Source organism: Staurois parvus, unplaced genomic scaffold (assembly GCF_062004578.1).
Source record: "Staurois parvus isolate SC_StPar_1 unplaced genomic scaffold, SC_StPar_1.0 ptg000087l, whole genome shotgun sequence".
NCBI classification, from domain to species: domain Eukaryota; kingdom Metazoa; phylum Chordata; class Amphibia; order Anura; family Ranidae; genus Staurois; species Staurois parvus.
The window spans coordinates 2,547,636-2,835,993 of NW_028317883.1; positions in this window are offsets into that span (position 1 = coordinate 2,547,636).

The following is a 288,358-nucleotide window of genomic DNA, read 5'->3' on the forward strand; positions in this document are numbered from 1 at the left end:
CCTTCAGGAGATGGTGAAAGACCACCTTTACCTCAACAAACTGTGAAATTTTGCCAAACGTTCCCAACTTTGGTGAAATTGCAATGAAGTGGAAACATACAATGACCTCTGTGGGCAGGGTGAAATGCATTAGAGGGCGTTGGCCAGAATAGCAGCTGTGGCCATTCCTCAACATTAGATTCCTGGGGTTGGTTGAGCAGCGTCCATCCCTTCACTTGTATTGGCTGAGACTGGAATCGCTCAGACTACTGCTCCCATCTTTTCTCTTGTCGGTGGGGTGATCCTTTTCCTTCTATCCATAGCTTGGAATGGCGCCATAAGGTATACTTTTCACTAGAAACTTACAAGGTTTAAGATTGTCTTCTTTTTCTTATCAGGAAAAAAAACAGAAACACTTAGAACTAATTTTGCACACAATGGCATTATCAAATGTGATATGTGGATTCAAAAATATAGACAAGCAGTCGTTCGCTACAATGTCAAGGTATGGATATTTTCAAGTTGACAAATATGTTTCTCTTTCTTTTTCAGAGGTACAGATAGTGTTGTCTCTCTGAAGAGCTGATATGGATGTGTATCTCTCCATTTCCTCCACCAGGAAAGGATGTACATTGTCTACAGTTATTGAATTTTCCAGGAACTTTTCGCATTGCTGATTAATCCTGGGACAGGTTTTTCATCACTCTGCCAGACTCACGGAGCTTAAGACAAAATATTAAATTGGCTGAAGACTATACAAAACAATGGGAGTAATTTCACTTTGGAAATAACTGTTTACTATTAGGTAAACTTGGAGAAAATGACAATATAAAAAACAATACCAGATTTTGCTGACATGTATGAAAAAGCCATTTCCATTTACTGGAAATTTGGTATACATGAGGAATGATATACTCTATCAGGAAAGATCAGACCCAGGGCACCACTAAGGAGTGCTTGTAAAACATGCTACCAATAACATATTGTGTAGTAATAGTTATGTCTGAGTAATAACTAAGGAATGAGACAAAGTCAGATTGCATTTTACAGTATGCCTGACTGATATTATGTTCAGCTTGGGTGTGAATAGAAATAGTCAAAAAAATTCATCAGTTTTTTATTTATACCTGAATTGGTCCACTTTACTCAAGTGTGTGCTTTTGAGGGTTTTGAATGTAGTATGAGGGGCAGCTATATGGTAACCAGTACGTTTTATGACAGAAAGGTACTATTAAGTAATATACATATTCTGTAACTATTAGACATTGTACAACATGCATATCTACACAAATGACCCTATGATTAAGGTACAGTATATGTACAACCAAAATTTTATTTTGATATTGTGGGAAAAGGTTTAAAACACCTATCAGTTTATTTTCTTCTGTCTGTATCCTATCTTGAGATTTCCCCTTCTCTTCACTAATATTTTTTCTTCGGTAACTTCAATCACGTGTTTGACCTTCGGCCTTTGAGATCTATCCCTCAAACTTGCTATATTGACAAGGATTAGTTTTTACTACTCCCTGGACTTTCTGGGAGACTAACTATTGAGTGTACACTAGTAGTTTTACACCCTACCCATGGTGCTGACTAGAGATGAGCGAATCGAAGTATCCGAAGTGGAATTCGAGTCGAATATCGGAAAAATTTCGATTCGTGCCGAATCCGAAAAATAGCCTAATTCGGACGCGCGAATCGAAATTTTTCAGAAAATGGCGGCTGACATGTGCGGCGACGGAGCGGGGATGTCTGGGAAGGCGCGCAGACAAGGCGCGCTGACCCATAATGCATTCCTCAACTACATGTGATCGCATCAGCCTATCAGCAGCCAGCCAGCCAGCACTGTGTAATGGTCGAGCTATAAATAGCGGCCATTTTGGAATTCTTCATTTGCCTGCAGTTATTGAACAGAGGCAGACCGCTCTGTACTAGGGACAGGGACAGAGTTAGGGCCACAGAAACGATAATTGGGGACAGAGAAAAGTTACTTAGGGACAGAGAACCATTACTCAGGGACACAGACTTGTTAATGAGGGCCACAGAATCATTATTTAGGGACAAAGAAACGCTAGTTAGGGCCACAGAATTCATAATCAGGGACAGACAGAATTGTTACTCAGTGCCAGAGAATTGTTACTTAGGGCCACAGAAACGTTATTAGGGCCACAGAATTGTTACTCAGGGACAGACAGAATTGTTACTGAGTGCCAGAGAATTGTTACTCAGGGACAGACAGAATTGTAACTGAGTGCCAGAGAATTGTTACTTAGGGCCACAGAAACTTTAATTAGGGCCACAGAATTTTTACTCAGGGACAGACAGAATTGTTACTGAGTGCCAGAGAATTGTTACTCAGGGACAGACAGAATTGTTACTGAGTGCCAGAGAATTGTTACTCAGGGCCACAGAAACTTTACTTAGGGCCACAGAATTTTTACTCAGGGACAGACAGAATTGTTACTGAGTGCCAGAGAATTGTTACTCAGGGACAGACAGAATTGTTACTGAGTGCCAGAGAATTGTTACTTAGGGCCACAGAAACTTTACTTAGGGCCACAGAATTGTTACTCGCACAGACACAGAATTGTTACTCGCACAGACACAGAATTGTTACTGAAGGCCACAGAACTGTTACTTAGGGCCACAGAATTGTTACTCGCACAGACACAGAATTGTTACTCGCACAGACACAGAACTGTTACTGAGGGCCACAGAACTGTTACTTAGGGACAAAGAAACGCTAGTTAGGGCCACAGAATTCATACTCAGGGACAGACAGAATTGTTACGGAGTGCCAGAGAATTGTTACTCAGGGACAGACAGAATTGTTACGGAGTGCCAGAGAATTGTTACTCAGGGACAGACAGAATTGTTACTGAGTGCCAGAGAATTGTTACTTAGGGCCACAGAAACTTTAATTAGGGCCACAGAATTTTTACTCAGGGACAGACAGAATTGTTACTGAGTGCCAGAGAATTGTTACTCAGGGACAGACAGAATTGTTACCGAGTGCCAGAGAATTGTTACTCAGGGACAGACAGAATTGTTACTGAGTGCCAGAGAATTGTTACTTAGGGCCACAGAAACTTTAATTAGGGCCACAGAATTTTTACTCAGGGACAGACAGAATTGTTACTGAGTGCCAGAGAATTGTTACTCAGGGACAGACAGAATTGTTACCGAGTGCCAGAGAATTGTTACTCAGGGACAGACAGAATTGTTACTGAGTGCCAGAGAATTGTTACTTAGGGCCACAGAAACTTTAATTAGGGCCACAGAATTTTTACTCAGGGACAGACAGAATTGTTACTGAGTGCCAGAGAATTGTTACTCAGGGACAGACAGAATTGTTACTGAGTGCCAGAGAATTGTTACTTAGGGCCACAGAAACTTTAATTAGGGCCACAGAATTTTTACTCAGGGACAGACAGAATTGTTACTGAGTGCCAGAGAATTGTTACTCAGGGACAGACAGAATTGTTACCGAGTGCCAGAGAATTGTTACTCAGGGACAGACAGAATTGTTACTGAGTGCCAGAGAATTGTTACTTAGGGCCACAGAAACTTTAATTAGGGCCACAGAATTTTTACTCAGGGACAGACAGAATTGTTACTGAGTGCCAGAGAATTGTTACTCAGGGACAGACAGAATTGTTACGGAGTGCCAGAGAATTGTTACTCAGGGCCACAGAAACTTTACTTAGGGCCACAGAATTTTTACTCAGGGACAGACAGAATTGTTACTGAGTGCCAGAGAATTGTTACTCAGGGACAGACAGAATTGTTACTGAGTGCCAGAGAATTGTTACTCAGGGACAGACAGAATTGTTACTGAGTGCCAGATAATTGTTACTCAGGGCCCCAGAAACTTTACTTAGGGCCACAGAATTTTTACTCAGGGACAGACAGAATTGTTACTGAGTGCCAGAGAATTGTTACTCAGGGACAGACAGAATTGTTACTGAGTGCCAGAGAATTGTTACTTAGGGCCACAGAAACTTTAATTAGGGCCACAGAATTTTTACTCAGGGACAGACAGAATTGTTACTGAGTGCCAGAGAATTGTTACTCAGGGACAGACAGAATTGTTACCGAGTGCCAGAGAATTGTTACTCAGGGACAGACAGAATTGTTACTGAGTGCCAGAGAATTGTTACTTAGGGCCACAGAAACTTTAATTAGGGCCACAGAATTTTTACTCAGGGACAGACAGAATTGTTACTGAGTGCCAGAGAATTGTTACTCAGGGACAGACAGAATTGTTACGGAGTGCCAGAGAATTGTTACTCAGGGCCACAGAAACTTTACTTAGGGCCACAGAATTTTTACTCAGGGACAGACAGAATTGTTACTGAGTGCCAGAGAATTGTTACTCAGGGACAGACAGAATTGTTACGGAGTGCCAGAGAATTGTTACTCAGGGACAGACAGAATTGTTACTGAGTGCCAGAGAATTGTTACTTAGGGCCACAGAAACTTTAATTAGGGCCACAGAATTTTTACTCAGGGACAGACAGAATTGTTACTGAGTGCCAGAGAATTGTTACTCAGGGACAGACAGAATTGTTACCGAGTGCCAGAGAATTGTTACTCAGGGACAGACAGAATTGTTACTGAGTGCCAGAGAATTGTTACTTAGGGCCACAGAAACTTTAATTAGGGCCACAGAATTTTTACTCAGGGACAGACAGAATTGTTACTGAGTGCCAGAGAATTGTTACTCAGGGACAGACAGAATTGTTACGGAGTGCCAGAGAATTGTTACTCAGGGCCACAGAAACTTTACTTAGGGCCAGAGAATTTTTACTCAGGGACAGACAGAATTGTTACTGAGTGCCAGAGAATTGTTACTCAGGGACAGACAGAATTGTTACGGAGTGCCAGATAATTGTTACTCAGGGCCCCAGAAACTTTACTTAGGGCCACAGAATTTTTACTCAGGGACAGACAGAATTGTTACTGAGTGCCAGAGAATTGTTACTCAGGGACAGACAGAATTGTTACTGAGTGCCAGAGAATTGTTACTTAGGGCCACAGAAACTTTACTTAGGCCACAGAATTGTTACTCGCACAGACACAGAATTGTTACTCGCACAGACACAGAATTGTTACTGAGGGCCACAGAACTGTTACTTGGGGCCACAGAAACGTTAATCAGGGACACAGAATTGTTACTGAGGGCCACAGAACTGTTACTTAGGGCCACAGAATTGTTACTCGCACAGACACAGAATTGTTACTCAGGGACACAGAATTGTTACTCAGGGACACATAATCGTTTAATTAAAGAGTATGTCAGACAACATGCAGAGGAGTGGCAGAGGAGGCAATGTTTTAGGAGCGAGCAGACGTGGCAGCAGAGGAAGGGGTCGAGGCAGCACTATTCGCAGCCAGAGGCCAGTGCTCCCGGTGTCATCCAGCGGTCGTGTCTCCACCGACAACCCTGCCGTCGTCGATTGGTTGGCTCGGTCGTCTTCCTCTTCCCAGGTCACCTCTGACACCTACAGCCAACGGTCGGTGGGTACGTCAGACACAACCGTTAGTTGGCATGGCCCGGGACCAAGCCCACTGAAATCACGTGTCCTCTACCTGCCCCTGTCCTTTGGTGTTCCCTCACCAAGCGAAGTATCGCATGCTGTGGGCTCAGCCCCACTGTACAGTGAGGAAGAGCTAACAGAGGGCGGTCAGGAACGGGGGGAGACATCCGCCTTTTCAGCAGCCAGGCGAAGAAGTAGTGGCGAGGAGAGTGGCTCGGTAGCCGGTCTAGAGACAGGTCTGTCTCCTGACCCAGACGCAGCCGAGGGGGCTAGTAGTGAGGCGGAGACCCTACTTGATGATGAGGAGGTTGATCGCACTTGGCAGCCTCGTCGTCATCAGGCAATTTCTTCCGCATCATCAGGAGAAGAGGGTGGCAGCTTGGCAGCGAGCAAAACAGTCGGTGGGTTGCCCAGGAGACAGCAGCAGGGTCGCAGCAGTGTCAGTGGAGCCAAACGTCCACGGAGTAGAGCACCAGCTCCACTGCAGCCTACCACCACGGCCAGTAGTGGTGCCGGTGTGCACGGAGGAAGCAGCAGTCAGCCAGTGAGGAGTATCGGGGGCAAAGTTTCCTACTCGGCGGTGTGGCAATTTTTCGTCAAGCCGCCCGAGGAAGTAAACGTAGCCGTATGTCGACTATGTGGCCAGAAAGTCAAGCGTGGCCAGGGGGCCCATGTTGGGACTACAGCGTTGCGGCAGCATATGCAGCGTCGCCATTTGGTGGCCTGGGAAAACCGTGATAAAGATACGGCGGTTCTGCCCGCCCCAGCCCCCGCTCCATCACCCGCTCCGTTACTTGCTCCGTCACCCGACGTCAATCGCCCTCCATCAGCCAGTCAAGGCTCCAACACCTCTGCTGAGGGGAGTTGTCGCTCGTTGGCATCTTCCGCTCATTCAGATGCTCCTTCTCCTGCTACTCCTCTTCACGGATTCCGTCAGCAGTCTTTCTTGGAATCCGTTTCCAAGAGACAACAGTTTGCGAGCACGCACCCGACGGTGCAAAAGCTGAACGTCCTCCTGTCCAAGTTGCTGGTGCTGCAGTCCCTCCCTTTCCAAGTGGTGGACTCAGCACCTTTCAGAGAAATGATGGCTTGTGCCGCGCCGCGGTGGAGAGTGCCAAGCCGTCATTTCTTCGCCAAAAAGGCAGTGCCAGCCCTGCATTCACATGTAGAAGACATGGTGGGCCAGTCTTTGAGCATGTCGGTCTCTGCCAAAGTGCACGGCAGCGCCGACGTGTGGAGCTGTAACTACGGTCAGGGACAGTACATGTCATTTACGGCCCACTGGGTGAACGTGGTGCCGTCACAGCCGCACCAGCAACTTGGACAGGTCACGCCGCTTTTGCCTCCACGTTTGCACGTCCTTGGTCCGGCAAAGATGTCCGCCTCTACCACCTCTTCTTCCGCCGTGTCCTCAGCCGCCACCCCCGTGCCAAGTCCCATTACCCGACCGGCATATCACATGTGCAGGGCGCAACGGTGTCACGCTGTTCTGCACCTGGTATGCCTTGGCGAACGTAGTCACACAGGGGAGGAACTTCTGAGTGTAATGAACAGAGAAATCGACAGATGGCTGTCTCCGCGCAAACTGAAAATCGGAACCATGTTGACCGACAACGGAAAGAACATGGTGTCTGCTCTGCGTCAAGGAAGGTTGTGCCATGCGCCATGCATGGCTCACGTGTTCAATCTGGTTGTCAAGCGGTTCTTAAAATCCACCATCCCACTGCAAGACATCCTTAAAATGTCACGTAAACTTTGCATGCATTTCAGCCATTCCTACACCGCAAAGCACACCCTCCTTGAGCTGCAGCGGCAGAACGGAATTCCACAGCATCGCCTGATCTGCGACGTTGCAACAAGGTGGAATTCAACCCTACACATGTTAGACCGCCTTTACGAACAGCGAAAGGCCATCACAGATTTCCTGATGTTACAAGCGGATAAAGGTACTCCCCTGTGTAACTTCGATGTCAGCCATTGGCAGCTCATGCGTGACACCTGCCGCTTGCTCAGGCCCTTTGAGGAGGCCACGCTATTCGTGAGTCGGCAGGACTATGGGATGAACGACGTCATTCCTCTGTTGCACGTCCTTGAACAAATGCTGTTAACAATGGCTGGTCAGGGTGCGGTAGACGTGGCGCACAGATCTCAACGCCACATGACCCCTGTGGGGGCAGGACAGGAAGAAGAGGAGGAGGTAGAGGAGGACATTTGTGCTCAGGAATTATTGAGTGAAATGGGTGGTTTTTCCACTCAGCGGACAGGAGTGGAGGAGCAGGAGCATCTGGTAGAGGAGGAGGAGGAGGAGACAGAGGACCCAGACGCACTGTGGCAGTATGCTGTGGAGATGGAGGCAGGGAGTCCCTCGCATTCCTTGGCACAAATGGCCCATAGCATGCTCGGTTGCTTGCGTAGCGACAGCCGAATAATAACCATCAGACAGAGGGATGACTTTTGGCTGTCCACCTTGTTGGACCCTCGCTACCGTTCCAAAATGGTGGCCTTTTTCACACCTGCTGAGAGGGAGGCCAAAATAACGTACTATAAAAACCACCTATGTAGTCAGTTGGTCTCTGCCTTTGTGCGCCAACGTCCATCCTCAGACACTGTGGGCCCTGTGCGCTCGCGTTCCGCTGCCATGGCAGCAGGGGAGGGGTGGGGTGGTAGGAGCAGTGGCAGCTCCACCAGCAGCAGCTGCCTCAGTCTGCAGTCGATGATGAGTAGCTTTCTTCACCAGCGCAGTGAGGAAACTACTAACCAGCCGCAGCAGCAGCAGCAGCATCAGGTGGACCTGGAGCAGGACCTCAAACAACAGGCTTGGGCCTACTTGGACAGCACCCTGCCAACCGAGGTAGACAATCCCCTTGACTACTGGGCAACGAAACTTGACCTTTGGCCCCAACTAGCTGAATTTGCCCTTGAAAGGCAGTCATGCCCAGCCAGTAGCGTGGCATCGAAGCGCGTGTTTAGTGCGGCAGGAGGTATTGTAACTCCGCGGAGGACACGACTGTCCACCCAAAGTGTGGAGAGACTCACGTTTGTGAAAATGAATCAGGCGTGGATTAGTCTGGATTTCAAACCACCAGTTCCTGACACAACTGACTAAATCCGCCATGAATCATGCCTCAAACATGTGCCACTTTGAGGTCTCCTCACACACTGCTGGTGTGTAGAATTTTTTGACATAGGGTGCTGGCAGATTATGGGCCTCCTATAGCTGCTGCCAGGCCCCTAATCTGCCATAGGCCCCTATATACCGCTTCCTCATGCTGCTGCCAGGTCCAGAGTCTCTCATGCCATGTGCCACTTTCAGGTCTCCTCACACTGCTGGTGTGTTGAATTTTTTGACATAGGGTGCTGGCAGATTAGGGGCCTCCCATAGCTGCTGCCAGGCCCCTAATCTGCCATGGGCCCCTATATACCGCCTCCTCATGCTGCTGCCAGGTCCACAGTGTCTCATGCCATGTGCCACTTTCAGGTCTCCTCACACTGCTGGTGTGTTGAATTTTTTTACATAGGGTGCTGGCAGATTATGGGCCTCCTATAGCTGCTGCCAGGCCCCTAATCTGCCATAGGCCCCTATATACAGCTTCCTCATGCTGCTGCCAGGTCCAGAGTCTGTCATGGGTCCCTGTACGGCCTCCCATTGCTGCTGTCTCCATCGCCACACTCTGCCATGTGCCACTTTCAGGTCTCCTCACACACTGCTGGTGTGTAGAATTTTTTGACATAGGGTGCTGGCAGATTATGGGCCTCCCATTGCTGCTGCCAGGCCCCTAATCTGCCATAGGCCCCTATATACCGCTTCCTCATGCTGCTGCCAGGTCCAGAGTCTCTCATGCCATGTGCCACTTTCAGGTCTCCTCACACTGCTGGTGTGTAGAATTTTTTGACATAGGGTGCTGGCAGATTAAGGGCCTCCCATAGCTGCTGCCAGGCCCCTAATCTGCCATAGGCCCCTATATACCGCCTCCTCATGCTGCTGCCAGGTCCAGAGTCTGTCATGGGTCCCTGTACGGCCTCCCATTGCTGCTGTCTCCATCGCCACACTCTGCCATGTGCCACTTTCAGGTCTCCTCACACTGCTGGTGTGTTGAATTTTTTGACATAGGGTGCTGGCAGATTATGGGCCTCCTATAGCTGCTGCCAGGCCCCTAATCTGCCATAGGCCCCTATATACCGCTTCCTCATGCTGCTGCCAGGTCCAGAGTCTGTCATGGGTCCCTGTACGGCCTCCCATTGCTGCTGTCTCCATCGCCACACTCTGCCATGTGCCACTTTCAGGTCTCCTCACACACTGCTGGTGTGTAGAATTTTTTGACATAGGGTGCTGGCAGATTATGGGCCTCCCATTGCTGCTGCCAGGCCCCTAATCTGCCATAGGCCCCTATATACCGCTTCCTCATGCTGCTGCCAGGTCCAGAGTCTCTCATGCCATGTGCCACTTTCAGGTCTCCTCACACTGCTGGTGTGTAGAATTTTTTGACATAGGGTGCTGGCAGATTAAGGGCCTCCCATAGCTGCTGCCAGGCCCCTAATCTGCCATGGGCCCCTATATACCGCCTCCTCATGCTGCTGCCAGGTCCAGAGTCTGTCATGGGTCCCTGTACGGCCTCCCATTGCTGCTGTCTCCATCGCCACACTCTGCCATGTGCCACTTTCAGGTCTCCTCACACACTGCTGGTGTGTAGAATTTTTTGACATAGGGTGCTGGCAGATTAAGGGCCTCCCATAGCTGCTGCCAGGCCCCTAATCTGCCATGGGCCCCTATATACCGCCTCCTCATGCTGCTGCCAGGTCCAGAGTCTGTCATGGGTCCCTGTACGGCCTCCCATTGCTGCTGTCTCCATCGCCACACTCTGCCATGTGCCACTTTCAGGTCTCCTCACACTGCTGGTGTGTTGAATTTTTTGACATAGGGTGCTGGCAGATTATGGGCCTCCTATAGCTGCTGCCAGGCCCCTAATCTGCCATAGGCCCCTATATACCGCTTCCTCATGCTGCTGCCAGGTCCAGAGTCTCTCATGCCATGTGCCACTTTCAGGTCTCCTCACACTGCTGGTGTGTAGAATTTTTTTGACATAGGGTGCTGGCAGATTAAGGGCCTCCCATAGCTGCTGCCAGGCCCCTAATCTGCCATAGGCCCCTATATACCGCCTCCTCATGCTGCTGCCAGGTCCAGAGTCTGTCATGGGTCCCTGTACGGCCTCCCATTGCTGCTGTCTCCATCGCCACACTCTGCCATGTGCCACTTTCAGGTCTCCTCACACTGCTGGTGTGTTGAATTTTTTGACATAGGGTGCTGGCAGATTATGGGCCTCCTATAGCTGCTGCCAGGCCCCTAATCTGCCATAGGCCCCTATATACCGCTTCCTCATGCTGCTGCCAGGTCCAGAGTCTCTCATGCCATGTGCCACTTTCAGGTCTCCTCACACTGCTGGTGTGTAGAATTTTTTTGACATAGGGTGCTGGCAGATTAAGGGCCTCCCATAGCTGCTGCCAGGCCCCTAATCTGCCATGGGCCCCTATATACCGCCTCCTCATGCTGCTGCCAGGTCCAGAGTCTGTCATGGGTCCCTGTACGGCCTCCCATTGCTGCTGTCTCCATCGCCACACTCTGCCATGTGCCACTTTCAGGTCTCCTCACACACTGCTGGTGTGTAGAATTTTTTGACATAGGGTGCTGGCAGATTAAGGGCCTCCCATAGCTGCTGCCAGGCCCCTAATCTGCCATGGGCCCCTATATACCGCCTCCTCATGCTGCTGCCAGGTCCAGAGTCTGTCATGGGTCCCTGTACGGCCTCCCATTGCTGCTGTCTCCATCGCCACACTCTGCCATGTGCCACTTTCAGGTCTCCTCACACACTGCTGGTGTGTAGAATTTTTTGACATAGGGTGCTGGCAGATTATGGGCCTCCCATTGCTGCTGCCAGGCCCCTAATCTGCCATAGGCCCCTATATACCGCTTCCTCATGCTGCTGCCAGGTCCAGAGTCTCTCATGCCATGTGCCACTTTCAGGTCTCCTCACACTGCTGGTGTGTAGAATTTTTTGACATAGGGTGCTGGCAGATTAAGGGCCTCCCATAGCTGCTGCCAGGCCCCTAATCTGCCATAGGCCCCTATATACCGCCTCCTCATGCTGCTGCCAGGTCCAGAGTCTGTCATGGGTCCCTGTACGGCCTCCCATTGCTGCTGTCTCCATCGCCACACTCTGCCATGTGCCACTTTCAGGTCTCCTCACACTGCTGGTGTGTTGAATTTTTTGACATAGGGTGCTGGCAGATTATGGGCCTCCCATTGCTGCTGCCAGGCCCCTAATCTGCCATAGGCCCCTATATACCGCCTCCTCATGCTGCTGCCAGGTCCAGAGTCTGTCATGGGTCCCTGTACGGCCTCCCATTGCTGCTGTCTCCATCGCCACACTCTGCCATGTGCCACTTTCAGGTCTCCTCACACACTGCTGGTGTGTAGAATTTTTTGACATAGGGTGCTGGCAGATTATGGGCCTCCCATTGCTGCTGCCAGGCCCCTAATCTGCCATAGGCCCCTATATACCGCTTCCTCATGCTGCTGCCAGGTCCAGAGTCTCTCATGCCATGTGCCACTTTCAGGTCTCCTCACACTGCTGGTGTGTAGAATTTTTTGACATAGGGTGCTGGCAGATTAAGGGCCTCCCATAGCTGCTGCCAGGCCCCTAATCTGCCATAGGCCCCTATATACCGCCTCCTCATGCTGCTGCCAGGTCCAGAGTCTGTCATGGGTCCCTGTACGGCCTCCCATTGCTGCTGTCTCCATCGCCACACTCTGCCATGTGCCACTTTCAGGTCTCCTCACACTGCTGGTGTGTTGAATTTTTTGACATAGGGTGCTGGCAGATTATGGGCCTCCTATAGCTGCTGCCAGGCCCCTAATCTGCCATAGGCCCCTATATACCGCTTCCTCATGCTGCTGCCAGATCCAGAGTCTGTCATGGGTCCCTGTACGGCCTCCCATTGCTGCTGTCTCCATCGCCACACTCTGCCATGTGCCACTTTCAGGTCTCCTCACACACTGCTGGTGTGTAGAATTTTTTGACATAGGGTGCTGGCAGATTATGGGCCTCCCATTGCTGCTGCCAGGCCCCTAATCTGCCATAGGCCCCTATATACCGCTTCCTCATGCTGCTGCCAGGTCCAGAGTCTCTCATGCCATGTGCCACTTTCAGGTCTCCTCACACTGCTGGTGTGTTGAATTTTTTGACATAGGGTGCTGGCAGATTATGGGCCTCCTATAGCTGCTGCCAGGCCCCTAATCTGCCATAGGCCCCTATATACCGCTTCCTCATGCTGCTGCCAGGTCCAGAGTCTCTCATGCCATGTGCCACTTTCAGGTCTCCTCACACTGCTGGTGTGTAGAATTTTTTTGACATAGGGTGCTGGCAGATTAAGGGCCTCCCATAGCTGCTGCCAGGCCCCTAATCTGCCATAGGCCCCTATATACCGCCTCCTCATGCTGCTGCCAGGTCCAGAGTCTGTCATGGGTCCCTGTACGGCCTCCCATTGCTGCTGTCTCCATCGCCACACTCTGCCATGTGCCACTTTCAGGTCTCCTCACACTGCTGGTGTGTTGAATTTTTTGACATAGGGTGCTGGCAGATTATGGGCCTCCTATAGCTGCTGCCAGGCCCCTAATCTGCCATAGGCCCCTATATACCGCTTCCTCATGCTGCTGCCAGGTCCAGAGTCTCTCATGCCATGTGCCACTTTCAGGTCTCCTCACACTGCTGGTGTGTAGAATTTTTTTGACATAGGGTGCTGGCAGATTAAGGGCCTCCCATAGCTGCTGCCAGGCCCCTAATCTGCCATAGGCCCCTATATACCGCCTCCTCATGCTGCTGCCAGGTCCAGAGTCTGTCATGGGTCCCTGTACGGCCTCCCATTGCTGCTGTCTCCATCGCCACACTCTGCCATGTGCCACTTTCAGGTCTCCTCACACTGCTGGTGTGTTGAATTTTTTGACATAGGGTGCTGGCAGATTATGGGCCTCCTATAGCTGCTGCCAGGCCCCTAATCTGCCATAGGCCCCTATATACCGCTTCCTCATGCTGCTGCCAGGTCCAGAGTCTCTCATGCCATGTGCCACTTTCAGGTCTCCTCACACTGCTGGTGTGTAGAATTTTTTTGACATAGGGTGCTGGCAGATTAAGGGCCTCCCATAGCTGCTGCCAGGCCCCTAATCTGCCATAGGCCCCTATATACCGCCTCCTCATGCTGCTGCCAGGTCCAGAGTCTGTCATGGGTCCCTGTACGGCCTCCCATTGCTGCTGTCTCCATCGCCACACTCTGCCATGTGCCACTTTCAGGTCTCCTCACACTGCTGGTGTGTTGAATTTTTTGACATAGGGTGCTGGCAGATTATGGGCCTCCCATTGCTGCTGCCAGGCCCCTAATCTGCCATAGGCCCCTATATACCGCTTCCTCATGCTGCTGCCAGGTCCAGAGTCTCTCATGCCATGTGCCACTTTCAGGTCTCCTCACACTGCTGGTGTGTAGAATTTTTTGACATAGGGTGCTGGCAGATTAAGGGCCTCCCATAGCTGCTGCCAGGCCCCTAATCTGCCATAGGCCCCTATATACCGCCTCCTCATGCTGCTGCCAGGTCCAGAGTCTGTCATGGGTCCCTGTACGGCCTCCCATTGCTGCTGTCTCCATCGCCACACTCTGCCATGTGCCACTTTCAGGTCTCCTCACACTGCTGGTGTGTTGAATTTTTTGACATAGGGTGCTGGCAGATTATGGGCCTCCTATAGCTGCTGCCAGGCCCCTAATCTGCCATAGGCCCCTATATACCGCTTCCTCATGCTGCTGCCAGGTCCAGAGTCTCTCATGCCATGTGCCACTTTCAGGTCTCCTCACACTGCTGGTGTGTAGAATTTTTTTGACATAGGGTGCTGGCAGATTAAGGGCCTCCCATAGCTGCTGCCAGGCCCCTAATCTGCCATGGGCCCCTATATACCGCCTCCTCATGCTGCTGCCAGGTCCAGAGTCTGTCATGGGTCCCTGTACGGCCTCCCATTGCTGCTGTCTCCATCGCCACACTCTGCCATGTGCCACTTTCAGGTCTCCTCACACACTGCTGGTGTGTAGAATTTTTTGACATAGGGTGCTGGCAGATTAAGGGCCTCCCATAGCTGCTGCCAGGCCCCTAATCTGCCATGGGCCCCTATATACCGCCTCCTCATGCTGCTGCCAGGTCCAGAGTCTGTCATGGGTCCCTGTACGGCCTCCCATTGCTGCTGTCTCCATCGCCACACTCTGCCATGTGCCACTTTCAGGTCTCCTCACACACTGCTGGTGTGTAGAATTTTTTGACATAGGGTGCTGGCAGATTATGGGCCTCCCATTGCTGCTGCCAGGCCCCTAATCTGCCATAGGCCCCTATATACCGCTTCCTCATGCTGCTGCCAGGTCCAGAGTCTCTCATGCCATGTGCCACTTTCAGGTCTCCTCACACTGCTGGTGTGTAGAATTTTTTGACATAGGGTGCTGGCAGATTAAGGGCCTCCCATAGCTGCTGCCAGGCCCCTAATCTGCCATAGGCCCCTATATACCGCCTCCTCATGCTGCTGCCAGGTCCAGAGTCTGTCATGGGTCCCTGTACGGCCTCCCATTGCTGCTGTCTCCATCGCCACACTCTGCCATGTGCCACTTTCAGGTCTCCTCACACTGCTGGTGTGTTGAATTTTTTGACATAGGGTGCTGGCAGATTATGGGCCTCCTATAGCTGCTGCCAGGCCCCTAATCTGCCATAGGCCCCTATATACCGCTTCCTCATGCTGCTGCCAGGTCCAGAGTCTCTCATGCCATGTGCCACTTTCAGGTCTCCTCACACTGCTGGTGTGTAGAATTTTTTTGACATAGGGTGCTGGCAGATTATGGGCCTCCTATAGCTGCTGCCAGGCCCCTAATCTGCCATAGGCCCCTATATACCGCCTCCTCATGCTGCTGCCAGGTCCAGAGTCTGTCATGGGTCCCTGTACGGCCTCCCATTGCTGCTGTCTCCATCTCCACACTCTGCCATGTGCCACTTTCAGGTCTCCTCACACACTGCTGGTGTGTAGAATTTTTTGACATAGGGTGCTGGCAGATTACGGGCCTCCCATAGCTGCTGCCAGGCCCCTAATCTGCCATGGGCCCCTATACCGACTCCTCATGCTGTGACGTTGCAACAAGGTGGAATTCAACCCTACATATGTTAGACCGCCTTTACGAACAGCAAAAGGCCATCACAGATTTCCTGATGTTAAAAGCGGATAAAGGTATTCCCTGTGTAACTTAGATGTCAGCCATTGGCAGCTCATGCGTGACACCTGCGCTTGCTCAGGCCCTTTGAGGAGGCCACGCTATTCGTGAGTCGGCAGGACTATGGGATGAACGACGTCATTCCTCTGTTGCACGTCCTGGAACAAATGCTGTTAACAATGGCTGGTCAGGGTGCGGTAGACGTGGCGCACAGATCTCAACGCCACATGACCCCTGTGGGGGCAGGACAGGAAGAAGAGGAGGAGGTAGAGGAGGACATTGGTGCTCAGGAATTATTGAGTGAAATGGGTGGTTTTTCCACTCAGCGGACAGGAGTGGAGGAGCAGGAGCATCTGGTAGAGGAGGAGGAGGAGGAGGAGACAGAGGACCCAGACGCACCGTGGCAGTATGCTGTGGAGATGGAGGCAGGGAGTCCCTCGCATTCCTTGGCACAAATGGCCCATAGCATGCTCGGTTGCTTGCGTAGCGACAGCCGAATAATAACCATCAGACAGAGGGATGACTTTTGGCTGTCCACCTTGTTGGACCCTCGCTACCGTTCCAAAATGGTGGCCTTTTTCACACCTGCTGAGAGGGAGGCCAAAATAACGTACTATAAAAACCACCTATGTAGTCAGCTGGTCTCTGCCTGTCTGCGCCAACGTCCATCCTCAGACACTGTGGGCCCTGTGCGCTCGCGTTCCGCTGCCATGGCAGCAGGGGAGGGGTGGGGTGGTAGGAGCAGTGGCAGCTCCACCAGCAGCGGCTGCCTCAGTCTGCAGTCGATGATGAGTAGCTTTCTTCACCAGCGCAGTGAGGAAACTACTAACCAGCCGCAGCAGCAGCAGCAGCAGCAGCATCAGGTGGACCTGGAGCAGGACCTCAAACAACAGGCTTAGGCCTACTTGGACAGCACCCTGCCAACCGAGGTAGACAATCCCCTTGACTACTGGGCAACGAAACTTGACCTTTGGCCCCAACTAGCTGAATTTGCCCTTGAAAGGCTGTCATGCCCGGCCAGTAGCGTGGCATCGGAGCGCGTGTTTAGTGCGGCAGGAGGTATTGCAACTCCGCGGAGGACACGACTGTCCACCCAAAGTGTGGAGAGACTGACGTTTGTGAAAATGAATCAGGCGTGGATTAGTCTGGATTTCAAACCACCAGTTCCTGACACAACTGACTAAATCCGCCATGAATCATGCCCCAAACATGTGCCACTTTCAGGTCTCCTCACACTGCTGGTGTGTTCCATTTTTTGTCATAGGGTGCTGGCAGATTATGGGCCTCCCATAGCTGCTGCCAGGCCCCTAATCTGCCATGGGCCCCTATACCGCCTCCTCATGCTGCTGCCAAGTCCAGAGTCTCTCATGGGTCCCTGTACGGCCTCCCATTGCTGCTGTCTCCATCGCCACACTCCGCCATGTGCCACTTTCAGGTCTCCTCACACTGCTGGTGTATTCCATTTTTTGTCATAGGGTGCTGGCAGATTACGGGCCTCCCATAGCTGCTGCCAGGCCCGTAATCTGCCATGGGCCCCTGTACCGCCTCCTCATGCTGCTGCCAGGTCCAGAGTGTGTCATGGGTCCCTGTACTGCCATGTGCCACTTTCAGGTCTCCTCACACTGCTGGTGGTTTCCATTTTTGTCATAGGGTGCTGCATGGCCTCCCATTGCTGCTGCCTCCACCGCCACACTGTGGCTCCACACTCTGGTTTTGGCCCCGTGACTGGCCAAATGAGTGAAGTGTGCGGTGATTCTAAGATCGACGGCACTCATCTGCATGTCATACTGCCTGACAGTATTATTTCTCTTCCCCAGCAGACTCCAAGGGCATTTAAATTAAAGGTACAGTGTTCAGCACTAATATTAAGTCTCTCTGAAGCCTAGAAACACCCTTTTTTAAGTTAAATTCACAGCGAATATATTCGACTCGAATCGAAATTTTTCTACGAATTCGCCGAATCAGTCGAATAGAATTTTTGAATACTTCGCTCATCTCTAGTGCTGACTGATACTGTATGTCTATACTAGTGCCCCTATTTACTTTCTTCCTCATTGTGACATGTCCAAGATGCCTTCTCTAAAAAGAGTCAATGTCCTCACTTTCAGTAGTTTCTGCTAAGCCAAGAATTATATCATCTACACTCTAGCACTCTAGTATAGCAGATCTTTTCCCATTTACCTCTTTGGGTACTTGTGGGATTGTTGGGGGATTTCTTTTTTAATAGTCCCCCTACTCATGTTGTTCTTCAGTACAATTCTCCTCCATTTGAAATGAAACAAATACAACAATGGTACTTTGGACCAACTTGTCCTGCTACTTATTTGCTGGATGTTAGTCAGGGTGTTCCCTTTCCCTTTTTCTCATCCTCTTTTGGTATGTATGCACTTCCCTACCCTTGAGTATAGTTTACTGCAGTGGTCAGTTTTCCAAATTTCCAAAGGAAGCTTTCTTTTGGTCACCTGCATGCTGCAAGATCTTTGTCTCTAGAAAAATGTTGCACTCCTGGAACTGACTGGGTGACTGTTTCCCTTCTCTAAACAGTGTTGAATGTGTATTCATGGTATGAAAAACTGTGTGAATAATAGTCCAAAACCTAGTGGAAACCATGGCAAGTGCCTCCAAACAGCAATATAGTGACAATCACATCCAAACACATCCAACTTCAATAAGTGTTCTCAACTCCAGTGATCCACTGCCACAGTAAATCAGAGCCTCTTACAGGAAGCAGTGGACTTCTTTATAATGAGGTCAAGAGCACTTATGTGACAACTTGAGAATCCAGCTCAAGGGCAGCCACCATGAAATGACAGATCAGTTCCACATGTGGACCATAGAAAAAGAAGCAGACAGGGCACATAATGTAATCCTGTTTAACATCACATTTATTGATTAAAAACAATGGATATTCACAGGTAGTAAATATCAACAGCATAGACTTGTGAAATGCTGCCCGGCGTGATGACTTCACTCTTCTAAGCTTCATCCAATGCGTTTAGTCACAAGGAGTATTGTCACAGTCCAATGTTCATGGGACCTACTTGTTGGAACATAGACCCTCTATTAGACTATTGCCCTGAATGTTAATACATACGCTGTATCTTCTAGATTATGTAAAATAGATTCTGCCCTTTACAGTTTCCTTATTCCTAGTACCCTGTGTTTACTAAATAATCAAGCAGGTAATTATATGGGTTTGTGCTCCCAATAGGTCTTTTTTATGAGTTTGAAGGTCTCCTTCTTACACTTCTTGTCCTGATGTCCTTGTATGCCAATTTGCAATACAACGGTGTTGATTTAGTAAAAGGTAAATAAACTGTATACTTTGCAAGTGCCGTTGCACTCATTTTCCCCAGGGCTTAGTAAATGAGGTGATGCTCTATTGATTTCCATCATCCAATTTTCTGTTCACCTCATTAGGTATTTTTTACAAAGTAAGGCTTCACCACTTGCAAAGTGCACAATCTATTTCCCTTTAGTAAAACAACCCCAATGTTAGTATTTAGGAATACTATCCTTCTTTTCTTTTTTATTGCTTTCTTCCCTTCTCAATTTAGATTATTGCTGAAAAGACTAGTATATCCATGCCTTGAAAGATTACTTATCATATCCTTCATTTTCTCAACATCCCTCTCCCTAAACTCAAGAGTTAAGGGTGTTCCACTGAAGAGTGTATCTGTTAACCGGTTAGCCTTTTTCATTGTTTATTTAACTTTTCTTTCCCTGAAGCCAAGGGTTAAGTGTGTTCCAATTCAACCTTCAGCTGTGCCCTAGTTGGTCTTTTTGATAGGGCTTACCTTGTTTGGTACATTTCCCTTTTCCCACAGTCCAAGGCTGGCTTTCCTGTTGACCTCCTTAGCTGTTGGTCTTAATCTTTCTCTCCTGTTTAGATGGTGGTTGTTCCATCTACTGTATTTTCTTATGGTGCATTATTTGTTCGCATTGTTAGGAAGGTGGCAGTTTCCCTTTAGTGGTGATTACTTATCCTGTTCTGGAAATCCAAGCTGATCCTCTGTGTTCTTTCGTTGATCATGGTAATGTCCATATTTGCTTTTGCGTTTTTTTATCTAGCTTTTGTGCAGGTATTGACTCCTTCAGATACTCTTTAAAGAGAGATTCAATATCCAGTGGATCTCTCAGTGGCTGTTACTCAACCCTCAGTTGCACTACAAACTACTAAGAATGGCTACATTCCTGTATCCCTAAATTGATTATAAATTAAAAATAATACATTTTTTGCACTACCTAAAAACCTCTTTCCTAAAGTCTAGCGAGGGACACTATTCCTACCCCTCAGTGTTTTTAACTTTATGATCACAAAACTGAGGCATAAAGGTTGACTGCAGGTTTATATGGGGGCAGGCTTAACAATCTTTTTCTGTGCCCAAACCTCCTGTGGGCGGCAGTATAACCCACAATCCCTAAGAGACACTATTTTCCTATGTCCCTCAATGGACTTCAAGAAAAATGATTTACAGTCAATACAAAAAGTTTATTTTTGGTGAAATAAACACTTTAAAATAAAAGGTTTATCCTCGAATGAGCAGGTAACATACTAACAGTACAAGACCCCAGGAAGCAATTTACATTTTCTCTAAATATATTCTAGAACAAAGGTGTCAAACACAAGGCCCGTGGGCCAAATCTGGCCCTCCAGGCCAGTTCATTTGGCCCTTGCACCTCTCCTTCAGGTACCCCCTTGTCTCCTTCCCACCTTGTCTCAGCAGTCAACAGCAGAGAGGAGAATAGAGCTCTCGGTGCAGTTGCAGCACCCCCTCCTCACTGCCTCTCCTGGTCTCAGCATTCAGCAGACTCTGGTAACTTACTCCACTCCTCCTCCTCCGGTCCTCCTCCAGACCCTGCACTTTCTGCTTTCCAGCTCTGCCCCCAAAGGGGTTGCACGGTGATGTTAGGGAGGGTGTAGGATTTTTTACATCTGATGTAATGGGGTGTGGGGTGCTCTGGACATCTAGTCTTACAGACACAACCAGCCCTTTGAGAGCAACCATAATGCTGATATGGCCTCTGAGGAAATGGAGTTTGACACCCCTGCTCTAGAACATTTTAGGGAAAATGTATTTTCAAGAAAGTTTCTTGTTTACCATATCACCCAATTATCTACCAAGAATCAAGGGATTAAAATTGAAAAAAGGATCTTGATTAGTGGACAACAAGAAATGTTCTTGTTAGCATCTTTTTCATACCTTAGCTCTCAAATATTCTATGTTATATATGTATTTTTAGAGAAAATATAAATTACTTCCCTGAGATCTTGCAGTATATTAACATCAGCACAGCTCAAAAGTTTCACCACTGGTAGATATGGCACTTTTCTATTTTTTCTGGATATGCGTTTACAGACAAAGCTTTAACACAATTATCTTTACTTTCAGACACGTGACTTTATTTTCAAATTGTATTGGACTCAATTTAAAATTACTGAAAGTTTCATTATCCGTATGTGTTAACTTTGTGAATTGAGACTAGTGTATTACAGCAATGATCTACAGAGCTTTCAAAACGACTAAACACAGACCGTGTTTTTTATCCTCATACATTATCACACTCAGTACATCCTCATAGTACTTCAGTGTTTCATTATTGTAGTTGTAGCTATTTTTTCTACTTATTTAAAGCATAAGTTCACCTTTTCAGACAGAATTTCACTTTCCATAATAAATAGAAGCGTTTTCTAATACAATTTGTGCTCAAGATATTCCAATGTGCTTATCTCTCACTTACCTTGTTTTTCTCAGCTTTAAATCTGTAGCTCTCTTTTGGCAAATTTAAAAAATGCGCCTGAGATATGACTTCTGTAACATCATGTGCTCATCCAGAAAACGTCATATCCCATCATGCATCACAAAGTAGGGTGTGTGTTACTTCTCTGGACCACACCTCTCTTATTTCTATACTGCCTCTTTTTTATTTCGTCATTCATGCAAGCACATGGGGGGAGTGGGCACAGACACCCTGCTGTGATTTTTGCTGTGATCTGGCTGAGACTAGGTTCACACCTATGCAGTTTGCATTTGATCCAATTCTGCAGTGCATTTTGTGGTGTGTTTTTGCATATGCATTTTTTACGCGTTTTGCTTTTTTTTTTCTACATGCTTTTCTGCAGTGTTTCCATTGAAGTCTATAGAACCAAAAATGCAACTTTTTGCATTCACAAAAGTCCCAGACCCTTTCCAAAAACCCACCGGGTGAAAACACGCAGATGTGCACATGTCCCAAAAAAAAAACAGATACCAAAAACAATGTACAGTAAGCTGCTGCATGCACCCAAATGTACTCCCACATAAAAATAAACAACATTATATATGTAGTGCTACACTGCCACTATTTTAATGAAAAAAAATCTATATACGGGTTAAATTATCCCTCAGATATAAACACCCACCAGACCATCAAACCCAAATATGAGGAAAAGTACAGAATGAGAAAAAACTATAATGATAACAAGGAGATATAACTGTGATGAAAATCTATCTATCTATCTATCTATCTATCTATCTATCTATCTATCTATCTATCTATTTATCTATCTATCTATCTATCTATCTATCTATCATACCCAAACTGTTCCCACAAGATTGGGAACATGAAATTGTCCAAAATGTCTTGGTATGCTGATGCTTTAAGAGTTCCCTTCACTGGAACCAAGGGGCCAAGCCGAACCCCTGAAAAACAACCCCACACCATAATCCCCCCTCCACCAAACTTTACAATTGGCACAATGCAGTCAGGCAAGTACTGTTCTCCCGGCAACCCGCACACATCCATCGGATTGCCAAACAGAGAAGCGTGATTTGTCACTCCAGAGAACAGGTCTCTACTGCTCTAGATTTCAGTGATGGTGTGCTTTACACCACTGCATCTGACACTTTGCATTGCACTTGGTGATGTAAAGCTTGGATGCAGCTGCTCGGCCATGGAAACCCATTCCAAGAAGCTCTCTACGCACTGCTGTTGTGCTAATCTGAAGGCCACATGAAGTTTGGAGGTCTTTAGCTATTGACTCTGCAGACAGTTGGCGACTTCTGTACACTGTGCACTCCAGCATGCACTGACCCCACTCTGTCATTTTATGTGGCCTACCACTTCATGGCTGAGTTGCTGTTGTTCCCAGTTGCTTCCACTTTGTTACAATATCACTAACAATTGACCGTGGAATATTTAGTAGCAAGGAAATGTCACATATGGACTTATTGCACAGGTGGCAACCTATCATGGTACCATGCTTGAATTCACTGAGCTCCTGAGAGCAACCCATTCTTTCTCAAATGTTTGTAGAAGCAGTCTGCATGCCTAGGTGCTTGATTTCATACACCTGTGGCCATGGAAGTGATTGGAACACCTGAATCCAATGATTTGGAGGGTGTCCCAATACTTTTGGCAATATAGTGTAATATATATGTGTATTTATTTATTAATTCAGGTACTTATATAGCGCCTTCAATTTACGCAGCACTTTACATACATATTGTACATTTACATCAGCCCCTAACCCTCAAGGGGCGAACAATCTAAGGTATATATATATATGAGCAAACCTAAATAAATATAGTAAATTCTGGAATAAACACCCCACTACCCTGTTTACACGTAAATGTAAAAAAAACAGGAGGAAGACAAACCACTCAAATATTAGTGAAAACAATGTCCATATAATAAGTGAAAAGTTCATTTGGCACTTCACTTCTTTGGACTTTTCATTTGTTATATGGACATATGTAAGTGGTTTACCTTCCCCCCTGTTTTCTTACATTTTTATGTGTAAGAAGGGTGGCGGGGTGTTTATTCCAGCATTTTATATATTTATTTAGGTTCACCCATGTATATAGATATAGATAGATATTTTCATCTCAGTAAATATAGTTTTTTTTCCCATTTTCTATGTTTTTTTGCTCATATTTGGGTTTGATGGTTTTGTGGGCGTTTATATTTTATGTTTTTTTTTTTGCACTAAGTTTGGTCTATATCTTATTTTACTGCCTTTGAGGGATAATTTAACATGTATATAGAGTTTTTTTCATTAACATAGTGTCAATGTAGCACTACATATATAATTTTGTTGTATCACCTAAAATACTCTTACAGATTGCTCGTCTAAACAAGCCCTAAGGGCTATTTTATACTAGTGTTGCTCCCTGAAGAGCAATCCACAATCTGGATCACACACTCTCTGCTGTCTCTGTACTCTCTGCTGTCTCTCCTCTCTCTGTACTCTCTGCTGTGTCTCTTCACTCTGTACTCTCTGCTGTCTCTCCTCTCTCTGTACTCTCTGCTATTTCTCCTCTCTCTGTACTCTCTGCTCTCTCTCTGTACTCTCTGCTGTCTCTTCTCTTTGTACTCTCTGCTGTTTCTCCTCTCTCTCTTCTCTCTTCTGGGTCTCTGTACTCTCTGTTGTATCTCCTCTCTCTGTACCCTCTGCTGTCTCTACTCTCTCTGTAATCTCTACTGTCTCTCTGTACGCTCTGCTGTTTCTCCTCTCTCTGTACTCTCTTCTGTCTCTACTCACTCTGTACTCTCTGCTGTCTCTCCTCTCTCTGTACTCTCTGCTGTCTCTTCTCTCTCTGTACTCTCTGCTGTCTCTCCTCTCTCTGTACTCTCTGCTGTCTCTCCTTTCTTTGTATTCTCTGCTGTCTCTCTGTACGCTCTGCTGTCTCTCCTCTCTCTGTACTCTCTGCTGTCTCTCCTCTCTCTGTATTATCTGCTATTTCTCCTCTCTCTGTACTCTCTGCTGTATCTCCTCTCTCTGTACTCCCTGCTGCCTCTCCTCTCTCTCTTCTGTGTCTCTGTACTCTCTGCTGTCTCTGCTCTCTCTGTACTCTCTGCTGTCTCTCTGCACTCTCTGTTGTCTCTCCTCTCTCTGTACTCTCTGCTGTCTCTCTGCACTCTCTGTTGTCTCTCCTCTCTCTGTACTCTCTGCTGTCTCTCTGCACTCTCTGTTGTCTCTCCTCTCTCTGTACTCTCTGCTGTCTCTCTGCACTCTCTGTTGACTCTTCTCTCTCTGTACTCTATACTCTCTCTTTACTCTCTGCTATCTCTCCTCTCTCTGTACCATCTTCTTCCTCTTCTCTCTCTGCACTCTCTGTACTGTCTCTCTGTATGCTAGACCCTTTTACTGCACAGAGTTGTGTTCTCTGATGTTTCCCTCTCCCTTCCCCTCCCTCCTTCACCACCTACACCATGCTGCCTATTACAGGATCCCTCAATGCAGGAGAAGAAATGATAGGATAGAGGCATGTGGCAGTGTCCCTTGTCTGTCCATTTAGGAGGATCAGCTGACACTGACAATGAGTGATGAAGTGGGACATTCATAGCTGTCAGCCCTGGCCAACTTTTGGTAAACATTTGTGGGCAGATACCGGAGAGGGGAGTGGGAGGGGTCTCCTGATTTAGTGGGCAGAGTTTCCTGAGGACAGGAGGGTGTGTGCAATGATGTCAGGGCCTGCAGCACTTCCTCACTCCACTAACGGCTATGGCGTCTTGCACTTTGTTTAGGGCGGGTTCCAGGAAGACATGGAGGAGTTTTCTGCTCAGGAGAATGCTGGTTAAGGTGAGGCCTGGTCCTGAACACAGGGACAGCTTTAGCATTGCATCAAAAGAGGTACATTACTGCAATACTGGTACATAGGGAAGCTGTGCTGTAGAACAAAAAAAATGTGAACTTAGCCTTTAACCCTTTCCTGCCATGCAATATGTTAGTGACCATCATTTCCTAATTAAAAGACAGTGCAATATGTCTTATCCATTTCCTACACATTTTTACATAGTGGAAAGGTGTTAGGCAGGGTCAGGTTTAGGGTTTTCTAATTACTTGACAGTGTCATGCATCGAGCAGTAAATTATCTACTGCTCCCTCTCCACCTTCTCCTGTTGAAAGACATTGAGTTTGACATATGAAAAACATCAATGTTGCTCCTGGTCATGACCAGAAGAGTTTCTTTCAGCTGCTAAAAATGTTCCCTTGTCCTCGAAAAGACAGTAATGCTTTCCTTTCCACAAGTTGGTTTTCAAAGGTTTGGTTTGATAAAATTCACCATGCAGGTGCTGAGTCTCCTCCATGAGTAATGAATAAGTGTCAAAATAGAGATTACGTGCTTTTATAGCCAAACAGTATCAGTTTTTGAAGAGACGAGCAATTCCACATTAGGGGAAACAGCAGTATAAAAGATGTTATTTTTGGCTTACTATTATGACACGCAACATTTGCCTTACTGAAGCGAGGAAAACGTGAACTTTAAGATTTAAAGAATATGCAAACCCAACAATTCCTTTTCCTGATACTGTATGTGCCTGTTGTACCATGTACTTGTGTTCTCTTTGTATTGCTTCCTTTGTGTGAAATCCCTGGTATTCCTGACAGTCCTTCTGCTTTCTTATTAGAAGCAAACCAAACTAAAGCCGGTCATAACTGGGTCGAATTCTGAAAGAATTTCCTTTTCAAATCTTTTCTAAGAATTTTGAATTAGTGGACCGCAACAACGGCCGATTTTCGAGCGGCCATCGAATTTGAGTGATCTGGCATGTTGGAAATTTTTTGAAAGAGAAACAAATTTCTAATCAATGATGGCAGAATCGTGCAAAAAATGTAAATGACAAAAAAAATGAGCATGAGCTGTGACCTGGAAAGGAAAGAAAATTCTTGGCCACAAAAATTCTTTTCTGCAGTAACATGAGGTGAAATTAAAAGCTTGGTTGTCAAATTTCTAATCCATTGTGGCACCATTGGATTACAAAATGCACAAAATTTCTGATTTTCTAAAGAAAATTAGTTAGGAATTTGATCCATGTATGGCCTGCATTAACAGGAAAACACACCGTGGTCAGTTCATTAGCTATGCTGGGAACTCAGTCTGCTCTTCTCCAATGATCAGACTTGTCCTGATGTGCTCCTCCAACCAAACAGCCTTTCACTGGGAAGATCAGTTTACTGCTGTTTCTTCTCCATCAGCTCTTATGCAGCTGAGAACAGAGGGTATGTGATCACTTATAAAAAAGGAAAAAGGTATTTATGATGTTTTTATATCTATACACAAATGTTTTGCCTCTCATTTTTATTTAAACTGAATGATTTGTTTTACAAGATGGGGGTTGAGAATACCAACAAAAATATCTTCAATACAAATAATGTATTAGTTTGCACATTAATAAAGAATGACCAGCATAAAGCTCTGACTTGCATTCACATTTATGTCAGGGACCCATTTAAGAGTGACAATGAGCATGATGAAGTGAGAGATGGCAAGAAGAGTGAATAGCTTTGTATGTATAGAGAAACAACAGCAGAGGTGTACTATAGCCAAGCAACAAACCCACTATGACCTAAAACTTCACTTTTATTCAAAACTGTCTAAAACTCATAATGTAGAAAATGAAAGGAAGTCATAAGGATGCCCAGTGTATAACCTTATAGGGCAATGTGAAATTAGTGCAAAAATACAAAATGATGGAACAGGTATACAACTGCCTTCATTATAAGGAGATAACAGACAGCAAGTATGTCTTCAGTTTTCATTGGTCAATTTTTGTGTCTGAGTGGTATAGGATATAGTCAGTATCCTGGCCACCTAAAACAACCCAAAGGCATGGATTGATACTGGGGGGTTACTGTGATTACTGAAAGGCTCAACTGCCCATCAAAATCAAATATATTACAGCACCCTCCCATCCTGAGAAAAGAATGTACTTCTATCGATTCGCTATCTCCACCAGTCCACAAACCTTTTCCTCCTACAACTAAACCCACAATGCCCCAATAAATCTAAGTGATTATAATGAAAACTAAAGAAAAAGAATACAAAAAAAAGTAGTATTTCAGTATAGTGAATTAATAGAAGTGCGTTTTTCCCAGGATGGAAGTGTACTGTGACATATTTAATTTTGATGGGCAGTTGAGCCTTTTAGTAATCACAGTAACCCTCAGTATCAATCCATGTCTTTGTGTTGTGGAACGTGGCCAGGGTACCTACCCTAACCTATACACATTACCACTCAAGCAAAATTTGACCAATGACAACTAAAGACATACTTGCTGTCTGATTGTTATCTCCCTATAATGAAGGCAGTTGTACATCTGTTCCATCATTTTATATTTTTGCACCATTGCCCTATGAGGTTACACATCTGGCATCCTTATGATTTCCTTTCATTTTCTACATTATGAGTTTTAGACAGTTATGAATAAAAGTGAAGTTTTAGTTCATAGTGGGTTTGGTGAGTGGCTAGAGCACACCCCTGCTGTTGTTTCTCTATTAATATTTCCTACATAAAGACCAATCTTACAGTATAAGTATACATCGGTAGATTTTGTTTGTTTTGAAGCTTTGCATGTATGTCATGGAGATGGATAAGTGGTTGATGCTGCAGTTAGGAAAGAGGATGAGCCTCATTCTAAATGATGTACCAGTGGTGACTGTAATGAAATGATGATGAGGACAAAATTCACTGTGGACAAAAACTTGAATTCCCAACAGCTAACTAGCATGGTAAGCTGTATAAATTCTTGCTTTCAAAGTAACACGTATGCTAGTTTTAAGGGCCCATTTACATCCTTTGCATTGGGAAGCACTGGGCAGCATCAGTGAAAGAACTTTTCTCAATGGAAGAGGAGGAAGGGCCATCTATACACTTGTTCAGCCTGAAGACCTAAAGCTGTTAACCACTGGAGTGCTTGAAGTTTAGAGATAGGAAGAGTACAAGCATCCCTGCAGTAAAGATTTTTCCTGGATCCAGCTCTATGCAGAACATGGGACTTACATCATTACAGGTAAGTGATGTGATTACAGCTGTAGGGATTTTCTTTTCAGATAAACTTCAGCTTTAATATTTTCTAATCCTGAAAACACTGTCTTTTGTCATTTGAAACGGATCCCTCAAACATATATAAAACTAAGTATATATTGATTGTGCCACTGTTTATTTTAGAGATATTCACAATTAAGAAAAAATGTCATGTGTTATTTGAATACAGTACGTATTTAATCCTCATACTGGGGCATGCCATTGAACTACTAATCACTTTAGTCCTGTGTGGCTTCCATTGTTCAGATAGGTGTTTTTAATTTCCAGGTTTTAAGTATACAAACTGGGAGCCGATTAGTCTTTTCTGTGGCGTGCATGTGCTGACAAGGAACATGTTGTCAAGGGATAAAGCAGAGTGAGCAGGATAATTACCTCTTAGCAAATTTAATCTTAAATAATTATCTATTTTTCTTAGTATATGTAATCAACAAGAATTTAAACTGATTTCCTATAGCTTCTTACCTACAAGCTTATATATCATAAATTTGTAATAATATGAAAAAACAAAAGGCAAATAGATTCCAGCCCTCCACACCCATCCTACATTTTGTCTCACTAGGACCAGACCCATTTGGTTCTTCCACAAATCTGGCTTTGCCTTTCACTAATGGTGAAATTTACTGCAGGATAATGGGCTGTTCTGCAGAACTAAGAGCTTCTCGGAGAGGTGACAGAAATGTTGTTATTCTCCAGAGGTCTTTATAATTGGTATTCTAAAACTCAAATGCTGTGGAAAACATGGATAAAAGGGATATCCTGCCTCCAAAGTCATCTATCTACCCTGTGGAACCTGAATGAAGATTTCCATAATACCTGAGAAAATATTGTATGAGAATATAACAAGAAGAACGTTCAGTCCAGGCAGAATTTAACTGCTGAACTAAACTCCAAACACGATCTAGGTGTACATCAAGCAGAAAATGCTAATAACATGAGAATTTATGTATAATATTTACATTCATAATTATTGTATTCTGTGCTATCATATATGTCACAATTAATATTGTGAATTTTTCTTTCAGGGAAACAAATGCTCACAATATGATAATCAGTGATCTTTTACACTGAGGGTTAACCTAAAACTATTTGTTGTCCAGGCACTTTTCTTCCGGCACTGTTTTGGAAGAGGAGGATCCCTGCTCATGCTGTGAATGACTGAGTGTCAGGATGAAGATATGAAAGAACTGCCAGTCACCTGTCCTTTAGCCTCTTTTAGGCTCATTCCTCAACCCTCCCCCTGACACCTGGATCAGACTCAGTGAGGGGGAAAAGAACTATATTCAGCACCTGATAATAAAGCCTGGGACAGAGATTCTGACAATATCAATTACTGGACAAGGACGAGAGGACAAAAACTACAGACCAGACTAGGTATTTCGTATAACTACTGTTTGCTCTAAATGTAACTTCATTCTCTCCTTCCCATTGTGTAATATGTGGGAGCAAGCTAAAAATCATAAAACAGTTATATACAGTTCAGTTTGCCAGGTAATGTATCATATGAATTCACCTGCTACTTTATATCTCAGTCTATTTTTATCTATCTATCCAATCTATTTTTATCTATCTATTGCACTGTAGTGTATCATAAGAGTTCTCCTGTTACTTTACATCTCTATCACTTTATGTCTATCTGTCTAGCTATTGTACTGTGAACATTTTTGTAGACCCAGCCTGTTGTGTTAAAGATGGTAGATGTGGGACAATGACTGTACCCAACATGAATGATTCATTTAATGATCATACCATTACTTTCCTTTCAAAATCAACATTTTCTATGGGACACTATACTACAAGATACTACCACAAATGCCAGCCATTGATTGCAAACGAGATAGATTAATTTGTACACACAAAAATGTATTTTTCCTAACAAATTCATTCAAGACCATGTTGTAAAAATGAATACACCCCAATTAAAGTCTTAGGAGCAAAGCTAAATTTTAGACAACAAAATCCTAATTAACAAGAATTCAGCTACAGGTGAGTATAATTATTCACTAAACAGGTGTCCAGCAGACAGTTGATTATAAAAGGGCGTTACTTAACAAATAAAACCCCTTCCCATTTCATGCTGTTAGCAATGGCACCACATGGAAGAGAAATGTCACAAAGCCTGTGTCACAATGTGCGGGCGCCTGTCTCTTGACTGTCACCGTGTGCTTGTCTCTTTTGCTTCTCTCCCACTCTGCAGCTTCCCCCCCCTCCTGCCCCCCCATCCTGTCACGGCCCTTTGATGTGAGCCATCCAGGAGGAGAGGTGTGACTTTCATCTCTCCCCCCCCTCTACTGTTTCTAAGAAGCCCTGGATGAAGTCCAGGCCGCAGCAGCCACACTTACGCCACACGGCCCCAAAAAACAGCGTGAGCACAGACGTTTTTCCCGGGGTTGCACTACTCAGGGAACAAAGGCCACGCTCCCGGGAGCACGGCCCGTGTCAAGGGGGCCTGCCTCGTTGCCGGGGCAACGAGGCATGCCACCCCGGTTGCTAGGGCGACCAGGGACACTCCACACAGGCTTAAGAAGGCCTGCGTGGAGGGTCTTGTAGTTCTTCATCGCTGTGCAGCTGCCAGGAAAGGTCTGCGCTCTGAGGCGAGACCCCTGGAGCACTCTGCAAAAGACCCCAAAGGGCTTTTATTGCCACCCCTGAGCTGTGGGGAGTTATTATTAGTACTGCTGCCCTGGGGTGGAGATCGAGGGGATTATTCCCAATACTGACTCTGCAGCAATACCCAACACTTGGGAGGATTATTACTACTTCTGACGCTGATGCTAAGATTGGGAGGATTATTCCCCACGGAGTACACTGCTGGTACTCAGGACTGGTACCTGCTGTTAGGACCTTCTGTTGTGTGCTGAGGAGGGTTGCCCCCTGGACTGTCGCCTGCTATGAACCCGGGCATCCCTGCCGGAGCTGTGAGTGTGTGCCCCCCTGTTTTATTCCCCCTGGACTGTCCTTGAACTCTGTTCCCCCTCTGCTCCATACTTGGATTACAATTTGCTAGAGACTCTAACCTTGCCCCCCCTTGGGGACGGATTACAAAAATTTGAGCCCTCTCCTTGCTATCCCCCTAGAATGGGTACTGCCACGCTATCTGCAGACCCCAATTAAGTGACTGTCATTTTTGTTAATAAAGCAGCACAGTGGCTAAATGGTTAGCACTTCCGCCTGGCAGTACTAGGGTCATTGGTTCAAATCCCAACCATGGCACCACCTGCCTGGAGTTTGCATGTTCTCCCGGTGCTGCGTGGGTTTCCTCCAGGTACTCCGGTTTCCTCCCACACTCCAAAAGACATGCTGGTAGGTGAATTGGCACCTGTCTAAATTGTCCCTAGTATGTGTATGTATGAATGTAAGTTAGGGATCTTAGATTGTATGCCCCTTGAGGGTTAGAGACTGATGTGAATGTACAATATATATATGTAAACGCGCTGTGTAAAATTGATGGCGCTATATAAGTACTTTAAATAAATAAATAAATAAATAAATAAAGCTTTGTTTGTGTACCATCTTTGTGTGTTCTGTCCTGCCTACGCTCCGTCACAGCCTGAAAATAAAAATAAGCAAGCAATGTGAAGGCTACAAGAAGATCAACAAAGCTTGACATACCAGTCAGAATACTGTAGCAAAAGTGATACAAAATTTAACAAAGACGTTAACACCTCAACAGAAGCATCTTCTGATAAGAAGGGACGAAGAAAATTGCTATGCAAGTTCACTGCAGTTAGCTAAAGAAGTAGAAAGCAAAACTGGGGTGATTGTTTCCCATGAGACAATACGGCATACACTGTAGAGGAATGGCATGCATGGGTGTCATCCACATAGGAAGCCTCTCCTAAAGCCCATGCACAAAAAAAGCCCACCTAGAATTTGCCAGGGCCCATGCTGAAAAAGAAGACGACTACTGGGACTCTGTACTCTGGAGTGATGAGACCAAGATAAATGTTTTTGGAACTAATGGCTTCAAAACTGTATGGCATTGCAAAGGTGAGAAGTACAAAGAAAAATGCATGGTGCCTACACTGAAACATGATGGTGGCAGTGTTCTTCTGTGGGGCTCCAAGAGTGCTGCTGGTGTTGGGGAGCTGCATTTCATTTATGGTATCATGATTTCACAGATGTACTGCTCTATTTTGAAAGAGAAGATGCTACCATCACTCTGTGCCCTTGGTTGTTGCGCACTTTTCCAATATGACAATGATCCAAACACACATTTAAGGCCACTGTTGCATTTCTGAAGAAGAATAGGGTGAAAGTGATTCAGTGGTCAAGTATATCTCCTGATCTGAACCCAATCGAACACCTATGGAATGTGAATTCTGAAGTCGAGCATCACTATCCATACAGCGTCCAGTCTCTAAAAGAGGTCATTCTTGAAGAATGAAACAGATAGATGTTGCAATATGTCGCCAACTTGTTCATTTTCTGCCTAGAAGACTTGGTGCTGGCCTTACCTCTTTAAATCATGGAGGTCATACAAAATACTAGATGTAGTAGTTTTTGTTGTGGGATGTATTCATTTTTGCATCAACTAATTTGCATAAAACTGAATATTTTGTAATCTGATTTATATTATTAACCTTAATTTCATGTAACAAGCTAAACAAATGTTCAATAAAACTCAGTTTTGTCAAAACTTTGGAAATTGTTCTTGACTTCATTGAGATATTGATTAAAATCTTTCTTTTCAACAGGGGTGTACTCATTTATGCTGAGCAGTGTGTATATATACATATATATATATATATATATATATATATATTAATAACTGAAAAACACTTCAGCGCAATTATAACTGATCCCACCCCTAATATGATACTGCTGCTGACACTAAATGTGTTGTGTTCCCACAGACAAATAAACCTTGATGCTGCCCCCCCCCCTTGTGAATGAGTAAGAGGTACTTGTACCCCTACCCATTCACTAAAGGGTTACATTTAGTAAAACAAATAAAGAGACCAGTCTTTTGAACAATTTGTTTATTGATCAAAAAACAAAAGTCCTTTAGTTAAAAAAAAAAAGCAAAAAAATGGTTCCATCGTTGTAATTCATTGTCAATCACGGTGTCCAGCATTGTCACGATGCCACCGACTGAAATAAATTAAAACCCGATGTCCGCCAACTCGTCCGCACCTTCCGAGCACTTGCCGCAACCTGACATTTGCCAGTCAGATGTAAACAATTGTGTGGAGCTAGCAGTGATGTCAGGTCCATTGCTTTGGCCAATCACAATGTGAGAGTGCAGTGCACTGTGGGACACGGCAGGTGAATAGCCCGCCGAACGCCTTTACAAACGAACAGGTGAATACACGCCGAATGCCGAATGCCGAATGCCGAACACACGAACGGCCGATGTTCGAGAAGAACTTACGTTCGATTTGAACATCCAGACCATCACTAGTGGTTTCAGTCCAAATGTCTGAGCACTTTAAAGCACTATTGACATTTATGTTTGAATGGTCCATTCTATTTGGTAAGAACTCATAATTTCTCTATTTGCATGGTGAAGTGAGACACGTACATATAGTGGTGAAATTTTAACATTGAAAGGAGGCTTAGTTGCTTTAAGAAGTTCCACATTGTTTTGGACTGATGTGTTGGGACATTGTCTTTATATTTTTGCACAACGTATTGTGATATATTTTGCACAGATTTTACTCAATTTTATGAATTGTCATATGTATGAATTTTTGCACTATTTATGGTCATATAACAATTACATTGATTTGCACTCTATATTTATTTATGCATTATTTATGGAGCTGATATAGCACTGCACTGGTATATTATTATATCTCAGTCTGTAGCTACAGCACCCTGCTGTGTGGGCCCACTTTCTGGCCTCTCAATAGAGGTTCTCCTGGTACCCAGGGCTCTCCCACTCCCCTGAGACTTCCAGCTCTCCCAGACTTGCTTAGCCATCTCGGACCTCTCAGTCCTGTGGGTGAGTTATCTCTCTTCCAGCATGGAGTACTGTCTCTCAAGTAGAGCACTTTGCCTAACAGGAGCCCACACCTATTCCCTGAGGTGAGTATGCCTGTCTCCTGAATGGAGAACTCATGTATCTTCTTAAGGGAGCCCTAAACAATGCCCAAGCCTATCATTATAAGGGCTGTGTGCACCTGGACACACAGCCTGCTGGTCTTCAGAAAAACCTGGACACTGAGTTGCAGATTTCTTCCCTTCCAAAGCACAAATCTCCAAACTCCGGGGTTCAATCCGGGAGGACAAAAATCTGGAGAAAGCTGTAAAAACTGATATTCCTGGAATCCCTCATTTTACATTCTCGCAAACCCGGTGTCCTTTCTACAACCATTTTAACAGTGGCAAAACCTTGCACTGTCACATTATATATAAACAAACTTATTCAGTAATTTTCAAGATTAGTATTTACACTATAAAAGATTAAAGTATATGTACACTCACTACAAATTATGAAGTTCAAGTGTTTCCAGTGAAGAGTACTGTTGATGCTACAATATTGTCCAAGGAATGAATCTAGAGGAACTGTATAGTAGAAACCAAATAGCTGAATCAAAAAAATTAGTAAGTGTGTAAATGGGAAGATTGGCATAAAAAAATATAAATCATTTGGCATGTAAACAGTACACAGGTAAGTATTTAAACTGTGTATTTAGCTGTTTACCTGCAGTAGTACTTTAGTATCTTCTGTGTATAATAAAGTTGTATTGTTGGAAACAACTCGAAGAATGTATGTGTCTAAATGCGATATGTGCAAAAAAATAGAAAGTTGTCATTCAAAGCTTGCAGTTGTAATAGAAGAACATTTGCAGTTATTTTAATGATTCAATGTAAGGGGTGCTTCGAGGCTACTAAGCAATTCTTTTTTGCCCCATTAATTTGTATCTGTGATATTCTTGTCTGAATGTAAAATCAGAATTAATATTGTAACAATAGAAGGCTTTTTCCCCATATTTCTAAGCCATTGTTATAGCTTCTTTGAATTCAATGAGCAGAAAAAAGTGAAATACTTCCTGAAGTGACAGAAAAGCATAAGTCATGTGTTTCATTAACTTTGGTTCAGTTTAAATAGTTCATTAACTTTGATTTGGTTTAAATAGTTTAGTTTTGCAATGCAATTATTTTCAAACGGATGTTCATTTTAATCAGAAAAGGGAAAATATTTCCCTCTTTCACGTGAAAAATCATAATTTTTACCCTTTCCACCGACAGCTAAGATACTGTCCTAAATGCGTGAGAAGTACTGCACTCAGAATCTGGTGCAGCGGTGCATGGTAGCCAATCAGCTTCTAATTCAGCTTGTTCAATTAAGCCAGTGTTTCTCAACTCCAGGATCAGGTCATCAGGCCAGCAACATCCAGGTAACACACATCAGGAGGGGATAGCCCATCTCCGGGTATTCAGTCATCAGCCACCAGGGGGATCACACACGTTCTCATATGCCCAATAAGCAGAAATCACCTTAGGAAAAGGGGGCTGAATGACTGAGTACCCAGAGATGGGCTATCCCCTCCTGATGTGTGTTACCTGGATGTTGCTGGCCTGATGAACTGATGCTACAGTGTTCCATATCCAGATGACCAGGAGTAGGTCCTAAATATACTCCAATGCGAATGAGATTGCGCTGTCTGGTTAGTGCAATCAACACTTATCTGTTTACAGCCACAGGAGTCACCGTTTTTCCTCACCATGTCATTTTTGATGTGTTAAAGAAGCAGTTAAGCCATCCATTAATTTCATTTACTCTTGACTGAGGAAGGGGGGAGAGCTCTGTCTCCAGAGGGTGGGAATGCATGTCCTGACTTAGGATTTATGGAATCCTCTGTCTAGAGAAGTGCTTGAGATGCACTGATATGCAGCAGGTTGAGTGCCTAAGTCAATGTCAGTTAATTTCTGTGCGAGATCATGAAACCCTTACCAGAAATTCCTGAGATTGTCACAAAACAATAATATGTGTAGCAAGGTTCCTTTTCCTTCCCCATCTCTCCAGCATGTGTAGGATATATGTGGATATATTTCATGGTGAACCAAGGAAGTCCTGTGCCAATAAATAAGTAGTTTATATCCAGACTCCTAGTATTTGATGGATGTGGAAGACTGAGTGGAAAAATTTAGTATATCTTGTCTTTATTCTGTGGTGAGGGATTTAGTAAGTTGTTCTTCCCATTTTGTCAAGAATGGATGAATAAAGTCATCAGAAGGTGCAATGAGTGACTTATAGGCTAAAGATACCAAGTGCTGCAATGGCCTTGAGTCTGATCACAATTGTTCATATGAGTAGCCAGAATGTGCCCCTTGAGAGAGTGTAGACAGAAAATGTGATAACTGGGTCAATCTCCAATTGTACAATGATGAGTCAAGCATTATCCTTAGGTCAGAGATTGGTTTATCACCATCACAGGAGATGAAGTCTTTCAGGTGGAGTTTGTTAATAACCCAAATTTCCCTGAAACATTTGTCAAGTGTACCTGGTATAAAGTCTGGGTGTTTTACTTTTCTTTTATCCGTACTGATATAGTCCTTGAAGCTGAACTCCAGCAAACAGCTAAATATGACGGAGCCATTTTATCTTCTCAATTATTGGTATTTCTTTCCCTTAAAGGCATAGTTTATCTTTACCAAAAAACTGACAATGCAGATAAGGGGCATCTGTAGATAAAAACAAATTGTGTAGATTTGACCAAAGTTAAATAATGTCCTTGTTTAGGTGTAGGCCATTTATGTACCTTATGAAGCCTGACCTGAAAAACTTCCAGAGATTGTCCAGAGATCATCCCAGCTTGACTATATTGCTTACTTCCACCATCACAAGAGCAAGCACTCAAATGCTGATCTCAGAGCTACTGCACCTAGGGAGAGAAAGCGCATGTGAGGGGGTTTGAATCAGAGAAAGAGCTCAACCTATGAACAATAAATAGAGAAAGTGCTCCTGCGCTTATGGATATTTTCCACTCAACAACACAAACTAGACCTGATTGCAGCAGTCTTCTAATTGTGTTAAATTGTCACAAAAAAAAAATTTAATTAAAAAACAGATAAACTGTGCATGGTCATAAACATGTGCATATTTTAGACATATCATAAACCAGTCCCATAATTAGTATAAAAGAAAGTGCTCGTGCTTGTGTTCAACTTGTATTCAATATCCTGAATGGTGCTACATTGTGCTCAACAAAAGTGCCCCACATGGACTGACAATCACCCTCATTCCATGACCATCTATCTCTAGAGTGGTCATTCACACTTTGTGGGACAATCCCAGTAAGCCAATGGTCCCCGGATCCTTTAGCCTGTGATCATCTATCCTTGAGGCAGTCCATGACATATAAGGAACAGTGTCCAAAAACACCCGCCGTCTCCACAGCTCCGCAAGCAGCAAAGAAATGTGTCACCATATATGTAGCAGTAGAGAGGAGACATGTCTGCGGGTTGTACGTGTGCTGGGAGCGGACAAACATCTGAAGCTGGACACTGCTACCTTTGGGTAGATCTTTTTCTTCATATAGAGATAGATGGTCATGGAATAAGGGTTAGTGTCAGTCCATGTTGGGCACTTCTGTTGATTACAATGGAGCACCAATCAGGATATTGAATACAAGTTGAACACAAGCACAAGCACTTATTATGGGACTGGTTTATGATATGTCTAAAATATACACGTTTATGACCATGTGCGGTTCATCTGGTTTTTAATTTTATGATGAACAATAACAGCTGGGATCAACCCATAGTAACATCATAGCAGCAAGGCAGCATTGGATGATGCCATCTTTGGGAGGTTTTTAGTCAGGCTTTGTGAGGTTCATAAATGGCCTACACCTACAGTAAGGGCCTTATTCAACTTTAGTCAAAGCAGCACAGTTTGTTTTTATCTACAGAAGACAGTTTGTTTAGTAAAGAAATGATTGACTTCTGTTCAGCCACATGTCTGTATTTTTTCACTCAGTCAGCACCGCAGGAAATAGACTGCAGTGCTGATCAGTGTATTCTGATAGCTGGAAAGTCTTACCCCTGTCAAAATACAAAGCACTGCAGAGACGATTCTTCCATTCACCTTGAATGTGTGGATGGGGAAATTGGGTCAGTTTTTTTGTTACATGATTGAAATACATAGCAATAGCAGAAAATCACAAGTGGAACACAACAGTATACATCCACATTTTTATTTTGTAACATAGAATGCTCCCTAATTCTTTCAAAAGGGCAATAAAATGTGTTTTTGTTGACATAAATCCAGGTATCTTTGTCACCCTAGATTCTTCTATGAAGTGTATTGCAGTGTAAACCCTTCTTATTTTGGAAGTTCTAAAATATAAAACTCCTATAGTGGCTCACTGAGTTGAACTACTGCTTTGCAATGTGCTCGGTTTAATTCCTATAGCATCATTATATGGTCAATGCCCTCTGGCTAACTGAAATACAAATCTACATTTCCAAGACAACTCAAGGCCATGGCTGCCCACTTGGTAATCCCTCATATTTGTAAGGCCTTTGCCTTAATTGCTTAGCTGTCATATTAGTGTCAGTCTCCTGGGTCACTGAAATAATAGTCTGAATGTACTGTGCACAATCATTTACAATGGTCAGTGGCGCTCCATGTTTTTATCTCCTGTGCTGGGCTCATTATGTATATGTCAATATAATTTATATTATTATTATTATACAGGATTTATATAGCACCAACAGGTTGCACAGAACTTTACAAAATTAATGTAGACATTATAGTTACAATACAATTTGGTACAAGAGGAAACAGAGGGCCCAGCTCGTTAGAGCTTACAATCTAAGAGGAAGGTTTGAGTGATACAGAAGGTAATAGCTGTGGGGGATGAGCTGATGGAAGAAATAAAAATCAGTTTACTAGTTAGACGCAGGATAGGCTTCTTTAAAGAGAAGGGTTTTCAGGGATCGTCTAAAGTTGGATAGATTAGGAGATAGTCAGACATATTGGGGTAGGGAGTTCCATAGGATGGGAGAAGCTTGGGAGACGTTTTGCAGGCGTGCATTGGAGGAGGTGACACAGGCACTAGAGAACAGAAGGTCTTGGGAAGATCAAAGAGAGAAGTTTGGTTTATATTTTGAGACCAGGTTGGGGATGTAGCTGGGGGCAGAGTTGTGGATGGTGTTGTAAGCTGTTGTTAGTACTTTGAATTTTATTAGTTGGGTGAGTGGAAGCCAGTGGAGGGATTGGCAGAGAGGGGGATCAGACACTGAATAGTTGGTAAGGTGAATGAGCCTGGCAGCAGCATTCATGATGGACTGGAGGGGGGATAGCGTATGTAAAGGGTGTTCCAGTAGTCGAGGCGAGAGATAAAGTGAATTAGAAGTTTTATAGTATCATCTGTTAAAAAGGGGCACATTCTGGAGTTGTTGCTGAGGTTGAGGTGGCATGATCTGGATATGGATTGAATGTGGGCCTGAAAGGATAGTTCAGAATCTAAGGTTACCTCTAGCACCCCAGCATGCCGGGATGGGTTGATAGTTGTGATATTGATCTTGACCGAGAAATCAGGGGAAGAGGCACGTGGGGGAGGAAATAATATGAGCTCAGGTTTGGATACATTGAGTTTTAGGAAGTGGTGTGACATCCAGTCTGATATATCTGTTAGTAAATTGGTGATATGTGAGGAAAATGATAGGGTGAGGTGAGGAGTAGAGAGATAGATGTGTGTGTCATCAGCATAGAAATGGTATTGGAAACCATGGGAAGCAATCAGCTGACTCAAGGAAGAAGTGTAGATTGAGAATAGCAGAGGTCCAAGGACAGAACCTTGGAGAACCCAACAGTAAGTGGAGTAGGAGAGGAGGAAGTAGAGTTGTAAGTGACACTGAAGGTGCGGTGAAATAGGTAAGATTCGAACCAATGGAGAGTACAGTCATGGGGGCCAAGTAAATAGAACGTTTTGAGGAGGAGGGGGTGGTAAACTGTGTGAAAGGCAGTGGAGAGATTCAAGAGTAATAGTGCAGAATAGTGACCATTGGTTTTAGCTGTTAGTAAGCCATTTGTGAATTTTAAGAGAGCAGTTTCTGTGTAGTGTTGTGGGCGAAATCCAGACTGAAGGGAATCGAAAAGGTTATTCCCAATGAGGTGGCAGCCCAGCCTGTTGTAGACTAGATGTTCAAGGAAGAGGACACTGGGGCGCACTAATGAGTGCACACGCAGGAGGGAGGTGACAGCCGGTGTACGCACTGTGTTGGTTGGCCGGGCCGGAGAACTTGCTGAAGAGGAGGAGGAGGGCAGGGAGCGCATGCCGAGAGAGAGAGGAGAAAAGTGGGCAGGGACTGATGGGAAGAGTGAGAGAAGGAGCCCAGGCCCTGTGTAGAGGAGAGACACAAAACCAAGGTGGCTCGGAGTAGAGCTGTGAGCGATTGATTTCCAGAGCCCATCAAAGATTATGATCCATCCCAGTATCCAGAGAAGGGAGTCCCTGTAAAGTCAGGCTGCAACACCCATCTATCCCTTAAAGGGGACCTCTGGCTGATTGGATTGTCGTGTAACCCAGGAGTATTTGCTGTGCTGCCCGCCACCTAGAGGGAAGATAATCTGGTACCCGGCTTACCCTGGTTTCCTTAAGAGGACCTCTGATTATATATTTATATGCACATTTCCATTGTGCATCTGGTGAATACGCAAGTTTACTACACCTACAAGCACAAACACTGAAGCATCATTGCAGTTGGCACTTTAAGCACAGATTGTCACCTTATGAACTTTTATAATGTATTACTATGTATTTACATATTATATTGGGTCACATAAACAGACACTTTTGTGATTGTTTTAGCACTGCACTTTGCTATATGAATCTTTAAGGTTTTATCTGGTTACCTTTTGTGTATAGCTGCTTTTATCAAGAGCACTAACTGTCTTATATTTCTTAGATGTTCAAGGCGTTTGGAGGCAAAAGGATGTAAGGAGATGGGCCTTAGGTTGCTAAGATTAGTGGGGTCCTGTGAGGTCCTTTTAAGTATAGGGGTGACTATCGCATGTTTTAGAGTTGGGGAAGATGCCAGTAGAAAGGGAGAGATTGAAGATATGAGTTAAAGATTGAAGGTTAGAGCCAGAGGGTGACCATAGTATATGTGAGGAAACAGGGTCCAGGGGACAGGTGGTTAGGTGGGCTTTAGAAAAAAGTTTATTAGCTTCCTCTATAGTAGCTGGGTTAAACAAGGGAAGTACTAATTGTGCAGGTGGACAAGGAGTATGGGGTGAGGGAGATACCTGCACAGTGGAGATATCATCACAGATGTTATCAGTCTAATTTTTGAAGTGATTAGCGATCTCCTGGGTAGTAAATGAGTTAGTGGGTGGAGGTAATGAAGGACAAAGTAGAGCGTTAAAGAAAAGAGTTGACAGGAATTGCATGAGAGGGTATTAATGAGAGTGATAAAATAGGTCAGCTTGGCAGTGTGAAGACAGGAATTGTTGTATTTTGAAGGGCAGATTTATATTGGTCAAAGTCATAAAAGCTCATGAGCATGGCTATGTTTTTTGATGCATCTGGTATTGTCTGTTTGCCAGGGCTGTAGCAGTCGGGGCCTAATTCTGTGTGTGGTGGGGGGGGGGGGGGGTGACAATGTTGCAGAAAAAAGAAGAGAAGGGTTAAGATAGCAAAGGTTTCTACGGGTAACTGTTCAGTAGTTGGAAGACAAGGAGGAGGAAGCCAAGGAGTTACTTATCAATATAAGGTTGACGTGATTTTTATTAAAATTGCATGAAATTAATATTATTTTTTATGGTGATGTGAAAGGTACAGATTTGGGGCCATTTAGAATGTGTACCCTTTTCTGCACTTGTTCTTGGTGCCAGAGACCTATACTACAGTAGATGACCTTATAATCTCTCTATGTATTCTCATATACATCCAGCTCAGTGGTAACCTTTATTCTTAAAGTAGAAGTAAACTCTAACTAGAGGACATCTAGTTTTCTCTTGCACTGTGTATTATAAACAATTGCTATTTTTTTTTTATCTATACCGCTTTGTTTTCACCAATTTTTTATCCTTTGTTGCAACATAACGCTGCTGATCTCTTGAAGTTTCTTTCAGCCACTTTCTCTCTAATTGCATTCACTTCAGCATTGCTTGCATATCATCTCTCTGGACTGGATTCCTCCATAGTACTGCACAACCAGGCAACACGCATTGAACGCACGGGTATTGAACTTTGATGGGGTTGAGGGGTGTATGGGATGCCAAAGGGAACTGTGAATAAACTCCTTAGCAACTATGTACAAGTCCATTAAGCAACAAAGTCTTTTGGTTGGAAGAGCTCTCCAGCCCTCTAGGTGTGCCACCTTAGATCCCAGATCAAATCTCCTCTTCACCCAGCTGCCTGAGGGAATCCTTGGGTAAGGGGACCCAGAATCTGCCACTTTTGAATCAGCAGTCTCAGATGGGGCTAGTCAGGTTTCCCACCAGAATGCCCTCTCCCCTTATCCAGCCCAGGAGGTTGGGGATTACTCACTCAGTCCTCCTCTGCAAGCTTGTAAATTGGTGGCTGCCTTCAGGCCTTACACTGGGCTAGCTCCATCTCTGCTTCCCAGGCTGTCAGGGATGGTTAAAGCTTAGAGATCCTTCCTTCCAGCTCCTGAGAACCCCCCCCCCCCGGCTCCACACTCCAGCCTTCTCACCTCATTTTCCATCCAAACACTCCTGCCACTGAGCAGGCTCTATCACTCTTAAGGGTTGTCCTGACCCGATGCCAAGCCTCCTGCTTTAGGATTGGTTAGGATTCCTCAAGAATGCAGACCAGCTCCTCCTCATCCCAGACCACTGAGTTCCAGAGACTTCTCCTATCTTCTAAATCAGGAGGAGGTATCACTGGACTGATCTGTAGAGCCTCTCAGCCCTGACCCAAATTTGACCCTCTGACTATCACCTGAGCTGCTACTCAGCCATCTAAATAGAAAATAATTAGCTAGCTCCCCCTAGCTAACTAAGAGGGTGCTACACCTGCATAATGTGTGTAGGTACAGCTGCTTGTGATCCCCATCTGGGTCGCCTATGACAGGCTGACAACGCTGGAGCACTTGGGAGATAGGGACATAGCTTTGACACCTCATAACAGGAAGTGCCATACCAAGAACATTTATGGCAAGATGACCAGGTTTTACCGAAAGTTGCAAATGTAAAAAAAATAGAAAATGACTACTGAAATGGAAGTAACATTTATATATGAGATTTTAGTGGTGCGGCTTACATCTGTTTTAAAGTGGTTCTAAAAGCTCAAAGTTTTTTTTACCTTAATGCATTCTATATTTAAGGTAAAAACCTTCTGGGTGCAGCTCCCCCTCAGTCCCCCCTTATACTTACCTGATCTTATCCCTCACCAGTGGTGTGCACAAGAGCAGCAGCTTTTCTGGGTCCCTCTTTTTTCACTGGCTCTCACAGCAGTGGGAGCCATTGACTCCTGCTGTTCTCAATGGCAGCCAGAGAGCCATTGAGGATACAGCAGGGGTGGGGTTTAGCCCCACTCTGTGTGTGAATGGACACACAGAGCATGGCTCAGGAGAGAGCTTGCTCAATTGCTCTCATAACAAGAGGCTTGCTATTGGGGGCATTTGGTGAGGGAGGAGCAAGGACAGCCGGCGGGGGAGTCAAAAAGAAGAGGATCAGGGTTGCGCTGTGCAAGACCATTGCATGGAGAAAGTAAGTATAAAATGTTTGTCATTTAAAAAACCCTTTCCTTTAAAATCACATTAAGACTATGCTCTGTCTTACAGTGGATATAAAAAGTCTACATACCCCTATTAAATGTCAGGTTTCTGTGATGTAAAAAATGAGGCATAGATAAATCATTTAAGAACTTTTTCCACCTTTAATGTCACCTATAAACTGTACAACTCAGTTGAACAATAAAATGGAAATCTTTTAGGTGGAGGGAAGCAAAAATAAAAAAACTAAAATAATATGGTTGCATAAGTGTGCACACCCTTAAACTAATACTAGCACCTTTTGGTTTTATTACAGCACTTAGTCTTTTTGGGTTCGGGTCTATCAGCATGGCACATCTTGACTTGGCAATATTTGCCCACTCTTCCTTGCGAAAACACTCCAAATCTGTCAGATTGCGATGGCATCTCCTGTGCACAGCCCTCTTCAGATCACCCCACAGATTTTCGATCAGATTCAGGTCTGTGCTCTGGCTGGGCCATTCCAAAATTGTAATCTTCTTGTGGTTAAGCCATTCTTTTGTTGATTTGGATGTATGCTTTGGGTCGGTTTCATGCTGAAAGATGAAGTTCCTCTTCATGTTCAGCTTTCTAGCAGAAGCCTGAAGGTTTTATGCCAATATTGACTGGTATTTGGAACTGTTCTTAACTCCCTCTACCCTGACTAAGGCCACCACCATGCTTCACTGTGGGTATGGTGTTCTTTTGGTGATGTGCAGTGTTGTTTTTGCACCAAACATATCTTTTGGAATTATGGGCAAAAAGTTCAACCTTGGTTTCATCAGACCATAACACATTTTCCCACATGCTTTTGGGAGACTTCAGTGTTTTTGCAAAATGTAGCCGGGCTTGGATGTTTTTCTTAGTAAGAAAAGGCTTCAGTCTTGCCACTCTACCCCATAGTCCAGACAATTTTCAAAAGGAGAAAGTTTATTAGGTAGTATTTACAAAACAAATTCATTTTTGGTGAAGCAGCGATAGACCATAACTGGAAATAGAAGGAACAATATAGCTTAAATCTATTGCAAAGTATAAACTTTGAAAAAAATAAAGCTATTATAAATGCTATTAACTTTAAAGAAATTTCCAAACAGTGTCAAACAAGTCACAAAAAATAAACAGCTTTGCACCACAGCGATTAAACTCTTCTGTACAAGATCTTCAGGATTGAGCAGGCATATTGCATCTGTGTAACGTAGATGTGGGATTCAAGTGATTGGACTGAGATGTGATCGGTAGCAATATGTAATTGTAAATTTAGTTTCATTCCTTGTTATTAAAGATGTATAGAGACGTGCTCACCCATTAGCATCTGAAAAGACAGAGCAGCTTCTAGGCTGGAAGTGACACCTGGGTGCCAATAAGATTTGTCTGTATATATATAATCAGACTTTGCCACCTTCCTGAAGTTTAAAAGAGGAACGCAGATGTTTCGGCTGCAGGAGACCAAGGGGGCTCCGATGTGTCTGGGAGCTTTAAAGTATATCAGCAGATCAAAGGAATAGATTTCATCTCTCATAAAAGCTAAAATATTAGTTGCAGAGAGATGAAAATACTTCCTTCTGATTGGACACTCTGTAGGCTACATCTGCATGTAAAACCGTATTTGTGGCCTATGTGGGGTCCCAGAGAAAGGCAGAAAATGGTTATATTGCGCCTGATGGCGACAGCTGAACAGTGATTGGTACTGTTGCGATCGGACTGATGCGCTGTTGTCGGAAATTCAATCACTGACTTGGTGATTCAAACCGTTCCTGGTCCAATCGACTTTGGGCATTTCAGGACCCAGAGTGTCCTGTGGGCTGGTACAGGAACACCCCCCAGAGTCAATTGGCCAAGGACTAATGTCCAGCCTCTGTCCATATTCCCATAAATTGAGGACTTGAGGTATGTATGTTGTGATTCGTACAGAGCCCGTCCTATTGGCTGATGGATCGCGGACTTTCTCTGACTTGCTCCAGTTGCAGGATAAATCTTGGTAAAAGTTTTATTTCTGTTTTTTATTCCCTTTTATTTTATAGTGAATAGTCAATTGTGTGTCTTCTTGTATTTTTTGTATTTTCTGTAACTTTTTATACTTTGTACATATTTTCTGCACTGCTCACTTTTGGGATATTAAATCTTAAAATTAATAAGTGACTTCTGAGTACTTAGGCGGGCTCACATCTCCAGAGAGATTAGATTGTATTGTATTTTAGTGTCTTTATATGCTCAGTCAAATTCATTGCCAATCTGTATGCAATTGCACTGCGTGTTGGCAGATTGCGTGCAGATTGTAAGGGTGACAGGTCTGCCAGACGGAGATCTGTGTGTGTGGTGTCCCAGCAGACCATTTTGCGGATAAACTGTTGGGTGGTGGCAAGCTACCGTTTGTGGTGTGTCTGGTGTGGGGGGGTGTGGACAGTGGAAGAGTGATTAACACCAGGGTTCTAGCTTGTAGGACAGCTGGAAGAATCCTAGAAGGGTGTGTCAATCGCTAGGCTGCTCCTCAACCCTAATTAGTGCACCAGATTGTATGTAAGATTTGTGTCTACCTGTGTGTGGTCAGCCAGCTGGATTGGAGTGGAGTCTCCCTCTAGTGGTGGCCAGAGGTAGCGCGGGCTGTGAAAATATATCACGGGTGGGCTTATATATGCATATATATTCAGATTAAGTCCCCCTTATTCCCTCTTACCCCAAGTCACGGCCACAAGTGTGCGCTTTGGTTAGCTAGTCACTGTGGGGGTGTGCGTGTGGGGTGAACCGTGACAATCTGGAATGAAAAAAAAGCTAAAATGTGTAGCATACATGTGAAATCTTTGTTAGATAGGCCACACTTTCTAGAGAGCAAACAAATTGCACATCAAATTGAAAACTTGAGGCTTATTTACTAAAACTGGAGAGTGCAAAACCTTTTGCTGCTCTGCACAGAAACCAATCAGCTTCCAGGTTTTATTGCCAAAGCATAATTAAAAAGGCTGAAGTTAGAAGCTGATTGGCTACCTTCAGGGCTGGTGCTAGACTATTTTTCACCCTAGGCAAGACCAACTAATTTCACCCCCCCCCCAAAAAAAAAATAAAACTTCACCTTGTAATTTTAGTTCACCCCTCCTAGCACAAATTCTCTTTCCCTTAAATTCTTCATCCTAGCACACATCCTGCCTCCTAGCATAAATCCCCCTAATCCCGCCTCCTAGCACAAATCCCCCTAAATCCCTCCTCCTAGCACAATTCCTCTCCAAATTACTCTTCCCAACACAAATCCTTCCTCCCCATTAGTGATGGGCCGAACACCCCCCTGTTCAGTTCGTGGTCAAACAGCCAAACCTACTGAAAATTCGGCTTCAAAGTTCAAACGGGGACAATTCACTAAGCGGTATTTAACCGCATCTGAGTATGTTTTAAGATACTGCACAGCTACTAAAATACTGCATGAGTTATTAAGTTATGCGGTATTTTAGTTGTGAAGTAGTAGCTGACAGCTGAATGTAAAATGAATTGCCAGCATTGCCCAGAAATTAAAAAATTACCAATAAAATGCTTGGGGTCCCCCCTCCCATCCATACCAAGTCCTTCAGGTCTGGTATGGATTTTGAGGGGAACCTCCATGCCAATTTTTTTTTTAAATGGCGTGGGGGTTCCCCTCTCAAATCCATACCAGACCCTTATCAGACCATGCAGCCCAGCAGGTCAGGAAAAATCAACTGTAATGAGGATACAAAAGTGCCATATTCTGGAAGCCTTAAAAAAGAGAGGTGGGGGTGCTCCATTTTTCAGCATGGCTTTAAAATTAAAATATATGTGAGCGCACACAAAGAATAAAGCAGCTGTGCACCAGGTAACCATAAAAAACCTCTAAACAGACAATGTAAATAAGGAGTGCAGCGCTAAAAGGAAATCACAATATGAGTATTCAAATGTATATACACCATTAAATATACAGTTCATTAGGTGACTTGAAGTGACTTGAGGTGCTCCAATGTAACTGTATCCTCCTATGGGTAAGGTGCTGTGATATTAAGTGCGAAAAGAATGCGCACTCACCAGAACGCGCAATTAAATGAGTGTTTGTGTAAATTTCCTGATGTCATCTGCCAATCTGGAAAGTATCTAGAATCCGGTAGACTCCCTCATATGGTCTTGATCACCAGCTGCTCCTGGCCTGCCAATTTTTCCCTCCTTTAGCTATATACAGCAGGTATACGCTGACAGAATTAAATGTGAAAAAAAATCAGCAATTCTGTCAAAATTACTATGCAAAGTTCCTTTCTTGGAAGTAATCCAAAAAGCCTCTATGGTCATCACTACTGTGGTAGCTCTGACAAACTGAAAAGCTGAATTAAATATACATCTGAAACAAAACTCTGAAACATGACCGCAACTAACATGCACTGCTCGTTCTATGCACACCACAAATCTACAAAGACCATAGCCCATCTTGGGAGCAAGCAAGAGAGGGTGGCCATGTACCTACATACAATGGGACCATGGAGAATCAACATAGATACCCCCTAACAGGAAGTCAGATCAAAGAAGCAAAAAAAAAAAGATTTTGCATTTGGAGATTTGAAGGATGCTGAGAGTAATAAAATAGTTGTTTTTATTGTATAATGGTGTCACTTTAACTAAAGAAAGTACTATTCATTTTTTATGATGTTTTCTCTAACTTATTATTGCCTATATCTTAGTTTCAATAACATATTAAGCAGCTGATACCTGATTATCTTGTTTATTCTTTAATGCTTAGAGCGCAAAAATATGTAATAAACACTGCTTCTCTATTAGAATTAAAAATAGCAATTGCCTGACCACAATCTGGCAATCCTAAGGCCAGATGGTTTTGAAACTCAATATTGTGAAACATATCTACATCAACTTAAACCACACATTTTGAATTGATCACTTAATTTAGGAAGGCAGATTTCTGAGCAGACTTTTAACACCAATAACCTAGTGCGTTTTTAAATTGGTACGAAAATCCTCACTGCATGATATTTTCAGAAAGAATATTGCTTTGTTAGTATTTATCATCAGGGTGATATAATATGTATTGCTGTGATAGTACAAACTTTTTTGTTTTTGATGAACTGTGATTCCAGAGATGTTGGTATCCTGTAAATCAATGGGACCGTAGGCAGAACATTAAATAAAACTTCAATAACACATAACACAATTGAATTTAAATGGTTTTAACTGGCCAATGCCCTTTATTATTGGTATTAACTTTAATCAACAAATTACATAGCTGTGTTTAAAATATATAATTACATATACCATGTTACTATAAACCAACTAATACAAATAACTATAACTCAGCCATATAGCTCGAGTTAGTACTATCTCTTACAACAAAATACTGTCCCCTTTCAGAGTAAAGGGACAAAGACCACATAATCAGGGCTGTGACAGTGGGCACACTCCTTCTTCTTGCTGTCCAGCACTGACTAACAGGTTCTTGTGCGTGTTTTTCTTTTACAGATTCATACTCGTGCCAGGACCGTTACACTCAACATTTGACCTCAGCCAATCAGGCAAGTATATAAACTGTAGCCAACACCACTTTCTGGAAATTTCTGGATCTGCCACAATCCCATATGTGGGCAGTGCAAAATTCTTTGCTCCTGCCATCTTTTATTCTTCTATTAAATATATGAGTGATTAACGATACAGAGTTGGACTACACTGTTATGGCTGCCGAGGAACCTCCCATACAATATGATTGGTTGGGAGGAGAGTTAAATAGGGTCCAGTCACAGGAGGGCTTATATCCTGAGGAAGTCACGTGCCCAAATCTTGAAGTAACGCGTAGATACGCCAGTAGGAGGAGCTCAAGCGGCAACGTTACGACGTCATATCAAGCGTCGATGCCATCTTGGTGCACCCGGATATATCCACATATGCAGTACACCCACGCTGTAGTGGAACGAATGCTGTACAAACATCTACATATGTGAGTAGATCCAAGTTTTATAGATTTTAATAATAAAAGGTTTTACACTATATTGGATTCTTTCATTCTATTGGGGGACGTGCCTGGAAAGTCATTGGCCCTGAGAATCAGGAGAGCTCAGGGGAGACCCCGGTACAGAGGAGGAGAGAGTCCCAACATCACTACTAAAGAAAGTTTTCTTGAGGAACAGCAATAATGCAAGGCTCATTGGCCCTATGGGGCCTGGGCAGGAAGGTGAGGGGGCACTCCAGCCACTGAGGATTGTCACTTATTGGTTGCACGTCTGCATGAAGATTACTGGTTCTATCATGAATTAATTCTCTAAGGACACCTTATCATTGTGTGTTGTGCATGCTATACATTACTAAGGGATTTATGCACCCGTTTAAGCATTATTGATTGGCACAAGAACTATTCCACTTTTTAGGCCATCTGGACTATTGGGGCCTCATTTATGTATATACACCTATGTTTATTATCACATCCTTGGAAGAGCTTCCTATATAGGTTGAAGATATCACATTAGTCCATTTGTTTTATTTTATTGTATCTGTTCATTTGATATCATTGTCTAGCACTGCACTATCTATACATCTTTTATTCTTGCCTCTCCTAGTAGCTGCATTGCCCTTCACAATTATTTAGAATTATGGTAGGAAGATCATTTAGTGAATTGGAAAACCTGGCATTGTTAATCAAATACTGGGATAATGGGATGTTTATTTTCCAATAATTATTTTTGTATAGTAGACTGGCATACACTGTTTAAAGGATAACGTTATTTTTGCCAGCAGCTAGACACTCAGTTCCATCCCTAACCACTAACCACAGGGCTCCGGTGTATTTGACATGATTGGTGGCCCAGCTTGTCTCCAACAGAGGAATAACTTTGTTTCTGGAGACATACTAGAGCAGAATTCTTGTTCAATGATTTTGCACTGGTGAGATATCAGCTGAATAGTTCATATTTGGCAGCATTTTCTGTAAACACTGGGGAAGGAAACAGTTGCTTTAAGGTTAGGCAATACATTACATGATTACAAATGGTTTAAAGTGGACTTCTGAATTAGATTTTTACCTACAGGTAAGCTTACAATAAAGCTTACTATAAGCAACAAAGATTAGAGGGTAATATAGAAGAACACTGATTGCCTCTTCACGTTTAAAGGGTTTTCCGGTAAAACCGTAAAACTATGCAAAAGCAAAAAATATTGCAGTGGTTATAGCCCATCCCATGAGACAAATGGTTAATAAGACAGCAAACAAGGATTGTATCAGACTTTGGAGAAATAAATATTTATTTATTCAATTAGAGCATATAATTTGCACTATAACCACATAAAGTACCACACAGTGCTCAGTGACCACAACTAACAAGTAAACATACAAAATACAGTTAAAATCAATGTCAATGTGAATGTCCGGACGTCAAGTATAGTATATGTATATGATTTTGTGGAAGCCCAACCCTTTGGGTGTGATGAACTGACGTTGATAATTATAGTTTAGAGCGCCACAAATTCTATATGCATACACATATACAGCCTAGGGCCCATACACTTATCCAAGTGTGTACATGGATAGTAGTAATGCATGGAATAATTCCTTTAATGAGGATAGCTATAGGGATGAGATAGCAAGTCCATAAATCAAAAATGGGATATGATGCCTGAAGATGAGGGGCATTAAGTTGTCAACTTGATAATGAAATACTGAAACAAGTGCATGATCCAAGTCCATGGGTAAAGCTATGAAAATATGTAATGTTCAGGTCAATGGAGGAGATCCTAACTCCTCCATTGCTTCTATCAGTAGGAGGGGATGTATAGTCCCTAATGTACTGCTTAGGACAGTTGGCTCGAGGACTGCAATATATCAGTTATGGAGATATGGATAGCCACACACATCTAATCCATGTCGGTACGTGTGTCGCTAGTAGAAACAAGCCACCTCTTCATCAGTTTGTCCTCAAGGGATCTAAAGAGTTCAATGATCAGTATATGCATTTCATGCATGAATAATGGTAAATTGTCAGCCTTTATACAGCAGTGACTTATAGTTGCACAGAAGTGAAATACAGTAGGGAGGCAGTTAATCTCCATATGTATAGTGCCGAAGGATGAGCCTCCATTTCAGCCTTAATTCCTCGAGGGGTATAAAGGGCTATGTGATTGGGATCAATTCCCTTGTGGGCCACAGGAAAAATCACATCAGTTCAGGCACTCACCATCAACCGGACAGTATAGGTGGTGGGTCTGCACTATAGTACTTGAAAAACCTTAGTAGTCACTGGGTGCCTTTGTGTAGATATATGGAAGTCTTACCGCTAGACAGCCATCCTCATTACGGTAGTGTGCAAGACCTTTATGTGGTAGATGGTCCCCAGATAACAAGATTATGGCGTTTCAATCATCCCTTCTTCCATGTCAAACAATAGCCATCTTGGTTGGGCCAGAGAGTGTGAGGATGTGACATCATTGACGTCTCATGATGTCAACACATTTTGCTTACGTACAAGCATAGCTTCGTCAGGATAACATGTGGGTGGCTCCATTACTCCTTTTAAATGGTGGTTTGTCCCGCCTTACTCACACATTATTGTTCTCTTAAAAAGGACATTGTATTTTCAATACCTGACCAAGTAGATAATTAAATATCAGCTAATACTAATACTTGGATTAGACTGTCAACTAAATATACCTGTTAGATCCTTCCATCAAAAAGAGTATACATATTATATGCACCATTAATTGACAGCCATTTACTGTTCATATTTTAGAAACATGGTCTAATTACAAATCTCATTTTCAAAGAAAAGGAGATATTATGCACAGCTTATTCCTTTAAAAATATCTGAAGATTCAGTTCGGTATTAATGTCAAGTGGGGCCAATGATCTCAGTTTATAAATCCACCATTTTTCCTTTTTAAGCAACACTGTATTAAAATCACCTTGTCTATGAGATAACTTTAAGGCGAAAATCCCCCTGATCTTCATCCCTTCCAGACTACCTTGATAACATTTCTTAAAGTGTTTTGCCAGCGTTTTTTCCTGATTTTTTTGGGGTCCTATCTTTAATTTTTTGTAAATGTTCCCCTAGCCTTACTTTTAATTGTCTCTTTGTCTTACCTATATAGATACTAACCTACTAAGCGACATATCGGCATGGATGTCACTCCACTTCCTCAAACTCAATCTTTCCAAAATGGAGCTCTTAGTATTCCTTTTAGCCCGTGCCCCTTCCCGACTTCTCCATCAAAATCAATAACACAATTATCAGTCCCTCCCCTCATGCCAGGGTGCTAGGTGTAACCCTAGACTCCCATCTGTCCTTTCAGCCCCAAATCCATTCGCTGTCCAAATCTTGTAGACTTCACCTCCGCAACATCTCCAAGATACGGCCATTCTTAACCTCGGAAACCACTAAGCAACTTATATTTTGCCTTGACTATTGTAACTCCCTCCCAGGGGCAGACTGACAACTCATGGGGCCCCCTGGTAATAGGGGATCATGGGGCCCCTGTGTCCTTGCCCAAACTCAAAAAAGCCTAGGAAAAAGGTACCAGGGGCATCTCATGGGGCCCTCTACTGACCCCTGGCCTACCGAATCGCAGGCTATCCCCTCTTCAGTCTATCATGAATGCTGCTGCCAGACTCATCCACCTTTATCCGTTCTGTATCAGCCACCCCTTTCTGCCAATCCCTCCACTGGCATCCCATTGCCCAATGGATAAAGTTCAAAACATTAACAATAACATATAAAGCCATTTATAACTCTGTCCCAAATTACATCAGCAATCTTGTCTTCAAATATCACCCAAACCGTACTTTCTGCTCCTTTACAAGACCTCCTGCTCTCTAGCTCCCTTGTCTCCTCCTCCCATGCTCATCTCCAGGACTTCTCCAGAGCTTCCCACATCCTCTGGAACTCTCTACCCCAATTTATCAGACTATCGCCTACTCTGCTCACTTTTAGGCGATCTCTGAAAACCTATCTCTTCAGGGAAGCCTATCCTTCCCTCAGCTAATAATGGAATCTTCTACTCTTCCTACCAGTCCATCCCCCACAGTTATTACCTTTTGTACCACTAACCCCTCCCTCCAAGATTGTAAGCTCCAAGGAGCAGGGCCCTCCTATCCCTCTTGTATTGAACTGTATTGTTGCTGTATTGTCTCCCTTTATATTGTAAAGCGCTGAGCAAACTGTTGGCACTATATAAATCCTGTATTATAATAATAATAATATAGATTTTATTACAGGGGTAGGTGATCATATAGATCACCTTAGTTGTTGAACAGTTAATCAGGTCTCTAATTTTTTATTAGTTGAATCTTGGAAAATATTGGTTCCACATATTGACAGATTTGACACTTCCCACATGGGTACATTCCTCTTGTTCTGGGATAATTTGAGAACCAGTCACATGATGGTGTCTTTATAAATTCAGAGTGGATAAAAATATCTCCAAGGTTCTGTGCTCTTCTGGCTACCATTAGGGGGAATTGTCCCACAATGGTTTCCAGGCCAGGGCTGTTGGAAAGGATTCCCCAGTGCTTAAGATGTACTCCTCTTACTTTATCCCAGGATCCAAAGGAAGTAATTAATCTTACTGGGCCACAGGGGATCTCGTATTCAGTAGATTTCTTAATTGGCTACTTTTAGCTCTACGTGGTTGTCTATGTGAGTAGTCACGTTCACGGAAATGGGCATAGAGATCCCTAGCCTCTAGGGCTATACCCACTCATGCGATATTATTTATTTTTACAATAAAGCTTACCTGTAGGTTAAATGAATATCTCCTATACGTGCACCAATTAGGAGATATTCACTTGGTTGCCAGCTGGTGACGTCAACATCACCGGTGCATGAGCTCTGAAGGAACAGCATACTTGTGCCATTCCTTCAGAGCACTGTGCTGTGGCTGTGACTCCAGCTGACATTTCAAGGTAAGTCTTTCTTAATGTGCCTGTATGCGATGAATACAAGCATATTATGCCTTTACCTTGCAGGTTTAAAGTTTACTACCACTTTTAAGAGACTTTATCAGTGAAAACATTTGAACCTGATGTATCCTGCAAGAAAAGAGCCCTTATGCTTAGGTATCTGGTGGCTTGTGTCTCCTACCCCCCATTCCATCCAGCTCTGCAGCCCCAGCAAAACTCTTTGGGATTTCACAATTCTGCATGTGTTGGTTGTCTGCCATATGCTTTGGCTCCTTCCCCCAACTCCTACATCATTGGGTCCTATAATGACACAGGGGTAGGAGAAAGGAACCCCAGCACCTGGCAGAGGACACAAACATCTCACATGCCCAGAAATGTCTAAATGCTGAAGACACTGACAGAGGTTGCAGCATTGGAGATTTGCATATACTACATTTTATCTGGTAGGGAACTTCAGGTTTAAATTTTACAGGCTAACACTGACAGAGTCTCTTTAACAGGATGAATTATCCAGTATTTCATACTGTCTTATGAGTATAATACGTAGTATAGATTATTCTTACTAACAGATTGCATGTTATATTTATTGCAGATTCATGTTCCCTTTAACATTATCTATATTTTATATTATCCAGTCTGTTGCTTAGCATTGGTGGGAGGTGATTAATGCTACCATCTTAGGGAAATCATGTAATCTTTCCCTTACAGGAAGTTCTTTGTAGGAATTATTTACATTATTTGACCGCAACTTGGGGCATGTAACCATACAGTTCTATTACAACGCCAATCTTTTATCAGCCATTTGTTACTTGTTTTACAAAATGCAGCTGCCTATCAGGGTAAAAGGGAGAATACAGGGCAGACCTGGGAGGGGCCACGTTGTTCTGTGCAGTGATGGTTTCTGTCTCTCCCTATTTATAGGAGAATATAAACATACTAAAAGGGAAGTGTGGAAATCCTATGACCTCTGGGTTGAGCAGCCAGTATAGCTACAGCCAAGAGAACACAGACAATCTCAGGTCCTGCATTGCACCTGCATAACTGCTTGAAAAGGACACAAGAGACATGTTATGTGTTATACAAATATGCATGCATGTACTTTTTTATCTTCCAATTTAGGAGGGTTACACTTTAAAGGATAAGTTCACTTTTCATAACATGTTACACCCATATTCATGGTGTAACATGTTATGATCAGGCCGGCCCCCACTCCCCCCTCTATCCCGCTTTGACAGCTACTTCCCGTATGGGCAAGCAGATATACTGACAGATCTGCAGGAGACCTGCATGGCACCAGTGATCTGCTGATTGCTGGTGCTTATAGTTTTACCTGCAAAAAATGTGCATTTATTATTTTTTGTGTAAAAGTGAACTTTTCCTTTAAAAATTTTTTGCAAAAGTTTTAGTGAGTTTGGTTTCATCTCATTTATCAGATCTTATACTCTATGAACATGTAGGATTTAAAGCTAAGGCTATGGACAACCTTATTGGCACAACCAGCTCATCAATTTAGCCATTTAAAAATAATTTTTATTGTCAACAAGTAGACAATTGTGTAGATTGTCTTTTCATAGAATGTATTCTTGAATATGTTGACTTACGTTGACAGGCAATATGTCAATGGATTTTTTCACCCTTTTACCCTTCAAACAGAATAAAAAGTCAATAAACATCCATCTTCTAAATATAATATTATAAATGAAACTAGACAAGGATGTCCCCTTTAACCTCTTATTGTCTTCTTGACACTGGCATTTTCCCCTTCGTACAGTCTATAATAATAGTGACATCAAAGGCATGCATATACTCTTAACCTGACAAATAGTAGAATTTGAAGCCAAGGCTAGGGACAACATCACAGACAAAATCTGATAAATGTGACCAACCTAAAAATTATTTATTTTTTACTATAATATTTTATTAATTATTTCAAAGTTAAAACACAATATAGTAGTAAAATAACAATAAATCTAAAAAACATTAAGGTAGACATCCAATTACATGGAGACAAATATAGAAGCTGTGTCTTAATAGATAAGATATCCAAAGATAAATCATACAATATACTAACAATAAATAGGGCAAATCCAGGTAGACAAAGTGTGCATATATCACAATAAGGTATTGTACTGGGCATATCAGGACAACAATCTGTACTTGTAGATAGTTATGGTAATTTCTCACTTCTGTCATCTAGGATCCAAAGTTTCCAAGTTTTTAGAAATTTTGGTACCAGCAAGTGGGCATACATGAATTCAAGAAGGAAATGATTGTTAAGGGCGATGATAACCCTTGGGATAGTTGAAAGTATTAGAGACTTCCAGTGTTTCACTATGGAGGAGCAAATCACAATATAAATATGGCAAACTGTCATTTGGAATTCTCTGGGCCAGGTATCCAGCCCTATACCCAGTAGAACCTTTTGAGGTGTGATATTACATTGCAAATGCATGACAGATGCAATAAATAATGTGAAATCAGCACAAAATCTAGTAAGATGTGGGCAAGTCCAAAAATTTGGAGGAGAGTTCCATTGTGACCGCAGTTCCTCCAACACTGAGAGGGAGAGGATGCAAAGATTGATGAGATCCTGGAAGGTGTATAATACCGTTTGTGAAATATCTTTTGGACTGTTTTCCAATGTGTTATACAAGAGTAATGTAAAGGTGTTCTGAGAGTCACATACCATTGTTGAGGGGAGATTGGGATATGAAAAGCATCAGTGAACAACCAGTATGCCAATAGTTCCTTATTTTGTTTAATACATTTTTATTGCAGATTTAGCAATAGAGTACAGAGTATAATTGCAACACTCAAAATAAACTTACTGGTAACAAAATGCTGCATACAAAGTCAGCCCCAGGTCCAAACAAAGACCTAGTTTTCGTAGAACTAAACAGTATAAAAGTAACAATAATGAACAACCAACTGAAATATGGGCTTAAATGATTGCTCAGAAATCAGTTTTAGAGAGAGAGAGAGAGAGAGAGAAAGAAAGAAAGAAAGAAAGAAAGAAAGAAAGAAAGAAAGAAAGAAAGAAAGAAAGAAAGAAAGAAAGAAAGAAAGAAAGAAAGTTTTTAAAAATGAAAAGGAGAAAGAATGAAGAGAAAGGGACAGAAAAAAGGGAGAGGAGAAAGACAAGAGAGGAGAGGATGAGAAACAATTGTAGTTGGCAAATATTTCCACACCAAAATAAAACAAAATATACTATAAGAGCAGAACCCATTAATCTTACAATGTGGATATAGAAGAGCCTGAAACAGGGGACGACTGACCATTCGGGTACTCGGGCACTGCCTGAGGGCCCAGGGTCAATAGGGGGCCCCATGAGATGACCCTGGTACCTTTCATAGGCTTTTTTGGGTGTGGTTTGAGTGTGGGCAAGGACACAGGGGCCCCATGATCCCCTATTGCCCGGGGGCCCCATGAGTTGTCAGTCTGCCCCTGGCCTGAAATAATGTCAATGTAGACTGCAGAAGACTTGAACTCGCAATAACCCATATGTTAAAGTGTTGAGCTGTTTATTTCACCCTTTGAACAGAGTGACATGAACATCTGTCTTCTAAATTTAAAATTATAATTAACACCAGACAAACATATCCACTTCAATCCCTATATAATTCTTTACAATGGAAATTTTCCTTCTTGCATTCTATAATAACAGTGATATCAAAAGGATAAATATGTATGTAACATAACAAACAGTTGTTTGTACAGATTAACTCATATTCTTCCTGTAAAAGCCTGTCAAACATTCTTCTGAGTGAAAGAATTGGACAAACAGGGAAATTATCAAATGTAAACAGTATGTAAACTCAACATTTCATATTCTTGATATGTGCCTGCTGTACCATGTACTTGTATAAAAAAAAGTATCCTGTTCTCTTTTTATTGCTTCCTTTGTGTAAAATCTCTGGTGTTCTTGCCAGTCCCTCTGCTTTCCTATTAAAAACTGACCACACTAGGCAGAGCACACTGTGGTTAGCCTGCTTGCCTCCAATGATCAGGTTTGTCCCAAACAACCCCCCCACCTCCCCAAGCCTTTCACTGGAAAAATCAGTGTTGTGCTGTCTCTCCTCATGCAGCTTATGACACAGGGAATGTGATCACATATAAAAAAGAGGCAAAACATGTTTATAATTTTTTTGTAATCTATACACAAATGTTTTGCCTTTCATTTCTATAGTATTTTAAACTAAATGGGTTATTTTATGAGGTGAGTGTTTACATACACTTTAACTTCTATAAAGGAGAAGATCTATTCATTTCATTCCCTTCCTCTACATTCTGTACTATATTCTTCTATTATTTTGATGGGTCAACCTGCAGCAATGTACTTTATAGTTGGCATCAAAATTTCAACTCTCATTTATTAAATAGACTTCCATTCCAATGCTTTACAAGGCAACAAACAATCTATGGGACATTTCAACTCTTTGAAGGTTTGGAATAGGAAATACTATCAATGGTAATTTCATATCTAATTTGTATTCCCAACACATTTCAGATTGGCATTTTAACAAATTTGTATAGGGTGGGAAACCCGCTAGAATAAAATGTGTACAAAGTGCCCCTATATACATGGTATAGCAACAGTTTAACAAGAATGGAGTTTCCCTTTAAAGCTGAACATCAATCAAGTACTGATTTAACTGTCAAACAAAAGTCCTTTCTCTGAAACCAGCATTGTAGTCCAGCTACTCCTGACGGCATAACCAAATTTGATACCTCCACTCTTTACTGCATTTTCAGCACTATAGCAGAACCCAGACACACTTTCAATTTGTAGACTGGACAATGAAGTAGAATAGGTAATATGATGAGCTCTTCCCTCTGCTGAACCTGTGCCTTGTTAGTATGTTAATTGCCATCATACTGTATGTACCTACAGCAAAATCAGAATGGAACCCTGACTCTCCCTTTACCAGTCTGAGCTCTGCTATACAAGGGATTACAGGAAGTTGGTATCATGACAGTGATAGATACTTACACTAATAGCATTTAAAAATACAGTCATTTTTTATATTGCATATGAATAATGCAAAATAACTGCATTAACTGATGCTTTTTCTGCGTAGAGTTAAAACAGATCTAAAGCCTATGACTAAAATTTTATCTTTAACATGGTAATTTATTTTCATTTTTTTCAGTCTTTTAAAATACACAGTTTTTATTAAAATAATACTCTGTGATCCTGCCATGACAGTTTATTGTTAAAGTATTTCCTGTAACAACTGTCTCCTAGTTATGTTACTGTGACAAACATGAAGCAGCCCTGGTCCACCGTTGTCATTATCTGGAAGTCAGTCAAGAGAGATGGTGTGCAGATGGCATGAATAGGAAATCGGCTGAATGATCAGATGGAGAGTAACTGTAATTTGCTGTTTACTAAACAGGTGCAACATTAAAAGCAATCATAAAAATCAGGTTAAGGAAGGCAAAAACATGTATACATTGCAGAATAAAGAAAGCTGCACAGCTATAAGAAAGCTGCAAGCATGGACTCTTCTCAGCAACGTCCCTGTAACTCAGAGTAACATGTTCCTGCATAGCATAGTGTCTATAAAGTTTTAGAACAACTGAGAGTCGCTACCTCAGCAAACAGTTCAGAATACAATTAGGTACTTGTGATTATCCTCACAAACAGCATCCCTCATAAGTCCAGGTAAGAAGGACTCCCCATTGGAGAGGGCTCCCCACAGCAGCTGAGTCCTCTGACGAAGCTCTGTGCTGAGATGTTCCAGCCTGGCTGCCTGTATGCCAGTTCTGACAGTGGAGGGCCTCACACCAGGCTGCAGATCAGTCTCCCAGCTACCTCTGCCAAATCAAGTGTGGCCTCCATGAGCTGCTGTGGGAGGGAATCTAAGAGATTTATTCTCCCTGGCTGTTGGAAATGGTGTGGGGCCTGTGTCTGCATGGTGAGTAAACGTGCACTCTGCTACGCATATACCCAGAAAGCAGCTGAAAAAAAACTAGATTCGATCAGCAGCAATGAAATGCAAAAAAGGAACATAAAAAAGTTAAGAAAAAAAAAAACATTACAATTGCTTTAGCAAATGAAATGTCTTCCAGTTACAGTTTGGATCTACTTTAAGCTTTAAACGGGAATAGAAAGCATGAGGTTAACATGTGAACGTAGATGTTCTTCTGACAGCTGATGCTTGTGCTCAGTGTATAAGACACTCCATACAGACAGTGCACTGTAATCCTGCCATCGATCTCTTGCTTCTCACTGTTCCTGGCCAAGTAGATAGTTCTTCCTGACAGGTGAACAGAGCTGGAATACTCTGCTGCTGACAGCTATTGATCAAAGATATTTGTTGTCAATAAGGAGGTGACAACGGGGATGTTCCTTGACCATGGAGAGATGGCTGCGTGCATGATGAGGTTGGACAGCAGCTTTGTGTTTACAGTTGAGACTTAAACCCCTTTAATAAACACCTTATAAGCAGAAGAAACCTCATATGAAATGATATGACTGCAGATACCTATCCTGATTTTCCCTAAACACCACCTGATTAATGATGTCTATTAAAGAAAACCACAGAGATAAATCTATCTACTATTATCTGTTAGGAGGCCCCAGAGAAGCAGTGAGGAGCTTTGCAAATAAATGGAATCCCTATTTCTTGCCTGTTCTTCTGTCACTGACACTCAGTCACAACAATGTGTTTGTCTCTAAGCGGAGAACTGATGGCATTTGTGACTTGTTGAGGAATAGCAGCCAGCGACACAAACTGTGTCACTTGATTCTTGAAAGATAAACATTTCACAGACTGATTTTATTGACTTGTCTTGTCCACATGCTGGTTATATGACTTCATAACTTATTGCTGCCTTTTTGGCAGAACTTTTAAACATTATATATATATATATATCTATTCAGAAACAAGCAACTGTTTTCATAGTGGATCATCCTCCTTGCCAAAATCCACTGCTCAGATGAAAAAAGAAATAAAAATTCTTCCTGATGACTTTATTTTGAAGAATGTTTACTGCAGAGCAGCGGCGGACTGACAACTCATGGGGCCCCCGGGCAATAGGGGATCATGGGGCCCCTGTGTCCTTGCCCAAACTCAAAAAAGCCTATGAAAAAGGTACCAGGGGCATCACATGGGGCCCCCTACTGACCCCGGGCCCTCAGGCAGTGCCCGAGTTTCCAAATGGTCAGTCTGCCCCTGCTGCAGAGTGCTAACTGTACATGAGAGTGCACAAGAGACTCTGGCTTAAGCAAAGTAGGTAGAAACACACACAAACGAGGGTTTGTGCGTCTTGCACGTATGTGTCAGTAGGGTAGTTCACAGTCATAAATGTATGGTTGCAAAAAGTGAAAGGAAAAGGTGTTTCCAATTACCTGACAACAGAAGCTATCATAGAGAGTCACAGAGATGGGTCACCTTAGAGTCCAGATATGGTTTTTTAAGAAGATCAATTTTTGGAACTCTGATCCAATACATGGCTGCAAGGAGTCTACTGAGGGAATTGGGTACTGTACCCAAAACAATAATTTCACTGAACAAATGTCAAAATAATAAATCTGCTAGCAGGTATAATGTGCTGGCATTTGGAGTTGTCTACACATACTTGCAGCAGCCTTCATTTCTTAATTTCTGCTTGCCCAAATGCCGGCCATTCTAAATGGACAAAACACTGACAGCTACAGGTAGTGTTGGAGCTTGCCAAAATTCTAGTTCTACCCTCCAAAATTCCCGTTGGCCTACAACAGGGCTGCTTTCCTGGACAATGCAAATGTATGGACAGTGCGATAGCAAGCTCTATCATTTATCAAGGAAGTACTGGAGGCTTTTTGGTTCAGAACAACCCAGAATTTGGTCATGCATGAAGCAGTTTGGGTTGCTGCAGATACTGTATGTGTGGATTTCTCATTGTGCCTGGGAATTATACCTGCATGCGGCCATTTTAATTATTTTTTTATTTAGGCAAACCTCCGAAACTGGCCCATTAGAAGAATTAGCATGTATGGCTAGATTCTTCCTTGGTGACAGCAGAAAGGCAGAATTGTTCTATTCCATGAAATCTGTTTTCATGCATGTCCATTTTTAGTGTTTGTAGTCAGCGCAAAACATAAGTGGAATGTTTGTGTGTTATTGCTATTAGATGCTGTCTTAAATTGCCCCAGTACACAGGCAGATGCACCCCCTACAGTATTAAATTATGGATAAGACTGCACAAGCCAAGTTCATTTCGAATTTTGGCAAATGGAGCAAGCTGAACATGGCCACATAGATAATTCTTGTGTATATGCAGATGTACCCCCATGTACTCTTATGTACATATGCTCTTGAAAACACATTCATTTTTGGGGCTCATTGTCCAGAGATGGCACTATATCCAACTGAAATTATGGGAAACTTTCTCAGAATAATTAGTATAGCTTTAAAATGGTCAAGTTTTAAATCATGTTTAAATATAAGTAATATTTAAAGCTCAATTCTAGCCAACTGTTTATTCTAGTTTTAGATTGTGTGAAAGGAATCAAGCCCTTGTTCAGTTTTTATTGCTGTCTATGGCCTTGTTGGGAAGATTTACCTTCACTAAAGCCAGCCATAGATGGACTGAATCCAGGCCAGTTCAGCAGGGACTAGCCAAGATTCGATCGGTCTATGGGCAGACTAATTGTACCCAAGTTGCTCCATCAATCAACTTGGGTACAACCAGCATGTCAGATTGTTAGCATGGTTATAGCTGCTAGAAGCAACCACTGTGTTCTTCCTGCAGGGACAGCTTCCTGGCAAGCCCCCCTTCCTCGCTGGGAGAACACAATAGTTCCACGGGAGGGATTCCTCTATCAACACTGTGTTAATGGGGGAAATTGAGCGATTCTCTTTCCTGCATCCCTTGCAAAACATTGGGGTTGATTTACTAAAGGCAAATAGACTGTGCACTTTGCAAAGTGCAGTTGCACACTGCAAGATCAGTTACTCCAGAGCTTAGTAAATTAGCAAAAGCTCTGCTGACTTTTATCATCCAATCATGTGCAAGCAAAAATGCTGTTTTTTTTTTATTTTGCTTGCACCTGATTGGGTATTCTTTGCAAAGTGAAGCTTTACTTCATTTGCTAAGCTCTAGAGCAACTGCACTTTGCAAAGTGCACAGTCTATTTGCCTTTAGTAAATCAACTCCATTGCTGGTATAGTGGAAAAGGGCTACAACTTCAAAATGTTCTACTGCAGAACTAGAAAAAAAAAACTGTTGCACAGTCTCATCTCCAAAAAAACCATATGAACAAAAAACAAGTGATATACTGTACACTGTAAAATGAACAGTGATTAATAGTGCATCAAATATATTCAAAATTATGATAGTGAAAAAAGTCCACACATTTTGTGAGAAACACTCCACACTGACTCAATGGGAAAGAGTTACTAAAATTGAGGTACTCAGAATCTGGTGTAGCTGTGCATGGTATCCAATCAGCTTCTTACTTCAGATATATAACACAAAATATGAGGCGAGCGCAGATAATATCGTAGCCGATAGCACAAAAGGCAAGGTAACAAACCCACAGTAATCAATTCAAATGTAAGTGCAGCGCTAAAGCCTAAGTGACAAATGCAATCATAAAGTGCTAATGTGAATAGAAGTGTTCATACAATATTCCAGTAAAATAAATAAAATAAAACGTCTCAGATCACATAGAATCATAAAATCATAAAAAACTTTAAAATTCTGAATATAAATAGTGGATAGTCCATGGCACTGCATGTCACAGAAGTGCCAAGTGATATATGTGTGCTTTTTTCGCAATAATGGTGATCATACAATGCCCGGTGTTTGTGGAACTACAAGGTGCAGAAGTACCAGCTGGGATGCTCGAGAGTGCCAATGATCCAACATAGAAATCCACCAGCTGATATGGATGTGCACTCACCAGAACGCTACTTGTATAATAGCGTTAATGCTGATCCTTATGGGGGGTCTCAGGAAGCTATAAATAGGGACCGGACTTCTCCAGGGTCAGGGCTATGCAAAACCAGCAAAGGATCCTCCTAGGGGGAGACGCTCACCACAGGAGCCAAAGGTATGGCAATATAGTGTAGTATTTATTGTAAATAATTAAAAGCAATCCACGTGCATACAGCAAAGAGTTAAATGCATAAAAGCATACCAAAATGGCCACCGCGCCAAGCTCCGGCCACTGCGGTGTGACATCAGCATGTAAGGCTCCACCCCAGGGGCGGACTGACCATTTGGAAACTCGGGCACTGCCCGAGGGCCCAGGGTCAGTAGGGAGCCCCATGAGATGCCCCTGGTTCCTTTTTCATAGACTTTTTTGAGTTTGGGCAAGGACACAGGGGCCCCATGATCCCCTATTGCCCGGGGGCCCCATGAGTTGTCAGTCCGCCCCTGCTCCACCCATCACATTTCGTGCACATGCACGTCTTCAGGGGCACGCTTACCTTAAGATCACATTCCCTTACATACAGCTATGATCTGCGCAGTGTGTAGCTGGCTGCTATGTTGGAGTTCTGACCAGTGAAATTCCCTGGTTGGATCAGCAGTGAAGCTGCAGTAGCCAGATACAGGGTAGGAGCTCTGTTGTCTGTGTACAGACTGTATGCAGTGCAGAGATGGGAAAAGGAGCTCAATGGTTGGGCACAGTGTCTAGGGTGATGGGGGTAGAGAGGGTGGGGGCTTTGGCTTCTACAAGTGTAAGTGGGAAGAGAAGGAGATAATATATATTATATTAGTGCAGGTGTGGCAGGATCAGGATGGACAATGTCAGTCAGCAGCCTGAAATAAGCAGGGAACGGCAGTCAGGGCTGGCGCTACTACTAGGCAACCTTGGCAGCCCCCTAGGGAACACTGCTGCCTAGAGCACAGCCACGATCCTTGGTTTCCCTACTCTCCACCCAGGGTCGGCACCAGCATATTCCTGGTTTCCTGCAGACTCCAGTCCCGGAGCAGGGTACAAGAATGCAGGCTCCAGCACCTGATGCCAATAACAGAACTCGTGGCTACCACCCCCTCAAGCCACTCCCCCATCATCACAGATTTCCTATCACTGTTAAATTATGATAAAATGATTATCCAGCCCTGTATGCTACTTTTTAAGCCATGCTTTTTCAATCGTCACAGATCACCTGCTTCATGAACTTGCTGTTGCCATTCATCAGATCAACCTCCCTTAGCCTTCCGCAGCTCTTTCTCCATTCACACCTTGGCATACAGTAAGTAATCTCCAGTAATTCACTCAATATGCATATTCTCTTTGGTTTCTGCCCCCTCATCTTCTGGCAGCTGTCTAATTAACTCCTAGTCACATTTCTGTATAATCCCTTGTACAGGGGGAAGGAGGAGGGGGGCAGTGTGTGCAGGAAGGGGCAGTGTATACACGAAGGGGGGTGTAGGGTTAAAGGGAGAGAGTGTGTGCAGGAAGGGGGGTGTAGGGTTAAAGGGAGAGAGTGTGTGCAGGAAGGAGGGTGTAGGGTTAAAGGGAGAGAGTGTGTGCAGGAAGGGGGGTGTAGGGCTAAAGGGAGAGAGTGTGTGCAGGAAGGGGGGTGTAGGGTTAAAGGAAGAGAGTGTGTGCAGGAAGGAGGGTGTAGGGTTAAAGGGAGAGAGTGTGTGCAGGAAGGAGGGTGTAGGGTTAAAGGGAGGGAGTGTGTGCAGGAAGGAGGGTGTAGGGTTAAAGGGAGAGAGTGTGTGCAGGAAGGAGGGTGTAGGGCTAAAGGGAGAGAGTGTGTGCAGGAAGGAGGGTGTAGGGTTAAAGGGAGAGAGTGTGTGCAGGAAGGGGGGTGTAGGGTTAAAGGGAGAGAGTGTGTGCAGGAAGGGGGGTGTAGGGTTAAAGGGAGAGAGTATGTGCAGGAAGGGGGGTGTAGGGTTAAAGGGAGAGAGTGTGTGCAGGAAGGGGGGTGTAGGGTTAAAGGGAGAGAGTGTGTGCAGGAAGGGGGGTGTAGGGTTAAAGGGAGGGAGCGTGTGCAGGAAGGGGGGTGTAGGGTTAAAGGGAGGGAGCGTGTGCAGGAAGGGGGGTGTAGGGTTAAAGGGAGAGAGCGTGTGCAGGAAGGGGGGTGTAGGGTTAAAGGGAGAGAGCGTGTGCAGGAAGGGGGGTGTAGGGTTAAAGGGAGAGAGCGTGTGCAGGAAGGGGGGTGTAGGGTTAAAGGGAGGGAGGGAGCGTGTGCAGGAAGGGGGGTGTAGGGTTAAAGGGAGGGAGCGTGTGCAGGAAGGGGGGTGTAGGGTTAAAGGGAGAGAGCGTGTGCAGGAAGGGGGTGTAGGGTTAAAGGGAGAGAGCGTGTGCAGGAAGGGGGGTGTAGGGTTAAAGGGAGAGAGCGTGTGCAGGAAGGGGGGTGTAGGGTTAAAGGGAGAGAGCGTGTGCAGGAAGGGGGGTGTAGGGTTAAAGGGAGAGAGCGTGTGCAGGAAGGGGGGTGTAGGGTTAAAGGGAGAGAGCGTGTGCAGGAAGGGGGGTGTAGGGTTAAAGGGCGAGAGCGTGTGCAGGAAGGGGGGTGTAGGGTTAAAGGGAGAGAGCGTGTGCAGGAAGGGGGGTGTAGGGTTAAAGGGAGAGAGCGTGTGCAGGAAGGGGGGTGTAGGGTTAAAGGGCGAGAGCGTGTGCAGGAAGGGGGGTGTAGGGTTAAAGGGAGAGAGCGTGTGCAGGAAGGGGGGTGTAGGGTTAAAGGGAGAGAGCGTGTGCAGGAAGGGGGGTGTAGGGTTAAAGGGAGAGAGCGTGTGCAGGAAGGGGGGTGTAGGGTTAAAGGGAGAGAGCGTGTGCAGGAAGGGGGGTGTAGGGTTAAAGAGGGCAGTGTGTACAGGAAGGCGGGTGTTGAGTTAAAGGGGGGCAGTGTTTACAGGAAGGGGAGTAATGTGTACAGGAAGGGTGGTGTAGGGTTAAAGGGCACAATGTGTGCAGGAAGGGGGGGGTAGCATTAAGGGGGGAGGTGTGTGCAGGAAGGAGGGCAATATGTACAGAAAGGGAGATGTAGGGTTAAAGGACACAGTGTGTGCAGTAAGAGGGGCAGTGTGTGCAGGAAGGGGGTGTAGCGTTAAAGGGGGCAGTGTGGGCAGGAAGGGGGGGAGGTGTGTGCAGGAAGGGGGGTGTAGGATTAAAGGGGGCAGTGTGTTCAGGGGGCAGTGTGTGCACGAAGGGGGTGTGTCGTTAAAGGAGGGCAGTGTGTGAAGGAAGGGGGTGTAGGCTTAAAGAGGAGCAGTATGTGCAGGGGGAATAGGGGGGCAGTGTATACAGGAAGAGAGGTGTAGGGTTAAAGGGGGGCATTATGTACAGGAAGGGGGCATTGTGTACAGTTGAATTTTTTTTTGGGGGGGTGCAAGTAGCTGGTCTTGCCTAGGGCACAAAATAGTCTAGCATCAGCCCTGGCAGCAGTGATCTTTTTTGTCACACTGCTTAAAGGCTCAGTTCACTTTTGAAACATGTTACATGTTCCAACCATATTCAGGGAGGAACATGTAACATGTTCCTGCATCTGTTTCCACTACTCCTCATGGCAGCAGGCAGGGGTTCTTCTCCCTGTACCTGCTGTCACTTTTTGCAAAGAGCGTTGCTGTGCTGGGCTTCGCCCACGCAGTTGTATCATTGATTTACAGATTCCTGTAAATGAATAAACGACAAGTACCATCTTCCACGGCAGCAGATGAACTTGTAATTATCAGTCGGCTTCAGGGGTGATGATGAGTGCCCGTACTCCACTGACATGTCTTCCAGCTTTCAAACAAAGGCATGGGCTGAAAGCTGGAGGACATGTCACAGGAGCCCATATAGCACCCATGATCTACTGATTGCGGGTGCAATGCTTTCCAGGTTCATGCTAGAAAACAAAAATAAATGCATATTTGTTTCTGCAAAAAATACTGTATGTGCATTTATTATTTTTCCATAGAGGTAAACTTAGCCATTAGTCCTGAAGGGAGTGAGCAGAGTTTGGGGAATTACAGTGCAGGGACCCCTGTGCCAGAGATCTAGCAGCAGTTCTGGAGGGCAGAGATGAGGGAGAGGTAACCAACAGTTTTAGTGGGGCAGAACTGCCTCAGAGGTAATGAAACAGCAGTGGCAGGACCAGGAAGGAGAGTGGTGGGTCAGCAGCCTAGGCAGCAAGCAGCATGGATAGCTCTTCACCCACTGTTAAGCCCAGGAGAGAGAGGGAAGAGTCTAGGGAGCAGTAATGTGGAGGTCCCAGGCCAGTAATGTGCCAGCAGCTCAGGAGATGCTCACTGCTCCTTGCTTCTCACCCCGCTGTAAGAGGGAGAGGATTTCTTGGCAGAACAGCAGCAATTACCCAACTAGGAGAAGCTGTTTTCTACTCCATCAGGGCTTTGGGGGGGTGCAGCCACCCTAGATCCAGCCATGACACATAGTGAGGGAAAATCTCCCCAAGGGAATCACAGAGAGACTGTACCTGAAGCACGATTTCTGAGGAGCTGCCTGTGGGACTCTACCTTTTCGGGATCTGGTCTGGAGAAGGATTGTCTCTCTCACTGGAATGTGTCTGGAAGAAGCTAGAAGGTGTGCAGCTGTCCTCTAAACTTGTGAGTATCGACCCTGAGTTGTGATCCCTGGTGACTGTGTGCTTTTGGGATGGAAGTGCCAAGGATAACTATGGACTGAGCTGGCGCTAATAGGGTCTCAAAGTACTGGCCATTCTCCTGTGTCTGCAGCAGAATCTCTGAATGTTAGCCTGCAGAAAATTGTCCTCCCGTTACTGTGCAGTGTTTTGGAGCATCCATGCCCTAACTATTCTCCTGTTTAAACTTCTTCAAGTAATAAGTATTAAAAAGCCATCCCCTAGAGTTAGTTATTGGAGCTGGTGTGCATGGACTGGTGCTTGTGGCCTCTATACTATTTGGGAAGAACCAGTTACTACCTGTGGCCCTACGAGGATGGCACTACACATACAACTCTTTCTAAAAAAGAAACAAATGGCATTAAACAAAACAGATTTAAAACTGTCAAGTTCCTGCAATAGAAGTATACTCACCTATCCAGAAATGAGGAGATGAAGAACACTGACCCACCTTTGTTTGTGATTGATTATGACATTATTATACACTATATCCTTATATGCTGCATTCTGGCATAGAGAAGCCATCTCTGATTTCCTGGAACAACATAAGTGAACGTAAGAAACGTGAGTGCTAATTGTGAAGACCATGGGGGTTATTTATTAAAACTAAAGAGTGCAAAATCTGGTTCAGCTCTGCATAGGAACCAATCAGCTTCCAGGTTTTTTTGCAAAAACATAATTGAACAAGCTGAAGTTAGAAGCTGATTGGCTACCCTGCACAGATACACCAGATCCTGAGTGCACCAGTTTTAGTAAATCTCCCCCAATGTCAACATTAGGTTAATGTATTGTCATATCCAGTTAAGAAACACAACCAATGTGTTTAAGGGCTCCATGGGTCCCTCCTTCATTGGAGAAAAAAACATATATGTAAAATAAAATTAAAACAACATTCTTTGGGATATGGGGGATAGACAACATTATTATGGTACAAAATCAACTTTTAATTGTGGAGAAGATCCTTTGGAACTCCGGAAAAGTTTTTCTTAATGGGACATAACATTAAAAATCTGCAACAAAATGGTGGCACAGACTTTGACTCCCTGTTGCATATATATGAATGAAATGAGTAAAAGATGGCTTCAGCTCCTGTTCTCCACATGTAGAGTTCCTTAGAAGCATTTTGACCTTTTTAGGACTAAATCTAGATGCAGTTAGCACTCTGATTTCTTTTTCCAAGAAATAAAAATCTCACAGAATTGTAAACAGTTTCTTCTGTATATAGCTTTAAAGGCTAAGTGCACCTTAAAAATTGATTCCACATTTGCGAATGTGGATTTATTTTTTGTTTGCAAATGAGGCAGCAAAGCATTGCAACAATACTGAAATTGAATGAGAGTGCAATGTACAGGCTCCTGCAGGCCCTTCCTCCAGCTCCATGTTTATACCAAGGCATGAGCTTTCAGTTATGGAGTGGGATAAAATGTCATTGGAGTGTGGTAATCTTTGCACTTGTATTCCATTCAAATTACAAGTTCCCCTGCCATGGTAGCAGGCAAGACTTGCACTTCATTACTTCACAGAACTCTGTTGATGAATAATTTGGCTATTCTGTTGGAGCCCCACACAGCTGTACTAAATTCAAAAAGTGACAGGAGCCGCTGGGGAGAATAACCCCTCTGATCCTGTAAGGGGGAATAATTTGGCTTCATGTTACACTGTCAATTTCGGTGTAACATGGTATAAAAAATGGACTTATGCAGGCCATAGATGGGGAGAAAAACGGCAGATTTTCGGCCGATTAACAAACTATCGGTCAGTCTAAAAAACTTACCTGACCACCAATTATTACGAAAATCGGCCGATTAATGAGTAACCTATAACGGGAAATGATGTCATTTTGTGGCCTTTGTGATCCTTTTTCGGAAAACGATCGTTCGTTTTTGACCATCAATGAGGATAAAGTCGGGCGTTTTTCGAAAATTTTCCAACATCACCGATAATCTGAAAGTCCAAAATACACGAAAAACGGCCGACAAAATCGTCCACTAACGATAAGATAATCGGCCGGTTTTATTTTCGGACGAAAAATCGGCCGTTTTTCTCCCCATCTATGGCCTGCATTAGCCTTTAAATTTGGTTATGCATCCTTTGGCCCTGAGGCAGCCCAAGAACTGCAAATGAAGCATTCCAATTAGAACTGAAGTGTTACAAGTTGCTATAAGACTTGCAGAATTCTCCATTCTAGGCCTTTGCTGCTTTGTGTTCCTTTTCCCCAAGCCATTTTAAAGGTCACAGATCTCTTTTGGTTTTTAAATGGCTACTTTTTGTGTTGTTGTTTCTTAAGGATTGGTTATTTCTAGTTCCAGCTGCTAAGGGGCTAATTCAGATGCTACAAGACAAGCAACAGACAGATGAGGGAGAGTGAGGGACACAATTAAAAGCACAAGCTGACTAAATTCCAGCACAATGTCTTGTAGCAAATTATCACATTTAGTGATCTGATGTGCGGGAAGATTCTCTCTTTCATCTCTTGTGAAGCTCTGGGAGACAATCAAGTATTTCTGGCTAATATCTTATGCACACATAATTAGGCATCAACAAGAACCATCTGGGTTGTGTGTTCAGTCAAATATTTGCAACAACTTCACAGAAGGAAGTTAGTTACATTTCAAATCCCTCCTTTAAACTTTGCAGCATATTGTGGTCTGCCCCAGATGCACAGAAAACTACGAGCAGCAGGCCAAAAAATGTCAGATTGTGTCATGCAAGCCCACACAGCAATGGCAATTCAAAAACCTCTCCATAGTATCTAGAATACATTAAAATGTACAGTAAAACAAAAGCCAGATTGATTGTGGCATTTCCTTCCACAGAGTACAGTAGCACCTTTTACTAGGTTGTGCTGAGGCCAATTTAAGATATGAACGGGTGAAGAAAAATGAACATTCCAATGGGCTCCCCTTATGTAAACTACACTTTTTGAGGATATATTACCTTTTAATATTTTAACAGAGGCATTGCAGCTTTTTTAGCATTGATTTAGGTTCTTGGATGTGTAGATTAGGAATGGACAAAGGTTAAAGCTGAACTCCAAGCAAACCCACTGCTGAAGGACATATATTGGTACAATTTTACAGTGCCTGTCCAAGGATTTGTATTTGTATCTATCCAGTCCTTTACACAGCCCTTCCAGACAGCATAGCCAACCTGGTGAACTGAATTTTTTCTGCTACAGTTATGCAATATAGTCTGGTTACCTCCCTGATTGTAGCCCCGCAGTAAACAGAGATGAAGCAGTAGCAAGCGGATAGGTCTCTGTCAGATACAGTAGGTGGTCAGCAGTCCGAATTCTACTGTATAGAGAACTAGAGGAGGCTGACACCAAGTCATATTCAGGTACTTAGGGCCCAACTCTAGGAATTAGACAAAATCTATCCTTGTTGTTCTCTCCACCCCCACACGGCAAAGGATAAATTGCTAGGCCTAGATGTGAGGAAGCTTCTATATTTACCTTACCCCTGCTCCCACCAGCTCTAGTGCTTTTCCTTTTCTTCCTCCAACACTCTGGCCTGTGGGTGGTCCCTCAAGCATCATTACGCACCATGCAGGGCTATCAATCCTGCATTGCATGTAGAGGAGGCAGGAGTGTGACAGTGGCATCAAGTACCTTAGAGAGGAGGCTTTGTTGGACTGGTCACCCCACTGGAAAGACCCGGCTGCAGAAAGAAATAAGGTCAGTATTACTTCCTATTCTTGCACCCCTTGAATGAATTAGTGAGTAGAGAGGGGCCAGGGCTGGAATGACAACTCATGGGGCCCCCAAGCAATAGGGGCCCCTGTGTCCTTGCCCAAACTCAAAAAAGCCTATGAAAAAGGTACCAGGTGCATCTCATGGGGCCCCCTACTGACCCCGGGCCCACGGGCAGTGCCCGAGTTTCCCAATGGTCAGTCCGCCCTTGAGAGGGGCACTGCAATGGTAGCTTTTGTCTAAATCCTGGAGTTTGATTTTAAACTAGTTGCATTTAACAAAACATTTACTGTTTTTTTTAATGCTTACACATCTGTCATATGTTTAACACAGATCAGCTCATACTGAAGCCTTTCACCTTGCGACCTCCTACAAAGTTTCAATGTTATTGATGTAGTGATTACCACCGCAGGAGCCGCTGTAGTAATGCTTAGGTCTTTCCTAATTTCACCCCGCAGCCAGGCACAAGGTAATTTTACAGCCACATACGTACATCTTTACTCGTTGTCTCCAATAATCAGTCTAGGGGTTATTGTTTTTGCTGTTTTATTATTGGAGAATTTGGATAGGGATAGTAAATTTAGTAGGATACTGCAGGAATAGAACTAATTACAGATGAGGGCAGAACTTCCTTAAGTAGCAACCTTGAGCAAAGTCTCAATGTTAGGAAAGAGTTAATGGACAGTGCTCTTCATTACACTAGCTGGTGCCCTCTTGTCTCAGACCCACACTGACTAAAGAGCACCAGAGGGTTAGCAAAGCACATAGGTCCCAAATATCCCACAGTGCCTGTACTCACAAGCCCCAAGAACAGAATGGTGGCCTCCTTCCAATCCTCCAAGCAATGCCCTCCAGTGATACCAGACAGATCTTTGGCAGACAGCTCCCCTCAGTAAGCTTACTGAAGACCAGGGTCACTTTCTCTCTTCAAGCCCTCAGGTTGCCCACCTGAGGCCATATGGCAGCAGGTGCCTGTGGAGGCAGCAAGTCTTCCTCCCAGACTGGTGCAATCCTCTCCTAGAAAGACACAGGGCTCAGTATGCCCAAAGAATAAACACACTCTCCCAGCATTCCTCAGGTCTGCACTCCATGGGATTGGCTGGAGTTCCATTAATATTCATATTGTGTTCTGCATGAGTTCCATCTATTCATCCAGGTCCTTTCTAGCTTACTAACAGTTGTCCTGGTAAGCAGAGGAACCAACTATAATCTTCTTATCCTAGCACCTATCAAGGAGGGTGCTACATTGAGAATGAGGACTTCCGTAATACTTCCTAATGCTTGCAACAGACCGATGACCTTACCACAGCCTAGACATAGTAACTTGACTAAAGCACAATGGCTCCGTGTTCTTGAAAGGAAATGCTTTCACTGCAGCTGTACATTGTTTCATGGCAGAAATGATTTTACACAGACCTGTAAAATTACTGAAATTTCCACATGTACCCCTTGTTGTCACATGGTGGCCAATTAAAGGACTCATTGCAAGGAGGCATAGATGGGCTTTACAATCATGAGATTTGTTATCACAGTGGTCATATGATCAGAAGCTCCCAATCGTAATCAGTGACTGGGAGTGTGCAGTTACAGTGCTCTCTGCAAAGAAGAGCAGTTCCCTATATACAGTGCAGATATGAATGGTGACTCGGCAATAAGGCCTACTTACCCTGCCATTGCATGCATATATATATATATATATATATATATATATATATATATATATATATATGCAATCAGCCAGTGGAAACTGGTTAAGCACTGTGGCTTAGAAGTGCTCTTGAAGCAAAGTGATATTGGTTGTTGAGGGCAGGTTAAGAACATTCTTTGATAAACTTGGCACCTTCATAGATTCCTTTTCTTTTAATCTTTGCCAACAGCTTCTTGTTATGCTAATGTTTATGTTATTTATTTATTACTGCTGTCCTGTATTTATAATTTATTATGGAATTTTGTTAATAAAAAAAGCTACTATGGCAAATTTAGATCTATGTCATGCAGTGGTTGTTTATTTCGTAGTTTTAAAGGTTTGGTTGTGGGCCAAAAACATCTGACAAATCCCTAAGTCAAGGGGGTTCTCAAAGATATAGTAAATAATATTCACAAGGATAGTTACTGTATATACAGCATGTGAAAATATAAATGTACAACATTTCACAACATTCACTCTTGGTGAAGTAATGATCTGCATAGTGCAGTTTGGTAATTAAAGGTACATGGGCTCAATTCACTAAATAATATTGCATGTGATAATCTGGTGTCGCACACTCCTAGTCAGGTGCTAAGATTTGTATAGTTATGTTAAGTATAGCTGTGTTTCTCTGCTTACCAAAGAATCTGTCCAGTAAATTCAGTGTGGTATTCTGTCCTTGGGCCTTGTGAGTACAGACACTAAGAGATCTTGGGGACTCTGTGTGTTTTGCTACCCCTCTGGTGCTTGATAGTCAGAATAAGTCTGAGAAAAGGGAACACTGGCTAGTGTTCTTAAGACTTTGTCCGATTGTTGCTACAGCAAAGGACTTCACTCAGATACATTACCTTTGGGCTGTCTCAGTCTATCATAACTGGCTTGTACCTGAGGAGCTAAGCCCTGTAACTACTACTACTGCAAAAAAGGGACTTTTCTCACTCCTAAACTACCAGCTGCTACATTTGAAAGAGAAGTCTGCTATCTGCTTTCATTCAGGGCTTCAATACTGCTCAACTAAGAGATGAGTTCAGATGTACTCAGTGTAAATAGTTCTAATTTTGGAGTAACCTACTACAATTCCCCATCCCTATCCCCAGTTCTACAATAAACTCCAAAACAAAACATCCCCTAGACTGGTCATTGAAAACAACAAGTGGAGGTGTGTGTGTGTATTTGGCTGAAGAAATACACTGTGCCTGACTGCGGGGCAAAGTAAGGGGAGATTGGGGCAGACATTATGCAGTCCTCACGAGGGCGCTACACTGGTCATGTGACACATTAAATCCAAATATTGTGTGTGAAATTGAAAATCACATTTTGCTGTTGGCTGATGCTTTATAGCTGTTCCTAGCAGTGCCCTCAGATACAGCAGACATTTAGCTATTTGATGCAAATTTGATGGAATTTACAGTAATGCCATGCAAAGGAGGAGAGGGAGAAGAAGAAGAGTGGTCATAATCTTTGATTGCTCTTTTAAATGTCATGCAATAAAGTACAGAGGGTTTGCATTAGGTAAATACTGCACTCTTTACAGTATTAATGCAAGCTTTATTTTACAAATGCTTTTGAGGAATTGAAAACGCTTTTCAGAAAAGCACAATGCGTCTTTTTATCTCAAATTATACAGTGGTAATTATGGTTTAGTGAATTGAGTGCAATATTTCTTCTAGACCCTATAGATTTGACTCAGGTTCCACAGTGAGTGTTGTTTATTCTGACATAAAATCCTTTTAATCTGGTTTATCAAGATCAGTAACACAAAAGTAAATCAACAGGAAGAATGGAAAATAATAACAACAGAAATAAATTAGCTATAGCGAGATGGACAATTAGATGTAACAGAGGGACACTAGTGTCAGAAGAATTGTGCTTGATTAAAAGGAGCAGTGGGTGAAAAATAATGCTGGAGGAAAGTTAAAAAAGATACAAGAGCAAAATAGTACAGAATAACAACAAGCATGATTGTATGATTCCTATATTGTATGTGTCAGATATAATCAGATACAAGATGAGTGCTTGACATGCAAGACATGAAAACGCACATTTCTGGATACTATAAAAATCTAGATGTGTCATTAGGCAGTCAGCTTCTTATATACCACCTTCAACCTAGGTGGCATATATCAGCATCAGATGTGTAAACCTACATAGCCTTGTTATTGAGTAAACATGGAGGAGACATAGGCCTAATAAGGAAAGTCCTGCAATATGAAATCAAGGATAGATCACAAAAGACCTGTTTTATGAAGTGCCAGAAAAAAATAGCTGTGTGTTGCTTGTAATCACTAGATTCATCTTATTTCCTAAATCAAGCAGAAAAGTTGAAAGGAAAAATCTGACATCTGCAAACTAACGGATAAGGTTCTTTTTAGACATTGTAAGCATAGCAGGTCCAAGGTATATTGTATTGTATTTAAAGCATATCTAAATTTAAAAACAAAACATACTTATCAGTCCTTAGAAACAGAATTAGCCTTTTTTAACCATGTGTGTGCAACTGTAGCCCTAGTCTATTAATAATAATAATAAACAGGATTTATATAGCTCAAACAGTTAGCCCAGCGCTTTACAACATGAGAGAAGACAGTGCAGTTACAATACAAGTCTACAATTCAATACAGGAAGAATCAGCGGGCCCTGCTCGATACAGCTTCCAATCTAAAATAGAGGGTCAAGTGATACAAAAGGTAATAACTGTGGGGGATGAGCTGATGGAGAAAGTGAAAATACGGTTGTTAGGTGGAAGTGGGATAGGTTTCTCTAAAAAGAACAGTTTTTAGGGATTGCCTAAAAGTGGACAGAGTAGGAGATAGTTGGGCAGATTGGAGTGGGAGTTCCATAGGATTGGAGAGGTTCAGGAGAAGTCCTGAAAGCAAGCATGAGAAGAGGTGACAAGGGAGCTAGAGAGCAGGAGGTCTTGAGAGGAATGATGAGATTGATTTGGTCAGTATTTTGAGACTAGGTTAGTGATGTAGTCTGGGGCCGAGTTGTGGATGGCTTTGTAAGTTAGTGTTAATATTTTGAATTTAATTTGTTAGGTGAGTGGAAGCCAATGGAGGGATTGGCAGAGAGGGGTAGCAGACACTGCACAGTTAGTAAGGTGGATGAGTCTGGCAGCAGCATTCATGGTGGACTAAAGGGGGACAGCTTATGTAAACGTAATCCAATGAGGAAGGAGTTGCAGTAGTCGAGGCGAGAGATAACCAGGGAGTGCATTAGAAGCTTTGTGGTGTCATTGGTTAGGAAGATTGAGGTGGCAAGTTTTGGACAGTGATTGGATGTGGGGCTGAAAGTAGAGTTCAGAGTTCAGGATTACACCTAGCACCCTGGAATTCAGGGAAGGGTTAATAGATGCACCATCAATCTTGACAGAGAAGTCAGGGGATGGGGTATGTGGGGGAGTAAATAATATGAACTCCATTTTGGATAGATTGAGTTTGAGGTAGTGGTGTGATATCCAGACTGATATGTCTGTCAGTAAATTAGTGATGCATTTGGAGACTGCTGGAGTGAACTGCAGGGTAGAGAAATAGATTTCTGGGTGTCATCAGCATACAATTTATATTAAAAGCTATGGGAAGCTATCAGTTAACTCAGGGAGGAGGTGTAAATTGAGAATAGGAGAAGTCCAAGAACAGAACCTTGGGGGATCCCCACAGAAAAAGGAAGAGGAGAGGAGGAAGTAGAATTGTGAGTGACACTGAAAGTGAGGTGGGATAGGTAGGATGAGAACCAGCAAAGGAGTAAGGTTCTTTAACAACATTTCTGAAATGGAGGAATTGATCCATATCTCCCAGGACAGGATATCAAATTTCAATAAGATATGGGAGTGCTGGATTCGCTATAGGATGACTGGATTATGCTAAGGCACTCCATGGCGAGGTATGAAGGGCTTTCTACTCCCCCTTTCTACTCCTTTGTATTGCTGTATGTGGCTTTGTCTGAGTTCCAGAGCAGGCGATGCCCCCACTCATCCCTCCCCCCACTCGCCCTTCTTCCCACTCCCCCCCCACCCTTCACCCCTTATTTTATTTTTTTCTCTCTCTCTTTCTCTCCAACATGTTTCCCCCCATTCTATAGCTTATTTTCTTACTGCCCAGATTTTTTCTTGTTATACTTCCCCCATGGAACTTAGAACCACCTGGAGGTTCCACTGACCTCTGCTTGTGGGGTCGCTCAGATTCTGGGATCGTTGGTTTTGACCCATCACTTGCTTTTCGAGCCAAACGTTGCTTCTTGGAATGTTATTATACAATGTGTTACTTTGATACATCAGCTTTGCACTACATGTAGTACTTCTATTCTCTGATAAAGCCTTGAAATAGTTAAATAAATGTTTTTCTATTATTCCTGTCCAAAACAGAAGTGAGGGGAAATATTTCCGATAGAGACACAGATAGCAATAAAAGTCACATTTTGGCTTGGGGTAGTGCTTTGAATTGGTGCCCTTTTTATGATGTCACTGCCCCTCCTCTCCACCTTGTCCAATCAGAGAACATCTTGTATTCATTTAAATAAACATGCTCTGTGACTGGCAGTAGTTCTGAACTTGAAACAAGAAATCCCCTGTGATTACTATGCAGAAGAGCAGCCACTTGGCACAGGACCTAGAACCACTGCTATTACTGTAGTAGCAGCAACTATTACAGTAAACAACAAATAATACCTAAGCACAATCACTCCTATAAAGATTTTTGGTGAGCTAAGTGAAATTATGTATCACTGCCCACTTTCAAGTCTTCCCACAAGATAATGGGTATAGAATAGATTTACACCCCGCCCCCCTTCAAAATAATCACATTTTGTTGCTTTGCAGCCTGAAATGAAGATAAACACGCTTTTTGGTTTTTTTCCAGCCGTATTTTCTCAGTGTAACTTAAAACATCCAAGTGGAAGATATAACACCAACATGTCAGAAACAAAAAATCAAATCAGAATCACTGAGTTTGAAAAAGGATCACTGCACACTGGATCACATGGGCCATTTTGCCTGCAAAGTATAACATGGATTTATTCCAGTACCCGGGAAGCACAATTGGTCCATAGAGCCTGCTGCCAGCAGCCCTGTCAAAGTCAATGACAGGCTGAAATGCTTGTTGTATGCTGCTCCGAATGGTATGCATGTTCAAAGTTGTATGCCCTGAATGCAAAATTTCTCTGTTCAGGGCATACATTCCTGAACGCATATGGCTCTGAATGCAAATACTGTTCAGAACAGCCTGTCATTGATTTTGATGCCACTGTTGGCAGCAGTGTGTACAAGTCCCTCGTGCCACCTGGGGCATGTTTTTTGTTATCAGGCCAAAGCACACATGTTAGCTTTAGGCTTGATTCACACCTATGCTTTTTGCTTTTGATTAATTTGATAATGCTTTTTGCATTGTGCTTTGTGTTTTTACATGCATGTTTTGTCGCGTTTTTACCACGTTTTGTGTTTTTTTTTCAGTTTTGTTTTTCTTTTTGGTTAAAGTGGGAATTTTTTTTTCTGGGCAGAAAAAAAATGCAAAATGAGGTAAAGCAAATATGCGGATTTTTTTGCATTTAAAAAAGTCTGTGACTCTTTCCAAAAACGCAGCAGCTCAAAAAGCATAGATGTGAACATGTCCCATTAGAAACCATGTTAAATGGACTGTAGTGCGTTTCTGCAAAAAGCACTAAAAAAAGCACTGGTATGAACTAGGAGTTATAGACAACTTCATACAGCTCAACAGTGGACACCTCTACAAGCTGTTGACCTCAAATCTTTGTACAGCTATTGGTACCTAATTCTACAAAGGGACATCTGGAGTTCATAAACATTAAGTACATAAAAGAAATTCTTTTTTTCAACCTCCTGGTATTATTTGTTCTACTGAATTCTTTTAAATGCACAGTAAAATGTCAGCTCAAATTTTAGCAGAGTCCTTTGAGTTTTGTAGGTATTTACAGAAAATAAAGCCTTTTGCTAAAATTCCATTCTTTTTTTTTCTACCTTGCCACAGGTGGAAAATCTAATAGAAAATAAAAAATATTACATTATTCTTTTATCACCCAAGTACAGCAAATCATTTTTTACATGGATTCCTTTTCTTTTTTGCTTCAAAACACAAGTTGAACACTCCTGCCCCAAAGTACTTGGAGATGATTTGGCTCCAGAATGGAGGTAGGGCAGTCGTAGAGTAGAAATTAGCTGCATAAATTGCACATGTCAGGTATATGATATAATGTGACACATTTGTTATCTTGGGGACAGGAGCTTGTTGTGTATCTCGTGCTGAAAAAGGACACTGTCACACCCAGCTCTATCCATCCTGTTTAGTACCAGTCCTGCGCTAATAAGAATAGAGAGGTAGGGAGGGAGGGCTCCTGTTCCTCTTAATCCCCTGAGACACAAGAGATGCGGCAGCTCAACTCCATCCCTTATATGGCTGAATGAACGCAAAGCGCTCCCTCCCTCCTAACGAGCACACAGCCGCGCTCTCACATGGCATCTCCTCTTGTTAAAAAGATGCAGGATGGAGTTAAATACAAATCACTAAGAAAAAAAAAGCAGACAGAATTTATCAAAGAGCTGCCTGACTGGACTGTGTGACACATCTAGGAGAAAAAGCCAGTTTATAAGCCAGATGGAGAGAAACGCATTTGAAAGGCAAGACCAGAAGGACACTGGCTCCAGACACTGACCAGGCAGGGGACATTGAGTCTTCAATGGGTGGGAACCCTTACTATAGAAAACTAATGAAAGCTATATACAGAAGGCACCTGATTCATTTTGGGAAGGCTTTCCCATGATGTTTTATTTTGCCAGAAGCAACCTAAAGCATTTGCAAAGAAGTCATCCTCTCCCTGTTTGTCTCTGCCATGCATATTTTTCCTTAGAATGCAATATTTGCATTATTCTTCATCCTAACTAAAAGCTTTTGGATTTAGTGTTTCTTTTTATCAATAAAACTGTAAATGAGGTGCCCTGAAGGATCACGTAAATCCATCAAATACATAGGCCTTAGCAAATAGTCAGAAATAGTATCCCATCTGATTAAAATCTGCACTGAAAAATGGTAGCTAGGCAATTACAGTTTTAGTCTAATTCTGTTGGGGGGTAACAAGTGTCTGAAATAATTCTTCACTTGTAAGAAATATAAATATAGTTGTGCGATGAGGAGCCGTAATAGGACTAAGTCATCCAGTGCCCAGGGCGTAAATAACAAACCAGAAGAAGCAAAAGGACAGGGCCAATAGCAGATTGCTACAAAACATATGTTACAGCATGTACTAAAACAGTGCTACAGCAAACTGAAGCATTTAAAGGCCATACACTTACTGCCCCACAGTAAAACATGGAGCTAACAGTGATGGAGGATAAAATTCCCTGACATCTGTATGAGGACAAAATTCTCCCGCATCGGTGGCTTTACTGGAAGTAAAATGCCCCTGAATCAGTAGTGGCATTGAATATAAAAATTGTCCCTGTGTCACTGGTGTCACGGGTCAATGCTGGTGGAGAAAAACAATGCCGTTCAGTTGGCGTCAGTGGGAGGAGAAAATTCTGCTATGTTGGTGGCATCACTGGAAGTATGAAATGTTACCGCATACATGTGAATGGTAGGAAAAAATTCAGCTGCATTGGCAGTGTCATTTTGGGGAGCACTGCTTTGACATCTGGCTTGGTGGAATGAAGGATGGAAGGGGAGCTAAGAGGCTCTGTGGGGTGTATTTTACTATGGGTCCTGTGTATGTCTAGGGGGTGTAGGGGAGATTAGAGGCTATAAGGCAGCTAGGATGGCTTTGGGGTCTTTCAGGGGTAGAGGGGAGCTCTGGAGCTAACTTGCTCCTTCTCTTTGCTCCACTCTATGTGTACTAACAATTTTCACAAACTGACTTCCCAGGGCAGTGCCTACTGGGGAATGAAGGAAGCTTCTTCTTCCGGTTTCTCGTCATGTGATGTCACATGACAAGGGTAAACAGGAAAGAGGGCAGTCTGCCCTCACATCCCAGCTGGTGAACTCAGCCATCTTGAACCTGCAGCCTAACCGGAGTTGCCCTTCAACTTCTGCTGGATTTCCTCCTGGTCCTGATGACTACTTGGCTGACAATCCTAGTCACCCTTTCTGTTGGATTTTCCTGGTCAGCATCTACAGGTTCTGCAAGTAACAACTTCTGACACTTGTCTGCTTCCTGTTCCTTGTTCACTGTCTGTTCTAACTTCAGGGGTGCTTGGGCTGGAGATACAAGACAATCCACCCTAGTCATTTTGGTCTCCTATCAAGTATGTGGCACTAGTTTTTCTTAGAATAACAGTCTCCATATTCTCTCAGAACATGTTTCCTTTATTAAAGTAGAAGTAAAGGCAAAACCTAACTGTAAACCTACTCTCAGCCCCATTCTAAGCCTAATCCATCTAGCCCTGTAAAGGAAAAATGCTATGCTTACCTGTTCTGCAGCTGCACCCTCTGTGTGCAGGACACAGGGGCTGGGAAATGCCTGGGAACTGACTTCACCCATAGAGTTACTATGGGGCTTCCATTGTCAGCTGCTTCTCATACATACCCCTAAGCACTGAAGCCGCAGCTGACAGCTCAGCATGGGACCGGGCCAGAGCGGCTGCAGAACAGGTAAGTATAGTTATTTTTTTTTTACAGGGATAGATAGACTAGGCTTAGAATGTGGCTGAGAGTAGGTTTAAAGTTATTTCATTTTTTCCTTTACTTACACTTTAACCACTTTCATACTGGCCACTTTTACCCCCTTCCTGCCCAGGTCATTTTTCAGGTTTCAGCATTCTCACACGTTGAATGACAATTGCGCGGTCATACAACACTGTACCCAAACTAAAATTTTATCATTTTATTCACACAACTAGAGCTTTCTTTTGGTGGTATTTAATCACCACTGGGGTTTTTATTTTTTGCTAAATTAACAAAAAAAGACTGAAAATTTGAAAAAAAAAACATGTCTTTCTTTGTTTCTGTTATAAAAGTTTGCAAATAAATAATTGCTCTTCATAAATTTAGGCTGAGATATAGTCTGCTATATTTCTTTGGTGAAAATAACCCAAATTAGGATGTATTATTTAGTCTGTAGGAAAGTTATAGAGTTCACAAACTATGGTATATATCTGAAAATTGATCAATCCTGAAGTACTGACAGCCAATCTAATTTCTTGAGGTCCAAGAATGTCAGAACAGTACAGATATCCCCCAAATGACCACTTTTTGCAAATTAGACAGTCTGACATATTTCATAAGAGGCATGGCGAGTTTTTTGAAGCTGTAATTTTTTTGTCATAATTTTTCGGAAAATGAAAAAATTAACAAAATTATTTTCACTATTTTTTTTTTACATACTGTCACTAGTGCAGTACAGCGTCATCATATAACTGGAATGGCAGTGATCAGGGACACTGACTGGTGACAGTACGAAAAAAAAATTATAATTAAAAAAAAAATAAAATTAATTTTTTATTAGTTTAAATTTTTTATTAAATTTTTTTCTCTTTTTTTCATATTTCACTATGACTAAAGTAGTATAATGTAACATTGTACTACTTTGGGGAAGTGATCAGTATTTTTTTTACACAATTTGCTTATAGCAAAGAATTACTTTGCTATAAGCAAGCATTTACATGAATGACATCGATTCATTCAGGTTTTTTTTTTTGTGCTTAGCTGTGATTTGGCCATGGCTAATCACATGACACAGATGGGCTGTGATTGGCCCAGCTTGTGCATGTGATTGCTGTGACCATTCACAGCTAGACACACTTGTATACAATGGATGGCATGAAAGGAAGCCATCCATTGTATACAACTGTCATGTGACCTGCTGTGATTGGTCACAGCAGGTCACATGGTACTGGCAACAGGGGCGGTACACAGATCTGTCATCGGCCGTGTCCGAGGTACACGGCCGGTGACAGATCACACCGCAGAGCGGCACTGTGGGCAGGCGCACTGCGCATGCCTCAAAGGACGCCATATAGTGTCCTCCTGGAGGGACGAGCTGTTCGCCCAGCCACCATCTGGCTATAGGCCGGGCGGAAACTGGTTAAGGGTGTATAACAATTTTGTAAGGCTAGGTTCACACCTATGCAATTTGGGTGTGATCCGTTTCTGCAGTGCCTTTTGCTGTGCCTTTTCAGTTTTTGCAGATGTGTTTTTGATGTGTTTTTTATGCATTTTTTTTCTTGTTGCTAGGCAGATTTAGAACACAAGACACATAAAAAAAATTACAAAAATACATAAAAGATGCAGCAAAAATGCACTACGTGCATTTCTGCAGTGTTTCCATTGAAGTCTATGGAAACAAAAACACAACTTTTTGCGTTTAAAAAAGTCCCTGACCCTTTCCAAACAATGCACTGGGTGAAAACGTTGAGATGTGAACCTGTCTCATAGGACATCATGTTACATGGACTGTAGTGCGTTTCTGCAAAATGCAAAATGCTGCAAAAAATGCTTAGGTGTGACCCTAGTGTTAGAGATGTTTGTTTTGACTTTCCGCAGCTGAGCAGAAACAGGCATCTTGCAGCCCCTCCTGCTTCTACGTGTGGAATATGCACTTCTGATAAACACTTTAACTAGAGGCATTGTGGTGGCTGATAGAGGACCAGTGCTACCTATCCTGTGAAAGCAGTTTCCACGGGTCTGTCTGAAATGCACACAACATTTCAAACAATCATTATTCATATATTATATGGCATTCTATAGAAAGGACAAAACTGCATGCATATGTTTATGTAAATCAACACATTGCCAAATTGCCAATTCGCCTTATTTGCAAATTGAAGCACTTCACCAGTGCTGGCCTGATTGATGGGCTTGTACAGGATGGGAAATTGTCTGAATGATCAAACATGGAGTCAATGTAATGTGCACTCTGTGAAACAGGTGCAAATTAGAATAATCAATGCAAAATAGGGTCACAATGGCAATGAGCATGTATACACTGCAGAAAAACACTAAAATGGATTCTGAAAGTTGCACGAACATAGCAGTGTCTCTGTGACTCAGTCAGGGTAACATGTGGCTGCAAAGCATAGTCTGTAGCATAGTCTCATAGTTCAGAACACAAACATTACTTGTGCATATCCTCATAAACCCATCCATCTCGGTGAAGACCAGTATAGCTGGACAGGTGAATAGCTGGAAGGATCCAAGGTCAACCCCATTAGAATAGCAGTACTCTGGTAGTAGTCAGGTGCCTTCCACATTAGTTGAGTCTTCTGAAGAAACTGTGTACTAGTAGGTTCCTCCCCTCTATGGGAATGCCAGTTCTGACAGTGGAAGGCCGATCCCCTGGCTGCAGATCATTTGTCTGGCTACCTCATCAGGTGTGGCCTCTCTAAGCTGCTGAGGGTAGGGAAGCTGAGAAACTTATTGTCCCTAGGCATGTCCAGGAAACTAAGGTAGTTGGGATCTGAGCACTGTGAGTAAACGGTCACGCTGTTAATGAATCCACATTTTGTACATTGTTATTGGAGCAAAAGCTGAGGTATATGTGTTTTCTACCTGTGTAGACACCCAGACCTTAAAGCGGTAGTAAACCGCAGATAACAAAAAAAAAGAAATCCCCTGCAAGGTAATATCACAATGTTCTAGTATGCATTGCATGCTAGCACATTATGAAGGACTTACCGTAAAAAGAAGAACTCCAGTGGCGTGCTGTCGCTGCTGCAGAGGCTTCCATTGTCACCAGGTCTTCCTTCCAGGTTCCTGAACTCTGGCCACCCGACTGGTCAAGCCGCGATGATCACGAGTAAGCCATTCCTTCAGAGCGAATGTGCCAGCTCTAAATAAGAGTGAATATCTCGTAAATAGTGCACATTTAGGAGATATTCATTTTACCTACAGGTAAGCTTTATTATTAAAGTGTTACTAAACCCAGGACCCTGCATTTACTATATCTGGTCCCCCACAGTACACACAACATGGAAATGCAATTATTTTAGTAAATATAAACTGCTAAATACCTTTTCTCATCAGCAGTTAGAGCAGTCTTGTGACTTCAGCAGAGCACTGGTTAAAGCTTGTAGGAGGAGTTTTCTTTCTCCTCTAGGAGGATGCAAAACCCCTGACCTCTGTCTAGACAGTGCTGATTGGCCCTGTGCTGATCACATGCACTCTCCCAAGAAAAGAAAACCTCTCTAGCAATACACACTAAACTTGGTCATTTAAGGGCAAACAGTACACTTGTTAGGTTCAGCTCTGAAGAAGGGAACTTGACAACCGAAATGCATTAGCTTTCCTACCAGATGGTTCTGAGATGGGCCGGGCCTTCTAAGGCTGTATTTCTTGTATATGGCTGCTGTTTTCATGCATGTGTGAGTATGTTTTTGTCTCTTGGAGGTAATGCACGAGGAGTCTGCACCCTCTTGTGTGTGTTTCTACAGTTCTCTGGAATTTTCATGATTCATGGAGGGCTGCACCCGAGGAAGCACTACACACTGATACATTGTTTGAAGTACCCTGGTTTGAGCGCTGAAGTGTTTTCTAAGAATTTAGCCAGTGAAATGCAAAGCTTAAAGTGGTTGTAAACACTTCCATATACCCAATGAAGTGACTGGCCTCAGGTGATATACAGAGATGAAAAATCCTTCTACATAAATTGTACCTGGTTATCATTCCCTTACATCCATTCAAAGTGCAGAATTTACACAGGATCTCTCAGCTCTGAAAAGCAGGGGGCGGGGAGCTGAAGTTACATCAGTGAAGTGAGCTCTGAGAGATGATTGGAGGGAAGAGATACACTCCCCTTCACACAGTTCACAAAATAGAGCTGAGGCCTATCAGAAGTGACTCATGCTAATAGCAGAGGAAGGAGGCAGCAGACAGAAATGACACTCAGTGCTCTGGGTTGAGACAGATACACACTATAGAGGGATATGCTTTGTTCATATTTAATTTCAGAGGTTTACAACCATTTTAAATCTGCAAGCACATTGCTGGGACTTGTAGCCCATTTAAAGGCACTGTTCACCCACCCACAGTTCAACTACTAAAACTGCCTGTTTGCATGGTTTTGCCAGCATTCAGAGAAAAAAAAACCTGTCTGTTCTGTTTCCCTGTTCTGCTTGTTCCTATCTTTTAGGTTGTGTAATTATTTGTAACCTTGAAGCCTCTGTACCTTCAAGTAGCTCTAATATTTCAGCTAATCTTAGTGAAGTCACAAAACATTCCTGGTAGTGTCTTGTGTCATCACTCACTACCTTACCTTTTAATACTAATTTCCCAGCATTTTCATGCCATTAGTGCATCTACAAAAAGCAAGGATGAATCATCTTTTAAATAAGTTTGTAACATTGTATCTTTTAAATACGATGTAATGCCAGTAATAAAAGACTGCAATAGCTAATAGCTTAAAGGGCTGTAAAGAGCATTTAATGGTTTAATGGCTGTAATATACACTATCTATTATCTATCTATCTATCTATCTATCTATCTATTCATTATCTATCTATCTATCTATCTATCTATCTATTTATTCTCTATCTATCTATCTATCTATCTATCTTACCATTATCTATCTATCTATCTATCTATCTATCTATCTATCTATCTATTCATTATCTATCTATCTATCTATCTATCTATCTATCTATCTATTCATTATCTATCTATCTATCTATCTATTCTCTATCTATCTATCTATCTATCTATCTATCTATCTATCTATCTGTCTGTCTATCTATCTATCTATCTATCTATCTATCTATCTATCTATCTATCTATCTATCTATCTATTTTACCATTTTCTATTTATCCTACCATTCTCTATCTATCTATCTATCTCTATGTCTCTCTCTAGCCATCTACCATGGAGGTATTTAGTGTGAACAGACTATTAAGCATGCTTCTTTAACCTGGGAATCCTTGTATCTCAGTTAAAATGACACTGAATTCTTTAAACCTGGACAGGTTTTGTGACAAAGGATTAAGACAGACACCTTATTAAACATCTTGTAGCAGGTTAGAAAACAAGGACATCTTGAAAGGTCAGATCCAGGCTGACAGGCACTGTTTCTGTACATCAAATTAAACAGAGTGACTCAGAGTCTCAATTACTGTTCAGCAACAGCACCAACATCTTGCGGGAGATTCGCCCAATGGCAATTTGGCATCACATAGAGATCACGATGTAATGAACTGAAGGTCAGGAGATCTCTGTGTTGCATAAGATTTCACTGTGATGGATCCTGGCTTTTTAATAGCCTAAGGAAGATCAGAAAATATTACTGTAAGTGAGAATATATGTCACAGCACTGCCATGACTTGCAGTAAAATCTAAGCATCATTGCTGATCTGCAGAAACTAAACAGATAAGGACACAGAAGAAATCTAAACACCTCTGATCACTAAATAATACACATACATTTATTTTTAGCTGGCCCCCACTTGGGGGTACACTAGAGAAGAGAGAATGAAGCCTAAAATATGATGCAAACAGACAATTTCTTCACAAATGGATTTTTTGAGGATTTTTTGTTCTTGTTTGGGCACCCTAACACGCCCCCTGTAGGCAAAATGTGCATTGTGGTGCCCTGCATTGGAAAATAATGGTACAACTTTAGTTTTAGTATGCTGCAGATCTTTGGCAATCCAGGTTAAGTTAATGGACTGCTTACAGCAATGCATGTTAAAAGCACAGCACCACATGTTCTACAACAATTTAAAGAAGGCTAACAGGACCCATTCCCCAACACAACTTGATTCTTTTGAGTACATTTAAGAAGCATACAGTTGCAAGAAAAAGTGTGTGTTTTTTAAGGGCAGGACAGCTGTCAGCAACACATCCAATATCATCACACTGATTGGAGTCAAGGTTGGCTCACTCTTGGCTCCAATTAACTCTGGGAGAAGTCATTAAGCTAGGGCCTCACATACTTTTTCCTCCCTGCACTGTGAATTTTTACATGTTATGTGCAATTAAACCATGGCAACATCTAATGTTTGTGTAGTATTATGTTCAGCAGACTGTGTTCTTCTATTGTTGTGACTTAGATGACGTTCAGAGCACATTTTATGCCCAATTCATGCAAAACTCCACGTAATCCCAAGGGGTTCACATACTTTTTCTTGCAACTGTATTTTAAATAAGCCATAAAAGCACTTTTAAGAAAGCCCTCATTCACTTTTCTAGTTATAGGCATTATGGAGAAATTAAATTCCACAACAAAAAGAATGAAATTAGAGCTTATTTATATGAAATGCAGACTCTTAGCCTAGTCTTCTAATGTCAACACACAGGAGATGTTTATAAACTGTTAAATACCAAAAGAACCCCAATTTTAGAGTCTTTGTTGTGATATTTGATAGCAAATCACTTTACAAATAGCTAGAGCAGGTTCCCCAAATGGTGACCTTCAGGCCAAACCCTGCCCACTACAGGACAGCATCTCTGATGTGAGGTTCTGATGGGTATTCTAATGTAAGGGGGGGCTTTGGTTTGTTTCACTGAAACTATTTCTCTTTTGTTCTGAATCATATCAATCTTATTCCAAAAAATATTCAAGTAAAATGTTGCCTGAATAAAACTAGAGGAGGGGCAGATACAAGACCAGTCAACCTGCATAAGCGGAAAGAAAAGCAGTGACCAGTCTTAAATACAGGAAGATCTTACACAATACTAACACAGATTATGGCACAGATCTGAAAACAAATACAAAAATCACACCCAGACTGAAGTAGGAATAGATATGCGTTTTGCAGTTAGACAATATTTGCTTATATTGAAGTTCAGTTTTAAAGTGGAACTAAACTGTATGTGAGAACTGCAAGCTGAAATGCATATTAATTCAATTTTAATATTCAAAGTAAGCTCACCCATCCATGTCTCTGTGCTTTATTTTGTTGGAAAACCAGTTTGGAACACACCCCTCTAGCATTTCAAGTTGCGGCCATATTGAGTAAGGAGAGATGATCACTGTATCATTTTCATCCTGGAATCCATCTGCCTTTTGCTCAGGCATGCAAGCAGGATGATATGCTTAGTAAAAATGTAAAAGTGAGCGCTATCCAATCAGCAGCTAAGCACTCAAGGTAACCAACACAAACCTTACAATAGAATAAGTAAATAGTGCAGCGCTAAAATTATGATTCAACTGAGAAAGGGGGTATTGAACAGCAAACTGATAATACATAAAAGTTCAATATGAGTGACAGTCTATGTTACTATAAGGTGCCAGGTAACTGGTTAAAATTCGGTGGTGGTGCTCCAAGAAATACGGTAAAATTACGCACTCACCAGATGCGTAATAAATATACGCATTAAGTATCACATCCAGGGTTTCCTCATCAGATAAAGATCTGGTCGGGGCGTAGTTAATCCTCCCTCAGCAATGCCCAGTAATAGATTAGATGGATCCAGGTAACCAGAGGTCCCTTTATGGGATAGGTAGAAGAGGCTGCTTGCTTACAGGAAAACTTCCTTCTCTGGATATGGATGGTAAGTAGGTAACTGGATCACAGAACGGGCTCTGCAAATAAATACTCCTCTCCCCTCCTCTACCTCTCTACGTGTCCTCTGGAGGCCGCCATCTTCACTGTGCCAGCATTTCTCCGAATATCATACTCTCCTACACGTTCATGATCATACCCAGATTTATACATGAACACTTGAGACACTATATGCAATGCACTCATACACTTTTCTCCCCCCCCCCCCAGCTCTCCTTTGTACACCGCCTCCCTCTCCCCTCATATTTTGGCTGCCTTTGCATTTTTCCAAGTATAAGGTGTGATTACCTTAGAAACCCAGGTTCCAAGTCATCTTTAAACAAAAACCCCCTAACTGCCCTTGGACAAGGTGTTAAGATATGTCTAAGGCATACGAGTTCTTTAATTGTTGTGCATACTACTGGTTCACTCTATGGTTTCTATGCACGTTTCTGATATGTGTACGTAGATGATAATGGGCTGTGCTCTCGACAGGCCACAGATTCATGATGCTACCTCAGCGGTTTATCACAACCTCACTTATTCTGGGGTTGACCTGCATCCGTGATAGCAGCCTGCTGCACAGTGTGGAACGCCTCAGTTGAGACCAGTATTTCTCATAACAGGGTTTCAAGGATGCACCTTGACCAGATGGTTTGTCCTCGGTCCGCATTCCTGAATATTTATGCCTTATGTAATTGCTGTTTCCTTGCAAGGTTTCTCGTAAGGTTAATATCTTCAGTCTGAACTGACACAGTATAAGGAGACCTTTTCGCATTGTGTTTTGTGATCGCACTGTAAGGCTCATGGACAACTACAGAACAAAACCTACTATTAATGTATACTGCTTATCTTGTGATACTATAGTATTATAAATGTATGACTATGCCACATCCTGTTACATAGCCCCACCTTGATGCCTTCCCAAGACAGTAGTACATACAACTAGACACATCGGAACCGTCCTTCAGAACACCATACCTTCATACTTGTTAGTGAGTATCCCTAGATTTGCACATGATTACCCACACTATTATAGCTAACACACCTCTACATATAATATCTCCTACCTGTGCCCCCTTACTACGAATTGGACGGCTCTCCCTAAAAAATTTGCTGACATCCACCTATCTCCATGTGTCACTGCTACCTTCCATTGGACCCTACCTGGTACACACTTTTCGTCCCCGAGATACCTCTTAGGTCCTAGACAGTCTTCCTGGGACTCTCCCGCCACCCCCCACAGAGGCCGCCTCTGGGTCCGACTCATTCTGATTCAGGGGCGGACTGACCATTTAGAAACTCGGCACTACCCGAGGCCCGGGGTCAGTAGGGGGCCCCATGAGATGCCCCTGGTACCTTTTTCATAGGCTTTTTTGAGTTTGGACAAGGACACAGGGGCCCCATGTTCCCCTATTGCCCGGGGGCCCCATGAGTTGTCAGTCCATCCCTGCTCCGATTTGAATCCCATATCCACACACAATACATTAAGTATCTCACCAGCCCATACGATTGTTAATACAGGACGGCGTAGCTGGACTACACTGTCCTCGGAGTTTGTTTCATTAGAGAAGTTTTAGGAATACTTACCACCACATTTGTATGAGTTTTTACTATGAGTGCCTAACACTTCTCACCTCTACTATTTTCTGATTTCTTGATTCTTCCTCTATCTTTTTCACTCCTTTTTCTACTTTACATTTTCTCTGCCCTCTAAGGGGGCTGTTTGGGGGGGGGGGGGTTGTTGTGTTTTTTTTTTTCTCGAACCCATCTGCTACAATTATAGACCTTGAGTAGTACTTTTTCTCAAGACAATGTTTTTTTTTTCAAGACAATGTCTACTAAACACACATCTGTACAAGCCACCATACACTTTCTTTGGCATCTCTTAATGCAAGAGGTCTAAATATACCTGAGAAATGCTCACAACTCCTGACTTACATGAAAAGCTTGCGAGCAGACGTGCTCTTCATCCAAGAAACTCATTTTCATGCTGATCATATCCCTAAATCTTCCAATGCTAATTACCCAACAGTCTACCATTCAGTTAACACAGAGGTAAAAGCAAAAGGTGTGTCCATTTTGATCTCCAAAACACTCCCGTTTACAATTACTGAGGATCTCAATCTCAAGGATCCGGAGCGAAGGTTCCTCTTCCTTAAAGGCACCCTCTACAACAAACCGCTTACTTTAGCCAACATTTACAGCCCCAATTTTAATGTAGCACTGAATCCATTGGAAGACACTTCGACAGGCTTTTCATCGAAACCCTTCCGGGCACTTAAACAGATTAAAATTGAACTGAATGACCTTCTTCTCCATGATACATGGCGTATCCTACACCCCTCTGACAAAGACTACACTTTTTTCTCTGCACCTCACAAGCGTCATTCCAGAATCAACTATCTTTTTCTTTCACAAAAAGACTTACACACATTAAAATCAGCCTCTATTAAACCAATGATTCTTTCTGACCATCACCCGATCATGATGACCATACATCTTCCCGATGCCCCATTTACATCCAAAACATGGAGATTAGATCCCTTTCTCCTAATGGACTCATCCGTTACTCTACAAATTTGTGAATCTCTGACCAATTATTTTAAGGAAAATGCGTCCCCGGAAATGACACATCTCATACAATGGGAAGCACACAAATGTGTGATACGTGGGCTCCTGCTTTCAATCACTGCTTCTCGAAAACGCATAGCTCAGGCATCTTTTACTTCTATACTCCAAAAAGTACGTAAACATGAATGCTCACATAAACGCTCTAAGGCTGTAAACTCTGCGACCGAACTTGATCAGGCACGCAAACAACTCCGAGACATAGTGGGAAAGAAAAACAAGCGTAATTTTACTTTATCTCAGAAACTCTTTTATGAATATGGAAATAAGAGCGGCACGTTTTTAGCCAGGGCCTTGCAATCTAAAAAAGCGGCTCGCACCATTCATCAACTTAACTCCAAACAAGGCCACCTACTTAAAACTTCTGCGGATATTGCAGCCTAATTTGAGAAATATTATACTACCCTCTACAACCTACCCTTAGCCCCAAAACTGGCAGGGGATACTAGACCATGTAAGGTCATTATCCAAACGTTTCTCGCCCAACATCTTCCTAAACCCAATTCCCAATCACAAGCAAGAGAACAAGATAGAGCTTTGACATTGACAGAACTACAACAGGCCATCACACAATTGAAACCAGGTAAAAGCCCGGGAACAGGCAGACTTATAACCACATATTACAAATCCTTCATAGACATCCTCGCACACCCATTCCTAAAGGCCTTCAATGCACTAGATGCCCCAGGACAGTCCATGCGCCATCTTTCTGAAGCCCACATCATGCTTATACTGAAAGAAAACAAAGACCAGACAACGACAGCAAACTATCGTCCAATCTCCCTCCTGAACGTTGATTTAAAGATGTTTGCCAAAATACTGGCCAATCGCTTATTACGCATCATAGACCCTATTATTTCCAGTGACCAGGTGGGGTTCGTACCCGGTAGGGAGGCTAGAGACAATACGATCAGGGCAATAAATGTACATCATTGCTTGACACAGAAGAAACAATCTGGCTTTTTCCTCTCTCTAGACACTGAGAAGGCCTTCAACAGATTGGCATGGGACTACATGGAAGCCGTTCTGACTAGCCTTGGACTTCCTCCACGCCTCTTGAACTTTATCTAATCTTTATATACAACACCAACAGCTAAAGTGAGAGTCAATGGCCTCCTTTCAGGCGCCTTTTCGATAAGCAATGGGACCAGACAAGGATGTCCATTATCCCCCCTCCTATTCATTCTTACGTTGGAACCTTTTTTGAACTGCATTAAACAGAATGACAACATCAAAGGAATTTTAATCAATGGCAAAATTCACAAAATAGCGGCCTTTGCTGACGACATCTTACTTTTCCTGACAGATCCACATATTAGGCTACCTAACTTACTACACGATTTCAAATTATTCCAGTATTTGGCCAATTTTAAAATTAACTTCAATAAATCCCAGGCCCTCAATGTTTCCCTAACCCAAGATACAGTCAGACAGGCAAAAGCAAACTTTCCTTTCGCATGGCAGTCCGAGGCCATCACTTACTTGGGAATTCAATTACCGACTCACCTTGCAGAACTCTATACTAAAAACTTTTTACCCATCCTACGTAACATCACCAAAGATCTACAGACATGGGACAAACCATTTTTCTCTTGGTTTGGCAGAGCAGCTATTCTCAAGATGAATGTGCTTCCTAGACTACTATACCTGATGCAACTGATTCCAATCAAACTTCCTAATTCCTTCTTTAAGTCCTATAAAACATCATGTACCTCATTCCGATGGTGTAATAAACGCCCCAGAATCGGTTTTGAACAACTTACCATGCCTAAGACGAGCGGAGGTATTGGACTGCCTGATATCACCCGCTACTACAGAGCTTGTCACATGGCAAGAATAGTAGTGTCAGAGCTCCAGGGTATGACCAGAGGTATGTGAACTGACGCAGGGAAACGCAGGCTTCAGATATGTTATAAACAATAAGACAATTTATTAAAGACTAACAATACAAACATAAACGCAGTGCAATACTAAAACATAACACAGTGCAAACGAACCAAACCACCCACAGATAACAGTACATACAATGCAAGCGTCGTCAGGCAGGCCGGGTCAATAACAATCGGGCAGGTAGGAACAGGAGGAGCAGGCAGGGAGTAGTCAGGTCATGAGCCGGGTACAGCAACTAACGGGCAGGTAGGTACAGGGGGTCAGGCAGAGAATGGTCGGGGTCACAAGCCAGGGATAAAACAGGAGAAGTCAGCAGAGGTCCGGATCAGGCAGGGTCAGCAACGAATCAGTCAGACAGGGGCAGGAACAGGAACAGAGATGCAGGTAACAAGATACAGGGGCCCAGGAAAAACACACACCAAGGCCCAGACTGCAGGTCAGGCCATCCCTTAAATACACCTGCATAATCAGCTTTAGGTGTTTGGCTGGCTGCAGGGTTGAATCTCTGATTGCTGAGAGCACCCGCTGGCCAGCCCTGGTACTGCAGCCCACAAGGCAGGTGAGTCCCACCATTATTGGCAAGTCCATTCCTGACAAGTAGATTGGGCTACAAACCACAACTGTAAGGCTTGGGTTAATTTGGAAGCCGCATTTTCGGGGACCCCGCTCGCCACCTCCCCTTGGCTGAAAAACTCCCACATTCTGTCTGAGTTCAGGGAACACCTTCTTATAGGCCCTACTCTATCGTGTTATCACCTGATAAGCCAGAAAACAGGTTTCTCTGCAACCCCTGGCCCACTCACTCCAATCAAAATGAACCCAGACTTCCCCCTTGGTTTGTCTTGTGCCTTTTATAACCCCAAAGACAATTTGAATTTGCATCAACTTTTCAAAGATAAGACGTTATTACCCAGAGACCTCCTTCTGAACAAATGGCCATCCCTAACCCTGATGCCGTGGATGTACAGACAACTCCACCTCTTTATACATAGCTCCCCACATCTAAGAAATTTTACTAGACCACTTACCCCATTTGAAAAACTTTGCTCAACAGACTCCCCCCAGAGACATGTTATATCTAAGCTCTACACATGCCTCGAAAACACCATTGACCTTCCATCTAGAAAAGCTTGCAAGGCCTGGAGCGCTGACTTACAATTCCAACTATCGCCAGAGGACTGGGAGCACATTTTTGAACATATACACAAAGGTTCCATATGCGTCTCCACACAAGAAAACTATTTTAAACTATATTCTAGATGGTACAGAGTTCCGTCCCTGCTTCACAAATTTGACCCTAACATTTCAGATTCGTGTTGGAGATGCCACCAGACGACGGGTACACTCTTGCATATCTGGTGGGACTGCCCATTGCTACAGCCTTTCTGGGGGAAAATCCAATCCATAATCACACAAGTAACTACAAACTCTCTAGACCTCTCCCCCGCATAATTCTTGCTCCACCACTCCACACTTCCATTTAGGACACACCGTAAATCACTCGCCATGCACATGGTAAACGCGGCAAAACAATGTATCCCAGTCCACTGGCGCTCAACACATGTTCCCATTATTCGAGAATGGTTTGCTAGGATCAACAAAATTGAAGAAATGGAGGAACTGATTTCTATAGCAAAAGAACATCCCGAGAGATTCAGGAAAACAGGGGCTTGGAGTCATTTCAAAACCACCACTACCTATCACCTATTAATGCATGAACAGCCTACACCCCCTGACTGATTGATTAGACACAATACTGCTCTAGGGAACGCCTTGTCCACCGAAGATGCATTTGATATACATTTTGATGGGCTGAAACGTGGCATTGTGGCCTGCCTTTCGGGTTCTTGACCCACATGTTGCCCCATTGAATGAGCCCCATTGAATGATCTTGCACGTACTACATCCTAAGCTATATGAATATCTTTCTGGCTCGTACAAAATGATGTGATTTATTTTATCTACAACTACCCATTCTAACATCCCCTTTACTCATTTCCCATTCCCCTCCCCCCCTTTTTTTTTTTATCCTATATTCCCCCCCCCCGCACTACCTCACTCTACATCTCCTCCTCTAACTGTTCTCCTTTCTATCTTCTTTTTATCTCACACCTTTTATACTCTTCCATTATTAATATATCCCCAATAAAATATAGCATTTCATTTCTAATACAGGTGTGACTAATTTCACGTGGCTCACATGCTCCTGAAATGGACACACAAATCATAACATACACATCATCATGTGCTATCCTTACCCAACATTCCCTTAACATAAGGGCTCACAAGTAATTAGATCAGTAATCAATATACCAATATCGACTTATCTATTATACTCTTTGTATCTGCTGGTTCGCTATATACATTTGATGTAATGGTATAACTCACCTCGATTTGTACTGCAGTTTAAACTCGCAGCCCGTCTGCGAAATGGGATGCTACATGTTGTGTCTATGTTCGGACTGTGATCCGTATTTGTATGTACATTGATATGCCTTACTTTTTCTAATAAAAGTATTTTTGGAAAAAAAACAAAAAGAAACAACAAAATAAAATACACCTTCCTATCTGTGTACTAATGCTAGCAGCATAAGGATTAAAGTGGAAGTCTTTTTTTTAACTTTTACCTACAGGTAACCCTATAATAAGGCTTACCTGTAGGTACTGTGAATATGTCCTAAACTTGCATTGTTTAGGAGATATTTACACTACATGCAGCCAGTGATCTCAGAGACGGCATACCTGTGCCATCCTTTCAGAGCTCCATGTCGTGGCCAAAAGTTCTGCGCGCATGCGTAGGAGTGACATCATCGTGGCTCGACCAGTCAGACAGCCAGAGCATGCAAACCGGGAAAGAAGAGTGGGTGAAGATGGAAGCCCTGTCAGCACTGACAGCACGCCACTGGGGAGCTTCGTTCTAATTCCATAATGTGCTAGTATGCGATGCCATTGTCTTGCAGGTTTTTTTGTTTATTTTTAAAGCCTACTTTTTTTTAAAAGGCTTCGGTTTGCTACTGCTTTATTAATAATTATTGTTGATTAGTTCTGCATTAATGCTCATAGTCTAGGCACAAGTTCACTTTCAATAGTGACTGAAAGCAATATTAAACCCAAAACCAAAATGTAATAAATTACAGCTTACAAATAATTAATTTGGGGGCTGTACTAGTTTTCTTTTAATTGTCTTTTTTCCTTCTGTTTTCACCTGGTCATCTGGCCAGTAACACATCTCCTGTATTAGTAACACACCACTCTGGATGAAGGAGGACAGGAGTCACAGCAGACAGTAACATTGTCAGTCTGGGGGGGGGGGGAGTGTTAAATGTAGCAGCAGATTTAAAAACAGTAACTAATTGAAGACAAACTCCAATTAACACTTTGTAATCAGTTACAGCAAACAGTTTTTTTCATTTTGGAATAAAGGTTTTATATGAATAAATAAAAGCTGATCATTGTAACCACCCCTGCCAGTGTTAAGTGGTATGTCTCCTCCCTGTAAACTGATACATTCTGCTGGAGTGTTTGAGCTTTTATAAAACAACAGACTTGCTGGCTGGATTACCAGACAAAACAGAAGAAAGAAAGCCTTCAGAAAAAAAAGGAAATTGAACACAGCCATCACATCTAACAACTGGTAAGCTGCAATATAATAAATGTTTTCTTTTGAGTTTAATACTGTTTGAATCCTGTTTATTGTGTCAAAAATACTGAAAAAATGATGAGGACTCAGCATCTTACAAAAGCATGCTATGATTATTAACAGCTCCAAAAGCATACACAATTTCTCAATGAAAACATATATCCATCATCATACGAGAGCTTCAACATCCAAGCCTCTTAGCATGAAACTAATAAAAATAGAAATCTGTATAATAGATCTATAGATATAAATATGAATTTCTTGAGCATTTAATGAAAAAAAGAAGGAATATGTTCTCCACTGTAATGAAGGAACAGACTGCCCTGATGGACCCCAGGGGCTCTCATTTTTCTGTATGTTTTATCGATCGGAGTACAGGTGGTCAGTGTGTGCTGTACGACAGCTATGTACTGTTTACATAATAGTACTGAGCTTTTTCGGTGCAGCCGGTGAACTCCCCTTTCATGTCTCCGACTGTCCTACACCTGGACACATGTCTTCTTCTCTGCAGAGAGCCAGCAGTATGCACTCACTGATTTGTCCTCAACTCCTACCTCCTCGCCTGAGCCTAAAACCTCCCCAGGAGATGGATTTTCTGGCACCTGCCAAACTCTGGATAGGCTGTGACCTTTGTTATTCTCAGCATGAAGCTTCATCAACAGGGCCCCCTTCCCTTCTTCTCCACCAGCCCTTTCGTGGAAAGAGAAAGCTGAAGGGAGAAAGCCTTTCAAAGGTACAATCGGCGAGGTTAATAAGAGGGATCCCGCTGGGGAAGCAGGCTGGGGGGAGAGCCAGCAATAACCTTTTCTATGGAAATATGTGTCAATCAAACCAAGCCATTGGAAGTGGACGTGTCCCTGCACTACAGCCGCTGTATGCGTGTTTTCTTTTCCTGCAGTGAGACAAACATTCAGCCGAGAAAATAGCTTGCCTGATGCAAACTGTAACCCTTTCCAGAGCCTCAACCACCACAGAAGCATGCATTAGTCACATCAACAAAACCGCATTTAGTAAATGAACACAGGTAACACCCTCTTTCTAATAGCGTACCCAAGAGAGAAAGATCAGGACAGGTATTCAGCACATGATAATTAACATAATTATCCAATTAACTTGGGTTCCTATATCGCTGATCTGCTCATCTACTGTAGGCGTTTAATTACCAAGTATAAATATCATATTACCATGAACAAATACTATTATCAGGACAGGCACAGGCAGTGATAACAAACTTACAGAGATATTCCACTGACAAATTCTTAAAGCTGGATATTTCCTGATTTTTTTTTTCCTTTCTTACCACAAAGGTGTGCGATATTGGTAAAAGGTTAATATATGTGCCTCATTTTAGAAATTTTTATCTTGAGTATATATTAAACTTCATATGAGTCATGATGCTGCAAGAGAGTAGGATTTGTTTATGTGAAAGGTGGCATCTGCTGAACATGGCTTATTAAACACAGCTACAGTTCCCTCTAATAACAGACAAAACACCTGCTTTCAGGTTAATAAATCTTTTCTAATTATTAAGTTCACTATTAACTGGTTATACATATGTCAAGCAGAGTCAACTGTGCACTCCGGCCTGTCTTTGCATAAAATGTGGCTATCCTCAGTACACAGTAGAGATATGTTTTTGCAAATGGAGAAGTTACATTTTTAAAATGTATCACTAGATGAATGGTTAAAACTTCTGCTACATTTTTATTGCTATTTGTATCTCCATCTGGGAAGCGTCCATATTGAACTTGTGGACTCCCACAGTGAGCATGAGACAGATATTCAGTGGCTCAAAACTAAGTTGCCAGATATGGAGGACAACTCTATGCATGTACTAGAGGCCAAAGAGCACAAACTACTGATTGATATCACCCACAGAATCCCTAAACCAATATTTTTATCAAATAATACTCCTAGAGACGTCCTTGTCAGAATTATTTTTTCATGCTAAAGCCAAAGCCATGACTGCGTCCAGAAAAGGCCCATCACTTCCCAATAAATACTCAGGTGTCACCCTATATTTTGAAAATGCTGTCCATAAGAAAAGCACTACACAACCACAAAATAATGAACAAATAGGGCTACAAACAACACTCCAGATCTCCAGACAAGGCAAGACTTTTCCCTTAGCATTGCTGGAATCAGGCTTGACCTGGCTATGTACATGCACAGGTGCAGTGATTTAAAAAAAAACCCTGCTTGTTGCATTTTTGATGTGCTTTCCTCAGAATGCACACTATATTCAGTTTAATGGTAATACGCCTAAAACGCAATGGGGTTGATTTCCTAAAACTGGGGAGTGCAAAATCTGGTGCAGCTCTGTATAGAAACCAATCAATTTCCAAATTTTTAATTTCAAAGCTTAAAGGATAAGTTCACCTTTTAGTAAAAAATAATAAATGCACATTTTGTTTGCAGGTAAAAAATTGTTCATTTATTATTTTTGTCTACAGGAGCCTATAAAGCATTGCACCAGTGTTCAGTAGATCGCTGGTGTCATGCAGGCCTCCTGCAAATCTATCAATATATCTGCTTGCCTGTATGGGATGAAGGAGCAAGCAGATATACTGACAAGAAGAATGAATGAACTGCCATGCTCCATAACGCTGTGGTAGTTCATTGAGAACTAAAAGCCAACAACCACTAAGGCTATCAGGACTTGTAGTTCATTAATTCACAGAACACCATGAATGAATGACAAGGTCGGGCAGGTGGAGGTGCGGGGAACAGTGCTCGTAACATGTAACATGTTACAGCCTGAGTAGGAGTGTAACATGTACAGTAACATGTTACGAAAGGTGAACTTAATTGAACAAGCTGAGGCTGATTGGCTACCATGCACAGTTGCAAAAGATTTTGCACTCTCTAATTTTAGTAAATCAACCCCACTGCATCTAAAGCACACTGCACAGATGTGAGCCAGGCTTTAAAGCGGTATTAAACCCAAAAGAAAATATTTATTATATTGCAGCTTACCAGTTCTTAGATGTGACAGCTGCATCTGTTTTCTTTTCAGATTTTTTTCCCTTTACTTTCAACTTATGATCCTGCCAGTAAGTATGTTGTTTTTCAACAGAACAAGCTGTCCTGAAGTGTAGCAGTTAGAGGTTTGAGACAAACTATTCAACACTGACAGGCGTACTTACAATAATCGTCTTGTATTCATTTATGTAAAACCTTTATTTCAAAAGGAACAAAATTGTTTGCTGTAACTGCTTAAAAAGTTTTAGCTGGAGTTTGGTTTTGATTTGTTAGTGTATCTAAATCTGCTAATACATTTACACTACCCATCCCCCAGACTGACAATGTTGCTGTCCAAAGATGTCTCTGTTGTTCCTTCATCCAGAGTGTAGGCACCTTAATACAATTGATGTGTTAATGTCCAGATAACCAGATGAAAACAGAGAGAAAAAGCCTAAAAAGGAAGACTAATGCAGCCACCACAACTAATGTTTATTATTTCTTTAAACAATTTTCCTTTTGTATTTATATACAGGCTCACTAGATAGAGCCAAATCTCCTTCCTTCACTTTTATTGTGGTTTTGACCATCCCAACCCTCTCCCCTACAACATTAGCAGTAGTTGCTGCCTATTGTTTCTGAGGTTATACTAGTGTAGAAATGTGCCATTTGCTTTAAATCTTAAAAATCAGTTGAAAAGCATTTTTTTCTTTTCTCTCTTTGTGAGTGACAGACAGGAAAAGCAGGACTGTGCTCTAATTGGTTGTTGCTACAGCTGAGAAGGATCCACCCATATAAGCACTGTTGCAGCTGAACTTATGATTGGCTGTGGAGGAAAGGAGAGAGGAAAAAGGAAGAAGAAGAACATGTGGGGAGGGAGACATTTTCAGGGGACCGCATGGAGCAAGGGCTCCTGGTGTGAAGTCACAGAGTCTCACTCTCTGTGCTGCTAGAGTCCATGGACTGGGCTGGGAGTGTGTAGCAGAGAAATTGTTGCAGGACAGTGTGCAAACTAAGAATTGTCCTGCCTGACACTCAGGATTACAGCCACTCAAGTGCATGTGTCTCTCAATGTCGGGAGCTGCTGAAAGAGAGAGGATTTCTACTGCTGTCTAATGCTATCTAGAGGACAATCCAGAAACAGTGAGTATTCTGTGATGAAAGGGGATTTTGCTATTGCTGCATTTGCTGTTCATTTCTGGAGAATGGTCATGAGAAAGCCTGTTCTCTAATTCTCAGAGTGACACAGATCTTGGAAAGCCCAAGCTGCTCAGAATTAGCTGTTCCTGCTGCTGATTGATGAGAGAACTCTGTCTCTGTATATTACTGGTGATTGTCTCCTCATAACTTGTGCTGTGGCTGAAGAGTGTGTTTAGTTCCAACTCCCAACAGAAGCTTGCTGCTTTGAATATACTGAGCAAGTGTTAGTACACCAGGATTTCACCTGTATGGTGAAGACTTTGTTGAAGTGTTTTCCTTCTATTGCAATGTTTGCTGGAAGATTCTGCTTAAAGGAGACTGTGCTAGCCTGCTACCCCTGGATTACAAAAACTCTCCCATTCAGAGAGTGAGCGCTCTTCCATTGATTAAAGGGCCCCACCGTTGAGAGATTTTAAGTTTCATCCCACTGGCCAGTGGTTAGGTAGGACATTTCTGCTCTAGATAGTACTGCTATAGCAAATGTCAATAAGCTGCTGAATCTCATTAACAGTTATTGTTTCATGTGTCAATGTCACTCTCATATGTCACCCTAGTCAATGTGATACTAGTCAGTTTTTGGAGTCTTTGGCGAGTGAATTGTGATTTCTTACTAACTGTGTTATGCAAAGTGGTATCTGTGTTTTTATGTACATTACCTGTGTTAAATCAGCTAGTTCTTTTTCAGGGTTTGTCTTCTTCAATAAAACCCATAAAAAGTATTCTCAGAGTGTCGGAGTGTTCTGGGTATAATCGGAGGTGCCACCAGATTCAGGTGGGAGCTGAACCTATATATCTAGCCAAGCATCACCCAAGGGTGTGCTACACTATTTCTATATGTTACACTTTTTTTAACCACTTTTTATGCCAATCTCATCTCCCATGAAACAATGCATCTATAAACTCCATCTTGCAAACTCAACCTCCAAGACAATTCTGCACCCTTCATCTGTGTCCTTCTCTGCTCCAGGACAAGAGGTAACCTTACGCTATATAGAATGTATGTTTTACCACAGCCTGCATCATCATCATCATCATCATCATCATCATCATTATCACAAAACCATGACTATTAAACTGGTTTGTATAATGCCAGAGGACTTAAGAGCTCTTTTAGGAGATATGCACTACTGAGAGAAACAGTTGCCTCTAAGGTGGACATTCTTTTTATGCAAGCGACTCAATTTACTAAAAGCAAACCTTCAAGCCATCACTTTAAAGCAGAACTAAACTGTATTTGAGCACTGTCAATTGAAAATGCTGTGTGATTCATTTTTTTGTTTACATCTTTCAATATTCAAAGCAAACTCACCTATCCATCCCTATTTCCATGCTTCATTTTGTTGAGAAGTCACTTTGAAAAACACTCCTTTAGCATTTCTAGCCATAGCCATTTTGAGTAAGGGCAGATAATTCATGTAGCATTTACTTTCTGGATATTATATGCCCTTAGTTCAGACACTTGGGTAGGAGGGTGTGCTTAGTTGAGATAATTACTCATCTCCTCTTCCAGATGAAAGGAAAAAAAAAACCCATGAAAACTTCTGAGATGTATGACATTATTTTGGCCTAGGCTAGAAAACAGGAAGCAACTGAAGAAATGTCAAGGAAAAACAAATTAAATAATTAAATATATACATTTTCAGTGTAAAACAGATCCACTTTCATTTGAATTTGAAACAGGTCCTCCTATTAAAAGGGGGAGCGCTTAACATCATTTGAGACCCAAATTTTGACTGCTCAGCAAAAACATGGAAACTTTAAAAATGCACCAATTTTCCTTACAAAAATGATATGACATTTGGCAGGTTTGATATGATAATTATGATCTCTCCAAAAAATGGTATAATCTGGTATAGGTAATATTTCATGGTCTGATCATGCCCCAGTGACAGTTGATGTGGGTTTGCATATCTCCCATACCGCCCACTGCCTATGGAGGGTAGCCGCCTTCATATTGCTTAGCCTAAATACACAAACTAAATCTGAGAAGCCAGTTGCACACCAGTAGTGCACCAGATATTGACTGTTGCAAACTCTATGCAACATCACTGGCGCATGGGCTCTGAAGGAATGGCATAACCTTGCCATTCCTTCAGAGCCCTGCGCCATAAACAGTGACTCCCACATGCTTGCATGGTTGTGACATCATCACAGTTTGGTCATTCAAGCAGCCAAGATCAGCGAACCCAGAAGGAAGACCAGGTGAAGGTGGATTCCCTGTCAGTGGTAAAAGGATGCCACTGGAAGGATCCTTTTCACAGGTAAGTCTGCCATAATGTCCTAGTATGCGGTGCATACTAGTACATTATGACTTTACCCTCCGGGGGTGGCATTTTTTTTTAAGCAGCAGCAGTTTACTATGAAAAACCTTTAAAACATTTATAAGCTGACCACTTTGCTCTAATAACAAAACAACGACCTACCTAACAAACAAACTTCACTCTTAGTATAATATTTCCAACACAAACTTTGCTATTTACCCAATTGGAAATTGATAAAATTATAGACTCTCTCCAATCAAATAAAACACCTGGAACTGTCCACTTTCCTAATGAGTACTACAAACAAATAAAAGCTCTAACTCCCTATTTGACACAGGTCTTTAACCAGGCCTCTAAAAGTGGTTCTCTCACTAAAGAAATGCTACAGAAAAGCAGTTGTAGGCTGATATTCTTGTTAGACTGTGCCACCACAATCTATCTAAATCAATTGTATCAATTGTATCAAGACTCCTCAATGTCCTCCATGTTCTCCTACCCCTAACTGCCCCAGATCAGGTCAGGTTCTGTAAAGGACGACAGGCCCCCGTTGGTAAAAGATGTTTTATAAACAGTTAAATACCCTAAATTGCACAGAATGCCTTCTTTGCTGCTTGTCTTGGATGCAGAGAACATGTTAAATGGGCTAAACTGGGAGTTCATGGAACAAACCCTTTGTTTTTTCGGCTTCATGGCTCATATATTAAAGTATCTGCATTCAAACCCATCAGCAAGATTCATGCTTTGGGTATGCTTTCTACTGAATTCCTAATCACACAGCAAGGTTGCTCCCTGTTCCCTATCATAGTTATCTTTATCTTGGAACTTGCCCAACTGAGCAGATGCACACTCTCCATTTCAGGCCTGTCCATAGACAACACACAACATAAAACATAGATAAACACTGATGATGTTATGCTAATACTGACCAACCCTTCTACTTCTTCTTTTTCTTCAATTCTACTTCCCTCCCTGCAATACAATTCTAAACCTTTTTGCAAGAAGTATATTTTTATAAAGGTAATGAGATAAAGCCTCAAACTTTATCTCCACACATTCCTTCTGGTCTAACGGAATTCCTTAAATCACAATTTTCATATTCTTGGGCAACCAACACTATAAAATACCTTGGGATCCAACTTTCCACTTTACAGGTTTGAGCAAAAAAAAAAAGATGCAAAATGTACCATTCTTACCAGATCAAATCCTAAAAGTAAAATGGTTCTTTCTAATCTCTGTCATTACCATCAAGCCATTTTCCTTGATTAAATTAAACATTTCTGAGACCAGACCTAGAGAAAGTGTGGGTACAATTGGGAAACCTTCCTGCTACAAACCAAACATCCACAACTCTTTTGTGGCTACTAAGCTACCTTTTCTTATCCCTCCTCAAATTATTCTACTCAACAGGCCATCCTGACAGCTTGGCATCAACTTATACTATCCCCCATACTCTAGTGAATCACAAACAACAAACATCTCAATTCAGACCTCAATCTAAATCCTCGGATTAAATCAAGCATATTGATACTATCAAGTATACAAGGTGAGTCTTCACTGAAACCCTTTGACTCCCTACTCCCATAGTACAACCTTCCCTAGACTGAATTCTGTAAGTACATATGATTCCACCATTACCTCCAAAAACATCCTATGCAAATATGTACTATTGAGATTTTAAGGTTTATGCTTTCTAAGTTCTGAATCTGGAATCAAGGGCTTTTCACTTCTCTAAAATATCATAGATTATAAAGCCCACTATTCCAAAACACGCACTGTATTAAAATGGATGTTTGAACTAGAGAAACATTCACCCCACTGAAAATACCTAAAAAAAAAATTTCAATACTCCTATTAGGCCTCCCAGTAGTCAAATCACTAGTAACCCCCGAAGGATTATACACCAATGGTATATTACACCATTCAACATTTCTCAATTTTCTCCTACTAATACTCTACCATGTTGGAGACTGACTACAGGCTCAATCTCCACAACCAAATCTTTATGGTGATTTCAGAAATGACTGAGACAACAGTACCCCCATCAAATAAATTATGCTTGATTCATATCAAAATTAATGATTTAATTCCTGATGCCAAAACCTACATAGTCCATGCATAGTCCATGTATTATATGCTAAAAAACTTAACATATTTAAAAGATGCATTAACCCTACCCCTCCAAACATATATCTTGCTCTTGGAGCCCTAACTATGCATTATCCCATAGTGAAAATGTTTGCACTGAAAAAAAAAATACCTTAGATTTCAGCCTAACGGGTCCGGATGTTTTAATAGTGTTTGATTATATTACATTGCATGGATTTTTATTCTGCTACTTGTTTACAAGTTTATCACCTTGTTACTTTTTGCTCTAAGAAGCTACCAACCATAAACAATGGACTACTTTTTTTAGCAATACATTTTTATTAGGTTATTTATGAAAAAAAAATACAAGAAAATCAATAAGTAGTAATGAATAATTGTCAAATATCCAAACCTGTACACTTTACAGTATAAACAGTATAATAACGAACAGTAACAAATATCCTTCACCTCAAGCAATTTCAAATATACATTTAAAGTATCATTACTCAAATAGTACTTGTTACCCCACCGGGATCAGACTGTAACAGGTCAAATGTACAGTATATAATTTGCTAGGTAAATCAACAAATTAGAAAGAGAAGAACTTGGAAGCTAAACATAAGTTTTGTCTCAATGGCAGAGATATAGTACAGAATTTTAGGAATGTATCAGAAATTGTTCTCTTGATTATTTAAAGGCAAGGCATGCGTGTCAGAGTTTCGTAATTTGTTAATATTATCATTTTTGTAAGCAAACATTAACTAATTAATTGCCCTTAAGCGCTCAGTCTTCCGATAATGTTAGAGTAGGAGTAAGTTAGGAGTAAGAGTAAATTTTCAATGACTTGTCAAGGTAAGTCTTGCTGCAATGAGAGTATGTGCCACTGCTAGTATTATATAGTTAGTCTGGCTGAAAAAAAGACAAAAGTACATCCAGTTCAACCATAGAAAAAAAAGTTATAATCCTACACCCACAGTTGATCCAGAGGAAGGCAAAAAAAAACCCACAGCAAAGCATGATCCAATTTGCTCCTGCTGGGAAGAAAATGCCTTCCTGATCCCTCAAGAGGCAATCGGATATTCCCTGGATAAACTTTACCTATAAATGTTAGTATCCAGTTATATTCTGTGTATCTAAGAAACAATCCAGGCCTTTTTTTAACCACTTGCCATCCGCCTGCTGTTTATAAACGGCAGGACAGTGGCACTCCAGTGGCGGGTTGCCGTTCATAAATGGAACCCGCCATTTCTAGCTGTGCGCGTGCCCGCTGTGTCCTTAGGACACAGTATAACACAGATCGTAGGACGGGACCTCTGTACGAGGTCTCGATCATGTGATCACTGATAGGCCAATCAGTGATCACATGCAAAGTAGTAAGCAAGATGTCACTTGTGACATCATTGCTTACTACGTGTGAAATCTGTGAATGATCATTGAGGTCACATGGTACAAGGCTATTCACGACAGCCTTGTAACATGTGACAAGCTGTGACCAATCACAGCTCACTCAGTATTTCTCAATGGCTCCAAGAATGCAGACAGAGAGAAAGAGAAATGATTGCTTTTACATCCTATATGGGTGTAAAAGCAATCACTGTAAAAAAAAAAGAAAAAAAATCTTCATCACCCCCCACAAGTAGTACAGTGTCACCATGGTGACACTGTACTGCTGGGGTGACAGTATGTAAAAAAAAACAAAACAAAAAAAACAAATAATATAAAAAAATAAAATAAAAATGTAAAAAAAATGTTTGAAAATGATAATTTTTGGTTATAAACTAATTTGGCTTATTTTTTTTTTACTAAAAAGATAACAGAATACATTTCGGCCAAGATTTATGATGAAAGATTATTTATTTGCAAAATTTTATAAGAAAAACACTTTTTTTAAAATTTTTTGGACGTTTTCATTTACATAGCAAAAAAAATAAAAATCCCAGCGGTGAATAAATACCACCAAAAAAAATTGTCATTTAAAGTGTGATAGCGCTGAAAGCTGAAAATTGGCCTGGACAGGAAGGGGGTAAAAGTGTCCGGACAGGAAGTGGTTAAGCAATCCACTGAGCTGGCCAGAATCAACTTTTGAGGGAGTCTATTCCACATTTTCACAGCTCTCACTGTGAAGAAACCTTTCCGTGTTTGGAGATTAAAATTCTTTTCCTTCAGATGTAAAGAGTGCCCCCTTGTCCTCTGTGATGACCTCAGGGTGAATAACTCTACACCGAGTTTACTATATGAACCACTGATGTATTTATACATGTTGATCATATCCCCCCTTAATCTCCTCTTCTCAAGAGAGAATAAATTCAGTTCCTTAATCTTTCCTCATAGCTGATCTCCTCCATGGCTCTTATCAGTTTAGTTGCCTTTCTCTGTACTTTCTCCAGTTCCCCAATGTTCTTTTTGTGAATTGGTGCCCACAACTGAACTGCATATTCCAGATGAGGTGTTACTAATGATTTGTACCGGGGTAATATGATATCTCTCTCTATGGAGTCTATACCTCTTTTAATACAAGAGAGGATTTTGCTCGCTTTAGAAACTGCAGCTTGGCATTGCATGCCATTATTAAGCTTGTGATCTACCAGAACTCCCAGATCCTTCTCCACCATTGATTCCCCCAGTTGTACCCCCCTTAGTATGTATGATGCATGCATATTCTTAGCCCCCAAGTGCATAACCTTACTTTTATCAACATTAAACCTCATTTGCCACATAGTTGCCCAATTATACCGTGCATTGAGGTCAGCTTGTAAATTGGAGATATCCTGTAAGGACGTTATTCCACTGCACAGCTTGGTGTCATCTGCAGACTGAAGTGGGATTTTTAATCCCAGACCCTATATCGTTTATAAATATATTAAAAAGTAAGGGTCCCAACACTGAACCCTGGGGTACACCACTGATGACCCTAGACCATTCAGAGTATGAATCATTAACCACTACTCTCTGAATACGATCTTTTAGCCAGTTTTCTATCCATTTACATATGGATTTTTCCAAGCCTGAAGACTTTACCTTACACATTAGCTGTGTGTGGTGAACTGTGTCAAACGCTTTTGCAAAATCCAAGTATACCACGTCCACCTCCACCCCTCTGTCCAAGGTTTTGCTCACCCCCTCATAAAAAGTATTTTGTTTTGAATAAGGTAGATATCTATATTTAAACCTAATATTGTCATAGTGGGTGTGAGATGAAGTCAAATATCAGTAAGAGATGTTAAAAATGTGGAAACTTAGTTCCAGGAGCTATGTAAAGTTTTGCAACTTCACATAATGTGAAATACGTTACTGATTTGTTCACCACATCTTCACCAAGTAGGTGAAGCTGATGGATACATCTTGGAAAGCCTATATGGTAATAAATACCATCTATTCAGCAATTGTTTGTGATTTAGCCCAATGTTCAACACAGGCTGAAGCTCTATTAATAATAATTATAGATTTTTGCCATTGTACCATGTAAACCAATGTGATAATTCAGTTTCCCATTTTTGCACAGCTAAAGTTTTGATATTATTGTGAAATTCAGTATAAACATTATTAACAAAAAGGATATACAAAGTTTCTTAGATCATACAATAACCGTGCATAGGTATTTCTTTCCTTCCCAACTAAAATATTCCTACTTCTTCTAACTTGATACCACTGTTTTTCTTCATCTTTGAGGGTGCTAACTGTAATCTTCACCTTCTGTTCGACTGTTAAGTATGATTTGGTATGTGTACTGCGCATGTGGGAGTGTCATAATTTAAATGTTTGTGCTGCACACTTACATTTACTGTAAACATTAATACAAGGTGCACCCTAGGCATTATGGGTTTTCTAAAGTAACAACACAACAGATTATGTTTTCTTCCAGGCACTCTGTATCTGCCTGAAATCCTATATTAACCACTAGCCTACAGGGCACTTTTACCCCCTACCTGCCCAGGCCAATTTTCAGCTTTCAGCGCTGTCACACTTTGAATAACAATTGCGTGGTCATGCAACACTGTACCCGTATTAAGTTTTTATCATTTTTTTGAGACAGATATAGCTTTCTTTTGGTGGTATTTAATCACCTCTGGGTTTTTTATTTTTTGCTAAACAAACCAAAAACCACTGAAAATTTTGAAAAAAAAAGTTTTTCTTAGTTTTTATTATACAATTTTGTAAATAAATTATTTTTCTCCTTCACTGATGTGTGCTAATAAGGCTGCACTGATGAACACTGATAGGTGGCACTGATGGGCACTGATGAGGAGGCACTGGTAGGTGGCACTGATGGGCATTGACAGGCATCACTGATGGGCACTGAAAGGCAGCACTTATATATGGCACTGATAGGCAGCACTGATAGGTGGCACTGATAGGCGGCACAGGCTGGCACTGATAGGCAGTACTGACTTGCACTGTACGGTGGCACTGACTGGCACTGTTAGGTGGCACTGATAGGCAGCACTGATGGGCACTGATAGGCAGCACTGACTAGCACTGATAGGCAGCACTAACTGGCACTGATAGGCGGCACTCACTGGCACTGATGGGCGGCACTGATTGGCAGTACTGATATGTGGCACTGACTGGCATTGATAGGTGGCACTGACTGGCACTGATAGGTGACACTGAAAGGCAGCTCAGATGGGCACTGATATGTGGCATTGATGTGCACTGGTAGGCACTGATATGTGGCATTGATGAGGCACAGATGGGCACTGGCAGGCGGCATTGATGGGCACTGACAGTTGGCACTGATGGACACTGACAGGTGGCACTGCTGGGGCTACACTGAACATCAGGGCACACTGATTATCAGTGTCCTGATGATCAGTGTAGATGTCCCCTCTGAGGAATGCTGATTACAGGCTTTCCTCTCCTATCGAGCTGTCAGCGTGACATCTCGTGAAGAAAAAAATGCCGATAACCGGCATTTCCCTATTTACATGCGATCAGCTGTAATTGGACACAGCTGATCACATGACCGAGCTGACATCTTTGGCTCTTTCCGTTGATCGGTGATCCGCTGTTTCCAAGAGACACAGCGCACCACCAATTGCCGTGCTGCGCGCACCTGGAGCTGCGCATGTGCTGTTAGAATAGGAGTACGTCATATGACGTCCTCCCAGAACGAGAGAACCGCCTTGCGCCCGTCATTACCTTATATGGCGGGTGGGAGGTGGCTACTAAACCCACAACAGTACAATCAGACTGTATATGCAGTAAAGCATGCTAGTTATACTCACTGTGGAACCTAAGGGGTTAATCCTCTGCATTGTGTAACAAGTTTGTTTGATCCTTTCTTCTTTGCCCCTCCTCTTGTTGAAATGAGCACCTGATGCAGACTGAATCCATGGTCACATGCACATGCTCAGTTTGATGTGTATTGCTAGAAAGGTTTTTTTTCCTCTCTTGGGAGGGTGCATGTGATCAGCACAGGGCCAATCAGAGGTTTCACATCCTCCTAGAGCAGAAAGAAAACTCCTACAAGCTTTAACCAGTGCTCGGATGAAGTCACAAGACTGCTCTAACTATTGATGAGAAAAGGTATTTAGCAGTTTATATTTACTAAAATAATTGCATTTTCATGTTGTGTGTACTGTGGGAGACCAGATATAATTAATGCAAAGTCCTGGGTTTAGTAACTCTTTAAGTGGTCTGAATGGAGGAGGATATATCCATATACAGTATATGTGTAAATTTCAGCTTGAGGTTTTGAGCTCGATGAACAACAAGACTTTTCCAGCAAAGCAGAAAAGGATAGATAGGTAAATATGTGAAAAGGAGTCAAGAAATTCACCTGGGGCTAAACATAAATAAAAGAAATTAAAAGAAATTAAAAAGTATATAGAACATGATACTGAATTCCCTTTTTGAAAGGAAACAAACTATACAAGTTGTGCCCAAAAAAGGCAATCAGATGACCAAGAAATAGTTAAAGTGGTTGTAAAGGCTCAAGGTTTTTTTTTACCTTCATGCCATTGAAGGTATCACTGCTGTCAATCACAGCCAGTGAGCCAAAGCCCCTGTAGCAGTAGTAGTAGTTACAGTGCTGAACTCCACAGGTATAAGCCAGTTACACCAGACTGCAACAGCCCAAAGGTAACATAGCTAAGCAAAGACTCTTTGGAACACTGGCCAGTGTTCCCTTTTTTCAGACCCACACTGACTATCAAACCCCAGGGATCGTATTTGGAGAGTAGTGGTTAATGATTCATACTCTGAATAGTCTAGGGTTGTCAGTGGTGTACCCCAAGGTTCAGTGTTGGGACCCTTACTTTTTATTATATTTATAAACAATATAGGGTCTTGGATTATAAATACCATTTCAGTCTTTGCAGATGACACCAAGCTGTGCAGTGGAATAATGTCCTTACAGGATGTCTTCAACTTACAAGCTGACCTCAATGCACTGTTTAATTGGGCAACTATGTGGCAAATGAGGTTTTCTGTTGATAAATGTAAGGTTATGCACTTGGGGGCTAAGAATATGCATGCATCATACATACTAGGGGGGGTACAACTGGGGGAATCAATGGTGGAGAAGGATCTGGAGGTTCTGGTAGAACATAAGCTTAATAATGGCATGCAACGCCAAGCCGCAGTTTCTAAAGGGAGCAAAATCCTCTCTTGTAATAAAAAAGGTACAGAGATGAGAAAAGAAGGCGCTTCTAAGTGCAGTAACTCCAAAATGGCTTTAATAAGAACGGTTAAAACCACTTACAAGATGGAAGAAATAACAGGCTCTTAATAAGAAGAGGAGATTAAGGGGGATATGATCAACATGTATAAATATATCAGTGGTTCATATAGTGAACTCAGTGTAGAACTATTCACCCTGAGGTCATCACAGAGGACAAGGGGGCACTCTTTATGTCTGGAGGAAAAGAGATTTAATCTCCAAATATGGAAAGGTTTCTTCATAGTGAGAGCTGTGAAAATGTGGAATAGACTCCCTCAAGAGTTGGTTCTGGCCAGCTCAGTGGATTGCTTCAAAAAAGGTCTGGATTCTTTCTTGGATACACAGAATATAACTGGTTACTATTTATAGGTAAAGTTTATCCAAGGAATATCCGATTGCCTCTCGGGATCAGGAAGGAATTTTTTCCCCTGCAGGAGCAAATTGGATCATGCTTTGCTGGGTTTTTTGCCTTCCTCTAGATCAACTGTGGGTGAAGGATTATGACTTTTTCTTTTTTTTTTTTAATGATTGAACTGGATAGACTTTTTGTCTTTTTTCAGCCAGACAAACTATGTAACTATGTAGCAGGCACAAAGTGTCCCAAATTCCTCAATGTCCGAACTCACAAGGCCCAAGAATAGAGTGGATGCCTGCATCCAATCTTCCAAGCGAAACCCTCCAGTGATACCAGACAGAGCCTTGGCAGACAACTCCCCTCAAACAGCTTCCAGTAAAACCAGGGTCACTCTCTCTAACTTCAGGCCCTTAGGTCTTCTCACCTGAGGCCGCATGGCAACAAGTGCCAGGCGAGGCAACCTGCCTCCACCTTGGCTGGTGCAATCCACACCCGGGAAAGACACTGCACCCATGTGCTCCCAGAATATAAATACCACTCCTAGCATGCAATGGGACTGCCATCCCCTGCAATTAGCCAGGGCTGCATCCACATTCATAATGTTCCTTTGCCTAGCCCCTACCCATGTTCTGGAAGGCTCTCATTCCTGAAGGTGGGCAGAACTCAGACAAACTCCAACAGCGCCAGAGCAACACGAACAAACCTAACTTACCGATCACAGCACTCTGTTAAGCAGAATACCAAAATGAATTTACTTAAAAGCCTCTCTGGTAAGCAGAGAAACACAGCTATGCTCAACCTAACTATACACATCCTACCACCTACCTAGGTTGGTGCTACATACATGTAACATTAGGGGTTATGAATAGTCTTGCAATAGGGTTTCTTTAAGTAGTTAACTTTTTGTATTTCTCATCTGAGTAGCTGAGAAGAAAAAAACACTGCTTTATACAAGGTGTAGGGGCCTGTAATCTGCATTATCAGGTTAGATATTGCTTAACTCTAGAGAGATCATGTAAAGGACATCTGTTAGATCACAAAGCAAACATATCAATGAATAGTCACGTCTCAAGAGGCTCTGTCAATTACAGATAAGTACATAAAGTCCCTAAAGTTTTAAAATCATCAGGGACTGTCATTACTACTCTGCAATTATATGGGCAGTTTAAAACTGTCACCATCTTAAATAATGTAATTAAAGGACATCATTATGTCACATTGCAAATGCTGCGATACCTGATTTTACCAGCTGAGGGCACTAAATAACAGGCATTTTATACATTGAAAGCCATAATGTATATTTCTCACTATGTGCTGAAAGTAACTTAATACTTTATAGTCTGCCGAGTCTACTAAGTGGAGAGGTTCTTATGGACCTCATGAAACACCAATCTGACATTACTATAAGTCACTGGACCCGCTGCCATGTAAATGCCTGCCAGCCTTCAGACAGGCAACAATTTTGACACACAAAAACTGCATTCAGTATCCAGACACATTTCTAAGTTATTTTAAAGCTTTGTTTCTCTGGGAATGTATCAGCACAAGCTCTGTAGAATTAAGACTACTGTACTCATCTTTACAAATCTTATTTTGTGTTATTAAACAACACAAAAGCATCATACTACCAAAATGTAATATATGTTTTATATATGATCTTAAATAAATTAAGCTGTAGAGAGATAAAAAAGATGAACAACACATAAAGTGCCAGTCTATTATTATTATCTTATGAAGTCATCAGCCCATCAGCATGAGATGTTCTAAAGCAATAAAAGTAAGTCATGGAACAGTAAAACTGATTTACTGCTTGTATGAGAGAGAACGCCATGGAGGCTTCTGCTGTTAAACATTAGGAAATAAACAAAGAAAGCGTATATTCCTTTAGATGTCCTTCTGTCAACAGGCAGCACGAAAAAATAAATTCTGAGACTTGCAAGGCATGACACCTTTGTCTTTCAATATTCAGTGTTAAACTTAATTGACTTTAAAGCAAACTAGTGTCTAGAGTAGACCATAGAATCATTCATCCCTGCTCTAGTCGTAATGATTGTATATAAACTGCATTCAAAATCTTGTATTTTGTATTGTTTAATCTGGTAATCTGTCACAGTGCTGTGTACACCTTCATTTTGGATTCTTCTGCCAAAGCCAGGGGTGTGTAGCCCCAACTCTCCCTAGTTATTGTACCTGTACCTTTATGCACACTTGCAAAACAAAGTGGGCAGCACAGTGGATAAGTGCTTACCAGTTGCATCTAGCAGTACTAGTGTCATTGGTTCAGATCCCAACCCAGGCACCACCTGCCAGGAGTTTACATGTTCTCCCTGTGCCTGTGTGTACTTCCTCCGGGTACTCCAGTTTCCTCCCACACTCCAAAGACATGCTGGTTGGTTATTTGGCTCCTGTCTAAATTGTCCCTAGTATGTGTATGTATGAATGTGAGTTAAGGACCTTAGATTGTATGCTCTTTGGTGGCAAGTACTGATGTAAATGTACAATATATATACAGTGAAGGAAATAAGTATTTGATCCCCTGCTGATTTTGAAAGTTTGCCCACTCACAAAGTAATGATCAGTCTAAAAATCGAATGGTAGGTATATTGTAACACTGAGAGACAAAATAGCAACAAAAAATTCAAAGAAATGCATGTCTAACAAATGATACACTAATTTGCATGTTCATGAGGGAAATAAGTATTTGATCCCCTATCTTTCACAAAACATGACTTAGTACTTGGTTGCAAATCCCTTGTTGGCAATCACAGAGGTCAGACGTTTCCTGTAGTCAGCCACCAGGTTTGCACACATCTCAGGAGGGATTTTGGCCCACTCCTCTTGGCAGATCCTCTCCAAGCAGGGGCGGACTGACAACTCATGGGGCCCCCGGGCAATAGGGGATCATGGGGCCGCTGGTCCTTGCCCAAACTCAAAAAAGCCTATGAAAAAGGTACCAGGGGCATCTCATGGGCCCCCCTACTGACCCCGGGCCCTTGGGCAGTTCCCGAGTTTCCAAATGGTCAGTCCGCCCCTGTCTCCAAGGTTTGGTGGCTGACGTTTGGCAACTTGAACTTTCAGCTCCCTCCACAGATTTTCACTCGGATTAAGGTCTGGAGACTGGCCATGTGTTTTGGGTCATTGTCATGCTGGAACACCCATCCATGACCCATTTTCAATGCCCTGGCTGAGGGAAGAAGGTTCTCACCCAAGATTTGACGGTACATTGCCCCGTCCATTGTCTCATTGATGCGGTGCAGTTGTCCTGTCCCCTTAGCAGAAAAACACCCCCAAAGCAGAATGTATATAAAGTGCTGTGTAAATTGTTGGTGCTATATAAGTACCTGAAATAAATAAGCAGATTGCTTTTCAAGGTAATACGACTTCCCTCAGGAGTGTACCTGCAGGTTGTTAAGAAAACACGCAGACAGAGCAGATCAGCTCCTAGGACAGGCACTTGTTACATTTCCACAGCCTGTCTTAGAGATTGCACATGATTATAAGCAGAATGAGGTGAAAAGACTACAGAGTCACAGATGGGAGGGGGAGCAGGTCAACTGAACAGCTTTAAAGCAACTCACTTTGGCTGTTCAGGGAATACTTGCTAAAGAGATATGTTGATGATTGTTAAGCACATGCCATTTATTTGATGTCCGTCCATAGTCTCGGTCACAGCTTCACTTTACCCCTGCTCATATGTTAAACATGCTTTAATTTAGTATTTGGTGTTGTATATAATTCACAGTTGTACCCTTCAGAGCATGTAGGTAAGGATTATTTAAAACTCAGAAGGCTAGTTTACACTAGTGTTGCTCTCTGAAGAGCAATCTGCATTCAAAATGCTCTTTAGACAGCATTTGACAGGTGGTGAGAAGGTGTTGTATCACCTCCTTGTTGCCTGCTTTAACCCCATGAACCCTGCAATAGAGCTAGCGGTCACTCCCATTTTGTTGAATGGGTCACGATCATTGGGTGGTACTGCCTGAGACAGTGGGGATAATGCTAAGCATCGCAGCTGTCGCATATGTACTTCCTAGTTTTGCAGCATAAGGAGGAGCGGTAAAATGCGGCCCCAGACGAGACGAAACTGATTATATTTGCTCTTCCTGCTGTACCAGGAAAATGCAACATAATTTAAACTTTATGCAGCAAAACCATCTAAACTAAAGTGACACTAAACTCTGGTTTAAAAAAAAAAGATTTATTCAAGTATGTATTCTTCAGCCTGGGTTCACACTTGTGCGGTGTGGCATATTGCATGTGATTCGCACAGGAACCGTACCGCATTCCTGTGCAAATCACATGTGAATTCTGTGCGGTGCGATTTGAGCCATACATTTTGTATGGTTCAAATTGCACCGCATCTGTACCAAAAAAGATGCAGGACTTTTTTCTTGTCTGCACTAGAATCGGATCACCTGGGTATTCACACCCATGCAATCTGATTTTGCACATCGAAATGCGTTTTGCGAACCGATTTCGGAGTGCTGTTAACATACACACCCGCAGCATTTTTTCGTATGAACGGGGTACGATTATGATGTGGTGTGGAATTTGCACAGAAACCGGTGCAAATTCCTCTCCGCATCAGTGTGAACCCAAGTTAACTCACAAATGTACCTTTCATTGCTTTTAGCATCCTACACATCTCCAAATTACTTTGGATCTGATTCCCTGTCTGAGGGTGGCTACATTTGTTTTGTTCTCCATGGTCGACCTGTATAATATGAGGGATGTAGCCATGCTCTCTTGCTCACTCTTGAAATGGAATATGAACTACAAACTAAGGGATTTGTGGGGTGGATAGAGTAGTGTATGTGACCTCCACTAATCTGCACTGCTTATTCCAAGGAATGAGAGGTGAGGGGAAAATTTGAGGTTCAGGAGCTCATGAATGACATTACAAGGAGGCAAAAAATCTCAATAAGAAACAATTTCATGAGAAATAGATAACAGGGCCATTAAATGAGAAGTATGTACTTATAGAAAAAATAAACCTGCATCCTCATCCCCATGCTGCAGTATTGATGTGATGCTGCAGCTGTCCTACGTTGGCTCTAAGACGTGAACGAGTGGTCATATGATCACTGATCACTCAGCTGCTCAAAACGGAGAGCAGTGCCTGTCAGTCACTGATCACTACTCTGCTCCTCCAGTATTCACTGGCATGCCAAGCTACGGGGGGGGGGGCATAGCTTGCTCAATCTGTCAGCCGCACGCTGAAAGGAGGAGCCAGCTTCCTGTGAGCCTAGGGCTGGTTATCTCCTCTCTCGCCCATTTCCATAGATGTAGACACGATTCTTAACCAAGCTGAGCTGTCATGTATGTGCCCCCTCTTTGTGGGGAAAACTGAAACATAAGCAATCCAACTGCCCTTGGATTTTTATGGATATTCCAAAATATATGCAACCCTCTCTCTTGTGCTGACTTCTGTTGTCAGGTCAAAGACAGAATGGTTAAGGATAAATACTTAAGATGTTCTTTTAGCGCAAAACCTATACATATCTAAGATCAGGTTGTTTAGAAATATTTTTTAAAGGAGTAAATATGTTCTCTTTGCACATAAAAGAAGGTTGCTGATTACAGCTTTTAGTAACTTTATTGTAACCTACAAATGAGGAACAGCTAAGAGGTATAATTCTTGAGTTCTTCTGCGTTACTAGGTGACCGTTGGTGATTGCTTTGTTGGTAGATAAACTTTCTTTTCCGGCTTGAGAAAGGCAAAACTGTTCAAATTAATCTTGTTTTTTTTTAAGCTTAACTTCAAATCTGCTGAAAAGGAATTATATCCATGAGAAAAGACAAACATATTTACCTATATGTAGTAGGAGTGTACTGTACTATGGGTGGTGTCAGGGAACAATGTAAAAAGCAATGCAAAAAAACTAAACAACTAAATAAATAATAAAGCGATTTGCATTGCTCAAATCTAATTTCATTTTCGAGATGTAATTGAACTTAAAGTAGTATTAAACAATTATTAAGCCTTACCCAATAAACTGCTAAAATGTTGCTAATATTTATTCATAAATGATATAGAGGTTGGTATAAAACACTCAGTCTCAGTGTTTGCTGATGATACAAAGCTAAGCAGAGCAATAACTTCACAGCAGGATATAGAAACCTTACAGGAAGACCTCAATAAAATAAAAGAGTGGGCAACTGCATGGCAAATGAGGTTTATTATTGAAAAATGTAAAGTAATGCACTTAGGGGCTAAAAACATGAAAGCAAGTTACTCGCTAGGGGGGGAAGCTCTGGGGGAATCCAGGATGTAAAAAAGATCTGGGGGTCCTAATGGATGACAGACTTAGCAATGGCATGCAATGCCATGCTGTGGCAAGCAAAGCTAGCAGAATACTAGCATGCATTAAAAAGGGGATTTACTCAAGAGATAAAACAATAATCCTGCCACTTTATAAAACTGGTACAGTCAAATCATGAGCATGCCTTCCAGTTCTGGTCACCAATCCTTAGGTAGGATGTGCTGGAAGTGGAGAGTCAAGAGAAGAGCAACAAAGTTAATAAGGAGACTGGAGGACCTCAGTTATGAGGAACGACTACAAAGGAATTATGATATAGATATACAAATACCTCAATGGTGACTCTCATAAGGAATAAACTATTCAGTCTCAGGGAGTATAAGAAGACACGGGGTCACTCAAAGGAATTGGAGGAGAATCGGTTTAGCCTTAACCTGCGTAGGGGGTTTTCCACTGTCAGGATGTGGAACTCACTTCCACAATCGGTGGTGTCAACTTGCTGAGTGATACACAGACTTTGATGTAAAATTGGAGGTGCACCACTTTTTGGTTCCCCATACTCGAAGAGAACTTTATTGCATCATTATTTTGCTGAGGATTCATACAATTTACTGTGATTATGTTATTTGCACAATTGGGTAGGGAACACTTTGGGGTTGAGTTACTAAAACTGGAGAGTACAAAATCTGGTGCAGCGCTGCATAGAAACCAATCAGCTTCCAGGGTTTATTGTCAAAGCTTAACCGCTTGCTGACCACGCACTGTAGCTTTACTGCTACAGTGCGGACCGGCTGTGCAAAATCATGTATATACACATGATTTTGCCTTTCTGGGTAGGAGGCAAGTGGGCCCGCCTACCCACACTCTCATTGGCTCCCTGACATACGGATCAGATGGTCCCGGACGATAATATAGAATCCAATCGGCTTCCAAGTTTTATTGTCAAAGCTTAACCACTCTCATTTGCTCCCTGACATACTGATCAGCTGGTCCCAGCTGATGATTCAGAACTGGGACCCGCCAATCATCAGAGCTAGTGACAGGAAAGGGATCTGTGTTGGTAAACAATACAGATCTGTCTACTGACAGCAGGGATGTGACCCTTAGTAAAACAGCACACAGTAAACACATTACATATAATCAGACACACAGTTAACCCTTTGATTGCCCCAGATGTTAACCACTTCCTGCGCAATGTCATTAGTACAGTGCCAGTGCATTTTATTAGCAATGATCACTGTATTAGTGTCACTAGTGATGTCAGTGTTAGTTAGCCAGTGTCAGAATGCCCGCCATAGACGCTATAATTTTCAAGTAAACTAATTAAAGTACACTTCTTGGGATTTTTCTTTTACCAAAGACATGTAGTAGAATACATTTTAGGTTAAATTTATAAAGAAATTGTATTTTTTACTTTTTGGGATATGTTAGCAAAAAGTAAAAAATATAGATATTTAAAAAAAAAATTCAGTCTTTTTTAATTCATAGCGCAAAAAATAAAAAACCCAGTTGTGATCAAATACCACCCAATGAAAGCTCTGTTTGAGTGAAAAAAATATATAAATTTAATTTGTGTACAGTGTTGCATGATTGCACAATTGTCAGTTAAAGTATTGCAGTGTCGTATAGCAAAAAAATGGCCTGGTCATGAAGGGGGTAGATCTTCTGGAGGGCAAGTGGTTAATTAAACAAGATGAAGTTACAAGCTGATTGGCTACCATGCACAGCTGCCCCAGATTCTGAGTCCACCAGTTTTAGTAAATATCCCCTAATATGTCATGCACACTTTTCATAACTGTATTTGTTTATGTTGAATAATAACAATTTATGAGATTATCACTCTTCACATTAGTGCTGCTTTTTTGTTTTGGTTTAGTTATGGATACCCTAGCATCTTATATAAGCATTGGCTTTTATTTGGTATGTATGTTGGGGTAGCACAGCAGGTTATTCCCAAATACATATCTTTATTGTTAGGGTGTTACTGGTCCACCCACACACTGCACACTCCTAAGCAGGACTCTTTTGTTTTTTTGTGGGGCAATCTCATATTTTTCAAAAGCCCTAACTTTTCAATCTAAGCTGTCTGTCATTAGTAACTATGCTTCCCAAAAATGGTTAATGCTTTGTTTTGGGAAACTGGTAGCTATTGTGGATTAGACATGTGCAGTTCTTTTCATTTCAAATAAAAGTTTGGATGTAATTTTCATTATTCGGAAATTCAGATGTATCCGAATTTCCGCATTACAATAGTAATGAATTTATATAAATCCAAAACAAAATTTCATCCGAAATAACAAATTATCCAAATTCAAATCAAATTTGAATTTGAAAATGAAATTTCATTTTAAAACAAATTTGAAAAGTAAATATATTGCTGACTATTGTTGATTTCTTTCGAAGACTGTGGGGTAGATTTACTTAACCTCTTGCCGTCCGCCTGCTGTTTATAAACGGCAGGGCGGTGGCAGTCCAAGGTCGGGTTGCCGTTCCTAAACGGCACCCGCCTTTTCTAGCTGTGCGCGCTCCCTAGGAGCGCGCACCACCGCGATCCGGTGCCCGCTGTGTCCTCCGGACACAGTGAAACACAGATTGTCGGACGGGACCTCTGTATGAGGTCCCGGTCATGTGATCACTGATTGGCGAATCAGTGATCACATGCAAAGTAGTAAGCAAGATGTCACTTGTGACATCATTGCTTACTACGTGTGAAATCTGTGAATGATCACAGAGGTCACATAGTACAAGGCTATTCACAACAGCCTTGTACCATGTGACAAGCTGTGACCAATCACAGCTCACTCAGTATTTCTCAATGACTGCAAGAATGCAGACAGAGAGAAAGAGAAATGATTGCTTTTACATCCTATATGGGTGTAAAAGCAATCAGTGTAAAAAAAAAAAAAAAATCTTCATCACCCCCCACAAGTAGTAGTAAAAAATAATATAAAAAAAAATAAAATAAAAATGTTAAAAAAAATGTTTAAAAATTATAATGTTTGGTTATAAACTAATTTGGATTTTTTTTTTTACTAAAAAAATAACGGAATAAATTTTGGCCAAGATTTAGGATGAAATATTATTTATTTGCAAAATTTTATTAAAAAAAACACTTTTTTTCAAAATTTTTGGACTTTTTCATTTACATAGTAAAAAAAATAAAAATCCCAGCGGTGAATAAATACCACCAAAATAAAGCTTTATCTGTCTCAAAAAAATGGTAAAAAATTCATATGGGTACAGTATTGCATGACCGCGCAATTGTCATTCAAAGTGTGATAGCGCTGAAAGCTGAAAATTGCCCTGGACAGGAAGGGGGTAAAAGTGTCCGGACAGGAAGTGGTTAAACTGGAGTGTTCGAAATCTGGTGCAGCTCTGCACAGAAATCAATAAGCTCCCAGGTTTTATTGGCAAAGCTTAGTCGAACAAGCTGAAATTAGAAACTGATTGGCTACCATGCACAGCTGCACCAGATTCTGAGTGCACCAGTTTTAGTAAATATTAGTGTAAAATGTTAGTGTATATTAAAATATAGCTGTCTTCCTAAATTCGAATTTTGAAAAGAATAGAATAGACAAAAAAAAAGAATAGAATAGAAAAAAATAGCACAGAATAGAATCAAATTAAATAGAAAGAATGTAGAAGTCTTACAAAATATGAATTAAAAAAATTTGAATTTCCAGCAGATTAGAATAGAATAAGAAGAATATAGCCATCTTTCGAAATTAGATTTTCGAATATAATAGAATAAAATAGAAGATTGACATCTTCCAGAATTCAAATTTCAAAATATAGTATTTTCTTAGAATAAAACAGAATGGAATAGAAAAGAATAGAATAAAACCGAATGGAATAGCATATAATAGAAAAGGATTAAACAAAAAAATTGAATTAAACAGAAAGTATAGCTGTCTTTTGAGATTCAAATTTTGAATCTGGACAAAAACGAATAAATTAAACAAAACAAAACAAACCATATTTTGTTACGAATGTAACAAAACAAAATTAGTAACTTAACAAATCGATCAGAAAATAAACTAAACAAATGTTTCCGTTCTACACATGTCTATTGTGAATCTACAAGTCTTTGTATTATCTGTCTCTTTGGGCCTTCCTGGAATTTCAATTAAGCTAAGTTATTGAGGTCATAAAAATATTACAACACAGCATATAATGGCATGATTCACATTGGTATAAATACCTTCATAGATTTACAGGTGTACCAACTGACCATATAATCTTTGATTCATTTATAACTTCAAGTACTTTAGAAAAGAATGAATAGAATATGCCCCCTTCTATAAAATGGAAAAATATGAGGGGTCACACATACATTTTATGACCATATTAAACAAAAGTTTGAATGTTATTATACAAGCAATGGCCTCTTAAAATCATTGTTACATTACAGAGTGCAGTGACATTCTTCATAATATATAGGACACCAACAAAAAGAAAGGTGACTGTGTCAGCTCAGGGACAAAAGACAACATCTTTTTTTATATCATCCTTTATTAAAGGTTCCATAACATACAAACAATACTCTCTTCCACATGCAGCATGTCTTAAAACAGTTTCTCAATAAGATAAGCCTAATAAGAAACTGGATTGAGATATTGAGATATTGACACATTATGAAAAGTATACTCCTGACCATTTGCTAGAACATCATACAAATAAAAAAAAAGGAAAAATGGAAAAAAGGGAATTATTACAGGATCAAGTCACCAGCATTCTCCTCTACCAGCAAATAAAAGAAAACCAAGACAGAAAAAAAATAGTTTATGAAAGCTACTATCCCAAAGGATAAATTATTGGGGGTTAGTTACTACACCTGGAGAGTGTGAAATCTGGTGCAACTATGGAACCCAATCAGCTTCCAGGATTTATTGACAAAGTTTGATTGAATAAGAAAGTTAGAAGCTGATTGGTTACCATGCACTGCCGCACCACTTTTAGTAATTCCCGCCCTTTAAGTCTACGATGGACATCCTGGGATTTGCAAGCCATGTGCCCCACACCTTCTCAGATTTGATTGGGCTACCCCTGTGGGTGTATATAAATATTAGCATGTTCCCTAACCCCTATGGGTGTATACAGGCGCATCTCAATACATTTGAATATCATCAAAAAAATTATTGTTTCAGTAATTCAATAAAAAAAATGAAACTCATATATTATATAGATTAATTGCACACAGAGTGATATATTTCAAGCATTTCTTTCTTTTAATTTTGATGACTATGGCTTACAGCTAGTGAAAACCCAAAATTCAGGATCTCAGGAAATTAGAATATTACATATGATAAGACCAATAAAAAAAAGCATTTTTAATACAGAAATGTTGGCTTACTGAAACGTATGTCCGTGTACAGTATAGTATGCACTCAATACTTGGTCGGGGCTCCTTTTGCATGAATTACTGCATCAATGCGACATGGCATGGATGTGATCAGCCTGTGGCACTGCTGAGGTGTTATTGAAGCCCAGGTTGCTTTGATAATTGCCTGCTGCACTGTTGGGTCTGGGTCTTTCTTTTGACAATACCCCACAGATTCTCTATGGGGTTCAGGTCAGGCATGTTTGCTGGCCAATCAAGCACAATAATACCATAATCATTAAATCAGGTATTGATACTTTTGGCAGTGTGGGCAGGTGCCAAGTCCTGCTGGAAAATGAAATCAGTATCTCCATAAAGCTGGTCAACAGAGGGAAGCATGAAGTGCTCTAGAATTTCCTGGTAGAGAGCTGTGTTGACTTTGGACTTGATAAAACACAGTGGACCAACACCAGCAGATGACATGGCTCCCCAAATCATCACTGACAGTGGAGACCTCACACTGGACCTCATGCAACTTGGATTCTGTGCCTCTCCACTCTTCCTTCAGACTCTGGGACCTTTATTTCCAAATGAAATTCAAAATTTACTTTTATCCGAAAAGAGGACTTTGGACCACTGAGCATCAGTCAAGTCCTTTTTCTCCTTATCCCAGGTAAGACGCTTATGATATTGTCTCTGGTTCAGGAGTGGGTTGACACAAGGAATGAGACAGTTGTAGCCCATGTCCTGGATACGTGTGTGTGGTGGCTCTTGAAGCACTGACACCAGTCATAGTCCACTCCTTGTGAATTCACAAATTCTTGAATGGCCTTTGCTTCACAATCCTCTCAAGGCTGCTGTTATCCCTGTTGCTTGTGCATCTTTTTCTATGACACTTTCTCCTTTCTTCACTTTGTGAACAGCCAGCTTCTTTAGCAATGTCCTTTTGTGACTTACGCTCCTTGTGCAAGGTGTCAATGACTGTCAGCAATCTTCCCCATGATTGTGTAACCTACTGAACCAGGCTCGGGAAACCCTTACAGGTGTTTTGAGTTAATTAGTTAATTAGAATGTGACACCATGGCCCTGATTCACTACTGGGCGTGGGCGCATATTTATGGGCTTAAGCCCAATTTTCATGGGCGTCCGTCCATTTTTTACCCTGCAACCTAATTCACTATTGAGCAGAGCCCATAAGCAGACGCCCAATCTAATTCACAAAAAGACACACGCCCGGAATCAGACTCACAAAAGCAGACTTGCTAAGAAGCACGTCTAACACCATGAAAAATCACTGTAGAGACATGTTCACTTAGAAATTTGCTTTGCCAAATATCAGGACTTCACTTTAAACAATATCTGCTATTTCCAAAAAAATTAAGAATGTGTTAAAAATCGTTTTTTTCAAGGAAATCGACACAGTAAAAATCTAGATGCCCGTGCAGTGTCTTTGGCAGATAGAACTGAGCATGTGCAGAACACCTTTTAGTCCTCTGCCATGGGCGTTTGCTTTTTAGCCACTGACTAATAGTGAATCTGATTGTGGATTCCTCTGACAGCCGGCACTCGGTCGCGACTACTGTGTTTAATAAACAGCATTAAGCATATCTTCATGTAATCTAATTAGATTTCCTTCGTTTTAGTGATTATATTTTTGTTTCTTATCCTTTATAATTATTTCTGTTATGATTTTACTTATTTTGAAGGTCTAGATATTATTTTTTTTGAAAGCTGAATGTAAAAATAAAGGTCCGCAATAAAAAAAAAAAAAAAAAAACAGCGTGGGTCCCCCCTCTCATCCATACCAAGCCCTTCAGGTCTGGTATGGATATTAAGGGGGAACTCCATGCTGAAATTTAAAAAAAAAACCAGCGTGGGTCCCCCTCAATATCCATACCAGACCCTTATCCGAGCATGCAGCCCGGCAGGTCAGGAAAGGGGGGGGACGAGCGAGCACCCCCCCCCCTCCTGAACCATACCAGGCCACATGCCCTCAACATGGGGGGGGTGCTTTGGGGCAGGGGGGCTCCCCCCCCCCAAAGCACCTTGTCCCCATGTTGATGAGGACAAGGGCCTCTTCCCCACAACCCTGGCCGGTGGTTGTGGGGGTCTGCGGGCGGGGGGCTTATCAGAATCTGGAAGCCCCCTTTAACAAGGGGGCCCCCAGATCCCGGTCCCCCCCCCCTACGTGAATGATTCCGCGGTACACGGTCCGCAGACTCATTCACAAAAAAACTAAGTGTGGTGTAAAAAAAACACAGTACAGGGTCTTTGACAAGTCCTTTATTAAAACAATGTCCCCCGAAGTAGATCCAACGTCAATCGCGGCGGCGGCGACCCGAAAAAAGGAAAAAAAAAAAAAAGGTTCCGCTCCCGTCCAAGGCTTCCAGCCTAGTGAAGAAAAGCCTAGCTGACAGTTCTTATATAGGTATGGGCGGGGCCAGCCGGGGACATCATCCCAGTGACCCGCCCCATGTCACATGCTTGCTGTTCCCGGCTGGCCCCGCCCCATACCTATATAAGAACTGTCAGCTAGGCTTTTCTTCACTAGGCTGGAAGCCTCGGATGGGAGCGGAACCTTTTTTTTTTTTTTCCTTTTTTCGGGTCGCCGCCGGCGCCGCGATTGACGTTGGATCTACTTCGGGGGACATTGTTTTAATAAAGGACTTGTCAAAGACCCTGTACTGTGTTTTTTTTACACCACACTTTTTTTTTTTGTGAAGGAGTCTGCGGGAGCATCTACTGCAGACTCCTTCACGTAGGGGAGGGGGCCGGGATCTGGGGGCCCCCTTGTTAAAGGGGGCTTCCAGATTCTGATAAGCCCCCCGCCCGCAGACCCCCACAACCACCGGCCAGGGTTGTGGGGAAGAGGCCCTTGTCCTCATCAACATGGGGACAAGGTGCTTTGGGGGGGGGGAGCCCCCCTGCCCCAAAGCACCCCCCCCATGTTGAGGGCATGTGGCCTAGTATGGTTCAGGAGGGGGGGGGCGCTCGCTCGTCCCCCCCCTTTCCTGACCTGCCGGGCTGCATGCTCGGATAAGGGTCTGGTATGGATATTGAGGGGGACCCACGCTGGTTTTTTTTTTAATTCCAGCGTGGAGTTCCCCCTTAATATCCATACCAGATCCGAAGGGCTTGGTACAGATGGGAGGGGGGACCCCACGCCAGTTATTTAAAAAACAGTTTCTAATTCCCCGCAATACTTTGACATTCAACTGTCAGTGGGGAACTCCGCCGACAGCTGAAACATGAGCGCTGCATTGGTTTTCACTACTAAAACGCCGCATGAGTTGATAACATAACTCATGCGGGATTTTAGAAGCGACAGCCATGTGTTAATGTTTCAGCTGTCAGCGGGGTTCCCCACTGACAGCTGAATGTAAAATAATTCCCTTTATAGCATAAATAATAATAAAAAACAGCGTGGGGTCTTCCCTCCCATCTGTACCAAGCCCTTCGGATCTGGTATGGATATTAAGGGGGAACTCCACGTCGAAAATTAAAAAAAAAACAGCGTGGGTCCCCCTCAATATCCATACCAGACCCTTATCCGAGCGGCGGCGGCGGCGACCCGAAAAAAGGAAAAAAAAAAAAAGGTTCCGCTCCCGTCCGAGGCTTCCAGCCTAGTGAAGAAAAGCCTAGCTGACAGTTCTTATATAGGTATGGGGCGGGGCCAGCCGGGAACAGCAAGCATGTGACATGGGGCGGGTCACTGGGATGATGTCCCCGGCTGGCCCCGCCCATACCTATATAAGAACTGTCAGCTAGGCTTTTCTTCACTAGGCTGGAAGCCTTGGACGGGAGCGGAACCTTTTTTTTTTTTTTCCTTTTTTCGGGTCGCCGCCGCCGCGATGGAGTGTGGAGTTCTCCCTTAATATCCATACCAGATCCGAAGGGCTTGGTACAGATGGGAGGGGGGACCCCACGCTTTTTTTTTTATTATTTATGCAATAAAGGGAATTATTTTACATTCAGCTGTCAGTGGGGAACCCCGCTGACAGATGAAACATTAACTCATGGCTGTCGCTCCTACAATCCCGCATGAGTTATGTTATCAACTCATGCAGCATTTTAGTAATGAAAACCAATGCAGCGCTCATGTTTCAGCTGTCGGCGGATTTCCCCACTGACAGTTGAATGTCAAAGTATTGCAGTGATTTATAAACAGTTCTTTAAATAACTGGCGTGGGGTCCCCCCTCCCATCCATACTAAGCCCTTCGGGTCTCGTATGGATGTTAAGGGGTAACTCCACGCTGAAATTAAATAAAAAACAGCATGGGGTACCCCCCTAAATCCATAACACATACTTATCCGAGCATGCAGCCCGGCAGGTCAGGAAAGGGGGGGACGACGACGAGCGAGTGCCTCCCCCCCTCCTGAACCATACCAGGCCACATGCCCATACCAAATTATTCAAACATTTGTAAACAGACCAATTAACTGAAATGGTTTGACATTTGTACCCCAAATATGACGTTCCCTGAGGCGTTGGTAAACCGAGGTACGCCTGTATTAGTATTGCAATCCTTTGTATTGGGATACATAGAACCAACATACATCTGAATTGGCAACATAGCACAACATTTGTGTCACATTGGAGATATCTGGCTAGTTATACTGACCATGCCCAGGGACCTAGGATTGATTCACAGCACAGAAATACAGGCTGGGTTAGCAATGTAGCTCCGTGGATTAGTGGTTAGCACTACTGCCTCATAACTCTAGGGTTGTCGGTTTGAATCCCAACCCCGGCGAGGTAGTAGCATGATCTCCGTGTGTGGCTGTCTTCACATACATATTCTGGCAACATCTTTGCTTTCTGTCTAAATGATCCCTAAAATGTGAATTAGAATGAGGCCTTGTCTGTTGAAACACCTTCAAAGCTGCACCTTATGTGAATGTCATACAATGGGATAAGATAAGGGCCTGAATCACTAATAGATTTGATAATGATGGTTTACACTCCACCCACTTTTGTGAAGGATTTGGCAAGCAAAGAGCTGACAGAGAGAGAGAAGAGTGAGACGAAGAAGAGTGAGCGAGAGATACATATGAAGAGTGATAAAGAGAGACATTCAGAAGAGTGAGCGAGAGAGAAGAGCGAGCCAGTGAGACAAAGAAGAGTGAGCAAGAGATACATACTGAAGAGTGATAAAGAGACATTCAGAAGAGTGATAAAGAGAGAGAAAAGACTTGGTTGGTGAATCCACACATCAAACTTGTCACAAATCCTGGCGTGCATTTTTCCCCCAAATGCATAGCAGACCCTTATCCCAGCAGGCAGGTACCGCACGCCTTCAAAGATTTATTTCCTTTGTTGATTTTCCTGCTTCGCTCACACTATATGCAATTGAAAATTACTCTTTAAGTTGCCAATTTTAATGTGTTTTCTAGAGAATTACTAACTAGTTGTGTTTTCAATTGTGTGTAGCATTGCGATTTCTATTTGAGTCTAGATGTTAAATTGCTAATAAATGGCCACAATTCTCAATTACCTTTGAACTCTCGCTGCAACAAATGGTGTATGTTAATACACTCACATTCATTATATCCAATATCAGGTACGATGTCAATGCACAAATCGCACCTGAAAATGCACACCCTGGATGTGACTTGTCATGTGATTGGCATGGCCAGCAGCTTGCTCTTTGCATGGCAAATTGCACCCAATGTTACTGGGGGCCAACACCACTGTCACATCTAATCCGATGCGGCAATTGTCCAACTTACAGTGAAGTTGCACGAGTTCACAATCCAATTGGATGTGAACAGAGCCTACAGTGGCCAATAGGATGCGACTTGGTCTACGATTTGCAAGTCGCCTGTCATGCCAATTGCATGGCAATCGCAAACAATGTTACTGGGGGCTACCCGGTCACATTAAAGCAGATTTCTAAGTGGTGTTATTGACACCACAGTCACATCATGTGACTTGCATAGAAGTTGCATGATTTCAAAGTCGGGGTACATGGTGATTTCAAGTGCAATTTGCAAGACATTCGACATCGATCTCTCAGCAAATTGCATGAAAAGTAGTGTATTCATTACTCTATTATTACTTGCGGCTCCTACCAAGTTTGAACCACAACAATATGAACGCTCCAATAGCGTGCTCATTGAGTGGGACTTGGCATGTGATTTGCACAACATGCAAGCTGTAAATCGTCTGCAAAGTCGCACCCTATTGTCTGCTATTAGAGTGACCACATGGGTGCGTTTCAAACACTGATTTCTATAGTAGTACATGTACTACTTTAGTGGCAATTTGCATAGAGATCTGTGTCAGATGTCTTGAAAATTGCATTGAAATGGTCAACTTTACTGTAAGTTGCATGATTTGTAAATCAGCTTTGCCCAGAGTGTAATGTTTGGTGATGTTTGATTTCTGGAGTGTTTTACCAATTGATGGGAAATTCACCATACTAGTCAAATCGATTTGTCATTTTCAGTATTGCATACAAGATGTGGTCATGTGACTGTCTTAACTCATGCGAGAAGCTGGAGGGAATTGTGACCATAGTAGCAATAAAGGTTCCAATTGGGGTTCCCTTTCACATCCCTGCTCAATGTTCTGTTGTATGCTGCACACGTACATTTCACTGTATATATCTTTCTGATTTGTGGGGCCTGTATACCAAGGGTTAATGCAGGTAGGAAGCGGATTCATCAGGTGAAAACACTTTCACTGACCAAACTAAGGTCAGTGGTGGGTGTGGCTTCATTGGGTGTGGGGCCTTGTTTGGCACGCTCCAAATACAACCTAGCTTATATAAAGACGTGCAGTAGGGAGTGATTTGGCCTGTTACTAGGCCGGGTGGTTTGTGACTAAGTCCTTGCTTGTAGTGGTTTGGGGGAGGAAGAGATTTTGTGCTGAATTGCCCCAGACACCACTCAGGCTGTGTTTGGAAGTGGGCTGGAAATGTTTGCATATTTTTGGCCTTGTAAAGTGTGTTTGTGTGTTATTGCACAATGATTGTGTTTTTTCTCTTTGCATTGAAAGCCTCACACATGTCAATCGTTTTGTTTAAAATCTGCTCTTGTTTTAATTTTGCTTGCTTATTTAGACTCAAATGCATTTTTCTTACAAACCTGCTGACAAATGTATGTGTAGGGGATTTGTAGAGGTGGGAGGGGATTTGTAGAGGTGGGAGGGGTTTTTCACATATGTCTTGTTTTCTTTATATTTTGATGTGTAGACTTTTTTTGTGAATGGATCTTTATACTAAATGATTGTAAGTAAACCTTATGTGCACGAAAATGTTACTTGATTCATCTTCCCCTTTGTTTCCTGCTATAACCTGAGCACACACAGTTCATTAGAAGTATCTTTAGATTGTAAGCTCTTATGAGCAGGAGTGTTTTATTTTTGCCACATCAATCCTATTTTTGTGACTCACCAAGATATTGACTGTACCTACTTGTTCCTGCTGACCAAATAAATGACGATATATTTGATCAATAAATGTTTCACCGATGTTTTTGTGTTTATTTTATGTTCAATATATGAACAACCTTAATAGTTACTTTGTATACTTATATAATCTGCTCAAATGTAGCTTGTAAGAGCGTGAATATGCAAGTGGGTGCAAACTGGCTTTTTCAAAACCAAACAAAAAAATAAAAAACCTGCTTGCACCACAATATTATGTACTAATGAATATGTCACATTCACTGTGCAGCCAGCTCCAGGTTTTCTACAATTTGATTTACAGTAATAAAATAGTCCCCACTGTATGTTGATTTTTGGCCTTTGGCAACAAAGATATATTAGCCAAGGTTTAAAAAGAAAAAAAATCACTAAAACACACATTCGCGAAAGCTATCATAGCCGTGCATAGAAATGAGCGATCGTGCATAGATATGAGCGATCGTGCACAAATAAACACCAAACAGGTGTCCCCCATGACGCACGAGCAGCTATCCTCCTGGAAGTCCGTCATCACGTGCGCGCGCACCCGGAAGTGGTTGTGGGGAGTGTAAGTGGATGAGAAGTGGTTGGAGGTTTTGTGTTGGTTGAAAATTTTGATAACTTTATTGGCATTTGGACATGGCGAGAGCACAGTTCTCAACTGAGGAGATGATCCTTATATGTAAAGTAACTGTGGCCATTGCAAATATGTTTATAACATGTGAGGGACAAGTAATTGTAATTTTGTGGGTGGGGCCTAGCAGAATCTCACTTGGTGCACATGCTACTTATCTGTACATTAGCTCCTGGGTATTGATGGGTCAATGATATTAACCACTTGCCTACTGGGTACTCCTACCCCCTTCCTGTCCTGGCCAATTTTCATCTTTCTGCACTGTTACCCTTTGAATGACAATTGTGCGGTCATGCCACATTGTACCCATCTTAAATTTGTATCAGTTTTTTCAGACAAATAGAGCTTTCTTTGGGTGGTATTGACTTGCTGCTGTGAGTTTTACTTTTTGCTCGATAAACCACAAAATAGCTCATAATGAATAAAAGGCTGTTTATATTATAACATTTGGTAAACTGGTAATTTAGCAACACTGATGTGCGTTGATGAGGCGGCACTGCTGGCCACAGGTGGGCGGAACTGTTGGGTGGCACTGGTGGGCACTGATCATCGGGGCCGACCCCTGCTTTGATAACTGCTGGTTCTCGGCAGTACTTTCCACACATTCTGACAGCGTGATGAAAGTGCAGCCAAGACCCGGCAAATGCATTTCCCGGTGATCAGCGTGTCATTGGACATGGCTGATCACATGGTAAAAAGCCGCTGTGATTGGTCTTTACCACATCACGTGATCAGCTGTGTCCTTAGGACACAGCAATCACGGAGAGCGCGTTCTGCCAGGATGTCATATGACACCCTCCCAGAGCTGCCTGGATGCAGTGTAGCGTTATTCGGCTATCTGCGGTCGCCAAATAGGTAACCAGCTAGGCCTTCATGGCTAATCTTTGAATATCTGGACATGTATACTGCGTATAATGCATTACATTCTACAATGTGTTGGTGTACATGGTATTACAGTGTGCAATGCATTGCTGGATTCTGCATGACAGTGGACAGCGTATCACAGTGTGCAATGCGTAGCTCCAGCCTGCATGACAGTGTACAGTGCATTACAGTCTACAATGTGTGGGTGTACACGGTATCACAGTGTGCAATGCGTTGCTCCATCCTGCATGACAGAGTACAGTGCATTACAGTCTACAATGTGTGGGTGTACACGGTATCACAGTGTGCAATGCGTAGCTCCAGCCTGCATGACAGTGTACAGTGCATTACAGTCTACAATGTGTGGGTGTACACGGTATCACAGTGTGCAATGCGTTGCTCCATCCTGCATGACAGAGTACAGTGCATTACAGTCTACAATGTGTGGGTGTACACGGTATCACAGTGTGCAATGCGTAGCTCCAGCCTGCATGACAGTGTATAGTGCATTACAGTCTACAATGTGTGGGTGTACACGGTATCACAGTGTGCAATGCGTTGCTCCATCCTGCATGACAGAGTACAGTGCATTACAGTCTACAATGTGTGGGTGTACACGGTATTACTTTGTACAGAGTATTACAGTGTGCAATGCGTTGTACACTGCAGTGTGCACTAAAGCATTTTACACTCATGCACTGTACACACTAACGCATTTGACATTTCTAGTGTGCAATGCCTTGGACAGTACAATGCATTTGCAGTATTGGTGTATGTTTATAAAGCACAGATAATTCATCTGATTTTAGTTATCAAGGAGAAGTCTTCTCTGTCCCCCTGTTTATGAGGTGGAGGACAATTGTTTTCCGAAGAGGAGAGGAGACATTTTTTCAAGGAGATCTGTATAGATTTCCAGAGATATGTGTAGATGGTTGAGGGGCTGCATGTGATCTCCGGAGATAATTGTGATTAACGATCACCTGAGTTAAACCAATGAATGAAAAGTGTAAAAAAACATGGATTGAAAATAATCTGCACTGACCACTGTGCTTTGTCAAGCCACATATTGGCACATTCTGGTGTCACACAGATGCGATGTGAAATTTGCAGTGTTTTCTGTGCAAGCGCTGCACCGCATCACAACCGCAACCCCTTCATGCCACCTGCTGCGGCTTTCTAGGTGAAGTTACCAACACACCAATATTGGTACACAAAGCGTATTGCGATTTGCCAAATTGAATGGCATGCCTATTCACACCCATGTGCATACCCTGAAAAAGGGTCCTGCACATTTTTGGCCCGGATGCGGTGCAATTTGAGGTGTGCAAAATGTTTGTCTCTAATTGCAACGCACACAAATTGCATGTGATTTGCCCAGGAGTGCGGTGTTAGACCACAATGCATGTATGTGAAGCCAGAATAAAAGGATGTGGATTTTGTCTATTTTTACTTGCGCATGTTAACATTATGTAAGTGCATTTTTCTTCTGTTTAACATGCTATAGAAATGCAACATGCATTTGGATGGAGTGTTTTTGTATGTGCATTTTGGAAGTATTCTAAACACACATTGACCCTAGGGCCACACCATATCTTATGCAGGCCATAGATGGGTCGAAAATCGGCCGATTTTTCGGCCGAAAATAAAATCGGCCGATTTTCGGATCGTTAGTGGGCTATTTGTTCGGCCGTTTTTCGGTATTTTGGCAGATTTTTTTTTTCGGTAAAGTTGGAAAAAAACGGCCGAATTTGCCGATCGGCCGATTTTCGCGGCAATGATGGGCAAATCGGCCGATTTTTTTTACTGATAAAAAATCTGCACATGAGCAGTGACCTGCAAGAGGAAGACAAAAAGAAGAAAAAGAAGAAGAGGATGATGATGATGAAGAAGAGGATGATGATGAAGAAGAAGAAGAAGATGATGAAGAGGAAGAAGAGGATGATGATGAAGAAGAAGAGGAAGAAGAAGAGGAAGAAGAAGGATGAAAAATGAGAGGAATTCCAGTATGGCAAAAAGTGTCCCTGCAGAGAGCTCCGCTATTTCTTTGACAGTTCCTTGACATTTACAGCGGTTGCAACATTGTATCTATTTGTTTCCGAATAAAAACATCTGTATCCGAAATGGATACAAATACATTGTTGCAACCGCTATAAATGTCAAAGAACTGTCAAAGAAATAGCGGAGCTCTCTGCAGGGACACTTTTTGCCGGCTGTAGACGGGATGAAAATCGGCCGATTTTTTTTTTACCATTGCTGGTAACGTCGGCCGCTTGAACAACCGATTTTTCATTTTTTAAAAGAAAAATCGGCTGTTTTTCTCCCCGTCTATGGCCTGCATAAGCATTAGTGTGCCTGGGGGAGGGGGGGACCTTTGGCCTTTCCAAACACAGTAGATGCTCCAAGAATGTTTCCTTAAACTCTTGAAATGGTTAAAAAGGAAAGACACTCTAGATAGCCTGCACTGAGAATTGACTGTCATGATGACGTGTCAATGATTATTTGCTCTCATTTTTCAGGAGTGGTACTGCTTGCGGTTGAAGCTGGTAGAAATCCACCTTCACGTCCTCCACTCACCTTCACTTGTGGCCAGTGGATATTTTGTGGCCGCAGGCAAGAACTGGCATCGAGGACCTGCATAATGACCCTGGCATGCCAGAGGTGGTTTGGAAGCAGCACAGCAATTTGACCATCCCTTTCCTCTATGTTGGTTTTAGGGTGCAGAATTGCTTCTCGTTCGTGAACGGACTGTCGCCGGATATCAGAGTCCCCATATTTTCAAGATATGTTTTAGCCATGTTGGCTTATTTTTATGTTATTTTCCAAGTGTGTCGCACCTAACCGCACAGTAGTGTGGTGCCATGCGTATTTGTGGCTGTGAATGGGGCTGTTTTTAATAGACGTGTGTAGGTGCAACAACGTTTTCATCATGGTACCTGCGCACATCTACATAGGGCATTGCATTTCTTTGCTGTGCTGGAAAATGTGTGTTCTTGCATGCGTTTCTGCACCACCAATGGTGTGAACAAGTCCTAAGGGCTGGTTCACACTATAGAAACAGTCTAGATGTGTTCCTGATGGGTTTTTTTCATGCCCTTTTGGCATGCATGTTTAGTGTGTTCCAGTACATTTTGGATGCGTTTTGGACATGTTTACATTGCATTTTTGTATCCCTTCCACTTATTTTTTTCTATTTTCTTTGTATTCAATGTAGTTAGGGACATGTGCGTTTTAGTACATTCAAGGACGTTTCAATGTGTTCCAGTACAGTTCTGTGCAGAAACAATGCAGCGTGGTCAACTTTGTTTACAGCACCTGCAATGCATTGAAAATGCAAGCGCTGATGTGAACTATGACATTGACAACCATATAACCTTCTTTCTGTGCGTTTGTGATGCTGAAAAAGCAACTGAAACACATGTAGTGTGAACTGGCCCTAAAGGTTATTAGAGGTCAGGGAACAGGACTGACCAGGAATTGTGAATTCAATCAGACTAGTGGTGAGATACAATCAGCAATTGTATAATAATGTGAGATCTGAACTGTAGCTGATAGAAAATGAGACACATTCACTTGATCAGTAAATAGATAGTTAAAGAGTGGGGCGGTGATCCATAGATTTGCATATGGGACAGGTGATGACGGGGTGGGGGAGGGGGTCAAGTTGTATAAGGAGACAGATTTAAAAGAGAAAAAAGTTGCAATGAAATATACACGGCATGAACCTTGCACATGACCTAATTGGCAGAAGAACAGTACGCAAGTAACATTCATCCACTTTCTAGTCACTAGGCAAAATCATAATTGATTGATCAATATTCCTGCCACAACCCAGAAAATTGATCTCCATTTTTTTGGGATGTTGCCAAGACTGGGATTAGAACCCATGACCCAAGTGCTGTAAGTTCTGAGCTCTAACCACTAAACCACTGTGGGAGACACAGTTTGAGCTATAATGTAGAATAGTTACATTGTTTAAAAATGATAAAGCGAGCGCTGGTCAAATGATATAGACTAGTAAAATGGTATTACACAAGATAAATATAACCACGAACAGTAGTGCATGAACTCGTGAAAGGTCATCCACCCCTGTGACAGTGTACTACACTATTGAGCACCTTTCTGGCTCCTGTGGCTGAGCTAATTCCTCCCCAGGACCATTTGGGCACCCACCCTGATGGATGGATGGATGGAGCTGGATGACTAACCCATAGCTGCCAGCATACCGCTGCACCCCCAGATGTGCGATGTGTATAACCCATGCACATTAATACTTTTTTTCTGGTGAGTGTAGACCAGTCCCAAGGGTGGTTTACCTTTCACGAGTTCATGCACTACTGTCCGTCACGGAGAGACCACACGTGCCATTCATAGGCACTCTCTGAGTTGGTACTCTCACACGAAGGACATTCCATTATTCAGGAATGATTCTATGAACTTATTTTAGCACAATTTACCAGTTTACATCATTATTGCAATTCTTTGCACTTTTTGGTTTTTACATGCGTTCATTATTGATCACATGCATTTATAGCGCTGCACTTGTCTTTAACATAGAATAGTTATGTGATTAAAGAGAATGAAGATATATAACTATATTGGGAAATTAGAAGTATATAAATTATTTGAGATATAAGTGTGAAAAATTTGAAAATAAAATGTATGACATTCATTAGTAAATGCAATACTTTCCTGATCATTTTGGAGAAACAGCCAAAAAAAAATAGCAAAAGAGAATTTTCAGAATGTAATAGTACAGCTGTATTAGAATTTTCTATCAGAAAGACGCCAATGTTAATAAAGCCCGCGTTTGTGCGCCATCTAGCGAATATATCCGGTATTGCACCTAAAAATGTGCCAGACAGGATACCTCATTCACTAATGGCAAAGTAGTCAGTAGACGCTCGTTAATGAGCTTGCTAGACGCTGGTCAGACCACTGATTGATTGACCGGAGTCTGCCTGAATGGTCAGTCTCTGCTATTACACTCACATCTTAGTGAATCAGGGCCCATGAGTCTACAATATTGAACCGTTTCATAATATTCTAATTTTCTGAGATCCTGCATTCTTGATTTTCAATAGCTGTAAGCCATAATCATCAAAATTAAAATAAATAAATACTTGAAATATATAATTATGTGTGTAACGGATTAATATAACATATGGGTTTCACTTTTGGAATTGAATTACTGAAATAAATTAACTTGTTGATGATATTCTAATTTATTGAGATTAGAGATGAGCGAATTATTCAAAAATTCGGTTCGGCTGATTTGCCAAATTCGCGGAAAAAATTTGCTTCCAGCCGAATATATTAGCTGCGAATTTAACTTATAAAAAGGGTGTTTCTAGGCTTCAGAGAGCCTTTATATTAGTGCAGAACACTGTACCTTTAATTTAAATGCCCTTGGAGTCTGCTGGGGAAGAGAAATAATACTGTCAGTCAGTATGACATGCAGATGAGTGCCGTCGATCTTAGAATCACCGCACACTTCACTCATTTGGGCAGTCACGGGGCCAAAACTAGAGTGTGGAGCCACAGTGTGGCGGTGGAGGCAGCAGCAATGGGAGGCCATACAGCACCCTATGACAAAATGGAACCCACCAGCAGTGTGAGGAGACCTGAAAGTGGCACATGGCAGAGTGTGGCGATGGAGACAGCAGCAATGGGAGGCCGTACAGGGACCCATGACACACTCTGGACCTGGCAGCAGCATGAGGAGGCGGTACAGGGGCCCATGACAGATTACGGGCCTGGCAGCAGCATGAGGAGTCAGTATGGGGGCCCATGGCAGATTACGGGCCTGGCAGCAGCATGAGGAGGCAGTACAGGGGCCCATGGCAGAGTGGCGGAGCGTAAGCAGCTAAAATTGAAGGCCATACAGAGGCCTATGTTAAAAAGTCCCCCCGGCAGCAGCGTGGGGAGACGACTATCAAGAGTCCAATAGCAGAGTGGCGGAGCAGAAGCAGCTTCAATTGAAGGCCATACACAGGCCTAGGTTAAAAAGCGGAAGCCGTCAGCAGCGTGAGCAGACGACAGAGACACATGGCGCAGGGTGGCGGTGGATGCAGCAGTATTCGGAAGCCAAACACAGGCCTCGGTTAAAAAGCGGAAGCCGTCAGCAGCGTGAGCAGACGACAGAAGCACATGGCGCAGGGTGGCGGTGGAGGCAGCAGCAATGGAAGGCCATACAGCACCCTATCACAAAATGGACCCCACCAACAGTGTAAGGAGACCTGAAAGTGGCACATGGCGCAGGGTGGCGGTGGAGGCAGCAGTATTCGGAAGACATACACAGGCCTAGGTTAAAAAGCGGAAGCCGCCAGCAGCGTGAGCAGACGACAGAGACACATGGCGCAGGGTGGCGGTGGAGGCAGCAGTATTCGGAAGACATACACAGGACTAGTTTAAAAAGCGGAAGCCGTCAGCAGCGTGAGCAGACGACAGAGGCACATGGCGCAGGGTGGCGGTGGAGGCAGCAGTATTCGGAAGCCATACACAGGCCTAGGTTAAAAAGCGGAAGCCGTCAGCAGCGTGAGCAGACGACAGAGACACATGGCGCAGGGTGGCGGTGGATGCAGCAGTATTCGGAAGCCAAACACAGGCCTCGGTTAAAAAGCGGAAGCCGTCAGCAGCGTGAGCAGACGACAGAGGCACATGGCGCAGGGTGGCGGTGGAGGAAGCAGCAATGGAAGGCCATACAGCACCCTATCACAAAATGGAACCCACCAACAGTGTAAGGAGACCTGAAAGTGGCACATGGCGCAGGGTGGCGGTGGAGGCAGCAGTATTCGGAAGACATACACAGGACTAGTTTAAAAAGCGAAAGCCGTCAGCAGCGTGAGCAGACGACAAAGGCAGATGGCGCAGGGTGGCGGTGGAGGCAGCAGTATTCGGAAGCCATACACAGGCCTAGGTTAAAAAGCGGAAGCCGTCAGCAGCGTGAGCAGACGACAGAGGCACATGGCGCAGGGTGGCGGTGGAGGCAGCAGTATTCGGAAGCCATACACAGGCCTAGGTTTAAAACTGGAACCCAGCAGCGTGAGCAGACGACAAAGACGCACATGGCAGAGGATGGATCTGGCAGCAGTATGAGAAGGCGGTACAGGGGCCCGTGGCACAGTGTGGTGATGGGGGCTACAGCAACTGGATGCCAGAAAGTGTCCGATAGGGCTATATACTGCATGACTACATAGGTGGTTTTTATAGTACTTTATTTTGGCCTCCCTCTCAGCAGGTGTGAAAAAGGCCACCATTTTTGAATGGTAGCGAGGGTCCAACAAGGTGGACAGCCAAAAGTCATCCCTCTGTCTGATGGTTATTATTCGGCTGTCGCTACGCAAGCAACCGAGCATGCTATGGGCCATTTGTGCCAAGGAATGCGAGGGACTCCCTGCCTCCATCTCCACAGCATACTGCCACGGTGCGTCTGGGTCCTCTGTCTCCTCCTCCTCCTCTACCAGATGCTCCTGCTCCTCCACTCCTGTCCGCTGAGTGGAAAAACCACCCATTTCACTCAATAATTCCTGAGCACCAATGTCCTCCTCTACCTCCTCCTCTTCTTCCTGTCCTGCCCCCACAGGGGTCATGTGGCGTTGAGATCTGTGCGCCACGTCTACCGCACCCTGACCAGCCATTGTTAACAGCATTTGTTCCAGGACGTGCAACAGAGGAATGACGTCGTTCATCCCATAGTCCTGCCGACTCACGAATAGCGTGGCCTCCTCAAAGGGCCTGAGCAAGCGGCAGGTGTCACGCATGAGCTGCCAATGGCTGACATCTAAGTTACACAGGGAGTACCTTTATCCGCTTGTAACATCAGGAAATCGGTGATGGCCTTTCGCTGTTCGTAAAGGCGGTCTAACATATGTAGGGTTGAATTCCACCTTGTTGCAACGTCGCAGATCAGGCGATGCTGTGGAATTCCGTTCTGCCGCTGCAGCTCAAGGAGGGTGTGCTTTGCGGTGTAGGAATGGCTGAAATGCATGCAAAGTTTACGTGACATTTTAAGGATGTCTTGCAGTGGGATGGTGGATTTTAGGAACCGCTTGACAACCAGATTGAACACGTGAGCCATGCATGGCGCATGGCACAACCTTCCTTGACGCAGAGCAGACACCATGTTCTTTCCGTTGTCGGTCAACATGGTTCCGATTTTCAGTTTGCGTGGAGACAGCCATCTGTCGATTTCTCTGTTCATTACACTCAGAAGTTCCTCCCCTGTGTGACTACGTTCGCCAAGGCATACCAGGTGCAGCACAGCGTGACACCGTTGCGCCCTGCACATGTGATATGCCGGTCGGGTAATGGGACTTGGCACGGGGGTGGCGGCTGAGGACACGGCGGAAGAAGAGGTGGTAGAGGCGGACATCTTTGCTGGACCAAGGACGTGCAAACGTGGAGGCAAAAGCGGCGTGACCTGTCCAAGTTGCTGGTGCGGCTGTGCCGGCACCACGTTCACCCAGTGGGCCGTAAATGACATGTACTGTCCCTGACCGTAGTTACAGCTCCACACGTCGGCGCTGCCGTGCACTTTGGCAGAGACCGACATGCTCAAAGACTGGCCCACCATCTCTTCTACATGTGAATGCAGGGCTGGCACGTCCTTTTTGGCGAAGAAATGCCGGCTTGGCACTTTCCACCGCGGCTCGGCACAAGCCATCATTTCTCGGAAAGGTGCTGAGTCCACCACTTGGAAAGGGAGGGACTGCAGCACCAGCAACTTGGACAGGAGGACGTTCAGCTTCTGCACCGTCGGGTGCGTGCTCGCAAACTGTTGTCTCTTGGAAACGGATTCCAAGAAAGACTGCTGACGGAATCCGTGAAGAGGAGTAGCAGGAGAAGGAGCATCTGAACGAGCGGAAGATGCCAACGAGCGACAACTCCCCTCAGCAGAGGTGTTGGAGCCTTGACTGGCTGATAGAGGGCGATTGACGTCGGGTGACGGAGCAAGTAACGGAGCGGGTGATGGAGCGGGGGCTGGGGCAGGCAGAACCGCCGTATCTTTATCACGGTTTTCCCAGGCCACCGAATGGCGACGCTGCATATGCTGACGCAACGCTGTAGTCCCAACATGGGCCCCCTGGCCACACTTGACTTTCTGGCCACATAGTCGACATACGGCTACGTTTACTTCCTCGGGCGGCTTGACGAAAAATTGCCACACCGCCGAGTAGGAAACTTTGCCCCCGCTACTCCTCACTGGCTGACTGCTACTTCCTCCGTGCACACTGGCACCACTACTGGCCGTGGTGGTAGGCTTCAGTGGAGCTGGTGCTCTACTCCGTGGCCGTTTGGCTCCACTGACACTGCTGCGACCCTGCTGCCTCCTGGGCAACCCACCGACTGTTTTGCTCGCTGGCAAGCTGGCACCCTCTTCTCCTGATGATGCGGAAGCAATAGCCTGATGACGACGAGGCTGCCAAGTGCGATCAGCCTCATCATCATCAATTAGGGTCTCCGCGTCACTACTAGCCCCCTCGGCTGCGTGTGGGTCAGGAGACAGACCTGTCTCTAGACCGGCTACCGGGCCACTCTCCTCGCCAGTACTTCTTCGCCTGGCTGCTGAAGAGGCGGATGTCTCCCCCCGTTCTTGACCGCCCTCTGTTAGCTCTTCCTCACTGTACAGTGGGGCTGAGCCCACAGCATGCGATACTTCGCTTGGTGAGGGAACACCAAAGGACAGGGGCAGGTCGAGGACACGTGATTTCAGTGGGCTTGCTCCCGGGCCATGCCAACTAACGGTTGTGTCTGACGTACCCACCGACCGTTGGCTGTAGGTGTCAGAGGTGACCTGGGAAGAGGAAGACGACCGAGTCAACCAATCGATGACGGCAGGGTTGTCGGTGGAGACACGACCGCTGGATGACACCGGGAGCACTGGCCTCTGGCTGCGACTAGTGCTGCCTCGACCCCTTCCTCTGCTGCCACGTCTGCTCGCTCCTGAAACATTACCTCCTCTGCCACTCCTCTGCGTTATGTCTGACATACTCTTTAATTCAATAAGCACCCCAAAAATAAAACCGGATTTAACTCTTTGAACGTACAATAGTGGTTGTGAAGCAGAAAGTCAGTTTATTTAGCACAATCGGTCAATTGCAGCTTGCCGTTGGCTGGAAACTGTACGTTTATGTCACTGGAATGCACTAATCACCCAAAAAATATTACCACCACCCGGCGTGTATATGGATTTAACTCTTTGAATGTACAATAGTGGTTGTGAAGCAGAAAGTCAGTTTATTTAGCACAATCGGTCAATTGCAGCTTGCCGTTGGCTGGAAACTGTACGTTTATGTCACTGGAATGCACTAATCACCCAAAAAATATTACCGCCACCCGGCGTGTATATGGATTTAACTCTTTGAACGTACAATAGTGGTTGTGAAGCAGAAAGTCAGTTTATTTAGCACAATCGGTCAATTGCAGCTTGCCGTTGGCTGGAAACTGTACGTTTATGTCACTGGAATGCACTAATCACCCAAAAAATATTACCGCCACCCGGCGTGTATATGGATTTAACTCTTTGAACGTACAATAGTGGTTGTGAAGCAGAAAGTCAGTTTATTTAGCACAATCGGTCAATTGCAGCTTGCCGTTGGCTGGAAACTGTACATTTATGTCACTGGAATGCACTAATCACCCAAAAAATATTACCGCCACCCGGCGTGTATATGGATTTAACTCTTTGAACGTACAATAGTGGTTGTGAAGCAGAAAGTCAGTTTATTGTACACAATCGGTCAATTGCAGCTTGCCGTTGGCTGGAAACTGTACGTTTATGTCACTGGAATGCACTAATCACCCAAAAAATATTACCGCCACCCGGCGTGTAAATGGATCTAACTCTTTGAACGTACAATAGTGGTTGTGAAGCAGATAGTCAGTTTATTGTACACAATCGGTCAATTGCATCTTGCCGTTGGCTGGAAACTGTACGTTTCTGTCACTGGAATGCACTAATCACCCAAAAAATATTACCGCCAGCCGGCGTGTAAATGGATTTAACTCTTTGAACGTACAATAGTGGTTGTGAAGCAGAAAGTCAGTTTATTTAGCACAATCGGTCAATTGCAGCTTGCCGTTGGCTGGAAACTGTACGTTTCTGTCACTGGAATGCACTAATCACCCAAAAAATATTACCGCCACCCGGCGTGTAAATGGATCTATCTCTTTGAACGTACAATAGTGGTTGTGAAGCAGAAAGTCAGTTTATTTAGCACAATCGGTCAATTGCAGCTTGCCGTTGGCTGGAAACTGTACGTTTATGTCACTGGAATGCACTAATCACCCAAAAAATATTACCGCCACCCGGCGTGTAAATGGATCTAACTCTTTGAACGTACAATAGTGGTTGTGAAGCAGAAAGTCCGTTTATTTAGCACAATCGGTCAATTGCAGCTTGCCGTTGGCTGGAAACTGTACGTTTATGTCACTGGAATGCAGTAATCACCCAAAAAATATTACCGCCACCCGGCGTGTAAATGGATCTAACTCTTTGAACGTACAATAGTGGTTGTGAAGCAGAAAGTCAGTTTATTGTACACAATCGGTCAATTGCAGCTTGCCGTTGGCTGGAAACTGTACGTTTCTGTCACTGGAATGCACTAATCACCCAAAAAATATTACCGCCAGCCGGCGTGTAAATGGATTTAACTCTTTGAACGTACAATAGTGGTTGTGAAGCAGAAAGTCAGTTTATTGTACACAATCGGTCAATTGCAGCTTGCCGTTGGCTGGAAACTGTACGTTTCTGTCACTGGAATGCACTAATCCCCCAAAAAATATTACTGCCAGCCGGCGTGTAAATGGATTTAACTCTTTGAACGTACAATAGTGGTTGTGAAGCAGAAAGTCAGTTTATTTTGCACAATCGGCAAACTGCAGCACCAACTGTGCACGACAGCCACCAAAAAAAAAAATGGTGTATGTCACTTTAAATTTTCGATTCTTTGATAGCTGTGGCCCTAAGTAACGATTCTGTGTCCCTGAGTAATGATTCTGTGTCCCTGAGTAACGATTCTGTGTCCCTGAGTAACGATTCTGTGTCCCTGAGTAACAATTCTGTGTCCCTGAGTAACAATTCTGTGTCCCTGAGTAACAATTCTGTGTCCCTGAGTAACGATTCTGTGGCCCTAAAGTCTCTGTGGCCCTAACTCTGTCCCTCAATACACAGAGGTCTGTCTCTCTTGAATGACCGGAGGCTAATGGAGAATTCTAAGATGGCCGCGATTTATAGCTCCACCATTACACAGTGCTGGCTGGCTGGCTGCTGATTGGCTAATGCGATCACATGTCATGATTCATGACTCATGAATGCATTATGGGTCAGCGCGCCTTGTCTGCGCGCCTTCCCAGAGATCCCCGCCCCATCTTCTCTGTCCATTTTCTCCTGTCGCCACACATGTCGCCGCCATTTTTGGGAAAATTCGATTCGTGCATCCGAAGTTTGCTAATCTTCGGATTCGTCGCGAATAGAATTTTTCCAAATCTTCGGAACGAATTCCTCTTTGTCATGTTCGATTCGCTCATCTCTAATTGAGATACACCTGTATATGTGTGTTCTTGAACCCCTATGGGCATAAGCAGTATATTAATGTGTTATTGTACCCTTATGGGCATATATATACATAGAGTTTTATTGAGCTAGATGTTTCCATTCAGCCAAAAGACAATTTCTAGATAGGAGAGTTGCTTACATTCTGACTTTCTGAAATGGGAAAGGGAAAAACTTTTAGATAAAGACACACACTTGTTAGCCTCATCATCATCATCAGTGGAATAGGATTAGTGATTATAACTGCTATGAAGTACCTCCTCAACCAGCAAGCTGCTCATGAAGTGTAAGGGTTATTGCAGCCATTATAAAAGAAAAATGGGAAAGTCTAGAAAAAGGGGGTCCATTAAGGTAGGTGAGGATGCCATGTAAAATTGGGTCCAGAAAGACATGTGGGGACACTCAGTAAAGAGGGAAAAGTAGGAAGATATAGATGTCCAGTAAATAGGACCTGGGAAAGATAACAGGAATACTTAGTAAAGGGGATTTCAGTAAGAAAGTAAAGTGCCCAGTTAAGGAGGAAAGTGAGGTGGGTGAATGCCTGTGAAAAGGTTAACCAACGTACCCAGTCCCAATACCCAGGCAAATTTTGTTTCTGTACTCCTCTTCTACATTGTGCTGAATGACAAAGTAGTTAATGATGAAAAGTTCCCAAAAGTGTATTCAAGATTATTTTTTTCATGACTAATGATGCTACCCCTGCAAGAGCTGCTTGGTAATTTAGGTTCTCTGTTCTGCTCCTTGACTCAAGAATGACCTCAGTCCCTCTGAATGAAAGTTATTGCAAGCACTCCTAAGAACACAAGTATAGATTTCTTTAACTCAACTGTGAATTAGCACCAGGAAATAGACACAAGACCATTTAGTGGTAAATTAACTCAATATATTGGTATGGGTTGGAATAAATGCTGGTTTGAGCATAAATGAATGAACAGAAGGTAGGTTCAGACACAGTCCACTAAACAGTATAATCACTAAGTCAAGGTAACTTGTACCACTAGACTGGAATTGTAAGGGATTTCCGGTGAGACGAATTGTGAATAGAAATGCGCATAGAAACGTCCGGAGAAGAGTGATCGGTTGTGCGCATGCGCGTGGAAATGCACGATCGCACACACGCACGCACACGTGCACACGCACGGTGAAGATTGGCATCAGACAGACTATTTAAAGGGTGTCTCTGCCCATGTTGAGTGCTGACTGGTCTTCAGCTCACCGTGTCCTGCTTGTTCCTGTGTGATTCCCTTCTTGCTGACCCGGCTTGTTCCTGACCTGACTCTGATTACTCTCCTGATTGATACTGGTTCCTGACTTCGGCTCTGCTCCTGACTTCGGCTTGCCTCTGATTCTGTACCTTGCTGTCCACCTGTTGATGACCCTGGCTATTCCTATGACGTTGCTCCTGTCTCCCATCCCTGCTTCCTGCCTTGCTCTGGTGCACACCTGGCGATCTACAAAACCAGCTCTGCATGTTACCACTGTGCCTGAATCAGAGGATCATCAGTCTTCCAAGGTCATCACCTGCAAGAGCTGCAAACAACATCTGCTGGCGCTCTTGACCCCCTGGTCCCTAGACACCCTCTGTTCCAATTCCAGTGGGGTCAGGGCTAGTGACACAAGTGAGGCCTGTCACGACCCGCGGTCACCGCCACCAACAGGCGACAATCGCACAGCCGCGACTAACAGTAATACGTCACGCTTACGGCGTCAGACCCCAGACCTTCTCACCAAACTCGTGACCGAAGGGCCAGCCGATCCAAAACTGCGGTGTGATGTGCGTAACAAGGCCCCACCCAGCTGGACTACAATCGGTGCCTGCAGCCTGAATGCGCTTGTTACTGGGTTGGGTCAGTTACGCAACTAACCCTCTACTGCCACCACCACTTTTGTCGGAGACTGGGAAACTCCCGTTACCAAATATACACTATAATGATTGAAAAATTGATCTATATAGCACGGCCCGCAGACCTACTATACAGAGATATATAACAAACAGTAGCGTCTCTTCAAAGGCAGGGATTCGTGAATTGGAAGTAAGCGCTTAGAAACAGTTTAACACTTTCAGAAAGAAAGATTTATTACTAAAAGCGTGGATGCAAAATAAATATGAACAAAGAGATATCACAAGAATATATATATATGTATATAAAGACACAGCAAACATAGAATAGCGAGAAAATACAGGGTAAGTTACTTGCCTTGCCTGGTTTTAGCAAATTCAAGTTGTGAGCCGAAAGGTTCTTTGATCTCCCCTTGTTACGATGTTGCTGGGAGATCCCTGTGTGTGTGTGACTCTAACTCACTTAAAAGTCTTAAAGGGTCCCTCTCAGGGGAAGGGGGGGCTCTGACTACCCATTTTGGGAGTGGTCATTGGGGAACTCTACACTAAATTACTAGCTCATATCCCGTGATATGAACCATACAGTTGACCTCAGGACTGTGCACTTATTCTGGTCGGTTTGATAATGAGTGGGCTTACATAGTTTTGGGTGATAAAAATGACACCTTTTGCAGACTGGATGGCTCCACTTCTCATGTCTTCCTGGTTGTCCCCCACACCATCTGCCAGAAGATAACCTTTGCCTCACAGGAATGCAGGGGGGATGTGAGGAGTGATTTGAGAAATGCCTCAGATAAACAGATAGAACATGAAAACGAGGGTTGAGGGGGAACTCCGCTCCAATTCTGATGAGCAAGTTTGCCACAAGGCCGACCTCATCATTTCAGTCTCCCATCAGGTATGTGACAGGAATTAACTAATGAATTAGCAAAGTCAACAATAAACTGCATATAAGCATTATCTGCAATGCGAATAATAATCCTATAACTAGTCTAGAGTGCACTTTAGGAGAATAGTTAGGATATGGTGAAATGTCCACTGAGAGGTGCCTCTTAGTATAAATAGGTAGGTATAGGTAAAGGTCTCTTTGTAGCAGCTGTAAGTGGACAGTCTTTAGTCCTAACTTTTCAGGCAGCTAGTGCTGGGGCCCATTTGTACCATTGGTGTACATTAGAAAAGTCCAAGTCAAGTCTGCAGGCAGTAATAGGACTACTAGTTGGCTGTATGGTCAGTTCCTAAAGTGAACAGTCTCTCTAGCAGCAGATAGTAAATCTTCACAGCAGCAGCTCAGCATCTAGTTAAACACAGCGACTAGTCCACTTTCTGCTCTGCACCCAGGAGTCTCTGGCTGTCAGCACACTTGGACTCAGACGTCTGTTCAGGTCGCCGTTATGCTGCAGTGGTGGTGCACACTGGACAGTGATGTGCACTCTCTGGTCTCTCTAGCAGCAAGAGGGAGCCATGTCCTATGCAGCCTGAGAAAATCCTCTTCTCCTGGCAATCTCTCTCTGGGGAGTGTATTTCAAAGTAGAAAATAATAAAATCTGAGCTAGTTCACAGTATAATGTACAATATCTTGATACTAGATATCTATAAAGTTATAATTCAAAGAAGTTCAGCGCATTCCTTATTTATAAAAAAATGTGTAATTTTTATATGGATAAGGTATATGCTGCCCTTCTTTGAATTATAAATGTATTTCAAAGGCTCTAGATTACACTGTAATGTCTCTCTCCTTTGGAATTCAGTTCCCACAGTGCAGTGCTGCTTGACTCAGTCAATTGAACTCCTTCTGCTAAGCAGCTCCCTCCTCTTGCTGATAAGCTGTTAAGCAAGTCAGCATCACAGGGCATCAGCTACAGAAAGCAGCTGCAACCAGTGTTTCTCTCAACCTTATTCTTAGCTAAGCACCTGGTTGCACAAAGGTCTGCTCAGTACGACAGTTCTAAAAAGGAGTGGTCACACACAGGAGCAAAACAACTAAAGTGAAACTTTATTTTAAAAAAACGGGGACAGGCAGGCATGTGCAGCTTATACTACAATTTTGTCATCTGTCGAGATTAATGAACACTAAAGCATGCATGGTGATGTCATCTTGGCCCAGCCAGGAAAAACGGGCAAAGACCAGAACCCACAAGAAGCCAAAGATGTCAATGATAGGCAAAGAGCTTGTCAGGGCTCCCGGGTATGACCAGAGGTGTGTGACTGACGCAGGGAAACGCAGACTTCAGATATGTTATAAACAATTTATTAACACTAACAATACAAACATAAATGCAGTGCAATACTAAAACATAACACATGCAAACGAACCAAACCAAACCACCCACAGATAACAGTACATACAGTGCACGCGTCGTCAGGCAGGCCGGGTCAATATCGTGCGGGCAGCGTGGTACAGGGGGAGTAAGCGGAGAATAGTCAGGTCACGAGCAGGGTACAGCAACTAACAGGCAGGTAGGTACAGGGGGTCAGGCAGAGAATGGTCGGGGTCACAAGCCAGGGATCAGAACAGGAGAAGTCAGCAGAGGTCAGAATCAAGCCGGGTCAGCAACAAGACAGGAACAGGGACAGGGACAGGAACAGGAGCAGGATGCAGGAACAAGATACAGGGCCCAGGAAAAACACAACACCAAGGCAGAGTCTGCAGGTCTGAATGTCCCTTAAATACACCAGTATAATTAGTTCCAGGTGTTTGACTGGCTGCAAGGTTGAGTCTCTGATTGCTGGGAGCACCCGCTGGCCAGTCCTGGTACTGCAGCTCATTGCTGGCCAGTCCATTCCTGACAGTACCCCCCCCCCCTCAAGGAGCGGCCTCAGGACGCTCCAAACAGTCCTAGCTGGGCAAAATGTTCCACCGCCCGGGTCTGGTAACTGGCGGGATATCAAAGACTGGCACACCGGGCAGGACTCCGGGCAGCGGCACACCGGGCAGAGGCACATCGGGCAGGACTCCGGGCAGAGGCACATCGGGCTGGACTCCGGGCAGAGGCACATCGGGCTGGACTCCGGGCAGAGGCACATCGGGCTGGACTCCGGGCAGAGGCACATCGGGCAGGACTCCGGGCAGAGGCACATCAGGCTGGACTCCGGGCAGAGGCACATCGGGCAGAGGCACACCGGGCTGGACTCCGGGCAGAGGCATGTTGGGCAGGACTCCGGGCAGAGGCACATCGGGCAGGACTCCGGGCAGAGGCACATCGGCCAGGACTCCGGGCAGAGGCACATCGGGCTGGACTCCGGGCAGGGGCACATCGGGCAGAGGCACACCGGGCAGAGGCACATCGGGCAGAGGCACACCGGGCAGAGGCACATCGGGCTGGACTCCGGGCAGAGGCACATCGGGCTGGACTCCGGGCAGAGGCACGTCGGGCAGGACTCCGGGCAGAGGCACGTCGGGCAGGACTCCGGGCAGAGGCACATCGGGCTGGACTCCGGGCAGAGGCACAACGGGCTGGACTCCGGGCAGAGGCACATCGGGCTGGACTCCGGGCAGAGGCACATCGGGCAGAGGCGCACCGGGCAGAGGCACATCGAGCAGAAACACACCGGGCAGAGGCACATCGGGCTGGACTCCGGGCAGAGGCACATCGGGCCGGACTCCGGGCAGAGGCACATCGGGCCGGACTCCGGGCAGAGGCACATCGGACCGGACTCTGGGCAGAGGCAAATCGGATTACCAGGCGAAGCAGCAGGCAGCGGGCCACCAGGCGGAGCAGCAGGCACCGGGCCCCCAGGCGGAGCAGCAGGCACCGGGCCCCCAGGTGGAGCAGCAGGCAGCGGGCCCCCAGGCGGGGCAACAGGCATCGGGCCCCCGGGCGGGGCAACAGGCATCGGGCCCCCGGGCGGGGCGACCGGCATCAGGTCCCCAGGCGGGGCGACCGGCATTGGGCCCCCAGGCGGAGCGGCGGGCGCCGGGGCCCCAGGAGGGGCGACAGGCATCAGGCCCCCAGGCGGGGCGACAGGCGTCGGGCCCCCAGGCGGGGCAACAAGCATCGGGCCCCCAGGCGGAGCGGCGGGCGCCGGGCCCCCAGGAGGGGCGACAGGCATCGGGCCCCCAGGCGGGGCGACAGGCATCGGGCCCCCAGGCGGGGCGACAGGCATCGGGCCCCCAGGCGGGGCGACAGGCATCGGGCCCCCAGGCGGGGCAACAGGCATCGGGCCCCCAGGCGGGGTGACAGGCATCGGGCCCCCAGGCGGGGCGACAGGCATCGAGCCCCCAGGCGGAGCGGCGGGCGCCAGACCCCCAGGCGGAGTGACAGGTCTCGGGCCCTCAGGCGGAGCGGCAGGCGCCGGACCCCCAGATGGAGCGACAGGTCTCGGGCCCTCAGGCGGAGCGGCGGGCGCCGGACCCCCAGGTGGAGCGACAGGTCTCGGGCCCTCAGGCGGAGCGGCCGGCGCCGGACCCGAAAAATTGCCACACCGCCGAGTAGGAAACTTTGCCCCCGCTACTCCTCACTGGCTGACTGCTACTTCCTCCGTGCACACCGGCACCACTACTGGCCGTGGTGGTAGGCTGCAGTGGAGCTGGTGCTCTACTCCGTGGCCGTTTGGCTCCACTGACACTGCTGCGACCCTGCTGCCTCCTGGGCAACCCACCGACTGTTTTGCTCGCTGGCAAGCTGGCACCCTCTTCTCCTGATGATGCGGAAGCAATAGCCTGATGACGATGAGGCTGCCAAGTGCGATCAGCCTCATCATCATCAATTAGGGTCTCCGCGTCACTACTAGCCCCCTCGGCTGCGTGTGGGTCAGGAGACAGACCTGTCTCTAGACCGGCTACCGGGCCACTCTCCTCGCCAGTACTTCTTCGCCTGGCTGCTGAAGAGGCGGATGTCTCCCCCCGTTCTTGACCGCCCTCTGTTAGCTCTTCCTCACTGTACAGTGGGGCTGAGCCCACAGCATGCGATACTTCGCTTGGTGAGGGAACACCAAAGGACAGGGGCAGGTCGAGGACACGTGATTTCAGTGGGCTTGCTCCCGGGCCATGCCAACTAACGGTTGTGTCTGACGTACCCACCGACCGTTGGCTGTAGGTGTCAGAGGTGACCTGGGAAGAGGAAGACGACCGAGTCAACCAATCGATGACGGCAGGGTTGTCGGTGGAGACACGACCGCTGGATGACACCGGGAGCACTGGCCTCTGGCTGCGACTAGTGCTGCCTCGACCCCTTCCTCTGCTGCCACGTCTGCTCGCTCCTGAAACATTACCTCCTCTGCCACTCCTCTGCGTTATGTCTGACATACTCTTTAATTCAATAAGCACCCCAAAAATAAAACCGGATTTAACTCTTTGAACGTACAATAGTAGTTGTGAAGCAGAAAGTCAGTTTATTTAGCACAATCGGTCAATTGCAGCTTGCCGTTGGCTGGAAACTGTACGTTTATGTCACTGGAATGCACTAATCACCCAAAAAATATTACCGCCACCCGGCGTGTATATGGATTTAACTCTTTGAACGTACAATAGTGGTTGTGAAGCAGAAAGTCAGTTTATTTAGCACAATCGGTCAATTGCAGCTTGCCGTTGGCTTGAAACTGTACGTTTATGTCACTGGAATGCACTAATCACCCAAAAAATATTACCGCCACCCGGCGTGTATATGGATTTAACTCTTTGAACGTACAATAGTGGTTGTGAAGCAGAAAGTCAGTTTATTTAGCACAATCGGTCAATTGCAGCTTGCCGTTGGCTGGAAACTGTACATTTATGTCACTGGAATGCACTAATCACCCAAAAAATATTACCGCCACCCGGCGTGTATATGGATTTAACTCTTTGAACGTACATTAGTGGTTGTGAAGCAGAAAGTCAGTTTATTGTACACAATCGGTCAATTGCAGCTTGCCGTTGGCTGGAAACTGTACGTTTATGTCACTGGAATGCACTAATCACCCAAAAAATATTACCGCCAGCCGGCGTGTAAATGGATTTAACTCTTTGAACGTACAATAGTGGTTGTGAAGCAGAAAGTCAGTTTATTTAGCACAATCGGTCAATTGCAGCTTGCCGTTGGCTGGAAACTGTACGTTTCTGTCACTGGAATGCACTAATCACCCAAAAAATATTACCGTCACCCGGCGTGTAAATGGATCTATCTCTTTGAACGTACAATAGTGGTTGTGAAGCAGAAAGTCAGTTTATTTAGCACAATCGGTCAATTGCAGCTTGCCGTTGGCTGGAAACTGTACGTTTATGTCACTGGAATGCACTAATCACCCAAAAAATATTACCGCCACCCGGCGTGTATATGGATTTAACTCTTTGAACGTACAATAGTGGTTGTGAAGCAGAAAGTCAGTTTATTTAGCACAATCGGTCAATTGCAGCTTGCCGTTGGCTGGAAACTGTACATTTATGTCACTGGAATGCACTAATCACCCAAAAAATATTACCGCCACCCGGCGTGTATATGGATTTAACTCTTTGAACGTACATTAGTGGTTGTGAAGCAGAAAGTCAGTTTATTGTACACAATCGGTCAATTGCAGCTTGCCGTTGGCTGGAAACTGTACGTTTATGTCACTGGAATGCACTAATCACCCAAAAAATATTACCGCCAGCCGGCGTGTAAATGGATTTAACTCTTTGAACGTACAATAGTGGTTGTGAAGCAGAAAGTCAGTTTATTTAGCACAATCGGTCAATTGCAGCTTGCCGTTGGCTGGAAACTGTACGTTTCTGTCACTGGAATGCACTAATCACCCAAAAAATATTACCGTCACCCGGCGTGTAAATGGATCTATCTCTTTGAACGTACAATAGTGGTTGTGAAGCAGAAAGTCAGTTTATTTAGCACAATCGGTCAATTGCAGCTTGCCGTTGGCTGGAAACTGTACGTTTATGTCACTGGAATGCACTAATCACCCAAAAAATATTACCGCCACCCGGCGTGTATATGGATTTAACTCTTTGAACGTACAATAGTGGTTGTGAAGCAGAAAGTCAGTTTATTTAGCACAATCGGTCAATTGCAGCTTGCCGTTGGCTGGAAACTGTACATTTATGTCACTGGAATGCACTAATCACCCAAAAAATATTACCGCCACCCGGCGTGTATATGGATTTAACTCTTTGAACGTACATTAGTGGTTGTGAAGCAGAAAGTCAGTTTATTGTACACAATCGGTCAATTGCAGCTTGCCGTTGGCTGGAAACTGTACGTTTATGTCACTGGAATGCACTAATCACCCAAAAAATATTACCGCCAGCCGGCGTGTAAATGGATTTAACTCTTTGAACGTACAATAGTGGTTGTGAAGCAGAAAGTCAGTTTATTTAGCACAATCGGTCAATTGCAGCTTGCCGTTGGCTGGAAACTGTACGTTTCTGTCACTGGAATGCACTAATCACCCAAAAAATATTACCGCCACCCGGCGTGTAAATGGATCTATCTCTTTGAACGTACAATAGTGGTTGTGAAGCAGAAAGTCAGTTTATTTAGCACAATCGGTCAATTGCAGCTTGCCGTTGGCTGGAAACTGTACGTTTCTGTCACTGGAATGCACTAATCACCCAAAAAATATTACCGTCACCCGGCGTGTAAATGGATCTATCTCTTTGAACGTACAATAGTGGTTGTGAAGCAGAAAGTCAGTTTATTTAGCACAATCGGTCAATTGCAGCTTGCCGTTGGCTGGAAACTGTACGTTTATGTCACTGGAATGCACTAATCACCCAAAAAATATTACCGCCACCCGGCGTGTATATGGATTTAACTCTTTGAACGTACAATAGTGGTTGTGAAGCAGAAAGTCAGTTTATTTAGCACAATCGGTCAATTGCAGCTTGCCGTTGGCTGGAAACTGTACATTTATGTCACTGGAATGCACTAATCACCCAAAAAATATTACCGCCACCCGGCGTGTATATGGATTTAACTCTTTGAACGTACATTAGTGGTTGTGAAGCAGAAAGTCAGTTTATTGTACACAATCGGTCAATTGCAGCTTGCCGTTGGCTGGAAACTGTACGTTTATGTCACTGGAATGCACTAATCACCCAAAAAATATTACCGCCAGCCGGCGTGTAAATGGATTTAACTCTTTGAACGTACAATAGTGGTTGTGAAGCAGAAAGTCAGTTTATTTAGCACAATCGGTCAATTGCAGCTTGCCGTTGGCTGGAAACTGTACGTTTCTGTCACTGGAATGCACTAATCACCCAAAAAATATTACCGCCACCCGGCGTGTAAATGGATCTATCTCTTTGAACGTACAATAGTGGTTGTGAAGCAGAAAGTCAGTTTATTTAGCACAATCGGTCAATTGCAGCTTGCCGTTGGCTGGAAACTGTACGTTTATGTCACTGGAATGCACTAATCACCCAAAAAATATTACCGCCACCCGGCGTGTAAATGGATCTAACTCTTTGAACGTACAATAGTGGTTGTGAAGCAGATAGTCAGTTTATTGTACACAATCGGTCAATTGCATCTTGCCGTTGGCTGGAAACTGTACGTTTATGTCACTGGAATGCACTAATCACCCAAAAAATATTACCGCCACCCGGCGTGTAAATGGATCTAACTCTTTGAACGTACAATAGTGGTTGTGAAGCAGAAAGTCCGTTTATTTAGCACAATCGGTCAATTGCAGCTTGCCGTTGGCTGGAAACTGTACGTTTATGTCACTGGAATGCACTAATCACCCAAAAAATATTACCGCCACCCGGCGTGTAAATGGATCTAACTCTTTGAACGTACAATAGTGGTTGTGAAGCAGAAAGTCAGTTTATTGTACACAATCGGTCAATTGCAGCTTGCCGTTGGCTGGAAACTGTACGTTTCTGTCACTGGAATGCACTAATCCCCCAAAAAATATTACCGCCAGCCGGCGTGTAAATGGATTTAACTCTTTGAACGTACAATAGTGGTTGTGAAGCAGAAAGTCAGTTTATTTTGCACAATCGGCAAACTGCAGCACCAACTGTGCACGACAGCCACCAAAAAAAAAAATGGTGTATGTCACTTTAAATTTTCGATTCTTTGATAGCTGTGGCCCTAAGTAACGATTCTGTGTCCCTGAGTAATGATTCTGTGTCCCTGAGTAACGATTCTGTGTCCCTGAGTAACGATTCTGTGTCCCTGAGTAACAATTCTGTGTCCCTGAGTAACAATTCTGTGTCCCTGAGTAACAATTCTGTGTCCCTGAGTAACGATTCTGTGGCCCTAAAGTCTCTGTGGCCCTAACTCTGTCCCTCAATACACAGAGGTCTGTCTCTCTTGAATGACCGGAGGCTAATGGAGAATTCTAAGATGGCCGCGATTTATAGCTCCACCATTACACAGTGCTGGCTGGCTGGCTGCTGATTGGCTAATGCGATCACATGTCATGATTCATGACTCATGAATGCATTATGGGTCAGCGCGCCTTGTCTGCGCGCCTTCCCAGAGATCCCCGCCCCATCTTCTCTGTCCATTTTCTCCTGTCGCCACACATGTCGCCGCCATTTTTGGGAAAATTCGATTCGTGCATCCGAAGTTTGCTAATCTTCGGATTCGTCGCGAATAGAATTTTTCCAAATCTTCGGAACAAATTCCTCTTCGTCATGTTCGATTCGCTCATCTCTAATTGAGATACACCTGTATATGTGTGTTCTTGAACCCCTATGGGCATAAGCAGTATATTAATGTGTTATTGTACCCTTATGGGCATATATATACATAGAGTGTTATTGAGCTAGATGTTTCCATTCAGCCAAAAGACAATTTCTAGATAGGAGAGTTGCTTACATTCTGACTTTCTGAAATGGGAAAGGGAAAAACTTTTAGATAAAGACACACACTTGTTAGCCTCATCATCATCATCAGTGGAATAGGATTAGTGATTATAACTGCTATGAAGTACCTCCTCAACCAGCAAGATGCTCATGAAGTGTAAGGGTTATTGCAGCCATTATAAAAGAAAAATGGGAAAGTCTAGAAAAAGGGGGTCCATTAAGGTAGGTGAGGATGCCATGTAAAATTGGGTCCAGAAAGACATGTGGGGACACTCAGTAAAGAGGGAAAAGTAGGAAGATATAGATGTCCAGTAAATAGGACCTGGGAAAGATAACAGGAATACTTAGTAAAGGGGATTTCAGTAAGAAAGTAAAGTGCCCAGTTAAGGAGGAAAGTGAGGTGGGTGAATGCCTGTGAAAAGGTTAACCAACGTACCCAGTCCCAATACCCAGGCAAATTTTGTTTCTGTACTCCTCTTCTACATTGTGCTGAATGACAAAGTAGTTAATGATGAAAAGTTCCCAAAAGTGTATTCAAGATTATTTTTTTCATGACTAATGATGCTACCCCTGCAAGAGCTGCTTGGTAATTTAGGTTCTCTGTTCTGCTCCTTGACTCAAGAATGACCTCAGTCCCTCTGAATGAAAGTTATTGCAAGCACTCCTAAGAACACAAGTATAGATTTCTTTAACTCAACTGTGAATTAGCACCAGGAAATAGACACAAGACCATTTAGTGGTAAATTAACTCAATATATTGGTATGGGTTGGAATAAATGCTGGTTTGAGCATAAATGAATGAACAGAAAGTAGGTTCAGACACAGTCCACTAAACAGTATAATCACTAAGTCAAGGTAACTTGTACCACTAGACTGGAATTGTAAGGGATTTCCGGTGAGACGAATTGTGAATAGAAATGCGCATAGAAACGTCCGGAGAAGAGTGATCGGTTGTGCGCATGCGCGTGGAAATGCACGATCGCACACACGCACGCACACGTGCACACGCACGGTGAAGATTGGCATCAGACAGACTATTTAAAGGGTGTCTCTGCCCATGTTGAGTGCTGACTGGTCTTCAGCTCACCGTGTCCTGCTTGTTCCTGTGTGATTCCCTTCTTGCTGACCCGGCTTGTTCCTGACCTGACTCTGATTACTCTCCTGATTGATACTGGTTCCTGACTTCGGCTCTGCTCCTGACTTCGGCTTGCCTCTGATTCTGTACCTTGCTGTCCACCTGTTGATGACCCTGGCTATTCCTATGACGTTGCTCCTGTCTCCCATCCCTGCTTCCTGCCTTGCTCTGGTGCACACCTGGCGATCTACAAAACCAGCTCTGCATGTTACCACTGTGCCTGAATCAGAGGATCATCAGTCTTCCAAGGTCATCACCTGCAAGAGCTGCAAACAACATCTGCTGGCGCTCTTGACCCCCTGGTCCCTAGACACCCTCTGTTCCAATTCCAGTGGGGTCAGGGCTAGTGACACAAGTGAGGCCTGTCACGACCCGCGGTCACCGCCACCAACAGGCGACAATCGCACAGCCGCGACTAACAGTAATACGTCACGCTTACGGCGTCAGACCCCAGACCTTCTCACCAAACTCGTGACCGAAGGGCCAGCCGATCCAAAACTGCGGTGTGACGTGCGTAACAAGGCCCCACCCAGCTGGACTACAATCGGTGCCTGCAGCCTGAATGCGCTTGTTACTGGGTTGGGTCAGTTACGCAACTAACCCTCTACTGCCACCACCACTTTTGTCGGAGACTGGGAAACTCCCGTTACCAAATATACACTATAATGATTGAAAAATTGATCTATATAGCACGGCCCGCAGACCTACTATACAGAGATATATAACAAACAGTAGCGTCTCTTCAAAGGCAGGGATTCGTGAATTGGAAGTAAGCGCTTAGAAACAGTTTAACACTTTCAGAAAGAAAGATTTATTACTAAAAGCGTGGATGCAAAATAAATATGAACAAAGAGATATCACAAGAATATATATATATGTATATAAAGACACAGCAAACATAGAATAGCGAGAAAATACAGGGTAAGTTACTTGCCTTGCCTGGTTTTAGCAAATTCAAGTTGTGAGCCGAAAGGTTCTTTGATCTCCCCTTGTTACGATGTTGCTGGGAGATCCCTGTGTGTGTGTGACTCTAACTCACTTAAAAGTCTTAAAGGGTCCCTCTCAGGGGAAGGGGGGGCTCTGACTACCCATTTTGGGAGTGGTCATTGGGGAACTCTACACTAAATTACTAGCTCATATCCCGTGATATGAACCATACAGTTGACCTCAGGACTGTGCACTTATTCTGGTCGGTTTGATAATGAGTGGGCTTACATAGTTTTGGGTGATAAAAATGACACCTTTTGCAGACTGGATGGCTCCACTTCTCATGTCTTCCTGGTTGTCCCCCACACCATCTGCCAGAAGATAACCTTTGCCTCACAGGAATGCAGGGGGGATGTGAGGAGTGATTTGAGAAATGCCTCAGATAAACAGATAGAACATGAAAACGAGGGTTGAGGGGGAACTCCGCTCCAATTCTGATGAGCAAGTTTGCCACAAGGCCGACCTCATCATTTCAGTCTCCCATCAGGTATGTGACAGGAATTAACTAATGAATTAGCAAAGTCAACAATAAACTGCATATAAGCATTATCTGCAATGCGAATAATAATCCTATAACTAGTCTAGAGTGCACTTTAGGAGAATAGTTAGGATATGGTGAAATGTCCACTGAGAGGTGCCTCTTAGTATAAATAGGTAGGTATAGGTAAAGGTCTCTTTGTAGCAGCTGTAAGTGGACAGTCTTTAGTCCTAACTTTTCAGGCAGCTAGTGCTGGGGCCCATTTGTACCATTGGTGTACATTAGAAAAGTCCAAGTCAAGTCTGCAGGCAGTAATAGGACTACTAGTTGGCTGTATGGTCAGTTCCTAAAGTGAACAGTCTCTCTAGCAGCAGATAGTAAATCTTCACAGCAGCAGCTCAGCATCTAGTTAAACACAGCGACTAGTCCACTTTCTGCTCTGCACCCAGGAGTCTCTGGCTGTCAGCACACTTGGACTCAGACGTCTGTTCAGGTCGCCGTTATGCTGCAGTGGTGGTGCACACTGGACAGTGATGTGCACTCTCTGGTCTCTCTAGCAGCAAGAGGGAGCCATGTCCTATGCAGCCTGAGAAAATCCTCTTCTCCTGGCAATCTCTCTCTGGGGAGTGTATTTCAAAGTAGAAAATAATAAAATCTGAGCTAGTTCACAGTATAATGTACAATATCTTGATACTAGATATCTATAAAGTTATAATTCAAAGAAGTTCAGCGCATTCCTTATTTATAAAAAAATGTGTAATTTTTATATGGATAAGGTATATGCTGCCCTTCTTTGAATTATAAATGTATTTCAAAGGCTCTAGATTACACTGTAATGTCTCTCTCCTTTGGAATTCAGTTCCCACAGTGCAGTGCTGCTTGACTCAGTCAATTGAACTCCTTCTGCTAAGCAGCTCCCTCCTCTTGCTGATAAGCTGTTAAGCAAGTCAGCATCACAGGGCATCAGCTACAGAAAGCAGCTGCAACCAGTGTTTCTCTCAACCTTATTCTTAGCTAAGCACCTGGTTGCACAAAGGTCTGCTCAGTACGACAGTTCTAAAAAGGAGTGGTCACACACAGGAGCAAAACAACTAAAGTGAAACTTTATTTTAAAAAAACGGGGACAGGCAGGCATGTGCAGCTTATACTACAATTTTGTCATCTGTCGAGATTAATGAACACTAAAGCATGCATGGTGATGTCATCTTGGCCCAGCCAGGAAAAACGGGCAAAGACCAGAACCCACAAGAAGCCAAAGATGTCAATGATAGGCAAAGAGCTTGTCAGGGCTCCCGGGTATGACCAGAGGTGTGTGACTGACGCAGGGAAACGCAGACTTCAGATATGTTATAAACAATTTATTAACACTAACAATACAAACATAAATGCAGTGCAATACTAAAACATAACACATGCAAACGAACCAAACCAACCACCCACAGATAACAGTACATACAGTGCAAGCGTCGTCAGGCAGGCCGGGTCAATATCGTGCGGGCAGCGTGGTACAGGGGGAGTAAGCGGAGAATAGTCAGGTCACGAGCAGGGTACAGCAACTAACAGGCAGGTAGGTACAGGGGGTCAGGCAGAGAATGGTCGGGGTCACAAGCCAGGGATCAGAACAGGAGAAGTCAGCAGAGGTCAGAATCAAGCCGGGTCAGCAACAAGACAGGAACAGGGACAGGGACAGGAACAGGAGCAGGATGCAGGAACAAGATACAGGGCCCAGGAAAAACACAACACCAAGGCAGAGTCTGCAGGTCTGAATGTCCCTTAAATACACCAGTATAATTAGTTCCAGGTGTTTGACTGGCTGCAAGGTTGAGTCTCTGATTGCTGGGAGCACCCGCTGGCCAGTCCTGGTACTGCAGCTCATTGCTGGCCAGTCCATTCCTGACAGTACCCCCCCCCCCCTCAAGGAGCGGCCTCAGGACGCTCCAAACAGTCCTAGCTGGGCAAAATGTTCCACCGCCCGGGTCTGGTAACTGGCGGGATATCAAAGACTGGCACACCGGGCAGGACTCCGGGCAGCGGCACACCGGGCAGAGGCACATCGGGCAGGACTCCGGGCAGAGGCACATCGGGCTGGACTCCGGGCAGAGGCACATCGGGCTGGACTCCGGGCAGAGGCACATCGGGCTGGACTCCGGGCAGAGGCACATCGGGCAGGACTCCGGGCAGAGGCACATCGGGCAGGACTCCGGGCAGAGGCACATCAGGCTGGACTCCGGGCAGAGGCACATCGGGCAGAGGCACACCGGGCTGGACTCCGGGCAGAGGCATGTCGGGCAGGACTCCGGGCAGAGGCACATCGGGCAGGACTCCGGGCAGAGGCACATCGGCCAGGACTCCGGGCAGAGGCACATCGGCCTGGACTCCGGGCAGAGGCACATCGGGCAGAGGCACACCGGGCAGAGGCACATCGGGCAGAGGCACATCGGGCTGGACTCCGGGCAGAGGCACGTCGGGCAGGACTCCGGGCAGAGGCACGTCGGGCAGGACTCCGGGCAGAGGCACATCGGGCTGGACTCCGGGCAGAGGCACATCGGGCTGGACTCCGGGCAGAGGCACATCGGGCTGGACTCCGGGCAGAGGCACATCGGGCAGAGGCACACCGGGCAGAGGCACATCGGGCAGAGGCACACCGGGCAGAGGCACACCGGGCAGAGGCACATCGGGCTGGACTCCGGGCAGAGGCACATCGGGCTGGACTCCGGGCAGAGGCACATCGGGCTGGACTCCGGGCAGAGGCACATCGGGCCGGACTCCGGGCAGAGGCACATCGGGCCGGACTCTGGGCAGAGGCAAATCGGATTACCAGGCGAAGCAGCAGGCAGCGGGCCACCAGGCGGAGCAGCAGGCACCGGGCCCCCAGGCGGAGCAGCAGGCACCGGGCCCCCAGGTGGAGCAGCAGGCAGCGGGCCACCGGGCAGAGCAGCAGGCAGCGGGCCCCCGGGCGGAGCCGCAGGCACCGGGCCCCCGGGTGGAGCAGCAGGCACCGGGCCCCCAGGCGGGGCGACAGGCATCGGGCCCCCGGGCGGGGCGACCGGCATCGGGTCCCCAGGCGGGGCGACCGGCATCGGGCCCCCAGGCGGAGCGGCGGGCGCCGGGGCCCCAGGAGGGGCGACAGGCATCGGGCCCCCAGGCGGGGCGACAGGCGTCGGGCCCCCAGGCGGGGCGACAGGCGTCGGGCCCCCAGGTGGGGCGACAGGCGTCGGGCCCCCAGGCAGGGCGACAGGCATCGGGCCCCCAGGCGGGGTGACAGGCATCGGGCCCCCAGGTGGGGCGACAGGCATCGGGCCCCCAGGCGGGGCGACAGGCATCGGGCCCCCAGGCGGAGCGGCGGGCGCCAGACCCCCAGGCGGAGTGACAGGTCTCGGGCCCTCAGGCGGAGCGGCGGGCGCCGGACCCCCAGATGGAGCGACAGGTCTCGGGCCCTCAGGCGGAGCGGCGGGCGCCGGACCCCCAGGTGGAGCGACAGGTCTCGGGCCCTCAGGCGGAGCGGCCGGCGCCGGACCCCCAGGTGGAGCGACAGGTCTCGGGCCCTCAGGCGGAGCGGCGGGCGCCGGACCCCCAGGTGGAGCGACAGGTCTCGGGCCCTCAGGCGGAGCGGCGGGCGCCAGACCCCCAGGCGGAGCGACAGGTCTCGGGCCCTCAGGCGGAGCGGCGGGCGCCAGACCCCCAGGCGGAGCGACAGGTCTCGGGCCCTCAGGCGGAGCGGCGGGCGCCGGACCCCCAGGTGGAGCGACAGGTCTCGGGCCCTCAGGCGGAGCGACAGGTCTCAGGCCCCCAGGCGGGGCAGCGGGCGCCGGACCCCCAGGCGGAGCGGCGGGCGCCGGACCCCCAGGCGGAGCGACAGGTCTCGGGCCCCCAGGCGAAGCGGCGGGCACCGAGTCACCAGGCACGACAGTGGGCTCCGAATCAACTGGCATGACCGCTGGCACTGGGTCAGACATTGGATCGTCTGACTGGACAGCAGGCATCGGGTCACCAGGCATCAGGTCATTTGGCTCGACAGCGGGCACCGTGTCATCTGGCAAGGCAGTGGGCTCCGAGTCAACTGGCATGACCGCGGGCACTGGGGCAGACATTGAATCGTCTGGCTGGACAGCGGGCATCGGGTCACCAGGCATCAGGTCATTTGGCTCAACAGCGGGCACCGCGTCATCTGGCAAGGCAGTGGGCTCCGAGTCAACAGGCACGACAGTGGGCTCTGAGTCAATTGGCACGACAGCGGGCACCGGGTCATCAGGTACCGGATTGTCTGGCTCGACAGCGGGCATCGGGTCACCAGGTATGACAGCGGGCACTGGGTCACCAGGCATCAGGTCATTTGGCTTGCCAGTGGGCACCGCGTCATCTGGCAAGGCAGTGGGCACCGGGTCACCAGGCATTGGATCGTCTGGCTCGACAGCGGGCATCGGGTCACCAGGTATGACAGCGGGCACTGGGTCACCAGGCATCAGGTCATTTGGCTCACCAGCGGGCACCACGCCATCTGGCAAGGCAGTGGGCACCGAGTCACCAGGTACGACAGCGGGCTCTGAGTCAATTGGCACGACAGCGGGCACCGGGTCATCAGGTACCAGATTGTCTGGCTCGACCGCGGGTATCGGGTCACCAGGTATGACAGCGGGCACCGGGTCATCAGGTACCGGATTGTCTGGCTCGACAGCGGGCATCGGGTCACCAGGTATGACAGCGGCACTGGGTCACCAGGCATCAGGTCATTTGGCTTGCCAGCGGGCACCGCGTCATCTGGCAAGGCAGTGGGCACCGGGTCACCAGGCATTGGATCGTCTGGCTCGACAGCGGGCACTGGATCAGGTACCGGATCGTCTGGATCAACAGCGGGTATCGAGTCAACTGGCCTAATAGGATCATCAGGCTGGATCAGTTCACCAGGCTGAGTAGAGGCACCAGGCTGAGTAGAGGCACCAGGCTGAGTAGAGGCATCAGGCTGAGTAGAGGCATCCGGCTGAGTAGAGGCATCCGGCTGAGTAGAGGCACCAGGCTGAGTAGAGGCACCAGGCTGAGTGGAGGCACCAGGCTGAGTGGAGGCACCAGGCTGAGTGGAGGCATCAGGCTGAGTGGAGGCATCAGGCTGAGTGGAGGCACCAGGCTGGGTACAGGCACCAGGCTGAATAGAGGCATCAGGCTGAATGGCGGGTGCCGAGGCACTAGGCTGAACCACGGAAGGCAGGCTCACCGGTTTGGATACTGGCAGGATGGTATTGGTTGGAAAGAATTTCCGCTTTTTTCTGGTTTTAACTACTGGAGCACTGCAAGTAAACGCAGGTCTGCAAACGAATGGAGCAGCTGGAGACAGAGAAGAACTGGAGGATGGGACAGAGGAGGGAGCAGTTGCTACAGAGGGCTTTTTTACAGGGTTAAAGGCAGGATAGGTGCAGCGAGTGGGAACAGGGTACTGACATGCGGTAGATAGCAGGGCAGGAGGAGCTGTTGGGAATGCAGGAATAGAGTTTTGAGGAAATAGATTAGAAGCAGGACTGGGTCTTTGTAAGCTGACTGAGGCTGGGTGCAACAAATCTGTCCATGTCTGCAGTATGGGTTGAACAAAGCTCAGCTTACACAAAGCCTGTCTGACCAAAGACTGCACTGCGTTTATACAATCTCTTAGTGTCTGTGGTGAACATGCAGAATAACGCTCCAGAAAGTAACCCACATCATCCTCTAATAACCACACCAGGGACTCTACCTGGTCTGCACTAAATGGTGGCAAAAATTCATCCCTGCATTCGGGGGTACCAGATGAAACCAACTCAGCACAAACCTCAATCAAAGGCTGCACCTCAGAGAACTCTGTGCCCTGATCTACTAGAACATGAGCGAGCCGTATACATTCTAGCAGTTCATCCCGGGTATACTCCTTCAGAGTTTGATAAGCATACTCCCTGTCATCAAACACTAGCAGATATAAATACGCAACCTCATCCAGATTCATCCTTCCCATCAACAAACCAAAATGGCTTCCCTGTGCAGCCACTTCTGGTCAGGATTGGCCTTGGTGTAATGTCAGGGCTCCCGGGTATGACCAGAGGTGTGTGACTGACGCAGGGAAACGCAGACTTCAGATAAGTTATAAACAATTTATTAACACTAACAATACAAACATAAACGCAGTGCAATACTAAAACATAACACAGTGCAAACGAACCAAACCAAACCACCCACAGATAACTGTACATACAGTGCAAGCATCGTCAGGCAGGCCGGGTCAATATCGTGCGGGCAGCGTGGTACAGGGGGAGTAAGCGGAGAATAGTCAGGTCACGAGCAGGGTACAGCAACTAACAGGCAGGTAGGTACAGGGGGTCAGGCAGAGAATGGTCGGGGTCACAAGCCAGGGATCAGAACAGGAGAAGTCAGCAGAGGTCAGAATCAAGCCAGGTCAGCAACAAGACAGGAACAGGGACAGGGACAGGGACAGGGACAGGGACAGGAGCAGGATGCAGGAACAAGATACAGGGCCCAGGAAAAACACAACACAAAGGCAGAGTCTGCAGGTCTGAATGTCCCTTAAATACACCAGTATAATTAGTTCCAGGTGTTTAACTGGCTGCAAGGTTGAGTCTCTGATTGCTGGGAGCACCCGCTGGCCAGCCCTGGTACTGCAGCTCATAAGGCAGCTGAGTCCCACTATTGCTGGCCAGTCCATTCCTGACAGAGCTCCTTGACTCACTAGAGTGGAGGTGAGTATGCTTCCGCTTTAAGACTAACTGAACTCACAAAAATACATATTCATGGAGAAAGGCATTGTATTAGTAGCCTCAAGGTTTTTTTTTTAAATTCTTACCTTACCTTTTCTGTTATAGCAGTTATTACTAAATATGACTACACAGTCTGGTAGGTAACACACTTTCACCTCACCACCCTCTACACTTAGAAATCTAACCCACTTGGTCAAACACACACCCTTTTATCCTCAGCACTGCAAGTCTGCATGGGGAAGCGTGTGATGAGCGAGTAGCTGTCACTCAGCTATGCCACTATAGAACACTGAATTGGGTGTGCAGGATGCACCTTTCCAATAAGGGAAAAACCAACATTAAGGCATTTCCAAGCAACAATCAATTAGAAAGCATAACATATTGGGTACACGACTGGAAAGAGAAAAGGAGACTTAAATTAATCTACAAGTACCTGGCAGTTAAAGTGGCTCCATCATGAGAAAAGTATGGGGGTTGCCAGTGCAGGCCTCCTAAAAATGCCAGATGCCTGGCTGTGTCTGGCTTGGACATGTGTCAGTCCCAGTCCTGGAGCAAGTATGCACTAAAAGAGTGTCAGATCTGCTTATCTCTATAATTGTTCTGGGTCTGTGACTAAGGCAGCCTTAACCACTTCAGCCTCAGGTCAATTCTGACATTTCTCTCCTACATGTAAAAAGAAGCATTTTTTGCTACAAAATTACTTAGAACCCCCAAACATTACATATTTTTTAACCAGAGGCCCTAGAGAATAAAATAGTGGGAGTTGCAAATGTTTATGATACATGGTATTTGTGCATCGTTTTTTCAAACAAAATAAAAAAAAATTTAATGAATTTTAATGCAAAAAAACACAATATAATACCCAGTTGTTTGGTAAAATATAAAAGATTATGCATTATTTTTCCTATTATGGGCATGAGTGGGGCCTCATGTCTAAGTTTTGCCTAAGGCCTTACAAAGCCTAGAGTCTAGCTCTGTCTAATAGACCCCAGATCTCTCCTCTGCTCTTTAAAGAACCAGGTCAAAACCAGATTAGTTTGATCTATTTGTTCCCATTAGACTGAAACCAGATGTCACTTTTTCACTTCCAGTTTCTTAGACTATAGAGATGGTTGGGGAAGTTCCGGCACTCAGTAATCTCTATGGTCAGCCAGTGGAACCACTGGATTCAGTACTGGGCTCCCTGGTTGGATGGGAAAGCCCAGGAAGGTGGTGAAAGGAGGCAGGAGGGAATGCACCCCCTTCTGCAGCCTGTAAAAGTGATCCAGCGGCTAATTAGATGCTAGGGTCGCTTTTTACAATAAAGTCCATCACCAGCTGAAAAAAATATACTGCGATGATGCCTGTGGCTACAGGCATCATCCCGGTATAACCCCTTCAACCAGGCGATGTACAAGTACATTGCTGAGGCTGAAGTGGTTAATTTCAAAACTTCAGAATGACAGCCAGAAAAAAGCATTCATAAGAGAGAAATCAATAGTAGAATCCTTTTTTAATCACTCATGACAGTAGTCCTTTATATGCCTGGAACACTTCCGGTACAGCAGCTTCTAACTACAGTACCTTAGTGAAAGTTTGGTGAGCCCTTCTAAGTAAATTCTTAAATTAAGTTACAGAGTTGGGTGCTGCCGCTAGAACACCTATGAATTTCAAGCAATATATGCCTAGCCTTAGTGTCACACACATGGGGCAGTCACCAGCAGATTATGTTTAAGGCTAAGTTCACATTTGTGCAGAGCAGGAAACATGCAAAATTGTGCATGTTCCCACAACTCACAAAAGTGCACATCCCTTTTGGAGGCAGGACTGCTCCATTAAAGACACCTGACTGAGAAAGTTGGCTTAGTGCAGAGTTATATTTTAGAGACTCCATTTTGTATGAGTTATATACGTAGAGGCCCCAATTTAGTGTAGTCTTTGCCCAGCTGCTTTCTCACAGGAATACATTAGGATGTACCATATTTTTCACTCCATAAGATGCAGTTTACCATAAGACACACCTAGGTTTTAGAGGAGGAAAACAAGAAAAAAAATATTCTGAACCAATGGACTGCAGACATAGTACAGGAGATGACCAGAGACTGCGGACATAGTACAGGAGATGACCAGAGACTGTGGACATACTATAGATGATGACCAGAGACTGCGGACATAGTACAGGAGATGACCAGAGACTGCGGACATAGTACAGGAGATGACCAGAGACTGCGGACATAGTACAGGAGATGACCAGAGACTGCGGACATAGTACAGGAGATGACCAGAGACTGCGGACATAGTACAGGAGATGACCAGAGACTGCGGACATAGTACAGGAGATGACAAGAGACTGCGGACATACTACAGAAGATGACCAGAGTCTGCGGACATAGTACAGGAGATGACCAGAGACTGCGGACACAGTACAGGAGATGACAAGAGACTGCGGACATACTACAGAAGATGACCAGAGACTGCAGACATAGTACAGGAGATGACTAGAGACTGCAGACATAGTACAGGAGATGACCAGAGACTGTGGACATACTATAGATGATGACCAGAGACTGCGGACATAGTACAGGAGATGACCAGAGACTGCGGACATAGTACAGGAGATGACCAGAGACTGCGGACATAGTACAGGGAATGACCAGAGACTGCAGACATAGTACAGGAGATGACCAGAGACTGCAGACATAGTACAGGAGATGACCAGAGACTGCAGACATAGTACAGGAGATGACCAGAGACTGTGGACATAGTACAGGAGATGACCAGAGACTGCGGACATAGTACAGGAGATGACCAGAGACTGCGGACATAGTACAGGAGATGACCAGAGACTGCGGACATACTACAGAAGATGACTAGAGACTGCGGACATAGTACAGGAGATGACCAGAAACTGCAGACATAGTACAGGAGATGACCAGAGACTGTGGATATACTATAGGAGATGACCAGAGATTGTGAACATAGTACAGGAAATGACCAGAGACTGCAGACCTTTGGGGAGCGGAAGGGGGGGGCTGGTACCCGAATTTGACAGGTACCCGCTCCCACTTCTGCGGAGTTGTCCTCCCTCCCCATCTTCTGGGACGTGTGACAGGTCCCAGAAGACTGCCGGGCCATTCACAAAGCGCAGCGCTTCTCGCGCATGCACAGTGGTCACCCGGCTGTGAAGCCGCAATCTGTCACAGCCGGGTGCTGCACTAAAGATGCCAGCACCAGGGAGAGAAGACGGTGAGGACACCGCTGGACCGAGGAACAGGCAGGACCGAGGAGCAGGTTCTGCTGCACAGAAGAACCGAGCGGCCGGCCCGGTATTCTAACATGACAGCGACAGGGGGAATACTGGGCCAGCCACTTCATATTCGCTCCATAAGACACACAGACATTTCCCCCCATTTTTTTGGGAGAAAAAAGTGCATCTTATAGAGCGAAAAATACAGTATTCTGCCTCAGCTAACTGATAAATGATCTAACCTTATCTCTTAACTGTGTAACAGTCTTTGCCGATCTTAGAGTAAACTGAGAATACATTCTAACACCGCCATGAGTGTGTGATTTCTCCTTTTGTACACATTTTTGGGAATATTATAGATATATTTTTAAGTTTTCATAGTAGACATCTTCTGACTTTAGCACAATGTACCTTGCTAGTATGCATGCAAAATTGCATGTCAAAATGCATGCTTACAAAGAACCATACATTTTGGTGGGGCACAATTTAAAAAAAGGCTCCTGCACTTCTTTTGTGTGATATTGCACATAAACCTGATGTACCAAAAATGTGCACGCACCACCATACCTGCATAGGTGTAAACGGAGCCTAAAATGAAAGACCCTTTCTGCAGCCTTCAAATACACTGCATGTGAATAGCTTCTAGCTGTCAGAGACTGTCAGAATGTGCTGAGATTCATATTTTCACAACAGCTGAAGATCCATAGGTTGCAAAAATGCATTCTCAGTTAAGAATTTATTTTCTGTAATGTGTTCAGATATACATCTGTGAGTGTTTTATTTAAAAAAAAATGTTAGACTGATCTTGTTGCATTGCAACTGGAATAATGTGAACTGTTTATTGAAATATTAGTAATATTTCATATGCATGTCTTATTGCAGACAGCTGCAAAGAATAGCCAGTTGAAACCTAAATTAGTCCAGCCTCAGGTCTGTATCGGCAGGTTCAAGGTGCACTGTTTTCCTGGTGTTTCTTATAAATAAAGATGATTTTGCCTTGTATCTAAGCTCCAGTCTATGTTTGTTGCTATAACCCTCTGACAAGCACATTTGTCATTGTGCATCTGAGCTTGTCCATGCATCCAATGTGTGTGAGGGAATTCATTCAGTCAGGGGTCATTCTTCTAAGAGGTTAGGTAAGTATACCCACTTACCATGCTCTGCTAGTCACTGCTGTAAGAGGTTCTAGGAGGTGCATGTTTTCTTTATGTAATTCCAGCATGAAAACTACGATCAATGGTTTTCCCAATATAACCAACTATCACCATATATGATAATGTTTTAACAGGAGTTGAATTATCATAATAATATTATATATTTATAATAATATTTGAAGTATATTAAATGATTACATAGCATAGATTATATATGACGATAAGTCAAACTGCCCTGGGTTCGGTTCGAGAAGGGTTCAGCAAACATCAAAGAACTTTGGATGCCAAATCCCATTGGAGTCAATGGGAGCCAAATCTGTCAAATTAAAAATGCCCTTTTTTTAGGCTAATAGGCATGGAAAGTGAGGGGTGGGCACTGCCTTGGGGAACATGTTCCAATGCAAAAAAAATCCATTCTGCCAGGAGCATTTTTTAAATGCTTAAAGTGAGGCATTCAAAATGTTCAATTCCTTTAAATATCATGCCTGCGGGGTGACCTACTTCTGCCAGTGAATGGGGCATATATCTCTGATGTAGAGAAAGTGCTGCAGCAGCATTGATATTTATAAAGGTAAAAGGTATTACATTTGCTGGCAAATGACTGTGACAGCTTCTTTGTTTAAAAAAACAACTACATACATACCACTCCAGGGATCTGCTATGTATTTTTGGGGACCTTTACATGGGTGCTGTTTTTTTTTTTTTAAATAAGTCAGCAATGAATGTGGCAATAATCAGGCAGTAATGTCACTGCCATTCTTGCCCCTTTGCTTAAAAGGAGTAAGAATCTCCGGTTGATGACAGTGGCACCCACGGCTTCCTTAGGAGCCAGTGAAAGTGGGAAGCTGATTATATGTAGAAGCAGTAGAAATACCGCTTCTATACAGGTAAAACTCAAAAAATTAGAATATTGTGCAAAAGTTCATTTATTTCAGTAATGCAACTTAAAAGGTGAAACTAATATATGAGATAGACTCATTACATACAAAGCAAGATAGTTCAAGCCGTGATTTGTCATAATTGTGATGATTATGGCTTACAGCTCATGAAAACCCCAAATCCACAATCTCAGAAAATTAGAATATTGTGAAAAGGTGCAATATTCTCGGCTCAAAGTGTCCCACTCTAATCAGCTAATTAAGCCATAACACCTGCAAAGGGTTCTTGAGACTTTAAATGGTCTCTCAGTCTGGTTCAGTAGGAATCATAATCATGGGAAAGACTGCTGACCTGACAGTTGTGCAGAAAACCATCATTGACACCCTCCATAAGGAGGGAAAGCCTCAAAAGGTAATATTCTAATTTTTGGAGTTTCACCTGTATATGATGCATGGCTCCTGGCAAACAGCGGGCTGAATAGCCTAAAGTTGGAGTTTTCTTCTTTTTTTTTTAATTCAAATAATTCTTAGACTTTTTTCTTAACACACATGAATTTAAAACAACACATAAATTAAAAAAGAAAAAGAAAATTAACAACATAAAAAAAGAAAAATAGAAAAAAAAAAGTTCTGTTTTTTGTCTGAACGCCAGAACAGCCAAAGTTTGGTCTAGGCCCAGGTTGGGACTGAACTGTTGGCTTAAACCTAGTTACTGTATATAGCAAATTACACCTATTGGAATATTAGCTAAATGCCAGCAAAATATTATTATTATAATAACAAAATATTTATGTGTATATGCCTGTAAGCTGTTTCCATCCAAAGGATTTGTAATGTTGTCAAACCAGAATTAGGATGTCCACTCCCCAGTCACTGCAATTGTAAGACAATTAAACAAAACAGCCTAGTCACCTTCCTGCCCCCAGAACTTATAAAGGAGTAGCAGGAAACTGATGAGTCATCCCTTTGCTCTCTTCTTACCAGCAGATTCCTTTTCAGCCCATCTACATACAGTACACCCAGGGGCGGACTGACCATTCGGAAACTCGGGCACTGCCCGAGGGCCCAGGGTCAGTAAGGGGCCCCATGAGATGCCCCTGGTACCTTTTTCATAGGCTTTTTTGAGTTTGGGCAAGGACACAGGGGCCCCATGATCCCCTATTGCCCGGGGGCCCCATGAGTTGTCAGCCCACCCCTGAGTACACCTGATCGTGGAATTAATATCACCCCTCCCTCTCCCAATTGTATTTGCTGTACAGATGATTGGAAATGGCTAATATCAGGACAGGTTCAGGTTTACTGGATGCATTTAAAATTTATTTTAATTCATACATTATGCAAATTAAAAAATATAACCACATTCATTTATGTATGTTTTAAAGCCTAAGTTTAGTAAAAAAAAAAATCAGCACAGGGGACATTACTTATATCAATCAAAGCAGATAGACTGTGCAGTTTGCAAGTGCAGTTACACTCATTTTCCCAGATCTTAGTGATTGTGGCAAAGCTTCATTTTGTGAAGAATATTCAATCAGGTGCAAGGGAAAAAAAAACATGAATTTTTGCTTGTGCATGATTGGATAATGGAAATCAGCAGAATTTCATCACATTCACTAAGCCCTGGGAAAAATAAGTGCAACTGCGTTTGCAAAGGGCACAACCTTAATATTAACCTAGCCTGTATTAATACACAAGTAATTATATGACTTTCAAGCCATTTTTCTTTTATATCATATAAGTCCAATTTTGTTAAGCCTTTTATTAAAGGGCCCTAAACAAAAGAGCATTGTTTGATCTTTGCCAGTAACCACTGTTTAGCGCTGAGGAAGGGGGTCTTGTCCCCCAAAACGTGTCAGCCTTCCAACCACGTGGTATAGTAGATGGTTAGATGACGCATTTGTTTTTGGGATTAAATACATGTCTATGGTGGTAATGCACTAGGTCAGGGGTGGCTAACCTGTGGCTCTCCAGCTGTTGTGGAACTACATTTCCCATGAGGCATTGCAAAGATGGGAAGTTACTGACTTGCAGAGGCATGATGGAACTTGTAGTCCTGCAGCAGCTGGAGAGCCGCAGGTTGGCCACCCCTGCACTAGGTGTTTGATCCCTCCTGTGTGTATCTTTGCAGTTTATTCAAGATTAACCAATCTGAGGAAGGCTGCACCAGATGAAGCATTACTTGCCAAAATATCATGAGAAGGACCTCTGTCTGAGTGCTGGAGTGTTTGTTTTTTTCAGCTATTTAAAGCCCTATAAAAGGATATAATGATCTCTACTGGGACACAACATAAATAAAACCCACTTGAATAATGCTGGATATAGAAGTTAGTATGTGCAGTGGCAGGAGGCTCTTTAGGCAACCTAGCAGAACTTTTTTCCATAGCCACAGCTTTAATCATCACTAGCTAAATATATCAATAAATTTCCAGTCTTGTAGCTAAATTGAATTATTCACAGTTAGCCCAAGAGTCTTTTTCTCTTTTTTTATTGCAAGAAAGTTAATAAACAATCCTTAATTGAAAAGTGTTCACTGGAGGGGTGGGTAAAGTGTGTTACCTCTTCTGCCCTTACTTCCTCCCCAATAGCATGCTTATGTTTTTTTTTTTAATCTATATTCTTCCTATGCCCCTACGGGAATTCTTAACTCTGACTTGCTCATTGGCATCCTTTTTCATTTCTGTGAAGTCAGAAACACCCAGGCACCAGTGGTGTAACAATAGCCATTGCATCCTGCTCAGCTGCTGTGGAGCCTGTGGATGAAAGAGGGTCCCATTAGGGGGGATTATGATGCAAATTAAACTTAGAAAATCTGTGTGAATGTGGAAAGAACTCAAATCCAGGATTGTATCATTAACGAGTGCATAAGCTGCTGTTGAGACTAACTCTGTACCCCCTATGATATTTTCAATCAAAGACATCTGATGTCATATGCACAAACTTCAGAATTATGGTCACTAGTCACAGATCCCCTTTGCAGGCTGTGCAGTGAAGAGATAGTTTTGCTGTCTAAGCAGTGGAGATGTATTGTCCTCAGAGCTGGCTGGTGCTAGACTATTTTGCGCCCCAGGCAAGACCAGCTACTTGCACCCCCCCCAAAAAAAAGATAAATAAATAACATATTTTAAAAACAGTAGAAAATATTAAATAAAAAAAACGTGAAACTGCTAAATTTCTTTTAATTTGCAAAAATAAGTGCCATAAGATGCCACCAGCACCAATATTACAGACAAAATCAGTGTCAAAGACGGACTGTATCTGTAGCTGGCAGTGGCAGGGTGACAGTTGCAGTGAGTGGAGGATGATGGATTAATACTCTGACAGATCCCAGGCAGGAATTCTCCAGGCAAAGGGGGGAGATAAAATGTTGTGACAGCAGGCAGCCCAGCCTACACACACAGAGAGAACACCTGAACTGAGCGATCCCACACAGTGACGGATCCGACACAACACACCACCACCAACACTGACACAGATCAGCAGGCCCAGCAGGTACTAGAAGAGCAGGCTGTGGGATCGTGATGATGTCATCACTCACTGACACATTGCACATGTGATGGATGGCCGGCTGAGCCACACTCACGCCGACACAAGACATCAGAGTCAGACATTACCTTCCTCCGCAGGTGCAGCTCCACCTTTGCTGATGAATGGGAAGAGAAGGGCTGGAACTCTACAGTGATCAGCAGTCACTAGCAGTCTTGCAGTAAGGGGCTGACAGGAACACTGGAAGGAGCCGAAGCTCAGCTGCTACACTGGCCCCAGATGCCGGGCATCTTTCTCTTTCCTTCCTTCCTCCCCTCTGCTGCCCCTCCTCTCAGCTGGAGAATCATTCATGACATGGCGGCACACAGAGAGTGTGGCGGCCTGTGCTGCTCCCAGGTGCCCCTAAGTGGCAGTGCGCCGTAGGCGGCTGCCTAGTTTGCCTAGTGGAAGTACCGGTCCTGCCTGTATGCCTCTCTTCAGGTTAAAACTGACAAGATAGCTGTTTGTAGTTCTGAAAAAAAATCCAGTTATTCATCCACAGTCATTTACAGTAAATTATGGCTATAGAGTAATTGTGCACAAGAGTACTAACGGTTATGTCATAATATAAAATATTGTGATTGTAAATATTATTGCTACTACAACTCATTTTCTTTTTTTTTAGCTTACTACAAAGCCACCTGTGGGTGGGGCTTAACACACCATAGTGGGGACACTCGAGCTCGCTAATGTCTACACTGCAGGTGGCGACTGCGGTCATGTGAATTTAGCATCAAGTTGGCACTTCTGACTTAGAAGTAAGCAGGGGAACTTGCACAGTTAACACTTTGTAATCCATGGGCAAACTTCCACACTGTTGACACTAATTCACTAGAGAAACAGCTCCTGTTAGAGTTCACCTCATTCCAGGTGTGCAGCATTTCTGAGCCGGTACCACAGAGCTTGTATCAGTCTCCACCAACTCAGCAGTCCCGTCTCCTTACTCCCAGTAACTGATCCATATGTTACTACTAGATACAGGAAACTCTTTACTTCTTAACTCAAGCGTGTTTTCCTTCTGGGAATATTTCTCTGTGACTCCAGACTTAGTCCCTAGGCACTCTGTCACCAGGTTGGTTGTAGTAAGTGGGGAACCAGTTGCTAGTGAAGGGGCTAAGTATAACACCCCTTCACTACCTTAGCATCCATCACCTCTGTCAAGTCACCCATCTCCTGGCTGGTTGGCTGCTTTAGCAAATCACACAAGCAGTCCTTAGCAACAGCAATATAGCCTCCCTAGGACAGCTTCTCTGCTCATTAAACCTTTGAACAGTATTTTCTCTAATTTCTCTCATCCTGATGAATAAGCCTTGTTTTTTTGATATGCCATGCATGCACCCTTTACAGACTACAGACCAGGAAGATTTAATGAACCATGAAGATCTTTTACTTAAGTAGTTAAGGAGGACAACAGAGTTTACATGAGGTAGTCATACCTTATACAGGTGAGAAAGCCCATGAAAGATCATTGGCAAAGCAAGAGTCCATAATTGGCAGTTAATCCATATAAGAGATCAAGTGATACACAAAGAGAACAGCACTGGATAGCATAAACCCATGTGAGTCCATGCCCCTGGAACCCCCACTGGGTTCCATAGGGGCACAAAGCAACAGAGTAACGGCTACTTCATGAGCAGAATATCTATAACCCTGTCTTCCCAATCCCTCTTCTTGTGGCAGTAATAAACCCCTATTTATCTGGTATGGCCTGCAGGGGATGGTAAGCTCCTGAAAAGAGCAGTACAACCTTACTAGCAGTGTTAACGCTTCTTTCTCAAAATCAACCAGTTGAGCAGGTCAACCAAGGATAAAAGGGCAAGCAACCTCAATTGTAACAAATACACACCAATATAGTCAAAATAATAAAACCCAGAGCACATAACATGAAAGAAAAACACAAGTAACATTCTGGAAGACCTGCTGACACAGCTCTTTTTGGCACTTTCTTCCTGTGAAGATGCGAGGGGTTGGAGAACTTAAAACTTACACTAAGATCTGAGGTGCTATACCAGTGGTTCTCAACCTGTGGGTCGCGACCCCTTTGGGGGTCGAATGACCCTTTCACAGGGGTCGTCTAAGACAATCGGGAAAACACATATTTCCGATGTGTAATGAGCAGCTACGGTCTAGAAAGCAGCTACTGTGTTGAAAGCAGCTACTGTGTAGAAATCAGCTACTGTGTTGAAAGCAGCAGTATTGGAGGTAAAACGACACTTCATGAATTATAATTACTGGGTAAAAAATTTTATGGTTGGGGGTCACCACAACATGAGGAACTGTATTAAAGGGTCGCGGCATTAGGAAGGTTGAGAACCACTGTGCTATACAAACATGTTGAGCTTTGTACAGAGTATAATTGAAAATGAAGGGTAAAAGTTATTCCATGAACTGATGCCCCCCTCCTTCTCTGTCAACTGCCATTTACAGTTCTGGTCCCTAGTAGTGTACTGCATATGTTGGCAGATCTCCTACTACCTCCCTGCAGTATAGATATATTTGATATTAAGATCAGTGACAGCAGGGAGATCACTAGGGGGGCAGCCATTAACATTGTGCTATGGGGCCTCATGATGCGGAGGTATGCACCTACAGGACACCTATTATTTTGGAAAGGCTCTACCAATAGCAGCTTCTGTTTTAAGGATAAGTTCACCTTTTAACAAAAAATAATAAATGCATATTTTTTTAAAGGTAAATAAATGTGTATTTACTATTTTTTTGTTTTGGGAACCTGTAAAGCATTGCGCAAGCAATCAGCAGATCGCTGGGGCCATGCAGAACTCCTGCAGAATTATCACTGTATCTGTGTGTTCGTACCTTGTACAAGCAAGCAGATACACACTGACAGGAAGAATCAGTTAATTACCACAGCACTCAACAGTGCTGTGGTAGTTTACTGAGAAGTAAAAGCCGACAACAGCAAAGGATATATTACCAGAATACCGTAAATGAGTCATGAAGCCAGCCAAGCAGAGCCCTGCATGGCCACATTTTTAGAAAATTGTGACAGCTAGTGGGGGGGGGGGATCCCCCACTAGCTGTCAAAAAGGGGGATCAGGGCAGGGAGAGGGGGCCGTTCTTTTGTAATATATTACATGTTACACCCTGAAAATGGGTGTAACATGTTAGGAAAGGTGAACTTATCCTTTATCTCTCAGTACAGAGAGGCAATGTAGAGAGAAATGAAGGTGTAAAAATGCAAGAACCAATCAAATATCACCTTTCATTAGAACAATATGCTTACTGATTGTGCAATAAGGATTACAGAAATTTACATGCTGATTTTTGCCTTTTTAATCAATACTGAGTAACATGAAATTTCACAAGCGATGATTTCGGAACAATGAACAATCTGATGTAAGTGTGAATATTTTCAACTACAAGCCACTTATTACGTAATGAACTTTGGTTGCCTGATGGCATGCACTCAATCCAATCTTACACAGTATAGATGATCAGAGATACAGCTCATATCAGAACTATGCAAAATATGAAAAGCAATACAGTAAGTAAATAAAGTAAAGTTTCCTACACAGGATACATAAACTATTGATATTAAACTTTAAAAATTAACCCAGTGCATTTCCTAATGAGTATTGAGAAAATAAACACTCAATCTGAGAACCCCCCCCTCCCCCCCATTTTACATTCCAGGCCATTTATTACCATTTTAATGCATTTCAGGGTATTCAATGTCAATTCTATTGATAAACACATAATACAGTTGTTTGACATACTGTATATCTCTTCAGTGTTTTTTATAGGTAATTATACAGTTCTTCCAAATGATTCTTGCTTTGCAAACACAGATAATATGGTTGTAAATGTTAGTGTTGCTGTTGTGCTGCTCAAAATAACCACCAAAACATTAGTGACTCCACCTTACTTATATACGTGACTACATGCACTCTTTACGCCACTTTTGCATACATAAAAACTGTCACAAATCAATAATTACTCATCTATCAATTATAACATGCGATAACACATAAAACATGCATAAACGGTCTCTTAGATGTGTTTTCTGGCAGATCATGAGAAGAAAAAACTATATATAAGAAGCACAGGAGTAGTTTTCTGTTCATATATGTAATATGGCCTTCTTTTTTGGAAACGTGGCATTTAGGGGTGTCATGTTTTACATGACTGTCATATTGACTGTCATATGCCTTTAACTGTTTCTATATTTTGTTTCTGCTCCTCCCTTTCCTTTGGTTTAGTTAATACTGTATAGATAGCCCTCCCACTTTCCCAGAAATGCATTGCAGCTCTAGTCTCATGTCACGAAGCAGGAAACATTATGATCTTTTGACCTATCAAATGTTCATTGTTGTAAGATTCTCTCAGTTTATGGAATAAACTTCCCAAGATCTACAAGATGTCTTATCGATTGAGTCACTGACTTTGGCATCCAACTGAGGTTGAAGTTATCGCTATCTCATCACAACTGTAAGTTACAGAGATCACACTATCAATGCTTAGATTGGACAGACAGAACAGTCAAAAGATCAGTGGAATGCTTCATAGGATCCTGGCTAGTCAAAAGATCAGTGAAATGCTTCATAGGATCCTTGCAAGTCAAATGATCAGTGAAATGTCTTCATAAGAATCCATGCTAGCTAGAATACACAGTGAGATGTTACATGGATACTGGATATAACAGCTATAGAGAGTGCAGCCACCTCTACACAAGTCTGTACATGCCTCCAAGTATATCCCAGCATAACACTCATCAGTGTCAGGACAAATTGATGTGAATGTTTTACAACTGCAAGTTTATTCACTGCATCTGTATGCATTACCGCATGGCTTGCCTGTGAACTTATAAGAAAGAAAAAGAAAACCTTCCTGCAATCATTGCCTAGGAAACCTGAACTCACCTGCAGAAAAAGTGATACATTTCTCTGTAAATTTTCTATCAACCCCTCTCCTTGCAAACATGATGTTTCAGGAAAGTAATATACAGTCTGGGGAAACTAATACACAACCACAATCAGAGCTACATCCAGAGCAGGACTTAGATAAAAGAGAAAAATGCTTAAGAAATCCAACCTGGAAAGTGCAAGAAAATCTTAATGTTGACAAAGGAGAATTGCTGTCTAATATTAATGACTTATGGTCTAATACTGTTAAATGCATGCCTGCTCTCTCTCAACAATCTCAACTAGAGGGCACTATCCAGCAATTGAATGTTGCTTATGAGAATTATCAAAGTCTGTGTGTTAAATATATTGCTCTATTAAAGTGGTACAACACTCAAAGGTCATTGGAAGAATTAATGAGTTTTGAGGAGCTCAATCTTGAAAGAGACAATTTAGTGGTGCAAACAAAGACAAAGGCAGAAGTGAGAATAACACAGCTCCATGAATCCAGATCTTATCGCTCTGCATCTACTAGATGCTCCTCAAGATCTTTCAAATCCATACAATCAAGGTCTTCTACACTCAGTCAACAACTAATAAAAGCCTGTGCTGATGCTGAAGTTTCTAAAATTCAGGCAGCTTTCGCCCAAAAGTAAGCAGAAATGGAGGCTCAGGCCGCACATAAGAAAGCAGAAATGGAGGCTAAGACAGCAGAAATGAAGGCTCAGGCCGCAGAAATGGAGCCTAAGACAGCAGAAATGAAGGCTCAGGCCGCAGAAATGGAGGCTCAGGCTGTAGAAATGGAGGCTCAGACCGCACATCAGTAAGCAGAGAAAGAAGCTGAAGCCACACGCCAAAAGGCAGAAATTGAAGTTTTGGAAAAACAATGTGAGCATGCCACAGCCATGGCAAGGTTAAGGGTCTTAGAACAAGCCACTAGTGAAAATGAAAGAGACAACAGTTCCAGACACTCAGTTCTATCTTATGTCGCAGATTCTTCACACACCTCTCCAGAACGTCAACTCCCTGTCACAGCATCCAAAGTACTCAAAGTCTCTTCTCTGCACCTACTGTACCTCAAGACCATTTGCCCTTATATCCTCCAATACATCAGACTGCAGCATCTCAGTTAGCCACGGACACTGGTGTGTATTTAATAGACCGTCCATCTTACTCTGGCACCAGCAGAGTACCTCCTAGCAAACACACTACTCTGCAAACCAACATGCCAATAGACTTTAAGCCAGCTCCGGCATTGAATGCCTTAGCAGCAACATACGTTCCTAAGTCACTCCACGTAAGTCCACCAACCGCCACAACCAACTCTGTTCCACCTGCAGTCATGCATCCAAAATCAGAAAACACGGACATGTCACAGTTTGCTAAATACAGTCATGGCCGAAATTGTTGGCACCCTTGATATTTCTCCAGGAAATCATGTATTTCTCACGAAACGTATTGCATTAACACATGTTTTGCTATACACATGTTTATTCCCTTTGTGTGTATTGGGACAAAACAAAAAAAGGGAGGAAAGAAAGCAAATTCGACATAATGTCACACAAACCTCCAAAAATGGGCTGGACAAAAGTATTGGCACCCTTTCACAACTGCGGATAAATAAGAATGTTACAAGCATGTGATGCTCCTGTAAACTCACCTGGGGCAAGTAACAGGTGTGGGCAATATAGAAATCACACCTGAAAGCAGATAAAAAGGAGAGACGTTCACTTAACCTTTGCATTGTGTGTCTGTCTGTGCCACACTAAGCATGGACAACAGAAAGAGGAGACGAGAACTGTCTGAGGACCTGAGAACCAAAATTGTGGCAAAATATCAACAATCTCAAGGTTACAAGTCCATCTCCAGAGAACTAGATTTGCCTTTGTCCACAGTGCGCAACATTATCAAGAAGTTTGCAACCCATGGCACTGTAGCTAATCTCCCTGGTCGTGGACGGATGAGGAAAATTGATGAAAGATTGCAACGCAGAATAGTCCGGATGGTGGATAAGCAGCCCCAAACATGTTCCAAAGACATTCAAGCTGTCCTGCAGGCTCAGGGAGCATCAGTGTCAGCGCGAACTATCCGTCGACATTTAAATGAAATGAAACGCTATGGCAGGAGACCCAGGAGGACCCCACTGCTGACACAGAGACATAAAAAAGCAAGACTACAGTTTGCCAAAATGTACTTGAGTAAGCCAAAAGCCTTCTGGGAAAACGTCTTGTGGACAGATGAGACCAAGATAGAGCTTTTCGGTAAAGCACATCATTCTACTGTTTACCGAAAACGGAATGAGGCCTACAAAGAACAAAACACAGTACCTACGGTAAAATATGGTGGAGGTTCAATGATGTTTTGGGGTTGTTTTGCTGCCTCTGGCACTGGGTGCCTTGACTGTGTGCAAGGCATCATGAAATCTGAGGATTACCAAAGGATTTTGGGTCGCACTGTAGGGCCCAGTGTCAGAAAGCTGGGTTTGCGTCCAAGATCCTGGGTCTTCCAGCAGGACAATGACCCCAAACATACGTCAAAAAGCACTCAGAAATGGATGGCAAAGAAGCGCTGGAGAGTTCTGAAGTGGCCAGCAATGAGCCCAGATCTAAATCCCATTGAACACCTGTGGAGAGATCTTAAAATTGCTGTTGGGAAAAGGTGTCCTTCCAATAAGAGAGACCTGGAGCTGTTTGCAAAGGAAGAGTGGTCCAAAATTCCGGGTGAGAGGTGTCAGAAGCTTATTGATGGTTATAGGAAGCGACTGATTTCAGTTATGTTTTCCAAAGGGTGTGCAACCAAATATTAAGTTAAGGGTGCCAATACTTTTGTCCAGCCCATTTTTGGGGTTTTGTGTGACATTATGTCATATTTGCTTTTCTGCCTCTGTTTTATATTTGTTCCAATACATACAAAGGGAATAAACATGTGTATAGCAAAACATGTGTTAATGCAATACCTTTTTTGTGTGAAATACTTGATTTTCAGGAAAAATATCAAGGGTGCCAACAATTTCGGCCATGACTGTACATGCTCCGCAGAGAGCATGTTAAGACAGGCCTCACCAAGTTTGATGACAAGCCTGAGAATTACAGAGGCTGGAAATCCACTTTTAAGACCACAATGAGTGACCTAGACATCAATACCACAGAGGAATTAGATCTACTCATCAGATGGCTAGGTCCACAGTCTACTGAATGCATCAAGAGACTCTAAGCAGTTCATATTGACAACCCTGCTGCAGGCATTAATGCTGCTTGGGGCAGACTTGAACATATCTTTGGCAACCCAGAGGCCATTGAAAATGATTTATTCAAAACATTGCAAAGCTTCCCAAGGAGTTCTGCTAGTGACAATCTAAAGTTTCAAGAACTCAGCGAGTTTCAACTTGCTAAGGCTGACATCAACTTACCTGGTCTCAGTTACCTTGACACTTCTCATGGCATCAAACCTATTGTTCTCAAGCTATCATATGGAATTCAAGAAAGAAGGGCAGCGCTTGGATCAAAGTATAAGGAAGAACATAGAGTTGCCTTTCCTCCTTTTTCCTACTTATGCGAGTTCATCAAAATAATTGCAGACACTAAGAATGACCCAAGTCTCTCATATGGGGACTGTAATCTTCTCAGTACACTCTCTCCAAGACCTACGAACACATGCATGTCGTATAGAGACTGCAGAGGTCCAGCGTTAGTGAAAAGGACTAATGTTCTACCTGCACTTGCTACAGTTCTTGAAAAGATTGATCAAAACAAGAGAATTGAGGACCCAAATCGCCAGTGTCCAATACATAACAAACCGCATCCACTTAAGAAATGTATCGGCTTCAGAAAGAAAACCTTCCAAGAACATAAGGAACTTTTGAAGAAATTTGGGGTTTGCTACAAATGCTGTGCCTCCACAGAACACGTTGCAAAGGACTGTAAAGTGATCATCAAATGTATAGAGTGTGACAGTGATGACCATGTGCAAGCTCTTCATCAATATTTGCACAATTCTACTACGCTCACAAACAATCTTCCTGAGGCAAAGCAAGGTGGCGGAGCGCCTAGATCAAGCAGCACCTACCACCCCAGTGTTCTCTACATGTACAGAGGTCTGTGGAGAAGGATTCTGCGACAAATCTTGTGCAAAGATATGCTTGGTCCGTGTATACCCCAAAGGTCAACCTGAAAAGGCCATGAGACTGTATACTATTCTGGATGATCAGACTAACAGATTTCTTGCAAGAACACAGATTTTTGAACTGTTGAACATAACTGGAGATGCTCTGCCTTATACTCTAAGCACTTGTTCCGGAACTACAGAAGTCTAAGGTAGGAGAGCCAGTGGTCATGTAGTTGCTCCTCTGAATGACAGTGTGGAAATATCTTTGCCTACTATCACTGAGAGCAACCAGATTCCAAGCATCAAAGAGGAGATCCCTACTCCTGAAGCTGTTTTTCACCATTCTCACTTAAAGCACATAGCCAACCAAATACCAGCCCTCACTGAAAGTGCCGATATCTTGCTGTTACTTGGTCGAGACATCCTAAGGGTGCACAAGGTTCGTCATCAAATCAACGGTCCACACAATGCACCATATGCTCAGTGTCTGCATCTAGGATGGGTCATCATAGGCAATGTCTGCCTAGACAAGGACAGGAGGTCCTACTCAGTCTCTTCCTTTAAAACACATTTCCTGTCAAATGGACAAACAACTTGTTCTGCGCAACGACCACATAAATATATTGTAAAAGAAAGACTGTTTGAAAAGGGTGCACAACGGCACATCATACAAGATAATAAGAAAGGTCTTAATCTCTGGGATAACAACATCGGCAACACAGTGTTCGAGGTAACTACTAAAGACAATGAGTTGGCAGCTATCATAGAAGACATAGAATTCTTGAAAACCATGAGTAAAGAGTTCTACCAAGATGATTCCAACAGTTGGGTAGCACCTCTATCATTTCATACCCCAAGAAAGAGACTACCAAACAACAGGGTACACGCAGAATCACGGTTTGTTTCTTTAAATCGCAGCTTGAACCAGAAGCCTGAGATGAAAAAGCACTTTGTGGACTTTATGCAGAAGGTGTTTGAGAGAGAAAATGCTGAGCTTGCCCCTCCTCTTGTGGAAAGAGAAGAATGTTGGTATCTACCATGCTTTAGTGTCTACCATCCTCGCAAGCCTGATCAGATTAGGGTGGTCTTTGACTAAAGTGCTCGTCATGAAGGCGTCTGCCTCAATGACAATCTTCTCACTGGGCCTAATCTGAACAACAATCTCATAGGAGTTTTACTTTGCTTCAGACAACAGTCAATTGCTGTTATGACTGACATTCAGCAGATGTTCCACTGTTTTATCGTTCGTGAAGACTACAGAAACTTCCTCAGGTTCCAATGGTACCGCAATAATGATGTCAACGATGAAGTCATAGACTATCGAATGAAGGTACATGTTTTCGGTAACAGTCCTTCTCCTGCAGTAGCAATTTATGGACTGAGGAAAACAGCTCAAGAGGGTGAGAAAGAATTTGGATCTGATGCAAGACAGTTCGTCAAAAGTAATTTCTATGTAGACGATGGACTCAAATCTCTGCCCAATGAAGAAGAAGCTATTGACCTTCTTACTGGAACCCAGAACATGCTTGCCACTGCAAACCTCAGACTTCACAAAATCATCTCTAACAGCAACAAGGTCATGATAGCCTTTCCTTCTGATGACCATGCTGTCAGTGTGAAGATATTCCAGCTAGGATCTGACCTTTCTGTTACACAATGCAGTCTTGGATTGCTTTGGAATGTTAAACAAGACACATTCACATTTCAAGCATCAGCCTGTGACAAGCCCTTCACAAAGGGAGGAGTATTGTCTACAGTAAACAGCATTTATGATCCGTTAGGTTTCATTACACCTCTCACCATTCAGGGTAAGATACTGCTGAGACAACTTACTTCTGAAAGCTCAGACTGGGATACCCCCTTGCCCAAGGAGAAACAACAAAGTTGGGAATCCTGGAAACAGTCTCTGAAAGCATTAGAACAACTCCAGATACTACGCTGTTACACCCAAGCATCCTTAGAGAATGCCACCAGAAGAGAGATTCTTCTCTACGCCTGAACAATGGCACTATGTTCCCACAAGCTTCAACCCTGCTGACCGTGGCAGTTGTGCAGTACCTGCTACTGCATTCCGGAACACATCTTGGCTATAGCCACCATAAAAGAAGGTTCTGCAGACCTTTACTTCAGGCCTATAAAGGAACTAGTACTTCTTTTGCCCAAAGAGGAAGACAAGTCATTAACCTGATTTAAATGGAGGTAAGAAGGAATCATGCATGTTGCTGCCTTCCCCTCTGAATATGGATTTCCATATCTCAGCCTGGACTTTCGAGACCAACATCTGCAAGTATTATGCTAAATGTTTGCATTGTTTTCCTTTGTTCTTCCCTTGCCTCTTGTTATGCAGATGTTCCTGCAAAGAATCTTCATTATTTATATTGTACTTGAACTAAAGTTTATTATAATACAAATCATAGATTTTGACGGGGAGTGTCATGTTTCACATGACTGTCATATTGACTGTCATATGCCTTTAACTGTTTCTATATTTTCTTTCTGCTCCTCCCTTTCCTTTGGTTTAGTTAATGCTGTATAGATAGCCCTCCCACTTTCCCAGAAATGCATTGCAGCTCTAGCCTCATGTCATGAAGCAGGAAACATTATGATCTTTTGACCTATCGAATGTTCATTGTTGTAAGATTCTCTCAGTTTATGGAGTAAACTTCACAAGATCTACAAGATGTCTTATCGATTGAGTCACTGACTGTGGTATCCAACTGACGTTGAAGTTATCGCTATCTCATCACAACTGTAAGTTACAGAGATCACACTATCAATGCTTAGATTGGAGAGACAGAACAAGGGGTCCAAAGCATTCATATGGATATCATGTCATGGAATGTCTGCTGTATTGACTGTAATATGATTATCTCCTATGATCATCAGCTCCACCTGTAGTAGCAATTTCCGCAAAATCAGATAAAACTTCGGACTCGAACTTCTGAAGGAAGCAACTGATTCTTTAAAAGCAGCGCTGTTTTGACTCAACAGATGGCTTATGCCCTCATCTGCTAAGTGAGTTATAGAAAACTTCTTACATGCGTATATATACCCATGATTATGTCACAAGGCATACATTCCTTTCCTACTTTCTATACACTCAAAAGGCTTCCTAAACTCTGCAGAATAACCTTGGCCAGCAACTGCAGATAAGAAATACCAGCTTCCAACCAGTACACAGGAAATAAGGGAGGGGGGAAGATGAGCCAATAACCTTGCTTCTACAAACACAGGCTGCTAGAAGTGTTATAGTTTAAAGGGCAACTCTACAACATCTGGGTGCTACTACACACCTAGTGATCATAATGCAGTATTTGTTATTGAGGTATTTAAGGAACACACAGCTTTATAGCCACTAGATGGAACTGATGATCATAGGTGAAAATCAAATTATAAACAATATAGCAGACATTTGAGAGGCCCATGCAAACGCTTAAGACATGCACAGATATTGTTTTATACATAGACCGCTAAGTATCACAAAGCTTGAACAATGCATGAATAGTGGTGCTAGTGATATCCAGGTTTACTATTAAGCTGGTTATACACTGAGCAAAATTCTGACATCTTTTGATTGCAAAATCTAAGAAGCCTGTTTGAAAATTGTTAGCCGAACTGCACCTGAATCAGAGGAGATCCAGGCACTGTTTGGGTATTCTGACAGCTGGCTGCCAGAATAAAATAGACACATCGGTAGATTCATGGATGGAGGAATTTGTTGGATCTCTTGCCTTTGGCCCACATGCTGAAAAAGAGAAATCTCTGGGTGTGTACCCAGCTTTAGAAAATGAATGCTGCAGTTCTCATTTTCATTACAACACACACTGTATACACTAGCACTTCAAGGCTGCCTGATTATGATGCTAAGGCACATTAGGTTAGGCTCAACAAGGTGTCACCACTGTTCTTTTGCAGAATTGAATCTCAGCATAATGCATAAAGGTATTAAAGAAAAATGTGTCTTTAAAAATGCTTATAACTTTGATTCGGAAGTAGCTGGAGAAATTAGTGAACATAGTGTCCTTTGTCAATTAGTAGCACTTTGGTTTTCTGTGTAGGGTTAACCAGTTAATTAAGATTTAACACCTTCCCAGCCAGTCCTGGCATTCCTTTAACAGCATCTTTATACCAAGGGTCAGAAAGGACTGCCCAGTCACATGACCACTGCGATTGGCTGTCACAATGATCACATGATTAGGAGCTCATCATCACTACAGATCAGGAGCACTATGACAGCTCAGCCAATGTACAAGGATCATGCAAAGAAGTATGCTCTAAAAACAGAAACTGCTCATTGATGCATTTGTGTGGCACAGGAGCGTTTAAGACCACCCTTTTCCCCACTTCACACATGCAACAAGAGGCTACAAAGTATGGCAGTCTTTCTCTTTCTGTAAATGAGTTCCAAGAAACAGCATTACTAACAGTAATTGAAGCCATATGTCTAGCTGTTTTAGATTTGCTGTTTTATGTGTCTTCGGATTCTGCAATTCTCCTACACTACCTCTCTATCCTAGCACTAGAATATTGGTCTAGTTGCCACAAAAGATTTGGGTACTACTTAAAAGTTTATCTAAAGCCAAAACTTTTATTTCAGTTTTTTATAGTGTGTTAAGTGATTTGACCCCCTGCCAGGTTTTTATAGCTATCTCTGTCCCTGTTAAGACGATACATTCCTACCTAACTTTTCTTTCTCCATTCCTTTCTAATATGTCTGAATGAAAACGAGAAACTATTAAAATACATTCAATGACACATGAAAGGCTGCTATTAAACTGAATTAGGGTATAAAATATAACCGCTGAGTGCCTCTAATCTGTATCTTGGCATTCACCTTCTGCACCTGGCTTCCTCACTAACTAAATCCCTATAATTTCTAGCATCCTAACCTTCTGAAAGGAATTGAATCTGAGCCCAAGAAGATGCATTCCAAGCATTGCTTGTTGAGCACTGTCCTTTCTCTGAGTCCTCAGCAAGTGGCTAAAGCCTTTCCCAGAAGCAGTATGGGAGAAGCCTGCTGTATGTGGTTGCATAGGATTATGTAAACTCATACTAAATTGTATGGTCTTTTTGGACTTTAACAAAGAGCTAATGTTTACTGTGTGTTTACTTATTGTCATTGGCGTTTTATGAAGTCAGTGGTCCTCCAAAATTTGGACCCCATTGCTTAATTAAAAAAAAATGTGATGTAAGTGTGCACCGTGGTGAAGAATGGGAATGGTTTTGTTTGTGCCAGGGGTGTAACTAGGAATGCAAAAGACCTGGGGGACCTTTGGGCACTCCAAATAGAGCATTGATGTAGCATAGAAGGCTGCAGCGAACATTGGTATGGTCAAATTGCGCCAAAAGTTGAGGGGATTAAAAAAGCATGGTTGAATAAAACAAAATACTTCTTGTCACAAAGAAAGAAAACACTTCAAAAAGTATTCAGGTGGTGCATAAATCAATTGTCAGTGCAGAGAACTCTTATAAAAATATATAAATAAAATAAATGATATTTTGCACATACAAATACTTGATGAAATAACAACAACTAATAATTAATGATATTCCAAAAAGAAAGTCTAAATGAATCAGTCAACAAAACGATCACCCCGTGAGGAAAACTAAATACATGAATATATGTGCAGTGCTCCCCTCTCTGGTGTGCACTCACCAAAAAGGGTTGCCTCCCACTCTTGTGGTTGGTACACTAGGCTTTAATGGATGATTTTCCAAGAAATTAATCAGATCACTTTGATGTTTTATTCTCCTTAATCTTGAAACATTGGAATCCCAGGACAAGCGCTCTTGAACTCCAGCACACAAACTCCTCCTTCCAATGCTCCACACTCAAATGACCATGTAGGAGAAAAAAAACACAAGAAAGCCCCAAATGGTGGAGTACCAACTAAATGATTTTTTATTGCCTCAATAGAGTGCCACTTACGAGATGAAAATAAGTGAAAAGCCCAAAGATGTTAGCTTTAGTAAGCTCTTAGTGTAAGGAAAGCTGAATCAGTGCTCTCACCACCGCCGGCCTTCGATCTCAGACACACCTGCGTCACTGGATACAAATGGAGAAACAGAAAAAGGGCGCACCGACCTAGTGCATTATCGTTTAAAATAACAAAAACAAAAATAGGTATCATACTCACAATGGACATAATAACACAGGCATGTCAAACTGAACAAGATGTATGATCCAAACAACATCTGAGTCCATACGATGGAATCCTGGATGACCAACTGGCTAACGCGTTTCGAGGACACAACCTCTTCCTCAGAGCTCTGTTTCTTTAATAAATTATTTTAAACGATAATGCACTAGGTCGGTGCGCCCTTTTTCTGTTTCTCCATTTGTATCCAGTGTATTCGGACCACCCCGGTCTGTTGAGGGCAGCAAGCAGTGCATATTCCAGAAAATTCCAGAACATTCCTATTGGGTCTACTGAGTCCTTTCCTAGCGCAGGAGTAAAGTGTTTGTTGTGTTACACCTACGTCACTACCGGTTCCAGTCAGCGTCACTTACGGTCGCCAAACCACCACACCCTGACGTGTTTCTTCACTTCTGACTTAGTCATAGTCATGTATTTATTTTTGCACAAGTTTTCCTCATGGGGTGATCGTTTTGTGGACTGATTAATTTGGACTTTCTTTTTGGAATATCATTAATTATTAATTGTTGTTATTTCATTAAGTATTTTTTATGTGCAAAATATAATTTATTTTATTTATATATTTTTATAAGAGTTCTCTGCACTTACAATTGATTTATGCACCACCTGTATACTTTTTGAAGTGTTTTCTTTCTTTGTGATTATTTTATTTTTAAAGTGGCAGTGTACTGGTTATACACACCCGTTATATAATAGTGATAAGTATCACTCAAGTCAGGTATGCTGTCACTGGGGTGTTTGCTCATGTTATTGTTATTTTGCAGTGTGTTGGTGTCTGGATGGATTTTGTTTCACTGTACATAAATAACACTTAAAGTGGAACTTTGGGTAAAATTTTAAAACGAGCAGACAGGCAGGATTTTTAATGCAGAGGAGACATGCCTCCTCCCTTCCTCTTGCTGACCTTATAACCTCCCCCCCCTCAGTGATTCATGTAACCGAACATTAGCATGGTGTGTTGTGCTGCGGTGCGGTGACACGAGGTACCTTCCTGTGTGTTGTGATAAAATGCACCATGCCTGCATTTTATTGCAGTTCACTGCACTCCACCTCTGGGCTGCATTGTTGTGTGAACAGGGCACATAGAAAACAATTGGTTTTTATGTGCTTTTGTTGTGATTGTTACAGAAAAACACCAGTCAGCTCACAACTGTGAATGAGCCAATATTGTATGTTCTTATTCAGCTTGTTTGAATGGTGTAGTGCATTATTTGCACTTATTCATTGAATCTGGTGAAAATTTATGTTAAGTTACTGGTTCAGGTGTTCATCAATGAGTAAGATTGTTTTAGGACTCATTGATGAACACTTTTCATCCATCAATCAAACTAAAAATGGAATACTCAAACACACACGTCAACTTCCTAGACACCACAGTATACATCAGGGATGATACGCTTCACACCTCAATATACAGGAAACCCACTGACAGATGCAACTACCTCCACAGTTCCAGCTTCCACCCCCAACACACGAAACGTGCCATCGTACACAGTCAGGCCATTAGATACCACCGAGTATGTTCTGACCCAAGAGACAGAGATAAACATCTCGGGACACTAGCAGACTCCTTCCATAAGAAAGGTTACAAGGACAAAACTATCAACACCGGCATAAACACAGCCTTGAGAACCCGAAGAGAAAATCTACTTCAGTACAAGGAGAAAAAAACAAACAACCGTGTACCTCTAGTAACCACATACAACCCAGCACTAGAAGGAATAAGAAAAATAATCAAAGATTTACAACCCATCATAACAGAGGATGGAACTCTGAAAGAAATATTCCAGCAACCCCCAATACTGGCTTTCAGACAACCCCCCAACCTCAGAAATAAACTAATCAGTAGGAAACTTCCTTCTGATTATGATGTCACAAATAATGGAAGCACACCCTGCAATAAGAAACGCTGCAAGCTGTGCAACCAAATCAATCCATCAAAAAGTGTCAGACACTCAAAAGGGATCTTCAATATTTCCGGATCATACAGCTGCACCTCCAGTAATGTTGTGTACCTTATCCAGTGCAGAAAATGCAGCAAAGGATCTTATGTTGGCGAAACAGGACAGAAGTTGCAAACAAGGATGAATTTGCACAGACATACCATCAAGGAACATAAAGAAGATGACCTTTGCACACCTGTAGGACACCATTTCACACAACCAGGCCACAGTATGGAAGACCTCAAAGTTTTAGTTCTGAAAGGAAAATTCAAATCCATCCAGGAAAGAAAAACATTTGAACTAAGAATGATAATTCTATTTGACACAAAAGATAACGGCCTTAACTTGGACATGGGATTCCTCAACCATTATCCAACAGTTTTATGACTATCTATTAGCTGAAGCTTGACCTGCTGTGTGAGTGTAGTATCCCACCCCCCCCCCCCCTCGCTTTTGATGTATCTTATCTGTAGCCTTTTTTTTTTTTTTTCAATCCCTTCTAACATTCTGCTTAAACTTTGTGATTTGTAATAGAACTGTTTGGACTTTGAAGAAGGGGACATACCCCGAAAGCTTGTCCTCAAAATTGTATGTTAGTGCAAATAAAAAAAGTACCATTCTGGTGAAATCCTGATGCATTGACCCTTGATTAGTATATTCAAAGCAGCAAGATTCTGTGGGGACTTGGAACTAAACACACTCTTCAGCCACAGCACAAGTTATAAGGAGACAATCACCGGTAATATACAGAGACAGAGTTCTCTCATCAATCAGCAGAAGGAATAGCTAATTCTGAGCAGCTTTTGCTTTCCAAGATCTGTGTCACTCTGAGAATTAGAGAGCAGGCTTTCTCATGACCATTCTCCAAAGATGAACAACAAATGCAGCAATATCAAAATCCCCTTTCGTCACAGAGTACTCACTGTTTCTGGATTGTCCTCTAGATAGCATTAGACAGCAGTAGAAATCCTCTCTCTTTCAGCAGCTCCAGACTTTGAGAGACACATGCACTTGAGTGGCTGTAATCCTGAGTGTCAGGCAGGACAATCCTTAGTTTGCACACTGTCCTCCTGCAACAATTTCTCTGCTACACACTCCCAGTCCAGCCCATGGGCTCTAGCAGCACAGAGTAAGACTCTGTGACTTTACACCAGGAGCTCTTGCTCCATGCGGTCCCCTGAAAATGTCTGCCTCCCCACATGTGCTTCTTCTTCCTTTTTCCTCTCTCCTTTCCTCCACAGCCAATCATACGTTCAGCTGCAACAGTGCTGCTATGGGTGGATCCTTCTCAGCTGTTGCAACAACCAATCAGAGCACAGTCCTGCTTTTCCTGTCTGTCACTCACAACAAGGGAAAAGAAAAAAAAATGCTTTGCAACTGCTGTTTAAGATTTAAAGCAACCAGCACATCTCTACAACTGAATGTTAAAGGTTTCTTTATAGCAAATGACAGGAAGAATTGATTGTTGTGTCATATTGTTATTTTGATTTCTGGTAACATTTGGAATTTTTAGTTATCTTGATTATACCTTTCAGGTCAAGAGCCTATTAGACCCTCTTATATTGTCTTGGCAGAAAGGTTAAAGGCACTGAGACAGACAGTGGATACTTTGAAACAAATGAGGGAAAATTGTCAAAATGTTCAAAACTAGGAAGGGCCACCCCATGTGCATATCATGCATATAGGTGGTAATGACATGTTTTTGGAGATCTTAAAGCATGTTTTCTGCACATTAGGAACTCTTCACAGGCTTGACAAAACTTTTGTTCTTAAACAGTTCTTCCTGTGCAATGGCGATTGAACATGCAGTTTTGAATAGATCTTGGGGTTGATTTACTAAAGGCAATTAGTTTGCTCACTTCTTGCAAAAGAAGTTGTCACTTTGTGAGGGAGTTTGTTCTGGAGCTTAGTGAATGCGGTAAAGTTTCACTTTACAAAGATTACCCAATCACGTGCAAGGAAAATAAAAAAACAGCAATTTTTATTGCACATGATTGGATGATGGAAGACAGCAGAGCTTTACCTTGTTCATTAGGCTCTAGGTGCAAACATTCCTTGCAAAGTGCAATTTCCTTTGCAAAGTGTACATTTTTTTTTGACGGGCAGGATTGCGGTATTGCACAAGTTACTAGAGAGTGCAGTGGAAAATATTCATTAGGATGGAGTATTCAAGGTTGAGGGTAACCCCTGAATGCAGTAGCATGTTCTTAATGGTGCCTAAAAGAAGACTACCTAAGAAAAAAGCATTTATTGACAATTGATTTCAGGTCAACAATCACCAATTTACTTTATAAGTGGTCTTAAATTTACAAATTTGGTCTTAAATTCACAAAGTCGTGCTATGTTAAGGATCATGGTGTAATGGATCTTGTACCCATTTAGCTGGTTATTTGTGGTCAGTGGCTGGGATAGGCCTTTAACATAGTTTATTATAGGAAGCATTGTCAAGGACCTGCTTTACTGTTTTAAATTGTTTGTATTGGTGTTAGGGTTACTTAAAGTGTTACTAAACCCACAACAGTAAAACCAGTCTGTATATATAGTAAAGCATGCTTGATATACTCATTGTGGAACCTAAGGGGTTAATCCTCTACATTATGTAAAAATGCTGTTTGAGCCTGATTTCTCTGATCCTCCCCTTCTTCCAGTGTCCCCCTCTTATCTCCTGATAAGACATATCATATGGAGAAACTCTGCACATTCTTAGTTTGGTGTGTATTACTAGAGAGGTTTTATTTTTCTTGGGAGAGTGCATGTGATCAGCACAGGGCCAATCACAGCTGTCCAGACAGAGGTCAGGAGTTCTGCATCCTCCTAGAGCAGAAAGAAAACTCCTACAAGTTTTAACCAGTGCTCTGCTGGACACTGATAGAAGTCACAAGACTGCTCTAACTGCTGATGAGAAAAGGTATTTAGCAGTTTATATTTACTAAACTAATTGCATTTCCATGTTCTGTGTACTGTGGGAGACCAGATAGAGAGAATGCAGGGTCCTGGGTTTCGTAACACTTTAATGTTTTGTATGTTAAAAGTAACATTTAATGAAATTGTTTACACACCTGATTTATTTGCTAATAAAAGCTGTGGCTTTTAATTTCCAATACCCTGCCAAAGTCAAGATATCTAAAAGGTTTTATTGTGGTGTAGCAGACTGAATGGATGGTGCCTTCCACTGTGTAACAGAAATTTCTACCAGCACAGCTCATCTTTGAAGAGCGATTGTCTTTTATATAGACATCAGAGAAAAAAATATCACTAACCAATGTTTTGTGACCATTCAGAGTTCATTTTTCAAGGCAGAGTAATAATGATGCATGGTCCTGAAATGCCCATCTTGCACAATATACAGTATATTACACCTTTCTGTATACAGTTTTCCTTGTAATTGTTTTGAATCTATTCATTACTTTCAGGTATTTGCGGCTGAAAAAATGTCTTCTCCAACTGTAATGCATTCTGAAGAACTGTAAATACTTGTAAGGAAAAATCATTTGCTCCTTTCTATGACAATGTCACCTACTGTGCTGAAAACTCAGGTACTGTAAATATCATCAGGTGAACTATAATGTACTGTAATGGAAAACTAAAATTGCTTTGGTAATTAAAGTAAATCTGTCCCTAAACCTTAGCAATTTATACTGTACATATGATGAAAAAAATGCACAAACAGAAGTTACCATCAAAAATAATGAGTAGAATCAAAGAGAAAGAAAAGAAGTGAATCTTGCTTCAATGATGTTGGCATCTTTGTGAGAACGTACAGTGATGTCTTGTATGCTGCATGAAAGTTGATATTTTAAGATATGTATTTCCAGCCTTTGCTACACATTGTGAACTATAATCAATGTTTAATGTATGTACATAGAAATAACTTTTTCTATAGTGGAGACATTGCCACAGCTGTTCCAATAGTCCTACATCTGAACCTTTTATGATACATCAAGAGTAAAATACAAAGCCAGAAGTACTGCACTGCCTGTAGACAGTTTGCTTACTTTGATGATATGTTGTGGCAACTCAACTCCACCCTCAAATATCTGATGTTTCTTCTTTTGCATTAAGAATCAGTTCCCCTGAAGCAAGGAAACACAATAACAATGTACCTAATTTCCTCTTAATTATCTACCTTGCAGAGAGTTATTGTGGCCATAGGAGCCATGATTATTACAAACATTTCCTACATTTAAGAATGAATTGTGATTAGTGGCTTACATCCAAACCTCCTTTAGGTTCCAACAGTTGAGGAGCAACCATAAAGAATTTCCAGTAAGCATTAACATGTCCTAGCAAATCAGATGAATTGTTTTATTCTACAGTGGAGCAAAGGAAAGCAAAAAAGAAGAAAAATGTCACCAATGGGATTATGGCACTAGGCAGGAAGGAGGGTCATGGAGCGCCGACGGGGGGCCCGAGAGGTGGAGGAGGTGGAGAGCATGTATGTGTGGTATGTTTGAATCACCTCCACTAGATCAACACCCGCAGCTATCACCTTTTGTATCACCTCCCCCTTCCTTTAGATTGTAAGCTCCATGAGCAGGGCCCTCACATTTCTTCTGTACTGAAATGTATTGTAATTGTACTGTCTCCCTTATATTGTAAAGCGCTGCACAAACTCTTGGCGCTATATAAATCCTGTATTATAATAATAATGTTTGCTATTAAAAAAAATTGAACCTTTAATATCACTTTAAGTAGTAGGGGTCACATATTCAGGGACGAGCAGATACCTCCTTTCCTGACATAACAAGGAAACATCTTCTGGATGGTGGTCACTCTTAACCTGGAGACAGCATGTAAGCAAGTGCAGTTAGCTAATCTGCCACTAGGTGGCTCTGTCCCAGAAGGGAAGTGTGGTTGCAGAAAATAGTGTCTTTGGGTCCATTTCAGTGAGAGCCCTACTGTAGTGATGTAATGGGCAAGTGAGTGCCCACAGATAAGCTAGGTTGAGAGGAGCCACAGTGCAATTGGGGCATCGAAGCTTCCCCACCATCAGGCAGGTGTAGCCAGCAAATGGAGGCCCTGGAAAGGGATGGATGCTGGGGAGAGGTAGACCTGCACCCAGAAATGCCAGCTGTAGACTTCCTGACCCTTATGGAGGTGGGGGATAGGGAAAGTTTCAGAAGGCCTTGTTCTCTGGAGTAAGGCCATTCCCCTGGAGGACCCAGGAGAGGTGTACCCAAGTAGGAGGTGACTGCATTGACCCCATTTCAGTGAGACTACCAGTTAGGAGCAGTGAATGGACACAGAAAGCCTAAGGATACCAGTATCTCTGAGTGAGTACTAACGACCCAGGGTGGAAGGAGACTGAGGTAGGGAAGATGGCTTACTAAAAGTGCTGCATTATGCTTTCACATGTGACTACTGCAGACTGTTCACTAAATATGACAATGTCCTGTCAAGTGAGCCCGGATAGTATGCTGATGTGATATGACTGCTGTGCTATTTCCAGGTTTGATCAGTAAAGTGAAGCAACCTTATCTTTGTGTGGACAACCCTTCCTTTACACCAACATTCTAGCCATTTGCAAGCCCCCCTACAAGCTGATCAGCACAAAGACCTTACAGGTTCGATAATGTCTTAATATAAAGAGTGATTTCAAGTTATTTGAATATTTTTCCTTATATTTTCACTTATCTAACTGTAGAGGGGATTTGTCAAGAATGGTAAAAGAACAGGCAGAACAAAACACAATAAAATCAAGCCCATGTCGAAATCATTTCAATTCAATAGGTGTTTAAAGTGAAAAACTATGGACCAGAAGACAAAAGTGTTACTAGTAATATTACATATTTTATTCAGTCATTTACATTCACGATAAGCGTGATAAACAATGATATGGAAATATACAATGATATACAAATTCGTTTGAAAAAATTGGTTTATTTAACAGTGCAGTAAGTGAAAAAATAACCATTTATTATTCAACCTTTTTCTAATTGCTCTAGATTAATGCTATGGTAAATTTGATTGGTTGCTGTAAGTTACTACACTTTGTACACCATAATTGCTAATTATACTGTACAGAGTTTTATCACTTGTCACAGTTTAAATAACAGCTTTAACCGCATCTGGTTCACATAAGGCTTTTATACTAATTCAGTACTTAACATGTCCATGTATTGCCAAATTATTAGGCATTTACTATGCTTTATGAATTTTGACTTTTACAAAGCCAATGGAATTCTGTTAGATATTACACTGATTATTAAACTGATTAAATCCAATTGAAAGAGCAAATGTATTTTAGTAGCCCATTTTTTTTTTAAATCATGTCAAGTCACTTTGCCTATTTGACATCAGGATAGTTAAGGTCATTTGCATTGGTGCCTTGACAGTACTGTGTAGAAAATGTTTGTCAGTGATTTTGTCACACATTGTGTAAAGAAGAAATTATTTGTCTGGCAACTTGTGAGTAAAACACACACTGTAGAGGGGTCCCGTGATACTGTTTCAGTAACTGACCTTAATCCTTGACATAAATTTGCTAGTCTTCCCAATTACTGAACATGGGTAGCTATCTCAACCTGACCTTTTCTAAACAAGAATCGAATTGCTGCCAAACTGCATTAGAGTATAACCTAAATAATGGAGCTAACAAATGGAAAAAAAATATATATACAGTATACTGCTAAGAAAAATTAAAAGAACACTTTTTAATCAGAGTATAGCATCAAGTCTATTAAACTCCTGGGATATTGATTTGGTCAGTTAAAAGGCAGAGAGGGTTGTAAATCAATTTCAGCTGCTTTGGTGTTAATTAAATTAACAACAGGTGCACTCAATGGGCAACAATGAGACAACCCCCAAAATAGGAATGGTTTTACAGGTGGAGGCTACTAACATATTTTTCCCTACTCATCTTTTATGACTGTTTTTCCCTAGTTTTGCATTTGGCTAGGGTCAGTGTCACTACTGGTAACATGAGGCAATACCTGGACCCTACAGAGGTTGCACAGGCAGTCCAACTCCTCCAAGATGGCACGTCAATACGTGCCATTGCCAGAAGGTATGCTGTGTCTCCCAGCACAGTCTCAAGATCATGGAGGAGATTCCAGGAAACAAGCAGTTACTCTAGGAGAGATGGATAGGGCCATAGAAGGTCCTTAACCCATCAGCAGGACTGGTATCTGCTCCTTTGTGCAAGGAGGAACAGGATGAGCACTGCCAGAGCCCTACAAAATGACCTCTAGCAGGCCACTGGTGTGAATGTCTCTGACCAAACAATCAGAAACAGACTTCATGAGGGTGGCCTTAAGGTCTGACGTCCTCTATTGGGCACTGTGCTCACTGTCCAGCAATATAGAGCTCAATTGGCATTTGCCATTGAACACCAAATTGGCAGGTCCACCACTGGCATCCTGTGCTTTTCACAGATGAGAGCAGGTTCACCATGAGCACATGTGACAGACGTGAAAGGGTCTGGAGAAGCCATGGAGAATGTTATGCTGCCTGTAACATCGTTCAGCATGACTGTTTTGGTGGTGGGTCAGTGACGGTCTGGGGAGGCATATCCATGGAGGGATGCACAGACCTCTACAGGCTAGACAATGAAATCACTGGACCCATTGTCAGACCCTATGCTGGTGCAGTGGGTCCTGGGTTTTTCGTGGTGCATGACAATGCCCAGTCTCATGTGGTGAGGGCATGCAGGCAGTTCCTGGAGGATGAAGGACTTTATATCATTGAATGGCTCCCATGCTCGCCTGACTTAAATCCAATAGAACACCTCAGGGGAATCATGTTTCGGTCTATCTGACACCGCCAGGTTGCACCCCAGAATGTATAAGAGCTCAGTGATACCCTGGTCCAGATCTGGGAGGAAACACCCCAGGACACCACCCATCGTCTCATTAGGAGCATGCCCCGACATTGTCAGGCATGCATACTATCATGTGGGGGCCATACAAACTACTGAGTACCATTTTGAGTTGCTGCAATGAAATTTCAGCAAAACGGACTAGCCTGTTGCATCATTTTTTCACTTTGATTTTCGGGGTGTCTTTGAATTCAGTCCTCTGTAGGTTAATAATTTTAGTTTCCATCAAACGATGGTGCATCCTTAAGTTCCTAACACATTACCCAGTCCATAGCAGTCTAGATATCCAGCATGATATAAACTTTTTGGATAACCCTTGTTTAAATATATATATTCAGTTCCATGTGAAAAAAACAGCCTACAATGTTACAAGGCTAAAAGCTGTAGTGATTGACAAGACAATGTAGATAATGATTTTTCAGTTTTATTAAAAAATAAGAACTTGATAAAAATGTGATGTTAAAGAACAAAAAAAACTGAACTGCCCATGGGACTTTAACAAGGTACATCACAAACAGCAAAATAACTTAGACTTAAAATAACAGTTTATTGATATACACAAATTAAATAAAAAAAAATCTCATTAGATATGTAGGAGATTGAATAAAGTCAGAAAGCTGATTTGATATATTCCAACATACTTTCCATTCACAATGACATCACGAAAGATAACAATGGCATTTCAATATCAATCCCACCAAATTGTTTTCAAGAATGTTTTCATACAATTTCAATGAGAAAACAAAGCACATTGCATACCTCAACACGTTTCATGAACATGAGTTCAAATTTACTTGTGTACTGTATATTTGCCAGAGGCTGTAGTCAACCCATGAAGGTGAATTTTATAAAAAAAACTTCAAATTGCAATATTTCAGGATGGAAATCACCAAATATGTCTGCCCCAGGAACTGTGGTGGGGGGACTTGGAGGCCCAACAAACAAAAAGGGCAAAGATGGCATAGGCCATAAAAACCAGTGATCGACCCAAGGGTAGTATTGCGACCTAAAATATATGTACAATATATGTTGCATATATGCATAAATGCTCAATAATGACAAATCTAAATAACGCAATGCGCTTCCAAAATACAGATGAAGAGAGTTCATCTAGAACCCGAATGAAATAACTTAAAGATCACCAATGAAAGAAAACACCTTGTAAAGGAAAGAAATAACACATGGTACCAAAAACCTACCCCTCCCAGACACTGCCTCACAGTGATGTTAAATAAAAAGTATAAGAACTTTCAGTGAGCAAATACTTTGAATAAAATTTGAAACACGAAATCATAAATTATAATTTAATAAATAATCATAAAAAATAATAACATAATAATAAATTTAATTCAATAATATAATCAAACCAAAAACACTGAAATTTGAAATATAGCGCCAAGTTCGCACATCACTGAGCAAAGTCGCAAAATCGTTTTCAGTGTCTGATGACAAATTCCCCCACGAATCATTATCACTCAATTCTGCAAGTAGTTCTGATTTACTATCGCTGTTCTCTAGCTGGTCTAAAACCGCTTTTGACACAAAGGGACGCTTTTTGGACGCCATGGACGTTTCTCAGTTTCCAGGCAGAAAGAACAGTAAAAATGGAGGCAGGGCACAGGACAAAGCACTTGGGACAAAATGTATGTGAAATGGTTTGATACAGTAATGTTTTACTATGTGATTTTAGTGATTTTAGTGAATGTCACTTTTTGTCATTTTCAGATTCCCCGCCGTTTTGTCTCCTGTACGTCCCGACGCTCGCAGGGGACGGAACCCAGATGACAGATGCTGGAATCCACCGGATTACATCGCTGGGGACACTGCAGGAGGGACATCGCGGGAGCGCAGGACAAGGTAAGTGATCGAGGGTTTACGGAGCAGCGCCGCATGGTAAGCCTGAGTGTAGCTTGGGGTTACCGCTTGTGGTACTGAAACTTTACCCCGAGCTACAATTTGGGAATACCGGCAGGGAGGTTAAAAGAAAAGACTGCTCACTTAGCAAAGTGAATGATCACTTGTCAAACATTTTGCTCACCAATAAAGTTAAATTGTGTTCACTTCAATCATTCAATTACCCTTGCATGTGATTGGGATTTATATTTAAATGCAGCTATTACTACATGAAGTGAACATTTACTTTGCTTAGTGGACATTTGCTACTCCTTTACTAAGGCTGGCCATACATGAATCAGTTTTTTTTTCCTTTTTTATCAGCAAGCGGGGATTCCCCCATCCACACAAATGAGGTGAATGGAGGAATCCTCCCTTTCATGTTAATATATTCTGACAGTGGAGACTCCTCTGCTGTCAGAATACACCAATGAATGCAGTGGCTGATTGCAGCACTAAGCAAACAAATATTTTCCAACAAGCCTTTTCATGGGAATTCGATCATAAGATTGGTTTCACATGTAGAGGAATGGCCATAGATGGATCAAAATTTGACTGGTCTCTGTTGAACAGCCCCGGTTCACATATATGCGGCCACGTGGGCCACGTTTTGCACGGGCACGAGAGCCCATTCATTTGAATATACTCCCGTGCCGGTGACACGCAGGGGAGAAGTCCCTGCACTTCTTCCAAAAACGCAGCCCACACAGCAACTTCGGTTCCCAGTACGGTTGCGTTTTCCAGTGCGGGTGGCGTGCCATTAGAAATAATGGCACCCGCCCATGGGTCCGCATTTCTCTGTGCGGGTGGTGCTGCTGCACAGGTTTTAATGCAAATCCACAGCAGAACCACCCGCACATATGTGAACCTAGCCTAAAACCTGGAAGCTGATTGATTTCTATGCAGAGTTGCACCAGATTTTGCACTTTCCAGTTTTAGTAAATAACCTCCTATAGAATTAGAAATGGTGCTGTACATGGATACATTTTAAAGCATTAACACACATTAGCCTGATAATTACATAAAGATGATATTTGTACAGTATATGCACAATATATATGAAATATATACATTTCTTTTTCCATGATATTAACATGCGCAATACATTTATCTATTTCCGGACTAGAACTGAAAGAGACCAGAAAATTGCTGCTTTACAGTGTTATGTCTTGCAGTGACTGATGAGAATGCTTCTATGTTCCCTGTAGATCACAAAGAAAAGGACTGTTCTCTTTCCTGTTGTAAAGTTAGTATATGCTGTAGAATTATTGGACAATGCACCCTAAAATTAAAAAAAAAAACTTCTGTATCTAGTAGTAGTTATTCAGACTATACTGGGTTTGTTTTAATATTACAAAACATGTACAGCTGACCATGCCTAGCTAATACTAGATATACCATGATCTGGATAAATGAGAATCATCATAGGTATAAATAACTACATCATGCAAAAGAGCCGCCAATAATATTTCCTGATGATATTTGATAGGATATGTAATATTTCTGTACAGCCAATTACTATACTCTGGGTTAGCTACCTGGTAAAAGAAGGCATATTGAAAGGGTATTCAGTCCCCAGCAATTATCTCTTATTTTCTCCCCTTTGGTTTGTTTAATGTATTAGTTGAAATATCCATTGAACATTTTGTTATATCTCTTCAATAAATGAACAATATATTCTGTTGATCCTGTCAGGAATTAAATGAACTAGTAAATTCCTGTACACTGAAATCCCAAGGAATGTTAGCAGCCCTGCCCAGTTCACCTCTGTGGACTACAAACCACTGTCCCCTATGTTATGAAAATGAGGAGAGAGGGTGGTATTTTGTAGTCCAAATCAGCTTAGGCTAACAATGCTGCTCATTCATACAGTAAACAGAATAAAGTGAGTGAACCTTGTCACTCTAGTATAGAAAATATGTTACTGTTGGGATTACCAGATGAAAATAATGTCAAAGCACTGTACAAAACTCTGCTCCGGCCACATTTTGAGTATTCCATCCAGTTCTGGTCACCAGTGCCCAGGAACAGGAACGATGTGCTGGAACTGGAGGGAGAGCAGAGAAGGGCAACTAAGCTAATAAGGGGGCTAGAGGACCTCTTTTATAAGGAATGACTAGAGACTGTCAATTTATTCTCCCTGGAGAAGAGACACTGAAAAGGGGATATGATAGCGATATACAAATCTTTGAATAGTGATTCTAGCTGTCAGTTCTGCACTGACGGTAGCTCTAGAGCTCCACAGACCGGATTTCCCCAGGGCGTGGAGTCTAAGCCCCAATTTGCTTGTTCACCAGAGCCCCTGATGGTGGGGATGGACTTGGAGCAGACTGAGACCCGGTCGTGGCCCCTGGGTACACCCAGCTGTGGTAGAGGGAACCGCCAGTGGCACGTAGCAGGATGAGAGCCTGATGTGAAGAGGCAGAACAGGCCCGGACCGCAACAGATGGATCCGTGCAGGATGGATGGACGGAACACACTGGAACAATAGTGGAGTCAGACAGGCCAGGTCGGTAACAGTGGAGGCAGAGCGGTACAGAGCAGCAGGCAGAGAATCGTCGGGTCACAAGCCAGGTTCAGCAGCAGGAGATCAGATAATCGGGGACAGGCAGAACAATGGTCAAACGAGCCAGGAGTCAGGGCAGGAGATGGTCAGCAGTAATCAGGATCAGGCAGGGTTCGGCAACAACAAGATACTCTCACAGGAACAGGATAAACAGGAACAAGACCATATGGCAATGTGAGCATTGCAAGAGCTAGTTTAAATAGCCCGCTTGGCACCGACAGGCACGCCTGGGTCCTAGTGCCTGCCCGGCGCCGTCATTGGTGACAGGCATGCCTGGGTCCTAGTGCCCGCCTGCCTGTATGTCTTGTCGGGATCCTACGCATGTGCAGATTTGTGCGTCGCGGCGATCTTCTCGTTCCCTGACACTAGCATTGGGAGGAAATTATTTAATCTAAAGTCTCTAAAGAAGACATGCTGCCACACAATGAAGTTGGATGAAAAGCATTTCAATCTTAAATTGCATAGGGGTTTTTTTACTGTTAGAGGGTTAAGGACGTGGAACTCCCTTAAACAGTTGGGGGTGTTACTGATAAGTTTGTATTCATTCAAGAAACTTTTAGATGTGTTTCATAGAGAACACAATGTACAGAGATATGGAAAATTGTAGAAACACACACCCATACACTCAGGTTGTACTGGAAGGACTTGTATCGTTATTCAACTTTACCAACTATTGTATGTTACCATGAAAAAACATAAACAAAGAAAGCAAATGCAGCCACCTCATCTGAGCCATGTCTCCTTGTCCGACACTAGTACTAGACTTATGAAATGCTCTTTTGGCTGAATGGGCACAAATTAAACACTTAAAAAAAAGCCTACTCATGGGAATGGAGATTGTTAAAGCCGCAACAGGAATGGGGGGGGCTCCCCAATAACTGCAATGGTTTTGAAAAGTGATGTCCAATAAGCTCATACATGTACATAGACTGGCTTTTTATCATTTTATATCAAAGTTACTTCTGGCAAAACTATCAAAAGCAAAGGAAACATTGCTGCTATTGGGTTACAAGTCTGCATGGAGCTTGCTGCTGGTAACATACAGTCATATAATGCTCTGCACACATGGACAAACGTGTTGACGCTCCCAATTCACAAAAGAGAATGTGACAGTGAGGTTGATTTAATAAAGGAGTTGAACATTTTCATAAAATAAAGTAAGGGAATTTTCACTGCATGTATCCATTCATTTTGAAAGCAAATTCCTATACCATTTGAATATTTACTGACATGCAGATAATATAAATAAGGAGGAATTTGCTTTTCAGATTTTTGGATAATTAAAGCAAAACTTCACTCTTTCAATCAACATATTTTTAATCCTTATTCTGCTAGCATTAGTAAGTAGATAGGGAAGTGTATTATATTTGCCTGTTTTACACTTTTGTTTTACATTTCTTCAGTTACTTCCTGGTTTTCAGACCAAAGCAAATAATGTCATACATCCTACGAGTCTCCAGAATGGGAGAATGGGAGGAGGGGTTTACCCAGCTGAGTACACCATCCTGCCTGTATGACTAAGCTAAGGGCAGATGGATTCCAGGAAGTAAATGCTACATGAATCATCTGCTCTTACTCAAGATGACTGCAGCCAGACTTACTAGGGGATGTTTTTCAAAATTATTGCTCACCAAAATAAAGCATGGAGACATGGATGGATGCTTTTAATAATAAAAATGAATTAAATAGCATTTTTGGTTTGTGATAAACAGATGCAGTGTAGTTCCACTTTAAAGTGAGTATTCACTCAAATTAATGTGTGAAGATTCTGACCTCCTTTAGTGAATTAGCCTCATGGTGTGAAGTTATCATACTGCATCTACAACTGTCACTTGTTCTGAGTCCATTAATCATGAAGATGTTTTACATACATTACAAATTGCTTTAGTTGAAAGTAGTGTGATGCTTTAGTAGTCTTATTTTACCAATGTGAGCTATAAAGGAATTCTAAATGGTGCCAATTAGTAGATTTAAGCAAATCTGCAAAGTTTTAATCCATAGCTGAAAAGTGTATGCACAGATAGTTGAAGCTGGCAGCCTGATATTGAAACATTTAGGTTTAGAGTCCTTAGAGCTTTTGACTATTGTCTACTTTTACTTAAGAGGTAAATCTGGCAATGACTTTTTACACTTTTTATTGGATGTACGGCGTTCCTGTTTTTCAAAAAAAAAACCTTTCAGCAGCTGGACTATTTCCCATAACAGTTAAGTTTTTTGTGCTTAATCAACAAACTAATTCAATGCACAAAGGAGAGAGTACAGTGGTCTAAGAAACCAATCAGTACCCATCTTTTGCAGTCTAATGGTAAGAAAGTCTCTGCTGTTTGGAGACAGTGCAGTTTGCACTCAGGGTAATTAGTAGAAAAGGCAATAAGGGACGCTAGCAAAAAGCAGAATTGCTGAATAGCAAAAAAATGTGTTTTAAAGCAACTGGAAAGGACTCAGGATTCTGGTTGCAGAAAAGCATTCTCTATTCATGATTTAAACTCTCTGCTAAAGGAGAAGTATGGACAATGCTATTCTGGCCCTACTTCTTCTATGGATCACAGAAGTGCAGTTTGTTGTGCACTTCCGTGACCCATTCCAGCTGACAGCGGGCTAAAGCCCGCTATCGGCTGGCATCACAGAGTTAGTATAGGCTGGGGAAAATTCTTGACTATATGGTTGAGATCTGCCCAGAAATCTGGATCAGCAGCTGGCTCAGTCTCTCTGCATGTTGCGGAGAGGCTGAGCCAGCTACTCCTGCCCCTATACAACCCAGTCATAGTAGAGAACAATGACTAACAGTCACTGAATCTCTGCAGACCAAAAAACGAGCATTCATTTATCTTTGATCGCTCTGTTCTCAGTCTCAGAAGCGACAGGGGACAGATGCAGCATTGGACCTATGTTGCATCCACCTAGGTGAGTATATATTTTTTTCCCACAACCCCATACTTCTCTTTTAAGTTTAACCATCTAGCTCGCTGTTGTCCAAATAATCATCATGTTTATTCTTTTGCCCACATGTAAAAATTAAAGTTTGATTCTGATGACAGGCTGGAATTTTGTAGGTTTGGCGACTGTATCACCGTATGGATAACAATCACTCTGTTATTCCCTTTCTCATTTGCCCACCCCCTGTGCTGCTCCTTCCCCTCCCCCCCCCCCCGTTTTGTTTTTATGTTTTGTTTTGTTCTTCTCTCTCTTACTCTCCCCCCCCCCTTTCTTTTTTTTGTTTTTTTCCGCTCTATGGCTTCTTTTCTTCATTTCAGACTAACCTCTGCATGCATTGGTCAACTACCCAAAGGACAATTAGCTATGATGACAGAATCACTTCCCCTTTCATACTAGCAGTATACTTGATCACACATTCTCACATCCGCGCTCAGACGCCTCCACCACTTTCAACTTATAGCACTGACTCTGGCTTAGACGTCGTTTGCGCTCTTCTCCCCACTGCAGATCCACACTTTGTGACGTTATCAGAGGAAGTCTGGGGCCTCCTGGCCTAACGCGTTTCATTACAAGCGTCCTAATGTATTTCAGGCACTACCGTGTTGTGGTTTAGTTACCCCGCACTGTTTTGTTTTTGTAATTGTACTTGTTTTCATGCACTCTTGACTGGATGTGTGTGCTGCTAATTGTCTTTCTCACATTTCATGTTTATCTTAGCTTATTATGTCAATCTGTATTTCACAATAAACATTATTTTTTTGGAAAAAAAAAAAAAAAAAAAAAAAAAAAAATTAAAGTTTTTGAAAAAATCTTTAGTCTCCTAAGTACACTAATCTGTACCCCCCCCTCCCCAAACTCTACTATATAGCAGCTGCCTGCAGCTGTGCACCAGTGTCCAATGACCTAAAGTGTTACTCCATTTTGGCAGCTAAATTGGGATAACACCTACTTCAGATTTGTTACATGTTCACATTCACATAGCATAACCTAAAACAAATATTTAAAAATTGAAACTTACCTTTTCAGATGCTTATTTATGGAATCCATCATTGTAAAATCCTACTAAATCTCTTTGTTTATGAGAGGGGCTGGGCAGCTGTGTTTGCCAAAATTAACCCTGTCTGTACTGTGCAAGCAGATTTTCATTATCAGATTGTAATTAGATTTGATGACTGTGTGTCCCAACAAAGGTGTCATGGTTTAGAATCTGGACTTCTGCCATTGTATGGTAATTAAAAGAAGCTCATCTTGTATTTAGGACAAACTCGCTCTGACATTGTTCAAAAAACCTTGCAGTCAGCCATGAGGCCTTCTCCTGAGAAACATCGAAAAGGTAAGAAATATATACAGTATTTTCATTTTTAGGCATGCTCTGTGAATGGGAACGCATAACAAACATATAGTAGGGTTGTATACACATAAAACACCTAATGAGACATTTCTCCTTCAGCATCGGCACAGCAGCCCAGGTATAAGATTATTACTGGATACAAATAGAGAAACAGAAAAAGGGCGCACCAACCTAGTGCATTATCATTTTAAATAATTTAATTGAAGAAACAAAATAGGTATCATACTCACAACAATGGACATAATAACACAGGCATGTCAAACTGAACAAGATATATGATCCAAACAACATCTGAGTCCATACAATGGAACCCTGGATGACCAACTGGCTATAACGCGTTTCGAGGACACAAACTCTTCCTCAGAGCCAACACTAATATACTGTATGAGATAGAAAATAACAATACAATGCAATCCTCAATATATATATATATATATATATATATATATTGTAATGGCTATTTTGGGCTTATAATAATTTTTACCTTCAGGAACATTATTGTGAACTTTTGATAGTTATCTAAGTCCCAGTTCTAAAGAAATTCCAGGAACTGGACATTTTGAGAACTGCTGTAATAAAGTGACAAATAACTGTAGGGGATGCCACTTCAAAAGACTCAATTGAGGTTAGGGGGAAGGAAGGCAGCTGGGACTTCCTGTCTTTTTTAACAGCTGGTGAACTAAACTGACCAGTGTCTGTAGCTCACCCATTGGAGGTTAAGATATGTGGAAGGGTGTGAATTTACTTGGGTGGGTGAGTCTAGGGGTGGTCTTTTGCAAAGAGTATATAACACCAAAGCAAACCCCCCACCCCCCTTTTCCTCTCTCTCTCTTTGGAAGCCCAGTCATCAGGATGTGTGTGTAATGTATTATTCTGTTTCTTTTCTGTAACTTTCTTTCCTCTAGTCATCTTTGTATTGGTAACATTCTGTATTTGCATTGTAATATTACTACTTCTAAAGTTATACTGGCTACATTATATTTTATTATATTTGATTAATAGCAAGCTCCTTTTTTGTGTAAATAAATTAGATCTTTATTTTTGCACAGTTGTTATCATTTGGTATTAACTGTATTGGTATTAGCCACAACAGGATTGGCTAAATTCATGTATATACAAAATGTTGTAATCACTTATTACATAATCTTAGATAGAACCAAGGGAATAAGTGTGGTAGCAAAACCGCCAAAACAATATTTATTTATATATTATCAGTGTCTTCTTTTTGTCTTTCTCATGGCCATACATGACTGGCAAAATTCGAGCAGTGGGTAGCTGTGTTTTTGGCACCACCTGGCTCAAAAAGTTTCAATTGAGAAATTGAAGGAGCTGGGTAGAAAATTGTTGACCCAATTTCCTATCAGATGCAGTCACTCTTTAAGTATTCAGACAGAAACTGGTGCTTCATATATCTAAATATAAAAAATGGCAAGGGAAATTCCTCCATATACATCAGTTGAAAGGTAGAGTGCTCACTTAAAGGGTATATCCAGCTAAACAAATACTTAGCTGAAACAAAAATAGCATACAGTACATAGGATATGCTTTATAGGAAGAGATCTGCACATACTTTTATAATTCAAGAGAATTATAGTCTAACAACAGTCATCAGTTTCCACTCCTTACCACTGTACTGCATCCTTCCTTTATTTGGACATTAATAATTCCTACTCCAAGTTCTCTCTATGTTTCAAACTACCTAAGTACCTCCTTTTCCTGAAAATTAGCTTAAAAAACCTGTGCCAATTCAAGGGTCACTTTAATTTTATATTCACTTTGCGCTTGTTACCCTTTTGCTCCATTTGGCCAACAGTGCCAGAATGTGAGACGAAGAGTAGGCGGAGAGTCAAATGTTCCCCTTATATTTGGATGTACTGAGTTTTTCTCAAAGGGAAAGGGAAGGTGAATAACTACTGCTAGTTGGGCCACCATTAAAATGAACCTGTTGATTTGCACTGCATGGACAAAGCACACATTTGCCAACAAGTTAATCTGACCAAAATAAAAATCCTAACAGAGATTTGCATACTGTATTTCAAACATTCATTTGCTTCATGTGCTTTCCAATATCTTTTGCAGAGTATTACCAGACCCTGTAAAAACTTTGAAAAGCTGCCACTGTCAACCCAATTTCAAAATGTAGCTGAAATGTGTCAATTTGATAAAAAAGCAGTTTAAAAAATATATACTAGCCGAACATAAACTGATTTAATGGGTTTTTGTTGGAAAAATAAAATTTAACTAAATTGTACTTTTATATGTCTGTTTGGAGTTGTTCTTTAATATTTAAAAATGTTCATATTTTCCAAGTTGAATAGCACATCATTTTCTATTGAAATGTATTCCATTATTCATTTAATATTTCATACCATTTTTCTACGGTTTATTGCTAGTTTTAGAAAAAAAATATATAACCTTCTCTAAAAATGCATGAATTACTGGGGAAGGCTACTATACTACTAGAAGGATATATTTGATTCTACCCATGGAATTCAATAGAGAAGCTGTAGAGCTATGTGATTACAAGTGATTGACTGCCTGAGACACTTGTTACTGTCCTCTATGACATCAGAAATAAACTAATCTTTTCAAGCATTTATACAGCCAGTAATGACCAGCCTTACATCGGCACACATGTGTCAATCTAATTTTATAATCTCTTCACAATCTTGTTTAGATTCCCAACAATTGTGCAATGTAAGGGCTTCCTTAAAGCACATTTTCAGTGTTTTTTGAACACTTGAGATAGGGAAGGATTAAGAAAAGTAAAATTATGTAAAGTAGATGTGAACCATAACTTTAAGATGCTGGATTTGATCAATTACTCTGTATCATAAACAAGTGTTATTTATATGAATAAAATAATTTTTTTTATTATATTTTTTGTATTCTTTGTGGCATCTCAGTGCTACTGACCTCCTCCAGTCTCATTGTACCCATTTATTGTCTGCATGCATTTACAAGTGATGGCTTCGTGGCATTTCTCAAGGTAGATTTCCTGTGATGTTAATAACAGTGGACAGTTCCTGTGTAATATGTGATGCATCATCCATGTGTTGTCTCCCTCAGAAGCCCATGTTGCAGGATGATGTCACAGGATCACAATTGGGAGACAGAGACAGACCCTATAACAAGAAAACATAGCTATGTAAGGGTCTGTGGGAGGAATCACTGAGTACAGTGGGGAATTGGGAGATCGAAGTTTGTGGAAGACTTCAGGCAATAATTTCTTTTCAAGAGAGTTGCACTCAGTGGTGCCCCGCAGAAGAATAGGTTAAGTATTTCCTTCGTTTGCAAGGACAGATGTCACTAAATTTAGTAACATAGAAAAGGAAACATTTGTTTACTGCTTATTAAATCAACCCAGGTGCTAAAAAAAAGCCAAAGTAAAATCTCATGTAAAGGAAGCAAATACCCATCTGGTCCAGTGCCCGTTCCTGGAAACTTTGTTTTACTAAAAAGCTGTGTGTCCTGTAGGGGCCAGTGAGAAGAACCAAAGAGCATGGTAGGAAACACAAGCATCTGACACACCCAGAAGTTTATTGGTTGTAAAAATTCCCTTGCTGGATTTGGAGTGCAGTAGAGCAAAGTTCCATGAAAATCTGCTGGACCAGGTAAGTGCAACCTCTCTGTTTTTACATAAACATTTTGCATATGTAACTTGGACTGTAGATTAGACCTGCTGTGGAACTTCTTCCTTTGTTGCTGCTGTATTATCCTTCTGCTGTGTGGGCAGGAATAAACAGGGTCTATGGAGTGTCAATCCTGGAGGACTGTGACTTGCTGAGATAAGAGAAGAAGAAGGAGTAGTTAGAAAGGGATGAAAGGCAAAGAGAGGAGAAAAGACTGGGCTTATGGCTGAACAGAACCTTGCCATAGCTGACCACAATTGGGTGAGACCTGAAAGAAGCAACAAGAGTGTTGATTATGCAGGACCTTGCCTCAAAAACTGGGAACCTTCTCCCTGGGAGGGTTTGAGGAGTGATTTGGATACCTAGTGTGATCAGACTGTACTAGGGAGCACTCCCTCCACTTGTATGGAGGGAAAAGAGGGACTGTCTCAGCAGGATTGAAAAAGAAATGTCACAGCATCTCCTATTCCTGTCTGAGGCCTTGAGCTGAATCAGAGCACATGCCTGGGGACCCATAGGAAGGTGCCCTTGGTCTGGTAAAGAACTAACATTGAACAAGTGTTATGATCCGCCAGGTGTTGCTGCTGGCTGCCCACTTGACAGACCTACCCAAAGCGTGGAGTCTAAGTCCCGGTCTGTGCTTTCACCAGGGCCCCTGATGGTGGGGATGGACTTGAAACAGACCAGGACCAGGTCACGACCTCTGAGCAGGCCCACCAGTGGCAGGGGGAACCTCTGGGGATGTATTGGTACCGGAAGAGCCAGATGTGAGGAGGACGGCAGGGCCCAGCAGGACAGATTGCGAGCAGTGGTCCCGTGGGAGAGGCGTGGTACAGAATCGGCAGGCGGAGAATCGGCAGGTCACTCGCAGGGTCAGCAGGAGAGGTCAGTCCGTAGATAGGTTTAACAAGCCGGGGGTCAGGATGGGAGAGAGTAGAGTAGTCAGGACAATCCGGGTCAAAATGCGGGAGAGAGTAGAGTAGTCAGGACAATCCGGGTCAAAATGCAGGAGAGAGTAGAGTAGTCAGGGTCAATCAGGATCAAAAACACAGGTACAGGATTCAGGAACTCAGAAGACCTTGCGGCAATCAGTGACAGTGCAGGGCATCTTTAAATATCGCGCCCTGCACTGTCATTGGCCGCCCAGGACGCGCCCCCGGGCTGTCATTGACCGCCCTAGGCGTGCCCCCGGCTCCCACTGCGCATGCGCGGCGTCCTCGCCGGGACCTAGTGCTTGTATCCCGGCGTGAGCCGTTGCCAGCGCGCATGCGCCGGCCGACAGGACGCCGCGATCCCTGACAAGTTAATCTGTTTGGAACTGTTGTGGTTCCTTCAAAGGCCCCAACTTTGCCAGCCAACATTTTTTTTATCATCATTCACTGGTCAGCGGGATAAAAACAGAAACATAGAAAAGTGACGGCAGAAAAAGACCAAGTGGTCCATCAAGTCTGTCTGACTGGTATAACAAGTTATGAATATCTTTATATATTGTTGCTAGGTAAATGCAATCCAGTTCTTTTAATTACTGTTGGATAGAATATTGCAGGTGTTTAATCACATCTCTCAGAGTAACGTTATTGTCTTATTGATTGTTGGTATGTCCATAACCTGGTTACAGATTCACTTTAACCAATTGCCCTCTGGAAGATTTTACCCCCTTCGTGACCATGCCATTCAGCACTGTGCTAATTTAACTGACAATTGCACTGTCATGCAATGCTGTACCCAAATTAAATTTATAAAATTTTTTCACACAAATAAATCTTTCTTTTGGTGGTATTTGATCACCACTGGGTTTTTTATTTTTTATTATATAAACAAAAAAGGCAGAACATTTTTGAAAAAAAAATATTTTCTACTTTCTCTTATAAACATTATCTAATAAAAAATTTTAAATTATAATTTCTTCATAAATTTAGGCCAACATGTGTTCTGCTACATGTCTTTGGTAAAGAAAATCCCAATAAGTGTATATTATTTGGTTTGCATGAAAGTTATAGCATCTACAAACTATGGTGTATATATCTATATATCTATCTATAGATACATATATACTGGAGATTTTATTTATTGATATATACTAGTAATGGCTTTGATCAGTGACTTATAGTGAGACTGTGATAGTGTGGGGGCAATCTGACAATAGATGACACTGGCCGGGGGGTACACTAACTGACACTGACAACAATAGTGACATTAATTCAGTGATCAGTGCTAATACTACACTGTCACTGTGCTAAGGGCAGTAACTGAAAAGGGGGTTAACATCTAGAGGCAATCAAGGGGTTAACTGTGTGCCTAACAATGTGTAATGTGCTTATTGTGTGCTGCTTTTACTAAAAAAAACCAGCAAGATCATTTCTCAGTGTACAGTGCCCTGTGTTGTTTATCTCCACTAAGCACTGTTCTGTGATTCACTGAACCGATCAGCAGGTCCCAGACATCAATCACTGGCTGGGACCAACTGATTGGCCTGTGCTGTGCTGAATCACAGCACAGTTGGGGGGGAGGGTGCGCACGCCCCCAACCCAGAAGAGCGGATTGCGTACTAGGTACGTGATCCAGCTTAGAACGGCTGCCATAGATGTACAGTTGTGTCCAAAATTATTCAACCCCCAATGCTGTAAAGGGGTTTAGGGACTATAGTGTACATTTGGAATTGTATTCAGAATCAAATCCTACAAGGACGTTGTAACTACCCAAATGCAACTAAAATGACATCAATTGTTTATGTAATACAGTAGTAAATGGTTCTTATGTGGTTTCTTCATTGCCACAATTATTCAACCCCTTAAAGACTACCACTCTGAAGAACAGAGGTTCATACAGGTGCTTTCCATCAGGTATTGAAAACACCTGTGGATGTCACCGAGCAGCAATCAAGCATAATAAGCACCAATTAGGCAGCTTTAAAATGACTGTGATACTCAGCTCCTTCTAGACATTTACTGGTGTGGTTACAAACATGGTGAAGGCAAGAGAATGGTCCAGGAAGACAAGAGAAGAGGTGATTTCTCTTCACAGGAAGGGCAATGGCTATAAGAAGATTGCAAAGATGTTAAACATACCAAGAGACACCTTAGGAAGCATCATTCGCAAATTCAAGGCAAAGGGCACTGTTGAAACGCTACCTGGTCGTGGCAGAAAGAAGATGCTGACTTCGACTGCTGTGCGCTACCTGAAGCGTAGAGTGGAGAGAAGTCCCCGTGTGACTGCTGAGGAACTGAGAAAAGATTTGTCAGATGTGGGTACAGAAGTTTCAGCCCAGACAATAAGACGCACACTGCGTAATGAAGGCCTCCGTGCCAGAACTCCCAGGCGTACCCCCTTGCTGTCTCCAAAGAATAAGAAGAGTCGACTGCAGTATGCCAAAAGCCATGTGGACAAACCACAAAAGTTGTGGGATAGTGTTCTGTGGACTGATGAAACAAAATTAGAACTGTTTGGGCCCATGGATCAACGCTATGTTTGGAGGAGGAAGAACAAGGCCTATGATGAAAAGAACACCTTGCCTACTGTGAAGCATGGTGGAGGGTCAATCATGCTTTGGGGCTGTTTTGCTTCTGCAGGTACAGGGAAGCTTCAGCGTGTGCAAGGTACCATGAATTCTCTTCAGTACCAGGAGATATTGGATGGAAACGTGATGCAGTCCGTCACACACCTGAGGCTTGGGAGACGTTGGACCTTTCAACAGGACAATGATCCCAAGCATACCTCCAAGTCCACTAGAGCATGGTTGCAGAGGAAAGGCTGGAACATTTTGGAGTGGCCATCGCAGTCACCAGACTTAAATCCGATTGAGAACCTCTGGTGGGACTTAAAGAAAGCAGTTGCAGTGCGCAAGCCTAAGAATGTGACTGAACTGGAGGCCTTTGCCCATGAAGAATGGGCGAAGATACCCGTAGATCGCTGCAAGACACTTGTGTCAAGCTATGCTTCACGTTTAAAAGCTGTTATAACTGTAAAAGGATGCTGTACTAAGTACTAAGATTGAATGTCACTTGGGGGTTGAATAAAACTGATAATGCTGTGAGCACAGAAAAGACATTTGTGGTTATTTCATTATAACTGTTATGTTATATTTGTCTGACCTACAAGTGCCTCTTTAATGTAAATGTAAGCAAGATGACTGAATGATCAAAAGCAATGTCAAACTGGCCAAAACACTCAATTTCAGTGGGGGTTGAATAATTTTGGACACAACTGTAAGTGGAGCAGCATTTATCAAGCAGGTTTTTAGACAGATTTTTATCAAGATGAGAAAGATTTTGACTCAAAACGCAGAATTAAGAAATGGTCAGGAGCAGGTTTTATCTTGGTGCAGTGCTAGCAGCCGAGGGATAATTTATAATAATTATAATAAATCCATCTGAGATTTGTCTTGCTGCCCCGTTTTAGCATTGCCTAGTCATGAAACAGAATAGATAAATGTCTCCCTGTGTACCAGCATAGATGTGAGACATGCAGGTTCCTTCGGTTTTGAGAAGGCCCTATTATGCTTATCAGCTGCAAACTCTTTTGGGAATCTAATCGATACATAGGAAGATACATTACTTTCTGCAGAGTTGACAGGAAACTTTACTTTGCCTGTTCAAAATGCAGTAAATTAGGCCTTGTGTTTTTTTTTTTTTAAACAAGTATGAGAAATTAATACATTGCATTTGAACTTTTTCTTTCATAGACACATCATTTACAAAAGCAATTGCTTGGTAAATTGTGCATATTTTTTGTGAACAGTCCCTATGTAACGCTTTTTAAATGCCCCCCCAAGGTATGTACAAAGTGAGACAACAGAAGAGAATATAATTTTCTCTTTCAAGTGACCTCATTAAGCTATACAAGTAATTCATTGTTTTTTTGTGGAGTTCTTTACAAACAATAACTGTACATTGCAAATAGGCCCTATTATTAAAATTAGACTTTTTTTCAAAACAGTATGACAAGTATATATTAACAAAGCGGTGTTCATTAATACACAGCAGTGTCTTTTTATAAAGTACATTCACTATTTAATTAAGTTTTGTTTTTGATAAATGCACATGCAGTTTTGTTTTTCATGTTTCTCTCTTCAAGCTTATTCATTACCATTTTAATCACACAAACCAACAAATTATGTAGCTTCATTTACCTTATATTTTTTTTAATAACACGTTCACTTGGTTTGTTTAACAAATAATACATTTTCCCTTTATTTAATGTTGTTTAATTTATAAAGAACGTATCCTCTATGCTACTGCTTGGTAGAACAAGAACTCCAAGTATTGCCTGCATGTTAGTTACTTTAATTGTGTCTAGTATGCACAACTGCTTCATTAGCTATGCTTTAGGCCTCATTCACATGGGCAGTATTAAAGCATAGACCTGTGGAGGGTTGTGATTACTCACATGAGGATGCACAGATAGTGCATCCATGCATTCCTGTGCAGGCTGCTCCCAATCTGATATCCATGTGGGTAGACAGTGTGTGCTCAAGGCAGTGCTCCTGCACCTGCACAAAAGTCAGATTGGGAGCAGTGCCTTGACTGATCCACTGTTTACATAACATAACCTTAAATAACCACTCCGACAACATAAGTTCTTTTGACTGGGTTTATAATTTATTAAGTATCGGCCACAGCTTGATATAAGTAATTGATGAACGATCAAACCACTAACATATAACCAGCTCCAGAATCCCTACTGCAGGGCTGAGTAGGTGTCCACAAACTCTCTTTCCTTATCAGGAGACAATTCAGCCTCCAGCCATCCAGGTTAGGCTCAGAGGCTTACTTGGGCATCCGGCCGGCAATTCACTCAACTTTATCCGCCACCTGCTACCTCAGTCCGCAAAAGGGATAACTGCCATAGTCAGGTGAGCAATGATTCCCTCATCAACTCCCTGACTGCCACAGAGAAAAAGCCCATTCAATCCAGACCTGCAGGAGCAGAGTAAACAAATCAAGGCCCACATCATTGAGGTGGACATGATCCACCTGAAAATAAAAACATTGTCCCTCCAAATCCACATGAGAAGCGACCAGCCTATTCCTAGAAGCAGTACATTTAGACATGACCCTATTGACTTAAATGCAAGCCCTGTCAATGGCTCTGCAATCCCTGGCCTGCTGCCAGAAAAAACGCAGAATGATCTCTGACCAAACCAGAAGAACATTAGGATGCTCATCCAAAAATTTTAAGTCATGACGCATTGCTCTAAGAGGGGCTTAAAGGGACGACCCCGAGGTAATTTCCCCCAATATACAGAAGTAAGATGTCCGAAGGTCCCTCCAGAGCCACCTGGTTATAAAGCAATGGGTTAACTTCAGCCCAAAGAAGCCCCCGAATCCCTAGCCAAACTAGTCAAAGCTCTGCTCTTCGGGCTGCCCAAAATATAAAGGAATGACCCACGATCGATAGCAACAGCTGCTTCTGATCTAATAGGAAATTAAATAAATTCAATGTAGCAGCAGAGCAGGACAAAGGGCTGGACATGTCCAACCTAGCAGCCTCAGTGGCTGCCCCAATATGAATAGAGTGTGTACCATAGTTGGATGCCGAGACACCCAGTTCCTTTAAATAACAGCAAAGGATACGCACAAACTGTCAGGATGAACCAGTACTAGGCTGAATGCCACCTCAATGTCCATTTTTGCCATAAGGGCACCGGAACCCAGCGACTTGGATAACCTCCAGGTGTTGATGAGCAGATTTCAAATTCTCTGAGGCCAGCAACATGGGAGGGGAAGCACAAGGGATAATAAAACTATGAACAAAACCCTCCTCCAAAATTGACGCTGCCTGACTTTCCGGTTATCTAGCGAGCCAGGGTCGCATGGCCTCTATACTCACCGGAGACCTCCTATTTTCCAGTGTTGTTCCCTAATTCCCAAAGCATGCTTTTGCCCTTTTTGAGACAACGACTAACGGGGTGGCCGCCCCCGCATCCCGAGCACTCATGTCGGAAAGGGCAAGGCGAGCACCACTTGCACTGGGAATCATTGAAAGACCAACCTTTGCCCTTCCTGTTGGTTCTGTGTGCCCCTGCACCTGCAGAGGTGGTGCCAGACTGAAATGAGGAATGAGTGGAGACATTGATGTACAGACCCCATTTAGAATTCATGACTCATCCATATAGCTATATTCCTATGATTCCAATTAAGGTCCGGGCAGACAGACATATGCTGCCGAAACTGTTCATCATATCAGAGCCAGGCTGTACCCCCATAAACCCTGTAGGCTTCCCAAATGAAATCAAGATAACAAAAAAGGGGGAAACAGAGCTCCAGGTGTTTCTTACCCAAAACACTACCCAGGATCGTAAAGGCCTGTAGCCAATTACTAAAAGTACAAGGAATCAAACAATAGTGTTGTCTGTCATCGTCCTCCTCCTTGCGATGCTCATTTCCTCTTTCCCATTTTTCTATTGGGAAACACTCCAGAGGGAGTAAAGTGAAAATTTCAAAAGACTCCCTCTTCCAAACTTTTTCTTTAACTTCCTGTTTCAGATGAGCTCCCAAAGGGCCCTCATAACAGATGTAAGTGTGCCTTTTCACTGAATCCAAAATAGGGGCCAGTCAGGCTGTTTTTCGCTGCTTAGCATCACAGGAGAACACTCAGTCACGTCAGATATCCCCACCAGGCGGGAGTGACCTGAAGACTAACAGAAAAGGTCGTGGTCACCAAGGGTAAGGAAACCTGGCTTAAAACCCTATTCTGTGCTGATTCTCAAACCACTCTGGGGTTCACAAACCCACCACAAACCCACCACCAGATTCAGCCTCCAAACCCTACAGTAAGGCCCTGATACCCTGTACCAGCCTGTGAATCCCCCCTATCCCGTGTGGTGGCCATGTGTGTATGTAAAATGGGGTGTGGTATCTCACCTGGTGGTAGCGCAGGCACCTCACTGCTGCCTACCGTGCAATCAAGGGTTGGCCCATAGGTGCCCTATGATCTAGAGGCCACTGCCACACAGTCATGGAAGCACTGGGAAGGTGTTGTCAGAGGTGCATGTCGGCACTTGCTGCTAATCACACCCAGCTTAGGTACTTGTGAAAGCAAATAAGAGGGTGGGACAACTGTGATAGGCCCAGAACCCCCAAATTAAATGGCCCCAGTGTCCCCTGGGAAGGGGGGAACTGGGGTGCTAGCATAATGTCAAGGGCTGGCAGGGGAGGGGAAACAGGGGGCTATGACACTGTGGACAGGAGAGAATGGGAGAGAATCGGAATGGGAAGCTAGTGAAACAGAAGGAGCAGGCTGAACACTGAGCATCTGAGCAAGCTGGGGGACAGTGGAGGAAAGGGCAGTGACAGGTAGTGCAGAAGCAGCACATACCTGCGGGTACCCAGGGGTTAACACAGCCTAAGGCAGGTCGGCTCTCCTCTCTCCCTTAGTAACATTCCTACAGCTGCAGGACACACAGTGTGGAGCTCCACTCCCCTGGAGACGGCTGTTGGTTCAGGTGACACACAGCCTGGAGGCTGCGGAGGATGCTCTTAATGCTGCTGTTCTCCTCTTGTGGCTGGTACCAGGACAAAACCCCCCCGCTGCTCAGCCACTGCAGTGCCCGCAGCCAGTCTTCTCCTCGATGCACAGCCTCCTGTCGAAGGCAATCCATAAGTTGCTCCATAGGATCAAGGTGGGACTACACTATAGGAAAAAAGATATGGGTGGGAGCAGGGAAGGGGAGGGGGGACTCAGGAGAGTTAAAAAGGTGCTTGTTCTCTCCTGGACATGTGCAAACTGAAGGGACTCATAGATCACGAGGCACTTCGTTAACCACTTGCCTACTGGGCACTTATACCCCCTTCCTTACCAGGCCAATTTTCAGCTTTCAGCGCTGTTGCACTTTGATTGACAATTGTGTGGTCATACAAGATTGTACCCATATGAAATTTTTATCATTTTTTCTCACAAATAGAGCTTTCTTTTGGTGGTATTTAATCGCCACTGGGCACTTTACTTTTTGCGCTATAAACAAAAAAAAATTTGAAAAAAAAAAAAGTTTCTTTGTTTCTATTATAAAATTTTTCAAACAGGAAATTTTTCTCCTTCACTGATGTGCGTTGATGAGGCAGCACTGATGGGCACTGATAGGCAGCACTAATGAGGTGGCACAGATAAGCAGCACTTATAGGCAGCACTAATGAGGTGTCACAGATAGGCGGCACTGATAGACAGCACTGATAGGTGGCACTGACTGGCATCACTGCTGGGCACTGACTGGCGGCACTGCTAGGCATTGACTGGCGCAACTGCTGGGCACTGACTGGCACAACCACTGGGCACTGACTGGTGGCACTGACTGGCAGCACTGCTGGGCTGCACTAATGGGCACTGGTGGGCACATGTGGAAGGGCACAGGTGGGTGGCACTGCTGGGCACAGGTAGGTGACACTTCTGAGCACAGGTGTGTGGCACTGCTGGGTGGCACAGGTGGGCACACTGCTGGGCACAGGTGGGCGCACTGCTAGGCACAGGTGGGTGCACTGCTGGGCACAGGTGGGCACACTGTTGGGCACAGGTGGGCGGAACTGGTGGTTGGCACTGCTGGGCACCGATAATCAGGGCACTAATCATCAGTGCCCTGATGATCGGTACTGATCCCTGCTCTGACAACTGCCGGATCTCGGCAGTACTTTCCTCACACTCTGACAGCGTGAGGAAAGTGCAGCCGAGAACCAGCAATTGCATTTCCCGGTGATCAGCGTGTCATTGGGACACGTAGGACACAGCGATCACGGAGATCACCGGGTGCGTGCCCCCGGGGACGTGCAGGAGAGCGTGCTCTGGGAGGACGTCATATGATGCCCTCCTAGAACTGGCCGGCCGCAGTGTAGCCATCATTCGGCTATCTGCGGTCGGCAAGTGGTTAAAGGCAGACCCCTCCTTCTTACACTCCCCACTAATAACTTCACACCTAGTTCGCGCCATCCTTTTTCCTCCACCCTTTGCCCACACACTTAACCTTTTTGTCACCAATTGCTATCCCGAAGGTACTGCTATCAGTCATGATGCCTGCTGTGTTTATCACACAGGGCATTGCTGTATCAGTGCAGCCACTGCGTCCCAATTGACATCAATGGAACTACATACATGTTGGCGTCCGGAGCGGCCGCATGACCGCCAGCTCTGGTGCCCCCCCTGCCAAAATCCGCTGCCATCTGGGCGGCAGCCGGCTCCGGAGCACCACCGGAGGTCCCGCCGACACCCGGGAGGGGTGCCGAGCACCTAGCCCCCCGGCGGAGCCCCGACGACCTGCGGCCTACGAAGCCGTGGTCTTTCCTGCCGGCCGCAACCACCGAGACGACGACGCTGCACCGCTCCTGCAGACAACCACCACCCCCACAGAGGCACCCACAACCAGTACCCAGAGGGAAGGGAAGCCCACTGGCTCAGGTAAGGAGAGCCCCTGCCTCCTGTTCCTGCTCCCTCCTGTCCTAACTGCACCTCGAGGGGAAGCCCGGCACCAAGAGGGGACCACAAAGATCACAGCCCCACCGTGGCATCCACCACCCCCATCGGTACCCAGAGGGAAGGGAAGGCACCTAGGACCAACTAAGGCACCCACACAGCAGCACCACCATCCAAGCAGCTGCGCCCGCACGGCGACACCACCACTCAGGTAGCACCACCACTCAGGCAGCTGTGGCCCCCGGCTGGGCCCCACACGTCATCACCACTACTCATCCAACCTCCTTGCCTGGTACGACCAGGCAACCCGCATGGCAACACCACCACTCAAGCAGCTGTGCCTGCACGGCAGCACCAGCACTCAGGCAGCCACGGCACCCAGCAGGCCCCCCACACGCCATCACCACTCCTCTACCAACCTCTCGGCCTGGTACCACCACACCACCTGGGTACACCACTCCGTGGCCGGCCACACACCTCACGGACACTCCAGCGGACTCCCTGGCCCTCTCCGCCGGCACCAAGAGAAACCCCTGCAAGACCAGGCTGCCGCAGCCCCTGGCAGGGTCCAGCACGACATCACCACCACCCAACCCTGCACTATTCGTGCCACTACCCCGCAGCCCGGCGCGGCCGCTCAACCTCAGGCTCAGGTCCCCACCCAGACAGCAGCGAACCCCAAGGCTCCCTACAGCGTCCACTGCATCCGCCTACCCTCATCCTTCCGCCTGGGACCTCCACCTGGTCCCTGTACCCTTCCATTAAGTCTCCACAAGAGCACGCGCACCCTTCCGCAGATACCGTCACACAACGCTCCTGATCCACCCAGACACCAATCACGCCGACCCCGATCCAGCTTGACCTAACGGACAAGAAACAGCCGCATAATGCTCCAGACCCGACCACCCGGAGACCCAGCTCAACTTCTAAAGACTAGAACCCTAGATGTAGACACCACAACGAGAAACCCCACCGCACGTCGAACTGTCTCCAATCAAGCAACCCTGGCAACTATCCATCCACACCCGATCCCCTCTCCCTACCCCCCTAACTCCAGCCACCGGAAGACACAGCGACGAGATACACCACTGCACGCTGGACTATCGGCAACCAAGCCTCCCACCACTCCAGTCCGCCACCCCGTGCACCTCCCTAAAATGCCTCTTTCACTCCTCCTTCTCATATTCCTCTCCATTCCCAAAATCTATTCACTACACTCCTCTGCTCCTCCCAAACAACTGTATATTGTGTCCTCACTGCTTCCTTCGCCCCTCTACGGCACCCACCACCTCCTCCTAATACTCCACTCTCCCACTGACCCGAACACCTCCACTGGTAGACTGACGCGCTCCTACACATCCCACTCCCATGCCACTTTTCTCACCCTTCATCTCCTAAACGCAGGGGACATCTCCCCGAACCCTGGCCCTCCACCACCTCGCTCACCCACACAGCACCCTCCCGCTCCCACATCCTGCCGTAACCCCTGTAACCTAATATCTGTCCCCCTGCTCCCTAAAACCACCCCCCCGTTTTCGTGTGCACTCCTGAATGCCTGATCAGTGTGCAACAAACTCACCGCCATCCACGACATCTTTGTTTCCCGCTCTCTCAACCTCCTAGCGATCATGGAAACCTGGATGCAGGCCACCGACTCTACCTCCCCTGCTGCACTCTGCTATGGAGGTTTCATCTGGACCCACTCACCCAGACCTAACGGTCGTAAAGGTGGTGGGGTTGGTCTGCTCCTATCACCAAAGAGCACCTTCCGAGTCCTCCCAAACCCCCCCTCTCTATCCTTCTCCTCCTTCGAGGCCCATTGCATCCAACTATTCTCCCCAACCCCCCTAAAGATTGCCGTAATCTACCGACCTCCCGGACCCGTATCCTGCTTCCTTGATGACTTTTCCTCCTGGTTACCCTTCTTTCTCTCCTCCGAGCTACCCACCATCATCCTTGGGGATTTCAACATCCCTGTCAACATCGACAACCCGGCCTCATCCCAACTCCTCCACCTAACCTCCTCGTTCACACTCTCACAGTGCATTCAATCAACCACCCACTCCGACGGAAACATCCTGGACCTTGTCTTCTCCCGCCTCTGCGCTCCCCACAACCTCACTAACACCCCCTTCCCTCTCTCTGACCATAACCTTATTACCTTCTCTGTCTCCTCGTCCCCTAACCCCTACCCCTCCAAATGCCATACTACTACTAGCCGAAACCTCCGCAACCTGAACCCTGCCCCCCTCCACTCTGCAGCTGATCAATTCCATGACAGCACCCCCCCCGTCCTGCCCCGACCTGGCTATGACTGCCTACAACAACGCGTTGTCAGCCGCCCTTAACTCAATAGCGCCTTTAACCACACGAAACATCAGACCCCGACCGCTCCAGCCCTGGCAGACTAATCACACCAAAACTCTCAAACAAGACAGTCGTGCCCTGGAGTGACTGTGGCGCAAAACCAGATCCCAACAAGCCTTCACCCGCTATAAAACTGCCTTCCACACCTACACCTCCTCCCTCTACGCTGCCAAACAAGCCTACTTCCTGACCCTCATCAAGACCCTCTCCTCCAATCCTCGCTGACTCTTCTCCACCTTTAACTCTCTACTCTCTCCAACCCCACCTCCACCCAGCACCTCACTCACCGCCTTTGAGATTGCCAATTACTTTAAAAACAAAGTTGACACAATTCGCAAGGACATCACCGCTGCTCAAACTCCCTCCAAACCCTTCCCCTCTCACACAGTTACCCCCTCATCGCCCCTCTCCCTTGACCTCACCACTGCTCCGACCTCCACACCACCTAACATTCCTCACACTGCAGTCCCCTCAACACTCCACACCTTCGACCTTACTACCATCGAGGAGGTCACCAAGATCTTCTCTGATGCCCGCCTCACAACCTGCCCCCTCAACCCTATCCCCTCACAACTCCTACGACCTCCCTCCCCATCCATCCTACGTTCCCTCACCCACATCTTTAATTCCCCTCTGCTCTGAAGCATGCGCACATCAATCCCATACTTAAAAAGCCCTCCCTGGACCCCAATGACCCGAACAACCTCAGACCCATCTCCCTGCTCCCATTCACATCCAAACTCCTCGAGCGCTTAGTCTACAATCGCCTAAGCTCTCACCTCAACGACAACAACCTCCTCGGTCCCCTCCAGTCCAGCTTCCGTCCCCTATACTCCACCGAAACTGCCTTACTCAAACTCTCCAACGACCTCCTAACCACCAAAGCTAACGGCCACTACTCAGTGCTCCTACTCCTTGACCTCTCCGCGGCCTTCGACACAGTTGGCCACCCCCTCCTCCTCAAAAAACTACGCTCTCTCGGCCTCAGAGATTCCGCTCTCTCCTGGCTCTCATCCTACCTATCACAACGATCCTTCAGCGTTACCTATAACGCTACCACCTCCCCTTCACTTCCCCTCTCTGTTGGGGTCCTTCAGGGCTCCGTCCTCGGGCCCCTTCTATTCTCCATCTACTCCTCCTCCCTTGGCCAACTCATACACTCTCACGGCTTCAACTACCACCTCTATGCCGACGAAACACAAATCTATCTCTCAACCCCTCGCCTCACCCCCGCAATCTCCGCCCGAGTCACAAATCTACTAAACGACATATCAGACTGGATGTCTCTTCACTTCCTTAAACTGAACCTCTCCAAAACCGAGCTCCTAGTCTTCCCCCCAGCCCGCACACCACCCCCCACTGACTTCTCCATCACGTCCAACAATGCCACTATCAGGTCCGCCCCGCAGGCAAGAGTACTTGGGGTCATTCTAGACTCCAACCTATCCTTCCAGCCCCAAGTCCAATCACTAGCTAACTCATGCAGACTCCACCTCCGCAAAATCGCCAAAATCCGCACTTTCCTAACCCCAGAAACCACTAAACAGCTCATCCACTCCCTCATCATATCACGACTCGACCACTGCAACTCCCTCCTCACTGGCCTGCCTCGCCACAGGCTATCCCCACTTCAGTCAATCCTGAACACGGCAGCCAGACTCATTCACCTTACCAACCACTGTTTCTGCCACCCCCCTCTGCCAATCTCTCCACTGGCTTCCGATTGCACAATGGATCAAATTCAAAATCCTAACACTGACGTACAAAGCTGTCCATCGTACTACACCAAACTACATCACCGACCTAATAGCCAAGTACCACCCATCACTAACACTCTGCTCCTCTCAAGACCTCCTTCTCTCTAGTTCCCTAGTCTCCTCCTCCCATGCCCGCCTCCAGGATTTCTCCAGGGCGCATGTTCTGTCTCCCTTTGTAATGTACAGTGCTGAGCGAACTATTGGCGCTTTATAAATACTGTATAATAATAATACATGGGGATGCACAAAACACTTGTGCATCCCCGTGTGGGTCAGTACAGCCCTCCACAGGCCTACACATTTTTACACCCCATATGAAAAAGTGCTTGCACTGTAAACCGCACAGATGGTGCCTACATCACACATTGACAATAATTGGTGCATTGTTTAATCAACGCACCAAGCACTATAAGTATTCACTACAAGGCTTAATATATATATATATATATATATATATATATATATATATATATATATATATATATATACTGTATATATATGTAAGTTATGTATTTAAATCCAATATAAAAATGATCAACATTCTACATTAGATCGGAGTCAAGAGTGTATATGATATTGTATAATGTATTAAAAGTATTATTATACAGTATTTATATAGCACCAAAAGGTAAGGTTTGCTCAGCTCTGTACATTATAGTGGGGGACAGAACATGAGACAATACAGTAACAAAACAATACACGAGGGGTTCGAGGGCCCTGCTCTTTCGAGCTTACAATCTAGGAGGAAGGGGAAAGTAGTACAGGAGGAAGTGGCTGTGGGGGATGGAGTGGTAGGAGGAGTGGAGGAGTAGAGGCATAACTAAAGCCTTTAAGACCTCAATCTCCATTTCTGCATTCAAAATACAATTAAATATGCTTCAATCATGTATGGACACAGGAGCGATCAGCACCGATCATTCACTTTGTCCATTTATAAACAGAAGGGGCAGGTAAATGACAAGTAACCTGGATAGGAGGGGTGGCTGGGGCAGTTGCAGGAAGAAAATGGAGGATATTTTTTCCTCTATATGCCACTCCTGTTGCCCCTCCTCTCCAGATGTAAAAGCAAATATGACAGGGGAGCTGCACAGGCCCCCTAGAGCATGGGGCCAGATTGCACTTGCAACCCCTACGACCCCTGTAGTTATGCCTCTGATTAAAAGTATGACTAAAGCATTCATATAACATTACAAACATAAAAAGAGATATAAATAACAATTGTGGGATATAAGAATCCCTACAAAAATACTAATCGTTGAAATACAGAAAGCGAAGGAAGGAACAGTATGTAAGGTAAGAATGGAAAAGAGCATTTCTTTTTAGTCCCTTATACCCCATAACCACCTTCTGACTTCCTATAACCACCACTGTCATGTAATAATTCTCAGACTCCCCATAATTACTTCTGCCATCCTGTAGTAATTCACTCTATAACTACCCTTATTTCACCAAAATAATTCAAAGTAACCGTAAAACCACCACTGGCACTTCTTAATCAACCCCTGTAAGCTCAGCTGAATTGCCCTGAGCCTAATAACATCTTCATAACCAGAAATAATTTTGAAAAAACCTTTAAAACGTTAATAGTTGCCTGTAGGGCCACTGACAGGGGCGTACATGCAGTATTTCCTTCTGACAGTGTGTGGAAGATGATCATACAGTGCATTCATAAAGTATTCAGACCCTTTTCACTTTTTCAATTTTGTTATGTTGCAGCCTGATACTACAATTGTTTAAATTCATTTTTTTGGCTACACTCAGTACCCCACAAGTGAAAACAGAATTTTAGAAATGTTTGCAAATTTATAAAAAAGTTCTACTGAATTATCACATTGTCATAAGTAGTCAGACCCTTTGCAACAACATTTGAAATTTAGCTCAGGTGCCCCCCATTTCTCTTGATTGTTGTTGAGATGTTTCTACACCTTGATTGAATTCTACCTTTTGAGAATTATGTAGGCCACTGAGCTCTTGGGAACCTTCAGTGCAAAAAAAACATTTTTTCCTAGCCTTCTGCAGATCTGTCCCTTGCAATATTCCTGTCTCTGAACTCTGCAGGCAGTTCCTTTGACCTCATGGTTTTTGCTCTGATACAGTATCCGTGCCTTCCTTCAGAGCACTGTGCCATGGCCCGGGACTCCCGCGTGCGTTGTGACATCACCACGGCTCGGCCAGTCAGCTGGTCAGAGCTCACTAACCCAAAAGGAAGACTGGGTGAAGATGGAAGCCCCATGGAGCCATGACAGCGCTCTGCTGGATTGCTTCATTTCAAGGTAAGTCCTTTATAATGTGCTAGTATACTATGCACCTTGCAGGGGGTGTTTTTTTCTTTTTTTTTAATGCGGTTTACTACTGCTTTAAGCAACTTTTCCATTTGCCTGATTCAGATACTGGAATGTTTCCTGAAGGCAGGCATTGTCCCTGTACTGACCCTACTTGCCAGGAACCTTTCCCTGTGCAATTTACTCTCCCTAACAAGCAGGGTCTCTGTTGCTCACCTACCACTCACTCCAAATGCAACCAAATGATGCAGTCACCTTAATTTATAAGGTCCCACTCCAAGATGCCTGCCAATGGTCACCAGAAGTTGCAGCATCCAATCAGACAGCTGATACCCCTGAGACACTGACCATGACGGGACAGACTCCACTCCATCTGTAAATATTGGTACATTGCCACCTACTGGACGGAGGGAAACCTGTTCCTGTATACAAGTATACATTTATTGGTGACAGTAATACAGATAATAAATGAAGGACTTCCAGCTGCTTCTCCTGGTTTGGGCTTGCAAACTGAACAAACGCTGAATATGCAAAGTTTGGGTTGAAACATAAATTGGGCAAAACCCCATCCACAGTAGAGTGACACTCCCTTTGTCCATTGCTAAAACATCTAGTATTATGTTCACAAAATACAAGGCATTCTATAAATGGACAATGCGAGAGGAGGGGAGAGGAGCAATCTGCAGAAAATCCTCTTGTCCATTCACAGGATGACAGGATGCCTTGTATTCTGAAAACAGAATACAATAAATTTTAGGAATGGAGAATGAGAGAGAAAAAGGAGAATGAATGGTACCTGTATCATAAAAAGATCACAACAGTTTTTATTCCATACCCAGTAGCCATCCAGACCTAATAGAAACACAGCATTACAGGTAACTTATTTGAATCAAGCATATGTCTAAACATAGTTTATTTTCCTGGAGATCCACTTAAAACTTGCACCTATCTCTAACAACTAACCTATTCACCAAAAGAACACTCCTTTTCTATAATGCCTAAAGCATAATTTACCCATTTAGACTCAAGTTTCAGGTTTTCTGAAATGAAGAAATAGTAAGAAGAATTTAATAACCTTCAGGGTATTGCCCCATTTACCCACCTAAGCTCCTTAAGAAATTGATGTGCATGTTCTGACCATACAATGTCCTGAATATTACTACTGTTCAATAGCGGAGCAGTATGCAAATATCATATATACAATGACAGTTCAAATAAGTGATTAACAAATAGCGCTTTTCAAGCATTCTCATCAAAATACAAGCAATTAAAGACTATTACAAAAGTTGCTTGACAACATTCTCAGAACATAACACCCATTATCTCAATGCCGAGCCATAAAACACTATTATGATTTTATTTCTTGTGTCATGCACAGCATGCTGGTGCATAGAGATGACTGCACATATGATCTTTTCAGAACAACAATACTCATGACACTTAGAGAATATAACAGGTTTTATCCATTTTATTGCAATCAATAATTAATGGCAGCTGTCACAAATAATTATCTCTTGTATGTGAACATCACTGTGTGCTCAGAGAATCACTGGTGCCACCATAATAATGAGGACATTTTATACTTCTGTGCTGTTGGAAGACACCTGTTGTAAAGCTGCTGAAAATATGACTGTTACCAGACAATATGGTGCTATTGGAAATCAACAGGAAGGAACAGACAGGACAGGAACATGCATCATAAATACATAATTCTACAAGAACTCTAAATCATACAAGAACATAGCATGATACCACCTAGTGGCAGAGCAATTAAGCACAGAATAATATATGAGAATGGTTGTTGCACCTATGTCTTTGTAAACAGCATGCTAATACCTCACTCAATAACTATTTTTATATAAGTCCCATCTTCTTTCTGGGTTCTTCAAATGTTGGCTCTAGAAGTGGTTTTGCCAAAGTTTGAAGATTAGTTGTTAAGCAGAATCACATTTTGTTCTACCAAGTCTCTGAGGTAATGGTACTTGATATCAATGTGCTTGGTTCTGACATTGATCTTTTTTACTCTTTGCAAGCTTTGTACATCCTTGATTGTCCTTATATAAAACTCTTTCCTGGAACAATGGTTCTCAAAGTTCTTCAAGTAGCTGCAGCAATCAAATGACTTCTTGACAAGCATAATCTCCTATTATGTATTCAGCTTCTGTAGAAGATAATGCCACTTTTATTTGCTTTTTGCTGGACCAAAATGTTGGACTATTGACTAACTGGAACAAGTAACCACTTGTAGCTTTGTGCATACTGGAATCACCTACTCAATCTGAGTCCAAGCATTATATGAGTTCTTGGACACCATTTACAGATAATCTCAGGTTAATGTCTTGAGTCTGTTTTAGGTACTGAACGGCACTTTTATTGTCATCCCAGTCCTCTTTCCTGGGTTTATTTACACATCTACATATCAGTGCAATGGTAGGTCCTCTAGCTAGATGTGTAATGGTTACAATGTATAAAAATGCCTCCACAGCTTGTCTGTATTGTCCATTTTTAAGATGAAGATCTTCTTCCAACTTTTGGTAAACTGTTTATATTGCTGTACATACACCTTTGTATTTTGCTTTGCCAGCCTGTTTAAATATTGCATCTGTAGGGATCTGCTGCCCTCTACTGTCTGCATTTGTAAATGGCTGTGAGTTATTTAAAGTATATACATAGCTGCCTGTCTCTGTGGGGGTGGGTTAAAACCCTAGAAGGGGGAAGTGAAGAGAGAGAGGAATTGAGCCACATGACCTTACACACACAACTGCTGTTGCTGCTGTTGTATTTCACCTAGACCAGAAGCAGAGACTATTATGTAAGTATTTATATGTTCAAATAGTTTAACTGCAGGCGCCCATATCTTCTTGAGTGTGTATCTGAATCCTTGTGACAGACGAAGCATCTCTGTCCTGTTGTTATTATCTCACTTGCATAGTGCCAGATACCTGGGTCTCTACTATTGTATGTGTGTAGTACGTTATCACATAACTGTTTATTGCAATAGAGTTTATATGCAGCTCCTTCAGCTTCCTGCAGAACTGTACAGCCCTATGTGCCAAGAGAGTGAACAGTGTTCTTGGCTAAAAGAATGTGTATTTAGACATGGGACAGGGCTGTGTTGCCTGCTGCAGTGAACCTAGATACAAGTTTGCTGACATCACTACTGCTACAGGAGCATAGGAGTTAGAGATTTAGGGGCTGCTCTGCTGTAAGTGAGAGGGACTGCTGAGGACTATGCTGCTGAAATCTGTATGACTGTTGTAAATAAAGAAAAAATCCTCTTGCACTGACATACTTTTATCCATATATTTACATATGTAGTATATTCAGGGCTAGATTTTTATTAATCACAAATAACAAATTGGTAAATCAGTAACTTGCAGGTATTTTTGGCTATACACTTGTGGTTTAGTCCAGTCTGTGAAGTAGTATACAATTCATGAATCATAAGTGCTCAGATTTTTTAATTGTGTGGCTCTCCACAGAACAAACAGATTTCTACAAATATTCAGTTTATTATAAAAAATGTAAATAACTCAGTCTTGTGGTTCAATTACAAGTACTGATTGTAGTGCAGTTTCCCCAGTCAGTGCAAGAACTGTGTCTCAGCTATAATGTTTGCCAGTAGTAGACGAAGGCAGTAGTGGGCCCCAGTGCAAACTAAATATTGTATTAGGGCGCCTTGAGAGGAAAGGTTTAATTTTTTTAGCAATGTTAAAACAGAGCATTTCTAAAGATTCTTGAGATAATCTTTGACATGACACTAATTGGTTGAAATGTTCGGTTGGAGATTGCTGCATATAGTATACTTTTCCCAATCAGCCAGAAGTCTGAAGGTATGGAGAAAAAAATTAAAGGGAATGTTCACAGGTGCCAGATGGTTCAGTGCGATGAGAAGAATTCTTTGAGCTGTTGCATTTCTTTCTGTGAAGAAAGCATTACCCAAAATGCCATGAATGGCCACATATGTCCCTGTTTGTAGCAAGAGGATATTTGAGAATGTAGGACACTTTCTGGGGCACCGGAGTAGTGTGATTTCCTTTACCAAGGTATGACCGGTTTGAGAAAGAAGTCAAAACTCAGGGACGGCTACTAACAGATACTTTAGTTCAAGCCAGTGCTGATACATATTTGCTTATGGACTATCTGCTATTAAAGTGAGAGCACAGAAATAAATATCCTTTTGTGAAAACTCTCTTGGCTCCATATATCTCTTATAATGTAGACAATTTATTTTTCTTCTTCAAAGCTTTAGAATATTTTCTTTATACTTTAGCTTTCCAAAAACAGCAATCCTTGACTTTTGCGTTCAGCTCTGGCAGATTTTTATAATTTTACTTGCCTCAAAAGATCATTCTTGCACAAAAAAGCTTTTTACTAATTGCACTACACCTAAAGCATAGTCTTGTATAACTACTGTATATGGGAGATTTCTGACTCCACACTAGAATTGTAATCAAGTAACACAAACCTATAGCATATAGTATTTTCTACTTTCGCTTTTCAAAAACAGCAATCCTTGACCTTTGCATTCAACAAAGACAGCTTTAACCATTTTGCTTGCCTCGAAAGATCATTTTTGCAAAAAAATCTTTTTACTAATTGCTCTTTACCTAAAGAATAGTCTTATATAACTATATGGGAGATTTCTGATCCACGCTATAACTGTAATAAAAAAACACTGCTTCTTAAAAACGAATCATTTTTTTCTTTTTTTCTAATTTCTCTCATGTTTATTCATGCCATCTCAGAGAGATCACCGCTATATGAGTCTTCTAGGCTGGTTTACAGTTGTGGACATACCTCCTGTGTAGACGCTGATCCCTCTGAGTGGATCCATTCACGTCTACATGCTCTCTAGTCAGATTGCACTTTTTGCTGCATTAGGATGGTCTGTAACAGACATGTTTACCATCTTCCATCTCTGTCTAGGCTGTTAGCCTTATTGTATTATTATTGTTTATTAGTATTTTTCTTTTTTTTTTTTTTCACTTTCCTCACATATGTTTTCGGGGCTGCGACCCCCTATTTCCCAGGTTAAACCACTTTTTGGTTTTTTATTTTGTGTTATCCTAAAACCAAATTAAATTTACTATAAAAAGAAAAAAACTACTCCATATGTACCCACATTTATCTTCCCATTGCAATAAAGTGATATGCCCATGTGTATGCAGATAGTTAATTAGTTTAGAAAATAACATATATACTGTATAGATATAGTTCTACTCTTATTTCATTTTTCAGGTTTTAGTCATTGAATAATATACAGATATGTTACCTTCAAACATCTAAAGATTGTTCTTAGTGCAGTTCATATTCACCTCTTGAATCTTCACTGCATAAAACTCAACACACTCCTATAATCAATCTTCTTAAGAGTAAGCCCTTTCTTGGAAAGCAATTTTATGTGGATTTTTTTCTGCTACTTTCACAGCAGATGCTCTTAGAATTCTTGGAACAAACCAATAGAGCCCACTTATGCGCTTTTTCTATATATGTCTATATATGTTATCTACATTACTTATAGAACACTCTTCTGTGTCTTGAATTGTCTTGAATTCAATGTTTAACTTATAAATTAATAAAACTGATAATCTCATGAGATCAATAGAAACAACAACATTCAATTATTTTCATGTGAGTAGCAGCAGCTGCAAAATAATAATATATATATTACAGTTCCAGAATATATTATTCACAAAGCCTCAGACCTGCTGTTTCCTAGGTAAGCAATATTTCTTTCATTTAAAGTACTGATAATTTGGTTAACAGTGCTACAGCAATTTTGTGGTGGAGTTCATATGCATTACATTTTTATTGTAAATATGAAATGAGTTTTTGATTGTCTTTATATGTTTTAGAACTTTCTAGAATACATATTTCCTGAAATGCAAATAAACTAAACACATAAGCTATCGATCTCCACAGGGTATTGCTGCATTTCTATGATAGCATGCATGCAGGTAATACAGCAAACAGAATTTCCCATTGAGGAACAGATTTTAGGGAATGTTACTGAAATGTGTACTGTGGGTTTGATTTACTAAAACTAAAGAGTGAAAAATCTGGTGTAGCTGCACATGGTAGCCAATCAGCTTCTAACTTCAAATGGTTAAATTTAGCTTTGACAAAAAAACCTGAAAGATGATTGGTTTCTATGCAGAGCTGCACCAGAATTTGCACTCTCCAGTTTTAGTAAAACAACCCCTGTATTTTGAATCTGAATGGCAAAAAAGAAATTGCCCCTTTTACATGGTGTGAATTCCGTTATGATCAGCAAGGGATCCACTCACAGAGCCCTGCTGATCAGAGCAGAATGGGCGGATGACATGTCTGTGTCCGCTCAGTGCTTATGCAGAGCAGATATGGATACAGCCCGCTCTGCTCTACAGGTGGAAGTAAACGGACCCCGCTGTTCATTTACAACCCTGCCCTCTCAGATTCGATTCACCTAAATGGAAGAGAATGGATCCCCTTCTGTTTTTGTTTAGCAGACTGGACCGGAGCTGGAGGTAGGTGGGTGTAAACGGACACAAGTCCATTTACACCAACCTATCCATAGGAATGCATGGACTTTCCGATCAGGTCCACCTGAAAAACTGACAAGAGGACCTGGTCGTATTGCCTGTGTGAAAGGGACCTGATGCAAATTTAACATTTGTTTCTTTGTATGCTTTTAATCAAATCTATCTAGCATTTAACATTTAACTTTTTTGTGATCAGTGTGGAACAAGGTCTTCTTCCCCTCAAAAAGATACATTACTTTTCTTCCAAAATAGGCCTATGGCTAGTAGTTTTTAAAGAGCAAACCACAATATATACTCCTTTTCTAGTATTCTGCTTAAAAATTGAACTATTATTTACATACATGCATATATTTTATACATCTACCGAGAGAGAGCCATAAAGCAAAAGAAAAAAAATCCTGACAATTTTTTGTCAATACGCTTTGTGAAAGAAATAATGTTTATATAAACCCACATTTCAGCATGTTTGGCATTGTACACGGTTTTCCTAATGGAAAACTAAACCTTTGGGGTGAACTTTTGACACAATGTGCAAATATGTTGCCTCGTCACATAGTTTGTGCAGTTCAATAAAGACACCGGTATGTCCAGTTAAACCTGAGTGTGTGTGATTGTGTGTGTCTACTTCACTACCATTTTCCTTATCCCTGCATCGTGTGTTCACTAAGAAAAGTTTTTTGAATTTATCTAAACTCTCTGCTGAAACCACCAAGTGTGGAAGGAATTTATAAATATAATGTGAAAATGATATAGGTATAATGTGAAACCAAAACCACCCTTGCTCCTACACCAATTCCAAATTGGAAAAAAAACTTCCAACCCCCTGAAAGCTTAAACTCAAATCAATAGATCCAAACAGGAATCTACCCTCTTTCAATAAATCTACTATATATGTGACAACAAAATATTCCCCATATACTTTCTACAAAATCATAAATCCAGTGTCTCTGTGATTTAAATCCAATAATATAAAGTCCAGTGTCTCAATAACGAAAAAATATATAAAATTAAAAATAAAAATAAAAATAAAAATAAAAATAAAATAAAAAGAAATGAAAAAATGTCTATTTCTTGCAGTGTTGATTGTTGTGAAGAACCACCAGTAGATGAAACTCACGCCTTTTGTATATATATATAACTGGAAATCCTCCAAAGAAGCTTTATCCTCCTCTCCTCCTTCGCTTCCTGTTAGGATGATCTTACCATGCCTTCCACATCCATAGGTTTATAAAATATAACGTACCTCCATGTATGTTTCAAGTTTTAATGAATCCACTTGTATAAGGAGTTGAAAACATAGGCATATAAATAGTATAATCAATTTTGGACAAGCCCCACTGAGTGGGGATTACCAGGCAGTTCCCACAGTTCCCATGCAGTCCACTCTCAAGTGTCCAGTGATTCCTCAACAAAGATGGCCACTGCGACACTTCCGGTTCCTGCTCCTTGCGTATGACGTCACTTCCTCTTGACGCGTTTCGTCACATCCGGGACTTAGTCATAAGAGAGATAGACGTCCTGACACCTGGCCACAATAAATACTGCTCCTCCACTAATTGACGATACTCCGATCGCCATATTGGAAAAGGGAAACATCGCCCTTACTAAACCGCACAGCCGCACAGCTTACTCCCAGGAAATAAACTCCCTGTACATACAAGAGCCAGGAACGTATCTAGTGGGATCGCACAGCCACACATCCTCCTAACAGGAAATGGGCTCCCTATACACATAAGAACTGGGAACATATCTAATGGAATCGCATACATTATAGGGGCTGTTTTCATACTCTAGATACAAGAATTACATTAATATATATATTAATTACACATTAAATAAAATAATAAGTTAAAACCTGAATAAAACAATTAATTAATAACCCTTACTTTCTATATGCCCTAGCAGACATTTATTGTATTATATATCTAATGATAGCTACTCCCCTAGCACCACCTGCTGGTCATAATAAATATTGCTATTTTATAATATCCTACCAAATTACACATACAGTTGATTTTAAGTATCAATTAATTCTTATTTAATCTAAAATAGTTAATACAGCTAGAAGAATATTTATTTCAAGATATTTATATGATTAAGATGAATAAAATTGTAACAAAGACATTTATTAAAATTTAAAATTATTAAAAATTAGAAATAAAACAATTAAGGTCTAAATCCACATTTAATCCTCTAGGTCTAAGTGTTCTTAATTGGAATATCCAAAATGTTTCATTTTGCGATAAAATTTTAATTTTATCACTCCCTCTCCAGTGAGCTTCTATGGAATCAATCCCACAGAATTTCAGGGTTCCTGGATCACAATTATGGATATCCCTAAAATGTCTGGAAAGGCAGTGGTCTTTTTTACCTTTTTTAATATTGTTCACGTGTTCGCTCAATCTTTTATGAAGGGGTCTTGACGTTCTGCCCACATATTGTAAGTGGCATGGACATTCCAATACGTATGTAACAAATGTCGACTTACAGGAAATAAACTTCTTAATTTCAAAGCTCTTTCCTGTATTCTGGGAAGTAAATTCTTTAATCGATCTGTTACGAATACCTGTTATTTTACATATGGAACATTTTTTACAGGGGTAAAAACCTTTAAGATCACACATATTCAACTTCTTTTTCATGGGGGGAGAGATGACATTTTTTACTAAAATATCCCTTAGATTGTTCGTTCTCTTATAAATAAAAGTAGGCTTCTCCGGTATTATCTGGCCCAAGATTCTATCCTTTTTTATGATTGGCCAGTGTTTTTTGATGATAGATTCAATCTCTTTATATTGGCAATTATATCTTGATATAAACGCATAATCCACCCTTTTATTTCTCTCTTTTATTTGTTTAGATTGGTACCTCACTTTCTGATCTCCAATATAATTTTTGCTAATTTCATACCTAATTCTTTCCAACTTCGTGGGATCATATCCTTTTTGGACAAACCTGTCCTTAATTAGCTCTGATTGTTCTATATAATCCTTCAGTCTAGAGCAATTACGCATAATTCTAACAAACTGGCTTTTGGGTATACCATTAATCCAGATAGGGTGGTGACAGCTATTCGTTGGTATGAAGCCATTCCTGTCTGTATCCTTGAAATATGTTTTAGTAAAAAGAGAGTCATTATCTTTAAAAATATTAAGATCTAAAAAATTAATTGACTTAAAATCCACCGTAAACGAAAAGCCTAAATTATATTCATTATTCTCCAAGGTTAAAAAGAATTCTTTTAATGATTGTAAGGAACCTTCCCACATCATCAAAATATCATCAATATAGCGTTTCCACAGTATGAGTTCCTTCCTTCTATTTTTAAAAATGTCCTTTTAGCTAAATGGGAGGAGAAGGACATTTTTAAAAATAGAAGGAAGGAACTCATACTGTGGAAACGCTATATTGATGATATTTTGATGATGTGGGAAGGTTCCTTACAATCATTAAAAGAATTCTTTTTAACCTTGGAGAATAATGAATATAATTTAGGCTTTTCGTTTACGGTGGATTTTAAGTCAATTAATTTTTTAGATCTTAATATTTTTAAAGATAATGACTCTCTTTTTACTAAAACATATTTCAAGGATACAGACAGGAATGGCTTCATACCAACGAATAGCTGTCACCACCCTATCTGGATTAATGGTATACCCAAAAGCCAGTTTGTTAGAATTATGCGTAATTGCTCTAGACTGAAGGATTATATAGAACAATCAGAGCTAATTAAGGACAGGTTTGTCCAAAAAGGATATGATCCCACGAAGTTGGAAAGAATTAGGTATGAAATTAGCAAAAATTATATTGGAGATCAGAAAGTGAGGTACCAATCTAAACAAATAAAAGAGAGAAATAAAAGGGTGGATTATGCGTTTATATCGAGATATAATTGCCAATATAAAGAGATTGAATCTATCATCAAAAAACACTGGCCAATCATAAAAAAGGATAGAATCTTGGGCCAGATAATACCGGAGAAGCCTACTTTTATTTATAAGAGAACGAACAATCTAAGGGATATTTTAGTAAAAAATGTCATCTCTCCCCCCATGAAAAAGAAGTTGAATATGTGTGATCTTAAAGGTTTTTACCCCTGTAAAAAATGTTCCATATGTAAAATAACAGGTATTCGTAACAGATCGATTAAAGAATTTACTTCCCAGAATACAGGAAAGAGCTTTGAAATTAAGAAGTTTATTTCCTGTAAGTCGACATTTGTTACATACGTATTGGAATGTCCATGCCACTTACAATATGTGGGCAGAACGTCAAGACCCCTTCATAAAAGATTGAGCGAACACGTGAACAATATTAAAAAAGGTAAAAAAGACCACTGCCTTTCCAGACATTTTAGGGATATCCATAATTGTGATCCAGGAACCCTGAAATTCTGTGGGATTGATTCCATAGAAGCTCACTGGAGAGGGAGTGATAAAATTAAAATTTTATCGCAAAATGAAACATTTTGGATATTCCAATTAAGAACACTTAGACCTAGAGGATTAAATGTGGATTTAGACCTTAATTGTTTTATTTCTAATTTTTAATAATTTTAAATTTTAATAAATGTCTTTGTTACAATTTTATTCATCTTAATCATATAAATATCTTGAAATAAATATTCTTCTAGCTGTATTAACTATTTTAGATTAAATAAGAATTAATTGATACTTAAAATCAACTGTATGTGTAATTTGGTAGGATATTATAAAATAGCAATATTTATTATGACCAGCAGGTGGTGCTAGGGGAGTAGCTATCATTAGATATATAATACAATAAATGTCTGCTAGGGCATATAGAAAGTAAGGGTTATTAATTAATTGTTTTATTCAGGTTTTAACTTATTATTTTATTTAATGTGTAATTAATATATATATTAATGTAATTCTTGTATCTAGAGTATGAAAACAGCCCCTATAATGTATGCGATTCCATTAGATATGTTCCCAGTTCTTATGTGTATAGGGAGCCCATTTCCTGTTAGGAGGATGTGTGGCTGTGCGATCCCACTAGATACGTTCCTGGCTCTTGTATGTACAGGGAGTTTATTTCCTGGGAGTAAGCTGTGCGGCTGTGCGGTTTAGTAAGGGCGATGTTTCCCTTTTCCAATATGGCGATCGGAGTATCGTCAATTAGTGGAGGAGCAGTATTTATTGTGGTCAGGTGTCAGGACGTCTATCTCTCTTATGACTAAGTCCCGGATGTGACGAAACGCGTCAAGAGGAAGTGACGTCATACGCAAGGAGCAGGAACCGGAAGTGTCGCAGCGGCCATCTTTGTTGAGGAATCACTGGACACTTGAGAGTGGACTGCATGGGAACTGTGGGAACTGCCTGGTAATCCCCACTCAGTGGGGCTTGTCCAAAATTGATTATACTATTTATATGCCTATGTTTTCAACTCCTTATACAAGTGGATTCATTAAAACTTGAAACATACATGGAGGTACGTTATATTTTATAAACCTATGGATGTGGAAGGCATGGTAAGATCATCCTAACAGGAAGCGAAGGAGGAGAGGAGGATAAAGCTTCTTTGGAGGATTTCCAGTTATATATATATACAAAAGGCGTGAGTTTCATCTACTGGTGGTTCTTCACAACAATCAACACTGCAAGAAATAGACATTTTTTCATTTCTTTTTATTTTATTTTTATTTTTATTTTTAATTTTATATATTTTTTCGTTATTGAGACACTGGACTTTATATTATTGGATTTAAATCACAGAGACACTGGATTTATGATTTTGTAGAAAGTATATGGGGAATATTTTGTTGTCACATATATAGTAGATTTATTGAAAGAGGGTAGATTCCTGTTTGGATCTATTGATTTAAGTGTGGAAGGAAGCTCCACATCCTTACTGCTCTAACAGTAAAGAACCCCCTAAGCAGTTTAAGACTGAAGAGCTTCTTGTCTAATGTCATTGTGTGGCTGCAGATTTTTTCCTATAAAAATTACAGCCCTTACATTTGGGTGGGAAACAATTTGTCTGTGGCATCGCCTTTTAATGGAAGAGCACAAACAGTCCTAAAGTCTGGGATACAAGTATATAGTATATATACAGTATATATATTATATATGTATATTAAAGCAATTTTCTATAAAAGGTACAGATACAGCCCTTAAATTTGGGTGGGTGAGAAATGACAAGCTTGTCTGACATGAATTACATTTTACCAGTTGGTTTTACCGATGGACATCAACAGCAGCACTCCAGTCCAATATCTGATTATTTTAATTTAAAAAATATATATTTCTAGGTAGTTTTAGCAGCAACATGTGTGTTTTCACAAAGCAATACCAGACCTATTTTGCCCAGCAGAAGTTGTGTTCACACAATACTTTTTATTTATTTGATTTTCACCACCAGGACAAAATTCTTTTTTTCTTTCTTTTTGATTGGAGAGACACATGGCTTCGTGAAACTCCAACAGACTCAAATGCAGATTTAGAAGTGACTAGAAGGTGTCTCTTCAAAAAATGAGAGCTTCAGCCCTTACATGGGGTGAGTAAACATTTGCCAGTGGAGCTGCAGTTTAGTGGCCACTTAAACACGCCTGAATGCAGAAATAGAAGCCACAGGCAGCTGTTTTTTTTTTCTATAAAAAGTTAAGTTTTCTTAAAAGTTAAGATAATGCACACCAGAACACATTGCCACTGACAAAATGTAGTGGACTGAGCAAAGTTTTTAGAAGGCCTTCAGACATATATGCAACCTCTGGTTTGTGCAGCCTTCATCCCTCAGAGCATAACCAGTCCTTAAAATGTTTCCTTGAGGTGGGAATTCTTTTCTTCTTTTCTGAGAAACATGGAGTGTGCATAAAATATCCATCACTGCAGCAAAGCTCCTTAACCACCTTCCGCCCGCCTTATAGTACAATGACGGGCGCAAGGTGGTTCTCTCGTTCTAATAGGACATCATATGACGTCCTTCCATTCTCACTGCGCATGCGCGGCTCAGGGAGTGCACATTGTGGCGATCGCTGGTCTGCTGTGTCCCTCGGACACAGCGGATCACGGAAAGAGCCGAAGATGTCGGCTCGGTCATGTGATCAGCTGTGTCCAATCACAGCTGATCACATGTAAACATGGAAATGCCGGTTATCGGCATTTCTCTCCTCTCGAGCTGTCATGCTGACAGCTCGAGAGGAGAGGAGAGCCGGTAATCGGCTTTCCGCGGAGGGGACATGTACACTGATTAGAGATGAGCGAAGTATTCAAAAATTCTATTCGACTGATTCGGCGAATTCGTGGAAAAATTTCGATTCGAGTCGAATATATTCGCTGTGAATTTAACTTAAAAAAGGGTGTTTCTAGGCTTCAGAGAGACTTAATATTAGTGCAGAACACTGTACCTTTAATTTAAATGCCCTTGGAGTCTGCTGGGGAAGAGAAATAATACTGTCAGTCAGTATGACATGCAGATGAGTGCCGTCGATCTTAGAATCACCGCACACTTCACTCATTTGGGCAGTCACGGGGCCAAAACCAGAGTGTGGATCCACAGTGTGGCGGTGGAGGCAGCAGCAATGGGAGGCCATACAGCACCCTATGACAAAAATGGAAACCACCAGCAGTGTGAGGAGACCTGAAAGTGGCACATGGCAGAGTGTGGCGATAGAGACAGCAGCAATGGGAGGCCGTACAGGGACCCATGACACACTCTGGACCTGGCAGCAGCATGAGGAGGCGGTACAGGGGCCCATGACAGATTACGGGCCTGGCAGCAGCATGAGGAGTCGGTACGGGGGCCCATGGCAGATTACGGGCCTGGCAGCAGCAATGGGAGGCCGTACAGGGACCCATGACACACTCTGGACCTGGCAGCAGCATGGGGAGGCGGTACAGGGGCCCATGACAGATTACGGGCCTGGCAGCAGCATGAGGAGTCGGTACGGGACCCATGACACACTCTGGACCTGGCAGCAGCATGAGGAGGCGGTACAGGGGCGCATGACAGATTACGAGCCTGGCAGCAGCAACTTGGACAGGAGGACGTTCAGCTTCTGCACCGTCGGGTGCGTGCTCGCAAACTGTTGTCTCTTGGAAACGGATTCCAAGAAAGACTGCTGACGGAATCCGTGAAGAGGAGTAGCAGGAGAAGGAGCATCTGAACGAGCGGAATATGCCAACAAGCGACAACAGGGGCCCATGACAGATTACGGGCCTGGCAGCAGCATGAGGAGTCGGTACAGGGGCCCATGGCAGATTAGGGGCCTGGCAGCAGCTATGGGAAGCCCGTAATCTGCCAGCACCCTATGACAAAAAATGGAACCCACCAGCAGTGTGAGGAGACCTGAAAGTGGCACATGGCAGAGTGTGGCGATGGAGACAGCAGCAATGGGAGGCCGAACAGGGACCCATGAGACACTCTGGACCTGGCAGCAGCATGAGGAGGCGGTATAGGGGCCCATGGCAGATTAGGGGCCTGGCAGCAGCTATGGGAGGCCCGTAATCTGCCAGCACCCTATGACAAAAAATGGAACACACCAGCAGTGTGAGGAGACCTGAAAGTGGCACATGGCAGAGTGTGGCGATGGAGACAGCAGCAATGGGAGGCCGTACAGGGACCCATGAGAGACTCTGGACTTGGCAGCAGCATGAGGAGGCGGTATAGGGGCCCATGGCAGATTAGGGGCCTGGCAGCAGCTATGGGAGGCCCGTAATCTGCCAGCACCCTATGACAAAAAATGGAACACACCAGCAGTGTGAGGAGACCTGAAAGTGGCACATGTTTGGGGCATGATTCATGGCGGATTTAGTCAGTTGTGTCAGGAACTGGTGGTTTGAAATCCAGACTAATCCACGCCTGATTCATTTTCACAAACGTGAGTCTCTCCACACTTTGGGTGGACAGTCGTGTCCTCCGCGGAGTTGCAATACCTCCTGCCGCACTAAACACGCGCTCCGATGCCACGCTACTGGCCGGGCATGACAGCCTTTCAAAGGCAAATTCAGCTAGTTGGGGCCAAAGGTCAAGTTTCGTTGCCCAGTAGTCAAGGGGATTGTCTACCTCGGTTGGCAGGGTGCTGTCCAAGTAGGCCTAAGCCTGTTGTTTGAGGTCCTGCTCCAGGTCCACCTGATGCTGCTGCTGCTGCGGCTGGTTAGTAGTTCCCTCACTGCGCTGGTGAAGAAAGCTACTCATCATCGACTGCAGACTGAGGCAGCCGCTGCTGGTGGAGCTGCCACTGCTCCTACCACCCCACCCCTCCCCTGCTGCCATGGCAGCGGAACGCGAGCGCACAGGGCCCACAGTGTCTGAGGATGGACGTTGGCGCACAAAGGCAGAGACCAACTGACTACATAGGTGGTTTTTATAGTACGTTATTTTGGCCTCCCTCTCAGCAGGTGTGAAAAAGGCCACCATTTTTGAATGGTAGCGAGGGTCCAACAAGGTGGACAGCCAAAAGTCATCCCTCTGTCTGATGGTTATTATTCGGCTGTCGCTACGCAAGCAACCGAGCATTCTATGGGCCATTTGTGCCAAGGAATGCGAGGGACTCCCTGCCTCCATCTCCACAGCATACTGCCACGGTGCGTCTGGGTCCTCTGTCTCCTCTTCCTCCTCCTCTACCAGATGCTCCTGCTCCTCCACTCCTGTCCGCTGAGTGGAAAAACCACCCATTTCACTCAATAATTCCTGAGCACCAATGTCCTCCTCTACCTCCTCCTCTTCTTCCTGTCCTGCCCCCACAGGGGTCATGTGGCGTTGAGATCTGTGCGCCACGTCTACCGCACCCTGACCAGCCATTGTTAACAGCATTTGTTCCAGGACGTGCAACAGAGGAATGACGTCGTTCATCCCATAGTCCTGCCGACTCACGAATAGCGTGGCCTCCTCAAAGGGCCTGAGCAAGCGCAGGTGTCACGCATGAGCTGCCAATGGCTGACATCTAAGTTACACAGGGAGTACCTTTATCCGCTTGTAACATCAGGAAATCTGTGATGGCCTTTTGCTGTTCGTAAAGGCGGTCTAACATATGTAGGGTTGAATTCCACCTTGTTGCAACGTCACAGCATGAGGAGTCGGTATAGGGGCCCATGGCAGATTATGGGCCTGGCAGCAGCTATGGGAGGCCCGTAATCTGCCAGCACCCTATGTCAAAAAATTCAACACACCAGCAGTGTGAGGAGACCTGAAAGTGGCACATGGCAGAGTGTGGCGATGGAGACAGCAGAAATGGGAGGCCGTACAGGGACCCATGACAGACTCTGGACTTGGCAGCAGCATGAGGAGGCGGTATATAGAGGCCTATGGCAGATTAGGGGCCTGGCAGCAGCTAAAGGAGGCCCGTAATCTGCCAGCACCCTATGTCAAAAAATTGAACACACCAGCAGTGTGTGAGGAGACCTGAAAGTGGCACATGGCAGAGTGTGGCGATGGAGACAGCAGCAATGGGAGGCCGTACAGGGACCCATGACAGACTCTGGACTTGGCAGCAGCATGAGGAGGCGGTATATAGGGGCCTATGGCAGATTAGGGGCCTGGCAGCAGCTATGGGAGGCCGGTAATCTGCCAGCACCCTATGTCAAAAAATTCAACACACCAGCAGTGTGAGGAGACCTGAAAGTGGCACATGGCAGAGTGTGGCGATGGAGACAGCAGCAATGGGAGGCCGTACAGGGACCCATGACAGACTCTGGACTTGGCAGCAGCATGAGGAGGCGGTATATAGGGGACTATGGCAGATTAGGGGCCTGGCAGCAGCTATAGGAGGCCCGTAATCTGCCAGCACCCTATGTCAAAAAATTCAACACACCAGCAGTGTGAGGAGACCTGAAAGTGGCACATGGCAGAGTGTGGCGATGGAGACAGCAGCAATGGGAGGCCGTACAGGGACCCATGACAGACTCTGGACTTGGCAGCAGCATGAGGAGGTGGTATACAGAGGCCTATGGCAGATTAGGGGCCTGGCAGCAGCTATAGGAGGCCCGTAATCTGCCAGCACCCTATGTCAAAAAATTCAACACACCAGCAGTGTGTGAGGAGACCTGAAAGTGGCACATGGCAGAGTGTGGCGATGGAGACAGCAGCAATGGGAGGCCGTACAGGGACCCATGACAGACTCTGGACTTGGCAGCAGCATGAGGAGGCGGTATATAGAGGCCTATGGCAGATTAGGGGCCTGGCAGCAGCTATAGGAGGCCCGTAATCTGCCAGCACCCTATGTCAAAAAATTCAACACACCAGCAGTGTGAGGAGACCTGAAAGTGGCACATGGCAGAGTGTGGCGATGGAGACAGCAGCAATGGGAGGCCGTACAGGGACCCATGACAGACTCTGGAATTGGCAGCAGCATGAGGAGGCGGTATATAGAGGCCTATGGCAGATTAGGGGCCTGGCAGCAGCTATAGGAGGCCCGTAATCTGCCAGCACCCTATGTCAAAAAATTGAACACACCAGCAGTGAGTGAGGAGACCTGAAAGTGGCACATGGCAGAGTGTGGCGATGGAGACAGCAGCAATGGGAGGCCGTACAGGGACCCATGACAGACTCTTTACTTGGCAAAAAATGGAACACACCAGCAGTGTGAGGAGACCTGAAAGTGGCACATGTTTGGGGCATGATTCATGGCGGATTTAGTCAGTTGTGTCAGGAACTGGTGGTTTGAAATCCAGACTAATCCACGCCTGATTCATTTTCACAAACATGAGTCTCTCCACACTTTGGGTGGACAGTCGTGTCCTCCGCGGAGTTACAATACCTCCTGCCGCACTAAACACGCGCTCCGATGCCACGCTACTGGCCGGGCATGACAGCCTTTCAAGGGCAAATTCAGCTAGTTGGGGCCAAAGGTCAAGTTTCGTTGCCCAGTAGTCAAGGGGATTGTCTACCTCGGTTGGCAGGGTGCTGTCCAAGTAGGCCCAAGCCTGTTGTTTGAGGTCCTGCTCCAGGTCCACCTGATGCTGCTGCTGCAGCTGCTGCGGCTGGTTAGTAGTTTCCTCACTGCGCTGGTGAAGAAAGCTACTCATCATCGACTGCAGACTGAGGCAGCCGCTGCTGGTGGAGCTGCCACTGCTCCTACCACCCCACCCCTCCCCTGCTGCCATGGCAGCGGAACGCGAGCGCACAGGGCCCACAGTGTCTGAGGATGGACGTTGGCGCACAAAGGCAGAGACCAACTGACTACATAGGTGGTTTTTATAGTACGTTATTTTGGCCTCCCTCTCAGCAGGTGTGAAAAAGGCCACCATTTTTGAATGGTAGCGAGGGTCCAACAAGGTGGACAGCCAAAAGTCATCCCTCTGTCTGATGGTTATTATTCGGCTGTCGCTACGCAAGCAACCGAGCATGCTATGGGCCATTTGTGCCAAGGAATGCGAGGGACTCCCTGCCTCCATCTCCACAGCATACTGCCACGGTGCGTCTGGGTCCTCTGTCTCCTCCTCCTCCTCTACCACATGCTCCTGCTCCTCCACTCCTGTCCGCTGAGTGGAAAAACCACCCATTTCACTCAATAATTCCTGAGCACAAATGTCCTCCTCTACCTCCTCCTCTTCTTCCTGTCCTGCCCCCACAGGGGTCATGTGGCGTTGAGATCTGTGCGCCACGTCTACCGCACCCTGACCAGCCATTGTTAACAGCATTTGTTCCAGGACGTGCAACAGAGGAATGACGTCGTTCATCCCATAGTCCTGCCGACTCACGAATAGCGTGGCCTCCTCAAAGGGCCTGAGCAAGCGCAGGTGTCACGCATGAGCTGCCAATGGCTGACATCAAAGTTACACAGGGGAGTACCTTTATCCGCTTGTAACATCAGGAAATCGGTGATGGCCTTTCGCTGTTCGTAAAGGCGGTCTAACATGTGTAGGGTTGAATTCCACCTTGTTGCAACGTCGCAGATCAGGCGATGCTGTGCAATTCTGTTCTGCCGCTGCAGCTCAAGGAGGGTGTGCTTTGCGGTGTAGGAATGGCTGAAATGCATGCAAAGTTTACGTGACATTTTAAGGATGTCTTGCAGTGGGATGGTGGATTTTAGGAACCGCTTGACAACCAGATTGAACACGTGAGCCATGCATGGCGCATGGCACAACCTTCCTTGACGCAGAGCAGACAACATGTTCTTTCCATTGTCGGTCAACATGGTTCCGATTTTGAGTTTGCGCGGAGACAGCCATCTGTCGATTTCTCTGTTCATTACACTGAGAAGTTCCTCCCCTGTGTGACTACGTTCGCCAAGGCATACAAGGTGCAGCACAGCGTGATACCGTTGCGCCCTGCACATGTGATATGCCGGTCGGGTAATGGGACTTGGCACGGGGGTGGCGGCTGAGGACACGGCGGAAGAAGAGGTGGTAGAGGCGGACATCTTTGCCGGACCAAGGACGTGCAAACGTGGAGGCAAAAGCGGCGTGACCTGTCCAAGTTGCTGGTGCGGCTGTGACGGCACCACATTCACCCAGTGGGCCGTAAATGACATGTACTGTCCCTGACCGTAGTTACAGCTCCACACGTCGGCGCTGCCGTGCACTTTGGCAGAGACCGACATGCTCAAAGACTGGCCCACCATCTCTTCTACATGTGAATGCAGGGCTGGCACTGCCTTTTTGGCAAAGAAATGACGGCTTGGCACTCTCCACCGCGGCGCGGCACAAGCCATCATTTCTCGGAAAGGTGCTGAGTCCACCACTTGGAAAGGGAGGGACTGCAGCACCAGCAACTTGGACAGGAGGACGTTCAGCTTTTGCACCGTCGGGTGCGTGCTCGCAAACTGTTGTCTCTTGGAAACGGATTCCAAGAAAGACTGCTGACGGAATCCGTGAAGAGGAGTAGCAGGAGAAGGAGCATCTGAACGAGCGGAAGATGCCAACGAGTGACAACTCCCCTCAGCAGAGGTGTTGGAGCATTGACTGGCTGATGGAGGGCGATTGACGTCAGGTGACGGAGCAAGTAACGGAGCGGGTGATGGAGCGGGGGCTGGGGCAGGCAGAACCGCCGTATCTTTATCACGGTTTTCCCAGGCCACCAAATGGCGACGCTGCATATGCTGCCGCAACGCTGTAGTCCCAACATGGGCCCCCTGGCCACGCTTGACTTTCTGGCCACATAGTCGACATACGGCTACGTTTACTTCCTCGGGCGGCTTGACAAAAAATTGCCACACCGCCGAGTAGGAAACTTTGCCCCCGATACTCCTCACTGGCTGACTGCTACTTCCTCCGTGCACACCGGCACCACTACTGGCCGTGGTGGTAGGCTGCAGTGGAGCTGGTGCTCTACTCCGTGGCCGTTTGGCTCCACTGACACTGCTGCGACCCTGCTGCTGTCTCCTGGGCAACCCACCGACTGTTTTGCTCGCTGCCAAGCTGCCACCCTCTTCTCCTGATGATGCGGAAGAAATTGCCTGATGACGACGAGGCTGCCAAGTGCGATCAACCTCCTCATCATCAAGTAGGGTCTCCGCCTCACTACTAGCCCCCTCGGCTGCGTCTGGGTCAGGAGACAGACCTGTCTCTAGACCGGCTACCGAGCCACTCTCCTCGCCACTACTTCTTCGCCTGGCTGCTGAAAAGGCAGATGTCTCCCCCCGTTCCTGACCGCCCTCTGTTAGCTCTTCCTCACTGTACAGTGGGGCTGAGCCCACAGCATGCGATACTTCGCTTGGTGAGGGAACACCAAAGGACAGGGGCAGGTAGAGGACACGTGATTTCAGTGGGCTTGGTCCTGGGCCATGCCAACTAACGGTTGTGTCTGACGTACCCACCGACCGTTGGCTGTAGGTGTCAGAGGTGACCTGGGAAGAGGAAGACGACCGAGCCAACCAATCGACGACGGCAGGGTTGTCGGTGGAGACACGACCGCTGGATGACACCGGGAGCACTGGCCTCTGGCTGCGAATAGTGCTGCCTCGACCCCTTCCTCTGCTGCCACGTCTGCTCGCTCCTAAAACATTGCCTCCTCTGCCACTCCTCTGCATGTTGTCTGACATACTCTTTAATTCAACGATTCTGTGTCCCTGAGTAACAATTCTGTGTCCCTGAGTAACAATTCTGTGTCTGTCCCTGAGTAACAATTCTGTGGCCCTAAGTAACGGTTTTGTGGCCCTCAGTAACAATTCTGTGTCCCTCAGTAACAATTCTGTGTCTGTCCCTGAGTAACAATTATGTGGCCCTAAGTAACGGTTCTGTGGCCCTCAGTAACAATTCTGTGTCCCTGATTAACGTTTATGTGGCCCTAAGTAACGGTTCTGTGGCCCTCAGTAACAATTCTGTGTCCCTGAGTAACAATTCTGTGTCTGTCCTAGTAACAATTCTGTGGCCCTAAGTAACAGTTCTGTGGCCCTCAGTAACAATTCTGTGTCCCTGAGTAACCTTTCTGTGGCCCTAAGTAACAATTCTGTGTCCCTGAGTAACAATTCTGTGTCTGTCCGAGTAACAATTCTGTGGCCCTAAGTAACAGTTCTGTGGCCCTCAGTAACAATTCTGTGTCCCTGAGTAACCGTTCTGTGTCCCTAAGTAACAGTTCTGTGGCCCTCAGTAACAATTCTGTGTCCCTGAGTAACAATTCTGTGGCCCTAAGTAACAGTTCTGTGGCCCTCAGTAACAATTCTGTGTCCCTCAGTAACAATTCTGTGTCTGTCCCTGAGTAACAATTCTGTGGCCCTAAGTAACGGTTCTGTGGCCCTCAGTAACAATTCTGTGTCCCTGATTAACGTTTATGTGGCCCTAAGTAACGGTTCTGTGGCCCTCAGTAACAATTCTGTGTCCCTGATTAACGTTTCTGTGGCCCTAAGTAACGGTTCTGTGGCCCTCAGTAACAATTCTGTGTCCCTCAGTAACAATTCTGTGTCTGTCCCTGAGTAACAATTCTGTGGCCCTAAGTAACGGTTCTGTGGCCCTCAGTAACAATTCTGTGTCCCTGATTAACGTTTATGTGGCCCTAAGTAACGGTTCTGTGGCCCTCAGTAACAATTCTGTGTCCCTGATTAACGTTTCTGTGGCCCTAAGTAACGGTTCTGTGGCCCTCAGTAACAATTCTGTGTCCCTCAGTAACAATTCTGTGTCTGTCCCTGAGTAACAATTCTGTGGCCCTAAGTAACGGTTCTGTGGCCCTCAGTAACAATTCTGTGTCCCTGATTAACTTTTATGTGGCCCTAAGTAATGGTTCTGTGGCCCTCAGTAACAATTCTGTGTCCCTGATTAACGTTTCTGTGGCCCTCAGTAACAAGTCTGTGTCCCTCAGTAACAATTCTGTGTCTGTCCCTCAGTAACAATTCTGTGTCCCTGAGTAACAATTCTGTGGCCCTAAGTAACGGTTTTGTGGCCCTCAGTAACAATTCTGTGTCCCTGAGTAACAATTCTGTGGCCCTAAGTAACGGTTGTGGCCCTCAGTAACAATTCTGTGTCCCTCAGTAACAATTCTGTGTCTGTCCCTGAGTAACAATTATGTGGCCCTAAGTAACGGTTATGTGGCCCTCAGTAACAATTCTGTGTCCCTGAGTAACGTTTCTGTGGCCCTAAGTAACGGTTCTGTGGCCCTCAGTAACAATTCTGTGTCCCTGAGTAACAATTCTGTGTCTGTCCCTGAGTAACAATTCTGTGGCCCTAAGTAACGGTTCTGTGGCCCTCAGTAACAATTCTGTGTCCCTGAGTAACGTTTCTGTGGCCCTAAGTAACAATTCTGTGGCCCTCAGTAACAATTCTGTGTCTGTCCCTGAGTAACAATTCTGTGGCCCTAACTAACGTTTCTGTGGCCCTAAGTAACAGTTCTGTGGCCCTCAGTAACAATTCTGTGTCCCTGAGTAACGTTTCTGTGGCCCTAAGTAACAAGTCTCTGGCACTCAGTAACAATTCTGTCTGTCCCTGAGTAACAATTCTGTGGCCCTAAGTAACAATTCTGTGGCCCTAAGTAACAATTCTGTGGCCCTCAGTAACAATTCTGTGTCCCTGATTAACGTTTCTGTGGCCCTCAGTAACAATTCTGTGTCCCTCAGTAACAATTCTGTGTCTGTCCCTGAGTAACAATTCTGTGGCCCTAAGTAACGGTTCTGTGGCCCTCAGTAACAATTCTGTGTCCCTGAGTAACAATTCTGTGGCCCTAAGTAATGGTTCTGTGGCCCTCAGTAACAATTCTGTGTCCCTGAGTAACACTTCTGTGGCCCTAAGTAACGGTTCTGTGGCCCTCAGTAACAATTCTGTGTCCCTGAGTAACAATTCTGTGGCCCTAAGTAACGGTTGTGGCCCTCAGTAACAATTCTGTGTCCCTCAGTAACAATTCTGTGTCTGTCCCTGAGTAACAATTATGTGGCCCTAAGTAACGGTTATGTGGCCCTCAGTAACAATTCTGTGTCCCTGAGTAACGTTTCTGTGGCCCTAAGTAACGGTTCTGTGGCCCTCAGTAACAATTCTGTGTCCCTGAGTAACAATTCTGTGTCTGTCCCTGAGTAACAATTCTGTGGCCCTAAGTAACGGTTCTGTGGCCCTAAGTAACAATTCTATGTCCCTGAGTAACATTTCTGTGGCCCTAAGTAACAATTCTGTGGCCCTAAGTAACAATTCTGTGTCTGTCCCTGAGTAACAATTCTGTGGCCCTAACTAACGTTTCTGTGGCCCTAAGTAACAGTTCTGTGGCCCTCAGTAACAATTCTGTGTCCCTGAGTAACGTTTCTGTGGCCCTAAGTAACAATTCTCTGGCACTCAGTAACAATTCTGTCTGTCCCTGAGTAACAATTCTGTGGCCCTAACTAGCGTTTCTTTGGCCCTAAGTAACGATTCTGTGGCCCTCATTAACAATTCTGTGTCCCTGAGTAATGCTTCTCTGTCCCTAAGTAACGTTTCTCTGTCCCCAAGTAACGTTTCTGTGGCCCTAACTCTGTCCCTAATACAGAGCGGTCTGCCTCTCTTGAATGACTGGAGGCAAATGAAGAATTCTAAAATGGCCGCTATTTATAGCTCGACCATTACACAGTGCTGGCTGTTTGGCTGCTGATTGGCTCATGCGATCACATGTCATTAAGGAATGCATTATGGGTCAGCGCGCCTTGTCTGCGCGCCTTCCCAGACATCCCCGCTCCGTCGCCGCACATGTCGCCGCCATTTTAGGAAAAATTTCGATTCGCGCGTCCGAAGTAGGCTATTTTTCGGATTCGGCGCGAATCGAAAATTTTCCAATATTCGACTCGAATTCCACTTCGCCTACTTCGATTCGCTCATCTCTAACACTGATCATCAGGGCACTGATGATCAGTGTGCCCTGATGATCAGTGTGACCCCAGAAGTGCCACTTGTCAGTGCTCATCAGTGCCACGTGCCAGTGCCCATCAGTGCCACATCAATGCCACATATCAGTGCATACCAGTGCACATCAATGCCACATATCAGTGCCCATCTGAGCTGCCTTTCAATGTCACCCATCAGTGCCAGTCAGTACCACCTATCAGTGCTGCCAATCAGTGCCACCTATCAGTGCCATTCAGTGTCGCCTATCAATGCCAGTCAGTGCTGCCTAACAGTGCCAGTCAGTGCTGCCTAACATTGCAAGTCAGTGCCGCCTATCAGTACCAGTCAGTGCTGCCTATCAGTGCCGCCTATCAGTGCCATATATCAGTATCATGTATCAGTGCTGCCTTTCAGTGCCCATCAGTGATGCCTGTCAATGCCCATCAGTGCAACCTACCAGTGCCTCCTCATCAGTGCCCATAAGTGCCACCTATCAGTGTCCATCAGTGCAGCCTATCAGTGCCCATCACTGCAGCCTCATTAGCGCACATCAGTGAAGGAGAAAAATCACTTATTTACAAAATTGTATAACAAAAACTAAGAAAAAACGGGTTTTTTTCAAAATATTCAGTAGTTTTTGGTTTGTTTAAGAAAAAATTTAAATCCCAGAGGTGATTAAATACCACCAAAAAAAAGCTCTATCTGTCTCAAAAATGTTAAAAATTTCATATGGGTACAATGTTGCATGACCGCGCAATTGTCATTCAAAGTGTGACAGTGCTGAAAGCTGGAAATTGGCCTGGGCAGGAAGGGGGTATAAGTGCCCTGTAGGCGAGGGGTTAAACATAATTTGTATTACCTTTTTACATAGGGCTTTCAGGCAATTGCTTTTGTAGCAAAATTGAGTTTAGGGCTCTGCTGTATCCAGCTGACCTGCAATTAATTTTCAGGTCAGATCAGGTTTATCCTTAAACCTGGTGACTGATTGGTTTTGCCTGTTCTGGAAGAGTTTTCCAGAAATAGCGTGGGAAAATCAGTCACTGGGTTATGATAGTTATTTGACCCTGGCTAATTCCTGGAAGGCTGCCCCAGAAGGTGTGGCTGGGGAGAAAATAAATATTGGGCTTTCCTCTAGAAGAAGACATATGTGATGTGTTCCAAGGAATTACAGCTACTACACAGTTGTCAATATTTCCAAAACATTTTTAGGGACACTTTTTTTTCTGTATGTCCAGAAAGGTGGTGTGGGTGGAGTATCATATTAATTGGGGGTGGGGCATTCAATTGTGGGTGTGGCTCACCATCAATTGTGAAAAATGCAATGTGCGATGATGGATGATGGTGTCAGCAAGCACTGACTGTGAGAAATTGGGTTTAAAACCACACTGTTTAATTTCTCACAGTCAGAACAATGCTACATGAAAGCAAAGAGACCATCTTTGTCAGCAAACAGCACTTTTATTCTAAAATTTTAGATAGCAGTAAAAAATATCTCCATTTTCATGTAACACTGTCCTGACCATGAGGAATTGGACAGTGTAGTTTTAAATCCATTTTCTCACAGTCACTGCTAATGCAAGAAAAAAAGAAGCGAGATATGCCATTGCAGACTTTTTTCACTTCTATAATAGCACAGCAGTTTTGGAAATCCATAGCACCAGCACAGAGCTTACCTCCAGTGCTGACATTTCACTAGTAGAATGAATGGGGGCTGAGGCTGGCTGCACCCCCTCCCATGAAATCACACTGTCTTGGGGGTGCTGGAGTTCTCACTGTCTTTGCCTGGACCGAGCTGCTGGGGATGGAGGTAGGAGGAGGGATGGGTCTCCAACACCGTTCTATGTCGCTTCCTGCCTGGCAGCTTAGGCAATCCAATGACAGGTGTCCGAGCCTCTTCTACATTGCTCCGGTGGAGTGATACAAAAGTGCCCGGGAGTTTACATTATTAATAAGAAAAAGTGGCACTGCAGATCACTCCACCTCTCCCGAAAATGGAAAAATAGTCTCCAGTGCGCTGGCCCCCTCTTCCCCGCTGAACAAATGGAACCAGGAAAGTTTTTTTAACTGCTGTACTATGCTCTTGCAGAACTAGGAACCCCTATCTGCTGCTGCTGCCCCCACCCTGATCTCAGTTTTCCAGGCCATTGGCCGGGACACAGCAATGGCGGGACTTCATTCAAATATTCGTGACCGTCCCGGGCAATCCGTGACAATTGGCAACTATGCTACTAGGTCTCAGCATGTGCTAAATGCTGAAGGCCTAAAGAAAACCTGCCTGAGGAAAACTTGTCTGTGGGAGCTCGGCTGAAGAAGGAGAGTTGCAAGAAAGTTGGGCACAAGCTGCACTTGGACTTTGTGAGTAGGGTTTTTCTATGGTCCCAGGTGTGGAAGTAGTTGCAAAGAACTGTTTGCTGTCCACTCTATCAGTATTATTTTAAGGCTGCTACTAAAGGGACAAATACTGCTAGGATAGGATTTTTCAGGGCAGCTGTCCTCCAAGATTTTGTGGCTTGAGTATTTTGCAACCCTAAACCCTCCTTCCTGCCTTTTGTTCAAGATCTGCGATAAGAGGTAAAAAAAATATACCCCTAAACCAGGGGTAGGCAACCTTGAGAGGTGAAAATCTTCTTGAATGGCATGGAAGAAATCAAAGGTCACCACCATCCTGTAGCACACTTTTTTTAAGGAGATAACCTAGCATGGCCATATTAAAAAAGAAGATTTGAAAGGTTTATGGGGCAATGAACTGCCATGTTCAGAGGTCAGTAGTATGTACAGTGGGGATCGAAAGTTTGGGCACCCCAGCTAAAAATTTGTATTAATGTGCATAAAGAAGCCAAGGAAAGATGGAAAAATCTCCAAAAGGCATCAAATTACAGATTAGACATTCTTATAATATGTCAACAAAAGTTATATTTTATTTCCATCATTTACACTTTCAAAATAACAGAAAACAAAAAAATGGCGTCTGCAAAAGTTTGGGCACCCTGCAGAGTTAATATCTTGTACTGCCCCCTTTGGCAAGTATCACAGCTTGTAAACGCTTTTTGTAGCCAGCCAAGAGTCTTTCAATTCTTGTTTGAGGTATCTTTGCCCATTCTTCCTTACAAAAGTCTTCCAGTTCTTTGAGATTTCTGGGCTGTCTGTCACGCACTGCTCTTTTAAGGTCTATCCATAGATTTTCAATTATGTTGAGGTCAGGAGATTGTGAAGGCCATGGCAAAACCTTCAGTTTACGCCTCTTGATGTAATCCTCCATGGATTTCGAGGTGTGTTTAGGATCATTATCCATTTGTAGAAGCCATCCTCTCTTTAACTTCAGCTTTTTCACAGATGGCATCAAGTTACCATCCAAAATTTGCTGAAATTTTATTGAATTCATTTTTCCTTCTACTCGTGAGATGTTCCCTGTGCCACTGGCTGCAACACAACCCCAAAGCATGATTGATCCAACCCCATGCTTAACAGTTGGACAGAGGTTCTTTTCATTCAATTCTGTGCCCCTTCTTCTCCAAACGTACCTTTGCTCATTCCGGCCAAAAAGTTCAATTTTAACCTCATCAGTCCACAGAACTTGTTTCCAAAATGCATCAGGCTTGTCTATATGTTCATTTGCAAAGTTCAAACGATGATTTTTGTGGTGAGGACGTAGAAGAGGTTTTCTTCTGATGACTCTTCCATGAAGACCATATTTGTACAAGTATCTCTTTATAGTGGAATAGTGTACCACAACTCCAGTGTCTGCCAGATCTTTCTGGAGGGATCGTGCAGTCAAACGTGGGTTTTGAATTGTTTTTCTCACAATCCTGCGAGCTGTTCTGTCTGATATTTTTCTTGGTCTTCCAGATCTTGCTTTAACTTCCACTGTTCCTGATGACTGACATTTCTTAATTACATTCTGAACAGAGGATATTGACATCTCAAAACGCTTTGCTATCTTCTTATAGCCTTCTCCAGCTTTGTGAGCGTCAACTACTTTCACTTTCAGTTTTCTAGACAACTGCTTAGAAGAACCCATGGTGCTGATTGTTGGGGCAAGGTCAGATGAGTCTGGGCATTTAAAACCTTTGAGATTGACATCTGAGATTGACGTCTTCCCAGACGATGATTGAGAACAATCCATGACACTGGCAGGTCTCAGCTTGGCAAAGGGGGCAGTGCATGCTATAAATTCTGCAGGGTGCCCAAACTTTTGCAGACGCCATTTTTTTGTTTTCTGTTATTTTGAAAGTGTAAATGATGGAATTAAAATCTAACTTTTGTTGACATATTATAAGAATGTCTAATCTGTAATTTGATGCCTTTTGGAGATTTTTCCATCTTTCCTTGGCTTTTTTATGCACATTAATACAAATGTGTAGCTGGGGTGCCCAAACTTTCGATCCCCACTGTAACATGGAGTGCACAAGTCAGTAATAAATAATGAAGAGTAAGTAATGCAGAGCATAGCCATGAGTAGTGCAGAGTTCAGAGGTCAGTAGTATGTGAACCAGAATTCAGAGGTAAGTAGCAAGTAACGCAGAGGTCAAGGTCAGGGGAATGTAGCAAACAGCACTCAGGTCAGTGGTGTGTGAGGACCTGATCACACTGCAGCAGTGATTGGCGGTTTTCCACACTAAAGGAATGCCAGTCACTTCTAGGGCACATAGCACATGGAAAACAGCTGTTTTCTATGAGCCCCCTTCTTGCTGGAACACAGTCTGGTGGTGCAGTGCACTGAGGTGTGATGATTTGCAGTCATGCTGCATGATATCGCACCTCACGTGATGGGACCACATAGTGAGTGAAACATACTGCGCTGCTGTGTGGCGACACAAATAAAATGTCACTTTGCACACTTCAAATAAAGTGAAATAAAAAAGGGAGATGTGTATGTGATAACACTCATCAGACTATTCCCTGGCACTTGTCACTGCAGCCCAAAATGGACTTCCGCCCACTCACTAAACCGCTTTGATTGTGAATGGGCCCTAAGACTCTTTCCTGAGTTTCTTCTGTGGCTGCTCCGGTCTGTGCTGGATGGGCGGGGACTTGCTCTGCTTCCTGATTGGTGCTGTCTCTCCTTTGCTCATCTGGCCCGCCACTTACCTAGTACTTGCCTATATGGTAAAATGTGGTTGTGATCTGAGATGTGGTGGGCAGTTGTCAGGAGCAGCAGCGTGGTCACGGTCTATCTGTCAGGCAGTTGTGATCGACAGGTTGCCGACCCTGGCCCTAGCCTAAGCCTGAGTTTGTCGGTGTGCTTCTGGGACTTCAAACAGGGTGGGCAGCCTCTGAACAGGCAGAAGGGACCCAAATTATTTTCAGCAGCCCCTCTGGGGGTTATTGCTACACTTTTATGTTTAGTAATAAAAGTTATTACTATAAAGTATTTTCATTTTTATCTTAATCAGTCTCTTCTATAAACGGAGTGTAGCACTACCCTCGTGAGGGCCGCTGTAAGGCATGGGCCTCCAATGGTTGCCCTGACCTTGCAAGCCACCCGACACCTCTGACACCCTGGGTTCAGACATAATGCACACAGGAAACAGTTGTACAGACACTTGAATGCAGTATGTTAGTTGAGTTTTTATTATTCAGGATTATTCAGTCAGTAAACAGTAAATAACAGTTACTAGAATACACCTTTCTGGAAATTCAAAGCATGACCACAGGTGAACTTGAAAGAAATAAACACAATAAATCAAACAGCGTTTCAAATATGGTCAGTAAGAGGGCCTCTGACTTCAGGTAGAAAAAGAAAAAAGGAAGACTTTATGGTGTCAGCCTGCTCCCTCAGAATCCTTATGCCACAGGTCCTAAAAGCAACATACTCTGTATATTAAATGCATGAGCTATGCTAAGAACAGTTTTTAAATAGAGTCCCCTTTTAACATATGTACATGGATGAGCCCCGGGTCCTGGGATTGAGGAGTATCAAGGAGAGTACTGATGGAAAGGATGTCCTGGGTCTTCAGAAAGCTCAATAAGGACCCAAAGGATTGCTGTGCAATGGCGCCCAGCAATATTAGATATTTTATGTAGATGATTCCAGATAAATGGCTCAAACTTGTAAGCAGGTGTGAGGTATAAAAAGGTATCTACATGCAATGTTCCTTAGTGAAGAGTGTACACAGTATGGGTTTCTGCCCGCTTACCAATGTAGTAGTCACTGCAATGTATTGGTGTATGAGCCTATGTACCAGATATTGAATTTGCAACATCTGGCTGATACAGTAATTATGCATCTTGTTTGAGTCATTTAATTATTGGACAGCTTACTGTAGGTGCTACTTTTCAAAATGCAGCTTGCAAGTTATTATAAATGTCTGGCAATGGTATAGGTAAGTTGACCAGCACTGGGCTACAGGGGGATGTCTAAGAAATTCAAACATACTGTGAGGATAGAGTTGACTTGATTTACCACGTATTATTATTATTATACAGGATTGATATAGCGCCAACAGTTTACGCAGTGCTTTACAATATGAGGGCCGACAGTTATAATACAATTCAACACAGTAAGAATCAGAGGGACCTGCTCATTAGAACTTACAATCTAAGAGGGAGGATCAAATGATACAAAAGGGAATAAGTGTGGGGGATGAGCTAATGGATAAAATAAATGTGAGAAGGGTTTTCAGGGATCGTCTAAAGGTGGATAGGAGACAGTTGGACAGATTGGGGTAGGGAGTTCCATAGGATGGGAGAGGCTTGGGATAGTTCTGGAGGCCGGCATGGGAGGAAGTGACAAGGGAGCTAAAGAGCAGAAGGTCTTTGGAAGAACAAAGAGAATGATTAGGTTGGTATTTTGAGACTAGGTTAGTGATGTAGCGGGGAGCCGAGTTGTGGATGGCTATGATGAACGACACATTTACATAATTTAGGATACTACAGAGTTAAAAAAGAGCCCTGCAGTCCATTGAAGCTGCTGTAACCTTTAGTATTCTGGAGGTATTTTCTCAGTTTCAGAGCCCCAGAGCACTTCAGTAGTCACTGTATTGTATTAGTGTATGACCCTACGTACCAGGCATTGAGTCTGCAACACAAGCATGGCTGATACAGTAATTATACACCCTGTTCCAGTCATTTTGTTATTGGATAGCTTACTGTAGGTGCTTCTTTTTCAAATGCAGCTTACAAGTTATACATGCCTAACTTATCCGCTTTGGTCTACATTAACACATTTTTACATAAAATACATGTCTGGAAAGATATGATTAACTCACCATGTATCATAATGCTGAAATACCTCAACCTGTTTCTCATCCAAAGAAATCTCAAGATTGCCCAGATTGGCTCGCAGAGTCCTTGGCAAAGACTGTTCTGAAATCTGCCAATTCATGCTGGCAAGATATTTAGGTCTCTTCCTAACCTAACTAGCTTCCTGGATCCCCTGGGCCACTGTATCTTAGACCCAATTTATCAGATCTGGAGAGGAACCAGCTCCTTGATTGCTGATATTGTGTGGGTGGTTTTGAAATGGCTTCTCAGAAGTTAAAGTTGGCTGTTTATACCCAAAACAAATTTCAGCTGTAATTTTTTCCACACTTTGAAAAAGCATAACAATCAAAGCTAATTTTAGTATTCATTTACTAATTCACTTGCATTGTGGTATGTATTCTGCACTTTTTACGTATGTTTTACTTTTATATCTTATATTTTTAAGGGCAGCAATATGCTGCAATGCATGACAACATACAGTACAGTGCAGTGCGGTGTAGCTCCACATTCATTGTGTTAGACCTCTCTGCATTATGGCTTATTGAAAAATCTCTATTGTGAATGCAGGAAAATGAATATGCAAATGAAAGCCCTTATGTGTAGTATGCCAGACTAGTGTTGTCTGTGTAGTTTTTTTTTTTTTCCATATTTGATTCTCCGTGTGCTAAAACTGTGTAAAGCAGCTTACTGTACTTTGAAAATTTGCCAGCTGTCACATTTGCCATTTAAAATATACAGCAAATGTGACAGGCAAGGGGGAAGGGGAAAAAGGTCATGTTGGTTAGGTAATAATATACTTTTGAGGGAATGTGATCTTGTTGGAGGGAAATATTCTGTGGGAAAATATGGTCTCTAGGGGTAATGTACTTTTAAAGGAACATGGTCCTGTTCAGATGTACTACACTTTATAGGGAATACAGTAGCGTTTGGGGTTATATTGTGCTTGACATATCCGCATTCCTGAGTGGACACAAGAGCCCATTCATTTGAATGGACTCCCGTGCCCCGGGACATGCAGGGATGAAGTCCCTGCACTTCTGCTGAAAACGCAGCCCGCATGGGACCCTTGGTTCCCAGTACGGTTGCGATTTCCAATGCGGGCAGCGTGCCATTAGAATTAATGGCACCCGCCTGCGGGTCCAAATTCCCCTGTGCAGGTGGTGTGGCTGCACGGATTTTTGTGTGGATCTGCAGCGGCACCACCCGCACATATGTGAACCCAGCCTTAGAGAATACATGCTTATACCCCATCCTCATTTCCTCTAATAACCCAGTCTGAAATTAATGGAATATCAAACCTAATATTTTACTTAGGCCTGCTTCACAGGCCAGCTTCAGCTCGTATTTGAGCAGTTTAACGCAAGCTTTTATCACACTTTCAGCAAGCTTTTGCAAAGTTTTCTGCAAGCTTTGAGCACCTTTCTCTAAACCTTTAACATGCCCTTCAGCACCTGTTTGTAAATGTTATACACAGATCTTAAAAAGAGTGCTGATTGTCACTTTGAACAAGCTGCCAGTAAGCTTCAGCAGACTTTCAGCTAGCGTCAAGTAGTCCTGAAGCTTGCTAGCAGCGCGCTTACAGTGGCAACCAACACTACCATTAGGATCGGTGTTCAACATTTACTGTACAAACTGGAGCTGATTGAAACATAATCCTTATTCAAATCACACTTCAGAGGCAAATGACAGGAGAGGAAGCAATGTGACGCCTCCTCTGCCAACTGTTTTAGCCCCATTTTTGCCGACAAATCAACAGCACGCAGTTGTGGGGCATTTGCTGCATTTCCCCATTTGCCTGAATGTGTTGTTTTGCTACATGTTGGGTAGACTTTGCCGTGGGCATGAAGCAAATTATCATGACCGCTGCATGAAAACAGCCCCGTCTGCTGCCTATCGTAGCATAAAGTAGAACTATAGTCAAAGCTTTTTTTCATTTTGGATAGAATAAAGGAAGGCTATAACCCCTTTCAGTTTTTTATTTGACATCAGTGTCCCATTTAGGAGATTTATCTTCACTTCTCGTCCCATAACCAAAACAGGAAGTGAGAGGAAATCCCTGCAAATTAAATAAATCTCTTGGGGGACCCAGGTCACCAGAACTAGTGTTCCCATTGGAAGATTTCCCCTCTATTACTTTTTTGGGGACAATCCAACATTTGGGATTTTCTTTTACCTTCACTTTCAATGATAATGGTAAACAGGACAATTAGAGAGGGTTAATTTCCCTAACAGGGACACAAACAACCTGACAGGTGTCCTAATCTCTCTCCACTCTGTACAAAACTAGAAAAAAAAATGTGCTTTTAGTTATACTTAAAAGGGAAGGTTAGCAGGTGGCAAAAATGCAGCCCAACTGTGCATTTTTACCGCTCTAACTGCACGTCCAAATGAAGCCTTAATGCTTGCTGAATGTTCTGCAAATGATTTGTAAAAGCTTCATGAGGCTCTTATACAAGGTGAAGCCTGTTTGAAACCGGTCTTACAGTTCAGTGTTGTCAGCTGGTTATATTTTCTGTCTCCTTTCAAAATATATAGAATAGATTATAAACATTTAGGTAAAGTTACATTACATGAAAAGGAAAATGTAAGTAGAAATCAACTCAGGTCTAACATATTCAGAAACTATTTTTAATAAAATTGTAGACCCACTATCAACACATATCCACCTTCCTTTCTCTCCATCCATTTAACTCTGAAATGTATCAGGTACTTCCAGGTATAGGGGAAGCATGTGACTCACTTCCCTTCCTTCCACATGAAAATGGTTTTGCGTAGTGGTTTGTAGGCAGTGCAGTTAGTCTTCCCACCTGTGGATGGCCTTGTGCCCTTATTGCATGGGAAGAGGGGGTTTTGTAGAGGAATCAGTCCCTTGGAAATTCCATCCAGTGCCTCAGAATTGTCTAACTCAAAACATAACTTTTTGGAGACTTGGCAGCCATCATCGGTGAGGAAACCATTTAAATAAGAGAACTCACATCATTTTGGTATGCTTTTGGCAAGTGGATGGATAGGGACTGGAACCTGCTTGTGAAGGACAGTGTCCAGCATAAGGAAAGGTTCCAGCTGAGCTGGGAAAGCACTGGGAAGGCTCTCTTATCAATACGTTCACTCAAATGGATAGTGCAATAGCATTGAGCTAGTGCACAGTGCTGAAATCACTCCTTTGGTATTCTGCCAAGGAACCTTACAACTGGTAGCCAAAGCTGTCCTTCAGTTACACATTTTGACATACACTATGTTGCCAAAAGTATTGGGATACCTCTCCAAATCATTGGATTCAGGTGTTCCAATTACCTCCATGGCCACAGGCGTATCAAGCACCTAGTCATGCAGACTGCTTCTATAAACATTTGTGAAATAATGGGTTGCTCTCAGGAGCTCAGTAAATTCAAGCGTGGTACTGTGATAGGTTGTCACCTGTTGAATAAGTCCATCCATGAAATCTCCTTGCTAATAAATATTCCACGGTCAACTGTTAGTGGTATAACAAATCAGAAATAACTGGGAGCAATACCTATGAAGTAGCAGGCCATGTAAAATGTCAATGCCTGCTGAAGAGCACAGTGTGCAGAAGTCCAATCCTTACATCGCCAAGTGCAATGCAAAGCTTCGGATGCAGTGGTGTAAAGTATGCCGCCACTGGATTCTAGAGCAGTGGAGATGTGTTCTCATGAGTGACGAATCACGCGTCTCTGTCTGGCAATCAGATGGACATGTCTGGATTTGGCAGTTGCCAGGAGAATGGTACTTGCTTGACTGCATTGTGCCAAGTGTAAAGTTTGGTGGAGGGGGGATTAGTGTGTGGGGTTGTTTTTCAGAGGTTTGGCTTGGCCCCTTAGTTCCAGTGAAGGGAACTCTTAAGGTTTCAGCATACCAAGACATTTTGGACAATTTCATGCTCCCAACTCTGTGGGAACAGTTTGGGGATGGCCCCTTCCTGTTCCAACATGACTGCGCACCAGTGCACAAAGCAAGGTCCATAAAGACACGGATGAGCAAGTTTGGGGTGGAGGAACTTGACTGGTCCTGACCTCAACCTGATAGTACACCTTTGGGATGAGTTAGAGTGGAGACTGCGAGCCAGGCCTTCTCCAACATTAGTATCTGACCTCACAAATGCGCTTCTGGAATATTGGTCAAACATTCCCATAGACACACTCCTAAACCTTGCTGACAGCCTTTCCAGAAGAGTTGGAGCTGTTATAGCTGCAAAGGGTGGGTCAACTCAATATTGAACCCTATGTATGTTGAGGTTTGATATTCACTGCACCGTTGTATCAAGTGTTAAAGACTGGTTGAATCTGTTGTACTAAGAAGACTGCTCAAGACTGCTCACACACATTCTGTGTGTGACTGCACCCTTTCAAACAGGGTACCTAACTTAGGCCCTGTCTGCAAGTTGGCCACTTAGGTATCCAACACTTTCATATAGGCCAGAAAGTACTCTTCCCTGTGTAAACTCAAAACTTGAAGATGTACTTATTGCTCCCAGTGGCCAAACAGAGCAGCAGGGGGGTGAAGGGAAAGTAGGTACACTTAGTCAACCCACCATTAAAGTAAACGTATTGAGGTCCAAGCACAGGTTCACTTTAACTGGATCCCAACCGCACTATAGCCGACGGACGGCTACAGAGCGGTTGTGTAATCCTGGGACAACGTCCATGGACGTCATTCCAGGACATGTCCCCCTGCGCACCCCCAGCGGCTGTGTTTGTCCTACAAACACAGCTGATCAAGTGGTACGGTAAATGGCCAATCACGGTGGCTTTTTACCACGTGATCAGCTGTGTCCAATGACGCAGCGATCACTAGGTAAATACAGTTGTCGGTTATCGGCTGCACTTTCCTCACACTGTCACGGCGTGAGGAAAGTAGTTCCGAGAACCGGCAATTGTCAGCGAAGGGATCGGCACTGATCATCAGGGCACTGATGATCAGTGCCCTGAAGATCAGTTCCCAGCAGTGTTGCCCACCTGTGCCACCCACCTGTGCCAGCAGTGCTGCCCTCCTGTACCCATCTGTGCCACCCACCTCCATCAGTGCCACCCACCTGTGCCTATCAGTGCCACCCACCTGTGCCACTCAGCAGTGCCACCCACCTGTGCCCCTCAGTGCCACCCACCTGTGCCCATCAGTGCAACCCATGTGACATTAAACATATAATTTCACAGAATCTTCTCATATTAAACGGAGATCCTGCTTACAAAACCATCTTGTCTGAAAAAGTGCAATTTGTAGCTAGAAGGGCCAAAAACATAGGTAACATAGTCTTTCCCATCTGTTTCTTTCTAGACAATATGAACCTACTTGCTACACACCACTGGCTTCTTCATATGTAATGCCACTCGTTGCTTGAGCTGCCGCTTTGTTGCCGACCCTCACATTGTTACTGCTTGTGGTAATGGCAACAATTATGAAATCAAAAAACTAGTGAATTGCCATACCCGTTTTGTAATTTATGTGATTACTTGCAAGAGTGTAACGTTCAATATGTACATAGGCCGCACCACCAGGTGACTAAGCGATCGAATGTGAGATCATTTATTGAATATCAGAACCAGTAAGGAAACTAACATTTCTAGACACTTCAGGTTATATCATAATTCTGATACCAAATCTTTAAGGGTGCAAATCATAGAACGCATCGGTTCTCAGATGAGAGGAGGAGATTGTTTTTCACTCCTTTGCAAAAGAGAAGTATTTTGGATCTTTAAACTTGACACCCAAGGGATTAAATTTTGAGTGGGATTTTACCCACTTTTATAAATAATATCATGGTTACCATACCCAGATGATAAAAGAAGTTTTTCTTTCTCTTTGATGTTGTCATTCTCCTTAGTTGTTACTATTCTCAGAACATTCGATAATTCCTACAGTTTGGCTCTTCCTCCCTCCCTCTTTTATTTTCTCTTTTATATCTTTTTATATTATTTATTTCTCTCTCTCTCTCTTTCTTTCTATTCTCTTGTATTTCAGCATTACTATGCAGTTTCTCTCGTCTTCTTTCTGTTTTCTAATCACTCCATCATCACACATACTCACTTGACTTTTGTTTTATGGTCAATAATACATACCGTATTTTCCGGCGTATAAGACGACTTTTTAACCCAGGGAAATCTTCTTCAAAGTCGGGGGTTGTCTTATACGCCAGGTGTTATGCTGAAACCATACCGGTACTTCCGAGCTGATGCTTCTGCGCATGTCTTCGGCAGCAGTAGACGATCGCCGATCACCATTCATAGCACAGAACTGCATGGCACTTCAACAAGGTCGGATGCAGCAGTTGAGTGCTCGATTGAAGACTGAAACTGTGACATGCAGAGAAGCGTCAGGGATACACATCGGGTAGCGGCAAGATGAGTATGCCCGTGAAGATGTGTATCCCTGACTCTTCTGCGCATGTCACAGTTTCAGTCACGATCAATCAAGCACTCAACAGCTGCATCCGACCTTGTTGAATTGACCCCTTCGTGGCAATTTCTTAATGCTTAGTTAATTACCGTATTTCATTATCATAATAATTAATGTCTTCACTGTGGCAGTTCTGTGCTAACTACGGTACTGTAGGGAGAGCTGACCCACCCAATCCAAGCAGGCTTTGTATGCAGTGTGCACAGAAAATACATCACTTGCCATGATTGGTTGGTTGTTGTATACTGGGTTGGATTGGCGATTCTGAGGGAAGGCAGGGGGAAGCAGGAGCATCTGCACTTCAGCCAATTCTAATGTTGGAACAGCGCATCTCTAATGAAGTTTGGTGTGCATCTTATCTGTGGTGAAAAAACAGAGTCTATCTGGTGAGCAGATACATGTGGTGGTGAATACAGTACAGCACCAGTATCTTTACCGGTTCATACAGTACAGCACCAGTATCTTTACCGGTTCATACAGTACAGCACCAGTATCTTTACCGGTTCATACAGTACAGCACCAGTATCTTTACCTGTTCATACAGTACAGCACCAGTATCTTTACCAGTTCATACAGTACAGCACCAGTATCTTTACCGGTTTATACAGTACAGCACCAGTATCTTTACCTGTTCATACAGTACAGCACCAGTATCTTTACCTGTTCATACAGTACAGCACCAGTATCTTTACCTGTTCATACAGTACAGCACCAGTATCTTTACCGGTTCATACAGTACAGCACCAGTATCTTTACCGGTTCATACAGTACAGCACCAGTATCTGTACCGGTTCATACAGTTCAGCACCAGTATCTGTACCGGTTCATACAGTACGGCACCAGTATCTTTACCGGTTCATACAGTACGGCACCAGTATCTTTACCGGTTCATACAGTACGGCACCAGTATCTTTACCGGTTCATACAGTACGGCACCAGTATCTTTACCGGTTCATACAGTACGGCACCAGTAACTGTACCGGTTCATACAGTACGGCACCAGTATCTGTACCGGTTCATACAGTACGGCACCAGTTTCTGTACCGGTTAATACAGTACGGCACCAGTATCTGTACCGGTTCATACAGTACGGCACCAGTATCTGTACCGTTTCATACAGTACGGCACCAGTATCTTTACCGGTTCATACAGTACGGCACCAGTATCTTTACCGGTTCATACAGTACGGCACCAGTATCTTTACCGGTTCATACAGTACGGCACCAGTATCTGTACCGGTTCATACAGTACGGCACCAGTATCTGTACCGGTTCATACAGTACGGCACCAGTATCTGTACCGGTTCATACACTACGGCACCAGTATCTTTACCGGTTCATACAGTACGGCACCAGTATCTTTACCGGTTCATACAGTACAGCACCAGTATCTTTACCCGTTCATACAGTACAGCACCAGTATCTTTACCGGTTCATACAGTACAGCACCAGTATCTGTACCGGTTCATACAGTACAGCACCAGTATCTTTACCGGTTCATACAGTACAGCACCAGTACATACAGTACAGTTTACAAACGGATAACAGTTAAGACCCCATCATGGCTCCACCAGCAAGAAGAAAGAAATATGAAGCCAGTTTCAAACTTAAAGTTGTAAACTTTGCCATGGAACAGAATAACTGTGCTGCTGCAAGACAATATGGAGTAACAGAAAAGATGGTTCGGGACTGGAAAGCAAATGAAAAAGCATTAAAGAGTATGCCAAGGGGTAAGTGTGCATTAAGAAGAGGCACCCCACATTGGCCAGAACTCGAAAAACATGTAGCAGACATGGTGAATGAGCATTGCCAAAACGGTTATATAGTGACACAAAATAAAATACGTTTGTTTGCACTTCAGTGGGCCAAATCTAACCCAGATCACAGCAACAGATTTAAGGCCACTGTATCCTGGTGCACTAGATTCTTGGAAAGGCATAATATGACACTGAGGCAAAAGACGAAAATTGCACAAAAATTATCTGCAGATCTTGATGCCAAAGTAAATAGTTTCCATCGATATGTAATACAACAGCGCAATAAACATGGCTATGCGTTAAGTAGTATCGGAAATATGGATGAAACTCCAATGAATTCTGATATGGTTGGAAATAAAACTGTCCATCCAAAAGGTGAAAAAACAATTTTAATTAAAACAACAGGACATGAGAAGTCCAGTTTTACAGTGGTACTAGCATGCACAGCTGATGGCGCCAAACTGACACCAATGATTATTTTTAAAAGAAAAACAATGCCGAAACTCAAGTTCCCTGTTGGTTGTTTTGTACATGTGAATGAAAAAGGGTGGATGGATGAAGCAGGGATAAAGCTATGGCTTGATAATGTATAGAGCAGGCGACCAGGTGGACTTATTCAAAAACGTAGTCTACTGGTGTGGGATATGTTCAGGGCTCATTTAACTCCCAGCACCAAGCAAAGGCTTGCAAGAACAAACACAGATGCGCCAGTTATTCCTGCAGGATTGACATCGTTGGTACAGCCACTGGATGTGTGCCTAAACAAGCCATTTAAAGATCGCATTCGAGAACAGTGGAAGGAGTGGATGGTTAGCGGCGAAAAGTCATTCACAAAAGGAGGAAACATGCGTTCTCCACAGTTGGATGTTTTGTGCAAGTTTGTCATAAAAGCCTGGAATGATATTGATGCAGAAACAGTAATCAAGTCTTTCAAGAAGTGTGGCATATCAAATTCATTAGATGGTATGGAGGATGACTACTTGTGGCAATATGAAGAGGAAGCCGAAGCTGAGACCACACCATCTGATACGGAATTAGATCCATACGATGACTGCCTTACAAATGTATCACAAGATGTCATTGATGTACTTATGATATCAGATGACGAACAGGAGGATTTTGAAGGCTTTTAAAGGGAAACTGTCACGCCAGCAAAACCTTGCAGTTATGATGGGCATTGCTGACTCGCCAGGAACTTGCCCGGCACTTGCTCTCTCTCTATTGTTTGTTATCTTCCTCCTATCATCATCAGTTCCAGTTTGGTTGACTGCTTAGAAAACAAACAGCATGGCAGCTCCCATGGGTTTATTGTCTTATCCTTCCTTTCAGCTTTAGAGTGAATTAGCAAAAGTTTAATCCACTTGCACTGTTTTATGTTTACATGTTTGATGACAAACAGCCTTATGTTTATAAGTGACAGTTTTCCTGCTAGGTATCTGCATGTCATAAGCATTTGAATTAAAATTACCATATTGAAATCAAATCTGATGTTTTTTAATTTTTATTTGGTGTGCGTTGGAAGAGGGGTAGTCTTATACGGCGAGTATAGCCCAAACCCTATATTTTAACAGGAAAAGTAGTGGGTCGTCTTATACGCCCAGTCATCTTATACGCCGGAAAATACGGTATATATTTCCTGGCTTCTCACATCCTCACTACCTTTGTGGGTGGGGCAAACACATCAGAAGGTGTGGCCAGTATGGCGACTGAGGCCATTCCCCAACATTGGACTCCTGGGGTTGGTTGAGTAGCGTCCATCCCTTCACTTGTATTTGTTGACACTGGAATCACTAGGACCAACGTTCCCCTCTTCTCACTTGCTGGTGGGGAGATCCTTTTTCCTTCCATCTACAGCTTGGAGCGGCGCCATGAGGTTTACTTTTCACTATCCCCGCTATGGTATGCTGAACAACATGCCATATTAAAATGCATATAGTATTTGAGCTCAGCTGACAAGTGTCTTGAGATGTAGCAATGTATTGTGTCTACTGATTCAGGTGGATTATCAGAAGAAGTCACTGATGCAGATGACACCCATATAACACGTCTTCCATCTCAGAGAACAAAAAAAATGTAGTCTGGATTAAAGAGGTGGTGATTGGCAACAGCTGACAATAGATCAGTAGCATTTCTGATGCACTGCATGCAATGGACATCTCTTGCTACATTTGGAGGAATAGTGTGACTTAAATGACATCTGTGGATCATATTATGGTGGCATGATGAGTCATACAAGGAAACATTGCATTTGTACATAGCTGTTCTGATTTCCACCTCTTGCTAAGATGTTTATCTGACAGAACATATCAAATGATTGTTGCAGCTATATTACCTTTTCCCCCCTAAAGTGTACTGATTTTTAATCACAATGAGCCATATTTGGGCCTTTCCTAGTGAGCACTCATATATGTTATGTTATAGATTGTAATAATTATGGATTTCCTTCACAAGTCCACTTATAGTACAAAATACAGACTCCTGCTTCCTGTTCTGTATACCAAAATCTTCATTAATTCTGCCCAGATTGCACTTCAAATAAATATGAGTATCACTCAAGAATAATAATGCTTTAGAGTGATAGATCCAATGTCTTCAGAAAGCACGAGAAACTGTTACAATGAAAAATGACAGATGGTCTATATTGAGCTGGTTATGTTTGACAGCATATTTACAGTATATATATATATATATATATATATATATACACATATACTATACAGTATGTCCAGCCAAAACTAGAAACCAGAAAATTAATTTTGGATAGGTTGGGGAAGGTTTTTACTGCTGATTTCTGTTGCAGTTTCTCCTTGTAACAATGGTTTCCCCAGACAGGAAGTGAGGGATACCAACAGCAATAAAAAAGCTGACTGAGGTTTTAACCTTCCCTATTCTGCAAAAAAAAACCTTCATTTTCTGTCTGGATTGCTCTTGCAGATTTTCCTTCACTTGCTGCCTGGTGTAATCATTGTCATCAGGACAGGAAGTGAGGGGAAATCTTACTAAGGGCATTGCAATTTAAAACAGCCTTTAAAGGATAAATGCACTGTTTGACCAAAAATAATAAATGCGCATTTTTTTGTAGGTAAAAAAAAATGTACATTTATTATTTTATGTTGCAGGAGCCTGTAAAGCATTGCACCAGTGATCAGAAGATCACTTGTGCCATGCAGGTCTCCTGCAGACCTGTCAGTAATATCTGCTTGCTTGTATGGGAAAGCAGATATGCTGAATCCTCCTCTCCGCTCCTACCACCTCCTGCTCTCTAGCTCCCATGCTCATCTCCAGGACTTCTTCAGAGCCTCCCCCATCCTCTGGAACTCTCTACCCCAATCTATCTGACTATTGCCTACTCTGCCCACTTATAGGCGAAATCTGAAAATCTTCCTATTCAGGGAAGCCTATCCCGCCTTCTGCTAATAACCAAATCTTCTATTTGTCCTATCAGTTCATCCCCCACAGTTATTACCTTTTGTACTACCTGCCCCTCCCTCTTAGATTGTAAGCTCCAAGGAGCAGGGTCCTCCTATCCCTCTTGTAGTGAACCGTATCGTTGCTGTATTGTCTCCCTTTATGTTGTAAAGCCCTAAGCAAACTGTTGGAGCTATATAAATTCTGTATAAAAATAATAAGGAAGAATCAATGAACTACCACGGTGCTCCACAGTGCCATGGCAGTTCATTGAGAACTACAAGCCAACAGCCACTAAGGCTGTCGGGACTTTTAGTTTTTCCATTCACAGAACACTGGGATGAATGACGTGGCCATGTGGGTGAAGCCCCGCATGGCTGCAATGTTTTTAAACATTGACAGCTAGTACAGGGAACATCTCCCCATACTTCTGTCATGGGGAGGGGGGCAGGGATTGGGCACCAGCTGCAACATTGGGAACATGTTACATGTTCCACCCAAAAAACGGGTGAAACACATAACATGTTCCCAAAAGTAAAGTTATCCTTTAACATGCATTAACACACCTATAACATTAATCAGCCTTCCAAACAAGCTGTAGAGACATTCAAGTCATGTCAGGTGACATTCCTCAAACACCCTGTGAATTTGTATTTTTTTTTTTACCAGGCTAAAGTGGGAAAAGATCACATTTGACATTTTGCAACCGCACCTTAAAGGCACTGTAAATGTCACATGTGCATTTACAGTGCACTTATGGCACACTTGTGCTGTGTTCCAATAGTGCATCTTGTTTTAAACCATTAATCCTTGATGATCTTTGCAGGCAGCAATATTTTTGCCTTATTAGCAATGCTAATGTTTCAGTATGTGCACCTCCAATTTGAATAATTCTAACAATTTTGTGTGGTGTTAATTGGTGAGCTGGAAGCTGTAAAAATATGACCCAACTGCCTATTTTCAACAATTGCCCCCATTCCCACACCCCTGCTGGTTTGCATTCACACTGGGCTAAAAGCAAGTGTTCCAGGGCACACTAACACCATTACCTCTACCAACCAGACCACAGGGATCCCTGCTTCCATGCTCAGTTCTCTATGGAGTTTTCCGTACTCAGTTATCTATGGAGATTTCTGTGCTCAGGCACGGTTTGTTCTCAAAGTGAACTGGGACCACCTTTTCCAAGTGGTCCTGGGGTGCTGTACACTTAACATCTCCGGCCATAGTTCAGAGCACCCACAGAACACAAAGAAACCAGATCAAAGGTGTGAACCTTGCCCAAGATCTGCTAAAACTGCCAGTGTGAGTGCACCCTAGGTGAGTGACTTGCTTCTTCATAGTGTGCTGAATATCATTCTTTACTCTCAGCAGCTACATATGATATGGCAGTGTGGTTCACATATTTTTCCAAATGTACACAATAAAATACAAATATTTCCAATCTACATCTTACATATATACGTAATATTTTTAATCTTTATGTCATTATGCGGGAATTCTGTGTATTGTTCTTATAATGTAAATTGCTCTATCTGCATGCCCCTTTTTTTTTAGGTCTATGGGGCACTAGCGATCCTGCCACTTTCAACAATTCACCAATGTCAGGATTGCTAGAAAGAACACAAAACCCTTCATTTGTTTCTAAGACATAGTTCCCTTGCTTGATAAATTATTGGAAAATCCAACTCGTCAGTGAGGAAGCAATGCCTCAATGATCCAGCCATCAAGGCAGTACAAAGAAACAGGGTATGTAATGGCCCCCCCAATGGATGGTGGTTCCTGCCATGTTGACTCTGGATCCGCTCAGCTTCTTCTTTAAAGGGATAGTCACCTACCTGTTCTTCAGGAAATAGGCCACCATGTTGTGTTCCACTCTCTTGGCCTGAAGCCTGCTTCTTCCTTATTCCTGACCACAAGCCTGTTACCCAAAATAAACAGGTGTTCAGTCTAATTACATTTTAAGCACTTTACAGCACAACTTCATCACCAGTAAGAGCTGTGAAAATATGGAATAGATTCCCTCAAGAGTTGGTTCTGGCCAGTTCAGTAGATTGCTTTAAAAAAATGCCTGGATTCTTACTTATTACTGGATACTAACACTTATAGGTAAAGTTGATCCAGGGAATATCCAATTGCCTCTTGGAGGATCAGGAAGGATTTTTTCCCCTGCAGGAGCAAATTGGGTCATGCTGTGCTGGTTTTTTGCATTCCTCTGCATCAACTGTGGATAAAAGATTATAACTTTTTTTTTCATGGTTGGACTAGATGGACGTTTTTCAACCAGAATAACTATGTAACAGTACATCTCTTGTAGATACAGTCACTTTACAGAATAGCAATCATTAATGCGACTCATTGAGCAGAAGTCTGACATGCTGAACATTATACCTCCATCACATGACTTCCTGAACAGTATTCCCTCAAATGCAGAACACTTGATTAAGTTACAGAACCTTTGCAACCATCTTCCTAGATGTTACGAGACTCCTAAACCAAGACATGTGACCTGTAGAGATGTGCGTTTTGTTTTGTTACAATTTGGTTTTCAGACAAAAATTTTATCTTCGGAGATTCAGATGTATATGAAATTCCGAATGGACATAGTAATGAATGTCAATGAAACTGAAAAAAAAAGTTATAATAAAATTAACAAATGTATTTGTTTCATTTGGATGACATCAATAGTAGTTCGGACCCATGGGGAAATTAATCAAATTTTCAAATTTGTTTGGTAATTCGGATTCAAATTACGAATGGATCCAAATTTCATTCCATTCATTAATTAGGATGCACATGACGCTAGTCTGTATTTTCCAATCAGCTCACACCAGTTTTCTTGGTGGGTTGAACTAGTGTCCAAAAAATATTGAATCCTTCTATTTCAAATCTGTCTGATTCAATAATATATTGAATATATAGAAATCTTCTGTAAAATCTGCTAAATTTTTTAAATTCACCTGGACCAATTGATATATGAAACAAGTGCCGAAGATACGAAATCAATTTTGAAAATGAATCGCTTCAACATATATGACAAAAAATAATTCTTCAATGAATGAATGCATCCAAATTGAAATGAAATGGAATTTTCAGGTGCGCATATGTCTAATGACCTGTTCGGCAAAGGTCTCGAGTGGCAAGGTTTCTTGTTCTTCCCCTTATGTATACTCCTCTGGATACCATGGTGGTTAAGTCCTACAGAGGGCTATCTCTCTCTCTCCTCCACACACAGAGCTACATCATGCAGGTCAGGGGTGTCATGATCCCATAACTCAACTACATTGGGTCCCACCCACAGCTATATATAAAGGGGCACAAACTCCACCCACTACATCACTGAAGGAGTTGCAAAACTTAAAGGGAACTAACATCTACCAACAGGTTACTGTTTTATTTTCCCCCCTTTAGCAATCCCTTGGTGAGTTTTCGTAAATGACAGGACCACTTCTGTGACCTAAGACTTATACCTTTAACTAATTTGAAAAGCTGACACTTTCTGGCATTATGATGTATTGTGAAAGAAGCCCACTCCTAGTAACCTGCCCATTTTCTTGAGGCTGTGATTCAATCCCAGAGAACAACAGAATAATATGAACAGAGACATTTTTGCACACCTGATATATAAATACCTCTATAGACATACTTGTCTATAGAGGTATTTATATGTCAGGTGGGCAAAAATGTTTCTGACTTGAAAATTAGGGGTCCAGTAAGAGCACAGATGATGTCTGAGCAGGACAGTTTCTCACATTTTTGTAACTGAAAGATTTGCTCTTGGCTGGCATTATGACTTTGTATATGTTTTCTATTGATTGCAAGAAGCAATATGGAAATTTGCAATGATCCTAGAAGAGTTTAGCAATTACTCCCATTGATGCTTGGTTGGCTTGACCAGTATTTTATATTTTAAATGACCCCATACAGCTTTGCAAGCATGGCAAATTATTTTGCAGATAATTGATTTTTCAACTATAAACTCAAAATGCAATGAAGGTAGAGATTGTCTGGTAGCCAGAAAGCTTTGTAAAACCAGAAATAATAATGTAGATTACTTTACAGCAGATGCTCTGATTTCCTCTGTATGTTTAACGGAAGGTTAACACCCCATCAACAACCATTTCATTTGGATAGCCACACTTTATCCATGCATTGGGTTGCTTATTAACATAAAGCTGTCACACTACATGTGGGATCTTGAAGAGCATTTTAACTCCTCAATGGCAACCTTAGAGCTACAATACAGGACAATCACATGACTATATATTCATAAATGGTTACGTATAATATATTACACCCTCAACATCTGATTGTGCGCAGAGGATTTTTTTTCAGGGGCTTCTCTTTCAAATGATTAAATGTTCATAAATGAACTCCAGACATACAGTTAAACACAGTTAAAATAAACATATGTGAATGATCTTATCTGTCAAAGGATTTTTAATTCTGTCCAGCCACGTTTTAGTTCATACACCTCTGCTGAGCAACACAGCTGGGAGGGTGAGAGTACTTTTTTTGTAAGGCTTCTTTCAGACAGGCAGTAAAAACAGGTGGGTGAGTTGCAGTTTTACCATCCCTCTGGCTGTCCACCTGAACAGTAAAATAATAGCTAGTGGGCTGTGCACATGCCATGGCTGTGGAATTTTTAGCTTAAGGTGTTTGATAAGAATCGCCACCTGTCAAACTCACCCACTGAGCTAAACACGCCACAACCCTGTGACAAGGGCTTAAATCAGGTGGTGAGGAGGTGGTATAAAACCTACGTATCACCTGTTAAATGCATTCTGAAATGCAATCTGAATGCTGATCACTCTTCAGAGGGCACCACACTCCACCAGGGATGTGAAAGAGCCCTAAAAAGATCTCTCTCTCTTAGAGCTAGCCCTGGTTCACACTTGTGCAGGCTGTGTGGCCCACATTTTTACGGGTATGGTAACCCATTTATTTGAATGGACCACTGTGCTTGTGTTTTCCACAAAGAAAAGGTGCAGGCTCCTTTTTAAAAATGTGGCCACAGGGAAATCGCATAGTCTTTTTGACTGAGAATTCCCTGCACGTCACGCACTCATAAATGCACTGCGGGCTGAGATGCGTGGGGGTGCCATTCAGAATGAATGTCAGTCCTGCATGTCTCCTAAGAGCAGTCCGCACAGTGTGAACCAGGACTGAAAGCTAAACTTTGGGAAATCTAAAAGTCCTCCCTTGCAGTAGGGTTGTGCCAGCACTGCAAGAGTTAAGTGTGTGTTTATACCTAAGGGGCAGCAATTTTGCTTACCGTATCCTTTGCTTCTGCAGCCTCCCCTTTACTGCTAGACCAGTCCCTACAGCTTTATTTTTTTATACCCCGAAGGTCTACCATTCTGTTATATCATCAAGACAGTTTCAGGGCCCACTGCCCAGCACTGGGTGCAAGGATGCTAATGGGTAGCCCACTGCTGGAGCTTGAGGAGAGCATTCTGCCAGAGCAGCAAAGGATCAGGTAAGTAAAAGTGCGTTTCCTGTTCTCTACTGTAGACAGAAATGAGCAGTTAACCCTTGCAGTGTCTTCGCAGCCCTACCGCAGGGAAGGGTTTTAGTTTTAGTAAGGTCGGGCTTTAACTGCTTCCTGACTGCCCTATAGCAGAAGTACTGCTACAGGGCAGCAGGGATGTGCAAAATCACGTACATATACGTGATTTGCATTTCCGGGTAGGAGGCGCGTGCACTCCCTACCTGCACCGCTGTTGGCTCCTCAGCATGTCAATCTTTGGTTCCTGGCCGTCGATTCTCAGCTGGGGCTCGGAAATCGTCGGCAGAGCTGACAGGGGAGAGGTCTGTGTGTAAACAACACAGATTTCACCCGTCAGCACGAACATTCTGCTTTGTATTGCTCTGCTGTACATAGTAAAACACACACAACACACTATGTAAAACACAACACAGCACACTGTTAACCCTTTGATCGCCCCAGATGTTATGCCCTTCCTGCCCAGTGTCATTAGTACAGTGTCAGTACTTTTTATTAGCTCTGATCACTGTATTACTGTCAGGATGTCAGTGGCAGTTAGTTCCACCCAGGGTCAGTATGCCCACCGCAGTCCTGCAGTCCCACAGTCAGTCACTGATCTCCACCAAAAAATAAAAATAAAAATTCCAGTATATATACCACCACTTGTAAACTCTATAACTTTCACGTAAACCAATAATTTTTTTTTCAGCAAAGACATGTAGAAGAATACATTTTGGCCTAAATTTATGAAGAAATTAGATTTTTTTAATTTTTTCACTGGATATGTTTTACAGCAAAAAGTAAAAAATACTGGTTTTCTTTGAAAATTGTTGTTGTTTTTTTGTTTATAGCACAAAAAATAAAAAACACAGAGGTAATCAAATACCACCAAAAAACGTTTGTGGGGAAAAAATTACATACATTTCATTTATGTACAACATTGCATAACCGCGCAATTGTCAGTTAAAGTAACGCAGTGCTGTATCGCACAAAATGGCCTGGTCAGGAAGGAGGGTAAATCCTCTGGAGATCAAGTGGTTAAGAAACACAGTGGTGTCACAACCATGGCTATTTTTGGTCAAGGATATCACCACTATCTCCTCCTTCCCATATTTAGTTCGGGAAGTTGTCATGTGGCTACATGTACTGTCATGATCCTTTAAGTGTGCCAGGTCATCTTTTTTTTTTAAGAGTTGTCAGTCATCATGATTGACAATGAATTTACAGTACAATGAAGGACATTTTTGGGGGATTTAAATTTTTTTTAACAAGGTACTTGTCAAATGTTTGAGTTTCTTTATTTCTAGGTTCAAAATTTCTTTAAATGTTGTATTTTAAGCATTTGAAAAGTCACTGCTACTGGCTGAATGGATTTTTTGCATGTTTTTTGCATTGGCAAATGTTTCCCAAGGCAGTTCCCACTCCCCATGCTAATTTTTGACACCACCTTGCCTATTAGCCCAGAAAATGAGCATTTTTAATTTGACATATTTAATTATCCTATTAAATTTAGTGGGGTTTGAGTTTGGCATCAAAACGTCTTTGAAGTTCTTTGAGTCCTGCTTAGGACTAAACCCAGGGCCGTTTAGGTCATCATCCCTGTGCAGACAGTCCCATCCATGTCTACTGGGCCACAGCAGCTTCACAGACACAGCTGTTGCTCCCAATCTGACATCATTGAAGGTGCAAGGCCTGAACACAAACAGTGTGAGTTTGGGGACACTCACCCTCACAGATGTCAGATTGGGAGTAGCGGCTGTGTCCATGCAGCTGCTGTGTCCCAATAGACATCAATGGAAGTGACTGCAGGGGGATGCACTGAACACCTATGCATTCCTGTGCAAATAAACATGGCCCTCGCAACAGGTATGTACTGATACAGATCATGTGAAGGTGGCCTAACAGTACAGCCAGCTAGCGAGTCCCCAATCACCCCCACAGGTGTTTGGTGCATCCCCGTGCAGGCAATCCCATTGATGTTTATTGAGACATAGCAGCTGCAACTGAACAGCAATGACAATATCACCAGAGACAGTGCAGCCATCAACAATATTCCTGATCTTTGCCACTTCAGTACAGTGTCACCACAGCCAGTGCAACCAGCAACAGCATTCCTGATCCCCGCCACTCCAGTGTAGCATTACCTCTGTCTGCTGCATGTATCACCATGGCCTTTTCTTGCCACATTTCTATCTGCTGTCTGGACTGATCCTTTGCTTATTGACTAACGTATTTTTCGCTCCATAAGACGCACTTTTTTTCACCCCCAAAAAAGGGGGAAAATGTCTGTGCATCTTATGGAGTGAAAATGGAACAAAAATGGAGCAGCCGGCCCGGTATTTCCGCCATGTTAGAATACCGGGCCAGCCGCTTAGCTCTGCTGTGAAGAAGAGCCTGCTCCTTGGCCCTACCTTTTCCTCAGTCCAGCGGTGTCCTGCTTTCACCAACCATCTTCTCTCCCAGGCGCCGGCATCTTCAGTGTGGGCACCCAGATGTAACATGTACTATGTACTATGTCTGCAGTCTCTGGTCATCTCCTGTACTACATCTGCAGTCTCTGGTCATCTCCTGTACTATGTCTGTAGTCCATTGGTTCAGAATATTTTTTTTCTTGTTTTCCTCCTCTAAGATCTAGGTGCGTCTTATGGAGCGAAACATACAGTATTTCTCTACCTGCCACCAGCACTGACCCATCTGCATGTCCTGCTGACTTTTTCCTTAGAGACACCAGTCCCATCCCTGTGGACAACTGCACTACTGGGGATGGTGAGACTGGTGTCTTTAAGCAATGAAGTAACAACAGGAACACTTTTGTTCATCCTTTGTTCATCCTCCTCTACCTCTTGGCCAGTGAACATGGCACTTCTGGAGGCAGCCACGTACCAGTAGACTAGACTTGTTTGGATTAAAGGAATGGAGACTGCTATAGGTGATTCTATACTAAGCTATATTACCTGACCATTCATATAGAAGCGGCCATTACAGTATACTTTTTTTTGGTTTATTTTTGTGATAGAAGGTGAAAAAATCTGGTATCTCCATACTCAGGATGGGTAGCAGAAATGTTTTGGGGTGTAATTCTAAGTATAACCATGTTGTGTGTGAAAAACATCTTATACAACTGACAACTTTATGTAAAAAATAAAATTAATTTTCATTAATTTTCAATTAATTCTTCATTTTCCAAAGCTTGTGGCAAAAAAATTAAGTCTTCAAAAGACTCATCATCCCCCTTAAAAACACCTTGATTTGTTTACTCTCCAAAAAGTAATTTTGAGGATGTCTATACCTGATGCTCCAGGGCCTCCAAAAATGTGAAGGGTAACCAGGGGATTAGATATGCAATTTATACTGCTAGAAAGCCTTTAGGTGCTCTTTGGATTTTGTGGCTAGACTGTGAAAACGTCTCACATATGTGGTAACTCCATATTCAGGAGAAGTATTAGTATGTCTTTTGAGGTGTGATTTTAAATATGCCAATGCTGTGTGTTAGTATGTGTAACTATCGTATTAATTGACAGTTTTGTGATTAAAACAATTTTTTGTTTTCTTTATGCATTTTCCAAAAACTTGTAGCAGAAAAATTACATTTCAAAATAGTTATTATGTCTCTTCTAAAATACCTTGGGGTTACCTTTCGCAAACTGGGGAATTTTGGCGGTGTTTCTTTTGTTCTGGTGTTCCAAGGCCTCCAAATATGTGATAGGTTATCAGGAAATTAGATGTGTAGCTTATACCTCTAAAAAAACCTGAAGGTGCTCCTTGGATTTTAGGCCCCTCTATATGGTTAGGCTGTGAAAAAGTCTCACACATGTGGTATCCCCATACTCAGGAAGAGTGGCAGAATATTTTTGTGGGTGTAATTGTAAGCATGCCTATGCTGTGTTTGAGAAATAACTTGTTAAAATTACAGCTTTGAAAAAAAAACATTATTTAATTTCTTCATTTTACAAAAACATTTGGCAAAAAATAACAAATTCGTAAAACAACTCAGCGAGTCTCTTATTAAATACCTTGGATCTTCTACTTTCCAAAAAGTAGTCATTGTGAGTGTAATTGTACTGGCACTTTAGAACCTCAAGAAAAATGATAGCCAGTCAGAACATCAAGACAGATCAATTTTCAAATATATACCATAGCTTATAGACTCTTTCACACAGACTAAACAATATATACTGTTTTTTTGTTTTTTTTTACACCAAGGAAATGTAGCAGTTCATTTTGACCTTATGCAACATTTTTTAAATAAAACAAGGTAAAAGGGTGTTTTTTTCAACATTTTCAGTATTTTTTCATTTATATAGCAAAAAATAAAAACCCACAGGTGATTAAATACCACAAAAAGTAGCTATATTTCTCTACTAAAAGTGTGACAGTGCTGAAATCTGAAAAAATGGCCTGGGCAGGAATGGGATGAAACAGTCTAGTCTTGAAGTGGTTAAAGGTATCCACATCTGTAGTGAATAGTGCTTTTTCAAATCTGCAGGACAGCTTTAAATAACCAATAGAAAGCATATTTTTATCTGTGTAACAGTTTTTAGCAAATCTGCTTTTCTTCTACTGGCCATATAGTGTAACAAATTGCTGTGGTTTATAATTTACATGCCAAATCCTTATGAACAAAACACTACTCTCTCCTTAGAAATAGCAATGTAAAAACATTATGCTGCTTATTCTCTGCTAAAAGGATTACATTTTTGCTGCTAGTGGTTTCAAAGTCTCGGAGGTGACCAAGTGAGGATGATCCTGCTTGGTTGTTTAAAGAGAACCCTATAGTAAATGGTATTTTGTTTATACAGATTTGTTGAGAGGTTTAACAATACTATACTTATGATAAAATAATTGTGAGACATTCAGAAGGTGGTGGCTTTAGAAAATGTTTTTTTGGTGCTCAAGATGCAGACAGAAGTAAGAAAGAATATATTAAAGCTGAACAGCCTGACAGTTGGATGGTCCACCCGAGCCATCGTTCAGGGAATAATAAGGACCAGGCATTGAAGGTAAAGTGTGCAGCAAAGTTCAGAAAGTTGGGCCTGAAGTAACACAAAAATATATAAATGGAGGGGCTACATGACTGGTTTAAAAGGAGATTTTTGACATGAGAGGAGTATTTTGGTAATTAAAATAAACACTGAGTTGGGGGTATTATTGATGGGTTGGAAAGGAACAGGTGGGGATTCAGGGGATAGATACAAGAAGGCTCCTGGAGAGTCTTCAGATGGAGGACGGCTGATGTTAGGAAATCTTCCCGCCCTCCCTACCTTTTTAATATTATCCAATAATATTGACCTTCTGGTGTTCACTGTTTCAGGTTGATATGTATAGCTATAGCAGCTGACGGGGTTCAAGATCCTTGAAGGTGGTTGTTATGTTAAAATGTTAATTGGTAGGGTCCCATTTTAGGTACTTCTTCCTTTATTGTTTATGGTTCAGTGACTGAACTGGGGTTGTTCATGGTAGTATCTGCAATTACTGGTGCAATTGTTTCAGTATTGTGCAGCTGGATGTCTACCTTATGGGTTTATGGAGGTGCTCAGTTAAGCAGAAATGCCTACAAGAATCTTGGGGTTCCATTCATATTTTATTGAATGTTATTCTGTTATTTATGTTTGTTAATAAAGGGCTGGTGAGGTCATTAAACTCCAGTTGGTGTCTTGTGTGTGTTATTCAGGAACTGATGTGTAGAGGGGTGGTCAGGCAGCATGAGAGTCAAAAATCCATCTTTGATACCATAGTCATGGGTTGAGTCCTCTGAAAAACATAGTGGTCTTTTGTACTCCACTCTGTGCTGTGGTCTGATAGTCAGATTGACTCTCTTTAGATTTTAGACTTAGAACTAAATTGCTTATGATGCTTACTTGCAATAATTTACACTCCCCCCTAATCACATTGGACTGTGGCTGCAGTTGGCATGAAGGCAGTAAGCACTTATGGCTTGTGAATTAGATGATGCAGGGTTAACACTCTATACAGTAGGTAAGCCAGTCCTGATAAATCACAGTCAGAGCATCCTACATCAGATACAAACCAATATCCTCTCTATACTCCTTTATTTTTCTTGTATATTTAGAGACGGAGATAAAACATTGTCTTTCCGTCTGCTGCCTCTCACACTCTTTTTTTTCTCAGTCGGTCGGTATCTAACTTGCTGCTCGGAGAATTTCCTTCTGATTTATTATACCCAAAGTGAACTGATGTGTAAACCTGACACATTTGATAACCTCCTGTGAAGTATTCTCACTCACCAGCAGATTGAAAAATAAATGAAAAATACACAGGAATCTGAAAAGTGCCATTGGATTTCCATCCCCAGAATTGGCTCCACTCATTCTGAAGGTTTAAATTGCTCTAAACACCCTGGATTTAAAGGTACAGGGAAATACATCAGACCAAGAATGGGAATGGCAGAAGGACATCTGTTGCACCTATTATACCAACATATAGAGTGTGGCTGCTAATGTCAAATTTTATCCAAAGTGTTGCAGGTTTACAAAAGACAGTCAAAATATAATATAAATACAATATAGCAACTAGTAAATTCATGAAGCCACATTTTAAACCTACATGCTGTCTGGCACCAAGTGCTTCACTCGATTATTAGAGGTATACTTCAGTCCAAACTAAAGATTAATGCTGGAGATGCAAGCAAGAAGCACAGGGTACTCAAATTAAGATAAATTGAGTAAACTCTCTGATTTGACATGCCTGTAGTGTTTGCTGGATAACTCACTGATTGATCTACTCCTTGCCTTAAAGTACTCATACATTCACACCAGAATGTGCATTTGGAGATAGCAGTATCAATACCTATAATGCAAAGTAAAAATTAAAGAACACCGAAACTCACAAAGACTTGATTTGTGGATAGCGGATATCTGCTGCAAATTTTAGTTTTACCACCCAATCCACTGTATTTTCTTTTTTTTATGTTTTTGTACAAAAATACCCAGTATTCCTCTTTAACAGCCTTGCATTCTGGTAATCAAGAGGGCTGTGAGGCCCCAGTAATCCCAGTCTTGGGATGACATGTTTCTTGGAAGGGGATGTTAAAAATTGGGAAGGGGGATAATTTTGTTCATTGTAGCAGCAGCTTTGGGGATACTCAAGTGAGTGTGCAGATGTTCACAGGCTTAGCAATGACAACCTCTTATCTGATCAGGTAAAGATCACACATATCAAGTAAAAGGATATGGATTTTTTTAGGTGTTCATAATTAAAATAGTAGGGCCCTGTCCTGCCCTAGCAGTATGCTGGAAAACAGGATTGCTGCTTTTTCACAGTAGGCAATGGGTTGACATGCCGCCTGCACAATACTCCTATCATATGTGTGTGCAGCCTATTGCATTAGGGTGTGCACCCAAAGCTCAAACACAGAGCAATAGAGGCAGTGGCTAGGGGTGCACACATGCTACGGCCGTGATGTTATGCCATGGCAGAAAATATAGCAAGCAAAGCACATATGAAGGAGTCCTTCATTTTGTTTT